Here is a 288,358-nt window from a genome sequence, read left to right on the forward strand (position 1 = left end):
TTATTTTTTGTCTCTTATCAACCTGTACGGCTGTCCGTCCTTCATGACCTTCATCGCCATCGACCAATACATTGCAGTTGCCCATCCAGTCATATTTCATGCGCGGAGAAGGCCCCGGAATTATGTCGCTCTCTCCGTTGTAATTTGGCTCTCAGTGTTGATGCTAATCATTCCCGCCTTTTTCGTTTTAGTAAACACATTTTCCGATAGTTCCATGTGCCAGAGAATGCAATCTGTATCGAGGGCATGGAAATTGTACTTATTATTCTCTAAGTTTATATTGTGTGTCATTCCAGTGCTGATCCTGCTAGTGTGCTATGCTCTTACAGCAAAGAAACTCGTGGACATTGGAACTGGGAAGGAGTCCATGGAGCTGATGAGGAAGCAGGTGCTGAAAACAATTGGGGCAATTTTGGTCTTTCTCCTCATCTGTTTTGTCCCGTATCACGTCAGCGAAATCTACGCCGGGGTCATGGATTTGCTGGACCCTGAGTATTCGGGCTTAAGGTTTTATAGGTGCTATGTTCAACCCTTTGTGTGGTTCCTTACCTCTTTCACGGCTTTCCTCAATCCCTTGCTGTACATCTTCAGGTCCAGGAACTTCCAATGGAGAAATCCCTGCTGTAGAGCATGCGGTTCGAAATAATGTTACACGAAAATACATTTGCAGTTGTTGAGTGGACAGTAGAATAAGTGCACATAGACACCGATAAAACGCATGCTTCCTGGGAATATGTTGCTTCAGTATATTAACAGTGTATGCTGGCTGGCCTTGCGCTTCCAAATCACTCGTAAAATGTAGAAGCTTCCGATTGATTGCCTGAAACGTAAGGGCATTTAGAAATAATTCTACCTGCCTGAGAATAGACCTGGGTTCTGCTTCTCAGTCAATATACACCTGTGTACGCATGCTTCTGTCAATAAAGCATAGAAAAAATAAGCAGTTTCATGACGTGTTCGTGTTTGGAATAGTGACCGTGACGGGTCGGCGTGGGGATGCTTGTTATCCCGTGCATTGTCACTTCTCTATTTAATTCCTGTTTACTCAGATCTAAAAATACGAGTCCGGGGCCTCGCGTCTCTGGCAACGTTTTAGAAGATGTCAAAGTGTCCGACTTCAAAATATTAGTCGATCCCGACGCAGGGCTTCCACCCGAAAAGTCGACAATTCTACTTTCCCTTCGTGCAACCCCACCCCCAGTCCAGCCACCAACAGGCACCTCTCGGCCCGCTGAGTTCCGCTAGCGGGTTATTTTATCTCGCTTCAGCATATTAGGTTTAGGGTACTAGGGGATAACTTGTCACGTGTCAGGTACAAGTTGACTCGAAATTGCAGTAGAGGTAAATGCTGGAAGCAAAAACGTAAATTTCAATCGTGCTGTCTCGTTACCTTGTGCAAATACAATCGTCTCCTTGAAAATATGTAAATGATTTGCTGCTGAGGGGAATAAAGATGTCATATTCTTATCCACACGAATGCCTCTGTATTTTAATAATAATTCTCTTTGATGCTTGTACTAGTGATCGAATGATAGAGAGATTTTATCACTAGCTAATTCCCTTTGCCCCATGGTGAATTCCCATCCCTGTAGTGATAGAGATAATTGGGGCTAACTGTTCGGAGAAGCACGGACAAAAAAAGCGGAAATATTTGAGATACGAGACTGAATACAAACTTGAGAGGAAAAGCAAACACGGACAGTTATCCATGCCGTACAGTATAGATGGGCCGAAACATTGTTGACAATTTGGAGAAGGAAGTCTGACCATCAAAACGGGAGTGCTGCAGGAGCCATTCTGAGTTTTTCTTCCTGTCGGGGTTCAGACAGGCGGTACTGCGCAGGCGTGTGACGTCGGGCGGCGAAGCGCGGAAGTTTTGAAAGGAACACAGCCTTATACAGCGGGCAGCGGAGTGAGCTGGGAGCACAGTGAAGGCTTAAGGGATTTAGACGGAAACAGGCGAGGCAAGGTAGGTTTAGTTTTCAATTTTTCCTGTTATTTGAGGAAAGGGGGAATTATGAGTGTGAGGGCAGCCTGCTGTTCTCAGTGTCGGATGTGGGAGGTCCTGGAGTCTCCTAGCCTCTCGGACGTCCACATCTGCGCCAGGTACGCCCAGTTGCCGCTCCTAAGGGACCGTGGTAGGGAACTGGAGCTGCAGCTCGATGGCCTTCGTCTGGTCAGTGAGGAGTTGATAGAGAGGAGTTACAGGCAGGTGGTCACACCAGGACCCCGGGAGGCAGACAAGTGGGTCACGGTTAGGACAGGGAAGGGGAAGAGTAAGGTATTAGAGAGTACTCCAGCGACTGTACCCCTTGACAATAAGTACTACTGTTTAGAGAACTGTTGGGGGGGGGGCAGCCTACCTGGGGGAAGCAACAGTGGCAATGCCTCCGGCACAGAGTCAGGCCCTGTAGCTCTTAAGGGTAGGGAAAGGAAGAGGAAGGCAGTAGAAATAGGATACTCGATAGTTCGGGGGTCAGATAGGCGATTCTGTGGACGCAGTCAGGAGAACCGGATGGTAGTTTGCCTCCCTGGTGCCAGGGTCCGGGATGTTTCTGATCATGTCCAAGATATCCTGAAGTGGGAGGATGAGGAGCCAGAGGTCGTGGTACATATAGGTACTAATGACATAGGTAGGAAAATGGAAGAGGTCCTGAAAGGAGAATATAAGGAGTTAGGAAGGGAGTTGAGAAGAAGGACCGCAAAGGTAGTAATCTCGGGATTACTGCCTGTGCCACGCGACAGTGAGAGTAGGAATGGAATGAGGTGGAGGATAAATGCGTGGCTGAGGGATTGGAGCAAGGGGCAGGGATTCAAGTTTCTGGATCATTGGGCCTGTTTTGGCCTGTACAAAACGGATGGGTTGCACTTGAATCCTAGGGGTCCAATATCCTGGCGGGAAGTTTTGCTAAGGATACTGGGGAGACTTTAAACTACAATTGTTGGGGGGTGGGGTGGGAATCAAACTGTAGAAGAGAGGAGGTTAGTTCAGAAATAGAGAAGCTTGTCGACAGTGTGTGAGGGAGGATAGGTAGGTGATAGAGAAAGGGAGCGCTCAGACCAAAGAGGTAGGGGCGAAGGAAGAAAAATAAGATAGTAAAGTTGTTTGCACCGTTAGGGATAAACAGAGAGTAAGAGGTGAAGAATTTGTTAAATGCATTTATTTTAATGCTAGGAACATTGTAAAAAAGGTGGATGAGCTTAGAGCATGGATTGATACCTGGAAATATGATGTTGTAGCGATTAGTGAAACATGGTTGTAGGAGGGGTGTGACTGGCAACTAATTATTCGTTGCTTCAGGTGTGAGAGAATCGGAGGGGCAAGGGAGGGGGTGTTACATTGCTTGTCAGAGAAAATATTATAGCGGTGCTTTGGCAGGATAGATTAGAGGGCTCGTCTAGGGAGACTATTTGGGCAGAATTGAGGAATGGGAAAGGTGTAGTAAAACTTATAGGGGTGTATTATAGACCACCCAATGGGGAGCGAGAATTGGAGGAGCAAATTTATAAGGAGATAGCATATATTTGTAGTAAGCAGAAAGTTGTGATTGTGGGCGATTTTCATTTTCCATACATAGACTGGGAAGCCCTTTCTGTAAAAGGGATGGATGGTTTAGAGTTTGTAAAATGTGTGAAGGATAGTTTTTTGCAGCAGTACATAGAGGTACCAACTAGAGAAGGGGCAGTGTTGGATCTCCTGTTAGGGAATGAGATAGGTCAGGTGACGGAGGTATGTGTAGTGAAGCACCTCGAGTCCAGTGATCACAATGCTATTAGTTTCAATATGATTATGGAGAAGGATAGGTCGGGACCCAGGGTTGAGATTTTTGATTGGAGGAAGGCTAACTTCGAGGACACGCGAAAGGATTTAGAAGGAGTGGATTCGGACAATGTGTTTTACGAGAAGGTTGTAATAGAGAAATAGAGGTCATTTAAAGGTGAAATTTTGAGGGTGCAGAATCTTTATGTTCCTGCTAAGTTGGAAGGAAAGGTAAAAGTTTCAGAAAGCTATGGTTTTCAAGGGATATTGGAAACTTGGTTCGAAAAAAGAAAGAGATCTACAATAAATATAGGCAACATGGAGTAAATGAGGTGCTCGAGGAATATAAAGAATGTAAAAAGAATCTTAAGAAAGAAATTAGAAAAACTAAAAGAAGATAGGAGGTTGCTTTGGCAAATAAAGTGAAAATAGATCCAAAGGGTTTCTACAGTTATTTTAATAGCAAAAGGATAGTGAGAGATAAAATTGGTCCCTTAGAGAATCAGAGTGGACAACTATGTGTGGAGCCAAAAGAGATGGGGGAGATTCTGAACAATATCTTTTCTTCGGTATTTACTAAAGAGAAGGATATTGAATTGTGTAAGGTAAAGGAAACCAGTAGGGTAGTTATGGAAACTATGATGATTAAAGAAGAGGAAGTACTGGCGCCTTTAACGAATATAAAAGTGGATACGTTTCCAGATCCTGACAGGATATTCCCTAGGACCTTAAGGGAAGTTAGTGTAGAAATAGCAGGGGCTCTGACAGAAATATTTCAAATGTCATTAGGAACGAGGACGGTGCCGTAGGATTGGCCTATTGCTCGTGTGGTTCCGTTGCTTAAAAAGGGTTCTAATAGTGAACCTAGCAATTATCGGCCTGTAAGTTTGACGTCAGTGGTGGGTAAATTAATGTAAAGTATTCTTAGAGATGGTACATATAATTATCTGGATAGATAAGGTCTGATTAGGAACAGTCAACATGGATTTGTGAGTGGAAGGTCATGTTTAACAAATCTTATTGAATTTTTTGAAGAGGTTACGAGGAAAGTTGACAAGGGTAAAGCAGTGGATGTTGTCTATATGGACTTCAGTAAGGCCTTTTGACAAGGTTCAGCATGGAAGGTTAGTTAGGAAGGTTCAATCGTTAGGTATTAATATTGAAGTAGTAAAATGGATTCAACAGTGGCTGGATGGGAGACGACAGAGAGTAGTGGTGGATAACTGTTTGTCAGCTTGGAGGCCGGTGACTAATGGTGTGCCTCAGGGATCTGTACTGGGTCCAATGTTGTTTGTCATATACATTAATGATCTGGATGATGGGGTGGTAAATTGGATTAGTAAGTATGCAGATGATACTAAGATAGGTAGTGTTGTGGATAATGAAATAGGTTTTTAAAGTTTGCAGAGAGAATTAGGCCAGTTAGAAGAGTGGGCTGAAAGATGGCAGATAGAGTGATAAGTGTGAGGTGCTACATTTTGGTAGGACTAATCAAAATAGGACATACATGGAAAATGGTAGGGCATTCAAGAATTCAGTAGGAGTAATGGTGCATAGTTCCCTGAAGGTGGAATCTCATGTGGATAGGGTGGAGAAGAAAGCTTTTGGTATGCTGGCCTTTATCAATCAGAGCATTGAGTATAGGAGTTGGGATGTAATGTTAAAATTGTACAAGGCATTGGTAAGGCCAAATTTGGAGTATTGTGTATAGTTCTGGTCACCGAATTATAGGAAACATGTCAACAAAATAGAGAGAGTACAGAGGAGATTTACTTTAATGATACCTGGGTTTCAGCACCTAAGTTACAGAGAAAGGTTGAACAAGTTAGGTCTTTATTCTTTGAAGCATAGAAGGCTGAGGGAGGACTTGATAAAGGTATTTAAAATTTTGAGGTGGATAGATAGAGTTGACGTGGATAGGCTATTTTTCCATTGAGTGTAGGGGAGATTCAAACAAAAGGACATGAGTTGAGAGTTAGGGGGCAAAAGTTTAGGGGTAACACAAGGGGGAAATTCTTTACTCAGGAAGTGGTAGCTGTGTGGAAGGAGCTCCTAGTAGAAGTGGTAGAGACAGGTTCGAAGTTGCCATTAAAAACAAAATTGGATAGGTGTATGGACAGGAAAGGAATGGAGGGTTATGGGCTGAGTGCAGGTCGGTGAGACTAGATGAGTGTAAGCGTTCGGCAAGGACTAGAAGGGCCGAGATGGCCTGTTTCCGTGCTGTAATTGTTATATGGTTATATGGACATTAATAATTATGCATACATTATACGCACAGGTATGCTAGCCATATATACAAGAAGAGGTAATTTTACAATTCTGTAAAACCTTGTTTGGACCACTATTGGATTATTGCGTTCCGTTATGGTCGTCTCATTACAGAAGAGACGTGAAAGCTTTGGAGAGTTTGCAGGGGAGATTTACCAAGATGCTACCTGGATTAGACAGCATGTCTTATAAGGACAGGCTGAGATAGCTATGGCTTTTTACTCTAAAGCAAAGGAGGATGAGAGGTGACGGGACAGTGGTATAGAGGTTGTTAAGAGAAATACAGTACATCGAATGGAAAGCCAGAGATTTTTGCCAGAGTGGAAATGGGTAATACAGGGGTATAATTTTAACGGGATTTGAGGAAAATATAGGGGATTCCAGAAGTAAGGTTTTTACACAGCAAGTGATGATTGTGTGGAATGCCCAGCCAGGACAGCAGCAGAGAAAGAAATGTTAGGGGCATTTAAGGAACTCTTAGATGGGCACGTGGACGATAGAAAAAAAATGAAGAGCTTTGTAGGAAGGAAGGGTTAGATTAATCTTAGAGCAGTTTAAAGGATGAGCACAACATTGTGGGCAGAAGGGTCTGTACTGTGCTGCATTGCTCAGTGTTGTAGAACTGTGAAGCTAACGTGGTAAGTGAGGTCAAGCAGAGCCATTTAGGCATCCACAAGCAAGCGAGAATAACACTGTCCTGGGCAAATGAATTAATTTGAATACAGGTGCATGGGCTAGCTTGGTATATCCGCGTTTGTTTGCAGGTTTTAGGATTTGTTTGCAGTTTAGGATATAGGATTGATGTCACTTTGAAACTATGAAAATCTCAGTGTACACAAAGTCCTGACCTGCTGCAGAATATAAGGTCAGTTGTCATTAACTAGTGATTTGAACCAATAACCCGAGTTGAAACTCTAACCCGAATGTCATCATTTAAAACCCCTATTCTCTACCGGGAATAAAGTGTCCATGGTTACTATTTCTCCGAAAAGTACATAAACCTACACAGTTTTCTGGTCAATAATTATGCTTCAGCTAACACTCCAGAAACATTGATTTTGTCATTTACGACTATTATGATTAAACATTTCATTTACAATGAAGAGCCAAGCAGACGTGAGGCGAGCAGATGCAGACGCGAGGCAGGTGGAGGCAGAGGCGGGTCCAAGCAAAGTGAAGACGTGCCCAAGAACGAGGAAAGACTTGGTGTTTCTTCAATTTAAATGCCAGCAACAATTGAAAAGGTCGGGTACAGGTCGAATTGTAGCTGCGGAATCTAGGTCCCAGCGTGGTTCAAGAGCAAAGTGCGACACAATGTTTGGATGATATAAATGCCAGGCCAGATTGAAAAGGTCAGGGTATCAGGGCCAGAGGTGATTGAGTGGTTGACTCTGCCCGGTGAAGCTCTCTCCTCCACGACGTTTACTCAGTTCTGCGCTGAACTGAGGCTGTGGCCTGCTGGGGCTGCAGCGATGCCTGGCTTTGTGTCTTTTGTAAAATTTCAGTTCTAAAAGCTATTTGCTTACTTTTATTGTTTGCAAGATTTTTCCCTTCTCTATCTGCATGTTGGGTGTTTGACGGTCTTTTTTTTAATGGGTTCCTTTTGGATTTTCAGGCTGTCTGCAAAGAGACACATCTCAAAGAGTTCCACTGTGTACAGACTTTGACAATAAATGGATGAACTTTGAAAATGTACCTGGTTATGTGCGAGACATCTAACATGCAGAAAGAATGGTAAACTTATACAAAACAACAGATTCCGGGCTTGCAGAGTTGCTGGAGAGGAACCCGAGCCTGGAGATAGTGTTATCAGTGATTAATTGGACCTGAGAACTTTCACTCACTTCGCAATCATATGTTATATACTCTGTACAGCCTCTGTCGCTGACTGCTCTAAAACTGCAGCTCGGAATTGTTAGTTTATGCAATTATTGACCAGCTGAAATCAAGTGCACTTTCTCGATGTTAGGACTCCGATCTATTCCGGGGTTGGCATCCGGGAGCAGACATACTGCCTTAAGAGTTCTTTCAGAACTGATTAAATTTTCGTTATTGATCATTGACTGTATATGTTCTGAATTAACGTCTGTATATTTAAATCCTACTTCCTGTACCGTACTTTGCTCAGGCTTAATGTATGATCTCATAAGTAGCAAGCGCCTCTGGTACTTTCGTTTTTTGAGTCTTTTCTGTATTTTAATGTCATTTCTGGATCTTACTTGTGCATCAAGATCTTGGAATACTGAATATGTGTTTGTATTTCTGCATGTTTGAGTTGGACTGGTTGCCTGTTTTTGCCCATGTCTGTTTTTTGACCGTCTTGGCTTACAACAAAGTTAAAAACCTGATTTTCAATCCGCACGTCAGCTTCTGTCTGCATCGTGGTTTCTGCAAAGTGGATTCACTCATTATCCTCAGTGGTACAGTGATACAGTGCTGGACTTCCATCGCACAATTGAGCTTGATTTCTGATCGAACCATTTCCCTTACAGTAAGACGGAGCCACTTTATGGATCCGGTGGAGACGCACCCACCTCACCCTGGCCCTCCTGACTTTGACCATCTCCTTGCTGCTGTGAACGGTCAAGAAACTACGATGGGGAGGGGTGATCGAGCTTTGTCCAGACAGAAGCTGTGGTTACTGGGCATGAACAGCTGCTCGCTGAACAGGATGCCCTCCAGGACCTGATGGTGTCTGGTGCAGCGGGCAGTTTCATGGGCATTGCCCTTGCACACAATCTTTTCACTCCCTCACCGGTCCAGAAAACCCGTTTGTTGCAACTGGCCGAGATGGAAGTGTTCATCGCCTCACTTGCACCTTTCCATTATAAATTATCAAAAAAAACGTGTTTCATCTCATCCACTCGCCTGAGTTACCCGTTACCCTGGATTCCCATGGTTAACTTGCCACAACCCGCACATTGACTGGTCTATCTGACTGTAATTGAGCGGAGGCCTACTCTTCATGTTACCTACCATTCTCCACAGCTGGTTCTACATCTCCCCGAGTCTTCTGATCCTCACGAGGCTTTGCCAAGTTGGCCTTCACTAGTGAGGGGACTGTGTACAGAAGTTGGAAAGTTGTGCTGCAGATATACAAGGCATTGGCGAGGCTGCATTTGGAATATTGAGTTCAGTTTTAGGTAAGATGGTGATAAGCTGGAGAATAATATGGGAAACATTTACAGGGATGTTTCCAGGACTCAGACTGAGTTATAGACAGAGGGTGAGCAGGCAAGGACTTCATTCCTTGGAACTAGGAATCTGAGAGATGATCTTATCGAAGTATATAAAATCAAGAGGGGTATAGATAGAATGAAATCTTTTCCCCAGGGTTGGGGAATCAAGAACTAGACAACACAAGCTTAAGGTGAGAGGGGAGAGATTTCATAGGAAACAGAGGGGCAGCTTTTTCACCCAGAGTGGTCAGTGTATGGAATGAGCTGCCAGAGGAAGTCGTTGTGGCAAATACATTAACAGTATTTAAAACGTACTCATACAGATACTTTTGTAAGAAAGGGGAGAAGGAGAGGGAGAGGGAGGGGGAGAGGGAGGGAGGGAGAGAGAGAGAGAGAGAGAGAGAGAGAGAGAGAGAGAGAGAGAGAGAGAGAGGGAGGGAGAGAGAGAGAGAGAGAGAGGGAGAGAGAGAGAGACAAAGAGAGAGAGACAAAGAGACGGGCCACAAGCAGACGAATGGAGCTAGCTTAGATGACAGGGCAGGTTTTCATACTTGATGTTTAAACATATATCCTCCAATACCACACCCTGATTCATATGACAGCAACCTCCAGCATTAAGGATTGGAGCACTAGATTCATATAGGTATAAAAAGCCAAATGCATTTTTCACTCCAACTGCCAATTAAGATCTCCATCCTAACTAGTGCCATTTGCACATACTTGGTCTAGATCCCTCTTGAATCTTTCTTCACCTGTATACCTTTTTAAATGTTGTTAATGTACCAGCCTCAACAACTTGCTCTAGCTGCTCATTCAATATCCTAGCCACTCTCTGATTGACTATTGCCCCTCAAGTTCCTATTAAATCTCTCCCTTTTCACCCTACCCTCTAATTCCTGATTCCCAAACCCTGGGGAACAGACTGTGTACATTCACCCTATGGTATTATACATCTCTATAAGATCATCCCTAATTCTTCTTCTGCACTGAATACACTCCAACAGCAAATCATCACGTCTTGGAAAAACTACCACTGGTTTCTCATCATTGGGTCTACATGCTGGACCCAGCAGCACTGTGAAATGACATGCATCAGAATGGCTGCAGTCGCCTGAATAGGTGGTTCACCACTACTCTGTCAAGGGAAATCATGTTGGAAAATGCATGTACAGTTGTCTAGTCCCAAAAATAATTAATAAGTTGTCAAAAGCATAAATAAATGGTGGTATTGAGGATTATCCTCGGGGAAGATAGAGATTAGGCATGAAAAGGCATAATGAGTGAGCCTTAATAGCTGCAAAATTGGGTGGGATTCCATAAAATCATTCAGAATTCTGACAAGTATCTGAAGGACAGAGAATGTGAAGATAATTCTATGCACTCATCTGAAAATCAGAATGGCACTTTTTCAAAATGGAATAAAAACAGAAAACGGTGAAAATAGTCAACAGATCAGGCAACATCTGTGAAAGGAAAACTGTTACTGGTTTAAGTCTATTTTACATCTCTCTTCTTAGTGTTTCTTCTTGATGTTACAGATGTGCCTGTGATAATGCCAGAAGCAAGATTTTTTTATTGCACTTGTGCATTCAGTACATGTAGCAAAAATTAACTTGACTGACCCAGTGAGGACAGAAGGCATTAAAGAACTTGGTGGATTTTTACACTGTCATTATTACCATAGTGTTCCTTTAAATTCAAATTTATTTAATTGTTTGAATTTAAATTCCCCAGCTACTTGCTGGCACTTGAAATCATATTTCTGAATAAATGGTCCGAGCCTCCTGATGAAATTTGATAAACAGCAACATGCCAATCTACACAAAACCCCATGGCCCTATTCACACTCATTGTCAACCTCCAGGCTAAGCGGTTTGTCAATTTTAAATGTCTCTTTTTTCAAAGTTCTCCCAGGTGTTAGCAGAGTTTCAGAGGCATTCAGACAATGGCAGGAACAAGCAGGGAATGGAGGAATATAGAATCTGTGCACACAGATGTGCAGTTTAAATTGGCATCGATGAAGAGCACATTCCTGTTCTGTACTGCTCTACGTTAAGTCCCAGAAGTCTCCAACTTACGATCCTTTGGAGCTCTTGGCAATTCCACCATTTGGAAGGCACTCTGAACTATGGAGGTGGTGCCTGGGTGTTGGAGATCGGCAGCTAACTTGCAATTAGGAATGAAAAACAGAGCCTCTAGAATTGGGAAAGGATTAAGGACAGCAACAAATGGTCAACAAGCGTGTTACTCAGCAATGGAGCTCCTTGCTATAGAACGTGGAACGATGAAGAACAGAAATAGGCCCTTCAGGTGCCTGCACCAAACCAGAGGCCAAATTAAACTGAATCCCTTTTGCCGACACATCATCCATATCCCTCCATTCACTGCATAATGTGCAAGGAATGGAAGGATATAAATTATATTCAGGACTATCCTACCTGCCTCCACCACTACTCCCAACAGCCCATTCCGGTCACCTATCACTCTTCCTGTATAAAAATTGACCTATACATCTCCTTAAACTTTCCTCTTACACCTTCCATGCACGTCCTTAAGTATTTGCCACTTCTACACTATGAAAAGGATTGTGACCATCTGCCCAATGACTGAGCTTCAATAATCCTCTGGACCTCAGGGGCGAAAGAAAACATTCAACTCTACTCTAGAGTAGAAGGTTTGGAGATGATACAGCGGAGATTTGCCAGGATGCTGCATGGATCAGAGAGCACATCTTATCAGGATAAATTGAATGCAATAGGATTTTTCTATTTGGAGTGAAGGAGGACAAGAGACGGCTTGATAGAGGTGTACATGACAAAAAAGGCATAGATCAAGTGGATAGCCAGAGACTGATTAACACCGGGGGTCATAACTGGAAAATATAGGGGGATGTCAGATGTTTTCACACAGTGAGTGGAGAGCTCATGGAATGCCCTGTAAGGGGCAGTGGTAGGGGCAGAAAAATTTGGGATATTTATGAAACACTTGGATCGGTAGTTGGACGATAGAGAAATGGGAGCTACATAAGAGGGAATGGTTCGATAGATCTTACAGTAAGAAGCAGGATGGGGGGCCGAAGGGCCTGTACTGTGCTGGTAATAATCCATGACTGTCTAAAAAGGTTGAGAATATTCCCTGAAAGGTGATTATTTCTTTAAATCTCTTCCATGCTGAGACCCCAGATTTTATGCTTACGAGATGTGTGCAGCATGTTTTGTGTGCTTGTGATTTATCACTGATAATGGGAGAGGTGTACTGCCATGGTCACGAAAACATGGTGCAAACTCAGTCAGGGCAGGTGACTTCAAAAAGCCAAAAGAAATGCAGATACAGGTCCTCCCCAGTTTCTGAACACCAGATTCAGTTACAGCCAGTGTATGCATATGAGCTTTTGGGAGACAAGTGAAACAGGTGGGGATGGATTTACCGGCAGCTGTGGGACTGCAGTTACTTCTGCTGGGTGGGAATGAGACGACTCCACTTGCCTTCTGCAGCGCTGGCTTGAGCTGAGCAGAGCTGGAATCCCACTCTTCCCAAGCCTGCCCACCCTCCCATCATGGCTGGTTCATTCATCGTTTCCCATGCATTGTTTTTTTCTTCATTTCTCACTTACGGACAGTTTGGTTCACAAAGATATCTCACGAATGTAATCCAATTGTAACCTGGCTCTGCCTTTACCAGAAAGCTGAAATAGAAACTGGAAGTGACTAGAATACTCAGTAAGTCAGCACCCAGAGAGGGAAGCAGTCAGTGTCTCAAGTAATTGACCTCAGCAGCAGTGTTTTAGTGACAGTGCTTTTCCAACTTCTGACATTTCCCTTTAGCTCCTGGCCTCAATTTCAATCCCTATCCTGGGGCAATGTGTTGCAAATATTTTATATTATATATTATGGAAAATATCACTGAGCTGACATTATACTGACAGATAGTCTCTGACTGTTAGAGGGGTTAAGACACAGAGAAGCAAGAAGCAGCAGCATTGGAACAGGGGAAACTTCCTTACACAGAATGTTGAAACCCAGAGGAATCCGCCTCCAGGGTTAACAAACGAGGGGTAAGTTTCCACGGTCAGTACAGGTCTTTGTGAAAGTCGTTAATACCTTGTAACATTTAACTTAATATTTTGCAGTTCCAGGCAAATTTCCAGCAATTATTGCTGTAAATATACTTTTTGAATTCGATGTTCATACCAAGGGGTTAGAGACTACCCAGATGGTATATGAAGTGTTGCTCCTCCAACCTGAGTTTGGCCTCATCATGGTAGTAGAGGAGGCCATGTATGGACATATCTAAAATAATGTTTCCCATGTTGTGGGATCTACCACTGAAGGGCTCATTTTTGTGAAACGGAACAAGGTGTGAACCTAGGAAAGTTCGGAATCAGAATTAGGTTTATTATAACTGATGTATGTATGTCGTGAAATTTGTTGTTTGCAGCAGCAGTACAGTTCATAGACTATAATATACTAATATTCCCTGCATACCAGATGCAACCATGGTACCTCTGAGGAAATTTGGTTGTCAAATCTCCTCAATATCCTAATGAAGTACAGCCATTGGCATGCTTTCTTCGTAACTGCATCAATATGTTGGACCCAGGATAAGACTTCAGAGGCGCTGACACCCAGTAACTTGAAACTTCTCACCTTTTTCACTGCTGGTGTAGCTGAATCATTTAATATTTCCAAGATGGTTATAATTTTGTACAGTCGAGAACTGTATGGAAATGGGTAGGAAAGTTGGCCAGAGGTCAGACCAACATTCACTCTATTTTGTTTTACAGCTGTGAAGACCAGCCATTGCTCTGACCAGGAAAGTTTCATATGGCCCGAAAACTGTAGGGCACTTCAAATGTTTCTTTTTGTAATATGCACACTATGAATATTTAGAGTGAAAAAACAATCACACACTTCAGATTTTATTTAATTGAGGGGCAATGAAATACTGTATAACAAAGAACACCTTTCAGGTTTTGTCAACTTTTTTGAACTGTGTCCAATTGCAGCTGTGCAGACACAAAGGCTACGTGCGCAGGAGCATTTTAGTTACTGCGCACCTGAGCTGCTTAGAAGGAACAGTGAACACCAGAGTGGACTGAAGGGGAAATATGAACCTGTAACTCAGCAGTCCTATCGTACTCTGGTGGAAAGACTTACGGCCCCAAGTACAATGCTCTCCATCTAGCATTGTCACCTCCCAGAGTTTGTCCATGATGGAGAGACTGCATCTCAGCAGACCGGTCTGCTCCCTCATCTCTACCAACCTGGAACCAAAGTTGCAGCAGGAAAGATACACTAGCCCAAGACCACCAATGCTGGAACACTCAAACATCACTAGCACAGTTCTACTCTGTCAGTATCTTCCCCGACAGCTTCCAATATGTAAGGGCCTCAGCAGACCCTGGCCTGTCTTGATGTTCACCTATGAAAGGACCTCTGGCATTCTTTGAAAAATCACACGGAGTCTGGTGCAGTGACTGTCAGAGGGCAGCTCCAGAGGAGCTGCTCACAGCTCTACCGGCCTTTAGGGGCTGTCTCTGTGCATTTACTGGCCACTGACACGCAAGAACTAGTTCATTCTTCCCCATCTGTACTTCAAAAAAATGTACAATCATTCATCTACAGTGTGTGAGCTCCTGGTCATTGACCTTGTTGCCGTGTAGGAAGATTATTTTTCAGATGGTGCTGGGCTGTGGTCTGTATGGAGGTTGCGGCTCAGACACAGCTAGTTTTTAAGTTTGTAAAGGTGGTTTTGGAGGAAGAGAGGAGAGTTGGAGGTCAGGTGAGGGATTAGAGATAGTAACGTGGGAAGTTACAGGTCAGATTAGTGTTGTCAAATTAGAGTTTAGAGGCAGGGATGTTGAGGTGTTAGAGGCCACTGCTCAGCATTCTGTTTTTGAAGTCCAGGGACATAGATGGGCGATGAGAGACATAGATGGGCGATGAGAGACATAGATGGGCGATGAGAGACATAGATGGGCGATGAGATACATAGATGGGCGATGAGGGACATAGATGGGCGATGAGAGACATAGATGGGCGATGAGAGACATAGATGGGCGATGAGAAACACAGATGGGCAATGAGAAACACAGATGGGTGATGAGGGACATAGATGGGCGATGAGGGACACAGATGGGCGATGAGGGACATAGATGGGCGATGAGGGACATCTGCATTCCAGGCCTCCACTCTGCACTCAGGGGCCAGTGACATGGTCCGGTGGTGTAGCAGATCTAAAGGCTTCCACTCCATGTTCGAAGGCCGGAGACCAGAACTCCATTTGACGAGGAGGCAGGAGGACCCCTCATTCAAGCCTGGAGCTCGGGGTCCTGAGGTCAACACCAAATTCTGAGTCTAAAGGTGGGCTGGTAGTCCAGAGGTCAAGCCTGGTGGCTGAAGTCTGGAGATGGAGATGAGTGTGTGGGTGGGTGAGAGGGAGAGTTGGAGGGAAGAAAGGGGCTTGTTTTGCTGTTGTTTGTTTGCATATTGTGTTCTGTATTGTTCTGCCGAGCATTGCGGGCATGCTATGTTGGCGCCGGAATGTGTGGTGACACGTTGGTTGTTAATGTAAATAACACATTCACTACACATTTCAATGTTCACACGATCAATAAATCTGAATCTGAAAGTTGGGTGTCAGGGGATCCTTATACTCATACACTATGGCTTATTGAGAAAATAAGGAGGCATGGGATCCAAGGGGACATTGCTTTGCGGATCCAGAAAGAGTGGTTGCAGATGGGTCATATTCTGCGTGAAGGCTGGTGACCAGTGCTGTGCCTTACTCCTTACTCTTCGTGATTTTTATAAATGACCTGGATGAGGAAGTGGAGGGATGGGTTAGTAAATTTGCTGATGACACAAAGGTTGGGGGTGCTGTGGATAGTGTGGAGGGCTGTCAGAGGTTACAATGGGACATTGATAGGAGGCAAAATTGGGCTGAGAAGTGACAGATGGAGTTCGATCCAGGTAAGTGTGAGGTGGTTCATTTTGGTAGGTCAAATATGATGGCAGAATATACTTTTAATGGTAAGACTCTTGGCAGTGTGGAGGATCAGTGGGCTCTTGGGGTCCAAGTCCATTGAACACTCAAAGCTGCTATGCAGATTGACTCTGTGGTTAAGAAGGCATATGGTGCATTGGCCTTCATCAATCGTGGGATTGGATTTAAGAGCCTAGAAGTAACGTTGCAGCTATAAAGGACCCTGGTCAGACCCCATTTGGAGTACTGTGCTCAATTCTGGTTGCCTCACTACAGGAGGATTTCTAGCATTCGCAGATCTTTCTCTTTGAGATCTGTAGAGAATAGTTTACAACAAGTTGCCACACTCCAGTATTATTGTTCTCTGATTAATGTTAATTAAAGTTATAGGTACATCAAGTTAGTGCAGAGAGAAACAAATTTCTGGTCAAGAGTAGAGAGGTCATGTTGCAACTCCACAAATCTCTGGTGGGACCACACTTAGAGTATTGTGTTCAATTCTGGTCACCTCATTATAAGAAGGATGTGGAAGTTATGGAGAGGGTGCAGAGGAGATTTACCAGGATGTTGCCTGGATTGGAAAACAAGTCTTAAGAGGCAAGATTAGCAGAGCTGGGACTTTTCACTTTGGACTATAGAGGGATGAGAGGGGACTTGATAGAGGTCTACAAGATTATGAGCGGTATAGATAGGGTGGATAGGCAGTATCTGTTTCCCAGGGCACGAATAGCAAACACCAGAAGGCATATGTACAAAGTTAAGGGAGGGAAGTTTAGGGGAGACATCAGGGGTAAGTTTTTTTACACAAAGGGTTGTGGGTGCCTGGAATGACTTGTCAGGGATGGTGGTGGAGGCTAAAACATTAGGGGTATTTAAGGGCCTTTTGGACAGGCACATGGATGAAAGGAAAATAGAGGGTTAAGGGATAGTGTGGGTTTAGTACTTTTTTTTAAAGTAATATATGGGTCGGCACAACATCTAGGGCCGAAGGGCCTGTACTGTGCTGTAGTGTTCTAGTGTCTAGTGTCTAGGAAGGACGTGGAAACCATAGAAAGGATGCAGAGCAGATTTACAAGGATGTTGCCTGGATTGGGGAGCATGCCTTATGAAAACAGGTTGAGTGAACTTGGCCTTTTCTCCTTGGAGCGACAGAGGATGAGAGGTGACCTGATAGATGGGTATAGGATAATGAGAGGCATTGATCGTGTGGGTAGTCAGAGGCTTTTTCCCCAGGGCTGAAATGGTTGCCACAAGAGAATACAGGTTTAAGGTGCTGGGGAGTAGGTACAGAGGAGAAGTCAGGGGTAAGTTTTTTTACACAGAGAGTGGTGAGTGCGTAGAATGGACTGGCAGCAGTAATGGAGGCAGAAACGGTAGGGTTTTTAAAGAGACTCCCGGATGGCTACATGGAGCTTAGAAAGATAGAGGGCTATGGGTAAAGTGCCTGTAATGTGGGCCAAAGGGCCTGTATTGTGCTGTATGTTTTCTATGTTAAACACGGATATACAGTAGTCAACCACCTCCACTGCAGAAAACCAACAAAACGAGGGGGAACTTTAAAAGTTCATTGTTACATTTTCACACATATACAGCCATAGACTTTCCAGAATTACTTTGCAAACATAATTCTTTTTGAAAATTCATTACAAGAATAGATTGTATGCAATGCAGAACACTAATGCCAACATCATGGTCCTCCTGTTCCGTTGTATTAGCACATCATCAGTTGGCATTCATTTGCAAACCTAAAGGAGATGACCCATCTAGAGTGCGGCAGTGGCAGAAAGAGCCCAAACCCTCCTTTCCCCATGCAGTTCTTGGCGGTGGCAGCATCCAGCTTCAGTGTGCCCCTTCACACATGGTACACGTAGACCTTTGGTTCCACTCACCAATTCCCTCTTAGCTGTGAGAACTGAGAACTCAGCCAGCTCCATTATGGGCACAAGGCTCTCCATCATTGAGTACGTGTTCAAAAGGTGATGCCTCAAAATGGCAGCATCAATCATTAAGGACCTGCCACCCTGGAACTGCCCTCCTCATGATGAAGGAGGCCGAAGACACACATTCACCATCTTATTTATTTGTTTTGAGATACAGCACAGAACAGGCCCTTCAAGCCACACCACCAATAACCCTCCAATGTAATCTTAGCGTAATCACGGTAGTATTCATAATGAACAATTAATCTACTAACCGGTACACTTTGGACTGTGGGAGGAAACCAGAGCACTTGGAGGGGCACTTTAATATGCAAGGATGTAATGCCGGCACTTTATAAGGCATTGATCAGACCACTCTTTGACTAATATGAGCAGTTCTGAGAAAGGATATGCCGGCATTACATAAGATCCAGAGGAGGTTCACGAGAATGATCCGGGTATAAAAGGAATAATGTGTGAGAAGTGTTTGATAACTCTCGGCCTGTACTCACTGGATTTTAGAAAAAAATAAGGTGGGTGGGGGGGGTGGTGTCTCATTGGAAACTACCGGGATCGTTTTCAACCGGGATAAACTCTATGATTAAAACCGTTACAGCACGTTAGCCAATCAGGGGCGGCTCCGGGTAGCCCCGCCTTCTACATTGCGATTGGCCGGAAGACCTCGTTTTAACCGCGCTTTTGATTGGCCCTTGCGTACGAACTGCTGAGCATGCGCTGGGCGAGGCGACGAAGAAGGTAGAAGGTAGAAGGTAGAAGGTAGGAGGTGGGAGGTGGGAGGTAGGAGTGGAGGGTAATAAAGTCCTGCCAGGGTGTTAGTCGCACAGGTACTGAGTTTGGCGCCAGTGCTGAATATGAAATTGCAAACATTCCCCTCAAACTCCAGGATGAGTATGATCCCGACTGCTCGCTTCGCTCCGAACCAATCTCCACTCCAGAAGCGGCCTCTGGGACCCACCACGCATGCACACTGCAGGTTGCAACTTCGGGGAATGACCCTAAATTAAATTAAGACACCTCGGGATCATCTCTAAATATGATTCCAAACAAGGTAAAGCCCTACCTGTGTAAGAGGGGCAAATGCATTTATGAGTCACTTCAAGTTTCCTTGTATTTCTTCATTGCATTATTTCTTAAAATTACAAATGAGACCGGGGTGCTTTGTGGAAGATCACTGGTATGTGGATGTGAAATTTGGCAGTTACAGTTATGATTAGGGTAGTGTTAGAGAAATTAAAATTCAAAGTAAACTTATTGTAAAAGTACATAATATGTCAGCATATGCGATCTTGAGATTCGTTTTCTTGTGGGCATCCACAGCAGATCAAAGACATACAGTGAAGAATTACACACAAAGACAAACAAACAGCTAATGAGCAAAGACAAATCGTGCAAATGGGAGAAAAATAATACTGAGAAGATGGGTTATGGTCATTGCTGAGGTGAGTGGAGTTGTCCATGCTGGTTCAGGAGCTGGATTGTTGAAGGGTAATAACTGTTACTAAACCGGGTAGTTAGTCAAGGGATACACTAATAATGCAGTTCATTTAGCTTTGGTCCTCACTGGACACTTGGCTCTCACCTGTAGCTCCCAAATAGGTGTTTGCCTGTGACAGTGGCCACACTCCGGTACACTGCTTTGACAGGTGGGTTAAAGCAGGTGAGGGCAGCCAGCTGCCTCACGGCCCGGTGAGGTAGGAACGTGCCTGTCCTAGCATGTAAAGTCAGCTCCGGCGGACTGAGTGGATGAGATCCAATGGCCAGGAAGGCGACTATAATATAATCTGCCGGTCCACTTATCTCCTGATCTCACCAGCTTGGTTCGAATGTGGACCAAAGAGCTGAGTGCTAGGAGGAGTAAACGTGGCATCGAGGTGCCTTGAAAAGACTGAAATCAGTCGGCAACAAAAGGAAAACAACCAGGTGGTTGGAGTTGTATTCTGTACAAAGGAAGATGATTGTGATTGAAGTCAAATCAAATTCATTATCAAAGCACCTATATGTTACCGTATAGATGAGATTCATTTATCAGCTGTCCCAGCCCTGTAGGATGGGGTGGTATGCTTGGCTGATTCATTCTGCGGGTATTTTCTTAATGACCTTACATCATAAGATGATAAGTTTGAGGATGATTGTACAATGCTAAATTTAATTTCTGTCTCTCAAGCAACAAGTCTTAGACAAAGTTTTGGCACGTGCTGATAAGTGGCAAGTAACATTCACACCACAGAAAATAGCAATGTGCCTGTGACATTGTTCCTCACCGTCAGTGACCGTTGAGATCACCACCAACCAGACACCGTATAAATACCGTGGCTTCAGACAGGGTCACCCGCTTTGTACCTTCCCGACAACCCTGAGGTCCGTCTGCATTTACAGGGAACAAGTCATTTGCCAGGACAAGTTTAGCTCAAATGATTATCCAGCTGATCTATACCATCCAGAACAGCAACCAGCTTGAATGATATCCTAAATGCTGGTGGAACACAGCAAGCCAGGCAGCATCCCTTCGTCCTGATGAAGGGTCTCGGCCCGAAACGTCGACAGCGCTTCTCCCTATAGATGCTGCCTGGCCTGCTGTGTTCCACCAGCATTCTGTGTGTGTTGTTTGAATTTCCAGCATCTGCAGATTTCCTCGTGTTTGAGTGATATCCTGTTCACTACATTTCATTCTGTCTACCACAAGTGGTTAGTGGGTGCAGTGTGTACAGTCGACAAAATACCCTGAAGTGAGTTACTGAAACAGAGCCATCCGAATACGTGACTTCTCCCAACAAGGAGGGTAGGTGGTACATGGGAACATCAAGTGGTAAACTACGCTGACTGAGAAATATCTTGCAATCCCTTCGTCCCCAGGTGCGAATCCTAGACCTTCCTATCTAAAGCACTGAGGGACTGCTACAGTGGTTCATGAAGGTAGTTGTCACCAGTAAGACCATAAGACATTGGAGCAGGATTAGGTCACTCAGCCTATTGAGTGTGCTCCGCTATTCCATCACAGCTGATTTATTATCCCTCTAAATTCCATTCCCCTGCCTTCTTTGACGTCCTGACTAATTAAGAACCTATCAACCCAAAGATCTGGCCTGCACAGCCGTTGTGGAAATGAACTCCACAGATTCACTCCCTTCTGGTTAAAGAAATCATTCCCCATCTCTACTCTAAACACGTCTCTCAATTCTGAGGCTATGCCCTCTGGTCCTAGACTCCGCCACTATCAGAAACATCCACTCCATCCAGACCTTTCACTATTTCACTATTCGATAGGTTTCAATGAGATCCACCTTCATTATTCTGATAAAGTTAATCAAGGGTAATTGAGAATGGGCAATGAGTAATGAAAATGAAATTAAATAACAGAACAGTGGATAGAAAAACAGGAAGCATAGGTTTAAGGTTAGTTGACATGCACACCTTCAGCTTCTACATCCTAAATTTAGGTCATTCTGTGAAAGTCTGAAAAATCTCCCTAGCCAAGGGAGTATGAATAAAGGACTGGGATTGTAATCAGGGACAAACTCTTGGTTTTGTACATTTTCTATTTTAAAATCATATTACTGCTGAAACACCCACGTGGAATTGTGATTGTGTTGGTTCCACTGGTGACTCTGTTTCAGCTTCCTATATCTTGCACTGTGAAGTGCTTTGCCTGAACTATCTCTAAACTCGCTTGCTCTACTCTTTTATATTTAAAGTTTACCTGTTTCAACCATTGGCCACTTGTATACATACATGTTTCCTTTTGGTATTGTTTTAAAGTATGGTTGCAAGATTAAAGGCAGTGTTGTGAATGACAGTTACCTTAAAATTCTCATCTCTGTCTTACAGTCATTCATGGCTTTGTCACCCTTCAACTGTAAACTGATCAATTTTTTAATAATCATTTTTAACCTGGGTCACATAAAATTTCCTTCACCCTTTCAGACCCTGTCCCTCCTGAAACCTCTCTCCTCGTTTACTTTTTCTACTGTAGGATTCTGCTGTTATCCAATGATCGTCTGCCTCTGTCAACTTTTGATTATAATCTGTGAATCCTTTCAGGATGTTTCTTTACACTAAATCTAGATTACAAAGTACAAACACGAGAAAATTTGCAGATGCTGGAAATCCTGATGGAGCATTGTTGGCCTGAAATGTCGACTGTTTACTCTTTTCCACAGATGCTGCCTGACCTGCTGAATTCCTCCAGCATTTTGTGTGTTGCTATCATTCTAAGTAGTTGTATTACAGTTTTAGAAGCTATTTCTCTGTTTAGGAAAGGCTTAAATTGTTTGCATTTTATTTTTATGATGGTAGTTTTTTTTGTATTAAATATGCTTGTTGTTGGGGAAGCCAATTAAGAGGAAAGTCTTCTCACTGCTCCTCAACAGTGACCTAAATCCTCAAAACATCTTAGACCTGTCAGTGTGTTGGATGGGATCAGTGGGTGCTGAACTCTCTCCAGCCAGAGCTGGTACTTTAATGAGCAAAAGAGACCGAGAACAAAGCAGTGAGTTTGGAGATATAGTAAGAAAAGTCATTTTAAGCTCAGGGTGGAGGGAGAATATACGGGACAGAGATTTTGTAGATTTAAGGCACAAGACTGAAGGAATGTTTAAAAGATATTATTTTTCTAAAGTACTATCTTGTAAACTCTTTTACAGGGGGTTATAAAGGAGCAAACTCAAAGCAAACTGCACGCCAAGCTCTGACCAAGGGTCTCGGCCCGAAACGTTGACTGCTCATTTCAATGGATGCTACCCACTGCTGAGTTCATCAGCTTGTTTCTACGTGTTGATTTGACCACAGCATCTGCAGTGTACTTTGTGTTTACACCAAGCTTTGATGGTCATTCAATATATCAGAACCTGAACATCAATGAATTTAAAAGGAAAACACAGGATTTGCCTATCTCATGGAAATTTCAAACTTGCCTGGCTGGTAAAGAACCGAGAGAATTACATGTCCAGTGAGAGGTCTTTAACCAATAATCCTGTCTGAAAAAGGATTCTGTCTGTTCTGTGTGAGGACAGTTTTCTTAGATAGTCATAGAGCCAGAAGGACCCTCAGACCATGGAGAATCCATGTAAGTGTGTGGACTGTGGGAAAGGATTCAGCTACCCTTCCCAACTGGAAACCCATCAGCGCACACACACCAAGGAGAGGCCGTTTATCTGTTTCACGTGTGAGAAGGGATTCACACGTTCGTCCCACCTGCTGGCACACCAGCGTACTCACACTGGGGAGAGGCCGTACACCTGCACAGTGTGTGGGAAGGGATTCACCGAGTCATCCAAGCTGAAGGCACATCACCAAGTTCACACTGATAAAAGAACTTTTAATTGCTCGAACTGTGCCAAGAGCTTTAAAAGCTCCCAGTATCTGCGGAGACATCAGCAAATCCACACAACCGAGAGGCCTTTCGCCTGCACTGTGTGTGGGAAAGGATTCACTCATTCGTCCAAGCTGCTGGTGCACGAGCGGGTTCACACTGGAGAGTGGCCGTTTACCTGTTCCGTGTGCGGGAAGGGATTCAACCAGTCATCTGACCTGCTGACACACCAGCGAGTTCACACCGGGGAGAGACCTTTCACTTGCACTGTGTGCGGGAAGGGATTCACTCGCTCATTTAACTTGCTGGTCCACGAGCGGGTTCACACTGGAAAAAGACCCTTCTCTTGTTCTGTCTGTGGGAAGGGATTCACTCAGTCGTCACACCTGATGATACACCAGCGAGTCCATACAGGGGAGCGGCCATTTTGCTGCTCGGTGTGCGGGAAGGGATTTGCTTGTTCATCCAGCCTGCTGGTGCACCACCGGGTTCACACTGGAGAGAGGCCGTACTCCTGCTCTGTGTGCAGGAAGGGATTCACTTCTTCATCCAGCCTGCTGGTGCACCGCAGGGTTCACAGTGGGGAGAGGCCATTCTCCTGCTCCATCTGTGGAAAGGGGTTCACTCAGTTATCCAATTTACAGTCACACCAACGGGTTCACAAGTGATTTCCGGCTGTGGCTGTCAGTCGACCCAAGACATTCTTGACAATTGAGACTTGAATCTGTCAACGTTACAAAACTCCAGACTGGATGGATGCTTTACTGCGCAGGTGTTAAATAAATTTGCTTTCTTTTAATGATGCGTGTTTGGTTCTTTATCTCAAGATGAAGCTGGATTGGGTTGTCAATGCGGGGCAAATAATGGCTACTTTATAGAAAAACAACTTTCACTGCAAAGATCCGACTGCAGTCTGAAGGTCTTGTGCTGTTGCCCTGAACCAACACCAGGAAATCAATCAATAGACTTCCTCGTCTGGCTCACATAGCTGAGAACAGTGCTCTGCCATTCAGGTGTCCAAGGGCAAGGAAGATATAATTAGACAATCCATCTTTATATTGAGCCTCTCAATCCCCCTTTCCTTTTACCGCATGAATTTTGAGGTTCGGTGCCTAGCGACTCAGGTTTGTACTGTGCTTTGAGGTTGTGTTTTCTAACTTCCTATTGGCCTGATATCCTCACAAACAGAAGTTTCAAACAACCTTAAAGTCCTAACAACCTGAGCTAAATTGCTCTCCAACTTCCAGAGAATACAAATTAGCTTGTGCGTTTTCTCCCCTTCACAATGTAACTTGGAGGTTTGGAGGATCCAGCATTATCGAATTATGCTGTCCCCTCCCTTAACTGCAGTACACCAAGAGTTGTATGTGGTAGCTAGATGTGGGGTAACTTGGGCATTGTTCAGTTAGAAAAAAATAGGCACAGCACAGAAGGATGCTGACACATTATGGCTTAAGAAATAGCAGAAGTGAACCATTCAGCCCTTTAAGCCTGCTCTATCATTCATCAAAATCATAGCTGGTTTTCTGTCTCAGCAGCATTTTCCAACAGTAGCACCATCACCAGCCTCCTTGCTTACATTATTGCCCAGAAATGTATCAGTCCATTTTTTGAATTAACATAATCGAGGCTCTTTAGCTCTCTGGGGAGGGGATTTCAGTGATTTACTACCATCCTAACTGAATGTCTTCCCCATGTTTATCTGTGATGTCTTTTAAGAATGTTCTACTTTTCATTGAACTCTCTAATTCTGCAACACTAGAGAATACAGTTCCAATCTATTAACATAGCAAGTCTGATCTCTCTGGAACCGGTCTTCTCAATTCTCGTGACATCCCCTCTAAGAAATTCTCAGGTAAGGAGATCAAAACTACATGGTTCTCCGTGCGATGCAGTTTCACCAAGTCCCTGGACCAGAGATGCTAAGGATAAAGGATGAGTCCTGATAATGATTTATCTGTATTCATGTTTATGCATTTAATAAATCTATAACACCTATAAGAGCAGAAATAAGTCATTTGAGCCTTCAAATCTGCTCTGCCATTTGATCATGGTTGATTTCAGAGTTAGAATTTGGTTTAATATTTCCCACTCGACCTCATTCTCCCTGTAATCTCTAACACCCTTACTATTCAAGAATCTAGCAACCTCTGCTACAAATAGATGTAATCCCTTGGCCTCCACAGTTGTCTGTGGCAATGAATTCTACAGGTTCACCACTCCAGCTTAAGAAACTTCTCCTCATCTCTTCTAAAAGGAATAACCTGTTCTGAAGCTGTGCTCTTTGGCCCTTGACTCTCCCACTAATGCAACATCCACTGTATCTAAGCCTTTTATATCTGTATATCTATGCCTCTCATAATCTTACAAACTTCAATCAAATCTCCCAAATCCTACCTCTCCGGAGAATACAACTCAAGTTTGTCCATCCTCTCCCTATAGTGCATGCCCTCTTAATCCAGGCAGCAACCTGGTAAACCTCTCCAAAGCCTTGACGTGTTTCCTGCAATGGGAAATGAATGCAATATTCCAGACATGGTCTAACCAGAGTTTTATAAAGTTCCAGCATAACTTCACAAGGAACTCAGTGCCTCAACTAATCAAGGCAAGCATACCATACATGTTCTTTACCATCCTGTTAACCTGTGCAGTCACTTTCAGGCTGCTATGGAATTGGACATCAGGATCCCTCTGTATGTCAACACTGTTAAAGATCTTGGCATTAACAGTGTTCTGTGCCTTTAGATTTCCCAATTTGTAACCCCTCACATTTGGACAGATTAAACTGCATTCGCCATTTCTCTGTACGTAATCTGCAACTGATCTGTATACTGTTATATCCTGGCAATCTTCTACATCATTCTCCACCAATCTTTGATTCAGTGAACTTACTAACCCACTTATCTACATTTTTATCCAGGCTATTATATATATCACACACAGTAGAAGTCCCGGTATGGATAGCTGCAGAGCATCACTAATCATGGACCTCCAGACAGAGCAAGTTTTCTATGGGCAAACCAATTCTGAAGCAAATGGCCAATTCACTGCATCATCATCTTCTGAATGAGTTTACTATGACCCGATGCAGATTGAGAGACTGTTTCGCTGAAACCTGTGCTCTGTCCGCCAGAAAAAGAAGGATCTCCCAGTGGCCACGCATTTTAATTCCATGTCCCATTCCCATTCTGATATGTCTATCCATGGTCTCTACTGTCAAGATGAAGCCACACTCAGGATGGAGGAACTGTTTGGGTAGCCTCCAACCTGATGGCATGAACATTGACTTCTCTAACTTATGTTAATGCCCCTCCTCCCCTTCTTACCCCATCCCTGATTTATTTATTCCCTTCCTGATGAAATGTCTCGGCCCGAAACTTGGACAGTGCTTCTCCCTATAGATGCTGCCTGGCCTGCTGTATTTTACCAGCATTTTGTGTGTGTTGCTTATTTATTCCCTCCCTTTTTTTTCTCTCTCTCTGCCCATCACTCTGCCTGTTCTCCATCTCCCTCTGGAGCTCCCTTTCTCCGTTCTTTCTCTCTAGGCCTCCCATCTCATGATCCTTTCCCTTTTCCAGCTCTGTATCCCTTTTGCCAATCACCTTTCCAGGTCTTGGCTTCACCCCACCCCCTCCGATCTTCAACTATCATTTCAGATTTCTCCCTCCCCCTCCTACTTCCAAATCTCTTATTATATTTTATTTCAATTAGTCCTGACAAAAGGTGTCGGCCCGAAACGTGGACGGTGCTTCTCCCTATAGATGCTGCCTGGCCTGCTGCGTTCCACCAGCATTTTGTGTGTGTTGCTTACTATGAGGGACCTTGTCTAATGCATTACTAAACTCCATGTGGACATCATCCACAGCTCTATCTTCATCAATCACCTCCTTGAAAAACTCAATGAAGATTTGACTTGCCCCGCATGAAACCATACTGGCTGTCCCTAATCTGGCTGGGCTTTTCTAAAAGCTATTAAATCCTACACCTAAGATTCCTCTCCCATAGTTTCCTTAAGATTGATGTGAGACTCACCAGCCTATAGTTTGCAGGATTATTCCCATTTCCTTTCTTGAATAATGTAGAAGTATTAGAAAATCACCTGTCCTCCAGAACCTCACCTGTGGTTAAGAAGGACATGAAGATTTTGGTTAGGGCCCCAGAAACATCATTTCACCTGTCATATCAATCTCAATGTTATTTAAGTGAAACAGCACTGCCTTCTTTATCTCAAAATGCCCACGCATATTAGCACACACCACACTGATTTCTCTAACCTCTACTGCCTTTCTACTGGTGAATACTGATGCAGAATACTCCTTAGAACCTCTCCCACATCTGCAGCCTTCAAGCACATGTTCTCTCATATTGTTGAGTGATCTATTGTACCTTGCTGGTTTACCTCATGTGCTTGATGTATATAGAATGCTTTAGGAATCTCTACCTACCAAGGATTTTTCGCAGCCCCTCCTAGCTCTCTCCATTCCTTTCATGGGTTCTTGTTCTATCATTTTCACAATCCTAAAGTCTTCCTGAACCTTATACTTGGTTCCTTTTTCTTCTTGACAGACATCAACCTCTCTCCTTATCTTGCCATCTTTGTCTTTCCTTCTTACTGGAACATAACTGTCCTATACTCAGTGCAGTTGGCCCACCCTCCATGTAAGATGTAAACAGCTCTTCCCAATTAACTCTCCCTCGTCCTTGCTGAATATGCTTGTAATTATCTTGTTTCAATTTAATACTCTTCTGCAAGGTCCATGCTTCCCTTATCTATAGCTATCTTAATACTTAATGACATTCTCCCATAACTGTTCTCCCACTGAATGGCCAGGCTCATTTCTGAATTCCAGGTGAACTTCCTGTGTGGCTCCCTGCACTTGTTGGACTGTCTACATATTGGTTTAAAAAAACCTTACTGTATGCACAATCTAAACCTCGTGCACTCAGATTAGTAAAGTTGAGACCACCCACAACAACCCTGTTGTTTTTACAGCTTTCCCCAATCTGCCTGTGTATCTGTTCTTCAATGTCCCAGTGGCCGTTACAATCCCATCAGAGTATCTGCATTCAGAGGATTAGCCCTCCATTATGTCCCCTCTTGAATTTCGTATAATACTGCCTTTCTCTGATTAATATTGCAAGTTCCTCTCTCCCCCCCCCCCCCCATTGTTTTTCTAAAATAATCAAAACCCGGGAACTTAACGTTCTAAGTTAATGTATAATGCATCCAGATTTCTTTCTAATCATCCAGGTCTCTCTAAAGGCCACAACATTATAGTTCTGTGTACTGATCTATGCTCTAGATCTACCCTCAATAAATGAACACACCTCAATGTGTCCACCCCATCGTGTTCAATACTTTGCTCTTAACTATTCTCACTTACAGGCTTAACATCTACGAAAGCTTCTTTGCCATAACCATTCACCACTTTTATTGTGACCGCAGTCTTGTTCCCCGAACAGTGGAGTCTGAAACTGGAAAACCTAGATTTTGTGAAAGATCTAAAAGGTGACATGTGGAAACTTTTTCACACAGAGGATGGTGGACAAGTGGCAGGAGCTTCCAGAGGAAACTGTTGAGATGGGCACAATTACATTTAGAGGGGTACAGGGTGGAGGTTTATGGTCCAAAGGCAGGCACCTGAGATAGACATAGATTACATAGATAGAAAAGCGAGCTTTGGAGCTGTATCACTCTATTCCTTGTCTTTAGGTAGCTTCCGATGCGCATTACTCGATTCTTAAAATCATGGTGACTTGTTGTTTTCTTCCATGATCATCCTGCGGGACATCTGGTCAAAATGTAGATAATGCAAATCTGAATTGGAATTAGAAATTGTCAGCAAGTCTGACAAAGGTTGTTCAACTCGAAACATTAATTCTGTCTTTCTTTCCACAGATATTGCCTGGCCTGTTTACTACATTTCCACCTACTGAGGTTATGATTGTAACACAAGGCAATATACTGCAGCACTGTGATGAATGGCATCAAAAGCACAGATGACTATCAAGAAAAAAAAAGTAATAAGTAAATTTGAGAGGAGGCTGGGTAGTGTTCTTTTTTTTTTGGTACTTAGGGGCCTGTTGTGGATGGTGGCATTTTCCCCTCCCCCTCCTACTTTCAAATCTCTTACTATCTTTCCTTTCAGTTAGTCCTGACAAAGGGTCTCGGCCCGAAACGTCGACAGTGATGCTGCCCGGCCTGCTGTGTTCCACCAGCATTTTGTGTGTGTTGCGTGGATGGTGGTGACTAGTTAGGACGGACGTTTGTGTGAATGGTGGATCTTTGAATTCAGTAATATTCTGTTATTAAGAACCTGGTACGGCATGTAACTGCACAACTCTGGCTGCGATTCCTTCAGAACTGTTCTAAATCATCCCTGCCGGCTGCGGTGAACAATACATTTTACGAATACGTTTCACAATACTTAATCCTCTGCCACATTACAAAAGTGGATGTTTTCCGCGAGTTTCAGCGAGACGGGGGTTCCACAAACGCCAGCCCTCCGGTTGGTGGGAGGACCAGGCAGCGGCTCCAGCCTTCATCCAGCGCAGACTGGACTCCAGTCGCCCGAGCCGAGCAGCGGCTCCAGCCTTCATCCAGCGCAGACTGGACTCCAGTCGCCCGAGCCGAGCAGCGGCTCCAGCCTTCATCCAGCGCAGACTGGACTCCAGTCGCCCGAGCCGAGCAGCGGCTCCAGCCTTCCTCCAGCGCAGACTGGACTCCAGTCGCCCGAGCCGAGCAGCGGCTCCAGCCTTCCTCCAGCGCAGACTGGACTCCAGTCGCCCGAGCCGAGCAGCGGCTCCAGCCTTCATCCAGCGCAGACTGGACTCCAGTCGCCCGAGCCGAGCAGCGGCTCCAGCCTTCCTCCAGCGCAGACTGGACTCCAGTCGCCCGAGCCGAGCAGCGGCTCCAGCCTTCATCCAGCGCAGACTGGACTCCAGTCGCCCGAGCCGAGCAGCGGCTCCAGCCTTCCTCCAGCGCAGACTGGACTCCAGTCGCCCGAGCCGAGCAGCGGCTCCAGCCTTCATCCAGCGCAGACTGGACTCCAGTCGCCCGAGCCGAGCAGCGGCTCCTGGGCTTGCGACGACTGAGCACGCAGCAGGTAAGAGCGCCAGAGGAAAGGCGATGAATAAACTGAGGGGGAAGGACGCCGATTGTGGGTTCCACGGCAGAACTTTAGAATGCTGATCTGAATCCCAACTCCTGAAAGGAAACGATGAATCTTGTCCCCTCTGCACGCCGCCGCTTTATCTTGACTCGTCCAGAATCTGCTGGTGGGGTCCACCGCGCGCGTGCGCAGCCTGCGCTGCCTTTGAGGGGGCATCGTTAAATGAAGAGGAAAGGCCAGGGAACGTGTCTAAATCACATAGGAAACGGAGCGGCAGAGTGTGAATGTGAAATTGTAACTGGTCACGGAGCATCCGCAAAGGTGATGGGGTAGAACTTGCAGGGTATGACAAATGCAGGGACGCCAGCACCATTCCCCACTTTGGCTCCCCTCTTCTTCTCACTAGCCTATAACATTCACCCATTGCCCATCCTCCTTCCCTTTCTCCCTCAGTCCACTCTGCTCTTCTATCAGATGACCTTCCTGCTTTTTACTTCATTTCCCTTTCCCAACCGCACTGCTTCAACTATCACCTCTATCTGGCACTCCCTCACCTCATTTGGCTTCTCACTCAAAATGCTGGAACCTAGCAGGTCAGGCAGCATCTATGGAAATGAATAAATTGCTGACATTTCAGGCCTGGAGGTCTCAGCACGAAACGTCCATTTCCAGGGATGCTGTCTGACCTAAGTTTTGTGGGTGTTGCTCTAGATTTCCAGTACCCGCAGAACCTGTTGCCTTTACAACTTTTCAATTGCAGCCTAATCGGTGTTAGGAACCGTGGTGTACAAAGGCTGTTGAAAATCTAGTCAAGAAGAAAAGAAAAGCTTACAAAAGGTTCAAAAAACTAGGTAATGATAGAGATCTAGAAATTATAAGGCTAGCAGGAAGGAGCTTAAGAATGGAATTAGGAGAGCCAGAAGAGGCCATGAGAAGGTCTTAGCGAGCAGGATTAAGGAAAACCCCAAGCATTTTATAAGTATGTAAAGAGCAAGCGGATAAGACATGAGAGAATAGGACCAATCAAGTGTGACAGTGAAAAAAATGTGTGTATGGAACTGCAGAAGCTAGCAGAGATGCTCAAAGAATACTTTGCTTCACTATGGAAAAGGACCTTAGCAAATGTAGGGATGACTTACAGCGGACTGAAAAGCTTGAGCATATGGACATTAAGAAAGAGGATGTGTTGGAGCTTTTGGAAGGCATCAAGTTGGATAAGTCACCGGGACCAGACGAGATATACTCCAAGTTACTGTGGGAGGTGAGGGAGGAGATTGCCGAGCCTCTGACAATGATCTTTGCATCATCAATGGGGATGGGAAAGGTTCTGGAGGATTGGAGGGTTGCAGATGTTCCCTTATTCAAGAAAGGGAGTAGAAATACCCCAGGAAATTATAGACCAGCGAGTATTACTTTATTGGTTCATAAATTGATGGAGAAGAACCTGAGAGGCAGGAATTATGAACATTTGGAGAGGCATAATATGGTTAGGAATAGTCAACATGGCTTTGTCAAAGGCAGGTCGTGCTTTATGAGCCTGATTGAATTTTCTGAGGATATGATTAAACACATTGATGAAGGTAGAGCAGTAGATGTAGTGCATATGGATTTCAGTAAGGCGTTTGATAAGGTACCCCATACAAGGCTTATTGAGAAAGTAAGGAGGCATAGGATCCGAGGGGATCTTGCTTTTGTGGATCCAGAACTGGCTTGCCCACAGAAGGCAAAGAGTAGTTGTAGATGGGTCATATTCTGCATTGAGGTCAGTGACCAGTGTGAGCCTCAGGGATCTATTCGTGATTTTTATAAATGACCTGGATGAGGAAGTGGAGGGATGGAATATATAAATTTGCTGATGACACAAAGGTTGGAGGTGTTGTGGATAGTGTGAAGGGCTGTCAGAAGTTACAGCGGGATACTGATAGGACACAAAACTGGGCTGAGAAGTGGCAGATGGAGTTCAACCCAGATAAGTGTGAGGTGGTTCATTCTGGTAGGTCAAATATGATGGTAGAATATACTATTAATGGTAAGACTCTTGGCAGTGTGGAGGATCAGAGGGATCTTGGGGTCCGAATCCATAGGACACTCAAAGCTGCTGCACAGTTTGACTGTGTGGTTAAGATGGCATACAGTGAATTGGCCTTCATCAACCGTAAGATTAAGTTTAAGAGCGGAGAGGTAATGTTGCAGCTATACAGGACCCTGTTCAGACCCCACTTGGTGTACTGTGCTCAGTTCTGATCATCTCACTACAGAAAGGATGTGGAAACCATAGAAAGGGTGCAGAGGAGATTTACAAGGATGTTGCCTGGATTGGGGAGCATACCTTATGAGAATAGGTTGAGTGAACTTGGCCTTTTCTTCTTGGAGCGACGGAGGATGAGAGGTGACCTAATAGAGATATATGAGATGGTGAGTGGATAGAGGCTTTTTCCCAGGGCTGAGATGGCTAGCACGAGAGAGCACAGTTTTAAGGTGCTTGGAAGATTGTACAAAGGAGATGTCAGGAGTCAATTTTTTTACGTCGAGAGTGGTGACTACATGGAATGGGCTCCCAGCGATGGTGGTGGAAGCAGAAACAATGGGGTCTTTGGAGAGACTCCTGGATAGGTACATGGAGCTTAGGAAAATAGAGGGTTGTGGGTAACCCTGGATAATTTCTAAAGTAAGTACATGTTTGGCACAGCATTGTGGGCCGAAGGGTATGCTGTAGGTTTTCTGTGTTAATATGTTTCTGTGCTGGTGGAGAATTTGTTAATAGTGTCCAGGAATGTTTTCTCAAGCAACATACTATATAGATATCATTATGAAAGAGGAGTCAATACTTGTTCTCTTCTTGGGAAATGAGGCTGGGGAGGTACAGACGAGCGACAGTCATTCTCTTACTTTTTAATATATTGATCGGAAGAAATAGGAGTGGATTGTTGACTGTTCATCAATGGAAGTAGGTGAGGAAACTCACTATGCAACTTTTAATTCCTTGAAGTTTGTACTTTATTGTCTCTGCACAAACAACAATGTAACTATGTTGATCCTGGACCAACAGCTTAGAACATGAATTATATGGTTCCCTCTGTACAAATACTCACTCAGACCACTTTTCCAATTTATAACACCGAAGAAGGAGATCTCTGTTGGCCAGACGATCGATCCTTTCTACTCCCAATCGTTGATGTGGAGGTTCTTCCTTACGATAGTGATTCTCCAGGAGTATTGCTGATAGTGCAAGCGAAGTGTCCACTTTCATATTCATTCCTGACCAATTCAAATATTGCATTCCAGTGTCTTTGGCTGTCGGTCATGTGTCCGACCTTCAACACCTTTTTGTTGGCTCTGCTCCAGGCCAGCATCCACTTATTGCCCTCTTCTCAGCAACTGACAATCAGTAACTTATGGCTCTCAACCAGCTTGAATCATGCTGTACAGACCCCAACATCCATAAACCAGCATGTTATATCCAACCAAAGTACACCTCACGAATAACTTCTTATTGGGAAATGATTCCAAGTTCAGCAGATCACCTGAGACATCAGTGTGTCTACTTTAAAACACTGACCAAGTCAAACGGCTGACTCACGAAATGGAGAACATAGTCTCTTCATAAAATGGAAGCTTCCATCTCCTCCTTCATGGCAAGAACAAAGGCAATTGGTCTGTTTGCGTCCACCAACTGCGATCCATTCGATATTTCAAATCCGTCCTGGCCGATTGGTTCACAAATAAAATTAGGGCAAGGCTAATTTTGCTGGCATTAGACAGAAACTTGCAAAGGCTGATTGGGAGAAGCAGGGAAAGGGATGTTTGTCAAGTGGGAGGGATATAGAAGTGAGGGAGGAAGTATTTAGTCAAAGTTAGTTTCAAAGTACGTATCTGTCACTAGGTACTACACCAAGATTCATTTTCTGGCAGGCATTTACAGCAGAATAAAGAAATGCAATAGAATTATGAAAATCTATACATAGATAATGAATGACAAACAATTAACGTGCAAAGGAAGACAAATTATGTGTGTATGTATATGTATATATAACTAAATGCGCATTGTAGAGTCCTTCAAGACAAGTCAAGTCACTTTTATTGTCATTTCGACCATAACTGCTGGTACAGTGAAAATGAGACAATGTTTTTTCAGGACCATGGTGTTACATGACACGGTACAAAAACTAGACTGAAGTACATAAAAAACAACATAGAAAAAAACTACACTAGACTACAGACCTACCCAGGACTGCATAAAGTGCACAAAGACAGTGCACGCATTACAATAAATAATAAACAGGACAGTAGGGCAAGGTGTCAGTCCAGGCTCTGAGTATTGAGGAGTCTGATCGCTTTGGGAAGAAACTGTTACATAGTCTGGTCGTGAGAGCCCGAATGCTTCGGAGCCTTTTCCCAGATGGCAGGAGGGAGAAAAGATTGTATGAGGGGTGCATGGGGTCCTTCATAATGCTGTTTGCTTTGTGGATGCAGCGTGTAGTGTAAATGTCCGTGATGGTGGGAAGCGAGACCCCGATAATCTTCTCAGCTGACCTCACTATCCGCTGCAGGGTCTTGCGATCCGAGATGATGCAATTTCTGAACCAGGCAGTGATGCAGCTGCTCAGGATGCTCTCAGTACAACCCCTGTAGAATGTGATGAGGATGGGGGGTGGGAGATGGACTTTCCTCAGCTTTCACAGAAAGTAGAGATGCTGCTGGACTTCCTTTGCTATGGAGCTGGTGTTGAGGGACCAGGTGAGATTCTCTGCCAGGCGAACGCCAAGAAATTTGGTGCTCTCAACGATCTCTACGGGGGAGCCGTTGATGTTCAACGGGGAGCGGTCGCTCTGTGCCCTCCTGAAGTCAACAACCATCTCTTTCGTTCACATTCAGAGACAGGTTGTTGGCTCTGCACCAGTCCGTTAGCCGCTGCACCTCCTCTCTGTAAGCTGGCTCGTTGTTCTTGCTGATGAGACCCACCACGGTCATGTCATCAGCGAACTTGATGATGTGTTGCAGCACAGTCATGGGTCAGCAGAGTGCACAGCAGTGGACTGAGCGCACAGCCCTGGGGGGCTCCCTGTGCTCAGTGTGATGGTGTTGGAGTTACTGCTCCCGATCCGGACTGACTGAGGTCTCCTTAAAGGTGATCCTGTAGGTTGTGATGAGTGAAGTTATCTGCAGCAGCTCGGGAGCCTGGCAGTTGGGGCCAGAGTGTTCCTGTTAAGAATGAAGTGAAAAGCTTGGCAGGTGAGGAGAATCCTGAGAGATTCTGTAAGTATATTAAAAGCTAAAGGACAAGTAGGGCGAAAAGAATGGCTCTTTAAAGATTGGTGTGTTTGCCTGTGTGTGGGGCCATGGGAGAGGAGTGGTCTTAAATCTATATTTAATATAGAGAATGTCATAGAAGTGGGGAGCTCAGGAGTGAGACCAGCATTAATGTTGTGATGAAAGAGAAAGTGTGAGTGGTCTCGAGCAGCAGAAAGGGGATGTATCCCAAGACCTGGCCAGGTGTATCCTCGGAGGGAAGCAAGGCAGGAAATTCTTTGGGGTGAAGGAGGACACAAGGTGATTTGATAGAGTGGTAAAAGATGATAAGGGGCAGAGATCAAGTGGATAGCCAGAGGCTTTTTCCCCATTGTAGAAATGGCTAATGGGGTGGGGGAGGCATGATTTAAGGTGATTGGCAACACAGGTAGACATGGTGGTGAAGAAAGCATTTGGTACCCTTGTCTTCATTGGCCTGGGTACTGAATACAAGGGCTGGGAAATCTTGTTACAACTGTACAAGGCATTGCAGAGAACACAGCAGGAATGCAAGGTGGAGTTCTGCTCCCTGTACCATAGGAAGTATACGATTAGACGAAAGATGGTGCATAAAAACAATTAAGGACGATGTTGCCAGGGCTGGAGAGCTTGAGGGACTAAATAAACCTGGACTGTTTTCCCTGGAGTGAAAGAGGCTGAAGTGCGACCTTGTAGAGGTTCACAAGGTTACAAGAGGCATGCATAAGGTGAGTAGACTGTCTTTTCCCCAGGGTAGGGGAATTTAAAAAAATATATAGATTTAAAGTGAGAGGAGAAAGATTTACAAGGAACCAGAGGGACGCGTTTTTGCACCAAGAGGTTGGTGGGTATATGAAAGGAGCTGTCGGGGCAAGTGCAATTATGACATTGAAAAGGCATTTAGAGAAGTAAATGGATAGGAAAGGTTTAGATGGATATGGGCCAAAGAGAGGGAAATGGGTCTAGATCAGGAAGGCACTTTGGTCTGCATGGGCTGAAGGGGTTTCCATGCTCTATAACTTTCCTACCCATTGAGGATACAGCAGGAAACAGGCCCTTCGGCCCTACTTGTACATGCCAGCCAAGATGCCCATACAAGCTGGTCCCATTTTCCTGTGTTTGGCCCAATCCCAAACCATTCCAATCCATGTACCTAACCCAGCTGTAGTTTGTGTTGTTGTACTTGTCTCAGCACATTGCATATACATACCATACTCTGTGTTTGTTTAAAAAAAACAAAACTTTGATTTCAAGTCCTATGAAATATTTCCCCTTTCACCTTGACCCAATGCTCACTCATTCTTAATTCCCCAACCCTGGGAAAAAGACTGAGTGTGTTCACCCTGTCTATGAACCCCATGATTTCATACACCTCTATTGGGTCACCTTTCCTGTACTCCAAGCTGAAATGTCTTAGCCTCTCCAACTTCTCCCTAAAGCCCAGACCCTCCAGTTCTGATAACATGCTTGTAAACCTTTTCTTCACTCTTTCCATTTAACAACATCTTCCCTATCGCGGGGCTGAGCAGAACACTCCAAGTGCGACCCCACCAGCGTCTTGTACAACTACACCTTCTGTACTCAATTAACTGATTTGTTTGGTAATATTTATTTGATTGTACAACTTAACCCTGGTTAATCAGAACCAATGATCCCACAATGTTTACAAGTAGGCTAAATCTGTGTTTGCAATGTAGACGAGAAAATTCATTCCTCACTGTCGAAAATAAGACTTTGTAGTAACTTGCTTGAAAGTGCTTTAGCTTGTGTATTTTGTGGTGCTGATTTGTTTGGTAATGTATGTCTGATTGTAGATTTTAACTGTGAGAAATTAGAGCCAATGGTATCAGAAAACTTTTAGCAGGTTAAATTGGAGTTTGCAGTATACACAGGATAAATCGATTCCATTGCTACTTTCTAAAGTAACTTGTTCTAATGTAGTTCATCTTATTGTTGTTTGTCCTTCGGAGTCGAAGACGACCACGACTTCTGTCAGGTGGAGGGTTTGTGACTGTGGGTCCGGAGGTGACTGGTGAGGCCAATCCGGGCCCTGAAAGCTCGCCCACGTGTGGGACACGTGAGGGTAGGTGCTGCAGTGGAAGTGGAGGTAGCTCGAGCCTTGCGCGTGGCATGTTTCCTCTGAGCCTCTGCGGTGCGTCTGATTTCTGCTGCATACGCTCCTTTAGTGGTCCTGCTCCACCAGGTTGGGCGGTCCAGAGCAAGCAATTCCCAGCTACTGGGATTGATGTTGAGGTCTTTGAGGGACACTTTGAGGCAGTCTTTGAAATGTTTCTTCTGCCCTCCAACTGAGCGCTTGCCCTGCCTCAGCTCTCCATACAGCAGCTGTTTTGGTAGTCGACTGTCAGACATCCTGACGACATGGCCAGCCCATCTGGTGTAGGAGGGTGTAGACACTGTGGGTGCTAGCCCGCTCCAGGACCTCCGTGTCTGGGACTTTGTCCTGCCATCGTACGTGGAGAAGTCTGCGGAGGCAGCTCAAGTGGAAGTGGTTGAGCTGTTTAGCGTGTCTGCTGTAGACAGTCCAGGTCTCGCTGGCGGAGAGGAGGGTGGTGAGAACCACTGCTCGGTGGACCTTCAGCTTGGTGGTAAGGCTGAGTCCTCTCCGCTCCCATACATTCTCACGGAGTCTCCCAAAGGCGGCACTGGCTTTGTCATCTTATATACACTGTGGGGATTAGTGGGGAAGTTATATGATTGTACAAGATAACTACAAAGAAGGCCAGTAAGTTAAAGTCTTCTTCAGCAACCTGTCTTATCTGTGATTCCACTTTCAGTGAACCATGTACCTGAACTCCAAGATTCCTCTGATCTGCAGTATTCCCTATGACCCTATTGTTCACTATGAGAGTCCTACCTTCAACACCTCACACTTATCTGAATTGAACTCCATTTTGCCATTCCTGAACCTACTTACCCAGCTGATTAAGATCCTCTGCAATTTTGATAACTTTCTTCACTGTTACCAATGTCACCTCACGTACAAAGCCTTACTGACTATGCCTAATCAGCCCCTCTCTTTCCAGATGCATGTATAAGTTATCCCTCAAAATCTTCTTTAGTAATTTGCTCACCACTGTTGTTAAGCTGACTGGACTATAAATTCCAGGGTTTTTTTTTGCAGTCTCACTTAAATAAAGGCAAATACCCCTGTTACTCTACAAATACCCTCACCCCTCTCCTGCAGCAGTAACAAACCTTCCCACAAGGATATTAATGTCCCTCCAGTTCAAACCATCTCTTCTGTACAGGTCCCACTTCCCCTGGAAGAAAGCCAATGATTCACAAATATCTCATACATTCTCTCCTGCACCAACACCTTAGCCATACGTTACACTATATGATCTTCCTATTTCTGGCCTCATTAGCACCTGGAACAAGAAGCAATCCCAGGATCACAACCCTGGAGGTCCTGTCTTTTAATTTAACTCCTTGAATAAACTTTGCAGGACCTCGTCGCACTTCCTATCCAAGTCATTTGTGCCAACATGGACCACAACCTCTGGCTACTCACCCTTCCTGTGAATTTGATCTGAAATGCCCCTGACCCTGGCACCCAGGAGGCAACAAACCATTAGGAAATCTTGTTTTCATCCACAGAACCTCCTTTCTGTTCCCCTATCACTACAGCCACTGCCCCCTTTCCCCCCAGTCAGTACCAGAGACCATAAGATATAGGAGCAAAATTAGGCCAATTGACCCTCCAGGCCTACTCCACTATTTCATCATGGCTGATCTGTTTCCCTCTCTTCCTCAATCTCTTGCCTTCTCCCCATATTCCTTCATACCCTGACTAATCAAGACTCTATCTAACTCTGTCTTATACCCAATGACAACTCTCTGTGGCAACAAATTCCACAGATTCACCCCTCTCTGGCTAAAGAAATTCCTCCTCAACTCTGTTCTAAATGGATGTCTCTGTATTCTGAGGCTGTATCCTCTGGTCTTGCACTACCCCACCACAGGGAACATCCCCTCCGTATCTCAATGAGGGGAGATCAATGGGATCTCCCCTCATTCTTCTGAATTCCAGTGAGTTCAGGCGCAGAGCCATCAAATGCTCCTCAAAGCCTTTTAATCCTAGAATCATTTTCGTGAACCTCATTTGAACCCTCTCCAATGTCAGTGCATCCTTTCTTAGATAAGGGGCCCAAAACAGCTCACAATACTCCAAGTGAGGCCTCACTAGTGCTTTATACATCAACTCCACGATTTTTCATTCCTGAAATTAATGCTAACATTGTATTTGCCTTCCTCACCACCAACTCAACCTGTATATTAACCTTTAGGGAACTCTGTCTCTAAGATATTTAAATTTTCTCTACATTTGAAAAATAGTCTACATTTTTATTACTTCCACCAAAGTGCATAACCATATCTGCTACTTCTTTGCCCATTCTCATAATCTGTCTGTGTCCTTCTACAGCCTCCTTGCTTCCTCAACACTACCTGCTCCTCCAGCTGTCTTCGTATTGACTGCAAACTTGGGCCATAAAGCCATCAACCAAATCATTGAGATAAAGTGTAAAGAGAATCGGTCTCAAGACAGACAATTGCAGAACACCACTAGTCATCGGCAGCCAATCAGAAAAAGCTCCCATTATTCCCACTCTTTCCACTGCCAATCAGCCAGTGCTTCATCGATGTTAATACATTTCCCTGTAATACCATGGTTACTTACATTGTTAAGCAGTCTCATGTGGCACCTTGTCAAAGGCCTTCTGAAAATCCAAATGCACAACATCTACTAATTCCCTGTTGTCTATCCTATTTGTTATTTTCTCAAACAATTCCCACAGATTTGTCAGGCAAGTTTGTGTCTTAAGGAAACCATGCTGACTTCGGCCTAGTTTATCATGTGCCTCCAAGAACTCCCAAACCACATCCTTAACAATTGATTGCAACATCTCCCAACCACTGCAGTTGACTAACTGGGCTATAATTTCACTTCTTCTGCGTCTCTCCCTTTTTAATGAGTGGAGTGACATTTTTCAAATTTCCAGTTCTGTGGAACCATGCCAGAATTTCTTGAATAATAATTACTAGTGCCTCCACAATCTCTTCAGCCACCTCTTTCAGAACCCTGGGCTGGACACTATCTGGTGTCCAGATGCTGACTTATCTACCTTCAGACCTTTCAGTTTCCCAAGCACCTTCTCCCTAGTAAAGGCAACTTCACCCACGTACTGTTGGTGTCTTCCACAGTTCCAGACAAGATAGTGGAATGCTCCTGTTGCAGGATGTGGGAAGGCAGGCAACATCCCTGACAACTTCACCTGCAAGAAGTGCATCCAGCTGCAGCTTCTAAAAGACGATGTTAAGAAGTTGGAGCTGGAATTGGATGAACTCCGGATCATTTGGGAGGCTGATAGACAGGACATACAGGGAGAAAGTTACCATATAACCGTAAGACCATAGATACAGAAGCAGTATTAGGCCATTTGGCCCATCGGGTCTGATCTGTCATTTCATCATGGCTGATCCAATTCTGCAATGAGAAATAAGAAAGAATAAATATCTAAATAAAAATCTACCTACAGCCTAGCCTTTCTTCACTAAAGCCTCATTGAACCAAAGCTCTGCTTAATCCTAACTTCTTTTTACAGGGCCTTGCCAAGACCCTGCTTACGCACAATCCAATGTTTCCTTGGGCCTGTGACATGCAAAATGAGCTAACTACCCCCACTCGCTTCTTTTAAACTCTCTGTCCCTCCAAGCAATCGGTGTACCCTCGGGACTGTCACACACAAAATATGCCAACTCTCTCCACTGCTTTTAAACTCTTTCTCCCTCCAAGTAATCTGATGTCTCAGGACTTCAGCACACCATACCTTCTTTTTCTTGGCCAGAAATAATTCCTGACATCTAGGAGCCCAGTCTATATTACCAAATTTTAAACCCTCTGCAATGACACACCTCTAATATTCTTGTGACTCTCCACACCTTGCTGCATATTTATCCCTCTAATTGCTATTGATTATTTGGGATGTCTGTAGTACTACTCAAACAAGGTGATCTGCCTCTTCTTATTTCTCAGCTCCCTCCACAAGGCCTGGCCAGATGGTCCTTCAGTAGTTTCAGTCTGACTACTGTTCTGATGTTCTCCTTATTCATGATAATAGTGTAAGGTACACAAACCAATGACACATGTTTAAGAATCTGAACAAATTTTACGAGTAAGGCTATAAGTAAAACTTTGTACTTGGAGAAATTCGCTGTTTGTGGGTTTGGTAGAGGCACGAGTCAATCAATGCCTTTTGAATGCAGGTGAAGAGACACTTGACTGAGGATGATTTGCAAGACAATGAGAAAGAGGCACGCATTTGATCCAATAGAAACTGCCAATAACTTGTAGGATAATAGATTGGTATGAACTAGATGGGCCAAAGGGCCTTTTTCTATACAGTTTTGCTATATGACTATCTAGACTTGAAGAATTACAGTTCATCATGGACTAGATGGGCCAAAGGGCCTGTTTCTGTGCTTTAGTGTTCTATGACTCTATCTACACTTGAAGGGCTGAATGACCTCATTCTGTGTTGTAAAACATTTACAATCTCCTTCTTTAATTAGGCTGTACATTTTAATTGGTGTTGGGGGTAAAATTGCTGCAAAAATTTAGGGCTAAGAAAGGGGGTAAGTGGGAATCAATGCCAAGAAGACTGAGATAATACATCTAGCGTGGAAGAAATTAGTCAAGGTAATAGACATTAACTGGTGAGACACTGAGGAATATAAATGGACACTAGAAGGTTGAAATGCATGAGCACGAGTCTCTAGAGGTAGCAAGGCAGATAGAGCTTGTTAAGAAAGCATTAGGACTCTTGTTCCTACTGGCTGCAGCATGGATTCAAAGAGCAGGAACATTTACTTAGGCCAGAGTTGGCATACTGTTCAGAATCAGAATCAGAATCAGACTTTAATCGCCAAGTACCTGTACACATACAAGGAATTTACTTCCGGCAGATGTTGTCTCTCTGCTCATGACAATAATAATCATAATATAAATGAAAATACAGATTATACATACAAGTAGTGCAATCCAAGTAATAGTTAGCCGACAGTTAACCGGCAGTTAACTGTTCAGCAAAGTGACCACAGTAGGGAAAAAACTTCTCCAGTGCCTATTACTCTTAGTCTGGAGGGATCTGAAGCGCCTACCAGACGGAAGCAGTTCAAACAGTCCGTGCGCAGGATGGAAGGAGTCCTTTATGATGTTCCCCGCCCTCTTCTTCAACCTGGAAGAGTACAGGTCCACAATAGAGGGCAGGGAGGCTCCAACGATGCGCTCGGCAGTCCTCACTGTGCGCTGTAGTCTGGTTCTATCCTGCTTGGTGGCGGCTCCAAACCACACAGTGATGGAGGTGCACAGGACAGATTCAATGACTGCAGTGTAGAACTGCAGCAGCAATTCCTGAGGCAGACCGTATTTCCTCAAGAGCCGCAGGAAGTACATCCGCTGCTGGGCCTTCTTCAGGATGGAGCTGATGTTCTGCTCCCACTTCAGATCCTGAGAGATGGTGTGTCCCAGGTGGACACAGGGCTGCCGAGGACTGTGAGGGGGGACATAACGGGGGGATGTCTCCTGAAATCCACTATCATCTCCTTTGTCTTGAGCGTGTTCAGCTCCAGATTGTTCATACTCATAATTAAAATATACAGATTATCCTATATTGTGGCCTTGAGCCTTCAAAGGCTGTGATACTTGTGATATTTATAAGAATTGTGCAAGGATGAGGGAATCATGAAGATGGGTTGTCCGGGCTGGAAATGGTTTCTTGGAAGTCAAAGGAAGCCAAGAGAAATTTAATCAAGGTGCAAATGATAGTGAGTAGCCTTTAGAGGAATGAGCTGGTTCTCTTGACTCAACAGTCAGTAACCTGGGAACATGATTCTACTGTAATGAGTGGAAGGATTCTGGTGATATTCTCAGTAATTTTTTTTTACTGTAGATCTATAATTCTGTGCCTGAAAGTGCAGTGGAAGCAAAACTAGTCATAGTGTGTGGGACTGATGTGAACATGGTGTGCACAGACAGTATAAAGTGCCAGACAGTGGTGGGACATCGCAACATTAAAATACTTAATCCTCTTTTTAGAATAATTTTCTATCATTGTATCATTGCCCACTGTGATCTTGGCACCACCCAAATCCTGGCATGAGTGCAATCTTGTTTTTTGTTGCAGCAGTACCAGCAATTGTAACTTAAACCGTAACAACCTTACCTCCTGCAATTTTATTTCCCTGATACTCTTCAAATCTCTCTGCTTCTTTAATAGACCCACCACGCAGTCACCTTCGTCCATACTTCTGTCTATGAGTCCTAATGACTTTGGCTGGCTGGACGTCAGAATTTTATTTTGATGACAGTCAAGCAAAATAATACTGAGGCTCTTTGCATATATGCAAGTTTTCTGAAAAACTTCACCCGCCCTCTCTTGAATTTAATTCATGGATTGATCATCCCCTTCAAATCCCCCCAAACTTCGAGAATCTCTGTAGTGTCCTAATTCCAGGCTCGTACTCACTTGATGCATTATGCACCACAACCAGTGCCTTGGCCATCAGCTATCTTCTACAGTTCTCTCCTGAAACAAATATACCTCACTGTGCTGGTTTAACATGCTACCCAAAATGCCTAGGTCAAGGGTTTGGCTTCTCTTAATATCTTAGTATGCGTCTCTGTCAAAGTTTACCTCATGAGCTCCTGGGAAACGGTTTGTGACATATTCCTGAATTAAGGACTGAAGATATCTAGATGTACCTGCTTTATAGCTCTGTGACAGAGGCCGAAGTAATAAACTACAAACTTGCGACCCTTCCCACCCCACCCTGCTCTCTAGACAATGTGCGGTTTGTAGAGCTGCTCCCTCACAGGAACCCAAGACCCTGGGTTTCATCATGACCTCAAGTCCCATCTCTACATAGTTTCATAGAACATAGAACAATACAGCATAGTACAGGCCCTTCGGCCCACAAAGTTGTGCCGACCCTTAAACCCTGCCTCCCATATAACCCTCCACCTTAAATTCCTCCATATACCTGTGTAGTAGTCTCTTAAATTTTGCTAGTGTATCTGCCTCCACCACTGACTCAGGCAGTGCATTCCACTCACCAACCACTCTCTGAGTAAAAAACCTTCCTCTAATATCCCCCTTGAACTTCCCTCCCTTTACCTTAAAGCCATGTCCTCTTGTATTGCAGTGGAATACAATACAAGGGTTCACCTCTTGCAGTGGTGCCCATGGGAAGAGGTGCTGGATGTCCACTCTATCCATTCCTCTTAATATCTTGTACACCTCTATCATGTCTACTGTCATCCTCCTTCTCTCCAGAGAGTAAAGTCCTAATTCCCTTAATCTCTGATCATTGTCCATACTCTCTAAACCAGGCAGCATCCTGGTAAATCTCCTCTGTACCTTTTCCAATGCTTCCACATCCTTCCTATAGTGAGGCGACCAGAACTGGACACAGTACTCCAAGTGTGGCCTAACTAGAGTTGTATAGAGCTGCATCATTACATCACGACTCTTAAACTCTATCCCTCGACTGATGAAAGCTAACACCCCATAAACTTTCTTTACTATCCTCCACATTCATCTTGTGATTGCCTGGGTTTCGTCCCACATCCCAGCGACGTAAATTGTAGTCCCTGTAAACTGCCCTTTGTGAGTGGTAAAATTTGGGGGGGAGCTGAGAAACGGAAGTAGTGAGGGTTGGTGTGAGTGGGTGGTCAGTGCAGGCTCCAGTTTCTGTGCTGTCTGACTATAACCAAAGAAATCTTTCACGTTAGCAAACTTTGATGATTACAAGTCACAGCTGTTGATCTGAGTTGCCCTTGGAGAAGCATCCCCACTTGCCGCCCGGCAGACCATGATCTTGTTTCCTCTACGTCATACACTCCTTCCTCAGACTGTGGCTGTGAGGGGACAACGATGAGTGTGCAACAGCGCTCAGCTGAAGCTGCTGCCTTTAGAGGAGGGAGAGAACAGAGTGCCAAGGGTTGGGTGTTGTTCGACGGCTCACTGCGGCATGAAGGAAGGAAGAGGGGATGGGATGGAGATTTACAGGTGTGGGAGGAAAAGAAGAAATGAACACTGCCTGATCTGAATTTCTGTTCTGTATGTGCAATGATGTCTTTACAGGTGTTTTCAATAGAAGGTTTGCAGATCGGAGCAATCAAACAAGATTTTAGATCCCCATGGTAAAGTCACGGAGACATACACATGCTGGGAGAGACACACATACACTGGGAGAAAGCCTCAGTGCCCTCTGTGGAGACAGATTTAACCATTTACACAGGAGAGACCCTGTACCTGTTCTGTGTGTAGACTTGATTGGCCAGCCTGGAGAGTCAGAAGGAAACTTGGAGCATGGAGCACCCATGTGAATATGAGGACATTGGGAAAGGGTTCAACTTCTCACCCGTGCTGGAAACCAATGAATGTAGTCACATTAAAGGAAGACCATTTACCTGTTTTGTGTGTGGGAAGAGATTCACTCGCTCATTCCACCTGCTGGTCCATGAGCGGGTTCACACTGGAAAAAGACCCTTCTCTTGTTCTGTCTGTGGGAAGGGATTCACTCAGTCGTCACACCTGATGATACACCAGCGAGTCCATACCGGGGAGCGGCCATTTTCTTGATCACTGTGTGGGAAGGGATTCACCCGTCATCCAGCTAGCTGACGCATCAGCGGGTTCACACCGGGGAGAAACTGTTCACCTGCCCTGCATGTAGGAAGGGACTCACTTCTTCATTCAGTCTCTTGGTGCACCACCAGGTTCACACTGGAGAGCGGCCTTTCTCGTGCTCCGTCTGTGGGAGGGAGTTCACTTCTTCATCCATCCTACTAAGACATCAGCGAGTACACACCGGAGAGGGGCTGTACTCCTGCACTGTGTGTGGCAAAGGGTTCACCTGCTTGTCCAGTCTGTTAGTGCATCGACAGATTCACACCAGGGAGAGGCCGTTCCCCTGCTCCGCCTGCAGGAAGGGATTCGCTCGAATCTCCAACTTGCATTCACAAGTGACTGTTGGGGATTTATATTCCACCCTGGCTGGAACCTTTGATCTGACTCTCACGTCACTCCAATGAATAGCATGTCAGGACTGCTGTGGGCCTCCGCCAGGGAGTCCTTCTGACTTCCTCCTGCCCAGGCATAGTTCATATCTATTGGGTCCGAACACAGGCTCCACATTCCCGTTGGAGTGGGTAAGACATGTGGCGACAGCAGGGCCCACGCCAGACCTTCATCTTCATTACGCCATAGGGTTTTGAACTGCAAATTGGACATTATACTGCTGTTCCACAAGTATTAAATAAATTGTTTAAATAAAATTTAGTTTGGTTCTTCATATACTCAAGCCAAGCAGAAGTGAGTGAAAAGGATGTATGGGGAATGGTGGATCAGATGATGGACCAGGTGGATATTATCCTGTTTGCTGGCCTGGGACCTTGCAGGACTTTTTGAGATGGATAGTGTTGGGCAGCTCTGTCACATCTCTCTCTCTCTCTCCCCCCCTCCATCTCTCTCTCTTCCTCCCTCATCCTCCCCTTCACATCTCAATTGCACTCCATCATCCTCATTCATCCCATCCCTCCCCCTCCCCCTCTCCCCCTCTGCCCCTCTCTCCCCCTCTTTGTCCCCCTCTGTCTCCATTTCCCCCACATTGTGCTGTCCCTCTCCATCCCCTATGCATTTTTCTTTCCCTCTCTGCCTCCCTGACATCTCACTCCCCCTCTCCACCTTCCTCATGTCTTTCTCTCCTCTCTATTTCCCTCACGCCTTTCTATCTCTCTGTCTCCCTCTCTGCCCCCTCCTCTCTCTCCCTTGCCCTCTGCCTCATGTCCCTCTCTCCATCTCCTTCATGTCTCTGTCCCTCTCTGTGTTCCTCACATCTCAGCTCCCTCATGTCTCTCTCTCCCCCCTTTCGTCTCCCTCATGTCTCTCTCTTCCCCTATCTCCCTCATGTCCTTTCTCTCCCTCACATTTCCCTCCCTCTCCCTCACATCTTTCCATCTTTATCTCCCTCACATCTCACTTTTCCTCTCCCTCTCCCTGTCTCCAAATCCAGCTCTTAGCACTAGACTCATACTGAAAGATTCTCCTGCGCACATACAAATGTCCCTCTTTATACCCTTTGTGACCCTTTATTCTGATAGTTTCCCAGACAGGCATGTTTTCACCATTACCTACTGTGTCAGGTAATCACACTGATAAAATATTGCTGTGGGCTGGATCTCAAAACATTCCCTCATCCCAGACTATGACCATTTTGTCCTACAAACCTCCATTCAGTGTTACATATTTTAGGTTTACAAAGGAAGAATCGCGTTTAATTTCATACATTCCACCATTCCTCATTATGCAAGAACATAATACTGCATTAAAAACTTCATTCAATACAAATTGGCATCTATACACATTGAATACAAGTACGAACTTCATTCAATATTAAATAGCAGACTTTCATGATCCATAAAGGGTAATAAATCATACAATATGGAAGGGACCTGTCACAACAGTCATCTAACCTCTCCCTTAAGGTAGTCAGCACAAATAAACTGCACTTCAAGCACAACTAATATTACAATTATGACAAGTTGCAAAAGGATCCTAAACCAGGATATTGGTTCCCCAATTCCAAAACTCATCCTCAAAATCTTGATTACAGGATACTTTGTCTTATCAGCATGTTTTAATTACTGTACTTTAATGTGTTTAGCCCATAGAAGTTAATTCCATTACAGCAAAGAAAATTATTCTCTTCATGTTGGGATATGGCCTTTGCGTGTCCTTCCCATGTTCTCTACCCGGAAAAGGATCCAAGTTACTGACCCTTCAGCATCCTCATTTCACCTAAAACAAAGCATTTGTTTGACAAATATTTCAAGGTTACTCTCGTTCTGTCAACTTTTCCCTGTTTTAACACACCAGGCAGCCTTCCCCTTGTTCTGTTACCCAGTAATTTGGCAATATGCACCCATACCTTCCTGCCCACCGTGAGAGCCCTTTCCTCAATGCCTGCTTCTTCCTCAGGTTCTGTGGCACCCCTTGTCATTCTAGTCATAGGTGATTCTTGGGGAAGGGTCTGTTCTTCAGATTGTAGAAGGCTTTACGTAGCACAGCCAGTCACCCCTGTAAGATAGGAATTAGTGTTAATAAACAAAGCTGTTGTTTCAAGAGTCCATTCATCCTTCCGAACAGCCTGGGATAAAAGAGTAAGTGATATACCCCTGAATGCCTTTACTGTGTTCCGCTCTTTCACAGCATCCTGAAAAATGAGACTCATTATCTAATTGTTTGTTGGGGGCTCCCATTATAACTAGTCAACTTCTGCAATCTCAGAGTGTGATCCCGATCCCGATCAGCTTTTGTACAAGAAATTACCGTTAGAAGACCTGAACAGAAGTTAAGCATAGTGAGCAAGTAGTTCAATCATTGCTGCTGTGTCAGGTGCCCAGTCGATCTGCTATATCTGGGCTGGGCCGGTCCCCTTTCGGACACGGGCAGCTGGCCTCTCCGGGATGTCCTCGTCTCGAACCGTGGCTGTAGTCGTTTCTGTGAGGAAATGCAGGAGTTCTCTACCCCATGTGCGCCAGCTTTCCAGCGGAGTGGGGACTCTGGGACAGGGGGTTGGATGGTCTCTTGTGCATCTCTCCATGGGCTTGTGGGCGACACGTTCGTGCAACTTGCTGACGGCCTCACTTGCTCGTTCTGCAATGAACCATTTCCATTTTACTAGAGGGGCTTGCTATGCCCTCCCCACCCAGTTAGCGGGTTTCTCCAAGAGCACCCACGTCATATTGGATAGGATGACAGCAGCTAATGGAGGGCCGTGTTCACTTGGCTGCCGAAAACCAACTTGACATTGTCCAGCTGCCTTCTGATCTTTTCGCTGTCCAAGCGGGACCGCTAGATTTTGAGGATGAATCACATAACCCGTTGTCGAGTCGGTTGTCGAGCATTCTGCCGGTATTCGACACTGCTTCACGTAGACCATAGCACTAGGCGGCGCTAACCCCACTAAGACTTGGAGATACATAATGTGATTTCCCCCTGTTTAGTCTGCGCTCTGTCCCCGCAGCATATTAATTCCAATTCTGATTTCAGGTAACACTGCTATCAGTATTTGGGCTTCCATCGGCGATTTATCCTCAATCACCAATCGACCTAACAGATTTTTACTTGTCCCCATCCTTTCACCGTAAAGTGTTAACTGTACAAGGTCTCAGAAACCTCTGGGCGAGAGACCTCATCATTCCCAGAATCAGAATCAGGTTTGTTACCACCGGCATCTGACGTGAGATTTGTTAACTTAGAAGCAGCAGTTCAATGCAATACATAATCTAGGGAAAAAAATAAAATAATAATAATAAATAAGTAAATCTATTATAGTATATGTACAGTATATTGAAAAGATTAAAATCGTGCAAAAAAACAGAAGTACTATATATTTTAAAAGTGAGGTAGTGTCCAAGGGTTCAATGTCCGTTTAGGAATCGGATGACAGAGGGGAAGGAGTGAATTGCTGAGTGTGTGCCTTCAGGCTTCTGTCCCTCCCACCTGATGGTAACAGTGAGAAAAGTGCATGCCCTGGGTGCTGGAGCTCCTTAGTAATGGACGCTGCCTTTCTGAGACACAGCTCCCTGAAGATGTCCCGGGTACTTTGTAGGCTAGTGCCCAAGATGGAGCTGACTAAATTTACGACCCTCTGCAACTACTTCTGGTCCTGTGCAGTAGCCCCCCCCCCCCACCCCACCATACCAGACAGTGACGCAGCCTGTCAGAATGCTCTCCACGGTGTATTTAAAGAAGCTTTTGAGTGTATTTATTGACTTTCCAAATCTCTTCAAACTCCTAATGAAGTATAGCTGCTGTCTTACCTTCTTTAAAACTGCCAAGTTAGACCCTCAGAGATCTTGACACCCAGGAACTTGAAGCTGCTCACTCTCTCCACTTCTGATTGGTATGTGTTCCTTCATCTTACCCTTCCTGAAGTACACAATCAGTTCTTTCATCTTACTGACGTTGAGTGCCAGGTTGTTACTGTGACACCACTCCACTAGTTGGCATATCTCACTCCTGTACGTCCTCTCATCACCACCTGAGATTCTACCTACAATGGTTGTATGGTCAACAAATTTATAGATGGTATTTAGCTATGCCTAGCCACACAGTCATGTGTATATAGACAGTAGAACAGCGGGCTAAGCACACACCCCTTAGGTGCACCGGTGTCAATCGTCAACGAGGAGGAGCTATTATCACCAATCCGCACATATTGTGGTCTTCGGGTTAGGAAGTCAAGGATCCAATTGCAGAGGGAGGTACAGAGGCCCAGGTTCTGCAATTTCTCAATCAGGATTGTGGAAATGATGGTGTTAAATGCTGAGCTATGGTCGATGAACAGCATCCTGACGTAGGTGTTTGTGTTGTCTCGGTGGTCTAAAGCCATGTGAAGAGCCATTAAGATTGCATAGAAACATAGAAAATAGGTGCAGGACTAGGCCATTCGGCCCTTCGAGCCTGCACCACTATTCAGTATGATCATGGCTGATCATCCAACTCAGAACCCTGTACCTGCCTTTGCTCCATACCCCCTGATCCCTTTAGCCACAAGGGCCATATCTAACTCCCTCTTAAATATAGCCAATGAACTGGCCTCAACTGTTTCCTGTGGCAGAGAATTCCACAGATTCACCACTCTCTGTGTGAAGAAGTTTCTCCTCATCTCGGCCCTAAAAGGCTTCCCCTTTATCCTTAAACTGTGACCCCTCGTTCTGGACTTCCCCAACATTGGGAACAATCTTCCTGCATCTAGCCTGTCCAATCCCTTTAGAATTTTATATGATTCAATAAGAAGGCACAGTACAGATACATCCCAAAGAAGTAAAATATTCTAAAGACAGAATGACGCAACAGTGGCTGACAGGAGAAGTTAGAGCCATCATAAAAGCTAAAAAAAGGGCTTAGAATAAAGCAAAACAGTGGGAAATTAGAGGATTAGAAAGCTTTTTAAATGAATGGAAGGAAACTAAAAAAAGTTGGAAAGAAGTAAAAAATGGAATATGAAAGTAAGCTAGCCAATAATATCAAAGAGGATACCAGAAGTTTCTTCAGATATATAAAGTGTAAAAGAGAGATGAGAGTCGGTATTAACTGCTAAAAAATGATGCTGAAGAGGCAGAAATGGTGGGAAAGGAAGTGGGAGGTGATTAAGTATTTTTCATGCCTTCACTACGGAAGACACAACCAGTACTAGGGAAGAAGGTGATTTGGAAACTGAAAGGGCTAAAGGTAGATGAGTCACATGGACCAGATGGACAACACCCAGGATTCTAAAGGATGTGGCTGAAAAGATTGTGGAGGCTTTTGTAATGATCTTTATAGAACCAAAGGATTATGGCATGGTTCCAAAAGACTGGAAAATTACTCTCCACTCTTCAAGAAGGAAGAGAAGCAGAAGAAGGGAAATTATAGGCAGCTAGTCTTGCTTCAGTGTTTGGGAAGATATTGAGGATATGGTTCTGGGGTACTGGAGGCACATGATAAAATGTGAAAGTCAGTATGGTTTCCTTAAGGGAAAATCTTGCCTGACAAATCAGTTGGAATTCTTTGAAGAAAAAACAAGCAGGATAGACATAGGAGAATCGGTGGATGTAGTGTACCTGGATTTTTAGAAGGCCTTTAACAAGGTTTCACGCATGAGGCTGATTGACAAGCTGTAAGCCCATAGTATTATAGGAAAGATACTAACATGGATAGAGCATTGACAGATTGGCAGGTGGCAAAGAGCAGGAATAAAGGGAGCCTTTTCTAGTTGTCTGCCGGTGACTAGTGGTTCCACAGAGGTCTATGTTGGGACTACTTCTTGTTAATGTTATATGTTAGAGTTGGATAACACAATTGATGGCTTTGTAGCCAAGTTTTCAGATTATACGAAGATAGGTGGATGGGTAGATAGTATTGAGGATACAGATAGGTTTCAAAAGGACTTGGGCAAATTAGGAGAAATGACAAAGAAGTGGCAAGTGGAATATAGTGTCAGGAAATGTATGGTCATCCACTTTGATAGAAGAAATGAAAGTGTAGACTATTTTCTAAATGGAGAGAGATTTCAAAAATGTGAGGTGCAAAGGGACTTGGGTGTCCTCGTGCAGGATTCCCTGCGGGTTAATTTGCAGGATGAGTCTGTGGTGAGAAAAACAAATGCAATGTTAGTATTCATTTCAAGAGGACTAGAATATCAAAGCCAGAATGTAATGTTGAGGCTTATAAGGCACTGGTGATACCTCACTTGGAGCATTGCAAGCAGTTTTAGGCCCGTTATCTAAGAAAAAAATGTGCTGACATTGGAGAACATTCAAAGGAAGTTCACAAAAATGATTCCAAGATTGAAAGGCTTTTCATATGAAGAGCATTTGATAGTTCTGGGCCTCAGAAGAATGAGGAGGAATCTTATTGAAACCTATGAAGTGTTGAATGGCTTCAATAGAGTGAATGTGGAGAGGCTGTTTCCTATCCTGGGAGAGTCTAAGACCAGAGGACACAGCCTTAGAATAGAGGGGTGTCCTTTTAGAATGGAGATGAGGAGGAATTTCTTTAGTGGTGGTGAATCTGTGAAATTCATTGTCAAAGGCAGCGGTGGAGGCAATAATTGGGTATATTTAAGGCACAGGTTGATAGATTTCTGAATAGTCAGGGCACAAAGGGAAAAGGCAGGAGATTGGGGCTGCGAGGGAAAATGGACCAGCCATGATGAAATGGCAGGGCAGACTCGATGGGCCAAATGGCCTAATTTTACTCCTATATCTTATGATCTTATTATGATCACTGCCTCCCAATATTTCCTTTACCCTAATCTCCCTAATCAAATCTGGTTCATTACACAATACCTGATCGAGAATTGCTTTTCCCTGAGCTGCTCTAAAAAGCCATCTCATAGGCATTCTATAAATTCCCTCTTGCGATCCAGAAGTAACCTGGCTTTCCAAATCTGTCTGTATATTGAAATCCCCCATGACTATTGTTACCACAGGTAGGTGACCAAAACTGCACACAGTACTCCAAATTAGGCCTCACTAATGTCTTATACAATTTCAACATAACGTTCCATCTACTGTGCCCAACATTTTGATTTATGAAGGGCAGAGTGCCAAAAGCATTCTTTATTACCTTATCGACCCATGCCAGCACTTTCAATGAATTATGGACCTGTATTCCCAGACTTCTTTGTTCTGCTGTGCTCCTCAGTGCCCTTCTGTTCACAATGCAAGACCTATCCCGGCTGATCCTGCCAAAGTGCAACACCTCACATGTATCTGCATTAAATTCCACCTGCTTTTGGTTCAAAGAGAAAGCCTGAAAAAAAGTGTCACAGATCAGGTCACATAGAGAGAATGTGCAAGGCAGACAAAAACACAACCGAGTGAAAAGTCTCAAATACAAAACTAAGCAAATGCATAAAGTTATCGAATGTAAAACAGAATCAGACAACATAGAGTCTGACAAAGGTGAACTGTTTTGCCTGGAACTATTTAGTATAACTGAAGCAGATCACAAAACCATCTGGAGTATAATAGATGCATCCGATGTAAAATTAAAAATGGAGCTGGATACAGGGTCAGCTTTGTCCTTAATTCCAGAGCTGACTACAACAGGCTGTTTTCTAAGACACCGTCAGAGAAGACCTCAGCGATGCCAAAGACTTACACAGGTGAGTAAGTGTTTCCCAAAGACAAACTGGAAGTAAATGTGACATACGGAGGCCAAACTCAACAGTTAGAGCTTTTTTTGTGCTGAAAAATGGAGGGCGTGAATGGTTCTGAAAAATTCAACTAGACTGGCATTCATTCAGAGCTCTCAGTGTTTCATCAACAGGCAATGGCAGCCCAAATGGTAGCACAAACCAGAGACTGGCACAGCTGCTTAATGCTAATAAGAAGGTATTTGAGAAGGGGATTGGTAAACTCAAAGGCATGAAGGCCAGAATTGAATTGAATTGAATGAAGCAGCAACACCAAGATTCCATAAAGCACGTCCAGTGCCTTATGCACTATGTCTGAAAGTGGATGCTGAACTTCATAATTTGGAGGTGTCTGGGGTTCTGTCCAAGGTTGAGTGGAGTGATTCGGCCATGCTTATTGTCGTGGTGATCAAGAAAGGAAAGGTGAGAGCTGTTTGCATTTGTGAGGATTTCAAAATGAGATCAACCTGCTGCTGCGTACTGTGCAGTATCCCCGGCCTTGAATAGAAGACATTTTTGCACCTTTGGCAGACAGGGAGAGGTTTCCAAAGTTTGACTTGTCACAAGCCTATCTGTAAATGGACATTGAGGAGTCAAGCAGGAAATTCTTCACAATCAGCATTCACAAGGGACTGTTCAAGTATATTAGTCTCCTCTTTGGCATCTCATCAGGCCCAGTAATTTGGCTAAGTGCAATGGAGCAAGTGCTCCAAGATATCCCAGGGACACAATGTAACCTTGATGACATCGTCATGACCATTTCCAGAACCTTGGTAAAGTGCTTAACAAGCATGTGTGGCTTGCATGCAAAGAGAGAGAAATGTGAGTTTTTCAAGAATGAAATCTCATATTGTGACATGTCATTGACAAGCATGGCTTATGTACGTCACAAGAGAAGACTGAAGCAGTGCTGCAGGCAGCCAATCTGGAAAATGTGTCACAACTCAGGTCATTCTTGGGCATAATGTGTCCCCTTCTGAGATTGGAGCAGTTTTGTTGCAGAATGCAACTATGCACAGATTGATTGAGAAGCCCTTAGTCTAGTCTGGGGAATAAAGAAGATCCACCAGTACCCCTACAGTCAAAAGTTTACACTGGTGACAGATCACTAGCCCCTTGTGTCCATTTTTAATCCTAGGAAGGGAATTCCAGTGGTGACTGCTACACTGTTACAATGTTGGGCGGTATTCCTAGGAGCTAACTCTTATGACATAGAGTTCAAGGGCACCAAGCATCACAGCAACACTGTTGACTTGTCATGCCTTCCATTATTGGCAACTGAAGAAGAAATGTCTTCATACTGTGACCCAGCAGAAATGTTCCACACCACATTGGTGAACCAGTTGCCAGTAACAAATTCCAAAATACAATGGGAAGCAAGGAATGACCCAACTTTATCAGAAGTCTATGAAATCACCATGCAAGGATGGCCAGCTCAAAATGTTTCCAGGGTTCTCAACGAGACAAGACCAATTGTTGGTATGCCAAAGAACATTGATGTGAGGATCTCATGTCATGGTCCCCTCTAAACTGTGCACCAGAGTGTTAGAAAATCTGCATCAAGGACACCTGGGTACAGTCAAAATGAAAAGTCTCATCCAGAGCTACATGAGGTGGCCTGGAACAGATAAATAGATTGAAAACTTGGTCAAAAGCTTTTTGGGATGCCATAAAGTTCAAATGCACCCCAACAGGCACTGTTACACCCATGAGAGTGGTCGTCTTCACAATGGCAAAGAGTACATATTGACTTTGTTGAGCTGTTCATGGACTCCATGTTCTTGATTGTTGATGATGTTCATTCAAAGTGGCTGGAGGTTATACCATTGAAGTCAACCGCCTCAGCAAAGACTGTCTCCACTCAGAGGACTATCTTCACCAGAAATGGCTTAACCGAACAAATTGTGAGAGACAACAGACCACAATACATATCAGAAGATTCTGACTATTCATTAAGAAAAATTAGATCAAACATTTCAAGTCATTTCCTCATCACCCAGCAATGAATGGGTTAGCTGAAAGGTTTATCCAAACCTTCAAGAAGTGCAAGGAGGACAAGGAGGACATTTCTCTACAGTACAAGGTGGACAATTTCATTTTTTTATATCGGAACTCTGTTCATGTGACAACAAATCAAACACCTGCATTACCGTTCACGAGCAGGGATCTGAGATCTCGCACAGACCTCCTGAAACCAGACCTCCGGAGGGAAGTACAGAATAAACAGTTTAGCTAGTTGTCAAGTGAAACAGCAAGGAGCATCAAGATTGGACAGTTACTGAGAAGACAAATGGACACCCGGTAGGATAGCTACAAGAAGTAGACCTCTGATATACACAGTGGATGTTGGAGATCAGATATGTAGATATATGTATATGTAGGCATTTGACAAGGTTCCACACGGTAGGCTTATTCAGAAAGTCAGAAGGCATGGGATCCAGGGAGGTTTGGCCAGGTGGATTCAGAATTGGCTTGCCTGCAGAAGGCAGAGGTTTGTGGTGGAGGGAGTACATTCGGATTGGAGGGTTGTGACTAGTGGTGTCCCACAAGGATCTGTTCTGGGACCTCTACTTTTCGTGATTTTTATTAACGACCTGGATGTTGGGGTAGAAGGGTGGGTTGGCAAGTTTGCAGACGACACAAAGGTTGGTGGTGTTGTAGATAGTGTAGAGGATTGTCGAAGATTAGAGAGACATTGATAGGATGCAGAGGTGGGCTGAACAGTGGCAGATGGAGTTCAACCCAGGGAAGTGTGAGGTGGTACACTTTGGAAGGACGAACTCCAAAGCAGAGTACAAAGTAAATGGCAGGATACTTGGTAGCGTGGAGGAGCAGAGGGATCTGGGGGTACATGTCCACAGATCCCTTAAAGTTGCCTGAAAGTGGATAGGGTAGTTAAGAAAGCTTATGGGGTGTTAGCTTTCATAAGTCGAGGGATAGAGTTTAAGAGACACGATGTAATGATGTAATGAACTCTAGTTCGGCCACACTTGGAGTACTGTGTCCAGTTCTGGTTGCCTCACTATAGGAAGGATGTGGAAGCATTGGAAAGGGTACAGAAGAGATTTACCAGGATGCTGCCTGGTTTAGAGAGTACGGATTACGATCAGAGATTAAGGGAGCTAGGGCTTTACTCTTTGGAGAGAAGGAGGATGAGAGGAGACATGATAGAGGTGTACAAGATTTTAAGAGGAATAGACAGAGCGGACAGCCAGCACCTCTTCCCAAGAGCACCACTGCTCAGTACAAGAGGACATGGCTTTAAGGTAAGGGGAGGGAAGTTCAAGGGGGATATTAGAGGAAGGTTTTTCACTCAGAGAGTGGTTGGTGCGTGGAATGAACTGCCTGAGTCAGTGGTGGAGGCAGACACACTAGTGAAGTTTAAGAGACTACGAGACAAGTATATGGAGGAATTTAAGGTGGGGGGTTATATGGGAGGCAGGGTTTGAGGGTCAGCACAACATTGTGGGCCGAAGGGCCTGTAATGTGCTGTACTATTCTATGTTCTATGTCATGTGGACCAGATACAGGGTGGTCAGCTGTGGAACACACCTGACTCGACTGCATCCAACAAGACAGGCATGTTACAGTCACTGGATGATCATGTTACTGACAGCAAAGTGACACCCGAAACCGAGAACATTGTCTTAGACAACACACCTACCAAACCTGATGCCACTCCTCGGGTCCAGAGGCGCTATCCTGAAAGGGGTAGGAAGCCACCCAAAACACTGAACAATTATGAAGTTATTGAGAAAGCATCTTTATTTGGAATATGCGTTCATGGAGGGCCATTGAATGTTTTGCACTGCTTTCCGGGCATTGATTTTTAAAGGGGTAGGAAGTGTAATGCACGGATCTAATTATTTTGGAGTCATGACCCTCCTCCGCGCTATATATTATTCTACACATGCGCATTGTTTTCTCTCTCGCTGCCAGGTGAATCCACCAGTTAAAGCCTTCACCCACGTCCGTGCGTTATTTAATCGATACGAACTGGCACACAGACACAGCACCTACTATTTAACAATTCTCTTGAGAAACCATGCTGACCATATTACTTAATCAAAGGCTTCTGCTACCTGATGTGATCAACACTATTGGGAAAATACCGCAAGCAGATGAGGTTGTTCCTCGATGATTACCAAAGGAAAATGTGTTATTAATGTCAGAAAGCAATAAGGGCGTCCAGGAGCTCTGGAGATGAAGTCAGAGTCTACTATTCAGCCTCAACCCGAGAAAGATCTCTTCCTGGGATGGACGACTTTTTTTGCCTGCAACCGATTGGTGTATTCTTCTAGTTTGTTAGAACATACTCGTGTTTGGAAATTCTCTTGTAGAACTATAATTGTTAGAATTTACTCCTCAAAAATGTGCGCCATTTAAAGCAAATACCTGTGTTTAATCTTTTTTTTTTAGCTTGAAGTATCTCCTCCACTCGAAATAGTGATCATTTACAGCTGAATAAAGACTGAAATCGTTAAGTAAATTAGTCTTCGAACTATAGATTGATGTAGTATAATCTCCTTAACGTGATGGACGCCTATATCTAACAAGACTTGATGTATCGGCTTAGGTTTAGGAGTTTAGAACGGGTACGCTCGATATTACCACAATCCAAACTGTTTATAAATGGGAAATGCACAGAAACAGGACGTGGGAGAGGATCACAGAAACAACTGTGACGTAGGAGGCGGCTATCCGCTGTCAGCACTCCGAATTTTGCGGCGTGGGGAGATGGAGCGGTGTGGGGGAAGAGTGGTGTATAATGCGTTTTTCCCACCTGGCAGCCGCCGACAAATCCAGCCCATCCATCCTGCTGACCTGCCAGACACCCGTCGTCTGTAAACACAAAATACTCTGCAGATGCTGGGGTCAAAGCAACACGCACTCGTCGTATGTAAACCGGCACTCATTATCCGGGGAAGAGCCTATACTGGACATAGTTATCTGATTTTAAGGAATTGGTTACACTTAGTCTGCCTACCATAATAGAATGGAGATGAATTTCTGGGTGTTTTGAGAACGATTTTCCACAATCCCTCTTGACGGATAAAATCAAAGACATTAGACGAACTGATGGCTGGTGCTGTAGCCTAGATCTCTCTCGGAGGTGGCTGTGATGCATCCACTGGAGCAACACACACACACAAAATGGAGGAACTCAGCAGGTCAGACAGCATCTACGGAAACGAATAAAGAGCTGACATTTCGGGCCGAAAAATCTCCTCCTTAAGATCACCCTCCGGCACCTCCACTTTAAATTCCATGCGGAATATTTTGGAGGACCAAGAACCAAGACACACTGGAAAGACGCCAGAATAAAAGGGTGTAGGAGGGGAAGAAGGGCTGATAAAGCCAGATGGAAAGAAAAGGAAAAGTGCTGGAGAAGAGTGAATCTGATAGAGAGGAAAATGGGTGAAAGGGAAGAAGGAAGAACACCAGGCGAAGGTGATAGGTAGTTGAGGGAAAATATTGGAGAGGACACTATTGATAGCTCTCTTTGTATTTCTTTTAGGGTTCTAAAGGCAGTTTGAATGAGGACTTTCCGTGCAACTCTGCTTCATTCAACAAGTTTCTTTCTGCAGAAAGTCGCCAGCAGAACTGCAGGAGTTCAGCCCCTCGTGATTTATCCAGACTAAATCCCGCCCCTCCGCCGCACTGATTGGACAGAGGGGTGCTTTGGCGTCCAGACACTATCGTCGCTTTCCATTCGTCCAACCCGCACGTCTCTCACACTGGGTAACAGCTGTTGAGCATGCGCGAACCACGGCGACAAAGAGTGACGCAGGAGGTAAGAGAGGCAGGGCGGTTAACAAACTCCAGCAGGTCTGCAGTTTCATAAAGAAGCCGTGCAACCCTAGGGACGAATATTAAATCGGGACCTTTAACTTCGGACCTCAATGTAAAATGATGAACATTCCCCCCCACTGGCCGCTGCTGTTCCCTTTCTCCAGTTTCGCTCCTGACCAACCTCCAGAAACAGAGGGTTGGCAGGATAGCGCGTGCGCAATAGGACCTTTAACTTGAGGGAGCGTCCTTAAATGGAAGCGATCAAGAGCAGGGAGCGTCCCTAAATCTAAAAGAAATCGCGATGGCCCAGGAAAAGGCTGGACATTAAGGTGAAACGAACCATAAAACTTCAAATATACTTTATTCGTCGTTTTCACAAATGAACATGACTTTCCCTTCAACGCACACAAAATGAGGAAAACTGCAAATCCTGGAAATCAATCAGTATTACACACACAAAATGTTGGAGGACCTCAGCAGGCCAGTTAGCATCTATGGAAAAGAGTTTCGGGCCGAGGCCCTTCATTAGGGCCTGGGGGAAAAGAAGATGAGTCAGAAAATAAGGTGCGGGGAAGGGAGGAAGAAGAATAAGGTGGTAGGTGATGGACAGGAGGGGTGAACTAAAGAGCTGGGAAGCAAAGAGGTGGAAGACATAAAGGGCTGGAGAAGGGAATCTGATAGGAGGGGGGGAGAAGACCATGGAAGAAAGGGAAGGGGGAGGAGCACCTGAGGGAGGTGATGGGTAGATAAGGAGATAAGGTGAGAGGGGAAAAAAGGGAATGGTGAAGGGGGGGGGTCATTACCAGAAAATAGAGAAGTCCATGTTTGGAGGCTACCCAGACAGAATATAAGGTGTTGCTCCTCCAACCTGAGTGTGGCCTCATTGCAGCAGTAGAGGGGGCCATAGACTGACATGTCGAAATGGGAAGTAGAATTGAAATGAGATCCCGCTTTTACTGGTGGAAGGAGCGTAGGTGCACAGCGAAGTGGTCTCCTGGACTACATTGGGTTTCACTGATCTGCAGGAAGTCATACCAGGAGCACTGGATATAGTAGATGACCCGGACAGACACAGGAAAGTCTCACATCAGCTGGAAGGACAGCTTGAGGCCCTGAGGGAGGAGGTGTAGGGGCAGGTGCAGCACTTGTTCTGCTTGCAAGGATAAGTACCGGGAGGGAGATCAGTTGGGAGGGTCGAATGAACAAGGGAGTCGGGTAGAGAGCGATCCCTGCTGAAAGTATGGGGGGGAGGGAAAGATGTACTTGGTGGTGGGATCCTGTTGGAGATGGCAGAAGTTATGGAACAGAGACTAGTGGGATGGTAGGTGAGGACAAGAGCAACCGTATCCCTTGTGGGGTGGTGATAGGATGGGGTGAGGGCAGATGTGCGAAATGGAGGAGATGTGGGTGAGGGCAACGTTGATGGTGGATGAAGGAAAGCCCCTTTCTTTGAAGAAGGAGGATATCTTATTAGTTCAGGAATGAAAAGCCTCATCCTGAGAGCAGATGTGAATGAGATGGAGGAGCTGAGAGAAGGGGATGGCATTTGTACAAGTGATAGGGTTGGAAGAGGTGACTTTCCCTCAATTGGATAATCCAGAAGCTAAAATTCCCTGCCCAAATTTCTTCACTTTGATTCTTTCTGCTTTTTTAAATCACAAGCCCCACTTTAAAACATAGCTTTTTAATCTTTTCGCAAGTGGCCCTTGTTCTTCTTTATCCTTGCTGTTAATCAGTGGGTTCCTCTCAATTTTTTTAAGATGAGGCTGAAGAGACCATTAACATTCATTGAGTAAACTTGCAAGAAATGAATTTCAGGGTTGTATATGGTGACATGTATGTCCTTTGATAATAGTTTTACTTTGAACTAATGTAACTATAAGGACAAGACAATGTGTCTAAAATAAATACTCCAAAATACATTAGAACTGGGAGCTTCAGGGGAAAGGCAGCTGGTAAGAAGCAGAGGAATGAAGAAAAGGTGAAATAGGTTGGAAATGAATGGAGGAAAAAAGTCATGAGTTATGAAGTTTGTGGGAAGAAAGAGTGGGGAGCTAAATGTATAAAAATGAAAGATAAACGAAGCATGATGGGAGAAAGTGTTGGAGATGTGTAAGACATAATTGATACGTTCACTGGGATATGTTTGAAAATGTTTTATTTTGCATTGATAGACTCTAAGGCTGGGTTTTTGTGTCCCTCCACCAATCCGTCCCCAACCAGAATTTCGTCTTGAGAGTATGGTGACAAGAGTATGGAGCCTTTCTTAACCTCTTGTTTGTTCGGCCGAAGATCACTTTTGACTGGTGATTTGCAGCAGTAATGAAGCAATAGCAACTTATATCAGTCAAGATTGTGTGTGGCTTGGAGAGGGAGCTGCACTGGTGCCTTCCCCTGCGTCTGCCGTTCTGACTGCTCAGTTGCTGCTGTTGCTTTAGTATTGTCTCGTTTATGGTGGATTTTGCCAAGTGTACAGACTGCAACCAGGATACACTGTTGCTGGAAGGAATAGGTGTTTGGAGTGGTGGTGGTCTGTCTGGGCCCGGATTCAGTTACTCTGCCTGCAGGATGATTAAGACGGACAGTATTCCTGTCGACTTGTGGTTTGATGCTGGGAGGGCAGGGGTAAGGCACTCGAAACAGGATATTCAGTCACAGGGTCTCCGCAGTTCAGTCTCACTCTCTGATTCGGGGGTTTGATAATGGTGATATCCGGAGTAGGTGGTTAGATACTCTCTCTTTGAGAGACCCATAGCATGGCATGAATGTGCTTTGTCAATTAACAGTCATGCCTGAATGTCGCAGAGTCATACAGCATGAAAACTGTGGTTATTTCTGTCCACTGAAACCTCACGGACTGTAAAGCACACTGTTGTACTAATTCTACAAAAATTCCATTTTTATTCTCCCCAACTCTTCCCCCACCCCACATTCTGTCACTCACCTTAAACTTGCAGTGGCCAATTAACTTATCATCCTGCATATTACAAGGGTAGGGGAAGCTAGAGTGCCTGGGCCAAACCCAAGTAGAATCTAGAAATTCCAGACAGTCAGAATTATACACAGGTTACCAGAGGCAGCAGCTACACCAACTGCTTGCTGAGTTCTTGCTGCATGCTGGCAGTAAGAACCTCATTTTATAAGGAGTCATCCCTGAATCACAACCATTACCTCAGGTCAACTCTGAGAAGAAATGTGGGCTGAAGCACCAACCATCGATTGGCCTTTAATGCCTTTGATTTTACCAGTCAAGAATGACTGGAGAATCGTTTGCTTTTGACTGCGCTGGGAAATTCATCTCCGCCCTTTTATGGTAGGCAGACTAATTCTAACCACATTCTTGGAATCCATTGATCCAGTATGGGGTCCCCCCGGGTAACGATCACTGGTTTACACACGAATGTGTAAATGGGAGATCAGCATGATGGATAGGGATGAATTTGCCCGCAGCTGCAGGGCTAAGGGCATCTTTTGCCAGGTGGGAAGGAGGTATTACTATTTGCCACCTTTCCTCATGCTGCAAGATCAGGGAGCTGGGGTTAAACCAAGTAGAGCTGGGAGCACCAGGCGATCATCAGCAAGATCTCTGCTTTTGACCTTACAATGGAAGGGGGGTGTCAATGATGAAGTAGGGAAGATGGTGGTGGGTAGCACATGGCTGTGATGAACTCCTGTGTGATATTGTAGAGCCAAGACCTCCAACAAGCATAGCTATCTGCTTTGTACAAGTTAACAATTAGTTACACCCTTGGTGATACTCACAGTCAAATGTTGCTTTGATGGGACAAGCAAAAGCCCTAAGACACCCCGGCCAGAGCTGGTATGTGAGACTTTACAAGCCAGACAGGTTGTATCTCTCAGAGATGGGAACAAAGTTCTTTCAGTTTACTAGCACTGTAGGTGGGATGAGGCTTTGCTGATCCTGTAGGCAAGTGGGCAGTTAGATGTAATTTAAAAAGGACAAAGAAATTGCACAAAGGCTTAAGAGCATCAGGACAAAAAGTACTCTGGCTTTAGATTTGAGCGGATTAGAAGTACAGTGCTGTGCAAAAGTCTTAGACACAGTAGGGTGCCAATGACTTTTGCACAGTACTGTGGTAATTATATGTATTGCATTGTACTGCTGCCACAAAAATACTCAAATTTCATAATAAACGATTCTGATATAGGTCTCTTGTGGACTGAGAGTGGGAAGGGTGCAGGGAGAGGGGAATTGTGGTTGGGAAGAGGAACAGAGAGGGTTGTAATTGAGAGACGTACTGTAATGATCAATAAATCATTTGTTTGGAATTAAATGATCTTGCTTGCTGCCTCAGGCAACACACACAAAATGCTGGAAGAACTCAGAAGGCCAGGCAGCATCGATGGAAAAAAATTAACAGTTGATGTTTCAGTCTGATGCCCTTCATCGGGTGTTTCAGGGCTGGGTGTGTGTGCATCTGCGTCACCCTCCATCCCTGGCACTGCCACCTGTTCCACACCCCTCCCGCAGCACTCCCCCCTCACCGTTCCAACATCCTTTACTCCTGCCAAAGTTACAAACTTGCTTTCTGCTTCAAGTTGGCAAATACAGTACAGTGCAAAGGTCTCAGACACCATAGCTATATATATGTGCCGAAGACTTTTGAACAGTGTTGCAGCTGTTAGATACAGTAGTTTACAGTGCACGGCATGTAAATTACATTTGCAAAGAATATTAAACATGATTGGGGAACTGCGAGAGCATTTAGTTCAACACACACAAAATGGTGGTGGTCGGGCAGCAACCATGGGAGAAATAAACAGTCGATGTTTCAGTCCAAGACCTTTCATCAGGACTGGAAAGGAAGGGGTGAGTAGTCAGTATAAGAAGTGGGGGGTGGGAAAGGAGGACATGCTGGCAGGTGTTGGGAGTGGCCAGGTGAGGGGTGAAGCTGGGTGGTAGCTTTGGGATGTATTCAGATGCTGGTAACGGAGAGCTGATTTAAAAAATAAAAGGGCTAATGCTAAATGCAAAGCAAGGTAAGGGGGCAAGGATGAGAGCTGATCATTGATTCAAGCGAATCCTGCAGTGCTGCTGAAAGACGTGTTTTAAGAAACAATAGGTGATGTTCCCTCAGGTGGAGGATGACTTGTAAGTTCTGGGGATGAGGTCATTGTGGGATCTGTGCGAGGGGCAAGAGCTATTTGAGAGTGCTGGAAATTGGCGTACTTCTGAAGGGCCTGTCTGTTCCTAACAATGTTCTGATTGTTGCTCTTCCATTTTAAAGCAGTCAGGGGCAAGTAATTTCCCAGAGTTGATGTGGATGTTAATTTTGTTTTCTAGGAGTTGCTGAGAACACCTTTCATATTTCCACTGTTCACCCGGCATTCTTTTGGCATGAGCAAAGTTAGGGTAGAGAGTTTATTTTTGGGAATCTGATGTCAGGCTTGTGAACAACATGGCCTGTGTTTTGGTGATGGTTAAATATACACAGAACCTCAATACTCATAGAGGTATGGACTTTGGTTCACTTCCCCTGGAGAGCATTTGGAGGTTTTGTAGAAAAAGCATTTGCATCATTTTCCAGTGCTTTCAGATGCCTGGTTTGGGAAGCATCAAACACCTTGCAACATGGTGTGTTGCCTTGTGTGTGGTCTCTTCAAACCTTCTTTTCCTGGTGCAATAAAACCTGTAGTGAATGTCATCATTGATATCGGCCTTTGAAGAGAGATGGGAGTGGCAGATTGTCCGTCCATATGTTTTCCAGAGCCTTTATTGTAGGAGGCAGTTTGGTGGAAGGATTTGCTTAGTGATGAGACCCACAGTCCCGTTTGCTCCAGTGAAAGAGTTGACACTGACAAAGCCATAAGGCTTCTGAACCTGAACGTACACAGATGTCACATGAATACTGCAGCTCAGTGACTGAGGTTAACATGAGCTGGTTCTGGAGCGCACGTTTTACATTGGTAGTATAGCTTTGCCAGATCCAGTGGGAAGGTTGTTGAAATGAGATGATGCAAACTGAAAACATCATTCATGTTCTTCTCCCCTCAGAATTTCCCTCTCTTGGTCCACTCTTCCGGACCCACCAACCACTCCTCACCTTATTGTGCTTTCTCATGCATCCACAAGAGATCCAACTCCTTCCAGCCTACAGGGCTGCATTTGGTGCTGTGTATACATTGAAGAAATTGAATTGCTGTGTGGAATTCCTACGTTCAGTCTGCCGGAGTGACCCTGAGCTTCCAGTTGCCTACAGTTGTGATTCTCCAATGCACTTTTCATTTTGACCTTTCAGTCTGTGACCACCGGAAGAGTCACTGAAGGCTTGATAAACAACACTTCTTTCATCCAGGCAAGTTGCCGTCTTCTGGACTCAGTATCGAATTCTCCAGCTTTAGGTAGCTCGCTCTTTCTTTGACAACTGGCCATTTCTGCCTGTCAACATTTGACTCAGTCTTTATTTTTGTCTTGCCCACTGGGAATGTCTCAGCTGGGGAAGTGGCAGATGGAATTTAACCTGATTTTGTGGTGTTGAAGTTTGATAATGTAAAGCAGGGCAGGATATAACAGGGCGCAGGGGAGTGTTACAGAATAGAGATGCCTGGGGTGCAAGTACATACAGAAGTGAAGCAGACAGACAGGCTGGTGAAGAAAGCATATAACACACGTGGCAGATCTCATTGAAACCTATCAAGAGTATAGACTGGACACGAAGACGATGTTTCCTATAGCGGTGAATTCAGCAAAGGTGCCACCTTTCTCATGGTTTTGTTAAGTAATGAATCTGGTGAGAATTAAGCGGTAGTGTTGTTTTATACTAATGAGAGTATCCTATGTAATGCCTGTTAGTGCAAGGATGTAGAAGTGCAAGTTTGCAGGGAAACAGGTGTTAAAAACGCTGAGCAACAGTGATAACTTCCTCATGTTGTTTGGAATCGTAATACAAACTTCAGGAATTCAGCACTTGAAACTTCAATGCTGCTGGATTTTCCAGGCCATTGTATGTTAATCCTAGAGATACCCCAACAAGTTTTAATTCAGAACAATCTGCTGGAGGAACCGGTGGGGAGGCAGCACTTGTGGAGGCAGAAGGATGAACGATATTTTGACACTTGACCTGACGTGACAAAATCAGCCAACCCTCTGCCTACCCCCACTGAGGTCCTCCAGTAGCTTTTTTTCCCACTCCAGATTACAGCATCTGCCGTCTCTTGTGCTATTTTTTTTTAGATGTTACATTATTTTGTATTAAATTTAAAGATGACCTGGATACCTTTGAAAGGAGTGCAGGAACCAGGCACCAGTGCAATGGAAGGGTGTGTGGGAACAGTGAGACAGAGGGGAGCATGGGATCTGGTCAGAAGGAAGAACATACTCTGATATACTCCAGTAAGCCTGATTCTGAACCATCAGGATTTCCAAATAGTTAATGGCAAAACAGAATCAGGTTTAATATCACCGGCATATGTTGTGAAATTTGTTAACTTTATGGCAGCAGTACAATGAAATACATGCTAAATAAATATAGAGGAAAAAAATGGAATTACAGTAAGTATGTATATGTCTATTAAATAGTTAAGTTAAAACAAGTAGTGGAAAAAAAACCCCCAGAAATACAGAAGTAGTGAGGTGATGTTCATGGGTTCAATGTCCATTTAGAAATCGGATGGCCAAGGGGAGGAGGCTGTTCCTGAACCGCTGAGTATGTGCCTTCGGGCTTCTGTACCTCCTTCCCGACAGTAACAGTGTGAAGAGGGCATGTCCTGGGTGGTGGGGATCCTTAATGATGGATGTCATCTTCCTAAGGCACTGCTCCTTGAAGATGTCTTGGATGCTTTAGAGGTGAGTACCCATGATGGAGCTGCCTAATTTTTTCAAAGTTTATTCTATCAAGCAAAAGTCATGGGGAGGAAGTTTTGAATATGTTCAGGAATTTAAATTTTGACCAGTAAATTTTAAATCTAGTATGGGAGAAGGTGTTTCAGGTGTCCTTTGGAAAGAAGTGGACTAAGAAGGGGAAGATGTAGGAAAAATAGCTGTGGATAAGGATTTGGACTCCTTTGAGATGGAAAAAGACGCCTATTGGAGAAGGGCTCATTTCAATGGATGAGGTCAGATCAGGACCGCATAAATTGGAATCAAAGATGTACTGTAAAACTCCAAGAGAATATCAGAAAAATAACTGGTAGCAAGCAAAAATGGAAATCCAAAGAGCTTCCATAGACATGTAAACCCATCATGAAATGAAATGGACTTACAGACTGAGGAATGACACATGGCTGAGTAAGAACGTACTGCAGAGCAGGAGAAACCACGGGTGTGGGGAGGGTTGTTGCTAAAATAAATATGGAATAAATGGAGAGTGGCAACAATCATAGAAAATTGCCCCAAGTGACAGGAAATAGGGTAGTTGTGAAGCATTGTCTTTGGAGTAGAGGGAAGTGTACAGTGGTATAGAGTCACACCGCATGAAAGTAAGCCCTCTGGACCAACTCGTCCATGGTGTCCACGCAGCTATTCCAATTAGCTACCTCTAAACCTGTCCTGTCTATGCACTTATCCAAATAACCGATGTCTTTATCCAATTGAAGCACTGATCCCAAGGGGTTAGTACATTTTAGAGATACAACACAGTAACCGGTCCTTCTGGCCCAGTGAGTCCACAACGCCTAATTACACCCATGTGACCAATTAACCTACTAACCCATATGTGTTTGCAATATTGGAGGAAACTGGGGCATCTGTAGGAAAGCCGTGTGATCACAAGGAGAATGTACAGATTCCTTACACCCGGCAGTGGAATTGGACCTGGGTCACTGGCTCTGTAATACACTAGCCACTGTGCTACCATGTGCCCCAAACTACAACTTTTATCGACTTGGACTTGGGTGTAGCAGGGCACAATTATGAAATTTTCATCAAATGATAAAGTTAAAGGCAAGAGAACTGAGAAGCGGATAATAATAGAATAATCATTGTGGGCACACTGTGTTGGCACTGGAATGTCTGGTGGTCCCAGCACATCATTAGGTTGTGTTGATTTTTAACGCAATTGACGCATTGTTTTGATGTACCTGTGATTCAGGAATCTGAATCTCAGACTTAAGGAATTAGGTTAAAAAGAAAGAAAAATGCAGGTGGTTACAATCCGAAGGAAGAATAAGGAGAGGCTATATAAACCAGATCAGAAAGAGGTATAAGTAGATAAAGTGTTAAATGTGGCAGAGAAGATTATGAAAACGGATCTTGATTTCTAAACAATGGCCTCAAGTACAAAAACAAAGAAGAAATGTATAAAAACTAGTTCATTTAAAACTGTCATATTGTGGAATTTATGAGAGATGCAGGTCAGTAAGAGAGTTCAGAAAATCTGTTGCTATTATGATTGTAGGGAAGATTTCAGTTACTTGGATAGACTGGAGAAACTGGTGTTCTTGGAACAGAAAAGATTAAGATGGGATCTGATAAAGATATTTAAAATCATGAGGGGTCTAGATGAGGCAGAAAGAAGCTGTCGCCATGGGTGTAAAGGTCAAGAAACAGTTTAAAATGAAGGTGAAGAACAAAAGAAGCAGAATTGACATGAGGGGAAACAATCCTTGTGCAGCGAATGATTGGGATTAAAGTCTGGACTGCATTGCTGGCAGTTTTATTAGATATTCACAACAAAAGTACTTTAAGAAAATATATTTGTGTCAGATTCAGATGTAGTATCACTAACCCATGATGTGGAATTTGTTTTGCAGCAGAGGTACACTACAAAGATGTAAAATCTCAATACGTTACAAAATGAATAAATACTGCAAAACAAGAAAAACAGGGTAGCGCTCATGGATACGGATAGCGGAAGGGAAGAAGCTGTTTTGGAATCTTTGAGTATGGGGCTTTGCGCTCCTGTACCTCCTTCACACTGGTTGTAATGAGAAGAAGGCGTGTCCCTGATGATGAGGATCCTTCATGATGGAGGCTGCCATCTTGAGGCATGCCCTTTGAAGATGTCCTCAATGATGGGGAAGGTTGTGCCTGTGATGGAGCTAGATGAGTCTACAATCCTCTGCAACCTCTTGCAGTCCTGTGCAGTGGAGCCTCTGCACCAGGCTTGGATGCAACCAGTTAGAGTCTGTCCACTGTACATGTATATACATTTGTAAGAGTTTTTTGATAACACACTGAACTTCTCAGCCTCCTAATCAGGTTTAGAGTGCTACAGTACAGAGGCCATTCAGCCCATCTAGCCCATGCTGGTATTATTCTGCCTGGTCCTATTGACTCAAACCTGCACCATAGCCCTCCATCCATGCACTTATCCAAGCTTAAATGTTGCAGTCAAACTTACATCCACCACTTCTGCTGCCATCTCGTTCCACACTCGCACCAACCTCTGAGTGAAGAAGGTCTCCCTCGGGTTCACTGTGAATATTTCGACTTCATAGAATGGCCACTTACTTCTGTTTTAAAATGATATTTCTTGATGAATCCCCCACTGATGTTTTTCTACCTCCAGGCTGATGTGATGTAACAGTTTTGGAATGCTGCTTTCATGTTTAATAATGGCTAGTTTATAAGGTATCAGTATAGTTACCATGAACCCAGTCGTGCTTGCACTCTACATCGGATTGGTACAAGACCAGTTTCTAATCATTAATGGTGGTCTGATTCACTTTGCGCCAAGAGAGATGATGTGGATTTTGATCTCATTCCTGAATACCTTTGCTGATTTTTGAACTGCGATGAGTTTGGAATAGAACCGGCCATGCTTTCTGCAGTGGGAAGTGAGCTGAGAGAGGAGAAAATAATGTAAGAAATTTGAATAGTTTAGGGAGAAACAATTGTATGAGATGTGGATTAATTATTACAGGAATAATGCAAGGGAACAATGTTCCATACAATGTAGGCTTGTCTGTTCTTATTTCTAATTCTGGACAGTGATGACTTTCATTAACTCCTTTTTACAGGGTATAATAAGCAAAGAATTTGCAGATGGAAAACTTGACCCAAACTTCACATCAAAATATGACTGACTTTCAATCTTATCACTCTTTGAATATAAAGGGAGAAACTTTAATTTGTCCTGTTTCTGGTGAAAGATTTCAGACATCAATGTTACTGGAGAAACATTGAGAAGCATTTAATGCACTCAGTGGAAAGGACATCAGCCTGTTACAGAGCCTGATAATCATCTAACCATTCACAGCAGTGAGAAACTGTATTGTCTCTGTAGACGAGGCTTCATTTGATTGTTTGTCCTGAAGAAGGACAAGGACATTGGATAATGGAGGCACCTTGGAAATGTGGGGACTGTGGGTTGGGATTCAATGCCACATCTGATCTCGAAACCCATCAGCGAACTCACAGCAAGGAGAAGAGGTTCACCTGTTCCATGTGTGGGAAACAGTTCGGCCAGTTATCTGACCTCCTGAGACACCGGCGGGTTCACACTGGGGAGAGGCCGTTCACCTGTTCAGTGTGTGGGAAGGGGTTCACTCAGTCGTCCAATTTGGTGGCACACCAGCGACTTCACACTGGAGAGAGGCCGTTCACCTGCACCCTCTGTGGAAAGGGGTTTGCTTATTCTTCCAACCTGCTGAGACACCAGCGAGATCACATTGGCGACAGACCGTTCACCTGCTCGGTGTGTGGGAAGGCTTTCATTCAATCGTCCGACCTCCTGATTCACCAGCGGGTTCACACTGGGGAAAGGCCGTTCATCTGCTCAGTGTGTGGAAAGCAGTACACCCGCTCGTCCAACCTCCTGACACACCAGCGAGCACACACCGGGGAGAGGCCGTTCTCCTGCTTTGTTTGTGGGAAGGGATTTGCACAGCTTTCCCACTTGAAGTCCCACCAGCGGGTTCACAGTGACCGGAAGACTTTTGATTGTTCTAATTGTGAGAAGAGCTGTAAGAGCTCAGAGGATCTGCTGAGACACCAACGAGCTCACACTGCAGAGAGGCTGTTCTCCTGCTCGGACTGTGGGAAGGGGTTCAGTCAGTCTTCACATCTGCTCAAACACCAGCGAGTTCACACCGGGGAGAGACCATTCACATGCTCCATGTGTGGGAAGGGATTCAAATGTTCATCCAACTTGCTGATGCATCAGCGAATCCACACGGGGGAGAGGCCCTTTACCTGCTCCATCTGTGGGAAGGGATTTGCCCAGTCGTCCAGCCTGCTTACTCACCAGCGGATTCACACAGGGGAGAAGCCCTTTTCTTGCTCTGTGTGTGGGAAGGGATTTACTTGTTCATCCAACTTGCTGGTGCACCAGCGAGTTCACACAGGGGAGAGGCCATTCTCCTGCTCTGTGTGTGGAAAGGGTTTCACTCAGTCATCTCACTTGCTGATGCACCGGCGTGTTCACACTGGAGAGAGGCCATTCTCCTGCTCAGTGTGTGGGAAGGGATTTGCTCGTTTATGCAATCTGCAGACGCACCAACGAGTTCATAAGTGATTGGCCGAAATTGTGTTCAGTTCTGGTCGTTGCTCCCTTATCGCTCTGACAGTCTGGGTTTGATTCTGTTAAACTGTTAACATTATTGATGCACTGTACTTGGTGAATAAATTACTTTTCCTTTCATTAACATGTTGGACCTTTATGTCCTAAAGATGAAGTGAGTGGTTTCTATCTCAGAATGTCACAACTTGTTAAAATTTGGATCTTTAAGATATCTGAATTGAATGGGATAAAACTTCCTCTCATCTGGGAGAGCTATCCACAACAGGATACATAGTAATTTCTCTTCTGGCATATCTAAAGTTATATGTTTTTGAAAAAGGATCTAGTGGTTTCCCAGCATTTATGATGAATAAACTCTTCTCAGGCTTCAAAACTGGCACAGGCATCATTCCTGAAGAAGATGGCAGAGTTTGCCATCAATACGTCGGTTATAATTGATATCTGTACCCGGCTTGAAGCCCGAGAAGAGTTTATTTGTTATATGTTTTTATTCTCTCATAACTTTTCATTTAAGCTTCATATAATGTCAAAAATGTTTTTTTTTCTACACTTCTATATCACTGTTGGTGTGGATATCTGTATCAGACTCTGTCATTCAAATGCAAGTGCATCACCACGTCAGATTGGGTATTTCAAGCCTTGATATTAATGTAGCAAAGGTTCACTGGACCCAGTGTAACATTTGAAGATCAATACCAGAACTGAACATACTTCTCCAGAAGATTTTTGAAGATTCTGTATAACCTGAGCATTATTCGACCTACCTAAGAGAAGCCAGTTTACTATTTGGTTTTGTATGCTACAGCATTGCAGTACTTTTTTCAAAATGCCTTTGCTCCACCATTTCCTAAACTCTCATTAATTATACTTGCCTCTCAGATGAATGGCCTCCCACTTATGTGAATTGAGTTCCCTCTGTTAGTATCTCCTACTGTTAATCAGTCAGCACAATCCGAGGCTCTTTTTTAAAATACAAAATTGCAAACCTTTAAAATGACAGAATATTTTGCAAAGTTGACAAGTGAGCTTCCTCAAGCATGAACAGAATTGGAAACCATTGAATCAAGACATTCAGCAAGAAATTAAAGGAAGAATTTGTTCAATGGGGTGAGAATATGGGATTTGCCACAACATGGAGAGGTAAGGTGAAGAGTCAGAGGGATAAGGGCATGATCTAGTTTACAGGTGTGCCATTGCAAGAGACCTCAGAGTGTAAAGTCATGGTGGAAGTGCAACTCATTTTATCATTAAACGCTGAAATTTTGAGTGCTTTTGCTATTATCACTAGTTATTTTGCTGAACTTTTCTGGAAGTCCATTGACAATCCTGAATCAACTAGTTCATGACCTCAGAAACAGAGCAACAGCTGCTTTTGAGGGCAAGGGCTTTTCTCTTTGGAGTGAAGGAGGATGAGAAGTATCTTGATAGAGGTGTACAGGATGATGGAAGCTATAGATCTAGTTTATAGCCAGGGACTTTTTTTTCCGGGACGGAATTGGTTAATACAAGGGGGCAAAGTTTTAAGGTGACAGGCAGGATGTCAGAGGTAAATTTCTTACAGAGAGTAGTGGAGTAGGGTCAGGAATGGTGATAGGGCTAGATACATTATGAGCATTTAAGGAACCCTTAGATGGAAGATAGAGCAGTGGCGTGCTATGTAGGCGGGAAGGGTAAAATTCATCTTAGAGTAGGTTAAATGGCCAGAACAACATTGTGGGCTGAAGAGCTTGTACTGTAATGTTCTTTGTCAATTAGGCAAATGTTAATCATAGAATTATAGAAATATATAGCACAGAACTGGATCCTTACAGCCCACCTCATCCTTGCCAACCATGATGCCTAACCCCAGTTTTCATAATTAAGCTTGTATCCTACTTCTTATCTAATCAAGTATCTGTCCAAATAACTTTTTAATGTTGTGATTCTATCTGTCTCCTCTGGGAGCTCATTCCAAACATTCACCACTCTCAGTATGAAAAATTACTCCTCAAATCTCTTTTACATTTTTTAACTCTCTCCTTAAATCCATACTCTCCATTGTAGAACCCCTAGTAAAACATTGCTAACTGTCCTCTCTCTGTCTTTGTACAGTCACCCCTCAGCTTACTACATTCTAGTAAGAATAAATCCAGTTTGTCCAATCTCTCCTTACAGCTGTGGCCTTCCATTCTAGCAGCAGTCCTGGTGAATCTCTTCTGCACTCTCTCTTGCTCCTTCCTGCCATGGTGACCAAGAAATTAAATGAAGAATATAATTTCTGCACACAATACCCTCGGTGTGATCTAACCAATATTTTGTACAATTGCAACATGATGCAACTTTTATACTCAATGCCTATGAGGGAAAACATACCAAATGCCTTCTTATACTAACTTTGTAAACCCACATTGACTAACTGTGATGAATTCGGAAGAGTTTAACTGTTCTTTCATCTAATGATGAATTGCAGCATATTTCTGCAGATGATTTCCTTCGGTACCCTGGGGCTGGCTCAGTCAGAACATAAGAGCAGGAGAAAATGACCTGGTCCAGTATTCACTGATATCACAGCTGATCTGTGTCTTACCTCCATCTGATTTGGAGCCATACATATTTTAACTTATGCTGAACAAAAATCAATTGATCTTTATTTTAAAAATACTACCTTGTTGTCAATTGATTTTCATAGTAGATGGTTCCATACTTTCATTATTTTTAACTTGAGCAAGGGATGATTTTTTTTTGCCCTGTAAGCAAAATTATAATCTTTTACACACAAAACGCTGGAGGAACTCAGCATGTCAGGCTATGAAGGAGAATAGACAGTCGGATATTTTGGGCCGAGACCCTTCATCAGCTCTAAAGAGGAGAAGAAGACAGAATAGGAAGGTGGAGGGATTGCAAGGAATACAAGCTGGCAGGTGATAGGTGAGACTAGATGAGGGGGATGGTGTTGGGTATGGGGGTGGGTGAAGTGAAGTGAGAAACTGGGAGGGAATCTGATAGGAGAGGAAATTGGACCATGAAAGAAAAGGAAGGAGGAAGGGGACTAGCAGCAGATGATAGGCAGGTAAGGAGAAGAGAAGGGTTGGGAGGGAAGCCGGAATGGAGAATGGAAAAAGAGAGAAAGAGGAGGGGGAGAAATTACTGGAAGTTAGAGAAATTAATGTTCATGCCATCAGGTTTGAAGTTACCCAGACAGAATATGAGGTGTTCTCCAATCTGAGAGTGACCTCATTGTGACAGTAGAGGAGAGGCCATGGACCAACATTTCGGAGTGGGAGTAGAGAATAGTATTTAAAAAAGTGGCCACTGGGATTTTCCACCTTTTTGTTGTGACCAGAGTAAAGGTACTCAATAAAGCAGTCCCCCAATCTATATCTTGTCTTATCGATATAGAGGAGGCCACACTGCGAGCACCTGATACGGCAGATGAACCCCGATGAATTCACAGAAGTGTCACCTCACCTGGGAGGACTGTGTTGGTGAGGCAGAAGGTGTAGGATCAGGTCCAGCAATTGTCCCACTTGCATGGATAAGTACCAGGAGTAGAGGGATCAATTAAACATATGATTTAGGTAGACTGTGATCCCTGTGGAAAGCAGAGAGTAGGCTGGGGTGGGGGTGGGGGGTTTTGGAGAGAAAGATCTTTTTAGTGATAGGAGCCCTGTGAAGATGGTGCGCATTATGGAGAATGATGAGCTGGATGTGAAGCTCGTGGAGTGGTAGGTAAGGACACGAGGAATTCTAACCCTGTTAGGATGGCAGGAAAATGGGATGAGGATGGAGGAAATGTGGGTGAGGACAGAATCAAAGGAGGTGTAAGGGAAACACTGTTCTTCGAAGAAGGAGGACATCTCAGATGTTCTGGAATGGAAGGCCTCATCCTGAGGACAGGTTCTGTGGAGGCGGAGGAACTGAGAAAAGGAAATAGTATTTCACAAGTGACAGGGTGGGAAAAGGTCAAGATAATTATGAGAGCTAGTAGGTTTATAAAGGACATCAGTGAATAGTCTGTCTCCAGAGTAGGTGACAAATTGAGAAAGGGGAGAGAGAGATGTCAGAAATGGACCAAGTAAATTTGTGGGCTTGGTGGATGTTGCAGGTAAAGTTGATGAAATTGTTGGGCTCACCATGGCTGCAGGAAGCAGCACCAGTGCAATTGCTAATTTAGTGTAGAAAAAGTTAGGGATCCCAGCAATGTAGGCTTGGAGCATGGACTCTTCTGTGGATGAAATAGCAGGCACAGCTTGGGCTTGTGGTGCTGGTGCCCAAGAATTTGGAGAAGGTGGGAAGTTGTTGAGCGTGCAACCAGTTCTGCCTGATGGAGGAGGATGGTGCTGGAGGGTAAGTGGTTATACGTTTTGTCCAGAATGAACCAGACAGTTTTAAGGCTTTCCTGATAGGAGATAAGAGTGTATATGGACTGGATATGCATAGTGAAAATGAGGTGATCAAGGCCAGGGAACTTAAAGTAACTAAAGAGGTTAAGAGTGTGTGAAGTGTCAGAGATGTAGGTGCAGAGGCACGAAACCAAGGGAGACAAAATAGAGTTGAGGTATGCAGACACAAGTTCAATGGGGCAGGAGCAGGCAGAAACAGTGAGCCCACCCAGAGAGTCAGGCTTGTGGGTCGTGGGTAGGAGGTAGAAAGGAGCACTGCAGCATAAGGGAACTATGAGGTTGGTGGTAGTGGAAGGGAGATCTTCAGAGTCAATGAAGTAATTCCTTCCTTCCTCCTTTTCTCTCATTTTCCATTCCCCATTCTGGCTCCCCTCATACTGCTTCTCCTCACCTGCTCATCACCTCACTTCATCCCTCCCCCCAGCCATCTTACCCCACTCACCTTGTTTTACCTGTCAGCTTGTTCTCCTTCCCCTCCCTCAACTTCGGTATTTTGATTTCTTTCTCCTTCTTTTCCAGTCCTGGTGAAGGGTCTTGAACTGAAACCTTGACTGTTTATTCCCCCTCCAAAGATGCTGCTTGACCTGCTGAGTTAGTCATAGAGCATTACAACACAGAAACAGTCCCTTTGGCCCATCTAGTTTGTGCCAAACTATTCTGCGTAGTCCCACCAGTATGAACCTGGTCCATAGACCCTCCCCACACGTATGTATTCATCCAAACTTCACTTAAATGTTGCAATGGAACCCACAACCACTACTTCCGTTGGCCTCTTATTCCACACTTGCTTCTCCTCATGTTCCCCTTAAATATTTCACCTTTCACTCTTAACTCATGGCTTCTAGTTCTAGTCTCACGCAATCTCGGTGGAAAAAGTCTGGTTGCATTTACTTATTTAGCACCAGAGTAGGCTGTTCTGGCCCTTTGAACCAGACCACTCCAACAATACCCAACAAGCCTGATTAACCCTAACCCTAACCTAATGACTAGTTTAACCTACCCAGTAGGTCTTTGGACAGTGGGAGCAAACTGGAGCTCCCAGCTGTAATGGTGTTCCTTTAACCATTATGTTAATGTGGCACCATATCTTTCCTGATTCTGTTAGGTGACCAGAATCGCACACAATGCTCTCAATATGGCCTCACCAGCGTCTTATACCACTGAGCAAAACATCTCATCTGCTGTACCCAATACTCTGATTTATGAAGGCCAATGTGCTAAAAGCACTCTTTATGACCCTATCTACCTCTGATGCCATTTTCAAGGAAGTATAGATCTATTCCCAGATCCCTCTGTTCTGTTGCACTCCTCATTCACTGTAAGTTCCTCCAGCATTTTGTGTGTTGCTTTGGATTTCCAGAATCTGCAGAATATCTTTGGTTTATTGTAATGGTTTATTGTAATGGTTTCCTTTCTTCGACTGGTGCTTAAAGTGGTGGGAGCCAAAGTTCAGGCTGAAGCTGGAGTTAAAGGCCATGTAATTCATGGCTGAAGGCATCTGTGGTAATTGGAACCAGTGGAGTCCGTGATCTGGAGATGGGTGATTTTCTGATCCTACCAAGATGCGAAGAAGGCCTGGATCATGTGGGGATGAAATTTCGGAGACGTCCATGACAGGCAGAGGAGAGAGAGGCCTGGAGGTGTCTGCATAGCGGAGAGGGTGGTGAGTAGAATTTGGAGTAGTCAGTTGAATGCAAGTACCTGGGATCATCAATGGGTTTGAACTGGAATAGCTGAAAAGGGAGCTGGAAGCAGTGTGGAACAAGCTGGCAGTGAACACACGGTCAAAGAATTGGTGGCAGCAGAGATCACAGAGGGGGAGCAGTGAGAGGATTTTAGTGAATCCCTGACAAAGAGAAGCTTCTTCAGGGTAGGCATACTTTGAAGACACTTCACAGTGGAGCTGCAAATCATAAACAGAAGAGATTCTGCAGATGCTGGAAATCCAGAGCAATATACACAAAATGCTGGAGGAACTCAGCAGGTCAGGCAACATCTATGGAAATGAATAAATTGTCAACGTTTCAGGTCAAGATCCTTCATCTGGACTGGAAAGGAAAGAGAAAGAAGACAGAATAAAAAGGTGTGAGGAGGGGAAGGAGGACAAGCTAGAAGATGATGGGTGGGAAAGGTAAAGGGCTGGAGAAGAAGGAACCTGAAAGAAATGAGAGTGGACCACGGGAATAAGGGAAGAAGGAGGAACAGTAGGGGGAGATGATAGGCAGAGAAGAAGTAAGAGGCCAAATTGGGGAATAGAAGAAGAGGAAAGGGGGTGAGGAAATGAAATAAAGAAAGGAAAAAAAATACCAGAGGAGAAATTAAAGTTTGTGCCATCAAGTTGGAGGCTACCTAGATGGAATAAGAAGTGTGGCTTCTCCACCCTGGCAGTGGCCTCATTGTGGCAGAAGAGGAAGCCATGGGCTGACATAACAGAATGACAATTTTATGGTGATTGAAGGAAAGTATCAGGGGTATATCAGAGGTATGTTATTTTACACCGAAAGTCGTAGGTGTTTGGAGCACCTTCAACCACCACAAGGAAAATGAAGGAGGGAAGGGTTAGATTTTGCTTAAAGTAGGTTAAAATTTGAGCTAAAGGGACAGTACTATACTGTACAGTTCCTTAAGGTTGTTATAGCGGGGGCGGTAGTGGGGATAAGCACCCACTACCTATTAAATGCTCCCAATGGCGTGCATCTCAAATAGCCTCTGACAACTAAGTCTACTCTTGGCCTTTATGTCTGGCTTAGCTACTAAGTTTGGTGGAACAATTTCTTCTGACAGAAAAAAGGGGCAACAGTGGGTTACTGGTGCTTTAAATCAAGTTGCTTTTGGCTGAAGGGGCTCGTCAGCTGTAGTTGGCAGTTCGTCTAAGAGAAGGAAAGCTCTGATTTCAAACCTCCTCATCCTTGTGACTATGCTTGCTCACGGAGAAGGATTCAGGAGTAAACTCTGAGAAAAAAAACGGAGCTGGACTCTTTAAGGCAATCCGATGTTGAGTTTGACGCTGACTGGCAACCCTTATGATGCTACTGGTGCCAAACTGTATAGGTCTCTGCCATTCCTTTGGATTCATCAGATGTGCGGAGGGGGCAAGTTTGCTATATGGGCAACAGCTTGATCTGTTTATCATACTGCCAAGGCTTGTGTATCACGTAGGCAGCTGGGTTGCAACATCCATGGTCGACCCCGACTAATAGAGGGCCTCACTGTGCTGTAATGCTCAATGTTCTATTTTCCCCCAGAGCCTACCACTCACCTACACACTCGGGGTAATTTAGAGTGGTCAGTTAATCTACCAGCCTGCATGTCTTTGTGTGGAGGAAGCCCAGGCAGACACAGTGAGAACACTGCAAATCCCACACTGCCAGCACTTGAGGCCACTGGCATTGGAGTGGTTGTATAAATGGCACCACTGTGTTCCATCCCCATGATTCCTTTGAATCCACCTTTCAAGTGGAAATCCAAGTGCCCAAAATCCCATTGTTCCACCTTATACCTACTTGATCAAAAAGCTTTTATGTCTGAAATTCAGCTTTCCCTTTCATGAACCTGCATTGACTCTGCCAATTGTATTATTTTCCAGGAGTCATTCACAATAACAGATCCCAGCATCTACATGACAATTAGTATCTCACAATTTTTATGACTCACTCTATGAATATTATTATTTTTTAAATTTATAACAGTCTTTAGCCTTCTTGGCTATCCACTTTTACCTCATGGCTTTTATATCTCAATGAAAAATGGATTGAATCAAGATGTTATGCCAACAGACACTGGAAATCTGAAGCAATATACAAAAGTCTGGAGGAAATGTTTATGTCCAGTCTCAATATGCTTCTATCCTCCATCAAGAAGGCCTTAAACTCTCCACTTCTTTTTCACCTAACAAACCCAAGCAGTTCCCCTTCACCACTACCCTCCTGTGAGGTGAATCTGTTCTCCATCCTCATCAATTTCTCATTCAGCTCCTTCCTCTTTCTCCAAACTCAAGATGTAGCCATTGACCCCCAGATGTGTCACAGACGTGCCTTCCTTTTCATTGGCTATGTGGAGCAGTCCGTGTTCCAAGCCTTCCCTGGTAATGCTCCCCAACTCTTACTGTGCTACATTGACGAATGAGTCTGGCACTGTGGCTCAGAAGGGAAGGGGACAGAGGCGGAATGCAGTGGTGATAGGAGATTCCATAGTTAGAGGAGTAGTGGACACAACAGGCATCCCAGATGGTATGTTGCCTCCCAAGTGCCAGGGCCAGGGACATCTCATATCATGTCCACATCATTTTAAGTGGGGAGAGTGAGCACCTTGGTACATATTGACACCAATGACTTAGGAAGGAAAAGAGAGGATGATTTGGCAGATGAACACGTGACTGAGGAACTGGTGCAGGGGGCAGAATTTCAAATCTATGGGTCATTGGGATCTCCTCTGGGGAAGGTATAACAAAAGGGACAGGCTACACCTGAACCAGAGGGGAACCATAACCTTGCTAGAGCAATTGGAGAGGGTTTAAACTAATTTGGCAGGGGGATGGAAACCGAGTGATAAGGCTGAGGACAGGGGTGTTGGTTTACAAGCAGAGGTCGTTTATAGTGAGACTGTCAGGAAGGACAGACAGATGATAGGGCAGAATTGCAACGACTGAGATGAGTTGTGGTGTAAAAGTGGTCAAAATTGAAAAGGGTGACAAATACAGAAGGCATTACATCTGAATGTGCACAGTACATTATATGAAATGAGGTAGATTACCTTGTTGTGCAGTTAGAGATTGACAGGTAAAACGTGGGTATCACAGTCATGACTGAAAGGTCTATTGAAAGGACAGGCAGGTAGGCAGAGGAGGAAGAATGGTTCTGCCGGTAAAAACTGAAATCAAATCTTTAGAAAGGGGTCAGAAAATGTAGAATCCTTGTGGATAGAGTTAAGAAACTGCAAGGGTAAGAAGACCCTAATGGAAGTTAGATACCACCCTCCGAACAGTAGCCAGCATGTGGTCTACAAATGACAGTGGGAGATAAAAAACATGTCAAAAAGACGTTAGTCATGGGGATTTCAAGTGCAGTTAGATTGGGAAAATACAGTTGATGCTGGATCCCAAGAGAGAGGATTTGTAGAATGCCTCTGAAATGACATTTTGGAGCAGCTTGCAGTTGAGCCCACTAGGGAATCAGCAATTCTGGATTGGGTGTTGTGTAATGAACAGGATATAATTAGGGAGCATAAGGTAATGGAACCCTCAGGAAACAGTGATCATAATATGATGAAATTCACCCTGCAGTTTCAGAGGGAGAAGCTAAAGTCATTATATCAACATTATATTGCAGTAAAGGGAATTACAGAGGCATGAGACAGGAGCTGGCTTAAGTGATTGGAAGGAGTCACTAGCAGGGACGATGGCAGAGCAGCAATGGCTGGAGTTTCATTGAGCAATTCAGAAGGCACAGGAAGAGGAAATATTCTAAAGTAGGATGATGCAATTGTCACTGGCAAGGGAAGTTGAACCCAACATAAAAGCAAAAGAGAGGGAATATAGCAGAGTAAGAATTGGAGGATTTGGGAAATTTAAAAAATAACAGCAGAAGGCAACTAACATACCACGGGGGTTGGGGGGGGGATTAAATATAAAGTTAAGCTATATATAGCTTCAGATATACAAATAATAAAACAGAGGTGAGAGTAGATATTGGACTGCTGAAAAATGACACTGGAGAGATAATGGAGAGGCAAAGAAATGGTGGGTGAACTAAAGATTAGTTTTCTTTAGCCAGAAGTTCAAGAGTGTCAAGGGACAGAAGTCAGTACAGTTGCTATTACAAGGGAAATGGTGCTGGGGAAGTTGAAAGGTCTGAAAGTACAAAGTCACCTGGACTTGATAGACTACACCCCAGTGTTCTATAAAAGGTTGCTGAAGAGATTGTAGAGGCATTAGTAATGATCTTTCAAGAATCTATTGATTCTGGCATGGTTCTGGAGACTGGAAAATTGCAAATATCACTCCACTCTTCAGATAGGTGGAGGGGCAGGTAGTGTTGAGGAAGCAGAAAGTCTGCAGAAGGACTTAGACAGAATGGGCAAAGTGGCAGATGGAATAATGTTCAAAGAGTACAGTCATATAATTTCGTAAAAGGAATAAAAGAGTAGACTATTTTCTAAATGGGGAGAAAATTCAAAAATCCAAGGTGCAAAGGGATCTGGGAATCCTCATGCAGGATTCCCTAAAGGTTAACTTGAGGGTCAATTTAGTGGTGGGAAGGCAAATGCTATTTTAACATTCATTTCCAGAGGACTAGAATATAAAAGCAAGGATATATTGCTGAGGCTGTGTAAGGTAGTGGTGAGGTCTCACTTGGAGTATTGTGAGCATTTTAACACAGGATGTGCTGACGTTGGAGAGGATTCAGAGGAGGTTCATGAGAATGATTCTGGGAATGAAGTGGTTATTTTATGAGCAGCGATTGAAGGCTCTAGGCCTGTACTCTTTGGAAAAATGAGGAGGGGATCTCATTGAAACCTAATGAAGGCTGATAGTCCTAGATAGAGTGGATGTCAAGGGAATGTTTCCTTTGGTGAGGGGAGTCTAGGACCAGAGGGAACAGCCTCAAAATGGAGGAACACCCATTTAGAACAGAGATGAGGTGGAAATTCTTTAGCCAGGGCAGGAGGTGGTGGTGATGAATCTGTGGAGGCCAGGTCACTGGATGCATTTAGGGCAGAGGTTGAAAGATTCTTCCCATTTAACCTTGTGTTTTCATGTACACCGCTAGCCTTCGTATTTTAAAAACCTTTGTGCTTCAGCAATCGACCGAAACCATTCGAAAGTTCCATTTTTAAGTGTGATTCTGAGATGGGCTGGATAATGGGGGGAGGGTTTAAAACCCTTATTAAAAAATTTGGACATAAGTTCTTTAAACTTAGCACATTCCTTCATAACCTCTGGCAGATAGTCTTCCATGATTCTAATCTGGCCGCCACAAAAGGGAATCTTGCCTCTTCAACGAGATTTGTGTATTAACAGACACTTTATTTTAAATTCATGAAAGCAAATGATTACAGATCTTGGTCTATCTCTGTTGGGAGAATGAAATACAGGGAACCTGTGACCTCGGTCAATCATAAGCAAAGACGCCAAAGTTTCCAGAAATAATTCTTGCAGGAAGTTTTCAAAGAATTCCATAGGATGATTACCTTTGATTAATTCTTCAAGACCCAGAAACCGTAGGTTGTTCCTTCTACTTCTATTTTCTATGTTGATAATCTTCTGTCTTAACTTTTCGTTGGACTTCGATTGCTTTTCACAAAGTTTTTGCAGTTCATCCACTTCCGTTTCCAGAGACGACAACATTGCTTCTTTTTTTTTATCCATTTATCGTGTTCATTAAAAGTTTGCTGAATAGAGTCCAATTTACCCTCTATTTGTTTAAATTCAGAGCTGAATTGTTGAAACTTCTCAGAGGCTTCTCATGTATGACCTTGCAGCAAATCCATAACAGAATCCAAAGAAGCAGGGGATCATCCTTTTTAGTACCTCTGCCACCCCTTGATGTAGCCATAATGAAAAAAAAATCACACTTAAAAAGGTTTCAGGGCAGGTTGGAAATAGTAAGAGAATTAGAGTTAGAGCAACAGAAGATTGCTGCTACTTCATCAGCCACCACCAGGAAATCTCCGAAAGATTCTTGATTTGTCAAGATGTGAAAGGAATTTATGAGAAGGCAAGAAAATGGAGTTGAGAGAGAAGTGGACCAGCCGTGGTGGAGGAGACTCAATGGGACGAATGGCCTAATTCTGCTCCTGTGTTGTATGGTCATATGGACTGCATTGGTGAGATTGGACCCATGCTGAGATTGGCAATTTCATCAACTTTGCCTCCAACCTCCACCCTGTCCTTAATATCACTTGGTCCATTTCTGACACCTCTCCCTTTCCTCAGTCTCTCTCTCCCTCTCTCTCCATCTCTTGAGGCAAGTTGTCTACCATTTTTTTATAAACCTACTGATTCCCATGTCTGTCTTGACTCATACCTCCCCTACCTGTCTACTGTAAAAATACCATTCACTTTTCTTAGTTCCTTCACTCTGTTACATCAGTTCCCAAGATGCTTTCCGAAGACCAGGGTTTCCCTTCCTTCACCTTTGATTCTGCCCCTCCATCTGCGCTCACCCCATCTTTCTTCTTTTCCATGAGCCTCTGCATCATTTCAATGGAACACTACCACCAGCTCATCTTTACCTTCTCCCCCGCCCAACCCCCCCCCCCACCCAAATCTCTGCTTTCTGCAGGGATCATTCCCTCTGTGATTTCCTTGTCCATTTTGCCAGTGGCGGGTCCTCCCTCACCTCCACTCAGGGGTTGAACTGTCCTGCGAATCTGTTGGGGCCGTTTATTATATCCAGTGCTCCTGATGTGGCCTCCTCTACATTGGTCAGACCCACCATAGCTTGGTGGACTACCTTGTGATGCACCTCCACTCCATCCACTAAAAGAGGGATTTCCCAGTGCCCAACCATTTTAATTCCTATCCCTATTCCAGTTCTGACATGTCCATGCAAGTCTAGGTAGCCTTCAATGCAATTGCGTGAATATCAATTTCTCCAACTTATGATAATTTTCCCCCTTCCCTCTATGCCCTTCTCAATTCCCCATTTTGGCCTCTTACCTCTTCTCCTCACCTGTCTATCACCTATTGCCTCCCTCCCCCGGTGCCCTTTCATCCATGGTCCATTCACCTATCACTTTAAAGCTTCTTACTTCATTCCTCCTCCCCTACCCACCTGGCTTCACCTATCACCTTCTAGCCTGTTCTCCCTCCCCCCACTTTCTTATTCTGGCACCTTCCCCCTTACTTTGTCCTAATGAAGGGTCTTAGCCCAAAATGTTGACTGCTGAGTTCCTCCAGTATTTTGTGTGTGTTGCTCTGGAGGAATTCAACTGGTCAGACAGCACCTCTTGAGGAAATGGGCAGTTAATATCTAGGGTTGAAATCCTTTATCAGGACTGGAAAGAAAGAGGTGAAGTAGCCAGTATAAAAAGGAGTGGGGAAAGTGTGAAGCAAGAGCTGGTGGATGATGGATAACCTGGGGGGGGGGGGTGTAGGGGGTATTAGGTAGATGAATGAAGAGAATAGTGGGAATAATGTAAGTATCTGGGAAGTGATAAATTAAAGTGACAAGAGGCTGAAGAAGATTGAATTCAATAGGAGAGGATAGTGGAGAGTGGAATAAGGGGACGGAGTTGAAGAAGGGAACCGGTGAGAGGAATAATGGGCAGACTGAGAGGCAGGGTAGGAGAAAGTGATGGTGGCCAGTGGGATAAAGGAAGTAGGGGGCGGAGGGAAATGCTTACTTGAAGTTAGAGAAATCGATGTTCAAGCCATCAGGTTGGAAAAACTATTAAAGCAAAATATAGAGTGGTTTTCCTATAATTTGTGCCCAACCATAGCTTCTTGCATCATTCCCACTCACCTACCCTCCTCAGCCGTCTATTGACCCCCTCACCTGGATCCACCTACCAGCTGCTAGCTCTTCCTTCACTTTTCCCCTCCGCCTACTACCTCCACTTTCTTTCCCATCCTGATGAAGGGTCTCAACCTGAAATATCAACTGTCCATTTTCCTCCAGATGCTGCATGGTTTGCTGAGCTGCCCCAGCTCTTTGTTCTACTTCTTGCGCCCTTAACTCCTGGTGGAGTTGTCGGGGCGCCATCATGACAAGCCTTGCACCGGTCTGTTCCGTCTATCACGGTTGTGTGCCGGGGCCTGTGTCACCACAAATGTTTTCCCTGTCCGTTCTTTAGCGTTGTCCATCCATCTTTTCCTCTCCAGCTCTTTATATTGTTTATCTAATGGTAAACCTTGTAATTAAAATTCCTTACCTTCCTGAGCTACCACACACCTCATTTGTTTGTAATTTTCTTTTGAGTTTGAGATAGTCAACCTGATTAAAAGTGGAAGAATCGCCCTGTTTACTGACAGAGCTAGGACACTAATTAGAAGGTCCACCTCAAGTGTGAAGTGCAACTGGTGGGCTGGAGGACTCCCAGTCTGAAACTGCTTGCGGTTTCCACTGCCGTGCTGCTGATGTAAAGAAGGGTGTGAGTGCTGCATGTTATCCTGAAGTCTATAACCTTCTCCTGTGTCTGGTTGACATTGAGAGGCAGGTTGTTTGCCTGGCACCAGGCCTTGAGCCCTTCCACCCCCTTTCTGCAGGCCATCTCTCCATTACTGGCAATGAGCTCCACCACTGTCATGTCATCGGTGAACTTGACAATGTGATTACTCAGGTGTTTGGCCATGCAGTTATGTGTGAGCAGACTGTTCAGCAAAGGGCTCAGCCCACAGCCCTGGGGGCATCTGTTTGATGAAACACATTGATTAAGGTAGAGCCATAGACGTAGTGTATATGGATTTCATAAGGCATTTGATAAGGTACCCCATGCAAGGCTTATTGAGAAAGTAAGGAGGCATGGGATCCAAGGGGACCTTGCTTTGTGGATCCAGAATTGGCTTGCCCACAGAAGGCAAAGAGTCGTCGTAGACAGGTGACCAGTAGTGTGCCTCAGAGGGACCCCTTTGTGATTTTTACAAATGACCTGGATGAGGAAGTGGAGGGATGGATTAGTAAATTTGCTGATGACACAAAGGTTGGAGGTGCTGTGGATAGTGTGGAGGGCTGTCAGAGGTTACAATGGGACATTGATAGGAGGCAAAATTGGGCTGAGAAGTGGCAGATGGAGTTCAACACAGATAAGTGTGAGCTGGTTCATTTTGGTAGGTCAAATATCATGGCAGGATATAGTATTAATGGTAAGACTCTTGGCAGTGTGGAGGATCAGAGGGATCTTGGGGTCTGAGTCCATAGGACACTCAAAGCTGCTGCGCAGGTTGACTCTGTGGTTAAGAAGGCATACGGTACATGGGCCTTCATCAATTGTGGGATTGAGTTTAAGAGCCGAGAGGTAATGTTGCAGCTATACCAGACCCTGGTCAGACCCCACTTGGCGTACTGTGCTCAGTTCTGGTTGCCTCACTACAGGAAGGATATGGGAAACATAGAAAGGATGCAGAGGAGATTTGCAAGGATGTTGCCTGGATTGGGGAGCATGCCTTATGAGAATAGGTTGAGTGAACTCAGCCTTTTCTCCTTGGAACGATGGAGGATGAGAGGTGACCTGATAGAGGCGTACAAGGTAATGAGAGGCATTGATCGTGTGGATAGTCAGAGGCTTTTTCCCAGAGCTGAAATGGCTAGCACAAGAGGGCATTGTTTTAAGGTGCTTGGAAGCAGGTACAAAGGACATGTCAAGGGTAAGTTTTTTACTCAGAGAGTGGTGAGTGTGTGGAATGGGCTGCCGGCAGCGGTGATGGAGGCAGAAACGATAGGGTCTTTTAAGAAACTCCTGGATGGCTACATGGAGATTAGAAAAATAGAGGGCTATGGGTAAAGCCTAGATAGATCTAAGGTGGAGACTTGTTTAGCACAGCATTGTGGGCTGAAGGGCCTGTATTGTGCTGTAGGTTTTCTATGTTTCTATGCAGAGGAAGGAGCAGTTGTGCATCTGGACTATCTGAGGTCTGTTGGTCGGGTAGTCTAACACCCAGTTGCACAGTAGTGTGTTTAGACCGAGGAATAGGAGTTCACTGAGTTCTGGGAGACAATAGTGGTGTAGGCCAAAATGAAATCCAGAAAAAACTTTCTGATATGTGTCCTTGTTTTCTAGGTGTGTCAGGGCCAGATGCCTTCCAGTTTCCTTTTGCTTTATTTCTCCAAGTTCTACTGGCTTTAACCTATCTGCCTGGGGCCTCCAGCCCCAGCAAATATAACAAGGCCCAGTGTAAGCCATGAACAACAACTGGTGTTGCAGCCTCACAGTTCCTGTGATCTGGGCTCCATTTCAACCACCGGTGGCGTCTTCTGTAGAGGCTGGACATTTTGCCTGTGAGTTGTTGGGCCTCATCCAGGATCCTCACATATATTAAGGATATGTGGGTAACTGGCCAGTAAGAATCAGAATTTTGTTTATTATCACTGACATCAGAATTAGATTTACTGGCATCGGCATATGTTGTGTTTTGTTAACAAAGTCACAGAAGAGACACAGCTGCTGATATAAAAGTACTGTCGTCTTATATTCAACACACACAAATAAGGAGATGGCCTTTTGGAGTCACTCAAGAGAGAGAGGCTACCCGATCCAACATTGCGGCACATTTTTATATGTTAAAGAATAAAGGTTCTTACAATGCCCTCAAAAGGCTTCTTTTAAGTTGCATGTAATTTTCAAAATGCCCAGATCTTCCCATCAACATACCCAAAATAAGCGTTAATTGTTATCACGTTCATGCAGTTGGGATGTTGATGGTGTTCATGCATGGGCAGCCATTTCAGTCAAATGTCTCTGATATCTCTACATGCTGTTATCTAAGGCATATTCATGCAATGGGGTGTCGATTGCATTCATGCATATGCAGACTGTATCAGTTAAGTGCCTGTTCAAAGGTCTGAATTTTACTGTTCTAGGCTGCATTTTAAATATAATCTACAATCCTTATTCAGATTTGAAGTTTGGTTGCTGAAGTCAATTTTCACTACATGCCCTAAACCCAAAATATGCCCTAACAATCCCACCTGGGCAAAAATATGTTTATTCCAGGAAAGGCTAAACCTCAAGGAGGATGTTATCAAATAAGAAAGCAAAAATTCCCTGCTTCAGAACTCATACCCCAGTTTCTCGATGTGCATCTGCATCTGTGCACTCACCCTTAATGGCTACCTACAGGTAGAGATTGTTCCAGAAATTGAGCAACGATCTTTAAAATGCTGCTTCATCATTCATATGCTTGTTGCCCCCTTCCCTGCTGGCCGATTGCAGTTTAGTCTCCCTTCCATCTCTGATAGCTGAAACTCTGCATTGGCTATCTATGGTTACTCTCTTTTCAGGGTCACAAGCAAAGTAAATATATCAGGCTCACCACCCCTCTCATCAATAATGAGAAAACAGGTGTATGGGATTGAGTGGGATCCAGGATCAGCCATGATGGAATGGTAGGGAAGACTCGATGCGCTGAATGGCCTAATTCTGCTCATATGTCTTATGGTCTTAGATGCGAAGGAGGTCCACCAGGTTGATTCCAGAGATGAGGTTAGAGTATGAGGAGGGATTGAGTCACCTGGGACTGTACTCGCGGAATTCGGAAGGATAAGAGGAAATCTTATAGAAATGTACAAAGTTAAGAAAGGGATAGATAAGATAGAGGCAGGAAAGTTATTTCCTTTGGTAGGTGAGTGAAATCTCCTCAAGATTCAGGGGAGTAAATTTAGGACGGAGATGAGGAGGAACTTCTTTTCCCAAAAGGTGGTGAATTCTCTGCCTGATGAAGCAGTAAATATATTTAAGACAAGGTTAGATAGCTTTCTGCATAGTAGGTGTATTAAGGGTTATGGGGAAAAGGCAGGTAGGTGGAGATGAATTCATGGTCGGATCAGCCATGACCTTATTGAATCCACCACAGGCTCGACGAGCCAGATGGCCTACTCCTGATCCTATTTCTTATGTTCTTCTGTACAGGAAAGATTGGGATTGGACTCTTCTGAATCTTTTCTGGTGGCATCCCCTTCTGGAATATCCAATCCATCGTTGGCCCAACCACTGAAAGGGCCCAGCTCATTTGTATTCACTTCCCATTCTGGCTAGGGGTGACCACCTTCAGATGCTGTGTGAAATTTCTTCTCTCTCTCTCAGTCTGCCACGCCATTGAAGAGACCTGCTGTCTCTGCTGTAATTCGGATCCCTTCCCATTTATTTCATATATAAGATCTTAATGAAATTCACAAAATCGTTCAAGTGCTGGGTAGGCTGGACGCAGGGATGGCGTTTCCTCTGGCTAAAAGTAGAGGACCAAGGGGTACTTTTGAGAATAAACTAGAGGCCCATTTAGGTCTGAGATTACGAAAATCTCTCCAGTCGGAGAAAAGCGAACCTTTTACATTCACTATAGAGTTCATTCAAAACAAAAATCGATAGATCACTGTATAAGTCAAACAGTCACGTTCATGAATGGTAGACGAGACAAACGGGCTTTCAATACATGGTCAACCATTAGTTCAAACAGCCCTCGTGCACTGGATTTTAATATTAATCAACTTTTTCGGTGAGCATCTAAAAACGATTCTGCTACAGTAGATGATTGGATAAATGGAAATCATGCTGGCTTCTATGGCTGGGCAATTTACGTTTCGGTAACGTGTACCAATTAGTTTTGATTTGTTCCTTGTGCACGGTTATGGGCTGAGTGCAGGTCGGTGGGACTAGGTGAGAGCAAGCGTTCGGCACGGACTAGAAGGGCTGAGATGGCTTGTTTCCGTGCTGTAGTTGTTATATGGTCGAGATCGACATTCTAGCAAGCTCTGGAATCCTGAGTGGGGTGGGGAGTTCAATGGCGGTGTATCTTCCCAGAATTCGCAACACCATAAGAAGGCCTGCTCTGAGCGTCAGTGTCAAAGGCGCATGTGTGAGTCTTGTTGTGAGCATGCCTGTTAGGACCCGCAGGGATGGACTGAGGCTGAGGGGGTTGGTTGCTGGCGGAGGGACATGCCCGCCGCAGGGGACGAATCGAAATGGTGTGCGGACAGTGAAACTTTATAAATGTTCAGTGCAGGTAATAAGGATTGAACTGAGGACGCATATCCTTCTCGGTTACAAAGCAGCGAAGACTCAGTCGTCATCAGGGAAGTGCGTAGCTGAACGCCATCTTTGTGTAGTAATTGATAGGGCGCATGCGCGTTTGCTATTGTTCACGGACTCTGTTGCCAGGACATGTATTTTCCGTGAAATCTGATTTGCTGGATTGCCTCATTGACCTGGGGTGGGTGGAGTACGTAGTCTGTGTATTATGGTTGAAGTCAGCGAGCAAAGAAGCGAACCGGAGTCCTGGTAGGCTTTAAATTCAGCTGCAGGAGAAGATAAGTAGAACTGCAAGGTCAGAGAAAGAAGGTAAATTTATTTATTAAACATACAGGGAGGTGGAACGATAACAGAGGCCTTCAAATTAAAAGTAATGATTTAAATAATGCGGACACAGTGGCAAAGAGGAGGACGACACGGCGTCGTTAGTTATTAGTCGATATATCTGTTGGGAAGGTATGAAGAAAATTACTCAGAAAACAGTCATACAGTGTAAGTCAGGATCACTAAAGTTAGTCTTAGGAACGTAGTTAATGTTGAAGAAAAGAGGACGGGGTAGTCTTAAAGATTGGAGCAACGTTCAAACTGAGTTTATTACGTCTCGGAGAATGATGAAACATAAAACTGCAGTTGGTGGATTGGGTTTAGATCTGAGGAATTAAACTGTTCCACGGTGCTGATTTGAATTGCTTACAGTGATTTCTCTGAACTCTTGCAGACAGAGGATTTGCAGTCAGGAATTCCAAACTAAACGTCACACCTGTTTGATTTGATTCTTCATAATCTGAATATCATTGCTGTGGGAAACATTTCAGAGATCATGCTGGCTGGAAAAACACAGAGAGAGGGAAATGCACACTTCTGAGAGTTCCAAAGTGCAGATCTGTGGCAAAAGACTTGATCTGATTGTGAATCAGACAACTTAAGGCTTCTCACATTGGGGAGAACCCATTGATGTGAACACACTGTGATCGAGGCTTCAAAAGATTATGCACTGTGGGGAGATGCAAGGGCACCATGGAGAAACCGTGTAAATGCAGGGACTGTGGGAAGGGCTTCAGTTACCCATCCCAGCTGGAAACGCATCGTCGCAGTCACACTGGGGAGAGGCCGTTCACCTGTTCCGAATGTGGGAAGGGCTTTGCTCTGTCATCCAGTCTCCAGCTGCACCAGCGGGTTCACAGTGATAAGAGACCATTTAAATGCAACGACTGTGGGAACTCTTTCAAAATCTCCGCAGACCTCATTAAACACCAGCTCGTTCACACTGATGAGCGACCCTTCAGCTGCTCCCATTGTGAGAAGAGATTCAGGCAGTCGTCGCACCTCATCCAACACCGGCGGGTTCATACCGGGGAGAGGCCATTCACCTGCTCCGTGTGCGGGAAGGGGTTCACTCATGCATCCAATCTCCGGACACACCAGCGGGTTCACACGGGGGAGAGGATATTCACCTGCACCGTGTGTGGGAAAGGGTTCACACAGTCCTCCAATCTCAGGACGCACCAGCGGGTTCACACGGGCGAGCGGCCGTTCACCTGCACCCTGTGCGAGAAGGGCTTTACAAACTCGTCCCACCTACTAACACACCAACTTGTTCACTTTGATAAGAGGGCCTTCAAATGCCCTGACTGCGAGAAGAGCTTTAAAAGTGCAAAGGACTTGCTGATACACAGGCGTGTTCACACCGGGGAGAGGCCATACACCTGCTCCATCTGCGGGAAAGGATTCACTCTGTCTTCTAACCTCCAAACACACCAGCGGGCTCACAGCGGAGAGAGGCCTTTCAGCTGCTCGCTGTGTGGTAAGGGGTTTAATCGGTCGTCCAATTTACTGAGACACCAGCGAGTTCACACTAGGGAGAGGCCATTCACTTGCTCTGTGTGTGAGAAGGGATTTACTAGATCTTCCCACCTGACAAGACACCAGCGCGTTCACAAGTGTCTGTAAGGGTTGGCTGAGCAGGAGCTCACTCTTGGCGTCCCCAGAGTCTGCATTTGTTCCTGCTGCTTGTTATACTCCTTGTAACCGAGTTGGATCTTCTGGAGTCTGGAAGGATGTAAGACGATGCGTTTTCTTCTGTCGTTCAATGACAGGCGGTTAGGTGATGATCTTGTCAGCGTGATTTTTGTCCTTGTGCCCTCAGGACCATGTTGCCTGTGGTTCCGCTGGTGGACAGGTCCCTGTTACTCAGCCTCTGCAGGTGTGGTATCAGGGAAAAGGGCCGACAACATGTTCCACATCCATAAACACAAAACTGGCTGTGTGTTGCTGTTGAGTGTCTCTATTGCAGGCAACACGGGAAAAATCACTCCTGCAAACATCACAGGGCTGCAAGTGTCGTCCATTCAGTAATTGTATTTAACACAAAATGAACAAGAAAATAAATCTCAAATACTAGATTCTGCCGATGCTGGAAAATCCAGAGGAACTCAGCAAATCGGGCAACACCTATGGAGGGGAATAAACAGTTGACATTTCTGTCCCAGGCCCTTCATCAGGACTGGAAAGAAAGGGGAAGAAGCTAAAGTAAGAAGGTGGGATGGGGAAGGATGCAAGGTGGCAGGAAGATAAATAATCCAGCTCCTGAAACTTGGGATGTGCCTGTAATCTAATGCCTTGCTGGATGAGATAAATGTTTTTTTTTACTTGATTGGAATTTAAATCAAGTTGGCAAATTATTTGACTTGAGGCTGTAGGTCCTTGGACGCTGTTCTGCACCAATCTATACTGCGATGGAGAACGTACATTTGTTCCAGATGTAGTTTGTGTACTTTAAAGAGTGTTTCATCTCTCCTGCAGCTGCACTGAAAGTGAAAGTGGTTTATATATGGAGATGTGAAGCAGGAAAATGTCAGGATGCTGCCCCAGCCTTCTGGTCAGAGTTGGGTCAGTGCTCAAGCAAACAGATCTTTACAGTAAGAATCGCCCGAGTATGACCACAGTTTGGGCAGAGCGGTGACAAAGTTGAGAGCAGGAGTGTGTCACAGAGCCCGCTGCACCCTTCAGCCAGGGGCAAGGTGACCCAGTGCCTCGAGTCCAATGTCTGTCAGTGCCCTGTTTTTCCATTAACAGCTATCCATATTCCATAATTCTTTTCTAGAACAATTGGTAAAGGCAATTTTTTTAAAAAAAAGCTTTTAACAATGATTTAAAGACATTTGCATGGGGGGATGGGATTTGGCCAAATGCAGCATTTATCACAGGTACACAGTAAAATGCATCTGTGGTGTTGGACCAGGTCAGCAAGGTTTGCCACGGGGGCAGCCTCCGAGTGTTGCCCTGCTTCCGACGCCAACGTGGCATGCGTGCCCAGAACTTGCCAACACTAACCCATACGTCTGACGTGTGAGAGGAAACCCACACTGTCCTGGGAAGAACGTACAAACTCCTTACAGATAGCAGCAAGAATTGAATCCCAATCAATGACCGCTTGCGCTGTTCTGCCCCAAATGTGACTGACTTATGTAGGCATCTGGGTCAGCACGGTGAAGTTGGGCCGAATGGCCTGTTTCCTTTATTGTACCGTCATCAGCACGTCCTGTACTTAACACTCTGCCCCTTCTGCACTGGCAGCCAGACTCCCCTGGGATACACCCCAAATCGGGAATCCAAACTTGGGCACATACTGTCTGATCCCAGACCTCTACATCAGCTTTTGCTTATCTGTTACTGTTTCCTAACAGGGTGAAAACATTTGAACCTGAGATGAAAACAGTGCCCTTCATTGCATCGACAAAGGAATTAAATTGAGGGAGGTGTGTGACCAAACTTAATTTTAAGATGCAATTTAGTCTACTGAAAAATAATAAAAATGACCCCGGGGCGGGTGGTGAGAGAAGTTTGAAACTTATTTCAAGAGATTATAAAAGATCTTGGACATCTACAGGAATGATATTGTACAAAGCTTTCAGTCATTATAATTAGTTTTGCAACAACAGCTTGCATTCTTAAAGAAACCCAGGAAATCCTTCCATTTGTGACGCTTGGGATATCAGGTGGAAGATGTGATTTTCATATTGTGTCATCTTGTCCGAGATTCCTCAACCTATGCATAGTCTTTCCTCTATCCACCGTTTAATTTCAAGGTCATATCCTGAAAGCAAATGGATTATTTATAAGAATGCCTCATGTAATGACCGCAAGTCTAATGTTAGTTCTGCTGTGTTAGTTATCTGTTATTTGGCCCATTCACTCCCTTGCTTCTTCATTCTTGGATATAAAATAGCTCTCCCTATCACTAATCGTAACCGAGTGTCTGCACCATCGAACTAGATAGAAGCTGAGGAGAATTATCCTAAACCCTTAAATGTACGTAAAGTGAACGATAGCTGGGCTGATGATTGTCCTGACTGGATTTGACCTTATTTTATGGACAAGGTGTACACCTGGACATCTTTCTCCCGCACTTGCCTGGAGACTGGACTGGCTCTGGCACAAACTGCGATATGATCCAGGACCACAGGCCACATTTTGTCCATTTGCGTCCCAATATCCCGTGAACTGAGCAGAATCGGCTTTGACCTGTGATGTTATCAGTGGAGATCTCACAAGAAGCTGAGGTGGGATATTGTGTGCAGTTCAGGACACCAACCTACAGGAAAGATGTCAGTAAGATTGAAAGAATTCAGAGAAAATTTACAAGGATTCTACTGGGAATTGGGGACCTAAGTTATAGGGAAAGGCTGAATAGCTTAGGAACTTTATTCTAAAGCATGGGTAAGAGAATGAGGGGAGATTTGATAGAGGTATACAAAATTATGACGGGTATAGGTAGGGTAAATTCAACCAGGCTTTTTCCCTCCGCTGAGATTAGGTGAGACTAGAGCTACAGGTCATGGGTTAAGGTTAGAGGTGAAATATTTAACGGGAACTGGGGAGGGATTTTTTCACTCAGAGGGTGGTGCAAGTGTGAAATGAGCTGCCAGCAGAAGTGGAGGATGCAGGTTCATTTTGCTCATTTAAGGGAAGTTCGGATAGGTACATGGATGGAAGGGATATGGAGGGCTATGGTCCAGATGCTGGTTGCCTAGACGAGACAGAATAATAGTTTGGCACGGACTAGAGGACAGAAGGGCCTGTTTCTCTTCTTTCGTGCTCTATGACTCTTTCTGCCAGACACAGTCACCAGTTGCAAAGACTTCAGCCTTGTCTTTCTTTTGTACTCACTTTCCCAATTCTCAGCATTGCCACATTAACAGAGCAGAGTCACTGAAATTGTAACCGGTATGTATAGCAGTGACCAGCAGTCGGCATTAACAGAGCAGCATCACTGAACACTGTTGGACATTTGAATGGTTGTAACCGGTATGTATAGCAGTTTTAATAGAGCAGCGTGCTGAACACTGTTGGACATTTGAATGGGTTTAACTGACAGCTATAGCAGTAGGCAGTGAGGCCCTTTTTGGGTGAGGATAGCCTCACCACCTGGTCTGCCTGTAATAAACATTTATCCAGTATGACCTCTGGGAGTGTGAAATATGTGTGCATTTTAAAAGCACTCTTTGCTCTTCCCTGCTTTTAGAGTCAAATTGACAAACAACTGAATCAGCAGCCTTGTACTTTCAAGTATCTAATTCTACCTGGCGAAAAAACATCCTGTTCTAAGACCACCAGGTCTATTTTTAATCACTACGATGAAAGCAGATGTGTAAACAGATGACATTCACCTATGATGTGAACAGAGGAAGATGATTGTGTGTGATAATGACACAGCCTTATGATCACAGTCACAGCCATGCGTGGTTAAGAGTTGTGGCTGTAGTTGCTCTGTTGATAAAGCAGCATGTATGTTCGACAAGCAAAGTATTGCCAATGCACACAGCTTGTTACCATGGAGCTGGGGAGAAGTATCAGAAGCCTCCAGCTCCAGAGCAATATCTGAGTTGGACACGATCCTCTTTATTTTTTATTGGAAAAATGAATAAAATCAGTAAGACAGCATCAATATGAATTTGATTATGTGGTGTTTCATTTCTCATGATGTTCAGAGTAGACTCTGAACTGTGAGTGGAGGGTGACCAGTACTAGGGCTCACTTGTTCAGCTTTCCCGGTGGTATGGCAAAGTCAGAGATGAAAGTAGGGGTGTGGGGTAGGAGTGAAAGAGAACTTGGTGTGAGGGAAAATTGGCGTGTGGGGTTGGTGAGTTAAGAAGAGGCCAGGAAATTCAATGCCCATTAGCTGCCTTTTTAAAAATTATTTTTAAAATTAATTATTAATTTTAATTTTAAAATGTCTTTAATCTGTTCAACTGAAGTCAGTCAGAAGACCAGTCTCGGGACCACTGGGCTGTTCCCAGTAACAATAAAAACAGACTTTGCTTCCAGAGATCGTGGTGTGCTAATTAACATTCTGACTGTGTTTGAAGCAGCATTCTGGACCACACAGGAAATAGATCGAATGACTATCATGATTAAAGTAGATTGCTATTAATGGATTTTTTCTGACAGGAAAACTTGCGTGGATGTTGCCAGATGTTCAGTACCTGAGTTACAGGGAAAGGTTGGAATAGGTTAGGACTTCATTCCTTGGGGCATAAGAGAATGAGTGGAGATATGATAGAGGTGTACAAGGTTCTGAGAGGTATAGATAGAGGAAGGGCAAACAGGCTTTTCCCACTCAGGCTGGATGAGACGAGAACGTAGGTTTAGGATGAAAGGTGAAATATTGAAGGGGAACCTGAGGGGAGCTTCTTCATTGAGAGGGTGGTGCGAGTGTGGTACAAGCTGCTGGTGGAAGTGGTGGGTGCAGGTTCGATTTCAGTGCAAGAGAGGTCTGGATAAGTACGTGGATGGGAGTGGTATATGGAGGGCAGTGGTCAACGGGGCTAGGCGTATTAGCAGTTCAGCATGGACTGGGTGCGATGATCGGCCTGTTTCTGTGCTGTAACGCTCCGTGACGGTTTGGAAGCTGGCCCACAGGATTCCATGCTGACCAGTCAGCTCCATCCACGTCCCATGTTGCCCCCCCCCCCCATATCTTATTTAGAAATCAACTCCCACCCTCACCCCCATCTACTCTCCAGGGGCAACCACAGTGGGCAATTAACCGACTTGCTGTCTTTGGGATGTGGAAGGAAACGGGAGCACCCTGAGGAAACACAGATGCTGAAAGAGTGGGCAAGCCCCACACAAAGCGGGAGAGTTCAGTTTGAATTTGCTTCTATGTTAAATTGTTTAGATACATTTTAAGCATACAGGATGAGGGAACATGGACAACTTGGTTAACAGCGACAAGTTGGGCCATGGCACCAGTTGCTGTATTGTACTCCTTCATGACTGCAATTTTATTTTTTTGCATTTTATAATTGACCTAATTTTTTATACTCTGAAGTGTCTGGGAAATTACTGGACATAGATAAGAGCCAGTTTCTGGCTTGCCACTTGGTAGCGTTATGTAAGACGAGTTGCTGCCTCACTGTTTAGATTTTCAATAGCACTCGGCCAGCACAGTGCTTACAAAATGCAAGACTTCTTTTTCCAGATGCCATTAGTGAGCATGGACGTCTTGCTGTTGACAGGAAATTCTGGTCATAAACTATTCCTGGGATGGCAGGACTTTCATATGAAGAAAGACTGGATCGACTGGGCTTATACTCACTGGAATTTAGAAGATTGAGGGGGGATCTTATTGAAACGTATAAAATTCTAAAGGGATTGGACAGGCTAGATGCAGGAAGATTGTTCCTGACGTTGGGGGAAGTCCAGAACGAGGGGTCAAAGTTTAAGGATAAAGGGGAAGCCTTTTAGGACCGAGATGAATAAAAACTTCTTCACACAGAGAGTGGTGAATCTGTGGAATTCTCTGCCACAGGAAACAGTTGAGGCCGGTTCATTGGCTATATTTAAGAGGGAGTTAGATATGGCCCTTGTGGCTAAAGGGATCGGGGGTATGGAGAGAAGGCAGGTACAGGGTTCTGAGTTGGATGATCAACCATGATCGTACTAAATGGTGGTGCAGGCTCGAAGGGCCGAATGGCCTACTCCTGCACCTATTTTCTATGTTTCTATGAATCTGCTACAGAAGACCAGGTTGAGTTAGTAAACTGAATTGAACATCGGCTTTTCTGGAGATGCTGGAGAGTGGTAGGCTCTGACTGATGCCTGTGACTAATGGAGTGACACAGGTCTGTTGTCGTTTGCCATCTTTATTAATGATGCCTTGGTAAACCAGATCAGCATATTTGCAGATGATGCCAAGATCGCTGGTGAAGTGAACAGTGAAGAAGAACATTAAAGCTTGCAGTGGGATCTGCCTGACCTGCCGAGTTCCTCCAGTATTTTGTGTGTGTTGCTTGGATTTCCAGCATCTGCAGATTTCCTCTTGGTTGTCAGTAGGATTTGAAGCTGCTGGAAAAATGGGCTGAAAATGGCATATGGAATTTAATGCAGACAGGTGTGAAGTGTTGCACATTATGGTGACAAACAAGGGTAGTGAACAGTAGGTACCAAGGAGACTGGTAGAATAGAGAGATCTGTGAGTACAGATCTATAATTCCTTGAAAGTGGTGTCAGAAGTAGATAATGAGAGCTTTTGGCATTGAGTACGGGAGTTTTATAAAACTCAAGTTTTATAAATCATTGGCGAGGCCAAATTTGGAGTACTGAGTACAGTTCTGTTCATCAACCTACGGGGAAGATATCAATAAGATTTAAAGAGCTCAGAGAAAATTTACAAGGAGGTTGCCATGACCTGAGTTATAGGAAAAGGTTGAACAGGTTAGGACTTATTTCCTGGAGCAGAGGAGAATGAGGGGAGATTTGATACAGGTATAGGAAATTCTGAGGGGTATAGATAGGGCAAATGCAAACAGGATTTATCCACCTAGATTGGGTGAGACTTGAGCTAGAGGCCAAGGTGAAATATTTAAGAGGAACCCGAGGGAAAGATTCTTCACTCAGAGGGTGGTGAAAGTGTGGAACAAACTGCCAGAGGATGTGCTGGATGAGGGTTTGATTTCAACATTTAAGAGAAGTTTGGGTTAAGAACATGGATGGGAGGTGGATATTGATGGTGCAGGTGTGGGTTGATGGGACTAGGCAGGATAACAGTTTGGCATGCTATGATAGATTAAAGGGCCTGTTTCGACCCTGTAGTGCTCTATGAGGATATAAAATCAAAGCTGGTTATCTCTGATAATAGTTCCCAAAGTGGACGATATCGCCCCCTGGAGGTGGTAGAAGTTTCTAAGGAACGATAAAGGTAAACCCCACCTGGTTGGGGTTGCTCGGTAGCAAGAGGGCAGATGAGGGCTTAATTTAAGAAATAAATTACTTATTATAAGTATTTGGTACTCAGTGCCCTATGATTGATTACAATGATCACATAATCACCTAATCTTATGCTAATCCACTGTTCTCTTAGACTTGGCTCAAAGTGTGTTAGAGTTAGAATCATAGAAACATAGAAAACCTACAGCACAATACAGGTCCTTCAGCCCACAAAGTTGTGCCGAACATGTCCCTACCTTAGAGATTATTAGGCTTGCCCATAGCCCTCTATTTTTCTAAGCTCTGTGTACCTGTCCAAAAGTCTCTTAAATGACCCTAACGTATATTTGTTGAAAAGAAATGTGTCACTTCTGTATTTGGCATATCATCAGAAGGAACTGTGTTATTTCCGGGCATGGCCCAGACATTGCTGCTGTCCACTACTGCAGTACCGTGTTAGCTAGTACGATTCCCATACTCTAATCAGGCAGTGATGCCATTCCTGTGAATCGGTATTCAATTGGGTAAAATTCAGAATCTGCTCTTTTGAATGGTCTTGACCACATTTTTCTAGCCCAAAGCCCAACCAAGATATCGCTGCCCCACTTTGTGTACCCTCAGGCAGAGAGTCAGGTTTTGCCCGAGTTACAATGATGTTACATTTTCCCCTTCATTGATCGCAGCACAGGAGGCTGGACCAGGCGATTGACCATGGTGGGTAATCCATTGCAAAAACAGACCAAATGACAGTTTAATGTGGATTATCTGACACAGATTTATATGGGCGACCAATGAGTCTGTTGTGTGAAAAAGATTTTTCAGACGAGGCAATGAAATCAATTAAACAATTAAAGAGAAAGCAAATGAGATATTGGCTTATTTTCAGTCATGAAAACTTCCAAAGACAGACAACACTTCAAAACATGTTTGCCAGCACTTCACATAAAACAGCAAGCTCATTCAACACAAACACGAGGAAATGTGCAGATGCTGGAAATTCAAACAACACACACAAATTGCTGGTGGAACACAGCAGGCCAGGCAGCATCTATAGAGAGAAGCACAGTCAACATTAACAACAACACACACAAAATGCTGGTGGAACACAGCAGGCCAGGCAGCATCTATAGGGAGAAGCGCTGTCGACATTAACAACAACACACACAAAATGCTGGTGGAACACAGCAGGCCAGGCAGCATCTATAGGGAGAAGCACTGTCGACATTAACAACAACACACACAAAATGCTGGTGGAACACAGCAGGCCAGGCAGCATCTATAGGGAGAAGCACTGTCGACATTAACAACAACACACACAAAATGCTGGTGGAACACAGCAGGCCAGGCAGCATCTATAGGGAGAAGCACTGTTGACATTAACAACAACACTCAAAATGCTGGTGGAACACAGCAGGCCAGGCGGCATCTATAGAAGCACTGTTGATGTTTCGGGCCGAGACCCTTCGTCAGGACTCATTCAACATTCCATTGCTCGTTGCTAAATCTGGAAAGCCCCGTACAACTGGAGAAGAACTGGCTCTGCCAGCAGCAACAAAGAAGAGAAATCCTGATGAAAGGCTTCGGCTCGAAAAGTCAACTGTACCCTTTCCCATAGATGCTGCCTGGTCTGCTGGGTTCCTCAAGCACTTAGTGCGTGCTGCCAGTGGTAAGGGAGGTTGAGTATGGTTTTGCAGAAGATCAAATAATTAAAACCATTCCACTGAGTGACAACTCCATTAAAAGACAACTGAAATGTCTGAGAATATGGAAGGCACATTGTGTAACATACTGAGGACAGCAGAATTTGCTTTGCAGTTGGATGAGTCAACTTTGACAGCCAATGGATCTTTGCTACACAATCAAAATGCTGGAGGAACTCAGCAGGTCAGGCAGTGTCTATGGAATGAATAAACAATCGACATTTTGGGCCGATTTTCGGGACTGAAATAGAAGGGGGAAGATGCCAGAATAAAAAGGTGGGGGAAGGAGAAGGAGGCTTTCTGGAAGGTGATAGGTAAAGGTAAGGGACTGGACAAGAGGAATCTTGGGACCAAAGGAGAAGGGGACCTAGGGGGAAGTGATAGGTAGGTGGGAAGAGATAAATAGCCAGAGTGGGGAATAAAAGAAGAAATCTCTGCTCCTTGGTTATGTTCAGAATGAAAGCATGGTTCTAAAGTTGTTATTTGCAAGGGGACCAGAAACAGACACGAAGGGGGAGTCAATATTTTGGGTTGTTGAGAAATTTTTCAACAGAAAGGATATTCCACTCACTAACATTCTTGCTTGTGCATCAATGACAGGACACCACCGTGAGGTTATTACTTTACTGAAAAAGCTGAACCTAACATTTACCATTCACTGTTTCATTCTCAGACAACATCTTGTCACAATAAACTGGCTGAACAAATCATTAAATGCTGTTCCAGGTATCACTGTGAGAACATCAATTCTCCACAATTTCAAGAGCTTTGTACTGAGAATGGTGAACAGTTTGAATGCTTGCTGTTCCACACAGAGTCCAATGGCTCTCAAACGGAAACTGCCTGAGATGCTTTCATGCACTTTTTGAAACTGTTAAAATTCTTTGAAGATTCTAATGTTTCATTCAGTAATTGGCTCAAGAATATTAAACATAGCATTGCTTATTTCTCAGAATTATTCACAAAGTTTGATGAAATCTGTTTTTAATTGCAAAGAAACTGTGAATCTTATTAAAGAAATCAGTTTTCTCCACATTTCTGTCCAAATCAATCCTACACTGGGTACTATGACCATTTCCAATTTCTGAGCCTCGGAGTTGAAAGAAAAAGAAAGAAATCAGACAATGATCTTGAAGTATACTATGCTTATCTGGGTGAGCTGCATAAAGACACGTCAGAGAGATCTCAGGATCTTCCCTCTCTCCAAATTCTTTATTAGTAAGGCTGTCAAAGGTTATAAGGAAAAGGCAGGAGAAGGGCAGGGATATTAACAGCAGATGCAATCTCAATGGCTCTTCACACAGCTTTAGACCACCTGGACAACACAGACACCTACGTCAGAATGTTGTTCATCAACTATAGCTCAGCATTTAATACCATCATTCCCGCAATCCTGATTGAGAAGTTGCAGAATCAGGGGTGCGTGCTTAGCCCACTGCTCTACTCTCTATATACTCATGACTGTGTGGCTAGGCATAGGCCAAATACCATCTATAATTTTGCTGATGATAGTTGGTAGAATCTCAGATGGTGACGAGAGGGTGCACAGGAGTGAGATATGCCAACTAGTGGAGTGGTATTACAGCAACAACCTGGCACTCAATGTCAGTAAGACGAAAGTGCTGATTGTGGCCTTCAGGAAGGGTAAGACGAAGGAACACAGACCAATCCTCATAGAGGGATCAGAAGTGGAGAGAGTGAGCAGCTTCATGTTCTTGGGTGTCAAGATCTCTGAGGACCTAACCTGGTCCCATCATATCGATGCAGTTATAAAGAAGGCGTGACAGCGACGATACTTCATCAGGATTTTGAAGAGATTTGGTATGTCAGCAAATACACTCAAAAACTTCAGTATATGTACTGTGGAGAGCATTCTGACAGGCTGTTCACTATCTGGTATGGGGGGGGGGGGGTGGTGGTTACTGCATAGGACCAAAAGAAGCTGCAGAGAGTTGTAAATCTAGTCAGCGCTATCTTGGGCACTAGCCTACAAAGTACCCAGGACATCTTCAGAGAGCGGAGTCTCAGGAAGGCAGCGTCCATTAATAAGGACCTCCACCACCCAGGGCATTCCCTTTTCTCACTGTTACCATCAGGTAGGAGGTACAGGAGCCAGAAGACACACACTCAGCGATTCAGGAACAGCCTCTTCCCTAAATGGGCATTGAACCTGTGAACACTACCTCTCATTTTTAATATATTTATGTTTTGCACGTTTTTAAAAAATCTATTCAATATACGTATACCGTAATTGATTTACTTATTTATTATTATTATTTTCCTCTTCTATATTATGTATTGCATCGAACTGCTGCTGCTAACTTAACAAATTTCACGACACATGCCGGTGATAATAAACCTGATTCCGAAGTCAGTCGAGATGGAATGGTGAAGCAGGCTCGATGGGTCGGAAGGCCTAATTTTGCTCCCATGTCTTATATCATTTATAAGCAAGATAAAGAAAAAAAAGAATCGGTTTATCAATACAGTACCATCTGAGGAATTCCTTGCCCAGTACCATTTCATCTGCACTTACAGATGTCCCCAAGGGAAATCGATTTGGAGTCGGTCCCTGAGGTTGAAGCTCATTCTGCGCATGCGTCATTGGTGCTGATCAGCGCTGGCTGGCGATTCGTCAGGAGTGAGGCGACGGGGTTCATTCATTGTTCCAATTCGGGTTTCGTGACCTCAATGATTAATTGAGGGTTTATTCACCCCATTTCCCCTATGTTATGTCATCACTTATTATTAGTGTGGTATGCGCATGCTCCGTCTTGCAATCGCGATTTGCTGGACGTTATTTTCGGGCCAATCCAAGCCTCGTAAAGGGAATGTGCTCCAACTAATCGAAGCGGGCGAGAAGCGGGACCTGGGCTGAACCTGTACCTCATAAATCCACCGAATGTTACAGAAACAGGCCCTTTGGCCCAACTAGTCTATGTCAAATAGTTCTCGCGATTCTCTGCTGGATATTCTCCAATGCCAACACATTTATTTCTTAGATAAGGGTCCCCAAAATGCTGACAATACTCCCATGTTAGGTCTGACCAATGCCTTATGTATTTTAGTGTCCTACCACATGTAAAGTACATAGGTGCAGGAAGTCAGGACACGAAGTTTTTTGACAAACTGAATCCAGTATTGTCATGGTGACTTGTGGCAGAGGGTGGTGCTGCAAGATTCCTTACCCAGCTGGCAGGTTGTAACCAGTGGTGCACGCAGGGATCAATGCTGGGACCCTTTTGTTTGTCATGAAACAATGACTTAAAAATTCAGTGATCTGAGAAGTAAGGCAGCTGATGGCATGAAGATTGGTGGAGTTGTAGGTAGTCAGGACGCAGATCAGTCAGAAAGTTGTTTGGAGCAGAGTTAGATGGAATTTAATCCAGACAATAGAGATAAAACATTTCATGATTTATCCAGGAGATGCCGACCGAAGGGGCGTTGTACGCAGACGCCATCTTGACCGGTCTCGTGTTCAGTTTTGATCATCTCCTTTTAGGAAGGTTGTGGATGCTTTAGTGAGAGTGCAGAAGAAATTTGCCAGGATGCTTCCTGGCTTGTACCAGCATGTCTTACCAGGCTAAGCTGAGTGAGCTAAGGCTTTTCTCTTTGGAGCGAAGGAGGTTGAGGGCAACTTAATAGAGGCAAGGGGCAAAGATCGAGTGGATAGCCAGCGACATTTTCTCAAGGTGAAATGGCTAGTGTGAGAGGGCATAATTTGAAGGTGATTGTTGGAAAATGTAGAGGGCATGTCAGAGGTAAATTGATTTTGCACATAGAGTGGGTGGGTGTGTGGAACGCTCTGCCAGGGAGGAACATTAAGGACATTTAAAAACACTTTAGATAGGCACATGGATGGATATGTGGGGTTAGACTAACGTTAGTCAGTTGTGAGGTCGGCACAGTATCGTGACCGACAGGCGTGTGCTGTACTCTGTAGTGTTCTATGTTTAACCATATCTCTGGAAATAAAACTAAATCAAAATCTGCAGATGATGCAGAATGTGCGCTATGATTCGGGTAACATACACAGAAAAGTATGCTCCTTCCCGTGTGCATGTGGCTTTCCTTCAGGTGCTCTGGTCGCCCCCAACAGTCAAAGGACATACCAGTTAGAAGGTTTATTAGTCATTGAAACTGACCCGTGATTAGGCAAGTGGGTTGCTGGGTAGCACAGCTTGAAGGGCCTTTTCCACTTGGTAAATAACTAAACAAACAAATCGGAAGAAAATAGGAGCTGCAGTCACCTGCTAAGCCTTGCAAAGGTTTCGGATAACCTAAAGAAACTCATTATGACAGCCTCGAGAAACTGGGGCTGATTACACTGAAACACAAAGGACAGCTGAGGCAGTTCAAAATTTATGCAGGTAGATCAGTAAAACTTATTTAAATTGTTCAATCAAGAACTTCCAGCAACATACAATAGAATGTAGCAGACTTTGCTCTGTGCGATCTAAAGGTCCCGGGGGCAGAATTTACAAGGTACAGAACAGGTTCAGTACAATGTGAAATTCCTTCTGCCATGTCCCACCAAAGACTGGAAGACAGGTACAAGAGAGAATAAGGATTGAGTATCGTCCCATTAAACATTCAGCCCAGCGTGTCTGGAGCTCAGGGAGTCTGATTGCTCAGCAATGCAGTGACGTCACAATGACGTCTCCCTCCTGCCACAGTGTCCCACTGGGAGATCAGGCCTCAAACACGCGCTGCCTGCTTATACTGCGAGTGCTGGGGAAGGACCCACACTGAGACTATGGAGCACAGCTCGATGGGGAAAAGAAGAGGAGAGGAGGGCAGGTAGGCGATATACTGACTAAGATCAAGCTTCAGTTACAGAGCTTTCAGACTCCAGCAGTGGTGATTGAATTCAGTAACTTTCAAGTGTAGGGTGGGGGGGGGGGGCTGGAAGAGGGAAGCAAGAAACAGACTGGGAGAGTGATGTGCAAGGAAAGATTGTGCAAAATCATGTATTGTGAATGTAAGAAGGGAAAGAAACATCAGAAGATCGAAATACTGCACTGCTGTGCCTTACGTGAAACTCCAGGCTCTGGAGCAGCACCTTGCACTGTGTATTAGAGACGAGATTGTTTTGAATGAATAAAGGAAGTTTTGGTTGACAAGGAGTTAGGCTGTACCCTAAAATGTATGGAAAATCGTGAGAGATACTGATCTGATAAAGGGAATGGGGGAACTGTAGGAGGTGAAGTGTACCATGGGGATTTGAATTGGAGATAAGGAAAAATACATGAGTACTGTCTATATGGTCAGCAATTGAGAGACACTGATGGGCAGAGAGATGTAGGGCTCTACGTAAACTGGTAATAACTACAGGAGTGATTACTGTGTTGGCTTTTATTTGAAGGAGGCTGAAATACAAAGGGGAGGAAGATCAGGACTCTGCTCCTGTGAAATGATTCATCAGCCTTGGACTACAAAACTTTGGAGATATGCTGAATTGTCACGGCAGCTGGCAGGTTGAAATGATGAAGGTACGTACATCTGTATTACTGCATTGCAGTGGAGGGGTATAAATTGTGAAGTATTTCCACTGAGTTCAGGGCAAAGGGGCACAATCAAACCTAAGGGGTTTACGGCAGACACTGCTGCACCCGAAAGGTAAGGGACTCATCCCCAAAGGGCGACTAAAGTTACATCTTCAATATCGAATAGCAAATTGTTAGATCTGTTTTTGATCTAAGCTAAAATGCAGTTGTTAGGTTTACAAGTCTTCAAGATGATCTGATATTTGAAAAGGGTATAATATATTAAAATCAGAGCCAAGCCAAATAAGAGAAAAATTAGGAAATACAATATTGTAAGGGTGGAAAAGATGTGGAATAGTCTCCCATTAGAATTGGTAGAATGATTTAAAACCTGAGATGAATGATCTTTTCTTGCACAGCACCTTTAAAGAAGATGGAATGAAGCGTTAGATCAGCCAGTATATCGATGAATGTTGGAACAGCTCAATGGGATCTTTCCCTGTTCATATATCTAGCTGCAGAATAGAAAGAAACACAATAAATTTCATGGATAGTTGTTCAGAAGTTATTGGAACCTATCTCGGAACAAAATGATTAAGAACTTATACAAGTTTGAGCTGACCATAGGAAACCAATGTACGTCCTTCGGGGTTTGGGGTTTACGTAGTTCAGTGTAGTTTTTGTATTGTTCATGTAGCACCACGATCCTGAAAAATGTTGTCTCATTTTTACTGTCTACTGTACCAGCAGTTATGGGTGAAATGACAATAAAAAAGTGACTTGACTTGGTCAGGTTGGACTAAATGTACCGTCTCAGTCAGATTGCTATAGTATCAATGTATGTTGTCTGAGTGGACTGCCGGGAGAAACAATTGATAAGGGTTAGGGCAAGATATAACCAAAGGTCACATTGATTCACAAAAGATTGTATTTAACTAGCCGCTAAAAGCAGAACACGCTTGTAATCTTGAGGCAACTAATCTGTACCCAACAAATTGCCACCAAAGCACTGTGATAATGAGAGGATAATCTGTAATGCTGGGGAGTAACAACCTTTGCCTACACACTGTGCAGGTATTTGGCCTTGCTCCTTTAAAAATTAAGGATGTTTCACTTTCTAGAGCTCCATTTTCTGACAAAGTTCTTCTCAATCTCTAGTTGCATTGAACAGGGATTATTTTTATTTGATTATCTCCAGATTTTGCACATCTTTAGCAAAGAAGACATTCTGTTAAAATCTTCAGTTTTAAAAGATCTGAAGGACAGCCGAATAGAGATTTTTAAAAATCTTTGCAGACAGAATGAAATTCAAGAATTTTTTCTGCTCTTCATAATGAAGTGAATAATGTTGGGAGAGCGAGTTCAGCATGGGATACCCTCAGAGGTGGAGTTGTGTTCCATTTTGGGCTCCAATCCACATAAAGGATACCATAAACTCAAGATATTTTCCAAATGTTAGAAAACTTGAGTAACACGCACAAAAGTGCTGGAGGAACTAAGCAGGTCATGCAGCATGTATGGAGAGCAATAAACAATTGATGTTTCAGACAGAAATCCTTCATCAGGACTGGAAAGGAAGGGGACGGAAGCCAAAGTAAAGAAGTGGAAGGGAATCACCATTCTTTGAAAAAAAAAGAGGGCATCACAGATATTCTAGAATACAATGCCACATCTGGAGTGGAGAAGGAGGAATTGAGACTTTTCACCTCCCTCTGGTTCTCCGCCTCCTTTGCTTTCTTCCATAGTCCACTCTGTTCTATTAGATTCCATCCTCTTCCCACCTATCCCTTCCCAGTTTTCTACTTCATCCCTCCTTACCCCCACCCCCCAGCATCTGGTCCCACCTGTTAACTGCCAGCTTGTATTCCTACCCCTCCTCCATCTTCTCACTCTGCTTCCATTCTTCCCGGTCTCCAACAGGGGGTCTTGGCCTGAAACATTGACTGTTTAATCCCCTCCACAGATTGCGACCTGACCTACAGAGCTCCTCCAGCACTTTCTGCATTTCACAAAAAGGATATTTTGCCGTGGGAATGTGCAATTCAGGCTTTGGAGGGGAACTGGAATTTGAAACATGGAATGAGTGTCGACAGGCTTCATAAGCTTATTTTGAGTTTGGACGGCTGCAGGTTGGCCTGATTCAGGAATACGACATGTTGAAAATACTTGGCAAAGTGGCAATATAAAATTATTTTCATGCAACGGACAACCTGCCTGAGGAGGTCAGCACGGTGGGCAGCATATATTGGGGAGGAACTGCTAATGTTTTGGGCCAAAACGCTACATCAGGGCATGATGGTCGTTAACCCCATGAGTTCCATTAGCAGGTAGTTTGATGCTCCAGATTCCAGAATCTGCAGTCTTTTGTATCTCCACTAAAATATTTTCAGACTGTTGGTGGAGTTCAGAACAGAATGTCATATCACCGAATTAGAATTAATATACTGGGTATGACACCGAAAAGGACTTCCCCCCCACTTTTTTGGTAAATATCTGCCCTGAATGATTGTGGGAGATTACAGAAATTTCTACGATGCCAGGCTTGCCGATCTTGTAGAAGTAACCTTAAACAAGCTGAAGGAACCCAGTTCTCAGATGGATTCAAATTCATTAATCCTACCCTACATGAAACACAAAAATGTAGAAATAAACATATTAGTTAAAAGAAGCCAATTTATTTAACACCTTTATAGTTAATGAATCATACAAATATTCAGTAGCTTAATAGCAAAAGAATCAAACCCTAGAATGATCAACATCGTAGCAGCATCTCAACTTTGCAGTCAACTCTGGATTAATTCTCTGGTGTGTCTGTAAATTTGACAGCTGAATGAATCCCTTCCCACACACGGAGCAGAACTGTCCCTGGTGTGAACACACAACAGGTTAGACAAACAAATGAATATCTTTATACTCACGGTGCAGCAGAATGGTCGCTCCCCAGTGGTTTGTGCATCAAAAGGCCGGCTAAATGATTGAATCCCTTCCCACACGCTTAACATGAGGAGTGGCCTTCGCCCCATGTGGACCCCCTTGTGAACCAGGAGACTGGAAGAGCAAATTAATCTTTTCCTTCACATGTAGTATGTGAACGGCTTCTCTCCAGTGTGAACTTGCTGGTGTCTCAACAAGGGATTGACTGAATGCCTTGGTGCAGGTGTACGCCCATTTCCCGGTGTGAACCTGCTGCTGTGGTAGGAGGCTCTGTGAATGGGGGGATCTCATGGGCTGCTCCACGGTGCAAACTTGCTGAAGTGTCCGCAGATACTGAGAGCTTTTCACAATTAGGACCATGCTATCATTTCTCGTCACTGTGACCTCAGTGACGTGCCTTCAGCTGAGATGACTCGGGGAATCCTTTCCCACACACTGTACAGCGTCAACTCCTGTTGGTGTGTCAGCAGCTGGGATGAATTTCCTATACACGGAATAGATAAACGGCTTCTCCTTGCTGTGCACCCACTGGTGAATTTCTAGTTGGGGTGGGTAAATGAATCCCATCCCACAGTCCCCACACATACACGGTTTCTCCGTGATCAAAGCGACATTGTGACTTTACAGGTCGGGTAATCGCTTGAAACCTCGTTCACATGCACACACACAGAACAGTACAGCACAGAAACAGGTCCTTCGGCCCATCTAGTCTGTGCTGAACCACTTAAGATGCTTAATCCCATTGACCATAGCCCTCCATTCTCCTCCCATCCAAACTTCTCTTAAATGTTGTAATCGAGCTCACGTGTACCACTTGCGCTGGCAGCTCGTTCCACACTCTCACAACCTTCTGAGTGAAGAGGTTTCCCTTAAACATTTCACCTTTAACTCATGACCCACCCAGTCTCAGTGGAAAAAGCCTGCTTGCATTCACCCTATCTATACGCCTCATAATTTGCTATACCTTTATCAAATTCCCCCTCAATCCAAGGAATAAAGTCCTAACCTATTCAATCTTTCCTTACTACTCAGGTTTCCCACTCCCAGCAACATCATAAATTTTCTTTGTACTCTTTCAACCTTATTGACATCTTTCCTGTGGGTAGGTGATGAAAGCTAGACACAACACTCCAAATTAGGCCTCATCAACGTCCTTTACAACTTCAACATATCATCCCAACTCCTGCACTTTAAAAAATGAGTGGCCGTGCAAGTAGGGGACTGGTGAGGGAGGTCACTATGACAACTCTGGAGCAGTTACAAGCTTCAGTGGCTGAGATGGGAGAGACTGCACATACATCAGTGGCCTGGGTGCTTCACCAGTCACAGCTTTATGGGAGAGTGGCAAAGAGAAAGCCACTGTTGGAAAAAACTCACATGAAATCTTAGCATGTGGGAGACTCTGAAGTCAGCTGGAAGAAAGTTATATGCTCCAATGAAACCAAAATCAAGCTTTCTGGCCATTAGACTAAACACCGTTTGACTTAAGCCAAACACGGCACATCATCAAAAACACACCATCCCGACCATGAAGCGTGGTGGTGGCTACATGATGCTATGGGGATGCTTCACTACAACAGGCTCTGGACGGCTTGTGAAGGTAGAGGGTAAAATGAATGTAGCAAAGCACAGAGAAATCCTGAAGGAAAACCTGATGTAGTCTGCAAGAGAACTGCAACTTGGAAGATTTCTTTTCAAACAAAACAATGACCCCAAACATAAATCCAAAGCTACACAGGAATGGCTTTAAAAACTACAAAGTTAATATCCTGGAGCAACCAAGTCAGAGTGCAGATCTCAATCCAATTAAGAATTTATGGCTGGACTTGAAAAGGGCTGTTCCCTCACAATCCCCATGCAATCTGACAGAGCTTGAGCTGTTTTGTAAAGAAGAATAGAGAAATATTGCAGTGTCCAGATGTGCAAAGCTGATAGAGACCTATCCACACAGACCCAAGGCTGTAATTGCTGCCAAATGTACAGCTACTAAATACTGACTTAAATGGGGTGAATACTTATGCAATCAATTATTTTGTACTTTATATTTGTAATTAAATTAGATTACTTTGTAGAGATCTGTTTTCACTTTGACATGAGTCACAGAAAAAGACTTTTCATGTCAAAGTGAACACACATACACACGTGTAAAACACACACACACACACAACACCTATAAGTATAACAATCCGATGTATCAAACAATGCCAAATTACGTCCACTGTGATTCATTGTTGCAAAACAATAACACATAAAAACTTCCAAAGGTTATAGGTATTGTATATATCTGAAAAAAGCTTTTGGTATCTTCTTTTATCCTATTAGATAGCTTAGCTTCATATTTCATCTTTCCTCTCCTGTTGATTTTTTACTTGCCTATTGGTTTTTGAAGGCTTCCCACTAATCTTTCCTATTCTGTATGCCTTCACTTTTGTTTTTATGCGCTGCTCACGTCCGTTTCCGATCAACTTTGGCCAGCTCCTCTCCTGTGCTTCTGTCGTTCCTTTTACTCCACTGCAATTCCAATACAACCGATTTTAGCTTCTCCTTCTCTAATTGCAGCGTGACTTCTATTAGATTATAGTCACTCACTCTTTAAAGATTACCTTACGCTCCCGAATCCCATCTGGTTCATTACACTGCACCTAATCCAGAATTGCCTTTGCTCCAGTGGGCTCAACCACAAACTGTTCTAAAGTGCCACCTCGTAGGCACTCTACAAATTCCTTCTGTTGGGATCTAGCAACAGCTTTATTTTCCCCGATCTAATTGCATATTAAAACCCTCCATAAATATCAGAATATCGCAATTTAACATACCATTCCTATCTCACATTGTTAATTTATACGCCACATCCTGGCTAGTGTTCAGAGGCCTGTATATCACTCCCATCAGGGTCTTTTGTAGAACAACCTCCGCACTTCCAGTAAGCACTTCCCTGAGAACATCTGCTTCCTATTTATGCTGCCATTATCACATAATCACCTCCTCCCTATGGTGTGGTGATCAGAACTGCACACAAATTCCAGCTGCTGCCTCACTTGTCTCATACAGCTGTAACATGCTGACCTAACTCTTGTACTCAGTGCCTAATCCAATGAAGAGAAGTGTGACACTTCCCTCCCTATTTCCATCTATTGCAAACCTACCGACTCTCACAGTCTGTGTAGCACTATACCTCATCACAGCCTGTTACTTGTAAAGGAAAATTCCACTCCCATCTCTCATTTCCTCTGTCTCCACTGCATCTGTTCTCAAGATGAGGCCTCTATTCCAGTACATCTGAAATGTCCTTTTTCTCCCCCCCACAAAGAATGTGGTTTCCCTTCCACCACCATCAATGCTGCCCTCACCCTCACCTTGCCCTACACATCTGCCCTCACTTCATCCCTTCTTGCCACCGTAACCAGAATAGGGCTCTCCATATCCTTACCCATCACCCCATGAGCCTCCATATCCAGCACATCAGTCTCCGTAACTTCTGTCATGTCCAACAGGATGCTACCACTAGGCACTTCTTTACCTCCCCACCCCCAGCCCAGGGAGATCTTTCTCTACCTGACTCCCTTCTCCACTGATCTCCATCCTAGCACTTCTCCCTGCAAGTGGGACAGCAGCTTTACCTGTAACTAAGCCAACTAAATTCCACCTCCCAATAAAACTCCTATCATCAAGAATCTAATGCTTTTCAATTTAGCAGTTTTTAAATGTGTCCCCACCTTTTAAATCTACTCATCTTTTTTTCTCCAGTCCTGCTGGAGGGCCTCAGCCCGAAACGTTGACTGCACTCTTTTCCACAGAAGCTGCCTGACCTGCTGAGCTCCCCCAGCATCTTGTGTGTGTTGCTGGGATTTCCAGCATCTGCAGGTTTACTTTTGTTTGTGAGCACATGAAGGGATTTTTAAACTTTACCACCGTTTAAAGGATTTATAATGTAACCTGAGATCAGTTGTTGTTTCCTTTTAGCAAGACAAATAACTCAACTCTGCTATAGAAAATTTAAACCCCCTCCAATGTCCCCGTTCCTCTACTTCATTAGCAGTTGCCTGCATTTTGTTAACTATATAACTTATATTTCTGCCTCTCTTCCACACTGCACCATTATCAGCATATAACGATTTGGTAATGTCTGAGTCAACATTTAAGAAAAAATCAGTATTAAAAAGGATTGGGATTTACACACGCTCCCCTCTGGAGTCCCATTCTCTGACTCATGCTCCTTGGAAAATGTTGTTCCTACTCTAACTTCTATCTTCCTGTCATGTAAAAATCTTGCATCCAGTTGAACATTCTCCCACCTAGTCACGTCTTTTCCAGTTTAAACAGCAACCCTTATATCCATAACATATCAAAAGCTTTCTTTGTGTTAAAAGAAAACTGCAATCACTGATTCTTTATTAACTTGTACCTTACGCATGTCCGGTTCCAAACTTAACAGAGTCCAAGGTCAGTCTCCCTTTATGAAATCCAGATTGGCATGCAACTTATTTTCCACTACTTTATACAAATAAAAAAAAATGTTAAAACCATTTATTCCATGTGAAGTTTGCGAATTATGCCTATAACTTGAAGGATCTGATTGATCCTTACCACTTTTATATATAGGGTTAACAACCGCTAATTTCCAGGAAGGAGGAAGTCATCTTTCAACCTATATTGTATTAAAAATTTCCAAGACCAACGTGAGTTTCGAATCTGATAACCAAGAAGAAGAAAGAAGAAAGCCCTTAACTCCGAGTGGAGTCATTGGGACGTCATTGTGATGGCGTTTTTTTTTTAGCAGGCTTTCTTATTTTTACGAGGCCGAGTTGCTAGCTCGACGCTCAACCCAGCACAGATGGAAAGCATGCAAGGGGGTCAGCTGGATTCGAACTCGGGAGCCTTCACTCCGAAGTCCGGCGCTGATGCCACTACGCCACCAGCTAGCTGATAACCAAATAAAACTAAAATATCATTTTTCCCAGGTGATGTATGACCAGCACTATTAGTATCCCTTTTAAGTTCAGTCATTGTAAATTCAATATCCAAACAGGAACTGTAACATTCTTTTTTTTCCTCCGCATCAGTAGAGTGAAGAAGCTGTAAAGGTAAAAAGACCCTAGGGAGAGTCAAATACAGGCCCCCAAATAGTAGTCAGGATGTGGGATATAAATTTCAATGAGTAATAGAAAAGGCTTGTAGTAAAGCTACAATAGTCATGGTGGATGTCAGTGTGCAGGTAGATTGGGAAAATCAGGCTGGTGCTGGTTCCTATGAGAGGGAATTTGTACAATGCCTATGAGACGGCTTTTTAGAGCAGCTTGTGGTTGAGCCCACTCAGGAGAAGGCAATCCTGGATTGGGAGTTGTGTGATGAACCACATATAATTAGGGAGCTTAAGGTAAAGGAACTGCTGGGGGACAATGATCACAATATGATAGAAATTGCTCTGCACTTTGCGAAGGGGAAGATAAAGTTAGGTGTAACGGTATTACAGTGGAGTCAAGACAGCCCCAGAGGCATGACAGAGAAGCTAGCCAAAGTTGACTTGGAAGAGGTCACTCCAGGGATGACAGAAAAACAGCAAAGGCTGGAGTCTCTGGGGGCAATTCAGAAGGCACAGAATAGATATGCCCAAAGATTAAGTAGTATTCTAAAGGGAGGATGAGGCAACTGTGCCTGACAAGGGAAGTCAAAGACAGCAGAAAAGCAAAAGAGAGGGCATATACTAGCAAAAATTAGTGTGAAGTTATGGGATTGGAAAGCTTTTAAAAACCAACAGAAGACAATGGGGAAAAAACCATAAGAAAAGATGGAATATGAAAGCCAATAATATCAGATGATACCAAGTTTATTTTTCACAGATAAAAAGTAAAAGAGTTAATATTGCACTGCTGGAAAAGTAGTAATGGGGAGGACAAAGAAATGGTGGATGAACTTAAGTATTTTGCATCTATTTCACCGTGGAAGACACCAGCAGAATGCCAGAAATTCGAGAACATCGCAGGGAGAAGTGAGAGTTGTTGCTGTTACTATGGCAAATGTGCTGGGAAGCTGAAAGGCCTGAAAGTAGATAAATCACCTGGACCAGATGAACTACATCCTCGGACCCTGAAAGAGGTAGTTGAAGATAATGTGTAGTAATCTTCCAAGGATCATTAGATTCTGGAACGGTTCCATAGAATTAGGAAAATGGAAATGTACTCCACTCTTTAAGAAAGGAGTGAGGCAGAAGAAAGGAAATTATAGGCCTGTAAGCCTGACTTCAGTGACTTAGTGTCCACAACTAAAGATGAAGTTTCAGGTTACTTGGAGGCCCATGATAAAGTAGGCTGACTCAACATGGTTTCCTTAAGAGGAAATCTTGTCTGATAAGCCAGGGACCTATCCTGGTTGGCTGCTGGTGACAAACAAGGGACTGTTTCACGTTATACTGAATGATAACAGAATTTGTGGTTTTGTGGCCAAGTTTGCAGTTGATACAAAGATAGGTGGAGGGGCAGATAACATTGAGGAAGCAGGAAATCTGAAGAAGGTCTTGGGCAGATTGGGGGAATGGATAAAGAGGTGGCAGATTGATTACAGTGTAGTGGTGTATGGTCATGCATTTTGGTAGAAGGAATAGGGAGAAAATTCAAAAATCAGAGGTGTAAAGGGACTTGGGAGTCTGTGCATTATTCCCAAAAGGTTAACTTGTAGGTTGAATCAGTGATAAGGAAGGCAACGGAAGGAAATGCAACGTTAGCATTCATTTCAAGAGGACAAGAAAACAAAAACAAGGATGTGATGTAAAGGCTTTATAAGGCATTGGCCAGACCACATTTGGAGTTTCTGGGCCCCTCATCTATCTAAGGATGTGCTGCCATTGGAGATGGTCCAGAGGAGGTTCACAGGAATGACTCCAAGAATGAAAGGATTAATGTACAAGGCGTGTTTGGCTCTGGGTTTGTACTCACTGGATTTTAGAAGAACTTATTGAAACCTCTCGAATATTGAAAGGGCAAGACAGGACAGATGCTTCCCACACGTGTGAGTCTCGGACCAGAGTGCACAGCCTCAGAATAGAGGGATGTCTATTTACGAAACGGAATTTTTTTAGCCAAAGGATGGTCTATGGAATTCATTGCCACAGATGGCAAGTCATTGAGTATGTTTAAAGCAGTGATTGATAGATTCTTGATTAGTTAGAGGTTACTAGGAGGATGTGGCTAAAAGCGATAATAAATCAGCCATGATGAAATGTGGAGCAGGTTCAATTGGCCAAATGGCCTAATTCTGTTCCGATGTTTTATGCTCTTATTGCCTTATACACTTTCCAGTTACATATACTTGTTATATCATGAAATACTAGTGTAAAGTCTATAGCAGAAACGGCATTATTAGATTTAATCTTGTACTCCGACCATCATTCAAATACTCCAAACACTTTTCTTCCAGAAACTCTTGCACTACTGTCCATTCACATTTTTGTCACTACAACTCCACATAGTACTATGAACTTTAAAATCCCTATACCATATAACCTTACCTTTCCCCATTTCCAATATGATCGGGTGTCAACCTTCCACAAGGGCTATAAAAAATTATCTGCGTTTTACTATTCTTTCCCCAAATTTCAACCACAATTGACTCATAAATAACTCCAATTTCCAAAGCTCTATGTTCCATCACACTTTTAACAAAGGTAGCCTCTCCTCCATAATCCTTTTTCCAACCTTGTATTTAAAACTTAGATAAAATTTCAACAGTTTTCTTGCACATGTCATATGAGGTTTAGTTGGTAAATCTTCAATTAATTTCTTAAATTCTTGACCATTAGCTGTCAAACTTCTGGCATTCCATTGCACAATTAGAATGTCCTATTTTGAAGTCTAAACATTATTTAACTCCTTGTAAAGCATTATTAATAACTTCTAGTTAAGTATTTTATCTCTAGATGTCTTTCTGTAGATTTTAATATAATTTTTTCTCTCCTACTTTTACATTATGCTTTACAATTTACTACATCTGCCATGAGATTGATAAACCATTGTTGATTGTGAAATCCCTCACCGGGCTTGTGTGGAAACTTGGGTCATTGCTGGCCCCATTAACAGCCACAGGACTCAGCGGTGAGAAGCTTAACTTTCATAAACAATGAGTGTCTAGGGTCAGTATGATTTGGGGCTCAGCCAAACAGGAGCATCATGATGTTCTGATTAAAGGAACCTCGATTTGAGTGAACACTGTGTAAATACTGCCTGTACACAATTGTTGGTCGGCAAGAAATAACAAATCGAACACCGCATAAAATTATAAAGAAAGTATATTTATATATTTCAGCTTTATCAAACAATAGGAAGAAGAAAAGGGGAAGAAATAAAAAGGCCTATTACAATTAATCGGCCTAAATGTACACAGCAGTGGAGTTCATACTGAAATTGTCCTCTACTGGCTTTGGACTCTCAGTCTGCGTGAAAGCACACACATCATCCCCAAAGTCCATCTTGAACACATGGGCTCTCCCGTGGGAGTACTGGCCCTTCCTCTTTGGAGTCATTCATCTGCACAAAGCACCTTGTGCAGCTGGATGCTACTTCCTGCGACATCCTCGACTATCTTCCCTCTCTGCAGCTCCCCCCAAAGAGACCATGAACCCCACCAGGGTCCGTCACAAAGCAGAAGGCGGCCAAAAGTTGAATTTATTATAATACGCACAGGTACATGTAAACACAGGTGCAATGAAAAACTAACCTGCAGCAGTATCGTAGGCACATAGTATCAGATACAACATTCACAAGAAAAACATAAATTACTGGGACGCAGCCGCTGTCAGACAAGTTCAACGTCTGTTGTGTGGGCACACCAGATTCTACAGGTGCTGAGAATCGTGAGCAACACACACACACACACACACACACACACACACAGAGGGAAAGAAGACAGAATGAGGTGGTGTGGGGAGAGGGAGTACAGGTTGGCAGGTGGTAGTTGAGACCAGGTGTGGGGAAAGGTGGGGGAGGGGGATAAACTGAGGAGTTGGAGGGGATAGATGGAAGAGGTAGAGGGCTAAAGAAGGGACCTCAATGGGAGAGGAAAGCGGACTATGGACAAAAGGGGAGGGGAACCAGAGGGAGGAGATGGGCAGATGAGGAGAAGAGAAGGGATCCAGAGTGGGGAATGGAAAACAGAAAATGAGGGAGGGGGAAGAAATTACCACATGGTAGCGAGATCTACCTCCATGCCATGAGGTTGGAGGCTACCCAGAGGGAATGTGAGGTGTTGCTCCTCCAGCCTCATTGTGCCTTAGGAAGAAGGCATGTCAGAATGGGAAGTAGAATCGAAATGGGTAGCCACCAGGAGATCCTTTCTTTCACACTGCAAAGAGTGACCTGCTCAATGGAGCAGACCCCCCCCCCCCAATCTGACGTCAAGGAGGCTGCACCAGGAGCATGAGATACAACAGATGACCCCAACAGACACACAGGTGAAGTGTCACCTCACCTGTACAGACTGTTTTGGGCTCTGAATGGCACCGAGGGAGGTGCAGCCGCAGGTGTAGCTGTTGTCCGGCTTGCAGGGAGAAGTGCTGGGATGGAGATCAGTGGGGTTGGGAGTCAGGTAGAGAAAGATCTCTTTGGGGCGGGGAGGACAGAAGTGCACAGTGTAGCATCCTGACAGAAGTTACAGAGACTGATGTGCTGGATATGAAGGCTCATGGGGTGATGGGTAAGGACGTGGAGAACTTTACAACAAGCCCCTGATCTCCCCCCACTGAAGGGCAGGTTGTGCATGAGCCCTGGGGCAATATGAGATTCGCTTGGAGTGAACTGGGACAAAGTGCAAGTGGCAGCAAGTGTGGGGAGAACCCCATTGGGATGTGGGTGGGGAAGCCAAGGTTTCCTTATCCAGCCAGACTCGGTGTTTTGGGAAAGTGACACCTCTCCAAAGGCGAGAAACTCTTTTACCTCCTGCATCAGCTTGTCGCAGTCTGTACACTCAGCCGGCAACCTTCTCTCCTGCGACCTCCTCCGTCAGTCTGATCCAACGGGTAGCAGGCAGATTGAGTTGATGACCCAGTAGACTGCCTGGAGCTCCGAGCTTTTGTGTTTAGTAGAGGGCAGGGATGTTATTCTGCACGGGAACAAAATGCACTTTTGGCAGATTAGTTACCAAGGAGGATTAGTCGCCCGCTCCATGTCAGAACAACCCTGCTCGTCCATTGCACTGCCCCCTCCCCAGTAACCCTGCAAATTATTTCCTTCATATATTGATCCAATTCCCATTTAAACGACTAAATCGGATCGGCATCAACATCCCAACTACCCGCAGCATAACTAGCTTTTCCACATCTTTCATTGGGTTCTCCTGTCCTTTAATTGTTGCCCCTTTGACCAACAGGAACAGCTTCTATCTGTTCTCAGTCCAACACCAGTTTCTTTTTTGCTTTGAATTCCAGCATCTGCAGCCTTTTATGTCTTCGTGATTTAAGATATTTCCATCAGATCCCTTTTCTCAGGAGAACCCGTTTCTTGACTTTATCCAGATGAACTAAAGTTTCTCAATCCTTTAGAAATATCTGTCTGCACCTTAGACATCTTTCTTAAAGTGTTGTGCTAGAAATGAGCACGATATTTCAGCTGCAGGCAAACTCTTCTTTATATAGATTTTACATAGCTTGCGTGTTTTGTGACCTATTTGTAAAACTGGAAATCATGCATGTTTGAAACACACACAGCCAGCCGCACGTACAACCTCACACACCCTCCCCCCCAACTAGAGTTCTCGGTTCTGAGCCACGTCGAGACCAAACGCAAGTTGGAGGAGCAGCAACTATATTCCATCTGGGTAGCCTGCAACCTGATAGCACAACATCGATTTGTCTAACCTCCGGTAACCGCTCCCATGTCCCTCCCCCCGTTTGTTCTTCCCCACCATTCTGGTGGCAGTGTTGCACTTTTCTCTTTCCCTATCCTCGTGACCTCCCTATGCCTCCTTCCGGTTCCCCTCCCTCCTTTCCTTCCCTTTATTTCTGTCGTCTCCCATGGTTCCTTCTTATTGAGAGCCCTTTATCTCTTCCACTTATCACATTGCAGCTTCTCATACCATCACCTCTCCACCCACCTACTTTCACCCTCAACTGATCTCACCTCTCACTGCCCACCAACTTCCTATTCTGACTTCTGCCCCTTCCCCCATCCCTTCCAGTCCCGATGAAAGGTCTTGGCCTGATACATCAACTGCTTATTTCTCCCCAACCTGCTGACTTCCTCCAGTATTTTGCACTCGCTGCTTTCTGTTCTGGTACCCACTTTAGAATTTTTGCCATGTTTACTACATAGCCCCTCATAATTTCTGCCCTTTCTCAGCATTAAATTTCAACTGTAACCAATTTTCAATTTGATCAGCATTTCATAGAAATCCATTACTATCATCATAGTCCATGACAACTTCACATTTTGTGCCATCTTCAGATGCAGAAATTCTGGTCTGTATACTCCAGTAAAGCCATTAATCTGCAGTAACATGACGTAGCTCAGGAAATATCACTCACCACTCCCCTGCAGTATGAAAAGAAACCCTTTCCTGCCACTCAGTGACACCTGCCCAGAGAAACATCTCACATTTCAAACCCTTTATCCTGCCCGACCTACTGAGTTCCCAGCATCTTTTTATTCAAAAATTTTCAGCGTCTGCAACTGAAGTAAATTTTTCATTGTACCTGTATACTTGTGCATGTAACAATAATCTTGACTTTGACACATGGATTTACTTTTAGTACTGCTTTCTGTGACCCACATCTTTCTGTTGCTGTGACAACTGTCCATTCTACCCCCTGGCTGGTAACCTTGGCAACAAGCACGTTGTGCTGCACCTTATCAAACACCTTTTGGAGATGCGTATCTACCATATCAACCTCATTTCTCTCTGCAACTTCAACAAAGTGGAGCAAAACATTTGAATATCTGTTGGTAAAGTGACTTAGATGAAGCAATGGCGAGATACTTAATGAAGTCTGTGGACATCACCAAGTTAGGTGGCCCAGTGTATAATGTGGCTGGGAGCAGAAAGTTGTAATGAGATACTGATCAGTATGGATAATGGACAAAACTGCTGTTGGAAGAGATCATTGAGATACCCTGGAGAGAGAGAGAAACAGATATATTAGAGTACTTTCTAAACGGCTGGAAACATGGGAAATATGAAAGACTAGAGTGTTATTGAAGCAAACAAATGGGTGGACGTGTATTGGACAATAAGTGAAGAGAACGATGCCTTGGCCTGTCATCCAAAGGGATGGAAATTCAGACTATTGCTTCTGGGGGCAGAATGGATCTGGAAACTCACAAAATGATACTAGATCAATAAGGATTAAACATTAAACATCAACTACGTTGACCGACAATCAGACAAAGCATCATGACCTCCCATCACTTCTCTCTGGTTCCCCGCCTCTTTCCCGTTATCCCATGGTCCTTTCTCCTCTCCAACCAGATCCTTTCTTCTTCAGTCCTTTACCTTTTTCACCAATCACCTCCCAGCTCTTGCATTACCCACCCTCTCCCACTCACTTGGACTAACCTACTAACCTATCACCCACCCCCCCCCCCCCAAATCCACCCCTTATTCTGGCTTTTACCCTCTACCTTCCAGTCCTGATGAAGGGATCGGCCTGGATCATTGACTGTTCATTTCCCTCCGTGGATGCTGCCTGACATGCTGATGTCCTCCAGTATTTTGTGTGTTGATAGACGTGTATGTGCAAGGTCAGCACTGACCCATTTGAGGTGTTTACTGTCATCAAAGATGATGACAGACAGAATTATTTCTTATGAGGCAACAACAAACCTTTAACTTTAGCATTAAGAGTTCATACCATTCTCTTCCATGGTGGCCGATTCATTGTCTCACTAGTCCCTGAATACAGAAGTTTTTTCTGTACTTGCTTCTGCCTAGCTTACATTCATCTGTGTTTAATATTTTACTTCCTCAGCCACGGTAGTATAGCGGTTAGCGTGATGCTCGGAGCATTCCGGAGTCCGCAGTTCAATTCCGTTGTGGTGCTGTAAGGAGTCTCTGTACGTCGTCCTCGTGGAATGGGTGGGATTTTCCCCTGATGCTCCGGTTTCCTCCCACAGGCCAAAGACATACCGGTGAGATTATCCCGTGATTAGGTTGGGGTTACTGGGGCGGCGTGGTTCGAAGGGCTAGAAGGGGGCTGACTCCACACTCCGCCGTTAAACTAATTTAAAATAGATAAAACTTCTGCATCACATCTATCAAAATATAATTCCCTAAACCTCAATCAGTTGTCCCTCAGCTTTTGCTTTTCAAAGCTCTCCTTCTTGCTTGTCTCACAGATAGAGTGTGTGGGAAATACTGGCAGCTCGCTGTAAATGAGAGGAATCAGCTCGGAAAACCCCTGTTTGGTATTGAAACGCAGGAAGGTCTCACAGCAGGTTCAGTGATGATTCACCAGAACAATACCGGGAATTGAAAGATTCAATGTGAAGTTGTTTTTTTTAATAAATTCAAAGTTCAAGGTACATTCATTATAAAAGTATATGCAATTTTGATTCATCTACTTACAGACAGCCACAAAACAAAGAAACCCGGAAGAACCCATTAACAAAAAGACTGTCAGACACCCAATGTGCAGAAAAATAAATCACGCAAACAAAAAAAGGAAGCAAATAACATTCAGAACTGAAGTTCATAGCCAAGAAGCCACTCTTCACCGTAGCTGATCCACACACCTATCAGTTAGTCTGAGTTCAGCACGGAGACGAGTAAACCCTGCAGAGCAGCAAGCTGAACTCCAGCCTGTCCCTCACCTCGGGCCCCAAGACACTGACCTTTTCAATCTGGTCTGGTGCTTATATTGGCCAAACAGCAGGTCGCTCCTCACCATCACACCCAGGTCCTGCTGCCCTGACTCCGTCTTGCCTCCGTCTCAGTTCTGCCTCATCGAATCACCTTCAAGTCCACCCCAAACATTGGCTCAATGCCGCAATCGGGCCCAGGCCTCGCCCCCTCGATTCAGTCCATAACAAGTATCCTGCACCTTCGAAAGCTCAACTCCAGAAAGGGATCTTACAGACTAATGATTGCTGTGATCATCTCTGAGATTAATACAGTAATTCACAGTTTTCCTTGCTGCCAGCAAGACATCACTGTGCTTCACCAAAGACACCTTGAATAATAAACAATAGACAATAGGTGGTGCAGGAGTAGGCCATTCGGCCCTTTGAGCCAGCACCGCCATTCAATGTGATCGTGGCTGATCATCCACAATCAGAACCCCATTCCTCTCTTCTCCCCATATCCCTTGACTCCGCTATCTTTAAGAGCTCTATCTAACTCTGTTCTGAAAGCTTCCAGAGAATTGGCCTCCACTGCCTTCTGAGGCAGAGCATTCCATAGATCCACAACTCTCTGGGTGGAAAAGTTTTTCCTGAACTCTGTTCTAAATGGCCTGCCCCTTATTCTTAAACTGTGACCTCTGGTTCCGGACTTCCCCATCAGCAGGAACATGCTTCCTGCCTCTAGCGTGTCTAATCCCTTAATAATCTTATATGTTTCAATCAGATCCCCTCTCATCCTTCTAAATTCCAGTGTATACAAGCCCAATCGCGCCAATCTTTCAACATATGACAGTCCCGCCATCCCGGTAATCAATAAATTCAACCTGTATCTGCAATGCGTGACGTCACAGAGAAAATAGTGTGGTCACATGACTAGAAGATGTGCGTGCTTTGTTGCATTATTGAAGTGGGATTTCAATCAAAAGTACACAGAATCATCATTCAGACCTCTTCAGCAATGACGATCTTCCTAATCCTTTCTCCACTCTGTTCTTTCATTTATGACTGATTCTTTTCCACTTCCTACGTTTTGCAAACTGATTTACACTGCAGCATATAACATTCACCAAAATCACATCACTGTGTTGTGCTTCCTTCTGTATTTCCAAAACGTGTGCTAACAAGGATTCTTTAGCCCCGTTTAATGCTTCTCGTCAAGATATCCGTAAGTTCACATACACTGCGCTCATATCTGACCTTATTGCCTCACTGATAATAAATAAATAAAGCATGGATGCTCAAATTAAAATTGAGATACAGCATGGAATGGACCATTCTGGCCCTTCGAGCTGCACCGCTAACTGGTATGCCTTTGGACTGTGGGAGGAAACCACGGCACCCAGAGGAAACACATGGTCACGGGGAGAACATTACAGAGATGAGAAATGAACCGTCATTGAACAACACTACTGTGTCCCCAGATCTCATCTGGCTTCTCCCAGGGCAGGTTAATCTCTTGATGCAACCTTCCTCTCACCCTTACATTTCACAACTCCAGGTTAAAGTTTTGGAGCATTTCTTTGGGCTGAAATCACTGCATATCTTTTTAGATAAGGGGCCCAGAATACTCCAAGTGCAATCTGGCCAAAGCCTCAGCATTACATCTTTTCACTTATATTCTTTCACTGCGGCTCTTGAGGAAATACGGTCTGCCTCAGGAATTGCTGCTGCAGTTCTACACTGCAGTCATTGAGTCTGTCCTGTGCACCTCCATCACTGTGTGGTTTGGAGCCGCCACCAAGCAGGATAGAACCAGACTACAGCGCACAGTGAGGACTGCCGAGCGCATCATTGGAGCCTCCCTGCCCTCTATTGTGGACCTGTACTCTTCCAGGTTGAGGAAGAGGGCGGGGAACATCATAAAGGACTCCTCCCATCCTGCGCACGGACTGTTTGAACTGCTTCCATCTGGTAGGCGCTTCAGATCCCTCCAGACTAAGACTAATAGGCACTGGAGAAGTTTTTTCCCTACTGCGGTCACTTTGCTGAACAGTTAACTGCCGGTTAACTGTCGGCTAACTATTACTTGGATTGCACTACTTGTATGTATAATCTATATTTTCATTTATATTTATCATTATTACTGTTATGAGCAGAGAGACAACATCTGCTGGAAGTAAATTCCTTGTATGTGCACAGGTACTTGGCGATTAAAGTCTGATTCTTATTCTGATTCTAGTCAATCTTAGAATTTAATTCACGTGCTGCCATTATGAATTTAGCGTCTGGATCAATTGTTCAAAACTTTGATGAACAGAGCAGTGGCAACCATTAGCTCATTACACTCCTTCCACAAAATATAGGAGTTAGACTAATCCATCTGTTCTTACCCCATTTGATAAGATTATGTTTCATTTAACTAGTTGTCCCTGTGCTCCAAAAATTGAGAGCCCTTAACAACGTTCTCCCTCCCTACTCAGTAGGATAAAGAATTCCAAGTACTTACAAGTTTCAGTGAAGAAACTCCCACCCACCATGGAAGAGCAGCAGGGAACAACTAACCATGGGAGTGGTGAATAATGATTGTGGCATAATGCAAAGTATAAACAGCAGAAATTGGAAATGCACATTACAGGAAATAGGTAGGTTTGCACATCATCTAGCAAAATCAAATCAATATTGACAGGATTTATTCTTGTAATGCAGAACTTTGGAGCAACACGCACAAAACGTTGGAGGAACTCAGCTGGTCAGGCAGCATCTGTGGAAATGAATAAACAGTTGATGTTTCCAGCAGAGACACTTCATCAGGACTGGAGAGGAAGGTGGAAGAAGCCAGAATTTTGGCCCAAACAAGTTACCTACCTGATTTGACATGAACCAGTCTAAATGTCCTTTAAGTGTTGTAATTTAACTCACCTCTACCACCTCCTCTGGCAGATTGTTTCACAAATCCACTCCCATCTGTGTGAAAAAACTGTCCGTCACCTTCCCTTAAAATCTTTTCCCTCTCACCGTAAGTCTACATACTCTCGGCTTGGACTCCCCTACCCTGAGTAAAAAAGATGGTGTTTATTCATCTTATTGACACCCCTCATGATTTTCTCTTCATGACCTCCCACACTCCCAGGAAAAAAGCCCCAGCCTATTCAGCCTCTCCTTGTTTACAGGATGATTTCATGATTATCACTTTGAGGAACTGATAAATGAACAGGCTATTTTAAATCTGGTTCTATACAATAATAAAGCATTAATTAATAAACTTGCTGGAAAGGGACCTTCTGTGAATCAATGCCATGATAGTGTTCAAAAATGATGTTGCTCAGTGAAAAAGAGGTTTTCAATCTAAATTAAGTATGAAGAAGATTGAGAGGCAGGTTGACTGTGACTGATTGGGAAACCATTTTTCAGGATAGGACAGTGGACAGACAGTATATAGCTTTCAAAGAAATAATAATTAATTTGCCACAAAATACATTTAAGACAAAAAAAACTTATCTTAACCATGCATTAAGGTAGTAGTTAATATGTGGAAGTATAAAGTTACCAGAAAAAAATAGCAAACCAGAGGACTGGGGATGATTTACTTAGAAAAGAAGGACACAGATGTCAATAAAATAGGGGAAAATAGAATGAGGTTAAACTATGACTTATAGCGGACTGAAAAGCTTGAGCATGTAGATATTAAGGAAGAGGAGCTGGAGCTTTTGGAAAGCATCAAGTTGATAAGTCACCGGGACTGGATGAGATGTACCCCAGGCTACTGTGGGAAGCGAGGGAGGAGATTTATTTACACTACACGCTGCATCCGCAAAGGAAACAGCATTATGAAGGACCCCATGCACCCCTCATACAATCTCTTCTCCCTCCTGCTGTGTGGGAAAAGGCTCCGAAGCATTCAGGCTCTCAACTATGTAACAGTTTCTTCCCCCAAGCTATCAGACTCCTCAATACCCAAAGCCTGAACTGACACCTTGCCCTACTGTCCTGTTTATTATTTATTGTAATGTCTGCACTGTTTTTGTGCACTTTATGCTGTCCAGTAGTCTAGTGTAGCTTTCTCTGTTTTCTTTTACATACTTCAGTCTAGTTTTTTGTACTGTGTCATGTAACACCATGGTCCTGAAAAACGTCTCATTTATACTATGCACTGTACCAGCAGTTATGGTCGAAATGACAATAAAAGTTGACTTGACTTGAGATTGCTGAGCCTCTGGCAATGATCTTTGCATCATCAATGGGGACTGGAGATGTTCCAGAGGATTGAAGGGTTGCGGGCATTGTCCCATTATTCAAGAAAGGGAGTAGAGACAGCCCAGGAAATTATAGACCAGTGAGTCTTACTTCAGTGGTTGGCAAATTGATGGAGAAGCATCCTGAGAGGCAGGATTTATGAATATTTGGAGAGGCATAATATGATTAGGAATAGTCAGCATGGCTTTGTCAAGGGCAGGTCGTGCCTTACGAGCCTGACTGAATTTTTTGAGGATGTGACTAAACACATTGATGAAGGAAGAGCAGTAGATGTAGTGTATATGGATTTCAGCAAGGCATTTGATAAGGTACCCCACTCAAGGCTTATTCAGAAAGTAAGGAGGCATGGGATCCAAGGGGATATTGTTTTGTGGATCTAGAACTGGCTTGTCCACAGAAGGCAAAGAGTGGTTGTAGACGGGTCATATTCTGCATGGAGGTTCATGACCAGTGGAGTGTCTCAGGGATCTGTTCTGGGACCCCTACTCTTCATGATTTTTTATAAATTACCTGAATAAGGGAGTGGGGGGATGGGTTAGCATCCGAGGGTACTAAAGGAGGTGGCCCTGGAAATTGAGGATGCATTGGTAATCATTTTCCAATGTTCCTTAGATTCAGGATCAGTTCCTGAGGATTGGAGAATGGCTAATGTTATCCCACTTTTTAAGAAAGGAGGGAGGGAGAAAACAGAGAGCTATCGACCTGTCAGCCTGACATTGGTGGTGGGGAAGATGCCAGAGTCCATTATTAAAGATGAAATAGTGGCATATCTAGATAGCAGTGATAGGATTGGGCCGAGCCAGCATGGATTTACTAAGAGTAAGTCATGCTTGACTAATCTGTTGGAGTTTTTCGAGGATGTAACCAGGAAGTTAGACGGGGGAGATCCAGTGGATGTAGTGTACCTCGATTTTCAGGCATTTGATAAGGTCCCACATAGGAGATTGGTGGGTAAAATCAAAGCTCATGGCATTGGGGGGAAGACATTGACATGGATAGAAAACTGGTTGGTGGACAGAAAGCAAAGGGTAGCAGTGAATGGGTGTTTCTCGGAATGGCAGTTGGTGACTAGTGGGGTGCCACAGGGCTCGGTATTGGGACCACAGCTGTTTACTATTTACGTCAATGATTTGGATGATGGCATTGAAAATAACATCAGCAAATTTGCTGATGATACTAAGCTGGGTGGCAGTGTGACATGTGATGAGGATGTTAGGAGAATTCAGGGTGACTTGGATAGGCTGGGTGAGTGGGCAGATACTTGGCAGATGGCGTTTAATGTGAATAAGTGTGAGGTTATCCACTTTGGGAGTAAGAACAGGAAGGCAGATTATTATCTGAACGGTGTAGAGTTAGGTAAGGGAGAAATACAAAGAGATCTAGGAGTCCTTGTTCATCAGTCACTGAAGGTGAATGAGCAAGTGCAACAGGCAGTGAAGAAGGCTAATGGAATGTTGGCCTTTATTACAAAGGGAATTGAGTACAAGAGCAAGGAAATCCTCTTGCATTTGTACAGGGCCCTGGAGTATTGTGTACAGTTTTGGTCTCCAGGGTTAAGGAAGGACATCCTGGCTGTAGAGGAAGTGCAATGTAGATTCACGAGGTTAATTCCTGGGATGTCTGGTCTGTCTTACGCAGAGAGGTTAGAGAGACTGGGCTTGTACACGCTGGAATTAAGGAGATTGAGAGGGGATCTGATTGAAACATATAAGATTATTAAGGGATTGGACAAGACAGAGGCAGGAAATATGTTCCAGATGCTGGGAGAGTCCAGTACCAGAGGGCATGGTTTGAGAATAAGGGGTAGGTCATTTAGGACAGAGTTAAGGAAAAACTTCTTCTCCCAGAGAGTTGTGGGGGTCTGGAATGCACTGCCTTGGAAGGTAGTGGAGGCCAATTCTCCGGATGCTTTCAAGAAGGAGCTAGATAGGTATCTTATGGATAGGGGGATCAAGGGATATGGGGACAAGGCAGGAACCGGGTATTGATAGTAGTTGATCAGCCATGATCTCAAAATGGCGGTGCAGGCTCGAAGGGCCGAATGGTCTACTTCTGCACCTATTGTCTATTGACACAAAGGTTGGAGGTGTTGTGGATAGTGTGGAGAGCTGTCAGAGGTTACAGCAGGACATTGATAGGATGCAAAACTGGGCTGAGAAGTGGCAGATGGAGTTCAACCCAGATAAGTGTGAGGTGGTTTGTTTTGGTAGGTCAAATGTGATGACAGAATATAGTTTAATGGCAAGACTCTTGGCAGTGTGGAGGATCAGAGGGATCTTGGGGTCCGAGTCCATAGGACACTCAAAGCTGCTGTGCAGGTTGACTCTGTGGTTAAGAAGGCATACGGTGTATTGGCCTTCATCAATCGTGGGATTGAGTTTAGAAGCCAAGAGATAATGTTGCAGCTATATAGGACCCTGATCAGACCCCACTTGGATTTCTCTCCCATTTCCCGCACATCTGCCCTCACCCCATCCGCCCACCACCCCACTTGGGATAGGGTTCCCCTTGTCCTCACCTACCACCCACCAACCTCCAGGTCCAACGTATAATTTTCCGTAACTTCCGCCACCTCCAACGGGATCCCACTACCAAGCACATCTTTCCCTTCCCCCTCTCTTTCTGCTTTCCACAGGGATCGCTCCCTAAGCGACTCCCTTGTCCACTCGTCCACCCCATCCCTTCCCACCGATCTCCCTCCTGGCACTTATCCTTGTAAACAGAACAAGTGCTGCACCTGCCCTAACACTTCCACCCTCACCACCATTCAGAGCCCCAGGCAGTCTTTCCAGGTGAGGTGACACTTCACCTGTGAGTCGGCTGGTGTGGTATACTGCATCCGGTGCTCCCGGTGTGGCCTTTTATATATTGGTGAGACCTGACGCAGACTGGGAGACCGTTTCACTTAACACCCTATGATCAGTCCACCAGAGAAAGTAGGATCTCCTGGTGGCCACACATTTTAATTCCACTTCCCATTCCCATTCTGATATGTCTATCAATGGCCTCCTCTACTGTCCAGATGAAGCCAAACTCGGGTTGGAGGAACAACCCCTTATATACCAGCTGGGTAGCCTCCAACCTGATGGCATGAACATTGACTTCTCTAACTTCCGTTAATTCCCCTTCTCCCCTTCTTATCCCATCCCTGACATATTTAGTTGTTTGTTTTTTTCTCTCTCTCTGCCCATCACTGCCTGTTCTCCATCTCCCTCTGGTGCTTCCCCCACCCCTTTCTTTCTCCCGAGGCCTCCTGTCCCATGATCCTTTCCCTTCTCCAGCTCTGTATCCCTTTTGCCAATCACCTTTCCGGCTCTCAGCTTCACCCCACCCCCTCCGGTCTTCTCCTATCATTTTGCATTTCCCCCTCCCCCCCCACTACTTTCAAATCTCTTAGTATCTTTCCTTTCAGTCAGTCCTGATGAAGGGTCTCGGCCCAAAACGTGGACAGTGCTTCTCCTTATAGATGCTGCCTGGCCTGCTGTGCTCTAACAGCATTTTGTGTGTGTTGTTTGAATTTCCAGCATCCGCAGATTTCCTCGTGTTGGAGTACTGTGCTCAGTTCTGGTTGCCTCACTACAGGAAGGACGTGGAAGCCATAGAAAGGTTGCAGAGGAGATTTACAAGGATGTTGCCTGGATTGGGGAGCATGCCTTATGAGAACAGGTTGCGTGAACTTGGCCTTTTCTCCTTGGAGCGATGATGGATGAGAGGGGACCTGATAGAGGTGTATAAGATGATAGGAGGCATTGATTGTGTGGATAGTCAGAGACTTTTTTCCAGGGATGAAATGGCTAACACGGGAGGGCACAGTCTTAAGGTGCTTGGAAATAGGTACAGAGGAGATGTCAGGGGTAAGTTTTTTACTCAGAGAGTGGTGAGTGTGTGGAATGGGCTGCCGACAACGGTGGTGGCAGATACAACAGGGTCTTTTAAGAGACTCCTGGATAGGAGCTTAGAAATAAAACCTATCCGAATCCACGCTTGCTAGATGCTTTCTGGTGCTATCAAAATTGGCCTTTCTACAATTTAGAATCTCTATCTAAGGAGCTTAGAAAAATAGACGGCTATAGGTAACGCTAGGTAATTTCTAAGGTAGGGACATGTTCGACACAGCTTTGAGGGCCAAAGGGCCTGTATTGTACTGTAGGTTTTCTATGTTAAACAACAGACCTCCGGAGCTTCTGAGTCCAGTGAGAGAAAATGTGCATTCAGGGTAAATGTATGGTGGAGAATAAGGATAGAATAGAGAGAACAAACAAATATCCTCTGCCTGTCTTCACAAAATAACAAAAATCCCAGAAATGTTGGAGAAACAATCTGATACAAATGTAGAATTAAAAATTAATATCAGCTTTAAAAAATTGAACACGTTAAAGATACTTAATATTTTAATACTTCGTAGAAGCATAGAAAATGTGGCTGTTGGCTGACCCACTTTAAATCAAGTATTCATTTCAAACTTACTGACTTGCTCTTTCCTGGCAAATAAGCTTAAGAAATTCTGCAGAACTTTTGCAATTCTCTTGATTTCTGAAAAGTTTTGGGAAAAAAAAAGAAAACGAGTCAGTTACCCAGAGAGGACCCTTAACTCTGGCAAGCACATTTATTTGTGAGCAAGTATTTCTCTGCTGATTATCAACATATCAAAAAGTCTTGAGGCACATCTGCATCTAGGACGTGGTAAATAAAGACCAGTATTTCAGAAACAATATAACATGTCACATTAATCCCAACAATCAGAATACGAACCGTTTCAAAGCAGTGACTATTTGAAAATCAATGATGAAATACTGAATGGATAAAATTAGAGATTGTTGCTGAGCTTTTTAGATGGTTAAGGGCTGAAAAGATGATTTCAAGCTACGAATGCAAAGTTGTCGGTCACAATTCTATACTTTAAAAAAAAAGCCTACAGAGTAGATGTGGAAAGGATGTTTCTCATGGTGGGAGAGTCTAAACAAGAGGGCACATTCCTCAGGATAGAGCGGCGCCCTTTCAAAACAGATTTGTGGAGAAATTTCTTTAGCCAAAGGGTGAATTTGTGGAATTTGTTGCCACGTGCAGCTGTGGTGGCCAGGTCGTTGGGAGTATTTAAGGCAGCGATTGTTAGGTTCTTGACCGGACGTGGCATCAAAGGGTACAGGGAGAAGGCCGAGAACTGGGGTTGAGGAGGAGATAATAGAAAAGGATCAACCATGATCGAATAGCGGAGCAGACTCGATGGGACAGATGTCCTAAAACCGCTCCTATGTCTTATGGTCTTTTAAGGAGGAAACCTTTATTGTTGCTAGAAATTTTAGTAGAAAATTTTGTATTTATGCCTTCATGATTAAGAATAGCAGTATCCATTCACATACGGAAATCTTTCATGAGCAAGATTTGATCTGGCTCATTAATCTGACCCTGGCAGTGACAAAACAAGAGGAGTGATGTCATTCCAACTCTTAACAAGCTATAGAAATTCAGTTCAAAGATGTATTTAGTTCAATTTCTGAACTTCAAGGAGTAAACCAATGTTATTTAAAAGAAAGCTGATTTCACACTTTTAAACTGCAGATGATCAATATTACAATCAGGATCGAAATGTCACAATGGTCAGCTCTGGCTGTGATTAACAGCTGACTTATGAGCAGAATCAAAACTCTGCAATCGTTTGTGAAATTGTTGGTGTGACAGTAGACGGGACGACTGAGTGAATCCCTTCCCACACACCGAACAAGACAGAGGGAGTGTCCCAGGATGAATCCGCTGGTGCCGCAGCAGGTTGGATGAATGACTGAATCCCTTATCACCGACGCAGCAACTGAACAGTTTCTCCCTCGAGTGAACAAGCTGGTGACTTAGCAGATCTCCTGAGTTTTTGAAACTGTTCCCACATTTGGAGCAATGAAACGTTCTCTCATCAGTATGAACTCGCTGGTGATGGCACTGCAGGTGGGATAGCTGAGAGAATCCATTCCCACATACAGAGCAGGTGAAAGGCCTCTCCCCAGTGTGAGCTCTCCGGTGCGTCAGCAGGTTTGATGAACAAGTGAATCCCTTCCCGCAAGTGGAGCAACAGAACGGTCTCTCCCCTGTGTGAACTCGCTCATGTATCTGCAGATGGGTTGACTGAGTGAATCCCTTCCCGCAGGCATTACAGGTGAACGGCCTCTCCCACGTATGGATACGCAGGTGCCTCACCAGAACCTCCGAGCTTTTAAAGCTTTTTTCACAGTGAGAACAATTAAACGCTCTCTTTTCAGAGTGAACGAGCTGGTGTTTCTGGAGGCTGGACATCTGAGTGAATCTCTTCCCGCACAAGGAGCAGGAGAACGGCCTCTCCCCGGTGTGAACCCGCTGGTGTCTCAGCAGGTTGGACGTCCGAGTGAACTGCTTTCCACACACCGAGCAAACGAATGGCCTTTCCCCCGTGTGCGCCAGGACGTGGGTCTCCAGGTGGGTTGACTGAGTGAAGCCCTTGCCGCACGCGGAGCAGGTGAGTGGCCTCTCCTTTGTGTGCGTCCGTTGATGAGTTTCCAGCTGGGATGGGTAGCTGAATCGTTTCCCACACTCCCGACATTTGCACAGTTTCTCCATGGTCTGAGTGCCCTTGTGTCTTTCGAGACTGAGGAACGAACACAACTCTCCTCCATATATGGAACCCATGCACAGTTCCTCCTCACTGTGAAAGGCAGAGTTTTCATTTCAGATTATTCATCTTTATGAAGTTGTTTCCACAGTCAGTGAACTGGGACACTGCCGGTACAGTACATGTGCCTCAGAGCCACTCCATTCACCCGGACGTTAGAAATACTGTCCACAACAGATAAATACCCTCCTGTTCTGTTCGGTGATATCCAGGTCCTGGTAAACAGAGTGATAGTTAGATTGAGTAGTGAGGTTTCCATCTGCAAACCCTTTAACTCACACCATGTAAAACAAGCGTTCAAAATAACATTCAACAAATACAAAATAAAACTTCCAAACAACACTACTTCCATTTATTATTACTTCCCTTCATTCTTCTGCAGCTGCAGATCTGAGTCCCACAAACTCTCCCTCTTTCTTGCATAGTTTTCACACCTTATAGTTTTCCCTCAGTTTTGTTCCCTCCCTGAACTGGCTGGGCATGAAACTATTCCCTTCTTACAGTGCAATAGTTTACAAATTCTTTCTATGGGCTTCAGGAATGAGTTTCTGCTTCAAGGAGAGTGAGAAGTAAATGGATTGATAATTGTCGCATGTACTGAGGTACAATAATATCCATATCAATCATTTCATCACATCAGTACATTGAGTGTTGCATTAGAGTGTAGAATTGTAGTTTAGCTTTCCTGTGCTTGCTTGTAACGTATACACCTGTATACACGTAATTCTTCAGTGAATTTTCCAACAAGTACAGCACTGTTGCATTTGTACTTTTCTAAAAACTTCTTTGTTGTCAGTAGCAGATGTCACACTACTTGAATCTGGCTATTTTATAGGTTAATTGCTATCACTGGAACTTTTTGTTTCCCTCTGTTCTGAATATCACAATTGCCCTTTTCCTTCTTATTTTCATCGTTCTCTCAACTCTCTCGGGTTCATTTTCATTCTTGCAACACTTAATAAACGGTCATAAGCAACAAGTTTTATTCCCCCATTCCAAAGGTACTTTGGAACGCAGAAGTATCGGGATCCAACACTGAAGCGGTACGAGGGATTTGTATTTACATTGCTTCCTGCTCAGTTTGCTACAAAGGGAAGTGTCATTCTACATCAGAAATGCTATTATTTTCCACCTTCTCTGTAGCAAGCATTCTGAGGAGCTCACTGAGATGTTATCAAATAAACTTTGACAAAGATACATCACCCTGTTTGGGAATGAGAGAGAGCAAATGACAGGAGTGTGTTTTGGGAAACACTTTGGATCTAGTGATCATAATTCCATTCATTTCCATATAATTATGCAGAATGATAGGACTGCTCCTTAGATAGAGATTCTAAATTGTAGAAAGGCCAATTTTGATAGCACCAGAAAGCACCTAGCAAGCGTGGATTGGGATAGGTTTTATTTCAACCCAAGTGATGCTTGGCAATTTGGAAGCCTTCAAAAGTGAGATATTGAAAGTAAAGTTTGCATGTTTCTGTTAGAATAAAAGACAAGGCTAACAAGTTTATTTTGCTTTTCGAGGGACAGTGAGGCTCTGGTTAGAAGAAGACGGTGCTTAGCAGTATGGGTAGCAAGGAAAAAATGAGGTTTTTGAGGAGTATAAGAAATGCAAAAAAAAACACTCGAGGGGAACCAAGAGATTGAAAAGCAGGAATATGGTGGCACTGGCAGAGAAGGTGGGGGAGAGTGCGGTCATCTTTGGACGGAACTGAAAGAGATGAGGTCGTTTGCATCTGTATTTACACCATGGCATAATAACAGTGAGGCCATGGAGCGTATAGGTTGGATTATTTCCCAGGGCCTGCCCAGCCGTCCTCTCGGATCTGGTGGAAAGCTAGTGCAAGAATTTCAGGGGCCTTAGCAGAGATATTTAAAATGTCCTTAAACACAGGTGAGGTGGCAGAGGACTGGAGATTAGTTAATGCTGTTCAAGAAAGGCTCTAAAAATAAGATGGGGAGCTATAGTCAGTGAGCCTGCCATCAGTAGTGGGTAAATTTTCGGAAGATTTTCGAAGGGACAGGATATACGTATTTGCACAATCAAAGCCTTAGTAGGGACAGTCAACACGGTGTGTGGTAGATCACAATCAACCTCAGAGAGGTTTTCAAGGAAGTTACCAGGAAAGCTGATGAAGGAAAGACAGTGATCATTGTCTACGTGGAGTTTAGCAAGGACTTTGACAGAGTCCCACACGGAAAGCTGGTTCAGAATGTTAGTCGCTTGGCTTTCGGGATGAAGTAGTCAGCTGGGTTCCACATTGGTTTGGTGGGAGATGCCAGGGAGTGGTAGAACATAGTTGCCCCTCTGACTGGAGGCTTGCTGCAGGGACCCGTGCTGGAGTTGTTGATGTTGATCATCTTTACTCATGATTTAGATTGCAGTGTGGTAAACTCCATCAGCAAAACTTGTGGGTGACACCAAGATGATGACTATCAAAGCTTGCAGTGGGATCTGAACCAGCTAGAAAAATGGGCTAAGATGGCAGGTAGAATCTGATGCAGACAAGTGTGAGGTGTCTGTCCACCAGGGAAGGACTTGGTTGTCATGTTGAGTATGATGGGGTTGTCTATTGGTGGGCTGTAGAGGCTGATCCAGGGCTCACATACTATATGAGCAAGTGGTGGCTATGGCTAGCAGTTGGGTCTTTTGCTTGTGCAAGCAGCTTCCTTAGTGGAGGATGTCTGTGCACGGATTTGTTTCACCCAGGGAGGCTGATGCACGGGCAGTCACCACACGGTCCTTGCCAGGTCGGGGTCTAGTGGCAGGGAGAGCAAGACGACCGGAGGGGAGGACTTACACAGGGTAGGGCACCGAGGAGTGCGACAAAACAGAGGGATCTGGGAATACAGAACTACAATTCCTTGACGGTGGCCTCAAAGGTAAAGAAAGCTTTTGGCAAAGTAGCCTTTGTATATCAAAACATTGAGCACAGGAGTTGGGATGTTATGTTAAAGTTGTACTGTATAAGAAATTGGTGGGGGCTAATTCCTACCAACAGGAAAGATATCAATAAGACTGAGTACAGAAAAAAGTTACAAGAATATTGTCTGACTTGAGGATCAGAGTTAGACCGTAAGATCGGAAGACAGAGGATCAGAATTAGGCCCCTTGGCCCACCGAGTCTGCTCCAGCATTCAATCAGGGCTCCCCTCCTCAGCCACATTCCCCAGCCTTCTCCACATAATCTTTGATGCCGCATCCTATCAAGAATCTGTCAAGCTCTGCCTTAAATACATCCAATGACCTGGCCTCCACAGCCTGTGGTAATAAATTCCACAAATTCACCACCCTTTGGCTGGGGAATAGGGAAAGGTTGGATAGGTTTGGACTTTATTCCCTAGAGCGTAGGAAAATGAGCAGAAATTCGATCAAGTTATACAAAATTATAAGGAGTAGATAGAGTAAATGCAAGCAGGTTTTTTCAACTAAGATTAGATGAGGCTAGAACCAGAGGTCAAGGGTTAAGAGTGGAAGGTGAAATATTTAAGCGGGGCCTTTTCACTCAAAGGTTGGTGCAAGTGTGGAATGAACTGCCAGAAGTAGTGGTGGAAGCTGGTTTGATAGCAACAATTAACAGAAGTTTAGATAAGTAGATAACCTTTGGATAAGTGTGGGGTGCATGGAGTGCCTAGGGAGGGGCTTGTCGTGTCCATTCCAGGGCAGCTCACTCATCGTAGGTCCCCACTCGACACTCGGTTCTCACCTGTTGGCTCCAAGTAGGTGTTCGCATGTGACAGTGGCCACCCCCTGGTGCACCAATTTAACAGGTGGGCTAAAGCAGCTTTACCCTCAGGTGATAGGGCCACGCCTGGCCGAGCATGCGATCAGCTGCAGCGGACTGGGCAGACGGGACCTCAAGTGACAGGTGGTACTGCAACGTTCTGTGGAAGGCGAAGAGCCGGCACGGCACATAAGATGTTATCTTGCTCATACAGCTGGTTCTGCTTCCAGCTCACTAACATTATTCACAACTCTGTCCGTTACGTATCCATGGCTTGCAGTCTGCCTAACTCTGTGCTACTTCCTGTCTAAGGAAGGAAGACCCCAGTTTGCGACGCTGGACCTGGACTCCTGAGTCGAGAGAGTGGAACTGCCCCAATGCTTTTCCACTTTAAAAACTCCCCCGCGCAGGTTTCCCGTTATCGTCAGACAATCGCCAGATGGCTACATTGATGGGAGGAGCAAGAGGTGCTACGGACCAGATGCAGGTCGATGGGACTAAGCAAAACAACACAGCATGGATGAGATGGGCCGAAGGGCTGGTTTCGGTGCACTATGTCTCACTGAGACATGATACAAAAGTTGGTCATAGGAACGCTAATTTGCTTCATCCTTGGTTACTACCTCTCTGAGGTCTCCACTTGTTTCCTTCACAGCCCCTTTTTATCCTCCTACAACCTAGTAACAACTTTCATTGATGTTACCACAGGTTATTATGTCCATGGTGCTTTAAATCAAATTGGCAGAGAAGCAGTAATTGGTCATGTTATTATTGGTGGATAGTGAAAAATTTTATTTTGCATGTTTTCCATACAGATAATTTTGAAAACTCAAGTCATTGCGTTAGTATAAAAGGAAGAGCCATAGCAGATAGTAATTTAGATTTTAAAGAATACAATGATTATGACAGAAACTTGCCGTCACCACATGAGACATCGATACAGCAGTAGAAAGGAGAGTATACAGAGCACATTTATAGCACTTGTACAGGAAGCAGCAGAGCACTGGGCAGGCTGCAAGAAAGCCATGGACAGGTATGGAATACGTATACGGTGACACACCGTTCTGAATAATGTTAGTGAGCTGTAAGCACAGGTAGCTTAAGGAGAAAGAAAATGTACCAAAAAGTGAAGCTGGGCAAAAGAAAATAAGTGGGGCGGGGGGGAAGAATCTGCTGGGAAATTGCAATGTGGTGGTATTTGGCAACTTCAACTATCCAATTCTGATTTGGATAATGTTAAATGCAAAAGAACAATCAACGTTCTGAAACGTAAATATAGAACACACTGTGCGGAGGATGTGAAGAACATAAGAGATAGGAGCAGGAGTAGACCAATCGGCCCCTCAAGCCTGCTCCGCCATTCAACAAGATCATGGCTGATCCAATCTTAACTCTAGTTATCACCGAATCCCACAAGGCAACAGTGCCAACCAACAGGGCACCGTGCCGCCCATTTTATTTTATTATTCATCCCGCCCAAACCCATGTGATCACCCGGGGAGGAAAAAACGATTTGCCAATTGAGGAGAAAAAATCTGGAAAATTCCTCTCCGACCCATCCAGGCTATCGAAAACTGGTCCAGGAGATAACATGGCTGATCTAAACCTAGCCTCATGTCCACTTACCTGCTCGCTCACCGTATCCCCTAATGCCATTTTTATCCAGGAAAATGACTATCTCCGTTTTGAATTTATTGAGTGTAGTAGCTTCCACAGCTCTCTGGGGCATTAAATTCCACAGCCCCACTACCCTCTGAGTGAAGAAATTTCTCCTCATCTCAGTCCTGGAACGGTATGCCCCCCAGTCCTAGCTTCACCCATCATTGGGAACATTCTCCCCGCATCCACCCGATCAAGCCCCTTCACGATCTTATATGTTTCAATAAGATCGCCTCTCATTCTTCGGAACTCCAATGAGTAGAGTCCCAATCTACTCAACCTCTCATCATACATCAACCCACCCATCCCCGGAATTAACCCAGTGAACCTTCTCTGCACTGCCTCGAGAGCCAGTATGTCCTTTCTTAAATATGGACACCAGAACTGCACGCAGTACTCCAGGTCTCACCAATACCCGGTACAACTGCAGTAAGACCTCCCTGTTCTTATACTCTATCCCCCTAGCAATAAAAGCCAGCATTCCATTGGCCTTCTTGACCACCTGCTGCACTTGCATACTAACTTTTTGAGTTTCCTGCACCAGGACCCCCAGATCCCTTTGCACAGAAGCACTTTCCAGTTTCTCTCCATTTAGATAATAACTTGCTCTATTATTTTTCCTGCCAAAGCGCAAGACCTCACACTTGTCAGTATTATATTTCATCTGCCAAATGTCTGCCCAATCACTCAGCCTATCTATGTCCCCCTGCAGGGTTTCAATGTCCTCTGCACTCATTACACTCCCTCCCATCTTTGTGTCATCAGCAAACTTCAATACGTTGCATTTAGTCCCTTTCTCCAAATCATTAATATAGATTGTAAAGAGTTGGGGTCCCAACACCGACCCCTGCGGAACACCACTAGTCACCAACTGCCAGTCTGAGAATAAACCATTTATCCCAACTCTCTGTTTTCTGTTAGAAAGCCAATCCTCCACCCATGCCAGAATATTATCCCCAATCCCATGATTTTTTACTTTAAGTAATAATCTTTGGTGTGGCACCTTGTCAAATGCCTTTTGGAAGTCCAAATACACCACATCCACTGGTTCCCCTTTATCTACCCTATATGTTATGTCCTCAAAGAACTCCAACAAATTTGTCAAACATGACTTCCCTTTTGTAAAGCCATGCTGACTTTGCCCTATTAAGCTATGTTTATCCAAATGCCCTGTTACTGTTTCCTTAATTATCGATTCCAACATTTTGCCAACCACAGATGTTAGGCTAACTGGCCTATAATTCCCAGCCTTCTGTCTATTGCCCTTTTTAAATAAAGGAGTTACATTAGCATTTTTCCAATCTGCCGGGACCATTGCCGAGTCCAGCGAGTTTTGAAAAATTATCACTAATGCATCCACAATCCCGACTGCCACTTCCCTTAAGACCCTAGGATGCAAGCCATCCGGTCCAGGGGATTGATCCACCTTCAGTCCCATTAATTTATCAAGTACCATTTCCTTGGTGATTTGAATCGTAGTTAGCTTCTCTCCCCCTAGAGCCCCCTGTTTATCCAGTGTTGGGATATTTTGAGAGTCCTCTACTGTAAAAACTGATACAAAATATTTGTTCAGCATTTCCGCCATCTCCACGTCCCCTACCATTAACTTCCCGGTCTCATCTTCTAGGGGACCAACATTTACTTTAGCCACCCTTTTTCTTTTTATGTAACTATAAAAACTCTTACTATCTGCTTTTATTTTTTTCGCCAATTTACTTTCATAATCTATCTTCCCCTTCTTAATCAATCTTTTTGTTATTTGCTGCTGATCTTTAAAAGCTTCTCAATCTTCAATCTTCCCACTAGATTTAGCTACCTTATATAACTTTCTTTTTAGTCGTATACTTTGCTTTATTTCTTTACTTAGCCACGGATAACTATTTTTTCTTTTACACCCTTTTTTCTTCAGTGGAATATATTTTTCTTGATAGTTGTAAAATAACTCCTTAAATATACACCACTGATCAAGTACCAATCTACCCTTTAATCTATTTTCCCAATCCATCTTAAGCAATTCCGCTCTCATACCATCATAGTCTCCTTTATTTAAGCTCAGTACGCTTGTTTGAGATCCAACCCTCTCATCCTCTAATTGAATATGGAATTCGACCATGTTATGGTCACTCATTCCAAGGGGATCCTTTACTAGGACATTTTTTATTGGTCCTGTCTCATTACACAGGACCAGATCTAAGACTGCTTGCCCCCTTGTCGGCTCAGTAACGTATTGTTCAAGGAACCCATCCCGAATACACTCAATAAACTCTTCTTCAAGGCTGCCGTGTCCGACTTGATTAGTCCAGTCAATATGAAAGTTAAAATCCCCCATAATTAAAGCTGTTCCCTTATTACAAGCCCCAACTATTTCCTGATATATGCTCCAACCAACTGAGTTACAGCTGTTTGGAGGCCTATAGACTACTCCCACCACTGCTTTTTTCTCTTTACTATTTCTTATTTTACCCAAATTGTTTCGTTATCCTGATCCTTTGAGCCAATATCATTTCGCTTTATTGCAGTGATTTCTTGCTTTATTAATATAGCCACCCCACCTCCTTTTCCTTCTTGCCTGTCTCTCCTAATTGTCGAATACCCTTGTATGTTTGATTCCCAGTCCTGGTCACCCTGCAGCCATGTTTCCGTAATTGCCACAATATCATAACCATTCGTAATTATTTGTACTGTCAACTCATCAATTTTATTCCTAATACTACGTGCATTCAAATAAAGGACTTTCAAATATGTTTGACACTTATTTCCTACCTTTTCCTTTTGTGCAACTTTACACTTATCTCCGTACATTCTTTCCCCTCCTGACACACTCTGTCTTTTTATTCCTCCACTTTTACCTACATCCATTACCTTCTCCATTGTCTTTTTAATTTTTAAGAGGTTAGACATTAGGCAAAAATCTTGCCAATTCGGGTGGGAAAGTGCAAGGGAATGCACTTCAATAAGAAGAGTGTGAAGGCAAATTTTTATCTAAATTGACAGACATTGCAAATCTGTGGAGCACAGACAGATCCAAGTACGAGGGTTTACACAGAGACACAGCAAGTAGTTAGGAAGGCAATTATTCTATTTGAAAGGGGACTGTAATGTTCAAATAAATAAGAGTTGTTTCAATTCTAGGGAACAGTTTTGATCCCCTTAAGATCTGCAGGCAGTCCCTGAGTTAAACGAGGGTTCTGCTCTTGAGAAATATTTGTCAGGTGATCCATCTGTCAGTCAGAAATACTTCTTTACTGAAGCTAGTCATCCTGTATTGCTTCAGCCTAAATTTCCTATAACCCTTACTTCGATAAAAGCCATGGAAACTTCTCGAGGCAGAGGGTGGTAAATTTTGGATTTCTCTTCCTCTGAAGGTGGTAGAGTGCAGATAATTGGAGGTCAGGTTGAAAATGCCTTATCCAAAGTTCTAAAATCTGAGAAGTTCTGAGCTCTGATAAATGTCACAGATGGAAAATCCCAGCAGATGCACAGCACAGACAATTCTGAGAAGTGAGCTCACATATGTAATGAACAGAAGTTAATCAAAACTAGATAAAACATTGCAGAAAGTGAAAAATGAGAGTCCCAATCGTGTATTGAAAAGAGTCGATTCATCAGCAGAGTGAACATATGCGGCTTAACAGTATGCTAATTGTGAAACAAGCAAAGATCTATCACAACAAACTGAAATTTGAAGGTAATTGTGAATACTCAGCAGCATGATTACAGAAATTTAAGAAAAGGCATGGTATTGAATTTTTAAAGTGTCTTCTGATCATGAAGCAGCAGAGAAATTCATTGATGAGTTTGCAAAGATTGTTGCTGATGAAAGTCTACCAGAGCAAGTCTAGAATGCTGTTTTTATACCTTACAAAAAACTCAAGATAAAATAAACTAAAATACTAATTCAGTGTACTGTAACATTTTAATCAAAACGCAGGATCAGAAAGGGAGACTGAAAGTTTGTTGTTACTCAACAGCTGATTCAGGTGTTCCCCCCGATGTTGCAAAGCTGCTTTCGCTACTCTGCACACATTATACTGTTAAGTACATCTGTCTGATGAACAAGTGTAAAACACAGACTGCTTTCCAGTAGCGGATAAATTCAGTTGGAAATGATGGTGATCCCAAGCTATCTTATTGTACATATTCAAAATACGAAAACATCCATAGTCCAAAAGACTTTTTCAGATAAGGGGTACTCAACCTGCAGATAAATTCTTCAATGGTCAAGGGATTGAGAGGTTTGTGGAGCTGGCACAGGAGTGGAGTTGAGGCCTGGGGAGATCAGCCTATTGAAATGCAAGGTAGGCATGAGGGACCAGGTGGATTCAGGAGAAATTTCTCAGTTACTTTAGCTCAGGTCCAATAAGAAGACATAGCTGCAAAGTAATGGATCTGCCAATGTGGAGTGCGCAGAAACAACTTCTCTCAGAAGATAGAGATTCTCTAGAATTCTCTGCCCTGTGGTGATGGGTACCAGATTGTTAGATATAATTAAGAAAGATAGATAAATATTTGAAAGATCAAAGGAACTATGGGGAACAGAAGAGGAGATGGAGGCAGTAGAGATCATATTAAATTGTAGGGCAATATTGAGGAGCTGAGTGGTTGGATCCTGCTCCAATTTTGTGTTATTGTGAAGTTGTAGCTGGATCTGGTTCTGGAGAATCAGGAAGACCTCAGAAGGTTGCCACTGGATTACAGGCTTCAGGTTAGCTATGAAGGACAAGAGGAAAGCCAAATGTGAACTTCCTATTTAAAAAGGATGTCCATCACAGGGACAACAGAAATTCTGGTCAGAATAGAGTGGAACCCAATATTTACAGAAAAAACTGTGTTGAATGACTGTGAATGACTGTGTTAAGTGGACGCTTCAAGTACAAGTTAGTTACTTTACAATCAGGGTAACGGTAGATAAATACAATCTCAAGAGCTTCTAGAAAACAATGAAATAAGAAGAAAGATACAAACAACGTAAATAATTCAGATGAGAACTAGTTTGACATTGCAAGTTAACAGGTAGATGAAGTGGAGTATAACAGAATGGCAGTTAATATAAAAGAGTCTGAAAATTGTCAACCAGCACATGAATAGCAAGGAAGAGCAGGCGTGTATCTGGTAAAGGGAAAAGGCAGTAATCTCTGCATTAAGACTGAAGCAACAAATGCAAAACCAAATTAATTCTTTCTATCGGTCCTTACCAGAGAAGATGCTTTTATGATTCATAGATTAACACAGGCCCTTCAGCCCAACACATTTGTCTTCATGTGGCCCATCTCCTTCTACATCGTCTCCATTCACGTACAGTACAAGTGTCTTTTAAACATAACTGTACCTACTTCCTCTGGCAGCATGTTCCAACAGTTCGTGTGAGCAAGCAGCCCCTTTAAACTATCCCTCTCATCTGAAACCTATTCCCTTTCCCTTGGAAAAAGACCACTGAGATCTCAGTAGAATGTGAGGCAATAGAGATAATGGATGGGATGAAAAGTGATGTACTAGGTAGTCATCTGACCAAGAAGGGATGCATCCCGAGCTGCTGACGGAATTTATAATGGTTGCAGAGAAACATGTTGCAACCTTCCATTTCTCCCCAGCACCAGGGTAAATGGCAAGGGACTGGTAAAAGACAATTATACTACCATTGCTCAAGACATGCTACAGGATAGATAGATATCTGATGGATAGGGGAATCAAGGGATATGGGGACAAGGCAGGGACTGGGTATTGATAGTGAATGATCAGCCATAATCTCAGAATGGCAGTGCAGACTCGAGGGGCCGAATGGTCTATTTCTGCACCTATTGTCTATTGACCATACCCATTAACTATAGAGTAACCACATGAAATGATGGAAGTCATCACACACGCCCGTTTAGGACTACTACGCCACCTTGACGACGTTTCTGAACAACTACCACCAACATATCACCTGTGGACCCAGAGCAGCCAACTCACTTGACTACTATTATACCACCATCAAGAATGCTTAAAGTGCCAACCCACTCCCACACTTCAAAAGAACAAGTTCTTGACCGTTCTTCTGCTCTCTGCATATCAGCAGGGACCAAAGATTGCAGCACCCGTAGAGGGGACCGAGGAGGTGTGGTCAGGGGAAACGGAGGAGCATCTACAGAACGGCTTTGAATCAATGGACAGGGCAGTATTCAGAATTCATCTAAGAACCTGAATGAATATGCTACAGTTGTCACCCACTTCATCAAAACCTGTGTGGATGAATGTGTGGCTTCAAGAGCAAACTGACATACCCAAATCAAAAATCAAGCTTAACCCACTGCTCTACTCTCTCTACATCCACAACTGTGTGGCTAAGTACAGCTCAAAGTCCATCTATAAATTTGCTAACAACACAACTACTGTTGGCAGAATATCAGATGATGACAAGGAGACGTAGAGGAGCGAGACGGATCAGCTGGTTAAGTGGTATCGCAACGACCTTGCACTTGCCGTCAGTATGACCAAGGAATTGATTGCAGACTTCAGAAAGGGCAAGTCTAGGGAACGCACACCAATCCTCATCAAGGAAAGGGTGAGCAGTTTCAATTTCCTGAGAGTCAACACTCCTTGCTGACGATCAACACTGCACACCTCAGGGGTGTGTGCTTAGCCCACTGCTCTACTCCCTGTATAACACATGACTGTGTGGCTAGGCTTAGCTCAAATACCATCTATATTTTTATATTCTATTTAGATTATATTATATTAGATTATATTTTTATCTATATTTGCTGACAATACAACCATTGTTGGTAGAATCTTGGGAAGTGACGAGAGGGTGTACAGGAGTGAGATATGCCAACTAGTGGAGTGGCGCTGCAGCAACAACCTGGCACTCGACGTCGGTAAGACGAAACAGCTAACAGTGGACTTCAGGAAGGGTAAGATGAAGGAACACATATCAATCCTCAAAGAGGAATCAGAAGTGGAGAGAGTGAGCAGCTTCAAAGTTCCTCGGTGTCAAGATTCCCGAGGATCTAACCTGGTCCCAGCATATCAATGCAGTTATAAAGAAGGCAAGACAGAGGCTGTACTTCATTAGGAATGTGAAGAGATTTGGCATGTCAACAAATACACTCAAAAACTTCTATAGTTGTACCATGGAAAGCATTCTGACAGGCTGCATCATTGGTACGGTTGAGCTAATGCACAGAATCACAAGAAGCTGCAGAAGGTTGTAAATCTAGTCAGCTCCATCAAAGTACTCAGGACATCTTTAGGGAGTGGTGTCTCAGAAAGGCAGTGGCCATTATTAAGGACCCAGCTCCCAGGGCATGCCCTTTTCTCACTGTTACCATCAGGTAGGAGGTACAGAAGCCTGAAAGCACACACTCAGTGATTCAGGAACAGCTTCTTCCCCTCTACCATCCAATTCCTAAATGCACATTAAATCTTCAGACACTACCTCACTTTTTAAAAAAATATACATTATTTGTTTTTGCACAATTTTTAATCTATTCAATAAACGTAATTGATTTACTTGTTTATTTATTATTATATTTTTCTCTGCTAGATTATGTATTGCTTTGAACTGCTGCTGCTAAGTTAACAAATTTCACATCACATGCCAGTGATAATTAACCTGTTTCTATCCTGGACCCAACATTTTGATGCAATTACAAAAGAGAGAAGCTATGTTTCATTCAAAGTTCAAGGGGAACTGGTATGCCACCAAAGCCACCCTCAGAGAGCATTGTAATTGGTCGCATCACTGTCTGGAACAGAGGGGCCACTGCAAAACATCAGAAAAAGCTGCAGAAAGTTGGCAATTATTTCTCAGCATCCAGAGCACCTTCAAATGGGAATGCCTCAAAAAAAGCAGCATCCATCATTAACAACCCCCTATCATCCAGTACACAAGACCAGAAGAAACAGGAGCCCACTGTGTGTGCTCTGCCGTTTCATCATGGCTGATCCAATTTTCCTCTTAGCCACAATCTCCTGCTTTCTTCCGTATCCCTTCATGCCCTGACCAATAAACAATCTATCAACCTCTGCCTTAAATATACATAAAGCCTTGGCCTCCACAGCTGCCTGTGGCAAAGAATTCCACAGAGTCACCACTCTCTGGCTAAAGGAATTCCTCATCTCCATTCTAAAAGGACACCTCTCTATTCCGAGGCTATGTCCTCTGGTCTTTTCCATTGACGCTGCCTGGAGCATTTTGCGTGTGTTCCTCTGTACAGGTCCTTTCTTCCCTGGAAGAGAGCCCAATGATCCAAAAATCTAATGCCCTCCCTCCTACACCATGTATTAAACCTGTATAATCTTAACCAGGTATTAAACCTGTATAATCTTAGCCAGGTATTAAACCTATATAATCCTAGCCAGGTATTAACCTGTATAATCTTAGCTAGGTATTAAACCTCTATAATCTTAGCCAGGTATTAAACCTCTATAATCTTAGCCAGGTATTAAACCTCTATAATCTTAGCCAGGTATTAAACCTCTATAATCTTAGCCAGGTATTAAACCTCTATAATCTTAGCCAGGTATTAAACCTCTATAATCTTAGCCAGGTATTAAACCTCTATAATCTTAGCCAGGTATTAAACCTCTATAATCTTAGCCAGGTATTAAACCTCTATAATCTTAGCCAGGTATTAAACCTCTATAATCTTAGCCAGGTATTAAACCTCTATAATCTTAGCCAGGTATTAAACCTGTATAATCTTTCTCGTTCTGGCCTCACTAACACATGGCACGCGTAGCAATCCTGAGATCACAACCCTGATTCCCTGCCCTTTAATTTAGAACCTATCTCCCTGAACTCCCTATGCAGAACCTTATCACTCTTCCTATCCACGTCATTGGTACCTACGTGGACCACGACTTCTGGCTGTTCACCCTCCCACCTAAGAATGCTCAGGACTCGATCGAGTTATCCCAAACGCTGGCAACATACCATTCAGGAATCTCGTTCTCGCCCACAGAACCTCCAGTCCGTTCCCCTAACCAGCAATTCCCCTATCACCACAGCGTGCCTACTTTTCCCTATTCCCTTCTGAGTCACAGAGGCAGACTCAGTGCTAGAGACCCAACCATTGTGACTTTCCTCTTAGGTCACACACCCCCCACCCATCCCCAGTGATATACGTATTGTTGGCCACAGGGGTAATCTGCACAGGCTCCTTAACCCCTTTCCCCTTCAGATTGTCAGCCAGTTTCCTGTGTCCTGCACCTTGGGTGTAACTACCTCTCTATCTGCTTCCTCTATCAGCCCCCCATCCTCCCGAATGACCCAGAGTTCATCCAGTTCCAGCTCCTTAACACAGATTGTTAGAAGCTGCAGCCGGATGCACTTCTCGCAGTTGTGCTGGTCAGGGACACCGGGGGTCTCCCTGCCTTCCCACATCCTGCAAGAGGAGCATTCCACTATCCTGCCTGGGACCTCTGCTGTCCCAGCTGAGCAGATATTAAGGATAAAATAAACTTCAGCTTTTCTTTCCTTTGCTCCCTCTGAGTGAGGCGTCTCTTCGCAGAAACCTTGAGGAGCTGAAGCTTTAAGATCACCACTCTATGTCCGCTCAGACGACGGCGTCTGCATGTGCCCCTGCCTTCCTTCAACTTACTCTTACTAGTCAACCCCAAACACCGACTGGCCGCTGGTCAAAGCTCTTTCACACTGCCGCGAGCCACTCCGGCCTTTCATCCTCGGCCAGTGGACCCGTTTGAAGTTCCCACGTCTCCAAACTTCGGATATCTGATTGGCCACTGGTCAAAGCTCTCCATGGCCTTCTCTGATTGCGACAATCAAAGAGGAGGCACAGGAGCCTGAAGATACACATTCGATGTTTCAAGAACAGCTATTTCCCCTCTGTCATCAGAATTCTGGATGAACAATGAACACTTCCTCAGTATTTCTCCTTCACTTACTTAAAATTATTGTTTTTATTACTACGTACTGCTGTTGCAAAACAACAAATTTAAAGACATGCTGGTGACATTAAACCTGATTCACCTTTGACTTTGATCTATGATATCAATTCCAAGACTCACCAATGATGAGACCTCAAACTCCAAGTCTCTAAAGCAGGACTTGCGGACTCGAGTTTGGGGGGGGGGGGGTGGTTACGAGTGTAATGCGCTGTAAGGTTTCACTGCTAATGTAACGAATGGCCTCTCTGTAAGGTCTCACTGCTAAGGTAATGGTTTCTGTGTAGCAGCGATGTTTGGTTTATGACTAGAGATAACGGGGGCTTTGGAATGTGCGCCGTCCAATGAGAGGCGTGTTGTTCTTTCTTGTGGGTCTGGGAGCAGGGATTTTGCGGTCTTTCGTCGACGACAGATGGAAGGGGGAAGTCACAAGCGGAGATAGTTGGTAGACCGCTGGACGGAGTGGACTCGGAATGAGGTCCGAAGGTCGGTGACACTCGGAGGTCGATGGGGGACGAATGGACAAATCTGCACATTTGACTGTTTCATTAAGATGGACCCTTTTTCTTTTTTATTTACTTTACTAACCCTGAAGTTCAGTCGTTTAATTGCACACGGTGTACTGTCTGATATTTTGCGGTTCGGATTTGTAACCGGGCAGCATTCACACAGACGAGATTTCTCAGTTTGGCTGGGCCAGAGGTGGTCTTCCCCGAGACAAACATGTGTTGGCCGAGCCTCAGGTGACACTAGCTTTGGTGCTTCCTGCAGACGTGGACGTCTAATCCTGGAACCTGTTGCCCTGGAGGGACTCACCGATGTGGGCAGCCTCCAGCCTCACTGGTCCTCTTCCACCGCCTTGCCCCCTGGCATCGTCCATAAATGCCCTGTGTCCCACATCCACACTGCTGACCTTCAAATGCAGAGCAGAGCCTAAGACTTCAGCCTGATCTTGAACTCTCCACAACCCTGCCCCTAAATCCTAACCAGACCTTTAACAGCCTTCTCTGTCCCCAAAACCATCTGCATCAACCAAGAAAACAAATGGGCCAAGACCTCGACAGAAACTGCAGCCTGTTGCTATCTATGCTATCCATTGGACTTAAGAGGAAGAAATCACACCTGACTAACTCGAGCAATTTTTTTTTAAAAGGAGATAATGGTGAAGGAAGTGCTGGAGATAACACTCATGCCAATAATTCAGAAAGCTTTGTTAAAGTCCCATGTTAAAGATTGGTAGGACAAATTGAAGAATTAAAGTAAAAGTCATTAGGGCCAGAAATTTGGCACCAGTTGGAAAAGTTGCTTTTCAGACCGGGAGACGGCAAACAGCCTTGTTTCACAGTCAGAACTGTAATTATGTGTGTGTGTGCAGGGTAAAAGCTTAAAATCTGCAAAGATACAATTTTTTGAGACCAATATGCAGAGGAAATATTAACAGAATATAAAAGATCGCTGGCAGAATATCGCTCAGTTCACAGATGTGAAATTGCTGGTGTCATGAAAAAGAGGCTAGTCCTGGACTACAGGACTACGCTAATCATTCAGCATGTAATCCTGGCAATGGAGATGCTGCTAAGGGAACTTAGTATCCCCACCTCCCCAACAGAAGAGCCATACAAAACTAATAGACATAGGCTTGGAGTAAAAAGTTTAACGGGGATCTGACGAAGCACTGGTCGAGAAGTTATGGGTACAGTTCCTCTTACAAAACTGATGTCAAGACAGGTACTTGATTGGCAAGGCTCAGAAGGTTCTGGAGCAAGTGTAATTTGCGTTGGGTATGTTATCTGTATGTTGTCCGACCCATGGTTAAATTTAAACACAAAATGCTGGAAACATTCAGTGAGTTAGAGACGCTCCCGACTACTTTCCTCAACTAAAAAGTTCGCGTTATGCGTGCGCCGTTTCTGGAAGTTTGTCCGTTGCAAAAGAGAAGGGTGGCGGCGATGACTAATGGGGAAAGTAGTTTCATACCTGTAGTTTCATACCTGAAATGTGCGAATCCGATGACACTTCCGTAGTTTGCCAAACTACCGCCCTCCCGTCTCCTACCTGTTGCGTCACCGGAAGGGTACTCTGCTAGTCAGCATTGCTATCTGAACCAATGGGATTAAAGAAAGACTCGGCAGGAGGCCGGTCGTCCAGCCAATCGGAGCGTGTGGGGCGGGATTTGTTTTTGACACAGGAAAACTTGTAATAATATTTAGAGTGATTTATCTGACGAACCGCGAGCAAGTTGCACTTTTCTGTCTCATGGTCAGAGTGAAAAGTTGTTTCTAGGTACAAAGTGAAGATTTGTAATAATCTGTAGTTAGAAACACGTTTTCGCTCGGAACGTAATGTGCGAATTTAGATGAAATAGAATTTTATTAAAATTTGTGGAAGCGTAGAGGGGCCCCAGTAACTAGTACAAATGGGAATTGAATTACAAAGGAATTGGATTGATGGGTTCCATGGGTGGGCAGAAGAGCAGCTGGACAAGTCCAAAGTCTGATCGCTGAAAAGCAACTTTAGGAATTTTAACCATCTAATGCACCCGCGCGTACGTTTGCTGTACGGTTTCCGGAACCACGAATCAGCCTCAAAATTAAACACTGAGATGAGAAATGATTCTTTCATCTTGAGAATCAAGACAAAATGGTTCTGAACTGGAGTCACAGATCATCATAGTACAGAAATAGGCCCTTCAGCCCAGCCCGTTCATCTGCCAAGTTCCATCTATTCACACTCATACCATAGTCCTTCATATCCCTGTCATTCATGTACCTTTCCAATATCCTCTAATAATTGCAATTGAACACACATCAACCACTTCCGCTGGCAGCTTTTTGCACACTCTCACCTCCCCAGAGGGAAGATGTTCCCCCTCATGTTCCCTTAAACATTTCACCTTTCACCCTTAACATCTAACCTCTTGTCCCAGTCTAACCTAACCTCAGGGAAAAAAAGTCTGATGTATTTACCCTATCTATACCACTCATAATCTTGTTTACTACTGTAAATTTCCACTCATGCTCCTACCCTGCAGGGAATAAACTCCAAACCTATTCAATCTTTCCCTAGGTCAGGTCCTTAAGTCTCAGTATCACAGATAATTTTTCTCTGTACTCGTTCAAACAAAATAGCGAGGTAGGTTTCAAAGGTACATTTAATGTCAGAGAAATGTATATAATGTTATAATTATATAATGTATTAAATGTTAGAATCTCAAAGCTCTCCCCTGCTTCCCCTCACTCTGGCGCATAAGTGGCAGAAAACAACAATTCCCCCTCCCCTGACTGGCAACAAAAAAGCATCGGCACCCACCACCGAGCATGAGCAAAGCAACACCAACGACATGGACTTAGTTATCTCAAAGACTTCATGTTTCACCCGGTATTCGACTTCCCACAGGCTCTCCCCCCCCAATAACAGAGAAAGCGATGTCTCCGTTTCACAGTGAGAGGGGAGACATAACAAGCAACTCGTTGGTTTATGATATTGGAAGTCCGTTACGTCGAGCTTTTCTCGAGCTCTGTGCCCAAAGATCTCGGGTCTCTGGGCACACAGCTGTAGATATTCCTACTCCCCCGACGACACACAGATCTCCTGCTGTGACACCAACTTTCGATCCACCCACCCCCAGAGCCCCGGGGTCCTAGGCCTCCAAAGTTGAGCCGAACTCTTAAGCCAAGCCCTTGGTGTGCCGAACAATGGCCAGTTGTGAAATCCTGAGAGCGGGTCCCATTCCCACAAAGAACCATAGTCAGCATGTAACTCCAGGTCAGGGTCTTCAAAAGGACCCTAAAAGGGAAAAATAGAGATATTAAAGATGGAAATAGAGCTGTTTCCAAAGATGCAAGCAAAGGAGTCACCGTTTAGCACCATCATCACTTCACTCCACTAACTGGTAGTAATCGTGGGCTCACTGTCCATTAAGAAATCTTGTGGCAGGGAAGAAGATGTTCCTGAAATGTTGAGTGTGTGTCTTCAGGCTCCCGTCCCTCCTCCTTGTGGCAGCAATGAGTAGACGGCATGTTGGTGATGGCTGTAATGATGGATTCTGCCTTCCTGAGGCATTGCCTTTTGTAGGTGTCATCGATGCCAGGGAGGCTAGTGTTGATGATGGTGTTGGCCGAGCTTACATCTTTCTGCAGTTTTTTCTGATCCAGAACAATGACCCTCCATACCAGATGGTGATGCAACTAGTCAGAATGCTTGCCACAGTACAACTGTGAGAGTCTTTGGTAACATACCAAACCTCCTCAAAGTCCTGATGAAATATAACTGCTGGCAAACCTTCTTCACAATTGCATCAATATATTGGACCTTTGGAGATGTTGACACCCAAAAGACTGAAACTGTTCACCCTTTCTAATGCTGATACTTCAGTGAGGACTTTTGTGTGTTCCCTCAACTTCCTCTTCCTGAAGTCCACAATCAATTCCTCGGTCTTATTGATTCTATGTGCAAGATTGTTGTTACAACGCCACTCAACCAGCTGATCTCTCGCTCCTATATACCACGTTGTCACCATCTGAAATTCTGCCAACAATAGTTGTGTCATCGACAAATTTATGGATGGCATTTGAGCTGTGCCTGACCACACAGTTATGGGTGTAGAGAGAGTACTGCAGTGGGCTAAACACGCTCCCTTGGGGTGCACCACTGTTGATTGTCAGCGAAGAAGTCAACAAACCAAGGATCAGCTTTCCCACGTAGACATTGAAACTTCAATATATATAGTGAAATGCATTTCACTAAAATAAAATCAGCCAGGATTACGCTGAAGGCAGCCCACATGTCTCATCAACTTCCTGACACCAACATAGCATGCCCACAACTTACAATCCCTAACCCAAACATCTTTGGAACGTGAAGGAAACCCCAAACAAAGCTACATGGTCATGGGGAGAACGTACACATTCCTGACAGTCTGAAGCAGGACGTGAACCCTGATCACTAGATCTGTAAAGAGACTGCACTACCATGCTGCCAGTGTATGTGCAGTTAGTGGAATGTGATGCTTATGTAAGAGGACTCGCCATTGTTATGCATTTAATATTTAATTAATATTGTAAATATATTGTTTGAGTAAGTATTCTTTGTTTAAATAATTCATTACGAGTTATTTGTAAAAGTATGTAAACAGAATACGTCATCACAGCACAACATCATACTGTATGTGCACCTCACTAAAAGTAAAAATGAAACTAAGACGCACATTCTGGACTCTCTGTGTTTTCCTTTTTAATTAGTTTTTGTGTTTAGGAGTTACAAAACATACCACTGGCAACGAGGAAGTTTTGAACGAAACCTAGATGACTACCTACATGTGGAGTGCAGTGAGATATTCCAGTTTAAAAAAAAGTGCGGCAAGATGTTGAGTTAAAAATAAAGCAATACAGAACATGTCTCTTTGGAAGGGAGAGACAGCAGATAGTCAAGTGGAAAAAGTCAGAAAATATAAAATTCATGGATTCATAAACAATAAATACTAGGTGATAATAATCATAAGTTTTAAAGAAGCAGAAATGGCTGGCTACATCGGATATGTTCGATTACACAACAGATAACTGGATATAGTATACTGAGCAAATTGAGCTATATTTTGAAACAATTGAAATAACTAATGAGAAGCAAATGCCAGTTTTGCTGAGTGCAGTGGGTGAAAGAGCATACAGTTTGCTTAGAAGTTTAATTGCTCCAACCAAACCAGCTAAAATGAGCTTTGGATGATATTGTGGAAGTAATGCAGGAATATTTTCAGAAGTGGAATCAAAAGGAGGCAGAGTCCATTTCTCCATATGTGGCTGAATTGAAGAAATTGTCTGAGCAGTTTTGGATATCTAAAAGAATGTGGTGACATTGGAGAGGGTTCAGAGGAGGTTCACAAGAATGATTCCAGGAATGAAAGGAGCGTTTGATGGCTCTGGGTCTGTACTCACTGGAATTTAGAAGAATGGGGGAGGGGCGGCGGGTTCTCACTGAAACTTTTTGGCTCTTGAAAGGTCCAGATAGACTGGATATGCAGATGATGTTTTCCATACTGTGGAGGTCCAAGAACAGGGGGCACAATCTTAAAATGGAGGAACATTCATTCAGAATAATGAGGAGGATCAGTGAAGTTTGTTGCCATAGGCGGCCCTGGAGGCCAGGTCATTGGGTATATTTTAGGCGGAGACTGTAGGTTCTTGATTAGTCAGGGAATGAAAGGTTATGAGAGAAAGCAGGGGAATGGGTTGAGAGGGAAGTGAGTCAGCCATGAACAGACTTGATGGGCTGAATAGCCTAATCCTGCTTCTATGGCTTATGGTCTGAGCATTGCCAGTTCAGTAATGGGTTTACAGATGCACTGAAGGATTATTTAGCTTGTGGAATCTTACAAGAAAGCATTCAAAAACGACTCCTAACCGAAGCCCAATCTACATTTAAAAGGGAAAATCATCAAAGGAGACAGCACACAGAGGTGTAATTGAGTCATAGTCAGAAATTAAAGTGAGCATGAACAACATTGCAATGCGTAAGCAGAAACCAGCCCGCCCAAACAAAATGTGTCACCGTTGTGGTGGGGCTCACACATACCAAGATCAAGGCAGGTTTAAAGGTGAAACTGCAGGAAATGCAACAAAGTAGAACACATGCAATGAGCATTCAGGCAGAGGAAAATTGACTGCACAGGGAAGAGAAAAAAGTCAAGTTGCTGTTTCAAAAAGATCACTAATCTGCATGCTGTTGATGAAAAATCAGAAAATGATGAGAGCGACAGGGGACTGGGTAGCCTGGAGATTTAAAACATGAAAACTGATGGGAGACAAACAACATGGCTTATACCAGACGTGACTGGCCAATTAATTAAAATGGTATTGGACACTGACTTGGCTGTTTCAGTTATTCCCCAAAATGAGTATGAATGGCATTTCAAAGATACTGAACTGAAACCTGCAAATATCCAGCTAAAACCTTATACTGGAGAAAAGAAAACTCAGGATAACTCCAGGCTGGAGGGCTGGAAAACTGCAGATATCACTCCAGTCTTTAAGAAAGGAGGAAGGCAAAAGAAAGGAAGTTATGGGCCAGTTAGTCTAACCTCAGTGGCAGGGGTAGTGTTGGAATCTATTATTATTAAGGATGAGGTTTCAGGGTAGTTAGAGACTCATGATAAAATAAGTCAAAGTCAGCGTGGTTTCTGCAAAGGGAAATTTTGCCTAATAAATCTGTTAGAGCTCTTCAAGGAATTTACCAGTAGGGTGGACAAAGGAGAGGCAGTGGATGTCATTTACTTGGATTTTCAGAAGGCATTTGATAAGATGCTACACATGAGTCTGCTTAACAAGATAAAATCTTTGTTGTGGTCCGGTCCGGAACCTGCATTCCGGGTCTTGATCCGGTCCGTAGACACCAGACTCTGGGTCTTGTAGCCATCCCTCCTTTCATCCTTAAACCCAAATAGGATTATCTTGGCTTAAGGAGGTGCACCTGTTACCTCTCGGCTGGCAGGTGTATATAAGGGGCTCTGGGACTGAGTCTAGTTGGGGTTGTCTTGTCTATCCTGTTCTGACCCTGGCTTGGAGTACCCACTGTTAATTGTCTAGTTCTGTAAGTCTGTTCTTGTAGTCACCCTGGACTGAGCTCCCTTCTGATCCCTTGCTTCTGTTGGGTAAGCAGGCTGGACTGCTGTTGCCTGGTGGGGGGACTCTGACCCTTTCCTACCCCTTGCTTCTGATGGGTTGTGCCCTGTGTTCCTGCCCAGGAGTTATGTGGCCTGCCCAGGGGACTATCCTCCCTGTATTCCTTGTCTCATAGACCCATCCTTTAACCTAACCAGGGTCCTGCCTTTGCCATGAATTCTCTGTACCTTTGCATGCCATGGTCTCCCCATCTTGTTCTATCCTTTAGTTGTTCCTGTCCTGTCCCTAGTACTTCAGTGCTTGAGTCCTGCATTTGGGTCCAGTCTCCATGTCCCCTTGTGACAATCTTATGGCATTACAGGAAAGATATTGGCATGGATAGAGGAATGGCTGATAGGCAGGAAGTAGCCAGTGAGAATAAAGGAGGCCTTTTTTGGTTGGCTGCTGGTGACTAGTGGTGTTCCTCAGGGGGTTGTATTGGAAATGCTACTTTTCTCATTGTTGTCAAATATAGGATAATGGAATTTATGGCTTTGTGGCAAAGATTGTGGATGATATGAAGATAGGCTGAGGAAGTAATGTGATTGCAACAGCACTTAAGACAAATTGGAAGAATGGGCAAGAAAGTGACTAATTGAATACATTGATGGGAACTGTATGATGATGCATTCTGGTAAAAGGAACAATAGTGCAGACTGTTATCTAAATGGAGAGAAGATTCAAACAGCAGAGGGATTTAGGAGTCCTTGTGTAAGATTCCCAGATGGTTAATTTACAGGTTGAGTCTGTGGTAAATAAGGCAAATGCAAAGTTGGCTTCTATTTCAAGGAGAATAATATAAAAGCAAGGAGATATTGCTTAGGCTTTATAGGACACCAGTCAGGCCATACTTGGAGTATTGTCAACAGTTTTAGGCCCCATATTTCAGAAAGGATGTGTTGTCATTGCAGAGAATCCAAAGCAGATTTACAAAGATGGCCTAATTCTGCTTCTCTCTCAAGGTCTTATGGACATTTGTAACAATTAAATTGTATTGGGCTAGTGAGTGGCAAAAACAGGAGGGCCAGCATTGTGAGGTCATAAGTTGTAGTTGTCCCAATCACTTGATTGGAGATCCATCCACTATTTGCATGCCACATCACAAAGTCAACTGAAAGTGAATTAAGAAAAGATATTGAATGATGCCACAGCAGTGTATAATGATGGCATTGGAAAACTCAAACATTTCAAGGGTAAAATACCATTAAATGAAAATGTCACACCCAACTTTTGCATGGCCTGTCCAGTTCCTTTCACCGTCTATGAAGGCTGTGAGCTAAATTGCACGGAGGCTGAAGGAATTCTTTCACAGAAGCACATGGGCATTGCCAATCATCCCAGTAGTCAAGAAGAATGGGTCTATCAGTATCTGGAGCTTTTCAGGTCACCATCAACCCAGTACTGTAAGTGGATCAATACCTTCTGCCCAGGATTTGGATATCCTTGCAAATCTTTCTGGAGGGAGACACTTCAGACAAGGGGGATGACTGACGACTACCTACAGATGGAGATGGAAGAATAGTGAATAGTGTTTCTCACCATAAACACTCTCAAAGGGCTTTATCACTATAACATGCTTACTATTGCAGTAACCTCTGCACCTGCACTCTGGCAAAAAGTTGCAGACCCTGTGCTGCAAGACCATCCAGGCGCTCACTGTGTTACCTGAATGACATCATTGTTACCAGTAAGGATGACAAGGACCATCTCCAAAATCTCAAGACTGTGTTTCAAAGATTGGAAGATTATGGGGTCAGAGCATGACACAACAAGTGTGAATTCTATAAACTTACTGTGGTTACACCATTGATGGACAAAGATTACACAGGTCTGCTGAGAAAATTCAAGCTGTGGTAGATGTCACAAAGGACATGTCACAGTGTGGTCCTTTTTAGGATTTGTCAATCATTATAACAGGTTGTTGCCAAACCTGGCCACTGTACTTCACCCCTTAAACTCATTACTGCAGATCAGGATGAAATGGTAATGGACAAAGCAGTGTGAGGTGGCTTTCAAAAAGGCAAAGGAAATGGTGACAACAGACACTGTACTCTCACATTATGATCCATTTCATCCAGTGAAGCTTGTCAGTGATGCTTCACCTTACAGTATAGGTACAGTCATGGTACATGTTATGAGTGATGAAAGTGAACACCCTATCGCCTTTGCATCATATCCTTACTATTACTGATAGTCAACCGCTAGTGTCCATTTTCAATCTCAGAAAGATGTTCCACCTGTAGCAATAGCATGAATGCAGAGAAGGAATCTGTTCCTTGGAGGACACAATTACCAGATCAAATTGAAGAGGACAACTAATCATGGAAATGCTGCTAGATTGTCCAATTTATCCTTGGAAAAAGGAAATACCTGGATATTTTACAAAAGAGGACACTCTCCTCGATAAATTCGCACTAATGTAAATTGAAAATCTCCTTATTACAGTAGAGATGTTCCAAAGGGAAACCAGAAAACACTCCACACCGTCTCAGGTCTACATAGGTATCAAAGATATATGTAATGTGCAGCAGAAACCCCAGTTACCCCAATTTTACCAGCATGAATCTAACCTTGGCGGAAGTTCCGTGATGTGGGGATTGAGAGTCGTTGTACCATCCAAGCTGAGTACTAAAGTGTTGGAAGAGCTACATGCCAGTATTCTACACAAGATCAAATTGACCTTGGCTCAAAGCTTTATCTACTTGCCTGAACTGGATTAGCAGATTGGGCAGCTTGCCATGGACATCTTGGGATGCCAACACATCCAGAAGATTCCAAGGGTACCTTGGTGAAGAAGAAAAGAGAAGAGAGTGTCCAGAGCTGTCAGAACCACTTCCTGCATTCCCAGAGTCAGCTCCTAAAATCACCTTGGAGGAGGCTTGAGAACCTGATTGTATCACAGCCACAACCTACCTGATGCTGCATAAAAACTAAAGGAAGAGCTGGAGGCCATAGAACATCTCCTTCGTGATACTTAGGTCACCCATTGTTTGATGTTGTTCATTCTTTCAACTTGTCCAGATGACTCTGGATGGTACGGGTAACGAAAAGACCATTCAATATTCATCAGTTGGCATAATTCTTGACAAACATTTCCAGTGGCAAGTGTTCCTTGGTCAGAGTCAATGTGGCAAGCAATCTAAAACTAGGAACATTGTCCTTATCAGAGTTTTGGCTGTATGAGTGTGGCTTTTCTTGCTGGGATGACTTCCACCCATCTTGAAAATTTGTCCACTATTATTAACACATCTGAATATCCTTGGCACTTTGGTAAAGTAATGTAGCCTACTTGTAGATGTACAAATGGACTTGGTGGGGTAGGAGTAGCTTCTCCGTTGTTCCTGGATTTGTTTTCTGGCATGTCATATACCCCTCCACTGTTTGTCCAGCTTGCATCCTGAACTTTGGATTCCAGCACCAGTGGGAGAATCTGTCGACCATCTTTTGTGCACCAATGTTTTACACTCTAAGGTGTTTATCTGCTGTGCTAGGTAAGAAAGCAGCTCAGCTGGGGCTACCAGTCTGAGTAGTGCAATATCTCCAAACTCCATCATGATTTAGTAACCCACCATTTTCCCTCCAGTACCACTTTTCTTCATTTGAGCACTGATCTTGCATTTCCTGAATATCTTGGATGTCTGTCTGTGATCCAGTGTTTAACTTGGTTTTAGTTATTGGGCCTTCTTCAATTGCTTTGATTTTCTTTATTCCTTCTTTGGCTGCCCTTTTTGCAGTTTTGTCTTCAAATGCATTCCCACAGCTTTCCATTGTGGCCATTTTAGAGTAATATTTACATCAACTTCTGATGGTAGTTGCATGACTTTCATGAGATCTTGTACTAGTTTGCCATTATAGATTAGAGTTCCTTCGGCTGTAAGAAATCCTCTTTAGCCAAAGTCATGAATGACTCCAAAAGCACATCAAGAATCTGTGTAGACATTAGCTGATCTCCTTTCTGTTAGAGTACAGGCTTCAATTAAACCTTTTATTCCTGCCTGTTGTGCAGAGGTAACAGGAGCCATGTTTCCTGAAGCTATCACTTCATTTTCTGTATCAACAGCCCAACCAGCCATTCAAGTTCCTCCATCAATGATTGAGGTACCATCAGTGTACAGAATCAGATCTTCTTTATGATAATTTGCATAATTCTGGCACGTTATTGTTCATGCACTGTCACGAAAATCATGGTCTTCCACGTCCACTGATAAGTGTCTATAAGCTGTCCAATTTTTGCTCTCCCACCACGGATGAATACTGCAGGGCTGGGCCTAGTTGGAAATTTGACGTCTCCATTGCACCTGCAACTGCAGCCTTAAATTGTGCCATTCATTCAGTGTTTTCCTTCCCTTCTGAGGTAAGGGGTTGAGGTGAAGTTGATTTCTTATGCCAACAAGGTCTTCTTCTACCACATAATTTGCATATCTAATTTCACTTGTTCCATTGGTTAGCAGGTGGAGACTATTGATCCATCTGTACTGATCTTATTTGGACATCAATAACCCACTCTACACACACAAAATGCTGGTGGAACACAGCAGGCCAGGCAGCATCTATAGGGAGAAGCTCTTACTATCTTTCCTTTAGGTTAGTCCTGACAAAGGGTCTCAGCCCGAAACGTCGGCAGCGCTTCACCCTATAGATGCTGCCTGGCCTGCTGTGTTCCACCAGCATTTTGTGTGTTGTTGTTGTTTGAATTTCCAGCATCTGCAGATTTCCTCGTGTTTGCTCTTAAAATAACCCACTCTACTTACTTGGCAGCTTGTGCCATTTCATTGTAGGTAACAGCAGTTTCACTCCAATTTGCCTTTGTTATTTTCGCCATTTGATAACATCTGGTTTCAAACCATGCATGGAAATTGTCTTGAGAGGGCCATATAGAGCATCTTTGATATTATCTTCATTTATTCCTGGGACTTCTGAGTAACTGAGCCAAACTGTCTAATACTGGTCTTCATATTCACAAACATCTCTGAAGGCTTTTGTTTACAATCAACTACCTTCTTCCAATCAATTTGATTTGGTCTTGACCCTCCAACCATGCATTAATCACTTCCCAACCAGCTGGTAAATTCCATTTATCCTCTCATACTATCTTTAGTTTCCTGCTTCAACTGGTTTATTTGCTGAGTTGTTAGCATTGTAGCTAAAATTTGAATACCATCATATGGATGCAATTTGTATACATTCTTAATTCATTGAAGTTCAGCTTTAAGCTGCCTTTTTTAGGATGTGAAATTTCCCTGGACTATTTGTCAATTTTTCCAGATCTGGTGGTTGATGACAAACCTCCTCTTTCCTTTCTTAATCTGCATGATCAGTCTAGCATGCTTTCACTCTCATAGTTTGTACTGGGGCAAGTCTTGTCAAGGCCGCCAGACCAAAGACCTCATTTCTATCAACATCCCTAAGCCACTAGGCTTCTCTAAGCAACACACACAAAATGCTGGAGGAACTCAGCAGGTCAGACAGCATCTATGGAAAGGGATAGAGTTGACTTTTCAGGCTGAGACCCTTCAGCAGGACCCTGTTGAGTCGCTATCACTTTGCAGTTTCCTTGCGTTCCAAAGGTGTTGCTGTGTCTGGGGGCTGCTTTTCAACATGATTGACATCACCATTAACTCCGCCTACTGGGTTGACTGAACCACCCACTGAAGGACTTCTGGTGCAACTCTGGACGGAGTTATTTAAAACTATTTTGTGACAAGAGTAACAGATAATTTAAAAAAAATATATGACATAAAGTGTCCTGGAACCAGCAGGGCCTAGGATGTTACCACTTGTTGGATCTGGTTACAGGTGAATATGATACTCAACAGCAGGAACAGGATGGAATCTCTGAAGCCATAACATTGAACAGAAAATCCAACAAAAAGTACTGGGTATGGCCCAGTCCATCATGGTTAAAGCCCTCTCCACCACTGAGCACATCTACAGGAAGCACTGCCACAGGAAAGCAGCATCCACAGGAAATCAGGAAGGAGCTTAAGAATGAAATTAGGAGAGCCAGAAGGGGCCATGAGAAGGCCTTGGTGGGCAGAATTAAGGAAAACCCCAAGGCATTCTACGTGAAGAGCAAGGGGATAAAATGTGAGAGAATAGGACCAATCAAACTTGATAGTGGAAAAGTGTGTATGGAACTGGAGGAGATAGCAGAGGTAATTAATGAATACTTTGCTTCACTACAGAAAAAGATCTTGGTGATGGTAGGGATGACTTGCAGCGGACTGAAAAGCTTGAGCATAGAGATATTAAGGAGGAGGATGTGCTGGAACTTTTGGAAAGTATCACATTGAATAAGTCACTGGGACCGGACTAAACACATTGATGAAGAAAGAGCAGTAGATGTAGTGTATATGTATTTCAGCAAGGCATGCAAAGCTTATTCAGAAAGTAAGGAGGCATGGGATCTGAGGGGACATTGCTTTGTGGATCCAGGACTGGCTTGCCCACAGAAGACAAAGAGTGGTTGTAGATAAGTCATATTCTGCATGGAGGATGATGACCAGTGTTGTGCCTTAGGGATCTGTTCTGGGACCCCTACTCTTTGTGATTTTTATAAATGACCTCGATGACCTGGATTCAACAGTGGCTAGATGGGAGATGCCAGAGAGTAGTGGCGGATAACTGTTTGTCAGTTTGGAGGCCGGTGACTAGTGGTGTGCCTTAGGGATCTATATTGGGTCCAATGTTGTTTGTCATATATGTTAATGATCTGGATGATGGGGTGGTAAATTTGATTAGTAAGTATGCAGATGATGCTAAGGTAGGTGGCGTTGTGGATAATGAAGTAGTTTTTCAAAGCTTGCAGAGAGATTTAGGCTAGTCAGAAGAGTGGGCTGAGCAGTGGCAGATAGAGTTTAATGCTGATAAGTGTGAGGTGCTACATTTTGGTAGGAATAATCCAAATAGGACATACATGGTAAATGGTAGGGCATTGAAGAATGTAGAACAGAGTGATCTAGGAATAATGGTGCATATTTCCCTGAAGGTGGAATCTCATGTGGATAGGGTGGTGAAGAAAGCTTTTGGTATGCTGGCTTTTATAGATCAGAGCTTTGAGTATAGGAGTTGGGATATAATATTAAAATTGTACAAGGCATTGGTAAGGTCGAATTTGGAGTATTGTGTACAGTTCTGGTCACTGAATTATAGGAAAGATATCAACAAAATAGAGGGAGTACAGAGAAGATTTACTAGAATGTTACCTGGGGTTTCAGCACCTAAGTTACAGGGAAAGGCTGAACAAGTTAGGTCTTTATTCTTTGGAGCATAGAAGGTTGAGGGGGGACTTGATAGAGGTATTTAAAATAGTAAGGGAGATAGATCCAGTTGACATGGATAGGTTTTTCCATTGAGAGTAGGGGAGATTCAAACAGAGGACATGATTTGAGAGTTAGGGGGCAAAAGTTTAAGGGTAACATGAGGGGGAATTTCTTTACTCAGAGAGTGGTAGCTGTGTGGAATGAGCTTCCAGTAGAAGTGGAAGAGGCAGGTTTGGTATTGTCATTTAAATTAAAATTGGATAGGTATACGGACAGGAAAGGAATGGAGGGTTATGGGCTGAGTGTGGGCAAGTGGGACTAGGTGAGTGTAAGTGTCGGCACAGACCAGAAGGGCAGAGATGGCCTGTTTCTGTGCTGTAATTGTTATCTGGTTATATGAGGAAGTGGAGGGATGGGTCAGTAAATTTGCTGATGACACAAAGGTTTGGGGTGTTGTGGATAGTGTGGAAGGCTATCAGAGTTTACAGCAGGGCATCGATAGGACGCAAAACTGGGCTGAGAAGTGGCAGATGGAGTTCAACCCAGATAAGTGACAGAATATAGAATTAATGGTAAGACTCTTGGCAGTGTGGAGGATCAGAGGGATCTTGGGATCTGAATCTATAAGACACTCAAAACTGCAACGCAGGTTGACTCTGTGGTTAAGAAGCTGTACTGTGCATTGGCCTTCATCAACTGTGGGACTGAGTTTAAGACCTGAGAGGTAATGTTGCAGCTATATAGGACCCTACTCAGACCCTACTTGGAGTACTGTGCTCATTTCTGGTCACCTCACTACAGGAAGGATGTAGAAACCATAGAAAGGGTGCAGAGGGGATTTACAAGGATGTTGCCTGGATTGGGGAGCATGCCTTCTGAGAATAGGCTGAGTGAACTCGGCCTTTTCTCCTTGGAGCGACGGAAGATGAGAAGTGACCTGATAGAAGTGTACAAGATAATGACAACCATTGATCATGTGGATATTCAGAGGCCTTTTCCCAGGGCTGAAATGGCTAGCACGAGAGGGCATAGTTTTAAGGTGCTTGGAAGTAGGTGCAGAGGAGATGTCAGGGGTAAGTTTTTACGCAGATGGGCTGCCGGCGACGGTGGAGGCAGAAACGATAGTTTTTTAAGAGACCTCTGGATATGTACATGGAGCTTAGAAAAATAGAGGGCTATGCGTAAGCCTAGGTAGTTCTAAGGTAAGGACATGTTTGGCACAGCTTTGTGGGCTGAAGGGCCTGTATTGTGCTGTAGGTTTTCTGTTTCTACTTCCCTAATGTATCTACCTCCACCACCAGCCCTGGCAAGGCACTCCACACATCCACCACTCTGTATAAAAATAAATAAATAAATAGATAGATAGATAGATAAATATTAAAAAAACTTATTTTTGTAATCCCCTTAGAATTTCTTCCAAACAGCTTATAATTGTACCCCATATTTGTCATTAATGCCCTAAGACAGTCTCTCGTTATCCATTCACTATGCCTTTTACCCATCTTGTACCTTTATCAAGTAGCCTTACATACTCCTTCACTCCAAAGAGAAAAGCCCGAGTGTGCTCAGCCTAGTCTCATAAGACCTGCTCGCTATCCCAGACATTATCCTTGTAAATCTACTCAACACCTTCTCTAAAACTTCTGCATCCTTCTTATAATGAGGTGACCAAACCCTGAACACAACATTCCAAGTGTGGTTTAACCAGGGTTTTATAGAGCTGTAACATTATCCCATGGATCAGGAACTCAATCACCATTCTAATGAAGGTCAACAAACCATATGTCTTCTTCAACCTGATCAACTTGTTCAGCAACTTTGTTCTAAGAAATATTAAATATGCCTACTCAAAAGACCATTTTGTCCTTCCCCAGGGTTGGAAATCTATATGGGTTGTCCAAGGTGGGTCTCACCATTTGAAACGAGAAATAAATTCCAGCCATTCATATTCCAGGACCATGATATAGAGACCAATATTCTATTCTCCAGCAGGAAATATGAGCTGTTTGGTCTAATGTTAATTTGTAAATTTCTCTTACTTCCTGGACATTCTGTTTATATAGAAAAACAAGTACAATTTTGGGAAAACTTTCAAAAGGTAGTATCCATTTGTTAGCTTATTCTAATATTTTCCAACAAATCAGAAAATGCGTCTACTCATTGGGTCAGTACTGGCTCTGAGAGTATTGCCATCAGTCCTATTCCTCTTCACATGACCATCAATTAATACAAACCCTCCCCTCCATCCCCACCATTTCTTCTGAAGACATAGGAGCAGAATTAGGCCATTCAGACCATCGAGTCTGCTTTACCATTCCATTAGGGCTAATTTATTTTCCCTCTCAAGTCCATTCTCCTGCCTTCTCTCTGTAGCCTTTGACTGCATTTCTAATCAAGAATTTCTGAACCTCCATTTTAAATATACTCAATGACATGGTCTGCACAGCCACTTGTGGTAATGAATTCCACAGATTCACTCCCCTCTGGCTAAAGAAATTGCTCCTTGTCTCGGTTCTAAAAGGATATCTTTCTATTCTGAAGCTGTGCCTTCTGGCATCACACTCTCCCACTATTGGAAACATTCTCTCCACATCCATTCTATCTAAACCTTTGAGTATTCAGTAGGTTTCAATGAGATCCCCTCATTTGTGAGGGGACATTTTAGCAGTGACAAAGAGCTGAAGCATTTGGAATCTGATCGAAGAGGGAGGTGGGGAAGGCAAAGGGAGTAGTGCACGTGGGGACCCAGTAGGAGGAATGTGTGGGTGATGGGTGGATGGAAAGGGTGGAGCAGAAGAAGGGGTAATAATGACTGAGGCCAGGAGGAGAGAGAAATTACCCACTCTGGGATACACAAAGAAACTAAGCCAAGCAGTTTTTGGAAACTCTCAGACAGCAAGCTGGATCAGAACCAAACCCGAAATGCTGGAGCAGTGTCACTGCACTCTGATTGTAAAATAAAGCCATCTTTTCTGAATCCAAATGGATTCTCCATGATCAATTCCTTGGCTCCCTTTAATCTCTTCGGTGACATTCTGGAGAAGGGCAATTTTAATCTGTTCCACAACTCAGTGAGATTATGGCCATTCTTTTTATTAATTCCATCTATCTTTCTCTGATACATGATAGCGCAACACTGGTACCTCACAAAATTGGTAGCCAGAGACTTCTTCCTCCTTAAAAAACTATTCTGATTCTTAAAGCTGACCTGTCATAAAACATGAGAAATGTAGGTGGAAGAAAACTATTGAAATTGAGATCATCACTCTTGCTTGGTTATCCATTAATATCATGGCCATTATGTTTTGTAAACCCAAAACATTAAAAATAATTGAAAAGAAAACATTGAGAGTCTGGAATGTGTGTCTTAGATTCATTTTCTATTCTAGTGAGCTGCATGTATGGTGTAATGGTGTATGCCATTTATGTACTTTTACATGTAACTCGTAATGTTTTATTTAAACAAACAATGCATAATCAAACAATATAGTGTTGGAAACCTCAGTTTTTTAAAATAATACTTTTCATAAGATCTCCAAGTTTTAACATTCTCATGTAATTTTCACATTATATGGTGGTTCATCCCCACTCATTGGCAAAAAGTGATATTGCAGCTAAACTAGTAGTTTATCACCTTTTTCATTTTTCATTGGGTAAGTATTAGCACATTACTCATGTAATGTAAATATTTTAAATATGTAGCCTATTAGCTAGTTTATTCCTACTTAAGGGATTTTCCTATCTCATTATAAAAGTGATGAATTTTCCTAGGCTTCTTTATTCCTTTATTCTTCGCATTCATTCTTGCTATTAGCATAGTTTCTCAGCTCTTTACTTAGTTTTCCTACAATGTTTACTTACTTACTGCCCATTACACCACTGACATTTAGGGCAGCAGTGAAGGTCCTCCAACTCTGTCTGTGTAGGAGGATTCTTCGTTGCTGTTTCTATAACAATTTTTTTTTGACCAGTCAGGGTTGTTAGTCCTGAGTTGAACCTCTGAACCTGCAGGACCAGTGGACCACTTTTAGTCTAGTCCTTAGCCTTTGACCTGCTTGGCATGGGTCACCCTATCAAGAGCCAAATCACAAGGCCATGACTCTAGCCAACATCGCTCTCTGGGTCATTGAGGACACAAGCCTCCAAACCCTATGACAAGGTTGTGGTCCTCTTGGAGGATTATGTGTGTCTGTTTCTTTATTGTTGAGGCAGGTGAAGAGACATTGATAAATACCTCTCCATGTGTTCTAACATCAATTAGAGAGTTCAACACAGTGAAAGGTGCAGCATGCACAGCCCATCCTGCTCGTCAATATATGGAGTTTTCCTTCTGCCAAATGAGAGCAAACTGACTGAAGAACTCAGCAGCTTGAATAGCTTGGTAGGGGTAGAGATTCTACATTTGGACACCCAGTAAAAAGACAGTCAGTGGGAGAGAATGGAAAGAAAGAGGTTGGGTTTCTGCTGGATTTAGGAGGGCTGAAGGATGGTGTGCAGAAGCAGCCAGAGGGGGGGAGAAGAGGAGGAATGGAGATGAGAATCAGATAAGCGCCAGATGGAAGCAGGCAAGGGAAAAGGAAGTGCTGTTTCATGTTGTCGAACAGTGGCAGGTCACCTGCCAATCCTGTGCATAGTGGTCATCGCCCAGTTACAACAGGGTTCCTCACACCGAATGATCCCTACCTTAACCATTCAGAAGTTGGAAATGTGGCCATGAAATGAGTTCCCAGTTGGCATAATTGGAATTAGTTTATTATTGTCACATTTACTGAGATACAGTGAAAAGTATTTTTCTTGCATACTGTTCATACATACCAATTCCTTACACACTGCATTGAGGTAGAATCAGATGAAACAGTAACAATGCAGAATATTGTGTACCAGTTAGAGGAAACAATAAGGTTCAAGACCATAATGAGGTAGATTGTGAGGTCAGAAGTCTATAGTTTTGTATGAGAGGGCCATTCAATAGTCTTAAAACAGCAGTGCTGAAGCTGGTGGTTTCAGGCTTTCAGACTTCTGTATCACCGACTCAGTGGATATGAAGAGGAGAGAATGTCCAAAGATGGGAGGGGTTTTTAAATATGCAGAACATGCCTACAGCCCCTCAAAGTTCAATGTATAACTTTTTATCAAAATACATACAGGTCACCATATACTCCCTTGAGAATCATTTCCTCATAGGCATTTACAGGAAACTAATGAAATACAATAGAATTTACAAAAGTTCTACATAAACAAAGACTGTTGTAGAACCAATTCAGAGTTGTGGTCGTAGTTACCATGCCAGTTCAGCAGCATAATGGATGTTCCTCAACCTGGTAGTATGGGACCTAAGGCTTCTGCACCTTCTGCCTGATGGCAAGAGAAGAGAGCATGGCCTGCTGGTGTGGGTTCCTTGTTGATGGATGCTGCTTTCCTGTGGCAGGGTTCTATGGAAATGATAAGGAGAGCTTTGCCTGTGATGACTCAGTTGTATCCACCAGTCTCTTCCTTTCCTGGGCATTGGTGTTTGCATATCAGGCTGTGATACAATCAGGTAGGATATACTCCACTGTGTATCTACAGAAGTTTGTGAACCGACACAAATTTTTAAGAAAGTCGAGATGCTGCCGTCCTTTCTTTCTGCTGGCATTTACTTTCTGGACCCAGGAGAAGTCCTCTGATATAACACCAAGAAATTTAAAGTTACTGACCTTCTTCAATCTAACCTTCTAATGAGAACCAGCTCATTCCTGCTGTAGTCAAATATCAGCTCTTTTGGTTTGCTGATGTTGACCGAGATGTTGTGGCATTAATCAACTAGATTTTTAATTTCCCTCCTATATGTTGATTCGTCACCACCTTTGCTTCGGCCAACAACAGTGGTGAGAAAGTGTGAGAAAGCCCAAGTACGGCATTGGAGCTGTACTTAGCTGCAAAAATCATAGTTATAAAGTGCAAAAAGCTGGAGCTGAACACACTGCCTTGTGGTGCACCTGTGCTGATGGCGAGTGTTGAGGAATGCCGCTGTTAATCTGTGCTGTCTGCCAATGAGGAAGTAGAGGATCTAGTTGCAAAAGGAGGTATAGAGGCCATCATACACACTAATGGTCTCCCAGCAGCTGCAGAGTTTCTTGTGTCTGTTGTCTAAGCTGGTTCCACTTGCCCATGTTTAGGCCATATCCTGTTGGGCTGTAGCAGGCCAGGACACAGTTCAAACAGACAAATCTAACAAAACAAACAGAAATGGCTCTTAGCTTGTTGTCCATGCAATCATCTTTCATAACTACCACCTTCTATGTTGATGCATCCTGTACAGGCTTGCCTGGCACATCCCTGACACTCAGGGATGTGAAAATGTCAGGGTCACCCTCTTTGTACCCCAGTTGGTCTAAAAAAATTAGAGCGCAACATTTGTTTGTGGGTTGGTTATAAAAATCACTGGAAAGATAGCAAATCTGCCTTTAGACATCAGATTATATTACAGGGCAAAACAAGGGTGGAAATCCTATCTCCCAAAATACGCAGACAGTGGAGTGACTCTTCCATAAATAAGAGTCAATTAAAAAATCATGGGATCCTCAAGTCCCTGAACTGTATATATGGGACTGATCCACCCAGGTTTTCCTGAAGCTTAGCATTGGACTGCTGCATTTCCTGTCACGACATGGAGGCAAAAGGGAGGACTTCCTAAAGTAGAGGCTGCACATTGATATTACAAGACTTAACCATCTGGCAGTCTGACCAGCAAGAGGAGTACGGACATGTGGTGAACTACATATACCTGTCTGGACACGCCCCCTGCTGACTGCCCCTGTGGCTCCTCCCACACTGTCTCCCTGTGGTGATCTACATATACCTGTCTGGACACGTTCCCCCCCCCCCCCCCCCCCGCTGACTGCCCCTGTGGCTCCTCCCACAGACCCACAGACCCCGGTATAAAGGCGATTGGAGGCACAGACCCTTCCTCAGTCTCCAGGATGTAGTGTGTTGGTCGCTTGCTGCTTGTGCTTTCTTCCAGCCAATAAAAGCCTACCTTAACTCACGCCTCCGAGAGTTATTGATGGTGCATCAGGACACAAACATTTTTCCACCCACATGCTGGACCATGACTTTTGACTGTAATGCACTGAAATGTGGGATGTGGAGTGCATGCCTACAAGGCCCTGAAGGAAGCAAGTTAATAATGACCCAGGCAGAAAATGAGATCAGCCAATATTAAATGCCAAAGAGGGCTGGAATTCCGAATCTGTATGAAACACTTGTTTGGCATGAAGGTACTGGTGAGACCACACCTAGAGTATTGTGTGCAGTTTTGGTCCCCTAATCTGAGGAAAGACATTCTTGCCATAGAGGGAGTACAAAGAAGGTTCACCAGATTGATTCCTGGGATGGCAGGACTTTCATATGAAGAAAAACTGGATCGACTAGACTTCTACTCACTGGAATTTAGAAGATTGAGGGGGGATCTTATTGAAACATATAAAATTCTAAAGGGATTGACAGGCTAGATGCAGGAAGATTGTTTCCGATGTTGGGGAAGTCCAGAACAAGGGGTCACAGTTTAAGGATAAAGGGGAAGCCTTTTAGGACCAAGATGAGGAAAAACTTCTTCACACAGAGAGTGGTGAATCTGTGGAATTCTCTGCCACAGGAAACAGTTGAGGCCAGTTCATTGGCTATATTTAAGAGCAAGTTAGATATGGCCCTTGTGGCTAAAGGGATCAGGGGGTATGGAGAGAAAGCAGGTACACGGTTCTGAGTTGGATGATCAGCCATGATCATACTGAATGGCGGTGCAGGCTCGAAGGGCCAAATGGCCTACTCCTGCACCTATTTTCTATGTTTCTATGTTTCTACTGGTGTGCAGTTTTCAACACCAGAGCAGGAGGAAGATATGATGCCACCAGAAAAGGTGCAAAGATTTGTAAGAATGCGATCAGAGCTGGAGAATTATGAGGAGGTAGCTACTGAGCTGGGATTGTTCTATTCAGAATAAAAACTGAGAAGTGACTGAAGTGAGGCTTCGGCATGGGAAAATAGGAAGGACCCATTCTCTTCACAGACAGATCAGCAATTAGCTGACACAAATAAAAGAAAGTTACTGGTTTTATTAGAGAGGAGTTGATAAATATTATTTCATTCATTGTGTGTTGGGCATGGAGCTCACTGAAAGGATGGTGAAGCAGCAACCCTCATGAGGTTAAATAAAAATAGCGGGATTGGCACCTCAAGAGTGTTAACAATCAATCAAAGTACTTTTATTATCCAAGAATGTATGAATTATGCACCTTGAGAAGAACCCTGAAGAACTCAATTTAAAAAAAAGGACTGTAACCAGTAGAAAGCGGCCAGTGAGTGAGTGGGCCAGAGAAGGAGTGGAGCTTTGAGGCTTTGACGAGAAGAGGCAGAAGATGAGCTTGCTCCCAGTTGGGCTTTACAATGCCTCCTGAGATGGTGATGTGCCTCTCATGTGAGATGTGGCAGTTTTGGGGGAACTCCCCTCTCCCACATAGTTACATCTGCCAGAAGTGCATGTGGCTGGGCAATCTGGAAGACCATGGAAGGAATCTGGAACAGCAGCTGGATGACCTACAACTCATAAGGGAGAATGAGGCAGCCATAGATGAGAGCTACAGGGAGGTAGTCACACATAGGTTGCCGGAAGTAGGTCGTTGAGTGATAGTCAGAGGGGGGAAAGCAAAGATGAGTAGACAGGTAGTGCAGAGCACCCCTGTAGCCATTCCCCTGAATAATAAGTTTACTGTCCTGGATGCTGTTGGTGGGGACATCCGACCAGGGGTGAGCCACGGTGGCAGGGCCCTCCGGCACTATGACCCTGTGATGCAGAAGGGTGAGATGGAGAAGAGGAGAGCTGTCGTCATTGGAAGCTCTATAGTCAGGGGAGCAGACAGGAGATTTTGTGGATGTGAGAAGGACACCCGCATGGTTTGTTGCCTCCCGGGTGCCAGGGTCCGGGATGTCTCTGACCGGGTGCATGATATCCTGGTACGAGAGAGAAAGCAATCAGAAGTCGTGATACATGTTGGGACCAACGACATAGGCAGGAAGAGGGATGAGGTCCTGAAGTGTGAGTTTCGGGAACTAGGCAGAAGGCTGAAGAACAGGACCTCAAGGGTGGCGTTCTCAGGATTGCTGCCAGTACTACGTGATAGTGATGGTAAGAATTGGAGGAGACGGCAGTTGAATGCGTGGCTGAGGAGTTGGTGCAGGGGGCAGGGTTTTAGATTTTTGGATCATTGGGATCTCTTCTGGGGAAGGTGGGATCTGTACAGATTGGATGGGTTGCACCTGAACTCAAGGGGGAGCAATATCCTTGCTAGCATGGTTCGGGAGGGTTTAAACTAATTTGCAAGGCGGATGGGGCCCGGAACAATAGAGCAGTGGAAGAAGTGCATGGAATAAAGCCGGATCTAACATATAGAGAGGCTTTGAGGAAAGAGAAGCAGAATAAAGGGTATAAAGGTAGGAAGGTAGAAGGGCCAAAGTGCATGTACTTCAATGCAAGAAGCATCAGGAACAAAGGTGATGAAGTGAGAGCTTGGATACATACATGGAATTATGATGTAGTGGCCATTGCAGAGATTTGGCTGGCACCAGGGCAGGAATGGATTCTCAATATTCCTGGATTTCAGTGCTTTAAAACAGATGGGGGGGGGGGAGGAGGGGTGGCATTACTGGTCAGGGATACTATTACAGCTATACAGAGGTGGGGTAATGTAGCAGGATCCTATTTTGAGTCAGTATGGGTGGAAGTCAGGAGCAGGAAGGGAGCAGTTACTCTATTGGGAGTATTCAATAGGTACCCTGTAGCAGCAGAGATACTGAGGAGCAGATTGGGAGGCAGAAAGGTGCAAAAATAACAGGGTTGTTATCATGGGTGACTTTAACTTCCCTGATATTGATTGCAACCTGATTAGTTCCAATGGTTTAGACGGGGCAGAGTTTGTCAAGTGTGTCCAGGACAGATTCCTGTCACAATATGTTGACAGGCCGGCTAGGGGAATGCCATACTAGATCGAGTATTAGGTAACGAACCAGGTCAGGTCACAGATCTGAAAGTGGGTGAGCATCTGGGGGACAATGATCACTGCTCCCTGGCCTTTAGCATTATCATGGAAAAGGATAGAATCAGAGAGGGCAGGAACGTTTTAATTGGAGAAGGGCAAATTATGAAGCTATAAGGCTAGAACTTGCGGGTGTGAATTGGGATGATGTTTTTGCAGGGAAATGTACTATGGACATGTGGTCAATGTTTAGGGATCTCTTTCAGGATATTAGGGATAAATTTGTCCCGGTGAGGAAGATAAAGAATGGTAGGGTGAAGGAACCATGGGTGACAAGTGAGTTGGAAAATCTAGTCAGGTGGAAGAAGGCAGCATACATGAGGTTTAGGAAGCAAGGATCAGATGGGTCTATTAAGGAATATAGGATAGCAAGAAAGTAGCTTAAGAAGGGGCATGAGAAGAGCAAGAAGGGGGCATGAGAAGGCCCTGGCAAGTAGGGTAAAGGAAAACCCCAAGGCATTCTTCAATTATGTGAAGAACAAAAGGTTGACAGGATTGAAGGTAGGACCGATTAGAGATAAAGGTGGGAAGATGTGCCTGGAGGCTGTGGAAGTGAGCGAGGTCCTCAATGAATACTTCTCTTCAGTATTCACCACTGAGAGGGAACTTGATGACAGTGAGGACAATATGAGTGAGGTTGATGTTCCGGAGCATGTTGATATTAAGGGAGAGGAGGTGTTGGAGTTGTTAAAATACATTAGGACGGATAAGTCCCCAGGGCCTGATGGAATATTCCCCAGGCTGCTCCACGAAGTGAGGAAAGAGATTGCTGAGCCTCTGGCTAGGATCTTTATGTCCTCCTTGTCCACGGGAATAGTACCGGTGGATTGGAGGGAAGCGAATGTTGTCCCCTTATTCAAAAAAGATAGTAGGGGTAATCCGGGTAATTATAGACCAGCGAGCCTTACATCTGTGGTGGGAAAGCTGTTGGAAAAGATTCTTAGAGATAGGATCTATGGGCATTTAGAGAATCATGGTCTGATCAGGGACAGTCAGCATGGCTTTGTGAAGGGCAGATCGTGCCTACAAGCCTGATAGAGTTCTTTGAGGAGGTGACCAGGCATATAGATGAGGGTAGTGCAGTGGATGTGATCTACATGGATTTTAGTAAGGCATTTGACAAGGTTCCACATGGTAGGCTTATTCAGAAAGTCAGAAGGCATGGAATCCAGGGAAGTTTGGCCAGGTGGATTCAGAATTAGCTTGCCTGCAGAAGGCAGAGGGTCGTGGTGGAGGGAGTACATTCAGATTGGAGGGATGTGACTAGTGGTGTCCCACAAGGATCTGTTCTGGGTCCTCTACTTTTTGTAATTTTTATTAACGACCTGGATGTGGGGGTAGAAGGGTGGGTTGGCAAGTTTGCAGATGACACAAAAGTTGGTGGTGTTGTGGATAGTGTAGAGGATTGTCGAAAATTGCAGAGAGACATTGATAGGATGCAGAATTGGGCTGAGAAGTGGCAGATGGAGTTCAATCCGGAGAAGTGTGAGGTGGTACACTTTGGAAGGACAAACTCCAAGGCAGAGTACAAAGTAAATGGCAGGGCACTTGGTAGTGTGGAGGAGCAGAGGGATCTGGAAGCACATGTCCATAGATTCCTGAAAGTTGACTCACAGTTAGATAGGGTAGTTAAGAAAGCTTATGGGATGTTAGCTTTCATAAGTCAAGGGATTGAGTTTAAGAGTCGTGAGGTAATGATGCAGTTCTATAAAACTCTGATTAGGCCACACTTGGAGTACTGTGTCCAGTTCTGGTCGCCTCTCTATACGAAGGATGTGGAAGTATTGGAAAGGAGATTTACCAGGATGCTGCCTGGTTTAGAGAGTATGCATTATGATCAGAGATTAAGGGAGCTAGGGCTTTACTGTCTGGAGAGAAGGAGGATGAGAGTAGACATGATAGAGGTATACAAGATATTAAGAGGAATAGATAGAATGGACAGCCAGCACCTCTTCCCCAGGGCACCACTGCTCAGTACAAGAGGACATGGCTTTAAGGTAAGGAGAGGGAAGTTCAAGGGGGATATTAGAGGAAGGTTTTTTATTCAGAGAGTGGTTGGTGTGTGGAATACACTGCCTGAGTCAGTGGTGGAGGCAGATACATTAGTGAAATTTAAGAGACTACTAGACAGGTATATGGAGGAATTTAAGGTGGGGGGGGGTTATATGGGAGGCAGAGTTTAAGGGTCGGCACAACATTGTGGGCCGAAGGGCCTGTAATGTACTGTATGTTCTATGTTCTATAACCACTGTGCAGAGAAAGAGGGAAAAGCACACACACACACATCAGAGGTGCAAACAACAGCATTCCGAACTTGATTGAGTCCTAAACTCCGCTCCCCGGAGCAGACAGAGTAGTAAGCCCAAGTCTCAATGTCAAGTTCATCATTAGTGGGGCCAAAACGCCGCAAAATTCACAGAGGTGACAGCTACCAGAGAGAGAGGAACGAACATTGCAGAAGAACGAATGAAATTTGCCCGACCTTCACCTCCACACTAGTGCTTTTCAGTCTAAAAAGTGGACTGGCTTTTAAATTAAATCATCCAAGCACCAAGTAGTGCCTCGGTCTAGGAACCAGACCCCAGTGCAACGACACAGCCCAAAGCCATTCTCGATCTCAGCAAATTGGCTTGGCGCTTGGAATGATCTAACAACAGACAAAGGACCTAGAGCTAACAAGAGGGATTAACCCAAACTTAATGAAAAAGGATGGGAGGTGACTTGACAGAGGTGTACAAGATGTTAAGAGGTATAGATCGAGTGGTTAGCTGGAGACTTTTTCCCAGGGCAGAAATAGCTAATACAAGGGGGCATAATGTTAAGGTGATTAGAGGAAAGTATAGGGGAGTGGGCTGTCAGAGGCTTTTATTTATTTACACAAAGCGTGGTGGGTGCATGAAATGCCCTGCCGTAGGTGGTATAGAGGCCGATACATTAGGGGCATTTAAGAAATCCTTAAATAGGCACACAAATGACAGAAAGGAGAGAGAGGGGTGGGGAGAGATGGAATGGAATTTGGATTGCTGCTGAAGCTCAAATGTAATTTTTAACCATATGGGCTGATGGACTATTTATCTTCAAAGACTTGGTTGGAAAGACACTCCTCTTGGATAGACACCCTGCAAAGAAATATTGTTCTAAGCTGATCCTTGGGCCTTTGCAGGGGAAACACTTTCAGCAGTAATGCCCTTGATCTCAAGGTTATGGTTGGCTAGGTAATCTGAGTGATCAAAGTTTCTGACAGAGTGGACATAGTAAATTATTCTCAGATTGCAGAACAAAGTATATACCTTCAAAGGGATTAAATCAGAAGCCTTTCTCCCCTACATTCTTCATACGCTTAACAAAATATTAATGGCGACCTGCCCCTTGTATTGAAATGTACACGATAGAGCATAGAAGGAAGAGGATTAGGCCATTTGACCCACGATGATTCCAACAGAATTTGATGCCCTGAAAGGCATTTAATGCTCAGAGATGTTTCCTACCTACTTAATATATATAATCTGATAGTCACTTTGGAGATAAACACCTGATATTTATTGGACATATAAAGAATATTAAAGCAGATCAGATGCACAAATTATTTTGCAGGTTCTGTCCTGGGCTCAGCAAACAAGTGCAATTACAAAGAAAGCACTGCAGCACCTTTAGTTATTCAGGAATTTGTGAAGATTTGGCATGACATCTAAAACTTTGACAAACTTCTATAGATGTGTGGTGGAGTATATATTGACTGGGTGCATCACAACCTGGTATGGAAACACCAATGCCCTTGAACAGAAAATACTAAAAAAGTAGTGGATACGGCCCATTCCATCAAGGGTAACCCCCCCCCCCCCCCGCCCCCACCACCACCATTGAGCACATTTTCATGAAGCGTTGTTGCAGGAAAGAAGCATCCAACATCAGGGACCCCCACCACCCAGGACATGAACGGACATTAGCCCTCAACCATCAGGCTTTCGAACCAGTGGGGATAACTTCATTTGACTTCACTTACCCCATCATTGCAATGTTTCCACGACCTATGGATTCACTTTCAAGCACTCTTCATCTCAGGTTCTCAATATTTAATGCTTATTTATTTATTATATTATTATTATTTCTTTCTTTTTGTATTTCCACAGTTTGTCGTCTTCGCACACTGGTTGAACATCCAAGTTGGTGTGGTCCTTCATTGATTCTGTTATGGATTAATTGAGTATGCCCACAAGAAATGAATCTCAGGGTTGTATATGATGACATATATGTACTTTGGTAATAAATTTACTTCAAACTTTGAACTTTGGAAACTTATAGCTCAACTTTCCAAATGATTGTGGGTCTGTTCTGATGCAATGAACAGTTACTATAGCAGCAGCATCCAAACCTCATCATCACTTGTGAATTCCTTTGTGAGACTCTAGATGAGAGAATTGAGTGAAACGCTTTCCACATATGGAGCAGATGAATGGCTTCTCTCTGGTGTGAACTCGTTGGTGTATCAACAGGGTGGACGAACAAGTGAATCCCTTTCCACACACAGAACAGGTAAACGGCCTCTCCCCGGTGTGAATTTGCTGGTGTTTAAGCAGGTTAGATGAACAATGAATCCCTTTCCACATATACAGCATGTAAATGGCCTCGCTCCTGTTTGAACCAGCCCATGTATCTGCAAATGGGTTGACTGAGTGAATCTCTTTCCACACACTGTACAAGTGAAAGGCCTTTCCCCAGTATGAATACATTGATGCTTAAGCATATCCTCTGAACTTTTAAAGCTCTTCTCACAGTCTGAACAATTAAATGTTCTCTCATCAGTGTGGACACACTGGTGCATCTTTAAATGGGGTGACTGTGTGAATCCTCTCCCACACACATTATACGTGAATGGCTTCTCTCCTGTGTGAATACGCTGGTGCCTCAGCACAACCTCTGAGCTTTTAAAACTCTTCTCCCAGTGAGAACAGTTGAATGTCCTCTCTTCAGTGTGGACTTGCTGATGCGACCGTAGGTGAGATGACTGAATGAATCCTTCCCGCACACTGCACAGGAAAACAGCCTCTCTCCGGTATGAATTCACTGGTGTTGCAGGAGGTCAGATAGCTGACTGAATCCCTTCTTGCATGAGGAACAGGTGTATGGTCTCTCCCCAGTATGGAGTCACTGATGTCTTAGATGGTCAAACAACTGAGCAAATCTCTTCCCGCACACCGTGCAGGTGAATGGTCTCTCCTTGGCGTGAGCACTCTGATGGACAATTGAATCCCTTATCGTGGTCCGCACATTTACTCAGATTCTCCATGGTTAGAACGTTTCTGTGTCTCTTCAGGTTGGATGATTAGTTAAATCCTCACCCACACACACACTATTTCTCCCCACTCTGAATGGCTGAATAATTTGCCGCACCTCTTCCCACAGTCAATGCAGATTTTACTTGTGTGCCTCCAAGCTTGTCCAATCACAATGTGCAAAACCTTTTCCAAAAACATGACAAATAAATATTTCTTCTGTTCTTTTCAAAGGCCAGTCATATTTAGTTCCTGATAAATTGTGCCATAGTTCAATACTGAAGTCTGGTTTGTATTTCCCATCTATCTATCTTCTTATAGTATCCTGTAGAAAGAATTTTCCAAATTTATCACCAAGTACAGAGAAGTAATTCAGAACAGTTAATTCTACTTGAATGAAATTTACATTCTACTCATTTGGCACACATTTAAATTCCATCTCACGCATTCTCCTTCCTTCCTGTACTTAAATTCAAATTTATTACTTCCCTAAACTTTATTTCCATCGTTTCTCTTTACTGGATGTACTGACCTGGTATATTCACCTATTAACCACCAGCTTGGACTCCTTTCCCTCCCCAACCTTCTTATTCTGGCTTCTTTCCAGTCCTAATGAAGGGTTTCAGACCAAGACATTGACTATTTATTCCCCTCCATAGATACTGCCTGGCCTGTAGAGTTCCTCCAGCATTTTGCGTGTGTTCCTCAGAAAAATCTCTCCTGTTCAGTTCATAATTGCCTGATTTCAGTCTCACAGTGAAGGACTGAGAAGTGAATAAGATCATGGGCCAGAAATGGCAGGAAGAGTTGCTTCTCTGAATCAGACATTAGAAAACTGACCAAGCTGATGGTAGGTGGTAAAATACTGTGAATCAGAGAAATACAGTTCTGTAATTGTAGTACCACAGACTAATGACAGTTTATTTTTATATTAACTTTTTGGGAACTGAGATTTGTTAGTTGTACTTTTCAATTAAGGTGCATTCACCATGCTCATGGGAAAGGAGTTCCAGGATTTAAACACAGTGATGAAAGAATCTCAATGTATTTCCAAGTCATGATGGAATGCAACCTGCCAGTGAAAGTCGCATCACTGTCTAGTATAGAGAAACCACTGCACAGGATTGGAAAAAGCTGCAAAGCTCAGCCAGTTCTAGCATGAGCATTGACCATTGCCATTGACCATTGACTTCACCATTGAGGACATCTTCAGAAGGCAATGCCTCAAAAAGGTGGCATCCATCATGCCCTCTTCTCATTACTGCCATTAGAGAGAAGGTACAGGAGCCTGAAGACACACTTTCAGCCTTTTCGGAACAGCTTCCTTCCCTCCTCCATCAGATTTCAGAATGAACAATGGACCCAGGAACACTACCTCACTAGTTTAACTCCCCATTTGGACTACTTATTCAATTTTTTAATATAATAGTGTAAGTCATAATATATTTTATGTTTTGCAAAAGCAGAACAGAGCAATACAACAACTTTCACGGCATATATCAGTGATAATAGGCCTGATTCTCATTCTGATTTGGCTGGTGAGGGTGTTCCCATTGAAATACAACTTTCAGCAAGCAACAGTTTTTAATGTGATATCATTGTTGGTGAAATAAATACCAATTGGAGAACTTGGGACATAAGGTTGGACAAATCTCAAATTCATGGCAAGGGTAATGAGATTTTGAAAAGATAAAACCAAAGGCATACTTGCAACAGAATATTTCACAGGTATAGTAAGATTTAAATAACAAGTGTTCAGCAAGAATACTTGGAGTGTTCAGCAAGAATACTTGGAGTGTTCTTGTACTTTTGACTTCAAGATCTAATAACAGAAAAATGCAACCCATCCCAGATTAGCTGAGGGTCTATAATATAAAATAAAAAATGGGATTTGGTAAGTCTAAGTGCCAAAAGGGACATATTCTGATTAGAGTTCCAGTCACATCTAATTGTATGATATTAGGTACCACATAGAGTCTCTTTTAATCCTCAATGATCCAAGAATTTCATTGATTTTAAGGTGCTAAAATGATTGTAATGCAGTAAATATAGTAATGCAAAAGTCTTGGGTACACGTAAAACAGTTCCGTTTCGCGGAAATATAGCTTAAAATATAGCTTAGAATAGCTTAAGAATAATGAAACGAAAAGCTTCTAAATATCAAAAACAAAATTGCAGCAAAGTGTAAAAAACTGAACAAAAATCAATATGTGGTTTAACTGTCCTTTGCTTTTAAAACCGCTTCGATTCTTATAGGTAGCCTGTCGTGCACTTTTATAAGAAAATTGGCTGGTAGGTTGTTTCAAGCATCTTGGAGAACTTACCACAGTCTTTCTGCAGACTGTGGCCATCCCACTTGCTTCTGTCTGTCCAGGTAATTCTAGACAGTCTCAATGATGTTGAGAGTAGGGATCTGTGGAAGTCATACAATCTGTTAGAGAACTCGTTCTTCTTTTGACTTAGGATAGTTCTTTATGACCTTGGCCATGTGCTTGGGGACATTGTTCTGCTGCAGAATGAAGTTGGGACCAATCAGATGCCTCCCTGATGGTACCGTGTGATGGATGCGAACCTGCTTGTACTTCTCAGCATTGTGGATTCCATTAATTCTGACCAGATCACCAACGCCATTTGCAGAAATGCAAACCCATCCTGCAGGGAACTTGTGCCATGCTTCACTGTTGGCTGCAAATACGATTTCATGCAGCACTCTCCAGCTCTTCTATGAACAAACTGCTTCCTGATTGAGCCAAAAATTTCAAATTTTGACTCGTCAGCCCAGAGCACTTGCTGCCATTGTCCAGCACCCCCGTCCTTGTGTTTTTGTGTGGATATGAGTCTCTTGGCCTTGCTTCCACTTTGAAGGAACAGTTTCTGGCAGGAACTCTTCTATGAAGACCACTTCTGACATCTTTCCAGACTGGAAAGGGGTGTCTTTGGTTTCCCATGTTTTCTGAGCGTTCAGAGCAAATAGCAGGGCTGAACTTCTTCCGATTCAGTTTGATGTATCTCTTGTCTGCTGCACTCAGTTTCATGCCCAACCACCATGCTTGTGATCCTCAACCTTGCCGCCTCTTTGAGCTTCCTCTGAAGAGCCTGGACAGCACATCATGAAGTTCCTGCCTGCTTGGTGATGCAGGAAGACCACTTCATGGTTTGTTGCTCTGCCGATTCTTGTTATGGTGTGAGAGCTGATGATTTAAATGTTAAGCTGTCACATTTGCCACAGCATTATCTTTTAGTTTGGTTGTCCTTCGCCCATGTTGATTCTTTCTACACCCGTTTCTGTTTCATTCAGCTCATTATTCAAAGATTGAAAGCACATTTATCATCAAAGAATGTATAAATTATACACCTTGAAATTTGTCCTAAAGCTAGAAACTCAAATAACCAAGTGTCCTGACACTCCGGCTTCCAGCCTATCTGTGCCGACTTTTAAACTGTCCAAGTAATAAGTAGTGCCACGTTCTGGGACCAAATCCATTACATTATTCGTTATTAGCACTTGTTTATTATCTTTGTTTAATCATACACTGGGCTATGTATCTACAATGTGCTTAGGAGGACGATGGCGCCTAACGGCGACTCCTTTGCTTGCATCTTCGGAAACAGCTCTATTTCTATCTCCGTTATCTTTTTTTTTCCTTTTCGGGGTTCTTTCGAAGACCCTGACCTGGGGTTACACGCTGACTTTGGTTCTTTGCGGGAATGGGGCCTGCTCTCGGGGCTTCAAGACCCGTCACTTTTCAATATGCCAAGGACGTGATCTGGAAGACTAGCGCAGCTTCAGGTGCCGGATTTTCATGGCTCTGAAGGCAGGTGCCGCCGCCTGATGTGTTGTGGGAGTACGCGGAAGATTGAAGGCAGCAAGCTGTCTGCAGGGTGTGTGCCCGGAGACCTAAGCTCTTTGGGCACAGAGCTCGGAAGCAGACTTTTAGGACTATAAATCAGTGAGTTGTTTTGTTATGTTTCCCCTCTCACTGTGAAATGGGGACACCTCTTTTTCCTTTATTAGGGAGAGGGAGAATGAGCAATCTTTGGGGTACTGCAAGTCTATGTCTTTATAGATGCTTTGTTGCACACTTGAGTGCTCGGTGAGGGGTGCCGATGCTTTTTTGCTTGTGGGGGGCCTCATTACTTTGCTGCTGCTTATATGTGGGAGGGGGAGCAGGGGGGGCTTTGGGGTATAACATTTAACTGTCATTCATTCTTTGGGGCATTCCTCTGTTTTTGTGGATGTTTGGGAAGAAGAAGAATTTCAGGATGTATATTGTATACATTTCAGTGACATTAAATGTACCTGTTGAAAGCTATTAAAAGCAATCAGATATTTATTTGAAAAGTGGGGCATTACTTAATATGTTCAAAGTTCAAAGTACATTTATGTATGTACACATTATACAACCTTGAGATTCGTCTCCTAACAGGCAGTTGTGAAACAAAGAAACCCAAAAGAACAAAAGACTGCCAAACACCCCAATGTGAAAAGAAAAACAATCACGCAAACAATAACCACAAGCAAGTAAAGTTCACAAAGGGAGTCTGAGACCCATCGTTCAGTACACAGCTGAGGTAAATATTGCAGAGCCCCGATACCCTGACCTTTTCAACCTGGCACAGCATCTAAATCGTTGTGGGTTCAATCACTTTTGTACTTTCTGGGGCATGGACCCTAGTGCCTTGATTTGATCTGTACCCAACCCTTCCTATTCAGCATGGTGGTTAAATTATCATCTAGACATTGGGTTCAGTCATTTTCATTAACTCTGGAACCTGGACCCTGCCACCTCAATTTAACCTGTACCCAACTCTTCCAATTTGGCCTGGTGCTTAACCTGATCGAACCTCAAGTCTCCCTTGCTGTCGGCAACAGGCCAGCTGCCTTGCCTCACCTCAGTTCTGTCACATCAAATTGCCTCCAAATCCAAAGTGAAGTTGCAGACTGTGATGATCATTCACCAGAAAAACAGTAATTAAAAATTATTTAATTTGTTTTCTTTTTCTTCAGCGACCAGCCAGAAATCGCTGAAAGCCACCAGCACTATCTTAAGCTGGATTATCTTACTTTCATTAATGAAATATTACAAAGCTCTGTTAACATTTACTTTTTGAATAATAAATGTGCACAAACCTAACATTTGTTCTTTTCTGCTGACACGCAAATGCAGAAGATAAAAAAAAACATTTAAACAAAATTTATATAAAAGATCTAGGGTGCCAAAGACCTGCAGAGTAATATAAACCTTAATTATACCCACCCTTGCCTCCCCCCCACTTTCCCAAGGGAGCAAATCACGCCTTCCATTCTCTCTTTATAACTGAAATGCTCCATCCCAGGTAACAACCTTTGCTTTTACTTCCAATTTTATGACATCTTCCCTATGGTGCGGTGAAATACATATTAATGAGGACGATAAAATAGGAGACATGGGGAGACAGGGAATGGGATTTGGAATTTAGAGAAGATCCTGTCAATTGTGCGATTGTCATGATTTTACCTGTGCCGGGTGATGGTGTGTGTAGGAGTTAAGGAGGGCAGAAGAGATCACATACATCGATCAATCCCAACAAGGGATTTGAAAACATGTGGAGCAATCATCATTTCTGCTTACATCTCCAGGTTCATCAGCATTCCCAACATGGAGTTGCTTCCTGACCTTGTACATACATGTTTCTTTGATTTCACGATGCTGAGGATGTTCTACGAGTCTGTGGTGGCCAGTGCTATCATGTTTGCTGTTGTGTGCTGGGGCAGCAGGCTGAGGGTAGCAGACGCCAACAGAATCAACAAACTCATTCGTGAGGCCAGTTATGTTGTTGGGATGGAACTGGACTCTCTGACGGTGGTGTCTGAAAAGAGGATGCTGTCCAAGTTGCATGCCATCTTGGGCAATGTCTCCCATCCGCTCCATAATGTACTGGTTAAGCACAGGAGTACATTCAGCCAGAGACTCATTCCACTGAAATGTAACACTGAGCGTCATAGGAAGTCATTCCTGCCTGTGGCCATCAAACTTTACAACTCCTCCCTCGGAGAGTCAGACACCCTGAGCCAATAGGCTGGTCCTGGACTTATTTCCACTTGGCATAATTTACCAATTATTATTATTATTTAATTATTTATGGTTTTATATTGCTATATTTCTACACTATTCTTGGTTGGTGCGACTGTAACGAATGCCAGTTTCCCTCGGGATCAATAAAGTATGTCCGTCTGTCTATCTAAATATCCTCCCCCCCCCCCCACCCCCGGAGTGAGCCTGATACTGCGCATGCCTTCCAGACGACAGTCGTCTCTCGAGCGAAAGGAAGGAGAACAGTGGAAATCATTTGGGGAGCGTTCAAATGCGCAGATTCACATTCACCTTAAGGGCCACAGACTGTACTTCTGAGGCAGACTCTATCACCAAAGCCAGTAAACACATCCTCATGCTTACCTCCGAGCCGCGGACGAACCTATACATGCTCGGACTACGGTCTCCCTGTGAGTGACGTTATTGCGGACAAATAGCGAACGCAGATTGGCAAACAAGGCGGACATGTTATAACCAATCGAAATATGCGGAGGGTGGGTTTTAACCGTTTCTGCCTTCTGGGCGGGGCTTGTGACCCGGTGAGCGGGACTAATCCTGGAAAATTGATTACTTCTGAAGGTAATTTCCCCCTTTCTCTTCCCTCTTCTATTCCCCATTTTGCCTTAGTTTCCTCTGGATGCAAAACGGAAATGACAAAATAGAACAAAGCTTTCAACATCACTGCTTGAATTTTCACTTGATTTTATTTTTGTTAAATCAAGTTATCGTAGTTTGGGAGAGGAAACTCGGTGCATTCGTGCAATTGTCAGTTATCTGTTCAGTCAGAGAGAGTTCGTGGACCACACCGGCTGCATAAGATGATGAAACTCCGCTCCTTCTCCCGCATAGCAGGGAGAGATTGAATAAACAGAATTCTGCTTGACCTGAGGTTGGCCCCGAAAGAGCGATGTTTTGAATGCACAGCAGGGAGCTGAATACATAAGTTTTGCATTCTTGGATCCTTGTTTGAAGCTTAACATAGAATATAAGACAGTATAGCAAAGGAGCAGGCCCTTCTCCCCAGGATGTCTGTGTTGTTTTAATGCCAATTTAAACCGTTCATCTGCTTGGCAATGGTCCACACCACTCTATTCCCTGCACGTTTATATGAAGCGCTAGGACCATAAAGCGTAGGAATAGAATTATGCCAATCGTCTCCATCATTCAATCATGGCTGATTTATTTCCCACCCTCAACCCCAAATTCATATCTTCTCCCCGCATAACTTTGACACCTATATTAACCTTCGCTTTAAGTATACCCAGAGACTTGGCCCAGGCTGCCGTCCGTGGCCACCATCTGATTATGATGGGAAGATGGTATACAAGTCGATGAACTGTGCAGCGAGACAGTGAAGAAGGATAGGCAAATGATAAGACAAAATTGCAGTTAGTGGGATGAGCTAAAATGTAACGTGAGGGGAGGCAAGGTAGAAAAGGGTAATGAATATAGGACTACAAGTGCTATATTTGAATGCATGCAGTATACGATATAAGGTAAATGATCTTGTAGCACAGTTAGAGATTGGCAGATATGACATTGTGGGCATCACAGAGTCGAGGCTGAAAGGTCACCGTTGAGAGTAATATTCGTTAATATTCAAGGACATACGTTGCATCGAAAGGACAGGAACGTAGGCAAAGGGTAGGGGTGGCTGTTTTGGTAAAAATGGAATTAAATAATCGTGGGTAGAGTCAAGAAACTACAAAGGTTAAAAGATCGTGATGGAGTTGTATACGGGCATCCGAACAGTAACCACGATGTGGGCAACAAATTACAGCAGGAGATAGAAAAGCGCGTCCAAAGGGCAAAGTTACGATAGTCGCGGGATATTTCAATATGTAGGTAGACTGGGAAAATTAGGTGGGTACTCAATCCCAAGATAGAGAATTTGTAGGATGCCTATGAAATGGCTTTTAGAGCAGCTTTGGTTGAGCCCACTAGGGGAAAGGTACTTATGGATTGCGTTTTGTGTAATGAGCCAGATTTGGTTAGGGAGTTTGAAGTAAAGGAACCATTAGGAGGAAGTAACCAAAATCAGATAGAATTCGACCTGCAAGTTGAGAGGGAGAAGATAACGTCTGATGTATTGGCATTAATTAGGAGTAAAGGGAATCACAGAGGCATGAGAGGAGCACGCCAACATTTATTGGAAGGATGCACTATCGGAGATGACGACAAAACAACAATAGGTGGAATTTCTGGGGGCAATTTGGAAGGTACAGGATAGATACATTCAAAGGGGGAAAGTATCCTAAAGAGACAATGAGGCAACGGTGGCTGGCCAGGAAAATGAAAGGCAGTATAAAAGCAAGAGAGGATATATAATAAAGGAAAAAATAATGAAAGTGAAAGGATTGGGAAGCTTTTAAAAACCAACCGAAGGCAACTAAAAATATACAAGGAGAGAAAAGATTAATATATGAAGGTAACCTAGCGAAAAATATAAAAGAGGATTGACTATTTTCTAAATGGGGATAAAATTCAAAAATCAGGGGTATGTGGGTATTTGAGAGACCTCTTGCACGATTCCCTAAATATTAACTTACACCTTGAGTCAGTGCTAATGAAGGGAAATGCGACTTTGGTTATTTTACAATATCAGAGAAGTATGTGATGCAGAGGCTTTATAAGGCATTGGTCTCACCACACTCGGCATAGTGTGAGTAGTTTTGGGGCACTTATCTTAGAAAAGATGTGCTGGCAATGGAGAGGGCCAAGAGGAAGTTCACGAGAATGACTCCTGGACCGAGAGGGTGAAGATACAAGGAACATTTGTGAGCTCCGGTTCTGCACTCGCCGGAGTTTAGAGTGGTGGAGTTTAAGGTGGTGGTGGTGGTGGAGGTGTGTGTGGGAGGGGATCTCATTGAAATCTATCGAATACTCAAAGTCCTAGATGGAGTGGATGTGGAGACAACGGTTCATGTAGTGTGTCAGTCTAGGACGAGGGGGCGTAGCCTCAGAGTAGAGAGGTGTCATTTAGAACAGAAATGAAGACGAATTTCTTGAGCCAGAGGGTGGTGAATCCGTGGTATTCATCGCCACAGACGGCTGTGGAGGCCAAGCCATTGAGTATGTTTTAAATGGAGATTGATAGGTTTTTTGATTAGTCAGGGTGTTAAGGTTACAGGGTGATGACAGGATAACGGGGTGGAGAGGGCGAATAAATCAGCCATAATAATATGGCGGAGCAGACTCGATGGGCTGGATGACTTAATTCCGCTCCCAAGTCTTAAGTTTTTATGTTGTTACTTTCAAGGTAAATCAATGCGCATGATTTGCATGCAGACAGTATGAGTCTGCTTGGAGCTTGGCGTCCAAGATTGATTTATAACGACAAGGTGTCAAAAGTATCTGAGAAAAGAGAAAGATAGAACACAGCCATTTATACACCAGGCTGCCTGACCTGTTATTAAGGAAGAAGCAACAAGCCACACTAATTAATATTAGGAACAAGGAATGTAAGCATGGATTTAAACAGAGAAATCGTGTTGAGGTTGCAAACAACAGATTAAATAAAGATGCAGATGTAGGTGGGGTGTATTTAGCTTTTCACAAAAACTACAAAAAGTAGTTGATCCAGCCCAGTCCATCACAGGTAAAGCCTTCCCCACTATTGAGCACATTTACAAGGAGCACTGTCGCAGGAAAGTAGCATCCATCACCCAGGACTCCTTCATTCAGGCAATATTCTCTTCTTGATTCTGCCATCAGGAAGAAGGTGCAGGGGCTTTAGGTCCTACGCCACCAAATTCAGAAACATTTAATACCTCTCAAATAGCAGGCTCTTGAACCAGAGGGATAATTTCACTCACCCCAACATTGAACTGATTTCTTCAGCAAAGACTCACTTCTAAGGATTCTAGAACTCGTGATCTTGATATTTATTGCCTACGTATTATTATTGCTGCTGTTATTAATTTTTTCGCAGCTCATGCTGGTAAACCTTGAGGTGCAGCCACAGTCAAGCATACAAATTTCTCAATTGATAGGAAATTCGGATGATTCTAGTGGTGTTTGGTATTGTGGCTCTCTGAAGATTTACATAGGTATTGTTGTGGAGCCCGAATTGTTTAATGCTATTGTGCAGTGCCGTTGGGATGATGCCAATTGTCGATATTACTATCGGGACAATGTATGCACCGTTCATGTTCTAAAGTCTTTCAATTTCCTCTTTTAATACATCACTTTGATTTTTGTTATGTGTGTTTGGAATGGCTATATCTAATAAATAAGTTGTTCTTGCGTGTTTATTCTGTATTGTTATATTTGGACAGTTATTATAGATTGGCTTATTTAAATAATAACGAATCGATCGTAACTAATTTGTGGAATTCTGACCTGAAACTGGATCAAGCTTGTATTTATAGCAGAGTATGATTTATTTTATGAGTTTTTCTTTTGAAGCAAGAATTTGGTGAATAAGAACCACGGTGACGTGCTGGGGACAGCTTACAAATACACACTTCTAAATATACACTTCCTCTTTTGTATTCCTCTCAGGACGGATCATAACGCTGATTCGGAGAAAGCCAAACGTGGGAGCTCTGTGTTTCATAAACGCTTTCTAGTGCTCGGATGTTGCAGTTTCTTCATAATCCTATTCCTCCGACCTGAAACATCCAACGATCAAGGGCTTACCGGGCGAGTTGTCCTCCGTGAGCTTGACCGCAGTTGAAATTCACCAAAAGGCAACACAAATCAGGCACTCGAGATATTGAACGCTGCCATCACCAAACAAGAAACAGCCCACCCCGACACATTTCAAGTTATAGTCGGGGACTTCAATCAGGCCTGTTTGACGAAATCTCTGCCAAATTGTTGTCATCATATGACTTGAACCACCAGGGGTCCCAACACACTGGACCACTGCTATACTACGATAATGAGGGCCTGGCATTCCGTGCCTAGTCCGCAATTCGGGGAATCTGATCACTTTACTGTCCTGTTCCTACCTGCATACAGAGGCTAAAGTGCAACTTTTCAGAGGTAAGGACAACAAAGATGTGGTCGCCGAAGGCAGAGGGGCGGCTACGGGATTGACTCCTGTAGGTGAACAGCCGGGTTTAAGGCGATCTGAATAAATACGTCACGTAGTCAAGGAATTTATAGAAATAACAGCGTAGACCTGTGCCCCCCCACCCCCCCCCGCAAAATCATTTCGAGTTTTCCCAGAACGAGAAGCCGTGGATGAACCATGAGATCTGCAAACTGCCGAGGACCAGATCAGTTGTATTCGGGTTTAGCCACCATGTTAGATATAAGAGACCCAGGTATGATCTCCGAAAAGCCACCTCAAGGGCGAAGTGGCCATTCCAGACCAAACTTGAATCCCTGAAGGATGCTCGCCAGCTGCATGGTTTGAGGGCTATTACCATATGCAGACTGGCACCAAACGACATAGGTGACGGCAAGGCGATGCTCCCAACAGATGGAGGGAGCTTCACGATCACCCGCAGACCCCATAAGCCCTGTGATGTCAGCCTCTAGGGCATTTGGCCCAGATAGAGTACATGCCCGAGTACTGAAGACCTGTGCTGATCACGTGGCTGGAGTGTTCACTGATATCTTTAACCTTTCGCTTCGACAGTCTGAGGTCTCTAGCTGCTTCAAGCATGCTTCAGATATACCGGTGGCTAGGAAGAACGTTGCAACCTGCCTTAATGGTTATCGTTCAGTAGAATTCAGATCCACTGTGATGAAGTGCTTTGAAAGGTTGATGATGACACATATCAACTCATGTCTGAGATCCGCTCCATTTTGCCTACTGACACAACAGATCCATAGCAAAAGCTATTTCATTGGCTCTTCTCTCAACCCTGGAAAATCCGGACAGCACAGATGCACATATAAGGATTCTCCTTATCGACAACAACTTGTTATTCAATATCATCATCCCATCAAAACTAATGAAGAAACTTCAAGACGTTCGCCTCAATACTTCTTGTATCCTGGATTTCCTCACCTGTAGATCCGCAGGTCAAAATGGCAACAGCATCTCCTCCACGATCTCATTCAGTACAGATGCACCACAACGCGGTGTTCTTAGCGCCCTGCTTTGCTGGCTTTATACTTGTGGCTGTGAGGCTAGGCACAGCATGTTTAATCTTGCTGACGACATCACTATCGTCGGCCGATTAAAGGGGGTGGTATATCAGTACGTGGAGGGTAAGTGAACCGGAGGCCGAAGACCCAGTCCTCATCGGGGGATCAGGGGTGTGGAGAGGATCGACAAATTACAATTCTTCCGTGTTATAACTCCAGAGGATCTGTCCTGAGCCCAGAACGAAGAAAACACGGCCGCGCCTCTGCTTCCTCAGAAGTCTGTGACGGTCCGGCCTAACATTAAAACCTTGACAAACAGCTGTGTAGTAGAGATTATATTGATTGGCTGCATCATGAACTGAAAATCCTACAAAATGTAGTCACTGAGCAGATCTACACGGAGCGCTGCCGCAGGAAATTGGCATCCATCAAGAAAGACAACCACCGAGAATATGCTCTCTTCTCGCCGCTGCCATCAAGAAGAAGACACGGGAACCTCATGACCCAAACCGGCAGATTCAGGGCCATTTATTACCCCTCAACCATCATGCTATTGACCAGTGAGAATAGCCTAAACCAACTTCACTTGCCCCATCCCTGAACTGTTCTGACAACCTGTGGACTCACTTTCAAAGTCTCTTCATCTCACATTCTCGATATTTATTGTTTATTGGTTTATTACCATTCAGTTTTTTTATATTTGCCCGTTTTGTTTTCATTTGCACGGTGGTTGCTTGTCCGCCTTGGTCACGGTCTTTCACTGATTCTGCTTGTTTCTTGGATTTACTGAGCATGCGCGTCAGAAAACAATCTCAGGGTTGTAAATGGTGACATGTACGTACTTTGATAATAAATTTACATTGTTCTTTGGGTTGAGTAAATGTAACGTTGCATCGTTTTACGCTGGATCCAGTCTAGTTGCTGGGACTATCATCATGAAGTTAATAAGCGCTTTAAATGTCGCCTTTGTCGCCTTCTTTTCGCCGTTTATGATATACGTTACAAATCCTAAAAGTGTACATTGGTTAATGAATCGGGTCATTAAATATACTTGAACACATACATCGGTCATAAGGGTAAAATTCCCATTAACCTAAAAGCAATCTTTCATAACGCTTCACACTGCGTTTCAGTCAATTTCAAACCATATTGCCGCTTTACATTCAATTTTACTTTACTGTGTGCCCGGTACTAATCCACAATCTTTATCATCTATTTCCATCTTGCCTTTATGTCATTATCTACAAGGATTCTATTTTTAGCTGAATTATGTATCAATTGGTCTTAAATTTTAATGTTTTCAGCTGGATTAATTAGCATACGCCTGAACATGACTGCTTTAATTTGCTCAGAAAATTGTAATAAACAATTGTGATGATTCAAACTAATGGTCTCTCTGGTAGTTGACATCAGATATAAATAGACGCGTTAAATACATTGCTTTCAGTGACTACGGTTTACCACCACATCGTCACGGGAAATGCATGCGCCTGGAAATGGACCAGTCTTCGCGATTTATTATTCTGTTCTTGCCGCCTTTGGTGTTCTAGGTAAAGTTTATATGAATAAGAGATAATTTAATATTTGACCATGTCATAACTAAATATCCCGTTGATTATAACTATTCTTTCAGTCTCCACCTGGTTGCTCTGGTTATCCACCGATTGTTCGTTGTCTTTTCTTAATGAACTACGAACGTAATCAAGTCTCTTGACAGAGGGAATCTCTTCATATAATTATTTTCATTGGGTTATTACAAAAATAATTCATTTTACAGCATGGTCTTATTCTTTCACGGGTCATTCAATGCATGATCATGAATGAGCAGTATTGCTCTGAAATCAGTTCTAACATTCTATTGACCCGTTCCCCGTTCGGCTTAACTTCCTCTCGGTTCACGCTTTACCGGCTCCGATTGTAGATCTACACGGCAGTGCAAAACTGTTCCTATTTCAAATTGGATAATTGCAATAATACTGTCACGACATCGACTTACATAACTGATCGTTAAAAACATCACCTGTCATTATTTTCTTGCTTTTTATCTTTCTGACCTGCGCAATCCGCCCCGCAATCTCTTGGACCTCCTCCCGTCAGGCAGAAGGTACTGCAGTAAAACAAAACTGGGTAACAGCTTCTCCCACCCGGCCGTGAGAATTCTAAACATCTTGTTACCACCCAGTATACATTACTTCTGACAGCCAGTAGCCGTAAATCTGTTTTATATTTAACAATATGTAGTAACTGCGCTTTATGTCAACTCGTACATCTATATGATACTCTTTATCTGTTAATATTATTTAATATGGTGTATGTGATATATATATAATGTACACATGTATAGTTAATATACATGTATTATATTATACATAATATTAAAGCATTATAGTACTATATATATTTAAATATACAGTTGTTGCACATATTTTGATTTGGTCCCCGAGGAAATTTCTCTTGCTTAGGTTTTCAAATATGTGCGTTTGAATGACAACAAACCTGAACTTTAACTTGCTCTTTCAGTATCGGCTGTTTATTATCAACCAATGAACAGATTTTGTTTTCGTTTAAATTATTATTTAAAATAGTAATTGACTCCAAAGTTGTGACTGGCGTTATTAAACTAATAGCATTCGTGTAGATGGCTGCATTTCCCTGTAAAGATGCTCACTGGCTTGTTATTTGACCGTATGTGTATTAAATATCATTCATTATATACAGCATCAAGTAAGACTCTGGGTGAATTTTTGTAACGAGTTATTGTCAAGACCAGTCCCTCATTCTACCCTCCATTTGTTGATAAAAGTCAATTCAGACCTGACAATCAATATATCGACATTCCCATGGGATATATAAAGGGCTGTAAAATGTAATATAATCTTGGGTCAAATCCAAGATCGTGTCCAAAACAATAGAAGAAATAAGAATTGGATAATCGGATATCATCTGCTCTTGCAGACTCTGGCCGATAGAGGTCAGAGTCGAAACAAATGTCGGATTTCGCTTTGACATCTTTCTTTTCTTGAAGAAGAGCCACTGTATGAACCTCAGTTACTGAAGTTTTCTTGCGTCTTCATGATCTCCAGCCGTCTATAATCTGATTCCAGTCCCTTCATTGTTCTGTTTGGTTTCTCACTTAAACTACCGCCTTGTAAAATTCACGACTTGTGTTGTGAAGTTCACTTTCTTAAAATTATTGGTCGGTTGGATCTTCGAACGACGGATTCAGTCTCTTGCAACACCAAAACTTTCCTATGCTTGGAAATAACTTATGCATCATATTTTATATCCGTTATTTTATGTACGTTTAGGACAATTATTTTCATTGAGAAATCAATAAAAGATAAACCGATTTATTTTAACAGCCGAATCAACTGTCAAACGATAAACCGATTTATGTTAACAGCCGAATGAACTGTCAAAGATATGAGTTTATAAATCTACCCTCCTTTTGGTGATAAACTGGCCTGGGAAAAGGAAGAAAAAAATATCTTTTGTTTTTTTCCTTCTCTCTTACAGCTAACTTTGTAACGATTGTGATCCTGTCGCAAGGAAAGTGCGGCCTCTCGAAATGTATCACCCGCTACCTGGTGTCCATGGCGGTGACAGATCTCCTGGTCATTATCACGGCTGTGATACTGAGTCGACTTCGGGCTATTTACTTCCCCGCCACTTTCCTGTCCACCACTCCGGCCTGCAGTCTCGTCATTGTCCTCAGCTGCGCTTCCCGAGACACTTCCGTCTGGTTAACGGTCGCTTTTACCTACGACCGCTTCATAGCCATTTGCTGCCAACAGATGAAGCTCAGATACTGCACTGAGAAAACCGCAGCCATTGTGATTGGAGTAGTTTGCGTGTTGGGCTGTTTGAAAAACGTCCCCTTTTACTTCATCTATGAGCCTGTTTATGTTATGAATAACGTCCCTTGGTACTGCAGTATAAAAGATGAGAATTACACGGCAGTTGGATGGAGAGTTTTTGACTGGCTGGACCGTATTTTAAACCCCTGCCTTCCGTTCATCCTGATTTTGCTGTTTAACGCTCTGACTGTCAGGTTCATTCTCGCGGCCAGCAGAGCCCGGAGGAGACTCCGTGTCCAGAACAACGGGGCAAAACAGAGCGACCCCGAGATGGAGAGCAGGAGAAAGTCCATTATTTTACTTTTCGCCATTTCGGCAAGTTTTATCCTCTTGTGGTTGACCTACGTTGTCAATTTCGTGTTTGTACAAATAACAAGCAAAACATATTCTGTCGTTTTCAATGGCAGCAACTCAAAGTTTATCCTTCAGGAGAGCGGGTACATGTTGCAGCTTCTTAGCTCCTGCACCAACACGTGTATTTATGCAGGGACGCAGACCAAATTCAGAGAGCAGTTGAAGAGCGCGGTGAAATATCCATTCGAATTAGTTGTAAAATCGTTCAAATAATGATATTAACGGGAAAAGGATGCTCCTTTTAATTGTAGTATCTATTATATCAATTAAGAGGAATAATCAAGTTAATTTGGTTGTGAACTGCATCTGAGCTGGTGTCTTATGTTTTATGGTCAGCTAGACGTTAGTATGAAGGGAAGGCAATGTTATCCGTTGCGTACATGCTTAAGAGTGCAAATAGTTTCACACCTGTCGAAAATAGCAAAATAAAATTCTATTATATTAGGTTTGCATTTTCTGTTTTGGCATTTTGTGTGTTTTGTGTTCACGGTTATTTGAGATTCGGCTCAATGCGGCGGCGTCATCTGCAAGCATCAGAGTTGGGAATGAATTTGGAGTTAAGCAAGACCCTCTAGTGCACGTTGAATGTTTGTCGGTCTTTGCTATGTATGGTTCTTTTTTCGGAGATTCCGTGTCTTTGTTCTCCTGTGGATGCCGGCACCACAATGAATCTCAAGGCTGTATATGATACACATACCTTGATAATAGTTTCGAACTGTTGAACTTAAGAACTTTTGCGTGTGCAGCCGTTGCTCTCTCTGAGCTGCGCGGGTGCGCGGCCGTGCAGTGACTGAATGCCCCCCATGCACATCGCTTTTGTTGCAGCACAGTTGCAAATTTCATTTAAAATTTCAAAATTATGCTAATAAAATATTGAGAACCATATTACTATAAGTGTGAAATACTCTACTTAATTAAGTGTTAATGAATATAATCCATATTTTTTCTAAATTTTAAACTTTACCTTGAAACATTGCAGAGCTTCAACGCACTTACATTATCAATGTCTCAAGTTAGAACGCTGTTACAAATTGTAACAATAACCACAGAAGTCGGTAGCTCATCGTTAATAAACCGCTGGCACCCTGGATGTGAACATAAAAGGTTTACGAAGTATAAAGACTTTCTTTGTTGTACTGCTTTTCATCATTCATTGATTAATAAATACAATCAAACGTATGCCATTTTTCAATTTTCATTCGAAATATTGGCAGTATGCAGATGATTAAAAAACAATTAAAGTACCCCGCAGTTTTCAGTCTATGAAATCATTTCCTGCTCAGAGCAAAGGTTGGTCCATGCACCTGTAGAAAAAAAATAAAGGGGACGTTGTGTGGCACCAGGGTTGAGTATAATTCTGGTGGAGATGCTGATGCCTACCTTATGGATTATAGTCTTTTTGCATAGGAAGTCAGGGATCCACCTGGGTCACCAAATTTGGACACACTCACGAGGATATCACGAGGAAGATTGCGCGCTGGGGTTGGGGGTTTAGTGGGGGGAGGGCGGGCGGGGGGCGCGGGAGAAAAAGGCCGCATCAAATTAAGTTTCAAGGGCTGAATCAGCTGGGACAATGCATTTTATGCTGTTGTTTAACCGCATTTGAAACGCCAATTTTCATTATGAAATTTTAATTCTTTAGACGATCAATCTGACAATCCAAACCAGCAAATCGAGCGGATCAGGAAATTGGCATCAAAGGATGTAGCTGAAATGCATGAGTTAAATCAATTTAACTGTATATTAAAGGTGAATTTTAGATTCTGGGCTGGCTTTTGATTCAGAAGGGCTTCAAAGGTTGTGGGGAGATGACGGGAGAATGGGGATGAGTGAGACAATAAATCAGCTATGATCGAATGGCAGAGTCGAGTCGATGAGTCGAGTGACGAATTCTGCTCCTACGTATGTTTTATGGTCTTAAGACAGAGGACGATGGAGCAATTGCAATGTGCCACCTGTCCGTTTCAGATATAACTGGTTTTCTCTGGTGTCGACCAATGTCCGTATCTCGTAACGCCCCACCCCCGACAAACTCAAATCCTATAATCCCAATACTCAATAATATTATCATCCGTCCTCTGAAGGACAAAATATCAAAGACCAAAATAGCTCTGAGCAAAGAAACGATTCCTTCTCACAATTACCTGTTATTGTAACAGTTTATCCCGTGTTTCCAACTAAGATAAGCATCTTCTCTCTACATACGATCTTGCCATTTAGAATCAGAATCAGGTTTATTATCACCGGCATATTCTCGTGAAATTTATTAATTTAGCAGCATCAGCAGTACAATGCTATACACGATAATAGACAGTAGGTGCAGGGGTAGGCCATTCAGCTCTTCTAGCCAGCACCGCCATTCACTGTGATCATGGCTGAACATACACAATCAGTACCCCGTTCCTGCCCTCTCCCCATGTCCCTTGACCCTGTTATCTATAAGAGCTCCATCTAACTCCCTCTTGAATGCATCCAGAGACTTGGCCTCCACTGCCTAATATCAAAAAAAAAATAACAAGTAAATTAATGACTGGAAGTATATATATGCATATCAAGTAGATTTAAAAAGTGCAAAAAGAGAAATAATATATATTTAGTAAATTTAAAAAAGTGCGAGGTATTCTTCATGGGTTCAATGTTGTCTATATGGACTTCAGTATGGCCTTTGACAAGGCACGGAAGGTTAGTTAGGAAGGTTCAATCGTTAGGTATTAATATTGAAGTAGTAAAATGGATTCAACAGTGACTGGATGGGAGATTCCATAGAGTAGTGGTGGATACCTGTTTGTCAGGTTGGAGGCCGGTGACTAATGGTGTGCCTCAGGGATCTGTACTGGGTCCAGTGTTGTTTGTTATATACATTAATGATCTGGATGATGGTTATGGTTAATGTCCATTTAGAAATCAGTTGGCAGAAGAAGCTGTTTCTGATTCACTGAATGTCTGTCTTCAAGCTTCTATACCTTCGTAATAATGAGAAAAGTGAATGCCCTAGGTGATAGACAACAGACAATGGATGCAGAGGTAGACCATTCGGCCCCTCGAGTCTGCACCGCCATTCTGAGATCATGGCTGATCATTCACTATCAATACCCAGTCCCTGCCTTGTCCCCATATCCCTTGATTCCCCTATCCATCAGATATCTATCTAGCTCCTTCTTGAAAGCATCCAGAGAATTGGCCTCCACCGTCTTCCGAGGCAGTGCATTCCACACCTCCACAACTCTCTGGGAGAAGAAGTTCTTCCTCAACTCTGTTTTAAATAACTGACTTCTTATTCTCAATCCATGCCCTCTGGTACTGGACTCTCCCAACATCTGGAACATATTTCCTGCCTCAATCCTATCAAATCCTTTAATTATCTTAAACATTTCAATCAGACCCCCTCTCAATCTCTTCAATTCCAGTGTGTTCAAGCCCGTATTTAATAAAGGACGTCGCCTTTCTCAGGCACCTCTCCTTGAAGGTGTCATCTACGGAAGTCAGTTCCCAAGATGGAGCGGACTAATTTTACAACTTCCTGCAGCCTCTTTCGTTCCTGTGCAGGACGACCAGCCAATGGCACAGCGACAAATGGCGTATTCCTGACCTTCGTGCCTAGTGTACATAACATGGAAAACTGGGGCGCAGGAGAGGTTGAACGTCAGCGGACTTAGCCGTCAGCTCTTCTGCCAGGACTCGGTTCTGTTCTGTTGTCCCAATGAGCCAATTATCATGTTTTGCTAATCATTCAGTTTCGTTTCCTGTTCGCCTAGAATTACTGCCACATTAATCCATACTCAATCACTGTTCCGGACGGAAAAGGAAAGCGCAGGTAAGTTATTGAAAATTCTTTTCAATACTAAGAGGGAAGCATGTGAGTAATTCCTATCCTAAGGTTTCTTCGTTTTAATAATTTATTTTTATTTAAATGACTTGAATCGATTTTAAATGTCTTTGATCATCAGTGACGTTTGGAAAGAGTTGAACGAGTGTTTGAGAACAGCAACCCGTCAGGCTTCAGCCCCGCCACGAGAAGCAATGATACATCCCTTCCGTTCACGGGACGTCGAGGGCATCGAGGGCAGGCGCTTGATTATCACGCGCGGATAAAATGATAAATTGGTTTATTATCTCACACATACCAAGGTACGGTGAAAATTAGTTTTCCACGACTTGCATACAGATCATTTAAACATTGAAGTGGGGGGAGCTTGATAGAGATATTTAAAATTATGAGGGGATAGATAGAGTTGACGTGGATAGGCTTTTCCATTGAGAGTAGGAGTGATTCAAACAAGAGGACATGAGTGAGATTTAGGGGGCAAAAGAGTTGGGGTAACATGAGGAGGAACTTCTTTACTCAGAGGGTAGTAGCTGTGTGGAACGAGCTTCCAGTAGAAGTGGTAGAGGCAGGTTCGATATTGTCATTTAAAAAAAATTGCATTGAGAAATGGACAGGAAAGGAATGGAGGGTTATGGGCTGAGTGCCTGTCGGTTGGACTAGGTGAGAGTAAGCGTTCGGCACGGACTGGAAGGGTGAGATGGCCTGTTTCCGTGCTGTAATTGTTACATGGTTATTATATGGTTATATCAATGACTTCAACCGCGGAATGTTTGCTGGTGCCAGACGAGGAGTTTTCAGTATCTCAGAAACTGCTGATCCCCTGGGATTTTCACGCACAACAGCTTCTAGAATTTTAAGAAAATGCTGTGTTGAACAAAACATCCAATAAGAGGCGGTTCTTTGGCAAAAACATATTGTTAATGAGAGGAGTAAGAGGAGAATGGCCAGACTATTTCAAGCCGACAGAAAGGCGACAGTAACGGAAATAACTACGTGTTAGAACAGTGGTGTGCAGAAAAACATTCCTGAACGCACAACACGTCGAACCGTGAAGCGGATGGGCTACAGCAGCCGATGACCACGGACATACACTCCGTGGCTACGTTATTATGGACTAATAATGTGGCCCCTGAGAGGATATGAGCAATCTTACTCTTCCTGCTATTGCCCTGCATCTATAAAACTTCGGATATCATTGCACAATTTCATTTCCCAAACCATGTGAATGTATCTAATCGTGATATGCCTACATTGAAATTTTATTATGGATTTTAGTGAAATAGTGTGCAGTTATTTGTTCTCCTACTCGGTCGCCATCCTCTTTCTGAGTAACGCTGAAACATTCATAGATTTTCATTTTGTTGGCGCCCTCTCCAAGATCGAGAAATTGATTACTATCTGCCATTCTGCTCTCTGCCACCTCATATCTTTACCGTCTTCTTCTTTAGGAAATTTACGTCCAGAACAACGGACCTACGGGGTCAAGTCAACAAGTATCACCATATCAGAGATATTCCCCTCTACGAATCGATAAATCACTATACAACTGATCGTTCGTATTTCCAGTTCCAACGAAAGGCCTTCGACCGGAAACGTCAACCCCTTTTCTCTTTCCATAGGTGCTACCGGATTTCTAAAATCTTTACCGGATTGTTTCTAAAATTTTCTATTTTTATTTCAAAGCTTAAACACTTTGACATATATTTTCCAGAATTTTCAAGTGCACCGGATCTGTTGGCTATTACTCTCAACAGTTACTTTGACATATTTGTTTTACTGACCTTAGCCACAGTAAGCGCCTTGCTCGTATTCCACGCCTGGCACGCACGAAACACGTTTTCATCCTTTATATCAGAGCAAAACAAATATTTAATACATAAAGATTTTATCTTCATCCTTTTTTTTTCAATTTCCAAAGGACCTACCTTATTATCTGGCTCCAAAGATAACAGTAATAAGTATTTTGCAGTCTACTTTATTATTTCCTTTTGTGATTTTCTTCAGTTAATCAATCTTTCGGGGTTTCCTCAACCTTAACCCTCCAGTTTATTGTTTTTTTTTCCACAGCTTCTCTCAAGAATATATCCGGCTGGCGGGGTGGGGATGGGGTGCTTCAATATTCGATAGCTGACTAACACTACGAGTGTCCATACAGACAGAGTTATGCAGATCAATGTTCTCCGTCTGAGTCAATGCCAAGTAGTGGGTGACTAGCATGTGGAATCCAAATCCGATTCCACTGGTCTTCATCAATCCACCTGTCGCTAAATCGGATTTTATGATCACCATAGGTAAAGGTGGGCACTGTACTGCCCCTCTGGAAAATATTCCTGCTGTTCATCAGCTACAGCTTAGCATTTGATAGCACCATTCCCACACTACGGATTAAGAAGCTACAGAACCTCGGCGTTTGTACCTCCCTCTGCAGTTAGATCCTCAACTTCGATTTGTACTTCAGGGAGCGCGAAGCGCAGAATGAAATATCGCTGTGATGATTGTATGCTCTAGTATCAATTGTTTGGTGAGAATAAGGTAAAGTAAAGTAACCGGAAGACCACAATCTGGGTGGATTGGTGAAAACATATCCTCCTTGCTGACGATCAACACTGGCGCACCTCAGAGTAGCCCACTGCTCTACTCTTTATATACACATGACTGTGTCGCTAAGCATAGCTCAAATAGCACCTATAAATTTGCTGACGATACAACCATTGTTGGTGCAATCTCAGGTGGTGACGGGAAGGCGTATAGGAGTGAGATATGCCAATTAGTGGAGTGGTGTCACAGTAACAATCTGGTACTCAACGTTAGTAAGACGAAAGAGCTGATTGTGGACTTCAGGAAGGGTAAGACGAAGGAACACACACCAATCCTCATAGAGGGATCAGAAGTGGAGAGAATGAGCAGTTTCAAGTTTCTGGGTGTCAAGATCTCTGAGGGTCTAACCTGGTACCAGCCTGTTGTGATTTGGAGGCTTGCTTGTCTCAGTGACCCAGAGAGTTATGCTGGCTGGAGTCACGGCATTATGCGTTGTTTCTTGGTAGGATCACCCATGCCAAACAGGTGAAGGGTAGAGGACACTCTGAGAGTGGTCCATCGGTCCTCCTACTTTAGGGATTCAGCTCAAGGAAAACACCCTTGACTGGTCAAACCAAACTGTTTTGGAAACAGCAAAAAAGAATCCTTCTATGTATGTATGCGACTGATTCTCCACCTTGCACGGCTGACGCTAGTGAAAACTAAGAGGAAGGTAGTGGTACGATGAAGGAATCCCTGAACACTGCAAGACCGAAACTAAATTTGGTCTCTGGATTTTAAACTATGTACAACAACGGCAGCAATTTGATGTCGTACCGCAGAGGCAGAAGTGATTAACCCGAACCACACTTGGTGTAAGTTGACGAAGGTCAGACAGAAATGGAGGACTTTGATTGTTGCCCTGAACGCCAGCGGCGTAACGGGCAGTAAGTAAGTAAATGCACAAACGATGAGATAGTTCAATTCTCGGTATCGATGATAATTTAAAAGAAGAAGTTTAGCAGGTGTATTTCACCTTTACCTTCGTGGCCAGCTAATCATTGATCTATAATGACAATCACTTTTTAAAAGGGACAATCATTATTCAATGAGCTACCTAAGGGCTATTTGGGATCCGCGCCAGTCGTGTATAAGATCGATACAGGTTTTATCAATCTATACAATTAATACATTTCACAAGGTCCTATAAGCGAGACTAGTTTAAACTGATGGTACACTTAGCATGCAAGGCCAAATGGCAAAATGAATCCAAGACTGGCTTGACATTAGTGTACCGACTGTGATAGTAGAGGGTTCATTTTGTGATGGGTGTATGTGTCTAGTAGTATTGCACAGAGTTGACTGTTGGAACCAGGCTATTTGTAACCTCCTTTAATGCTTTGGTTGCGGATCTAGAAGGCAAAATCAGTATGTATGCAGATGAAACAACGATTGGTACAGTTGTTCATAGAGGATGCATTATGATATGGAAATGGGTTGAAAATGGCTTATGGACTTTAATCCCAATAGCAGTGACATGATCAACTTTGGTATCTGCAATGAGGCTATGACATATACCATTAATGATAGGGTCTCAAACAGTATTGAGGAACAGATATACAAATCCAGAGATCCTTGATACCCACCGTACAGTTAGATAAGGTGGTTAAGAACGCCTGTAGTAATAGGACAGAGAAATTATGCTTCAGTTCTGTAAAAAGTTGAACCTCAGCAGGAGTCCTGTGTTTAGTACTGGTTATGACAGCACTGAAGATTTCCGTAGGAGATTCACCACAATGTTGTCTACTATGAAGCGTTTAAGTTACGAGAAGACTAAAGAAAGACTCTGTCTTTCTTAGACCGGAGTCTAGATCGGGTAGGCGGCAGGAAACTTCTCTCCAAATCAACAGCCGATAAAAACTAGAGGACAAAGATGAAGGGCGGGCAAAGAGATTTGGAGGGGGTATGAGAGGGATATTTTTATGCAGCCGGGGTTGAATACCGGAGCACACTGCCCGAGAGAGAGGTGAAAGCTGAGTCGGAGACAACATTTCAGAAGTGTCTATTCGAGCACATAAATTTGGCAGGTATAGAAGGCTACGAGCCGGGTGTGGGAAGATAGAGTGATCGTACCCACTGTTCCATGTAAACATGATGGGCAAATGGCCTTTTTGCATGCCCATATCTCTATAGGAAAACGCAGCATGAAGATAGATGGTTTAAAATGTAGATTAAGTTTCGAGACATAAATGGGTGAGGCGATTACTTGGCTCAAGAGCATCTGAGGCACGTGAAAGTGAAAAGAAGCTGGCTAAGGACGGAGACAGTGAGGAAGCAGAAACATAACATTAGGAGGTTGAATGTTGGCAGTGATGGATAATATTGGAAAGTAGATTTAGTCCAGGTGGAGGCAGAATATAGTGGGCGAGACAACGTGCTCACATCAAGGCAAACGAGAGGCATGGAAAGAGCATCAGAAGCGTAAATCAACGAAGACGTGAGACATCAGTAACAACAGGTGAAGGAACTTGATGACAACACAATAATTGCGTTATAATGTAATAGATCAGGATAAATGTATCAGATAGGGTGTAGGCAACAGCAATAAATGGAGAAGCGCTATTTGAACAGTAATCTAAACGATATAGGTTGGCAGATGTAATGGCAAATGTCAGGAGAACACAGACAGCAACTAAAGGAAAAGTAATATCAGCGGCATGGGTAGATACCAGAATGGGGAATGGAGACAGGGTCTTGGGGTCACAAGACCCTACCTTACATTGGAAATATAAAATGCTGCACCAGTGAGACCAATGGTGGGGGAACTGCGTGGCCTCAGTTATTGCACGGGTTAGACCCTCATGCAGCGCCGACACCAGTAACAGCCACCCAGGGGAGGAGAAGCCGGAGGCGGCGTGGGAGAGAACAAGGGCGGACGTTGTGGAGCCCGTGCTCGGTTTGGTGCTGGTTCCTGCAGGCTGTTTCTCCAGTAAACACTCCCGGGAAGACAAGCTCGATTGCCGTCGTCTGCGGCTGACCCAGCGGCAGATGAGGAGCTCCTGCGTGTTTGATTTTGCAAAAACGTGAGTCTTCCACCATCGATCTTCAGGCTATGCCACTCAGGGACTTATTTTATATTACTTGAGTGCAATCTAATTTTATGGGCTGTGTGCTGCGTTTTTTCTGCATGGACGTATGTGCTGTGTTTTACAACCTGACCCCAGAGGAACGCTGTTGCGTTTATCTGTGTATGGTTGAACGGCAATTAAATTGAACTTGAGACAGCAGAGGCAAGAGGACGGTAGTGTAAAATATACTCAGAATAGCGGCCTATCTGTAAAGATAAAGGCATTTCGGAGGCAACAGGGCAAATAATGGAGCCTGTGCAAAGACAAGAAGGAATGCACCCGGTAGTGTGTTTAAAGGCAGGGGCAGAATTGAAACCAAAATAAATAGCAAGCACACTGTAGGAAACATGACTGATTGACGGAAGCAGCGTGGAGTCTGACTTGTGATTGCATTGAAGTGACTTCAGGGTGTTTGACAGAGGAAACGTGGAGATAGCAAAGGTAATGGAGAAGTCAGCATTGGTAAAAGGTGGGTGACATTGGAGGCAGCGGTGTAAAAGACAGAAACAAGATTAATTGGGCTAGGCATTGTGCAATGAAAAACAGAGGTACTGTTCCGATCAGACAGCGGCGGAAAGGACGTGACAACATAAAATATAGTCAGAGTATTGACAGTTATGCAAAGGTTAGATGCAGAGATACCTGGTAAATGATTTGGTCTTGGTTGCACATTATACAGTGCAGGCAGGATGGCAGATATGGCAGAAGAATGCACCTCCTGTAGGATGTGGGAATTCATGGAACCTGATGACTAGGCTGCGGGGAGTGCAGCCACTTCCAGCTCATGAAAGACCGCATTAAAGAGCTGGAGAGGGAGTTGGATGAACTTAGGATAATTCGGGAGGGAGAGCAATTGATAGATATGACTTTTGCGCAGGTGGTTACACGCAGAGTGCAGGATTCAGGGAGCAGATGGGTGAACACCCTGATAGGTAAAGGGTGAAATAAAGTAGCGCAGTGCCCCCTGTGGCCATTCCCTTCAGCAACAGGTATACCCCTTTGGTCACTGCTGAGAGGAATGACTTTTCTAGGCAAGGAACCAGCAGCCAGACCAACAACATTGTGCTCGGCTCTGACTCTCAGAAGGGTAGGGTGAATTCAGGCGGAGCAATAGTCATTGGGGACTCGATAGTCAGGGAGACAGAACGGAGATTGTGCGGCAGGGGACAAGATTTCAAGTTCTTGGATCATTGGAACTTTTTCCGGGGAAAGGGTGACCTTACAAGAGGCAACACACACAAAATGCTGGTGGAACGTCTCGGCCCGAAACGTCGACAGCGCTTCTCCTTATAGATGCTGCCTGGCCTGCTGTGTTCCACCAGCATTTTGTGTGTGTTGTTTGAATTTCCAGCATCTGCAGATTTCCTCGTGTTTGCACCTTACAAGAGGGACGGGTTGCACCTGAAGTGGAGAGGAACCAGTTTGCTAATGACATTGGGGAGGATTTAAACTGGGTATCACAGAACTGAAGCGAAGAGGCAGAGGATGGGGCGGTTGGTGTAGAAGTAGAGACAGCTTGTAGGGAGTTTGTTAGGAAGCACAAGCAGATGATAGAGCAAAGATGCACTCAACCAGATGGTTTGAGGGGTCTATTTTAATGCAAGAAGTATCATAAACAAGGCGCCTGAACTTAGAGCGTGGCTCAATACATGGAATTATGATGTGGTGGCCATTACAGAGACTTGGGTGTCTCAGGGGCAGGAATGGCTGCTGAGTGTGCCGGGTTTTAGATGTTTCAAAAAGGACAGGAAGGGATGCAAAAGAGGTGGGGGAAGGTAGCACTGCTAATCAGGGATAGTATCACAGATGCAGAAATGGGGGACGTCATGGAGGGATTGTCTACTGAGTCATTGTGGATGGACGTCAGAAGTAGGAAGGGGATGATAACTCTACTGAGTGTTTTTATAGTCCCTCCAATAGTAACAGAGACATCAAGGAGCAGATAGGAAGGCAGATTCTGGAATGGTGCAATAATAATGGGGTTGTTGTGATAGGTGATTTAAACGTTCCTGATATTGACTAGAATCTCCTTAGAGCAAAGGGTTTAGATGATAGTTTATGAGGTATGTTCAAGAAGGTTTCCAAATGTACTGTAGATAGGAGGAGCGGCTGTACTTGATCTGGTATTCGGAAATGAACCTGATCAGCTGTCATACCTCTCGGTGAGAAAGCATTTTGGATGTAGTAATCACAACCCTATCGACCTTTCCATACCGCTGGAGAGGTATAGGTGCAGACAGTTTGAGAAAACATTTAATTGCGGCAGTGGGAAATATGATGCTATTAGGCAGGAACCTGGGAACATAAATTTGGAACAGATATTCCCAGGAAAATGCATGGTAGAAATGTGGCAGAAATATTCAAGGAACATTTGCATGGCGTTCTGCATGGGTATGTTGGATTGAGGCAGGGAAAGGGTTGTAGAAATATAGTGTACAAAGGATGTGGAGAATCTACCTAAGAAGAATAGAAAAGCTTACAAAAGTTTCAAGAAACTAGGTATTGTTAGCGTACTATAAAATTCCATATGTTCCAGGAAGGAGGTCAGGAATAAAATTAGGAGAACTAGAAGGGGCCATGAGAAGGCGTTGGCGAGCAGGATTAAAGGAAAACACCAAGGCATTCAACAAGTGTGATGATCAAGAGGAAACGTACATGGAGCCGGAAGAGGTAACGGAGGTACTTAATGAATACTTTGCTTCAGTATTCATTGGGGGACCTTGGGGATTCTGGGGATGACTGCAGTCGATTGAAACGCTTGAATGTACAGACATTAAGAAAGAGGATGTGATGGAGCTTTTGAAAGGTATTAAGTTAGATAAGTTGCCGGGACTGGAAGAGTTGTACCCCAGGCTACTGTGGGAAGCGAGTGAGAAGATTTCTGACCCTCTGGTGATGATCTGTGCATCATCAATAAGGACAGGAGGAGTATCAGAGGATTGTAAGGTTGCAACTGTTGTTCCCTTCTTCAAGAAAGGGAGTAGAGATAACTCAGGGAATTATAGTGATAGATACGTTGTTGGAGATGATCCTAAGAGGCAGGATCTATGGCCACTTGGAGAGACATAATCTGATTAAGAGAAAGTCAACATGGCTTCGTCAGGGGCAGGTTGTGCCTTACGAGCGTGATTGAATTCTTTGGCGATGTAACAAAACATATTGATTAAGGTAGAGCAGTAGATGCAGTGTATATGAATTTCAGTAAGACATTTGATACGGTTCCCCATGCAAGGCTCATTCAATGAAGTATGGGAACCAAAGAGATAATGCATTGAGGATCCAGAATTTTATCTTCCACAGAAGGCCAGTTGGATATGGTTCGCATTCTGCATGGAGGATGGTGACCAGTGGTGTTCCACAGGGATCTATTCTGGGACCTCTCCTCTTTGTGAGTTTTATAAATGACCTGGATGAGGAAGTAGAAAGGTGGTTTAGTAAGTTTGCTGATGACTCAAAAGCTGGTGGTGTTGTGGATAGTCTGAACGGCTGTCAGAGGTCACAGCGGGACATGGATAGAATGCAGACCTGGGATGAGAAGCAGCAGATGGAGTTCAACCCAGAAAAGTGTGAAGTAGTTTATTTAGGTAGGTCAAATTTAAAGACAGATGGTAAGACTCGGCAATGTGAGATCTTGGAGTCCGTGTCTATAGGACACTCAAAGCTGCTGCACAGGTTGACAGTGTTGTTAAGGAGGCGTATGGTATTATGGCCTTCATGAACCGTGGGACTGAGTTCAAGAGCCACGAAGTAATACTAAAGCAGTTAGACCCCACTGGTCACCTGTTCTGGTCACCTCACTACAGAAAGGCTATGGATACTATAGAGAGACTGCAACGGTGTTGCCTGGATTGGGGAGCATGCCTTCTGAGAATAGGTTGAGTGAGGATGGTCTTTTCTCCTTGGTGCGACAGAGGATGAGAGGTGACCTAATAGAGGTGTATAAGATGAAGAGAGGCGTTGATCATGTGAATAGCCTGAGGCTCTTTCCCAGGACCGAAATGGCTGACAGAAAGGGTCATCGTTTTAAGATGCTTGTAAGTAGGTACCGAGGGGATGTCGGAGGTACGTTTTTCACGAAGAGAATGGTGGGTGCGTGGAATGCACTGCAAGCTACGGTGATAGAGACGGATACAATAGGGTCTTTTAAGAGCCTCTTCGATAGGTACATGGAGCTTAGAAAAATAGAGGTCTATGTGGTAGGACAATTCCAGACAGTTCCTAGAGTAGGTGACATGGTCGGCCGAACATTTTGGGCTGAAGGCCTGTAATGTGCTGCAGATTTCTATGTTCTATATTCTATGCTAACGTTTATCTGCAATTGGTTTAGTTGTCACATTCAGATTCAAATTCATCAACAAATTTCACGACGTATACCGTTGACTTTAAACCCTGTTCGGATTCTGATTGATTCATTTCTTTATCACATATCGATCGAAACATGCAATGATGGCGTAAACAAGTAACACAACCTAAGGATGTACTGGGGTCAGCCTGTAAGTGTCACCACACATTTCGGCGGCAACATAGCATGCGCACAATTTTCAGCAGAACAACAGCAACAAAACATTAACAGCAAAACAAGCCTCTTTCCTCCCTCCTATCCACCTACCCACTCACTCACATACAGAGAGATCCCTTCAACCACAGGGCAAACCTCGGGGCCTCCAGCATCTATTGGACGCGCAACTATCCGCCCCCGAAGTTCCCTGTTGACTCGCAGACTCGCAGACCCAGAGTTTCGGCCAACGGGGTTCACTTCCGAGAGACGCGAGGACTCGACTATAACGGGACCCCAGACTGCAGGCTCTGAAATACGGACTCGACGACTCGCATACCCAGGAGATCTCCGACCCTCGGGGCTCCTGCCCTACGGGCCTCCGATCCCGCTGTGGCAACGTAGGGTGGGAAGAGAAAAGATTCCAGCCCTCGCTGTCGTTGGTCTTCATCCACAGTGCTTGCCGGCCCAACAGCTGCCCACGGAAATACTTCGTTGCTGGTCTTCGAACTCGGAGGAAAAGTCTCTGGCCTTACCTCTAACTCGCCGCTTCTCTGTCCCTCAACCCTTATCTAGCTCGCTGTGGTCACCATTATCATATGAAGCTAAAAAGAGACTTCCTAGGTGTTACTACACTATCTTGCGCTGAAGTGAAAAAGTGATTATCCAAATCTCTGACCTTGTCCGATTCCCCTTTAAGCAGACGGTCTTCTTCTCCCTCTCACCCAACTCCATCCGCGAAAACCGCATAGCTGCGCGCGCAGACACACACACACACACACACACTCACACACCCTGACGCGCGCACACACACACACACACTCACACACACACACACACACACACACACTCACACACCCTGACGCGCGCACACACACACACACACACACACACACTCACACACACACACACACACACACACACACACACTCACACACCCTGACGCGCGCGCACACACACACACACACACACCCTGACGCGCACACACGCACACACACACACACCCTGACGCGCACACACACACACACACACACACACCCTGACGCGCACACACACACACACACACACACGCACACGCACACACACACACACACACACACACACACACACACACACACAAACACACACACAGTGTCTGGATTAGTTTTGAGCTCGATTCTGATGCAGCCAAATAAAACAATAAGAGACATTACACCCTGGAAGTATCTGGAATTTTCTGAAACAACTCCCAAGACATCCATTAATGTGCGAGCGATATATCAGAGACACAGCAGTGTATTTCACTAATACAATGGCAGTGAAATAACACGGGCCTATCAAAATCAACGACACTGAAACTTCTATCACGATTTAATTCGTTTACTATTCATTCTTCATCCACCTCTTGTCTATACTCCACCTATCAGAAGCAAGATTGCACTCAATGGAGATTCACTGCTGAAATACACATGATGCAGCGAATCACACAGTACTCGTGCAATTGGCAGTTTGATACAACAAACATTCACGTTTATTTTCAATCTGTAGAGATCCTGCGGGTGCAATAAAATATGGACGTTGCCATTTATCACCACTGCACATTGTGGATCCTAAGATTATGCATCAGCGCGTTTCTTTTCCTCGGATCTATACCACCGGGTATGTATTTAATGCAACTGTAATGCTTATTTCTTTCGGGGATTTTCTTTTTTTAAAAATGATTGATGCATTCTATAGAGGTAGGAATTGAAGTGAGTTTTTACGGCATTATCAGGAGGGGTAGTGACTCTGCCGAATGTTCCTTGCAGACACACACACACACACACATACACACACACACACACACACACACACACACACACACACACACACACACACGCGCGCACGCACACACACACACACACTCACACACACTCACACACACACACACACATAAACACACACACACACACACACTCACACACACTCACACACACACACACACACACACGCACGCACACACACACACACACTCACACACACTCACACACACACACATAAACACACACACACACACACACTCACACACACTCACACACACACACACACACACGCACGCACACACACACACTCACACACACTCACACACACACACACACGCACGCACACACACACATAAACACACACACACACACACACACACACACATAAACACACACACACACACACACACACACACACACACACACACACACACACACACACACACACACACACACACACACACACACACATAAAGACACACATTTATTCCAGCAGCTATTAACTGTAATTAACTGTAGCAGGCTATGAATAAAAGTTATCAAAATCAGGCTATGAACTCAGCGATTTTCTTGTTCCCAGACACGGCAAAGGGGTTCGCCTGAATTTGGCAGTACATGACAGTTTAAGTACCTGTGTGTAGTATTATTCTTCTTTCGGAATATTCGACTCTGCATTTTCGACGTTTATAGTTGTTACAGTATAGCTGCCTAAGATATAAAATCGCTGTCTTCTTTACATTTCTATTGACTAATATTTGATCATTTAATTTCAGAAGCTTGTTCTGAGGACATCTTGTCCCAAGTGCCTTCAGTTTTGGTGGTAACTGAAGGGGACACTGCGATTTTGCCGTGCACCTATCCGGCCACGTACACAGCCGCTTACCTTTATTGGTACGTCCAACACGCGGGAAGTGGACCGCAGTATATGATGGTCAGGCACACATCCGGCTATGAAGTGAACGCACCAGCTTTCGAAAAACGGTTTAATGCAGTACAGGACAGACTGAACAAAAGCATCCCTTTGAACATCTCACACACACAGCTCTCCGACTCCGCCGTGTATTACTGCGCCGCCAAGAGGCACCACGTTACAATATCCTGATCTCTAATACAAAAACTAGCAGGACAAGGCCTTGTCGGCTTTGTGAATTCTAACCACAAATCTAGTGCAATAGATATCCTTTTTAATTTGATTTTGGCGGATTTGGTGAAGGATATTAGAGATATGAAATAGGTTCTAATTTTCCACTATTTATTCTTCAATTAAATCTCTTTATGAGTTTAACTAGGTAGGGTATCGTTTATTGAAACGGATTTAATTAGTGAGCTTAACTAGGAGGCAGTAATCATAGTATGATAGAATTCACTTTGCAATTTGAGAGGGGGAAGCTAAAATCCGATGTATCTATATCACGGTAGAGTAAAGCGAATTACAGAGTCACGAGAGCGAAGCTGGCCAAGGTTGATTCGAAAGCTACACTAGCAGGGACGACGGCAGAACTCACCTGGCTAGGGCTTCTAGGATTAATTTGGAAGGCATAGAATTTATTTACCCCAAAGAAGAGGTATTACTATAAAACAAGATTGAGTGTACCATAGATGACAAGAGAATTCAAAGACAGTGTAAAAGCAAAAAGCGTGGGCATATAATTATGGCCAATAAAAACTTAGTTGGAAGTTAGAGAATTGGGAGGTAGAGCTTTTAAATATCGACTGGCAACTAGAAACATTAAGGAGAGAAAAGATGAAATATGAAGGTAAGGTGGTCAATAATATAAAAGAGGGTACCAAAAGTTTTTCAGATGTATAAAGAGTGAAAGAGAGGAGAGAGCGGTTATCACACTGCTGGAAAATAACGCTGGAGGGGTTATAATGGATACAAAGAAATGGCGGACGGAGGCAATATGTAGTTTGCATCAGTTTTCGCTGTGGAGGACGCCAGTAATTCGAGAGTGTCAACGGGCAGAAGTCAATGCAGTCGCCATTATTACAGAAAAGGTGCTTGGGAAGCAGCAAGGTAGATAGAGTAATTCACTTGGACTAGGTAGACTCTATCCCAGGGTTCTGAAAGAGATAACTGAAAAGATGGTGAAGTCATTAGTATTGATATTTCACAAATCAAGATATTCTGGACTGGTTCAGGAGGAATGGAAAATTGCAAAGGTCACTGCACCCTTTAAGAAAGGAAGGCACAAGACAGGAAATTAATGTCCAGCTAATCGGACTTCAGTTGTTGCAATGATTTTGATGTCCATTACTAAGGATGAGGGTTCAGGGCACATGAGAAAATAGGCCGGTCAGCATGGTTCCCATAAGGGGAAATCTTGCCTGAGAAATCTGTTGGTACTCTTTGAGGAAGTAACTGGCAGGGCAGACAAAGAAGAGACTGTGGTTAATGATCTGGATGACCGAGTTGATAGCGTCAAAGCTTACGGGGAGCAGGAAGGAAAATGGATTGCAGAGGGATAATAAATCAGCTTTCACCTGCCCCTACGTCTTATTCTCTTATGGGCTCACCCCTTAATCGCAGCAGTTCCACATTCTCTCGTTCGTCGACTCAACGTCAGTTCTTTAAACTTGGGATGGGAGGTTCAGGGAAAAACGATTTTATGCCTCTCTCCGCATGAAACAGTATGTCGTTCCAGGGTCCACCTTATCAACCCAAAAGCATAAAGGCACAATTCCCCATCCGGCTTGGTTTCGCGGGACAGAAATCGGTCTGAGTCAACATTCTGCTTTGCAGAAACCCGCGGAATTGGAAGCTGTATGTGCATCTAAACCCACCTTTCTTGACAGTGCGGTTGGTGACGATATACTTAGAAGCACAATAGGATGCATGCAGGTCAAGCGCACCTGTGAAGAGAAGGCCCATAATGCACCAACTGGTAGTCACCAGCCCGGTAGACAACGGCTCAGAAGCTGCAGAACGCACAGCAGCATGTCCAGGGTTTCCACCGCGCATATTGCAGCCACTTGACTCTCCATTCAATCCAATCCTGGCCAACTATCAGCACATCTTCCTTTAAAACGTATGCATATATGCTCTAGCACAATTCAGGCTTTGCTTTCTTTATACTCATGGACTTCTACCGAAACAAACGGGCCCTTTGGTCCACCGGGGTTCATCCGACCATTTACCCACCTTCAGTAACTCAATTTTCCCACATGAGGTTCGTAACATGCTCAATATATGATGACAATGATGCCACGTATTTTGACATCAATACATTTGAATATTTTAAATAATTGAAGATAAAGAAATCAGATGTTCAGTCTCCGTGTCTGTTAGTAGCATTGACGCTCTCACCAAAATAGTAATTTAAAGAACGGGTAGATTAAACGCCCATCCTTCTTCTGCGACGAAGTCATCCTGAACTGTTCTTGCGAATGGCATTAAAACTGTGTTTTTTTTTTGCGTTAGATTCGCAACTAGTAGGGATATATTATCCCTGTTTGGGAACGTCCACTTCAAAGTCATAATACGCCAATCAAAAATTACACTAAATTTCTGCATCCCAAATCATTTGCGCAGATCTGGGTTGCTATTCAATCCTTTAATCAGATCTAATACATTCTAAGAATAATATGTCAGCTAAAGATGTTTTCTGAACAGAGATGAGAAGAAATGTGGTCATCAAGAGGATAGGGAATTATTACAATGTATAGAAGGGAGCGCGGCATTGAATCATTTGTTGATCGATTAACTGTTTGGGAATATCTGTGACTAATATATTTTCTGAGGTCACTAGAAGTTCTCCATTTTGGTGTGAAAAGGTATAATCTGCAATAAAATTGAAACTAGGAACCTGTGATCACAAAAAATAGCAAAACGATTAATGAATCAGTTTATAAGGAGTGAAGATCTGTGGCCATTTATAGCCAGTGGGTCAGAAAATATTTCAAATACCCCCGATTACAGCTTCTCTGCCTTGTTTGCTGCAGAAATCTTCCTCGTCTACTAAACCACAGTTAAGCACATTACACCACTTAAATACTCCAATACTCTAACCTAAACGCTCTAACAAACTTCTACGGATGCACGTTTGAAAGTATCCCGGTTGGTTCCATCGTTGCCTGAAACGGTAATTCCAACGAATGGGAACACAAGATGCTGTGAAGTGTAATGAGCACATCCTGATCAAGCACAGCCATCGGCCGCCCCACCTTTGACAGCAGCTAGTGGGGCCACTGACTCAAGCAGGTGGCATTTGTCGTGAAGGATCCCCAACATCCGAGCCGTCCCATCTTCACAACGCTGCGGAAGGGCAGGAAGTACAGTAGCCTGAAATCCCACACCACGAGATACAGGACCAGCAAGTTTCCTACAATCATCGGTTTCCTGAACTGATCTGCACAACTGTACTCTTATCTCAGCAAAGAAACATGACTGACCACCTCTTGCACCACCATGACCTTATCTCTGATTATACTTTATTGCATTACTCTTGTTTTTGCTTTTATTCTTTTTCGTCCCATTTCCTCTGTAAGATTGTTCCCTGAATCTATCTGCTAGTCATGTCGCAAAGATCAAGAATTTCTTTGTACCAGTACTTCCCCATACTTGGACATGTAACAACAAATTAGACGTGACTTGATGTTATGGTTGATATCGGCACCAAAATCAATAGGACACATATTCTTCTAGCTACTTAATCAAAATTGTTCCACTGTAAAGTTAAAGTAAAAGATATTTATTGTCATGTACACAAGCACATGTATGCACAAGTGAAAATCTACTCACAAAGACTGACAATGTAAAAAAGAAGGCAAATTGTACAAATACAAAACATAATTATATCAATAATAATAATGTAAATAAATAATACTGAGAACATGAGTTGTGGAGTTCTTGAAAGTGAGTCTACAAGTTGAAGAATCAGTTCAATGTTCAGGTGAGTGAAGTTATCAACGTTGGTTTAGGAACCTGATGTTTGTAGGGTAATTACTGTTCCTGAACTTGCCTCTGTGGACTTAAGGCTTCAATAACTTCTTCCCGATGCCAACAGCCAGAAGGGGGTACAGCCTTTTCCACCGGCTCTTTGTAGATGTGCTAAATGGTGGGGAGAGCTTTTCTTGTGATGGGCTAGGCTGTACCCACCCATCGTTGTAGGCCTTGCTGCGCTTGGGCATTGGTGTTCCTATACCAGGCCGTGATGTAACCAGTCATGGCTGCATCATTGTGCATCTATAGAAGTTTGCCAAAGTTTTAGATGGCATGCCCAATCTGTGCAAACTTCTAAAGGCCCGTTCGTAATTTCTTTTTGATGGCATTTACATGCTGGACCCAGGACAGGTTCTTTGATATGATAGCGGAAAGGAATATAAAGTTACTGACCATTTTTATCCCCGATCCTTTAAGGAGGCTCATTCATGCAACTCCGGTTTCTTCCTCCAGCAGTAAAGAAGCAGTTCTTTGGTTTTGCTGTACATGTAGTCAATAATCTGCTGCTTAGTTGTAGAGATATTGAGTGAGAGGTTCTCATTGCAGCATCACTCGCATACACTGCAACCTCAACATCTGTGATTTGTCCAACAATGGTAGTCTCGTAGTCGAATTTATATATAACACTGATGTTAGCCAGCCATCATTTATGTATAGACACCAAAGGAAAGGAGCATATAGGTGTCCCTGTGTTGCCAATCCGTCAGCGAGGAAGATAAATTGTTACCTGTCTGCCCTTGAGGAAGTTGATGGTACAGTGGAAAAGACAGATACAGGTGTCCATGTCTTGACCGTTGATGTTGAGTTTGAATTGGATGAGTGAGCTGAACGCTGAGCTGTGGTCGATGAACAGCAGCTTGACGTGTGAGCGTATCTTGTCCAGATGGTCCACGGCAGAGTGACGAGCCAGAGAAATCGCTGCTGCTGTTGACCTGTTGTGGAGGTGGGCAGAATGATTCCAGTTTAATCTGAAATTTCGTATTTACCCTTGCAATCGTTTGGACTTCTTATACAAATCTAGATCGCCAGGCCTCAGCAAATAATGTATCTCCTGGTTCACCCAGGGCTTCTGGTTGTGGGGAAGACTCGGAATGTTTCTGTGAGTACACATTCGTCCACATCAGTCCTTATGAAGTCAGAAACGAGCCTGGCCTTTTCACTTAGGTCCGCTAACGAATATTTGAACATGGTTCAGCCACCGAATCGAAGCAATCCCGAATTCGCTCCTCCACCTCTCCAGTCTAGCTCTTCCTAGTCATCTACGCCGGCTCTGTCAGTCTCTGTCTGTTTGAAGGCACCGATGATTATCTGTAGTGTCAATTCCATGGTATCTATTGTTTTTCTCTCGCCATTTTTGTCAGCAACACATTTATTTCCATTTCCCTTTATTGCTATCTAATGTATGGAAAGATATCAAGAGTACCAAACAGGCCTGAAATGTTCTTTCGCGACGGCATCACCGCTGGACTTGAGATACATGCAGGAGACGACATATGATCTGGTTGAGGCATATGCAGCTATGGGATTACTGTAAGCGGAGGGAGGAGAAGGAGGAGGTCCGTGGGATTGAAAGTAAAATAAATCAAAATAAGGGAAAGAGCAGTGTCAGAGGATATGAGTAGGAGACGAGAACTGAAATAGTGAGAGGAAGCGCAGAACATGCAGGCAATAGCTTTAACCAGAAAATGAATCTGGAGGAAGTAAAACTTGTAAAAATCTTAGAAAAGTTGGAAAAAGAGGTGACGTGGAATCAAATAAATTATGGAAGTAAAAGTTTAAGAATATCTAGTGTTTTATTAGTTTCTATAACTGTATAAAATGAAGAGAGGAGCATACTAACCTGATATTGCAATGCATCTTAGCTCTTAGCATCTTAAAGGCTAAATTAATAAGTATAAGGAACGTTGGTTCTCGAGGGAAATTGGAACTGATAAAGAAGAAGAGAGAGATGTATAACATGTATAGGCAACGGAGAAAATAAGATGTTTGAGAAGTATAAAAAGAGTAAGAAAATACTTAAGAAAGAAATCAGGAGGGCTAAAAGAAGACATGAGGTTACTTTGGTAGTCAGGGTGAAGGATAATCCTAAGAGCTCCTACAGGTATGTTAAAAGCAAAAGGATAGTAAGGCATAAAATTGGTCCTCTTGAAGGTCAGAGTGGTCGGCTATGTATGGAACCAAATGAAATGGGAGAGATATTAAATGTTTATTTTCCATCTGTATTTATTAAGGAAACTGGAATGGAGTCTATGGAAACAAGGCAAACAGGTAGGGAGGTCATGGAACTTATACAGATTAAAGAGGAGGTGCTTGCTGTCTTGAGGCAAATCAGAGTAGTAAATCCCCAGGACCTGACAGTGTATTCCGTCGGACCCTGGAGGAGAATAGTGTTGAAATTGCAGGGGCCCTGGCAGAAATATTTAAAATGTCGATATCCACTGGTCAGTTGCCGGAGGATTGGAGGATAGCTCATGTAGTTCCATTGTTTAAAAAGGTTCAAAAAGTAAGCCGGGAAATTATAGGCCGGTAAGTTTGATATCGGTAGTAGGTAAATTATTGGAAAGAATACTAAGATCTACAAGTATTTGGATAGACAGGGACTTATTAGAAAAAGTTAGCATGGCTCTGTACGTGGTAGGTCATGTTTAACCAATCTGGTAGAGTTTTTTGAGGAAGTTAACAGGATAGTGGATGAAGAGAAGGCAGTGGATATTGTATATATGGATTTCAGTAAGGCCTTTGACAAGGTCCCGCATGGGAGGTTAGTTAGGAAGATTCAGTCGCTGGGTAAACAAGGAGAGGTAGTAAATTGGATTAGACATTGGCTCAATGTAAGAAGCCAGAGAGTGGTAGAGGAGGATTGCTACTCTGAGTGGATGCCTGTGACTAGTGGTGTGCCACAGGGATCAGTGCTGGGTCCATTGTTATTTGTCATCTATATCAATGATCTGCATGATAATGAAATTTGATCAGCAAATTTGCTGATGATACAAAGATTGGAGGTGTAGTGGACAGTGAGGAAGGTTTTCAAAGCCTGCAGAGGGATTTGGACCAGTTGGAGGAATGGGCTGAAAAATGGCAGATGGAGTTTAATGAGGACAAGTGTGAGGCATTGAACTTCGGAAGGACAAACCAAGGTAGAACATACAAGGTAAATGGTAGGACACTGAGGAGTGCAGTAGAACAGAGGGATCTGGGAGTACAGATACATAATTCCCTAAAAGTGGCTTCACAAGCAGATAGGTTCGTAAAGAGAGCTTTTTGTACTTTGGCCTTTATAAATCGAAGTGTTGAGTATAGGAGTTGGAATGTAATGGTGAGGATGTATAAGACATTGATGAGACCGAATTTGGAGTATTGTGTGCAGTTTTGGTCAGCTAATTACAGGAAGGATATTAATAAGGTTGAAAGAGTGCAGAGAAGGTTTACAAGGATGTTGCCAGGATTTGAGAAACTGAGTTATCAAGAAAGGTTGAATAAGTTAGGACTTTATTCCCTGCAGCGTAGGAGAATGAGGAGTGATTTGATGGAGGTGTATACAATTAAAATGGGTATAGATAGAGTGAATGCACGAAGGCTTTTTCAAGTGAGGCTCGGGGAGCAAAAAACAGAGGTCATGAGTTAAGAGTGAAGGGGGAATAGTTTAAAGGGAACATTAGTGGGGGGACTTTTTCAGGCAGAGCGTGATGGGAGTGTGGAATGAACTGCCAGATGGAGTGGTGAATGCGGGCTCAAATTTGACATTTAAGAAAACCTTGGACAGATATATGGATGAGAGGGGTTTGGAGGGATGTGGCCCAGGTGCAGGTCAGTGGGACGAGGCAGAAAAATGGTTCGGCACAGCCAAAAAGGGCCAAAAGGCCTGTTTCTGTGCTGTAATGCTCTATGGTTCTATGGTTCAATGGTTGTGAGGATGCGCAGATATTTACTGAGTGAATTGGAGAAGCCAGGTGTGTGCTGCACAGGGTCAATCATAATATTAAACAGTGGAATTTGTTTAAGGGATCAAATGGTTTCCAAATAGTTCTGTGTATCGTATTCTTACGGCATGATGTTGAAATTAATGTTTCAATATTTCTTATCTTGGAATGCTTCCATATTAATTGTCCCAGTAGCATCTTCTGCCCTATTTCATGTTTTTCTCAATAATTTTCATCTCATAAATGTATCCAACACCTGAAAAGTGATGTCACTAGTATTGAAACGATAATGCATTATCTGCAATGCATAAACGCTGTCATCAGTCTCAAGTTAGTTACGATCTATTAACTACTTTGCCCGATTTCCGTATCAGTTACTTGGAGGTTAGAAGCTGCCGTTTGAAATCGGAAGCGCACCTGCTGACCACAAACAACAGACAGCTCGATCTAAGAGTTCAGATATTCAATGATGTTAAAGGTGTGCACTTGCACGAAGTTCTTTAACCCGATTATTTCTTTAGGAGTTACATTATAGGTAATAGATACAGAAAGCAGGTGAAACTTGAAATGCTTTACTTACGCTCAGAAGCAAAGCTAAAACTGTTCCGCATTTATCATATAGAATCCTTGTTTAGTTCCTGCGAGATTGATCCACCATCCAACCTAATCCCATGTCTCGCATGGAGCCAACGCCAAATGTAAAATGTCCAAAATTGAAAGATTATTTCCACAAAATTATACTTACTATTATGTCCAATAATACACGTTTCATTCAGGTTAGTAATAATGTTTAACAAATAATATTGATGCAACAAGCTTCACAGCCATCCTTTGCAGCAGTACTACTTCAATGATATTGCATGTTTGAGAATTAAACCACGGCAGTGTAAATTTTAACATACTATTTCCTTATCTTTCTGAGTACGTTCATTGCCCTGACTACAATGTTTATGAATTTTAAGGTGGGCTTGTTAGCGGACGCTGTTGATTCGTAATATTGGATTCATAATATTGTCTTCCCATTTCATTAGTTTCCTGTAGTTTCAAGTTAAATACACAGATATAATGCGGTTAATCAGTAACTTTTCTGCGTTTTAGTAATTACCGCAGAGCAGGTCAAAATTTTGTGACAAAGGTGAAAGTCCAGAATTTTATATATGCTATTATTTTCTCTCCCTGCATTTCACTCAATATGGGTGCGGACCGGGAAATCTGTGGCACACAGAGGAACATCGTAGTGATCAGCCCACTACCCCGTATGAGAACGTAGTACTACCAAACTAAGGGCTTGATACAATGATTTCGAACCCCGCACATGCCCGCCCACACACACACACACACACACACACACACACACACACAGAAAATTACGACAGAGAACTGGAATTCATCAATGGTAAAAGCGCTAAGTGTGTCTGCTTACTCACTCCGGTATCGGTGGGTGTGAGTTTGATCTCAAAACCGAGCTGTGCAGTGCCACATTCTCAGCTGTACTATCCCTCTAATTCCTGCATCGCTGACACGTGGCACAGGGGTTAAATGGTGAAATTACAACCCTAGAGAGTCTGAATGGATGGACCGCTTTCTGCAAACGGCTTGAAGCTGCTCCAATTAAGTTAGAGTAGTAAGCGGCGAGTTTTCCACCAGGCTTTCGGCTTATGCCTTGTGGAAAATGCAAAGAGTCTGGAATATCAAGAGGTGAATGACGTGTGTCAGAATATACAACCTGAGGTACACTTCCAGCCTTAGCTTTTATCTACCTGCTCCAGCTAAAGCTACCTCTGGTGAAGACGCTGTACGCCGGAAGCAGTTGGTTAGACTCCTTCCTGTTGAAGATGGTAACGATTCGACAGTTATGTAGTCTCTTGGATCTCATCAGTGTCTGACTGAAGTTCGCCCGGGTCTTGTTGCAAATTGGCGTGATCTGCCGCATAGTCTGAGAAGCTACGAATATTCAGGTTCTAGTCAGAAAAAAAGGAGACTAGAACAGACTTGACAGATCTGCCATTTGTTGTTGAAATAGACACTTCAGACGCGGAGGTTGGGGTTGTTCTTTCGCAGCGACCACTGTCTGACCAGAAACTCCACCCCTCTGCTTTCTTCTCCCGGCAGAAATGAATTATGACACAGGGAATACAGAGCTATTGCCGGTCAGATTAGCACTGAAGGAGCGGTGACGTTGTGGAATGGGCTAAGCATCAATTTGTGGTCTGGACCGATATGAAGAAGCTGGCCTATATCAAAGAAGCGAAGCAGTCAAGTTAGTACCATGTTCGGTGGTCTCTCTTTTTTAACCGTTTTGATTTTATCTTTACCTACCATCCTGGTTCGACGAATCAGAACCACAAGACCTGATCGCCGTTCCAGAACCTACAGTGCCTATAAAATGTATTCACCCCCTTGGAAGTGTTCGTTTTATTGCTTCACGCTGGATTTTATCTTGCCTTTTCACAGTAATCAACAGGAAGAGTATTTTGTGTCAGAAATGAAAACAGATCTCTGCAAAGTGATCTAAATTAATTGCAAATATAAAACATAAAATAAATGATTGCGTAAGTATTCACCCCCTTCAAGTCAGTATTTAGTTGATGCATCTTAGGCATCTTAGCCTTGAGTCTGTGTGGATGGGTCCCTGTCAGCTTTGCACATCTGGACACCGCAATATTTCCCCATTCTTCTTTACAAAACTGCTCAAGTTTTATCAGATTTCATGGGGATCGTGAGTGAACAGACTTTTTCAAGTCCAGCCACAAATGCTCAATTACATCGAGGTATGGATTCTGACTTGGCCACTCCAGCACATTAACATTGTTTAAGCCATTTCTGTAGCGTTGTCTTTATGCTTGGGGTCATTGTCACGCTGAGAAACAAGTCTTCTCCCAAGCCTCAGTCCCCTTGCAGACTGCATTGGTTTTCCTCCAGGATATCCCTGTATTTTGCTGCATTCTTTTTACCCTCTACCTTCACAAGCCTTCCAGGGCCTGCTGCAGTGAAGCATTCCCACAGCGTGATGCAGCCGCCACCGTGCTTCACAGCAGGGTTGGAATATTTTTGGTGATGTACAGTGTTCGCCTTACGCCAAGCAGAGTTTGGACAGATGGCCAGAATACTCAATTTTTGGTTTCATCATAGAGCTTCCTTGCAGCTGACTTCAGACTCTCACACATGCCTTCTGGAAACCTTTGGCCGAGTTTTCATGTTCGTCTTGTTCAACAGTGGCTTTCTCTTTGCCACTCTCCCATAAAACTGCAGCTGAGAATGCAAGCGGGCAATAGTTGTTGTATGTGCAGTCTCTCCCTTCTCAGCTACTGAACCTTGTGACTCATCCAGAGTTGTAATTGGCCTCTTGATGGCCTCCCTCACTAGTCCCCTGCTTGCACGGCATTCAGTTTGTGAGGACGGCCTGCTTTAGGCAGATTTACAGCTGTGTTATATTTTTTCCATTTCTCAGTGATTGACTTAACTGTACTCCAATGGATTTTCAGTGACTTGGGAATATTCTTGTATCCATCTCCTGACTTGTGCTTTTCAATAACCTTCTCCTGGAGTTGCTTGGAATGTATGTTTTGATCTGTATGGTGTTTTGCCAGGATATTGACCCATCAGCAGTTGGATCTTCCAGATATAGGTGTATTTTTGCTACAATCATTGACACCATAAACACACACAGGTCTCCAACATCAGATCTCTATTGAATTAATTATATGACTTCTAAAACCAATTGGCTGCACCAATGATGATTTGGAGTGTCATATTAAAGGAGGCGAATAATTATGCAATGAACTATTTTGAGTTTTATATTTGCAATCAATAGATATCTTTGTAGAGATCTTTTTTCACTTTTACACGAAAGAGTCTTTTTCTGCTGATCAGTTTCAAAAAAGCCAAATTAAATCCACTGCGATATCATGCTACAACACAATAAAACATGAAAACTTCGTGTGAGTTGAATACATTTTATAGGCACTGTATCTTCCCGAGGTCTAGGCTGGTGGCACCACTCCGAGAGCAGGTTGCTACCATCATCAGGAAGGGCACGAGTGCAAGAGGCGGACCCATAGAACTATCCACCGCGTTGCGCTTTCCTCCCTAATTTTCTCAATTCAGGTTTATTACAGTGGGGGCATCGTAGGACATCCCGGGATACTGCTCGAACGGCGAAATTAATGAAGATGCGGTCTGGTGGTCGGGCATGGTGAGGAATGTTAAATCATGGATGGCAGCCTGTCATTTCTGCGCCCAGGAAGAGAAACCCAGATTACGGGCACAGGAGCAGCTGGACCTACTGCCCCATATCTCCATGGACTTCACTGCCGGCCAAACTACCATCGTGATTACGGTGGTGGTGGACCGGTTCTCCAAGGACAGTCGAATTTTGACTCTACCCAAGCGTCCTTCAACTTTGGAGACGGCCAGCCTTAAGCTGCAACGTGTTCCCCCCGGGAAGTAGCTCCTGACCGACGCCGTCAGTTGACTTCCCGGTTCCGGAACGCCTTGTATTGCCTCCTGGGAGAGACGGTCAGCTTCTCATCGGTATTTCACCCGCAGTCCAAGGGGCAGACTGAGATGGAGCAACCAGGACATGGAAAGGACCCCGAGCTGGCTTGATCGGTAAAACAAACGGCCTGGTGTGATCACCTGCTCTGGGCAGAGTTTGCTTTTCTACAGGTATGTCTCCGTTTCAGAATTGGTTTGGTTATCAACTCCGTCTGTTTACCGAGCAAGAGTCCGAGGTGGGAGAACTGCCTGCTGAACAGTTCGCCTGTCGTTGCTGGCAAAGGCGTAGAAATGCTCGGGCCGCCCTGCTGAAGGCCTCTCTGCAACCAAAGCGGCATGTCAACAGTCGAGGGAGGCGAGGGCCTTCTTTCCGTCCTGGTCAGAGGGTCTGGCTGTCTCGGAAATTGGGTCCAAACCATATAGCGCTGTTGAAGGTTCACAGATGCACGCAGTCACTTACTGTTTTCAGTTGCTACAGCCGCTCTCTCTCTCCCTCTCCCCTTCTCGCTCGATGCTGCGGGAGGATGGTAATGGAGTCTTGGGTAGTGGGCAAAGTTTAATCCACGCGTTTTCAAGGACAATAGGCCAAGCAATTATAGGCTTATCAGTCTGACGTCAGTGGTGGGTAAATTAGTGGAAAATGTTCTTAGAGATGGTATATATAATTATCTGGATAGACAGGGTCTGATAAGGAATAGTCAGCATGGATTTGTGCATGGAAGGTCCTGTTTGACAAATCTTATTGAATTTTTTGAGGAGGTTACGGGGAAAGTTGACGAGGGTAAAGCAGTGGATGTTGTCTATATGGACTTCAGTAAGGACTTTGACAAGGTTCCGCACGGAAGGTTAGTTAGGAAGGTTCAATCGTTAGGTATTAATATTGAAGTAGTAAAATGGATTCAACAGTGGCTGGATGGGAGATGCCAGAGAGTAGCGGTGGGTAACTGTTTGTCAAGTTGGAGGCCGGTGACTAATGGTGTGCCTCAGGGATCTGTACTGGGTCCAATGTTGTTTGTCATATACATTAATGATCTGGATGATGGGGTGGTAAATTGGATTAGTAAGTATGCAGTTGATACTAAGGTAGGTAACGTTGTGAATAATGAAATAGGTTTTCAAAACTTGCAGAGAGATTTAGGCCAGTTAGAAGAGTGGGCTGAACGATGGCAGATGGAGTTTAATGCTGATAAGTGTGAGGTGCTACATTTTGGTAGGAATAATCCAAATAGGACATACATCGTGAATGGTAGGGCATTGAAGAGTGCGGTAGGACAGAGTGATCAAGGAATAATGGTGCATAGTTCCCTGAAGGTGGAATCTCATGTGGATAGAGTAGTGAAGAAAGCTTTTGATCTGCTGGCCTTTATAAATCAGAGCTTTGAGTATAGGAGTTGGGATGTAATGTTAAAATTGTACAAGGCATTGGTAAGGCCGAATTTGGAGTATTGTGTCCAGTTCTGGTCACCGAATTATAGGGAAGATGTCAACAAAATAGAGAGAGTACAGAGAAGATTTGCTAGAATGTTACCTGTGTTTCAGCACCCAAGTTACAGGAAAAGGTTGAACAAGTTAGGTCTTTATTCTTTGGAGCGTAGACGGTTGAGGGGGGACTTGATAGAGATATTTAAAATTATGAGGGGGTAGATAGATTTGACGTGGATAGGCTTTTTCATCGAGAGTAGGAGAGATTCAAACAAGAGGACATGAGTTGAGAGCTAGGGGGCAAAATTTTAGGGGTAACACGAGGGGGAATTTCTTTACTCAGAGAGAGGTAGCTGTGTGGAATGAGCTTCCAGTAGAAGTGGTAGTGGCAGGTTCGGTATTGTCATTTAAAGTAAAATTGGATAGGTACATGGACAGGAAAGAATGGAGGGTTATAGAGTGCGTGTCAGTGGGTCTAGGTGAGAGTTAACGTTCGGCACGGACTAGAAGGGCCGAGATGGCCTGTTTCCGTGCTGTAACTGGTATATGGTTGTATGGATTGGACTCTGTTGGTCATGTCATGGTGCGTTCCTGATTTCTGGTTACTCCTTGTTTATTGTTACTTTGTGTGGTTTCGGTAGGGGCGGAGCGCTTCTGCAGTCTGTAGTCAAAGAACGACATAGTGCTAAGTTGAACTGAACTGAACTAAACTGAACGTCCCTAGACTGTTTCAATGACTTTGTGGCTTGATGTTTTATAGTCTTTGTTTTTATTTCGTTTTGCCGTTCGCGTGATTTGTTTTTTATGTGTGTTGGGGGTTTGATATTTTTCTTTGAACGGGTTCCACAGTTTTCTTTGTTTCGTCACTGTCTGTAGGAAGACGAATCTCAGGATTGTATACTGCATACGTACTTGACAATAAATGTACTTTAAATCTTCGCATCCTCGAACTTCTCTTTTTCACATACTTTTGTTCCATGATTTGCATACAGTACTTTGTTAATGAGTTGTATACTTTCATAACAAATTAATCTTTGAATCTTTCATTGGTCTTTATGTAGCTGTTGTTTGACCGACAAGGCAATCTAATCTTCTTCGTGGATGAGGTTATATGCCAAAAAGGCAAAGGAACTAGCTGAGATCGGTGAATTTGGCACCATGGGCAAGTTCGGAGGACGGGCTCACTTCCGTGCTGTTTGCCTCCTTAACTATGGCGCTACAAAATTCTCAGCATAACTGCAGTAAGATGGACATGGCCTCACAAATTCCTCAGAGGCCCACACCGTCAGTAATGTCCTAAACCACCCGCGGAAGCCATAGATTCATAAAGCTCAGAAACAGACTCTTCGGCTTGATTCTCAATGCGCCCAGTTATCGGTCGAAGCGTGTCCTATTTATCGTCATTTGGACAATATCCCTCTAAGCTATATTCCTGTCCAAACGCTTTATTAGTGCACTTATTGTACCACTTCCTCTGGCAACCCGTTCTACTTAACCACCGGCTGTTGTGTGAAGAAGCTGTCGATCAGAGTTTTTTTTTAATTTTAACTCTGTCCCTTTTCAGCATAAAACGACGGCCTCTAATATTTATCCCTTTTCTTAGGAATATTATTTTTACATTCACCATATATGTTACCTTCATAATGTTATACATTTTGAAAATGGCACACTGCAGTCTACCATGCTCAAAGAAATAAAGTCAAAGTCAAAGTAAACTTACATCGAAGTGTGTGTAAATGTTATCAAACACTTCCTCGAGATTTGTGTTTCTCAGTGATTTACAGGAAAATAAATACGATAATTTTTTTGAAAAGCTATAAATAAACAAACGTTGGCAACCAATGTCAATGCCAAAACACATTGTGTAAACAAAAACAATAGCAGCGAGAACACCAGTTGTAGAGTGATTGGAATTGATTCGGTAGGTTGTCGAATCAGTTCACAGTTGTGGTGAGCAAGTTGACCACGCCAGATCAGAAGTCTGATGGTTGTAGGGAAATAACAGATCCACCCACACTGCCCATAAGCATAATGCATCTTCATAACCTTTTTTCGCATTCTTTCACGTTTAACAAGATCGTCCCTAAAACAGAATAACGAAAACTGTACACAATAGTCCAGGTACTACATGACAAAGCCTTTGCAGTTCCGGTTGCCTCATTATAAGAAGGAATTAGAAGCTTTAGAGGGAATGCAGAGGAGATTTCCCAGGTTGCTGTCTGAATTAGAGAGCATGTCTTATGAGAACGAGCCAGCCTTATTCCGTTTGAATCAAAAGAGAGCGTAAGGTGAATTGATAGAGACGTACAAGATGATAAGAGGCATAGATTGAGAGGGCAAACAAAGACTAGTTCCCACAGCGGAGATGTTTCATATGAGGGGCATTAGTTATAGTTGAATGCAGGAGTGTGCAGGAGGAACGTCAGAGGTACCGTATTACACACAGAGTGGTAGTGGTGCAAGAGACCGAGATATTACTTAAGAGATCCTTAGAGAGGCACGTTGAAGAAAGAAAGGTGGAGGGCTTTTGGGGAAAAATCAGTTAGATTGATCTTCGAGTATGTGAAACGTTGGCACAACATCGTGGTCTGAATGGCATGTACTTCGTTATACTAGCCTCATTAATTTCATTATTGTCCTCGGAATTGAACCCAATCATTTTCGATCCCGAGCGTCAGGCAAAGAAAGAGAAGGAACAGTTCCGAATACTATTGATATAGCCTGAACAGATACCTCGTTATATTTTAGCTTCATACCTTCCGATACAAGGAGTAACGTTTCTGGCCAATTACAGAAGCCTATAAATAAAGTATAACAATCATTCACTTTCCAAACGATTAAGGCGCTTTGCGAAACGTGACTTCCTGCTGATTTTTACCTTCATTACTATCCCGCTCACTCCTCCGCAAAACGCACATTCCTAACTCTACTCAAATATGCATGCATACAAATGCCCCGCAGTGAAATAGCTATCACGGTCAAATCGATCTAATTCATATATTAATTTTCATAAATTCTCCCCGCACTTTTAATATTAACCTTTCAACCCCTGGTCCTCGGATTTGACTCCCATGAGGTTATCACGATCCAAATCTTCCACAGTGGTTAATGTCTTAACGATTTCTATTAGTTCTCCAAACAAAGTAGCTATCGTATACAGTATTTAACATTTTTAATCCTCTAAAACGAGTGGTTGATCAAGGGATCCCTGTTTCCGAAACTCTCTGTAAATTTCTCGTCAGAAATGTACTTCAAGCCAATTGCAACTTTTATTGACATAATTTATAGTAATGTCGCCACAGGAGCCTAGTCCTTCAACAAAATTTAAAATAAAACCAAAACAACGCTGTAAACACTCAACAAGTGCGACTTCGCTAGTCTTCAAATTTCAGTTTCATCTTCACTCCAGAATTTATCTATTCCCTTTCGAGCGGTAATCTGCTCTCGGATAATTTCAGATGTAAAACTACCGTTGAAACCGGAACTGCACCTGCATCATGAGGACATACCTTGAACGGTAAAATTTAGACCCAGGTATTGGCAAACGTCCCCCCATCCCACAGTGTGTTTTTTTCTTAAACCACAACTATTAAGAGCTAGACATCTATTTACTCAGATAAACGTCGATTTCGCAATGGTGAAGTGGGCATTGTGTTCTTTGCATGGAAAGTATCTGCAGTTTCAGCCGCAGAGCGGAAATCCCCCTCGCACACGGGTGACGCACTGCCAATTTAACTGAATTAATTTTGAATGAGTATTTTCAAGACACTGAAATTCCTGCTGCCTTACATGGGCCAATCATCAAAAAGGAAACTTTTTATATTTACAACCTACGTTGGTCAAGATATTATGATCTGTTGTATTAGATGAAGCTACATCTATTCAGGATAAGGTTTGCAAACTTTAATTCTTATTCCAGAGAAAGCATATACTTAAGGCAAAGAATCAAGCAGATTAACATAAAAGGAAGATATCCTGTGGATTACTGGATTTCTGGCAATAAGCTGCATTCCTTCTCCATCTAAATAAATTCGTGCTCCCGATTGGACGTTACGTGTCTGCCTCTGAGCGGCTGGGCATTATTTCAGAGTTTCAACATTTCATTTCATTTCGTTACATAAGCGATAACATTAAACCGAGAAAAGCGACCCATAATGCTTGTTATTTCAGCGACAATTCACTTTAATCTGCAAATATTATAACGGCTTGAGACTGATAAGAAAAGACGGGTGCTGGAAATGAAAAAAAAAACAACACACAAAAAAACGTTGTAAGCACTCAACAAGTCAGGCCCAATCAATGAAAAGAAAAACTGGTAACTTTTTCAGGTCACAGATACTTTGATAAGATTGCTAATGATTGTAACTGAGTAATGTGTTAATTCTCCCTTAAGGTCAGCTCGAGTCTACTTCATTTATTTGTCCTGCGCTTCAAAAGTGCACTCTGGAGTTGACAGGGGTTCCTTTAACCATTACTGTGATTAGATAAATAATTCAGTCATGTGAATGTATAGAATGTTGCCCGTTGATCTGCAGCTATATTTGATAATCCTGGTCAGGACTGAAACAAGGTCGCTAATTTCTCAATGACGGAAATGCTGATGGAAGTAGCATGTGACAATGCAAAAACGAGTTTAAGATGTTGATCGTAGATTTCATCGGTCAGGTAATTCAGCAGAGCAGGTTTCTGGTAGTGAATCCCCGAATACACTGGTCGGACCTGAGCAAAGGAAGTATGCTGTACATTTTCAGATGGACATTAGTATTCGCTGTTAGAACCAGCTTAATGAGATGTAAGTACTGAAATATGAAAGTTTACACAAGATGGTCATGTTAAGATATGAATAGTGACTGTTAATTTTAATAATGACTCGGATTAATGACCTTGAAGTAGAAGCGCTAGCGAACTTTAGAGAAAAAAGGATTAAGTGAGCAAAATTCAACTGTGGCAAAATGAGAATGGAGCTTATGACTCTGTAATTAAGAAAGATAAGTCTGAGAATTTATTGCCGGAGACGAAAGCCTTTTCAAAGACAAAGTATATAATTTACCAGAAGTAAAAACATTGCTATAAAATATATTTACATGGTTTTATGATTATATTTTACGTTGAGCAGAGGAGCCGGAATACAGAAGACTGACATTTCTGTTTTGAAATTCGGCAAACTGCGATCTGATGTAGGATCTAGACCCAAAACTTAGACCGTTCCTACCCCCTTCCTTAGATGCTGCTCCACCTGCTGAATTCCATCAGAAGATCGTTTGTTGCTCTATATACTTTATGCTCTATAATCCGTAGTATCCTATGACTCAGAACAGCAAATCTGATGAGGTATATTTCCCCTGAAATTTTAAATGTGTTTCTCCTTCACCAGACGCTGCCTGACTGTCTAAGTATTCCCAGCATTTCCAGTTTCTATTTTGAACCTTTATTTTGTGCCCCGTCTGGCTCACAACATACAGACCTGGTTACTGCACGTCAAAATGACTATACTGCCTAGGAGCCGTAACGAAAATTCTGTAGAACCATACCATGGCATAGAATAATAGCTTGATGTGGGATGAGGCAATTGATGCTTTTGGAACATTAAACGCATTTCGATAAAGACATTTCATGAGTAGGAATAGTTTCCCATGTACACGGAATAAAACGCAATAAAATATAAATTTTAAAATACAATTTCAATGAGTGACAGTGTTTGATACAAAAGCTTTAGAATATATCACGAATGTTCCCCCCTCGGAACTCGGACGCCATTAGTTCATAAAGCTGCGCACAGAAGCAGGTCAAACGGCTTAGAATCCCTCTCGCCCATCTCCATCCGAACGGCTGCTGGAAAAGGAGGTTTATTTTTACCTTCGCCATATTTATGCCCCATTTTACATACATAGTTCTAATTTCGGTTTCATGGAGACACACAGGCGAACAACACACAAAGGTGCCTCCTTGCTGCCCCACACTAATCCCATTAACTTATAATAAACCCGTGGACGTCTGAGACCTAAGGATTTAAGTACCTGTTAAGATGACTCGCGACTACCTGCCTCCGCCACATTTTCAGGCCTCGCATTGCAGACTGCAATCCTGTTTCGTGTGAAATAAACCCCGATTTCGCTAAACCTTCTACCTTTCACCATCAAAATACGGCCTCTTGGCTTAAGCTCGCTGATCACAGGTACTATCTGTTTCACATATCCTTTTCATAATTTTATATGCCTCAGTCAGCTCATCCTTCACCCTCCCTTGCTCCTGGAATAACACATCTAACCTAGCCTTACAATTCATTCTCTTCTTATAGCTAAAGTATTGCAATCCAGGTAAATATCTTCTCCGGCCTTTTCAGCGCTACCCCATCCTTCCTACAACGAGAATAGCACGCAGTGCGCTCGGTGGGGTCTCATCGATGTTTTATGAAGTTGTAACATAACAACCAGACTCTTTCAGTCTATGCCACGGCCAGTGAAATAAAATATGCCAAAGGGTTTGATCTGCAAGATCCCTCTGTTCATCAATACGGCCTTGGGCCCTACCCTCCCGAAATGCATAATCTCGCAATTGTCAGGATTAATTTCAATATATCACTCTTCCACCCAACTTTTTAACTGCTCTTGCACAAGCTGCAATCTTAAGCAACATTCATTACCATTTACAACACTTCCAATGTTCATACTGTATTCAACCTTGCTTATTATGCCTCCTACAATGACCTCCAACTGGTTAGTGCATATTATAACCACCAAAAAAGCTTGCAACAATCGTTATCGTAAACGATTGGCCAGGGGGTTGCAATCGGGAAAAAAAACAGCATTTCCACCCTGCTTTCAATTCCGAAATACATTTTCGATAATGTGCTAGCCTTCCCTAGTTACATAGGTTCTAGCCCTCTAGATGAGACCCCTATCATTAAATGCCTTTCTAATTCCTAATGTTGAAAAGACCCCACCCACTGACATGAAGACTGAATTGTTCAGCTGCAGGAATCATTGACACTGGGATTTGTCCACTTTCCTGTGTCACAAGGCGTCTATCAGCACTCTCCCCTACTCCTCGAAACTAACGAGCTCTAAAGAAAAACAGTTTCTTACCTTGAATTGTCGCTCAGCCGTGCACTATCCAGAGTGGATACGCGTTCTGTATGTCGGTGCTTTAAGAGGTCTCTATCAAGGGGCACATCAACTTTGACCTTTCAAAAGGATGGAAAGAACTCAGCTTGCTTAAATTTCCAAGATAGGCAACCCTGGTTAAATCTTTGAAATGGAAATTTACCCCACCTGTTAGAATATTGAAATATAGCGTGGTGATGTTACCCCTTCTTCAAAAGGCAACGGTTTATATTCAGGGACTCAGTTGCCAATTCGTACACATTTTGACCCTTTATTATCACCAGGACTCCAAAGGTTATGGGGCCATTGGTGCTTAGCATTGTATGTTCCCATATTCGTTAAATATATTTTGGAGAAATATAGTCGTATTTAACCCATTAATGACACTGGTTGTTCTAGGTGAGCAAAATGTGGTGCAATCGTCTCCATCGCAGACTCCCAGCGAGGGAAAGACCATTCAAATTCATTGTAACGCGACCATCCTGCTCTCCGAGATGTATTGGTTTGTGCAGCATCCAGACACACCACCAAAATTCCTGATAATGGCGTCGGAGAAGGAAGAATACAGTGGTCGATTTTCAGCTACTCGTCAGAGTTCAGGGAAAAATAGTTCTTTTACCATCTCGTCCTTACGCCCGACAGACACCGGAACTTACTTCTGTGCAGTACACACAGAGTACCGAGGAACTTCAGAGTCCATACAAAAACTAGGCATCCTTCGAGAACGTTTAAAGTAGAGGAGACAATCGCCTGTGAGGGAGAAGATTAACAGCCAAGTCCGCAAGTCTTAAACTGCACTGCTTTAATATCCATCGACAATGAGTTCAATGGAAACAGGCTGTCCGAAAGATATTTTCCGCTTTCTCTGTGTTGCTTGATCAATTCCTAAACCAACGGTTGCTCCTTTAGCCATGTTAAGGTTTCAAGCGAATGTAACGACGAGTTAAGGTCGCTGAATATCAGTTTGAAGCATTACGGTTCCCGGGAGTGAGATGCCACTAACGGACAAGCTTCCAAAAGAAGTTTGGGATCGTACTTACCAGCATAAACTTATTCAATGACGGGTTACTACCAGGTGTTATTTTTAATGAATGGAAGCGAGCCTGTATTGGCTATTTGAATTGATCTCGAGTTCAGATATTATGGAAAATCATTTAAAGTGATAACAATCTAAACCAATGCATTTGTATACATCAGGCATATATTTATGGTGTATTCGAGTATATTTGAAATGCCACTGTGGGAATTGAACTGCAATTAAATATGCTTTATTTGTTGCTGTGCGGACTCTATATTTAGCTCTAGAATGCTGCAATATACTAGAAGGAGCGGTCTCCCCTCTGCCTTATGATTCTATGATTCGTTGACAAACGGCAGTGTTCAGTGCATGCAGTGAATCTTACAGTATATTGGTAGATTATTAGCAGGTATTGACAAATAATAACAGGTCTAACTAGTACTGTGAAACTGAATTATATTTGAAAATGCGAAGAAGCCTAAGCCACGAAGTGAAAGACACACTTGAAGTTTTAAGACTGTAACGCAGTAAAATACTTCTGATAGATTAACCTAGAATTTAAAATAAAATGCAAAGAAATCAAAGAATGATCTCCCTCCCTATTAAAAACAGTGAATTGTAAGAGGTAAGATATGGTTTTAACGTGGCTCGAGTGATTTAGTGTTAAGCCTTTGATGTCAGATACAACATTATGCATATTAATTAGCGATATAATAGTTAAAACACGGACTTAGACTAAAATGGCACGAATTTCCCATGAGCGGCAGATGAAGCAAACGAGTCAACAGGGTACAACATAGCTTAGTCAAAATGATCAGGTTTGAAATTCGGTTAAAACTTAGCATATAAACCGATAGGTATCGATGGGAGAAAGACTACATAGAGTTAATAGAAATATAACACCGGTTTTTAAATTATTAGATTTATTTTGAGAAAATGCGAACCATACACGCGAACCAACCTGAATATAAGATACATCATGATTTATTTCCAGTAATTGGCCCCGGACTGAAGATCTTTGAATTATTGGGAATGGCAAAGCTAATGCACAGGAGCCCATAATGGCAGGTACAAACATTCTGTTGTCACCCGGCATGCGGTGCCACCCCTCGATTCTTTAAACCATAGGCTGCTCCAAAAGGATAATAGCCCTGTCGTGGTTTGGAGGCTCAATGACCCGAAGAGCTTTGTTGATAGGACTTTATGTTTTGACTCTTGATAGGGTTCACCCATGCTAAGCCAGGCCAAAGGGTAGCAGCCAGATTAAGAGTGATCCAGCTAAGGTCTAACAACTCTGCCTGGTCAAGCAGAACTGCTACGAAAAAAAACAATAAATAATCCATCAGTCAGTCGGAGATGGACGAAGTTCACTGCCGCTCGAAACACGAGAGGAAGAACAATAGGGAACTAAGATCACAGAAAAAAGTGCACAATGAGCAATCCACTGACAAATGAAGCAGCGATTTTTTTTTTTTAATTTTACAACCCGAAAGCACTGAGATGTTTTCGCAGGAAACACCTCATCCCGGCTTGACACGAGCTTGGTGGCTGGGAGAATGCGTGGCGCTGGGTGATGTGCTTTGATAACCTCGTAGAGCTGGTGAACACCTCAGTAATCGAATAGTAAGTACATCGTTGGGGCACTTGGATTTGACTTTGCTCTGCTTATATCTTTTCATCTGTAATTTGTAAGTGACACTTGATATTCAGTAATTAAAAACGGCAATTAGTTTATATAATTCTCCATGAATTCTCCAGGACTCCGTGAATATTCACTCGAGTCAGTCTTTACGACGATGAACTTGGTCGAATATAATTGTAGGAGAAAACTGACTGATGAAGCGGGTGGCACACAAAACTCTCAAAACAACCAAATACAAGTCAGATATAAAAGTTTTGTGATCGTTAGTGCAGCAATAAGTCTTATTGTGTTAACGAGTGTTTGCTTTCCTTCTCTTTTTCTGCACCAAATCTTATAACTTAATATTCATATTTATTATTTTAAACACGTGGTACAATCGCAACATTATTTAGAATTTATGTTATTTTAAGAGATTAATGTCTTTGTACAGGTGTTCTAAAATGACCCCTTAATTCCATTCAGTCTCTGCTTTATTGTAATTAACAGTAAAACAGTGAATATATATGTTACATATTCAGGCGATGCGATGAAGGTCAAAGAGGGTAGGGCAGACTTTCAAAGTAGAAAGTAAAATTTATTGGCACATTACATATGTATCACTATATGCAACCCTGAGATTCACTTTTTTGTGGACAATCAACTTAAGGTACAAGAAACACAATGAACGACCGCGCTTAACAGAATGGACAACAAACTATGTAAAAAAAAACACAACAAATTGTGCAAATACAAAAGGAAAGAGATAAAAAATAATAATAAAATAAATAAATAAATATTACAAAAATCTTGCTTTTAAATCACAAAATATAAACCATTTCTTACTATTATTACAAGAATCCCACAGACTAAATAATAACACAGGATAAACAAGCAAGAACAATTTAATAGGCTTTCCAAACACACATAATTTAGAGAAATCAAGAAGTGAAAAGCATCAGAGACATGCTGAATTAAAAGAGGAAATTGAAAAACTTTGGAACATGAAAAGGGAACATTGTCCCGACAGCAATATCCAAAACTGCTATCATCCCAAAGTCATGACACAATAAAATTAAACCATTTTAGGCAGTTGTTCAGAAAGCCACAGTAATAAACAACTTTAGAACAGTTCGAAAGTTCCTGGCAATCGAGAAATTAATGTGCCCGTTCCTCAGGTTTTGCCAGCGTGAGCTGAGGGGGAAAAATGTAAATAAATAAATAAACAAATAAACAATAAATATCGAGACCGGGACAGTATGTGACTGCGTGATGCCCGGCTATCATTTCAGAGGGAATAGTTTTGAATTATCAGCTTTGCTGCTTCAATGAAACAACCTCAAGCAGACTCTCCGATTCCAGAGTAACTTCAACAAACAGATTTTAAGAAATTCCAGATATGATAAACAGCCGTACGTTGTTCGAGTCGTGGCCTTGTATGGGCAAGTAACATAAAACAGGACCTACTCTAGGACAAGTCCGACATACATCTTGTTGTAATGCAGTTTACACTATATCCGTCAGTCTCAAATCAATAAACTGAAATGGCCGATAATGTCCCAAAGTACAAAATTTCAGTGCTAGCAAGGAACAGCGGTCATTTCAGATATTTTGTAGATACATAGATACCACGTCACAACTGGGATGTTCGTTTTCGTCAGTGGTACAACAGCGTGGCTTGCCACGTAACAATCGTTGTGGGTGGTATGGGAAAGCCACCTGTCCGCCAATTGGGATTAACTCTGCCATTGTCCAGGAAGGATTTTGGACCATAGAAACATAGAAAACATGCAGTACAATATAATCCCTTCGGCCCACAATGCTGCGAATACTTACTTAGAAATTACATAATGTTACCCATAGCCCTCTATTTTTCTAAACTCCATGCACCTATCCTAGAGTTTCTTAAAAGACCCTATAGTATCCGCCTCCAGCACCGTCGCCCATTCCACGCACTCACCACTCTCTGAGTGAAAAGTTTACCCTCTACATCTCCTCTGTACCTATTCCCAAGCACCTTAAACGAGTGTCCTTTTGTGGCAACCATTTCAGCCCTGAGAAAAAACCTCTGACTATCCACACGATCAATGCCTCTCGTTATCTTACACACCTCTATCAGGTCACTTTTCATTCTCGGTCACTGTCAAGGAGAAAAGGCCAAGTTTCCTCAACCTATTCTCATAAGGTTCCAATGCAGGCAACATCCTTGTAAATCTCCTCTGCACCCTTTCTATGGTTTCCACATCCTTCCTTAGTTAGCATTACTGTAAGAGTCCATGTCAATAAACAGGAACCTCTGTTGCTGTTGTAAGAAGATACAGGAAGGAGGTCTGTTCGGAAAGCGAGAAGTATCTTTCTGAAACAGAAATTCACCTCTCAGCAAACTGTGACATTGGCGTTTTAGGGTTTCTCTACCATATGATGGATACCACATCTAGAAGTTACTGCATAATCCCAGTTTAGATGGTAATTAGTCTACGAATTCCACAAAGCTTTCATATTTCAACTCTTCAGTTTTAAAGACCATTTTTTCGCAACTGTTATTATTAAAGGAGCTGCGATTTAAATGAAATGGAATTCATGTTGCGTTTATCTCCTTCGTGGAATACAGTATTTATAAAGGAGATTTTGTTAATACTTGGCCTCCTTGTTTCACCCATTTAAAAATGATCGCATCTCTGCATAAATGGCGGCTTGTTCAGGAGTTCAGAAGCTGATGCCTGGATCCGATTTTATGCAGAATGAACCGGGGATCTTTCGAGCCTTGAAGGTTGTAATCTTTGACAATACACACCCTCGGAAACAGTGTCATCAATAACAGGATGAAACTTCCCGAGGAGGAAAGCAGTAAAATGATGAACTTTTTCCGGGTTTCCATCTCCGGGTCACTCGGAGCTCTTCAACTGCTCTGAACCTGGAGCCGCGGGCGAGCTTAGTTCGCGGCCAGAATCTGCCTGAACGCCAGCAAAATCAAAAGAAACGGGAGACAGGGGAACGTGATACTGTCCAGTCACTCAGATGCCATTCTCACGGGTGAGGTGTAGCGGATTTCCTTCATTCTGCAGCGCCATGGGACGTTGCCATCTCCATAAATCGGCTCATGTATGACGTTAAAAAGGAATGCCGGTTAAACTGCTCAGCGAATGGATCGTCCCTACAACGGCTGCCGTCATTCGACCGGTGCAATATTTTGTTTTAAGTTTCTTTTCAATTTTTTTTATTGATTTTCATATATACATATAAAAAAACCATAACATAATAATGAGTAAATTATGAATACAATAGACTTGAAGTCACGTTAATAATAAGGTATCAATATCCTATTAAACATCAACAGAAAAAAATACCTTAATCAATCAAGTCCATATGATTATATATGAAAAAAAACAAAAATAACCATTAAAAGAAGAAAAAATTTGAAAATATGTGAAAAAAGTATATATTAAGAAAAATAAAACACTAAACTAAACTAACATGGGCAATAATAATAGCTTACAAGTATATGATAGTGTCAAAAAACTCCAGAACTCCATACCTGAACATGAATAAGCAGAAAGAAGGTCTGGAAAAGGCCTGTTTTAAGTTTCTGGCAGCAAATAACCACCAGTCAGTCAAAAGCTGTCCGTTAACTAGACTGAACTGACACTGGTTGCAAATGTTAGCAAGTTGGCGACACAGCACACAGCAGTGATTGACAGGAAACTACCCGGAAAATGCATTCCCCTGAGCCGGTTGATGATGACCTAGACGCGACCATCTGATCCGTTACTGCCATGGATACCAAGTAACTTGCGATACGTTGGGAAAGGCCGTATTTCCCTCGAGATAGGATCTCAATCGTCACGAAATTTTTGGGAGAGAGTGAGAGAGGGGGGAGAGGTGGGGGAGAACGGGAGAGAGAGAGAGGGAGAGGGAGAGAGAGAGAGAGAGAGAGAGAGAGAGAGAGAGAGAGAGAGAGAGAGAGAGAGAGAGAGAGAGAGAGAGAGAGAGAGAGAGAGAGAGGGAAAGAGAGAGACAGACAGAGAGAGAGAGAGAGAGAGAGAGGGAGGGAAAGAGAGAGACAGAGAGAGAGCATGAAAACTGAAATCTCCCATACGCCTCTGTTTCCCTTCTCCTTCTGACTTACCAAACTCTCTTGCAAGCACCCTTCACTCCACCACTGTCGCCCTGTTAACCAGTTTATCTCGCCGGCCCGTCCGTTTCTATCGGCCTGTTGCCCACATGGCCCCTTTTCTCCTTCCGCCTGTCAGCATCCTCCCTTCCCTGGTTCCACATATCACCTTCCTTCCTGATCGTATTCCACAGTCTGCAGTCGTTGAATGTATCCATTAATCACCACTCCTGCCGCCTCTGTGTGTTGTTGCAGTTTCAACTCGAAACGGCGACTATCACTTCGCATTTGCGTAAGTATCGTCCAATCTCTTATAGCGTGGAAAACGTAAGACCTATGAGCCCTGGATATTAATCACATTGTCATTCTTGTTTAATGCGTTATCTCCTCCCCCTCTCCCTGAATGCATGGAAAATAGCGCCATCTAGTTATTCTGCCCTCGTAATTCTCCAGCTGGTCAGAAGTAGGTGCATCCTCTTGTTCTGCGGTGACAAAAATATGTACGCTGCGATCCAGGAGTGTTTTACTCATTTTGCAGCTTGAACTCACTGTATTACATTTATGTTCTGATCCTTGTTCATTAAAGTAAACGGGTCATGTCCCTTCTTAACCGCCTCCTTTACATAAACACAAGATGTTCTGCATATGTGGAAATCCAGAGTTAAACACAAAACATGTTGCTGGAACTCAGCAAGTCAGGCAGTGTGTATTCAGAGGAATAAGTTACTTTCAAGGTAAGTGTTTCGGGCCCAGACCCTTCGTCAGGACTGGAAAGGAAGGGGAAGAAAACAGAATATGAAAGTGGATGAGGTAGAGGAAGGAATACAAGCTGGCAGATGAGAGGTGAAACCAAATGAGAGGGCAAGTGGATGGTCGGGGGAGGGGTTATGAAATGGGAAACTGGGAGGCGATAGATGGAAAAGAGAAAGGTCTGAAGAAAAAGGAATCAGATAGGAGAGGAGACCGAGCTTTGGAGAAATGGTGTGTGGTGCGGCATGGAGGGACGTGGTAGATATGTGAGAAGAAAAGAAGGGATACGAGGGCGGACAGAATGGGGAAACGGATAAAAAGAGAAGGGGGAGAGAGAAAAATAATCGGAAATTGGAGAAATCGCTATTCATGCGGTCAAGTTGAAAATTATCCAACGGAGTATGAAGCGTTGCTGCTCCAATCTGAGAGTGGCCTCATCGTGATAGTAGAGGAATGCCATGAACCGACATATCACAAAGGGGAGTAGAATTAAAGTGGTTGGCCGGCATCTCATGCCCGCTACGAACAGAAAGGAAGTGCTCAAAAAAGTGATCCCTGAATCTATGTCGGGTCTCACACCAAGAGCAACGGATGCAATAAGTGACCCCGGCAGACTTGCAGGTGAAGTGTTGCTTCAACTGAAAGGACTGTTTGGTGCTCTAAATGGTGGTGAATGCGCAGGTATAGCACTTCTTCACGTGTGCCGTTACCTTCAGGATAAATGTGAACGTCCACAGCAAGAGTCCTCTGTTCTCTGTACTTCCGGGTCTCACTGTATTTATTTTATTTTCATAGATTTCCTTTTCTTGTTGCGTTCGCTAGCTGTGTTAATTCATACATCGCTGGATTGAATTCCACTTACCATTTCTGTATCAATACAGTAATCCACTGATAGCTCCCTTCAATGCGGAAGTTTCTTCCTCATTACCGAATATAATGCCAAGTTTATTAGCTTTTGTAACTTTGTTGTTCACGGCCTCGACACTTACATCTCATGAATAAAGGGGATCTAGTCCTACAATTTGCAACCACATTGCAAACAGACCTCCCGCTCTAAAACTAATCAGTTGCTCTTACTTTCTATTATGAAGCCATTGTCAGTCCAAATTATCTTCTTTCTCTTAGGTCCCACCGACATTTACTTCTACCATTCTAAAATGCGAGACGTTGTGAAAAGTTTCCTTGTGCTCAGCTCCCACTGTCACTCCTTGTTAGCTCGTCAATAATCCATTTTGGTTAGATGCCAACTTCCTTCTACATCTCAATGCTGGGCGTTCAATGCTGGTGTTCCACTGAGCGTTAGTGATGAAGCGACGTGGACTTTAAAACAAACAAAAGGTTTCACAGAGCGCACATGGAGAAACTCTGTCCATCTGGGAATAGTTTATGCCCAGTCGGGTGTTGCGGAGTAGGTTGGCGAGCTCCCCTCCCGTTTACAGTTTACATCAACGAATTTACGTGCGTGCGCCTAAAGTAGTGTGTCGAAGCTTGCCGAGGATACGAGAGATGAGCGGCCCGGTGAGTGGCGAAGAAGAGGAGGAGAAGCGGTAAGCAGAGTTAGGCAGGCTCAGGTCATGGTAGTTGGAATATAATGTGGAAGACTGAGACATCGCTCTCTTTAATAGACAAGTAACAGAGAAACAGAACATTTTACAACGCCTGAAACTCCAGAAGTCCTGAGGACTTGTGAAAAGACGAGATCACGATATCCATCCCTACAATACCTCATTGGACATTAACACTTAATCCCAAATAACCAGTTTATTTCCATTTGTTTCCAAGTGACTGGGTCTTACTGCCAGCGGCAATAATTTTCTATATCTAATCCATCAAACTCTTCTTTGGTTTTAAAGGGAACAGTTGAATTTTCGTGCGATCACCAAGGCTCAATTGAAAAACCCTGGTTAAAGAAGAGCGTCGCTTAGTCGAACACCTGGGTAACAAGAGCGTTTCTCAGTCATAAACCTGGTTGCACAAGAACGTCGCTCAGTCAAACCTGGTTGCACAAGAACGTCGCTCAGTCATAAACCTGGTTGCACAAGAACGTTGCTCAGTCATAAACCTGGTTGCACAAGAACGTCGCTCAGTCAAACCTGGTTGCACAAGAACGTTGCTCAGTCATAAACCTGGTTGCACAAGAGCGTCGCTCAGTCATAAACCTGGTTGTACAAGAGCGTTTCTCAGTCATAAACCTGGTTGCACAAGAACGTCGCTCAGTCAAACCTGGTTGCACAAGAACGTTGCTCAGTCATAAACCTGGTTGCACAAGAGCGTCGCTCAGTCATAAACCTGGTTGTACAAGAGCGTTTCTCAGTCATAAACCTGGTTGCACAAGAACGTCGCTCAGTCAAACCTGGTTGCACAAGAACGTTGCTCAGTCATAAACCTGGTTGCACAAGAGCGTTGCTCAGTCATAAACCTGGTTGCACAAGAACGTTGCTCAGTCAAACCTGGTTGCACAAGAACGTTGCTCAGTCATAAACCTGGTTGCACAAGAGCGTCGCTCAGTCATAAACCTGGTTGCACAAGAGCGTCGCTCAGTCAAACCTGGTTGCACAAGAACGTTGCTCAGTCATAAACCTGGTTGCACAAGAACGTTGCTCAGTCATAAACCTGGTTGCACAAGAGCGTCGCTCAGTCATAAACCTGGTTGCACAAGAACGTTGCTCAGTCATAAACCTGGTTGCACAAGAGCGTCGCTCAATCATAAACCTGGTTGCACAAGAACGTCGCTCAGTCAAACCTGGTTGCACAAGAACGTCGCTCAGTCATAAACCTGGTTGCACAAGAGCGTCGCTCAGTCATAAACCTGGTTGCACAAGAGCGTTGCTCAGTCGAATACCTCGTTAGAGAAGAGAGTCTCTCAGTCATAAACCAGCTTAAGCAAGAGCATCGCTGAATGGAATACCTGTTTAAACAAGAGCGGTCAGTATGGTGATGAAAATGGACGGTCTCGCCTGGATAAACCGGTTTACATAATCTTTTGCACGAATCACTACCAGTTAACGTAGAAGCAGCATACAATCAGTAAGGAGACGTGTTGGCCTTTTATACAAGAAGATTTGAGGACAAAGGCAAAAATGACTCAGTTCATTGTCTGGTATGATGACACTTGGGAGACTGTGCACAGATCTTAACTCTCTAGCTGGGGACGGATAAAGAAAGAGGCCATAAAATTCCGTTACCCAGATTGATTGCTGCATTGTCGTATACATTATTTTTGGAGAAAGATTACACACACCGTGTTTATACATTTCAGAATTCAGCTGAACGAAAAATCATCTTTTGAATTATGTGGAATTCTTACAGACAGTCGTTGAATGTAAATGAGACGAAGATATCTGTGGATTTATGCATAGGAGATGTGGCTACTACGGAGAAAATCAAATTAATTGAACAGCAGAGCAGGGAAGAGGGGCAGAATTGCCTTCCTCTACTATTCAATATGTTTGTAAGCTCTGCAGAATCTACATTGTATTCGTTCCTACGGGAACTGCTCGCGTGCATTGCTCATGAGCGAACAGAAATCGTCAGTTCTATATAATTAGCTAAATTAAACAAAGTTACAACCACCCATCGCAACAACCCTATTATTATTACCGCTTGCCTTCCTTATCCGTGCAGTAGGCAGCGTTATCAAACTCCCCACTGCCATTTTGGTACTTCTGTCTCAACCTTCTCCTCCCAGCCAGAGCAAGGAGACGGTACCCTATCTTTGCTTCCTACCCTAGCAGCACCAATAGCCATTTCTGGTCACCTCCGTCGTAATCCCGCTAACAGGCAATCTTCCTCTAAACTTCATTTCCAGCATTCGAAAGGAGCTCTCACCAACACCACCACCCCCCCCCCCCACTACTCCCTGGTTTGTTCTTCCATTTCCCCCAATACCTACTCAATTCCCCACAACACCTCCATCGTGTCATTGAATAGGCATCACCTGCCCTCTTCCCTTTACACCACCCATGAACTGGATAACCCATTTAACCCAGGTTGAAAAGCGATTCCTTTGTACCTCTTCCAACTTAGTGTACTGCATTGTTTATGACGATTGGGGGAACGCTTTAGAGAACATTTCCGTTCCGTTCACGGGGATCAGCCCAAACATTCACTTGTCTGTCACTTTAATTCGCCGCTCATTCTGACTTCCTGGTGTTTTCTCACTTAGACCGTTCCAACAATGCCCAACGTAACCATGAGTAACAGCAATTTATTTGAAGAATACGTACGCAACGCTGGAAGAACTCAGCAGGTCAGGCAGCATCCGTGAGAAAAGAATAGACAACTTTTCGGGTCAAGACCCTTCATCAGGAAATGGGGTGGGGGGGAAGAGAGGACCTAAGCCCAGTAATAGAGATAGGAGAGGGGGTAGGGCCTAGAGGCGCCAGGTGGAAAACAAATCAGAGGAAAGATAAAGGGGGGAGGGGGTGGGGATAAGCATGAAAGAACTGTAGAGATAAAGAAGCAGAAAGTTGAAAGGGGAGAGAGGCAGAGAGCGACCTGGGATAGGCGATGGGGGAGGGGGAGGGAATTACCTGAAATTGTAGAATTCAGTGTTCATACCACCAGGCTGGAGGCTACCCAGACGGTAGATGAGGTGTTGCTCATCCAAACTGAGTTGCAGATTGGGGGACCACTTCGTTGAGCACCGTCACAATAGACAGGACAATTTCTGGTTGGAGTTTGAGGTGTATTTTGGGGTTCTCACGTTTAACTGTCGTTCATTCTTTGGGGCACTTCTCTGTTTTCGTGGATGTTTACGAAGAAACATGTATATTCTATACATTTCTTCGACATTAAATTTGACCTTTGAACGTTTGAACCTTTGAAATGCCATTTCATTGACTCATCACTCAACGCTGGAAAATATGGACAGTAAAGATGCATGCACCAGGATGCCCTTTGTCGTCAACAACTCGTCATTCAATACCATCATCCTCTCAAGACCTTGGCCTGTATACGTCTTCTGCAATTGGATCCTGGACTTCCTCACTTGCAGACCCCAGTCACGTCGAATTGACTACAAGATCTCCTCCACAATCTCCATCAGTACAGGTGCACCGCAAGTCTGTGCTCTCATCGTCCTACTTTACTCGCTTTATAGTTCTCACTGTGAGGCTAAGCACAATTCGGATGCCATATATAAGCTTGTAGACGACACCACTATTGTTGGCCGATCCAAGCTGGTGATGAATCAGCACAAGGGAAGGAAAGTGGAAATCTGGATGAGTAGTGCTACAACATCAATGTCTCACTCAATGGCAGCAAGACGAAGGAACTTTAGGAGGAGGAAACCAGAGGCCCATGACTCAGTCCTCATCGGGGGCTAAACAACTTTAAATGCTTTAGTGTTATAATTCCAGAGGATCTGCCCTGAGACCAGCACGCGAGAGCAATTATGAAGAAAAGACGGCACCGCCTCTAATTCCTCAACAGTTTGCGAAGGTCCGTCACAACATCAAACCTTCGACAAACGTCTATAGTATGTAGTAGAGATTATATTGACTGGCTGCATCTGGACCTGGTATGGAAATACCAACGACCTTGAAACGAAATCCTACAAAATGTATTGGATACGGCTCAGTCCATCTCCGGTAAAGCCGTCCCGGTCGTTGAGCAGGAAAGCATCATAAACCCGTCACCGCACAAACCATGCTGTCTTCTCGCTGCTTCCGTCAAGAACAAGATAGTGGACCCTCAGAACTCACTTATGAGCCTTCAGCCTTCAGATTATTGAACTAGTGGGGATGACCTCACACAAATTCATTCGCCCCATCACTGAAACAATGACATATATGTACTTTGATAATCAACTTCCGATGTACTTTGAGTTGGGTAAACGTAACATTGCATCGAATCATGTTAGATCCATTCTGGTTGCTGGGACAGCCATCATGAAGCTAATTAACATTTTAAATATCTGATTGTCAGATTCTATTCGCAGTTTATGATACATGTTATAAATCCTAAAAGTTTACATTGGTTAATGATTCAGCTCATTAGATATATTTGAACAGATTCATCGGTCACAAGGCTGAAATTCCCACCGATCTAAAAGCAATCTTTCATATCGCTTCACACTATCGTTTCAGTCAATTTCGTACCATATCACCGCTTTCCGTTCAATTTTACTTTACTGCATGCCCGGTGTTATTCCACAATCTTTCTCATCTATTTCCATTTTACCTTTATCTCATTAGCTACGAGGATTCTATTTTTAGCTGAATTGTATATCAATTGGTTTTACATTTTAATGTTTACAGCTGGATTAATTGACATACGCCTGAACATGACTGCTTTAATTTGCTTAGAAAATTGTAATAAACAATTCTGTTTATTCAAACTGATGGTCTCTATGGTAGTTGACATCAGATATAAATATACGCGCCCAGTACATTGCTTTCAGTGACTACGGTTTACCACCACATCGTCACGGGAAATGCATGCGCCTGGAAATGGACCCGTCTTTGCCATTTATTATTCTTCTCTCGCCGTATTCGGTGTTCTAGGTAAAGTTTATATGAATAAGAGATTAATTAATATTTGACCATGTCATAGCTAAATATCCCGTTGATTATAATTATTCTTTTCAGTCTCTGCCTGGGTGCTCTGATTATCCACTGATTGTTCGTTGTCTTTTCTTAATGAAATACGAATGTAAATCACGTCTCCTGACAAAGGGAATCTCTTTAAATTATTAATATCATTCGATTATTACAGAGTAATTGATTTTACAACATGGTCCTATTCTTTCACGGGTCATTCAATGCATGATCATGAATGCGCAGTATTGCTCTGAAATCAGTTCTAATATTCTATTGACTCGTTTCCCGTTCGGCTTAACTTCCTCTCGGTTTATGCTCTACCTGTTCCCATTGTAGATCTACACGGCAATGCAAAACTGTTCTATTTCAAATTGGATTTTAGCAATAATTCTGTCACGACATCGACTTATGTAACTGATCGTTAAGAACATCACCTGTCATTATTTTCTGTGTCACCTCTTGTTTTTTATCTTTCTGACCTGCGCAATCCGCCCCGCAATCTCTTGGACCTCATCCCGTCAGGCAGAAGGTACCGCAGTATAACAAAGCTGGGTAACAGTTTCTCCCACCCAGCCGTGAGAATTCTAAGCATTTTGTTACCACCCAGTATACATTACTTCTGACAGCGCCAGTAGCAATAAATTTGTTTTATATTTAACGATATGTAGTAACTGCGCTTTATGTCAACTCGTACATCTGATATATAACTCCCTGGTTAATTTGTTTTTACTGTTGTGCTGTAGGTAGTTCATTTTACTGTTCTGTACGAGACAGTCTGTCCTGCTTTCAGCTTGTTTGCTTTTCAGCTGAGATAAGGGGCTTTGCTGTGCACCTCAGGAATGTGAAGTCAGCCAATTTGAATGGCAGAATTTTCCAAAGAACGCCGGGGGGAGAGGTCGTTGCTAGCGGGAGCTGGGAGAAGACAGGGGTGAAGATAGTGGAGGATGCCGTCCCTGTTGCGCAAGTTGCTTTGTGCAGATGAATGGCTTCGAGGAGGAAGGACCGATACTCTCGCGGGAGAGCCTGTTCGTTCAAGATGCATTTTGAGCGACATGCTGTGCTCTCACGCAGACTGCCGGTCCAGCGCGCGAGTTACAGACAAGCTTAAGATTTGAGCTCCACCGTGCACATATGACTGTTTAAGTACAATGGGTCCTTTTCGTTTTTTTTCCTTCTTTCCTTTTAATAACTGTTATCTTAGGTTAACATTCTGAAATATGCTCCTTATTAATTGTATGCAGTGTAGGATCTGTTATTTCTTGCCGACGGGCGATTGCCGGGGGCAGTAAATCACACGGCATTCACGCAAACCGGAGTTTGGATGGGGGGGGTCCTAAAATCTTAGACACCCTAGAATCGTATGAAGCCTGAGAAAGGTGGGTTAATCGCCGCGGAATCCAGTGGCTGTTAACGAGGGGCTAACCAGCCACATTTCCGGAGATGCCCAGTAAAAGGGGGGTGGGTTCATATATAATACATTTTATCTGTTAATGTTATTGTGTAAATAGTATTTAATATGGTGCTTGTGATATATGTATGTATGTACAGTTGATTTGCACATTTTACTTCATTTGGTCCCCCAGGAACGTGGTTTGGTTTAGCATTACACATGTCTGCGTTTGGATGACAACAAACCTGAACTTCAACTTGCTCTTTCAGTATCGGCTGCTTATTATCAGCGAACTAACTGATACTGGTTTCGTTTGAATAATTATTTAAAGTAATAATTCACTACAAAGCCGAGATCGGCGCTATTAAACCAACAACACTCGTGCGGATGGAGTACTGTATTTATTATGTGTTTCCCTGTAAAGGTGTCCTGCAATCCGAATGTCTACCTATGTTTGCAACCAACGTTTGTATCATATTTTACATTCGATATTTTATGTGTGCTTGGGATAATTATTTTAATGCAGAAGTAGATAATCAATCTATTTTAATCGCCGAATTAACTGCCAAAGATGTGAAGTTTCATATTCGCCCTTTGACTGATAAACTTGTCAGAAGACTGACTACCAATTATCTTCTGGTTTCTCCTTCTCTCTTACAGCTAACTTTGTAACGACTGTGATCCTGTCGCAAGGAAAGTGCGGCCTTTCGAAATGTATCACCCGCTACCTGGTGTCCATGGCGGTGACAGATCTCCTGGTCATTATCACGGCTGTGATACTGAGTCGACTTCGGGCTATTTACTTCCCCGCCACTTTCCTGTCCACCACTCCGGCCTGCAGTCTCGTCATTGTCCTCAGCTGCGCTTCCCGAGACACTTCCGTCTGGTTAACGGTCGCTTTTACCTACGACCGCTTCATAGCCATTTGCTGCCAACAGATGAAGCTCAGATACTGCACTGAGAAAACCGCAGCCATTGTGATTGGAGTAGTTTGCGTGTTGGGCTGTTTGAAAAACGTCCCCTTTTACTTCATCTATGAGCCTGTTTATGTTATGAATAACGTCCCTTGGTACTGCAGCATAAAAGATGCCTATTACAAATCAGCTGGGTGGAGCTGTTTTGACTATCTGGACCGTATTTTAAACCCCTGCCTTCCGTTCGTCCTGATTTTGCTGTTTAACGCTCTGACTGTCAGGTTCATTCTCGCGGCCAGCAGAGCCCGGAGGAGACTCCGTGTCCAGAACAACGGGGCAAAACAGAGCGACCCCGAGATGGAGAGCAGGAGAAAGTCCATTATTTTACTTTTCGCCATTTCGGCAAGTTTTATCCTCTTGTGGTTGACCTACGTTGTCAATTTCGTGTTTGTACAAATAACAAGCAAAACATATTCTGTCGTTTTCAATGGCAGCAACTCAAAGTTTATCCTTCAGGAGAGCGGGTACATGTTGCAGCTTCTTAGCTCCTGCACCAACACGTGTATTTATGCAGGGACGCAGACCAAATTCAGAGAGCAGTTGAAGACCGCGGTGAAATATCCATTCGAATTAATTGTAAAATTGTTAAAATAATGATATTAACGGGAAAATGATGCTACTTTCAATTGTAGTATCAATAATATCAATTAAAATGAAGAATAGTGCTAATCTGGATTGGAACTGCATCTGAGCTGGTGTCTTATGTTTTATGGTCAGCTAGATGTTAGTACAAGATGCTTATGAAGGACAAGCAATGTAACCCGGTGGTTGTAAGCATAAGGGTACAAATAGTTTTACACTTCCTGTCAAAAATAGCAAAATTAAATTCCATTATATTAAATTTGTATTTTCTATTTTTGCGTTTTGTTTGTTAAAATGACTATTTATAATTTCCTGGAAAGGAAAAACTTAGATTATTCATCGTCAGTTCAGAGATAACCGTCTGTTATATATCTGGAGTCACGTGCAGGAAGAAAGAGAACCCAGCGACACACATCATGAGTTAAATGACATTGTTGTCGGGGTTTTTACCGAGGTGCAGGCGGTGGCTAGGTCGATTCCGACCGGCCAATAGCACTGCGAAATTTAGTGCATTCTTGACTTCCGTGCCTCGTCACTGAAACATAGACGCGTGAGAGGTTCAACACCAGCGCACCTGGTGGTCAGTTCTTCTGTGAGACTCGACACTATGGTCTGGGCTAGGTTCCGTCGTGTTCTATTCAGCCACTTATCACATTTTACTGACTCTTCATTTTGGCTTCCTGCTCGTTCAGAAGTGGTGCCGCATTGATTAATTCTCAGCCACACTTCTGGATCGAAAATTTGTCCTGTTTCAAAAACTTACTGGAGTTATTTGAGGATATAACGAGCTCAGTGGACAGAGGGGAACAGATCGACGTTACTTACTTGGAATTCTAGAAAGCGTTCGATAAGGTACTGCATTGAAGACTTATCCATACGATAAGGAGGCATAGAGTTGGGCTGATGTATTACCATGGATAGAGGACTGGATAAATGATGGAAAGCAGAGAGCTGGGACGCATGAGTGTTACTCTGTTTGGCAATCAGTGATGAGCGCGGTGCTGCAAGGGTCGGTGCTGGGCCCGCAACGGTTCACGATTTTCATTAACGATCTGCAAGAGGGAACCGAGTGCAGTGTATCTAGGTTTGCTGATGATACTAAATTGAGTGGAAAAGCACATTTTGCAGAAGATACGGAGAATCTGCAGAGAGATATCGATAGGTTAAGAGAGTGAGAAAGGGTCTGGCAGATGGAGAACCATGTTGGTAAATGTGAGGTCATCCACCGTGGAAGGAAGAATGAAAGTGCGGATTATATATTCTACTGGTAAAATATTGCAGCATGCTGCTGTGCAGAAGGACTTGGGAGTGTTTGTACATGAATCACAGAAGGTATGTTTGCAGGTGCAGCAGGCTGTTAAGAAGGCGAATGGATTGTTGGCCTTCATTGCTAGAGGGATTAACATAAGAGCAGGAAGGTTATGCTGCAACTGTACAGGGTACTGGTGAGGCCGCAACTGGAGTACTGCGGACAATTCTGGAGAATTATTTGCAATTGTGGTCTCCATATTGAGGAAGGATATACTGGCCTCGGAGGCGGTGCGGAGGAGGTTCATCAGATTGATTCTAGTTTGACTATGAGGACAGATTAAATGCCTGGGACTGTACTCACTGGAATTCAGAAGAATTAGAGATCTTATACAAACATATAAAATTATGAAAGCGATAGATAAAGTAGAGGCAGGAAAGTTGTTTCCAGTGGTAGGTGAGATTAGACCTAGGGGACACTGCCTCAAGAGTCAGGGGAGTAGATTTAAGACGGAGATAAGGAGGAACTGTTTTTTTACCAGAGAGTGGTGAATCTGTCTAATTCTCTGCCCCATGAAGCAGTGGCAGCTACCTAAGTAAATATATTTAAGACGCGGTTGGATTGATTTTTGTATAGTAGGGAAGTATAAGGGTTATGGGGGCAAGGAGGAAGGTGAAGATGAGTCCATGGCCAGATCAGCCGTGAACCTATTGAATGGCGGGGTAGGCTCGACGTGCCAGCTGGCCTACTCCCACTCCTATTTCTATGTTCTTATATACAAGGAAAGCCAGAAAAGTTATTAAAGTTTAATATTAAGAGTGCAGTGTCTGAGCAATTCCTCTCAATTGAAGCCAATTGCATTTGATTGTTTCACTCATTTCAATTTTTAAATTTATTAGAGTAGACTTTAAACATCTTCTGTCATCAGTAACGCTTGGAAAGAGTTAAACGAGCGCTTGGCAACAGCAACTATCAACAATTCGGCAGGTTCAAGGAAGGCTTCAGCCCCGCCGCGAGAAGCAATGACACACCCCTTTCCGTTCCCGGAACATCGAGAGCAGCTGAGGCTAAGCGCCTCATTTCACCCGTGAATATATTAATAAATTGGATTATCATCCAACTTGAACCGAAGTACGGTGAAAAACCTAGTTTCCGCCACATGCATACAGATGATTGCAGCTGTGCATCGAGGCAGTATAAGGGAAATGACAGAAAAAAATGAAGTAATACGGTCTGGCTCGAATGACCAATTCCGCTCCGACGTAAGTCTTCTGGTCTCAAGACAAAGGAGTGGGGAACAGTTGCAAGGTCCCACGTGTCTGTTTCAGTTGTGACTCTTTTTCAGTCCAATTCCCAGTGTGGACCAATTCCCGTATCTGGTGAAGCCCCACCCCCGATAAAGTCAAATTCAAATATCCCAATACTCAACAGATTTATCCTCCGTCCTCGGGAGGTCGGAATATTAAAGATCCAATGGTTCTGAGTAAAGAGACGTTTCCTTATATTAATTATCACTTATTGTGACATTTAGCATCGTGCTTCCAACTAAGTTAAGCATTCTCTCTCTACGAACGTTCTTGACATTTAGAATCAGAATCAGGTTTATTATCACCAGCATGTGTTGTCCAATTTGTTAACTTAGCAGTCTCAGTACGATACAATACATAATAATATAACAAGAAAATAATTAAGTAAGCAAATCAATTACCGTAATAACAATAAGTACATTATTGACCCGAGTGGGAAATTCTTTCGTCACTGTAGCAACATTTAAAATTACACTTAGTAGTGTGCAGACTTAACTGACAATAAAGTAAAGAATAAAAATATACACAATAATAATGTACCAATGAGCAATTATGTGCAATGATAATGTACGAAATAATAAAGCAAACACTACGCTTATTGCATTTGGTAGGGAAGATTTTATAAAACGATCCTTGTGACAGCGGATTTGAATTAGTCTTTAAAGGCGCTCCGCTGTTATTCCAGTAGGACATGGAGAGGATGTGCCAGATTGTTCATAATGGATCACAGTTTAATTAGTGACCGCCTCTCCACCACCTCTCAAAAGAGTCTAGGATGTAGCCAAGGATGGATACAGCCTTTTTGATGAGGTTATTTAGTCTTTCTGCATCGCCATCACTGATGCTGCTACCCCAAAATAAAGCCACAAAGAAGACTGCACTCGCTACATCAGACTGGCAAAAGATCTCCAACGTCCCCTTGCACACATTGAACGATCTCACATTCCTTAGAAAATAGAGTCTGCTCGTCTCCTTCTTGTCAACAGCCTCGGTGTTGGTTTTCAAGTCAAGTCTGTTGTCGAAGTATTTGTGCTCCTCCAGCACCGCAACAACTTCTCCCAGAATGTGTACAAGTCTCGTCACAGTCCTCTTCCTCCCAAAATCACTCACCATCTCCCTGGCTTTGGCCACATTCAGGAGCAGGCGGTTCCTCCCGCACCACTCCGCAAACGTGTCCATCAGTCTTCTGTACTCCGACTGCTGCCCATCTCTGATGCGCCCAACCACCACAGAGTCATCAGAGAACTTCTGCAAAGTGACAAGACTCAGATTTGAACTGAAAGTCTGCGATATAAAGAGTGAGCAAGACGGAGACAGGACAGCCCCTTCTGGCGCTCTAGTCCCACTCACCACCATCTCAGATAGAGAGCTACCCAGACGTACAAACTTGGGTCTATCTATCAGGTAGTCAGTAATCCAGGAAATGGTGGATTTGTCTGCACCTGTCATTGGCAGCACCTCACTCAGAAGAAGTGGCTGGATGGCTTTGAGAGGCTAAAGGGAAATCACAATATGTGCTTCTCACAATGCCACCAGCATCGTCCAGGAGGGAGTGAGCTCTCTGCAGCGGGTAGATGATGATTTCATCTGCTTTCACACGAGGTTGGTCGGCAGACTGTAGAGGGTCCAATGAAGATCTCAACCGCAGTCCAAGGTAAGTCAAAAACAGCCTCTTCAGCACGTTCATCACATTAGATGTGAGGGCAATTGGTCCGTAGCCATTACGTTCAGATGGAGTCGCCTTCTCGGGTACAGAAACTAAGCAGAAAGTCTTCCATATCTTTTCCTGAATCAGACTCAGGTTCCAAATGTGCTGCAAAATACTAGACAACAGGCTGGCGCAGGCTCTCAGTACTCTGGGCTGATACCGTCCGACCCGGCAGCTTTCCTTTGATGTAGTCTCTCCAGTTGTCTCTTAAACTGGCCTGAAGTCACAGTCAGGCAGGAGAGGTTGATCATTCCCATGGAGACAGGATACTCCGAAGTTTGGGGGCTTTGGAACACAAGCACTCCAGAGGGGAGGGAAGAGTGGAGTGAGAAGGCTTCGGGAGGGTGTGTGGTTTACGCAAGTGGGGGAGGGGACAGCAGGGGATCCCGTACTGAACCTATTGAAAGACAAGTTCGTTGGCCCTTTACAGCCAGCCTTTCCTTAAACTTGAAGCCAGTGATCTGCTTCATGCCCAACCACAAATACCTTATGCTATTCGGCTGGAGCGTGTATTCTGCCTTCCACTTGTAGGATTCTTTGCACTCCCTCAGCTTTACTCTCAGTTCATTTATATTAAGTAGATTAAAATAGTCCAAAAACATAAGTAATATATATATTAAAGCAAGTAAGTAGAGTGAAGTAGTCTTCATGTGTTCAATGCCCATTTAGAAATCGGATGGCTGAGGGGAAGAAGCTGTTTCTGAATCGCCGAGTGTGTGCCTTCAGGCCTCTGTACCTCCTTCGTAATAATGAAAAAAGGGAATGCTCTTGGTGATTGGGGTCCTTAATAAAGGACGTCGCCTTTCTGATGCATCTCTTCTTGAAGGTGTCTTGGATACCAGGGAGGCCAGTAGACAAGGTGGAGCTGACTAATTTTACAACTTTCTGACGCTTCCTTCGGTCCTGTGCAGGACGACCAGCCAATAGCACAGCGGAACTGAGAGTATGCTTGACTTCCGTGTCCAGTGAATGTAACATGGAAAGCTGGGATGCATGAGAGGTTGAATGACAGGGGACCTAGTCGTCAGCTCTGCCACCAGACTAGATTCTGCCGTGTCGTCCTAATGAGCCAGTTATCGCTTTTTGCTGACACTTCATTTTGATTTCCTGCTCGCCCAGAATTGTTGCCACATTCATTCGGAGTTCTGATTTGAAACGGAAATCGCAGGTAAGTTACTGAAATTCCATTCAATATTAAGAGGGAAGTTTCAAGAATCGATTACAAATGTCTTCGATCATTAGTGACGTTTGGAAAGAGTTGAAAGAGTGCTTGAGAGCAGCAACTGTCAACAATTCGTCAGGCCAGGCTTCAGCCCCGCCGTGAGAAGCAATGATACACCCTTTCCGTTCCCGGAACGTCAAGGGCGGCTTGGGCTATGTGGTTGATTTCAGCCGCCACATGCATACGGATCATTACAGCTGTGCACCAAGGCAGTATAAGCGAACAACAGAATAGACAATAAAGAGATACGGTTATCGGGGAAGGATCGTGCTAAACAATACTGGGGTATAAGAACAGGAATCTATTTTAACGAACTGTTTAATACCCTTCTAACAGCAGTATAGAATCTGTTCTTTGTGGTGGTACATGCATTCAGGTTTTTGCAACTTCTGCCCATTGGAAGCGGGAAGAAGAGAGAATGTCTGTGTTGGTGGGGTCTTTGATTATGTTGGCTGCTTTACTAAGACATTGACAAGCGTAGACGGAGACCATGGAGGGGTGGTTTGCTTCAGTGAGGCGCTGTGCTATGTTCACACCGCAGTTATTTTGCACTCCAACCGTTCGACCTCAGCGCCATTGCTGTAAGGTGCGTGCGTCATCTTCAAAGTGTGAGAGTTGGAAATGAATATGGAGTAACGTAAGGTGCTCTTTTGCATGTTCAATGTTTGTGGATCATTGTAATGTATTTTTCTCGTAGATTATAACGTACAGAATTTCTTTCTTTCCCTGTGAATGCCTGCAAGACAATGAATCACAAGTTTGTGTATGATATGCCTACGTTGATGATAAATGCACCCTGAACTTTTGAACTTCAGAACTTTGTTGTGAGGCACTACTGTTCCCTCTTGTTTCATGCCATGGACATACTGTAGCAAATATAATATGCTTCAGAGCGAAGGAGACTGGAGCTGCATATAGTGCCAATGACAAGATTAAAGATTAGCTTTATTTGACATATGTACATCACAATGTCGAAGCATACAGTAAAATGAGTTGTTTTCCGTCAACAAGAAATACAGTCGGAGGATCTGTTGGGGAGTTGGAGGATGGTGGGGGTGGGGTGGGTAGGAAGCAACCCATAACTGTTGTCAGGCTTCCGGCTGCCAATACAGAATGCCCACAACCTACTAACCCTAACCGTATGCCAACGGAGCGTGTGCTGTAACCGGAACACCCGGAGGAAACCCGCGTGTTCACGGGTAGAATGTAAAAGCCGCTTACAGACAGAGATGCGAATCGAACACCGATCCGTATTCGTTGGCGTTGGAAAGCAGTTGCACTAACCGCTGCACTCCTGGGCCGAAATCCTGCGCTGCCCCTGCAATGCTTCCAAGCTATTGCTCTTCAGCCCACTGTCACTCTCTTTGTAGCTGTTTGCAATTCACGGATGTCGTCGCCAGATTCTTTTGCGACAATAGAATATAATATCTCCTGCGTTGCTCCTCACTTTCCTTCGACCCATTTGCAATCCCCCGTTTATTTTCAATTCTCCGTTACCTGTCTTCCTGTTCACTCCCACAAGGTTTCCGTCCACATAATGCAACTGCCAGATCCCTTCTCTCTCTCTCTCTCTCTCTCTCTCTCTCTCTCTCTCTCTCTCTCTCTCTCATAGCAATGTGAATACGCCAGTTAAAACCATTTCCCGCGTGCTTGCTTTTATTTAATCGATATGTAGTTATGCACAGACACAACAGGTTGGCGACGCGTACAAACCTGAATGTCAGAAAATGTCACGAACGAAAACCGACACTTGCGTGACGAAACAGTGTTAGTAAATTAGCTGGAGAAAGGCGAAGGAACACGTGAGTAACAGTGAAAGACGCGCTAAGCTTGAACTTAAAATAACGTGGTGATGGCTCCAGTCGGAAAAGAATTTGATAGCGCTAATGAAGCCTGGGAATTGTATATTGAGAGGGTTGAACTATATTGCAACACGAACAACGTGAAGGAGCAAAGCAAAACCGCTGAAAAGCCAGCAAGCAAGACGCTCGATGACATTGTTACAATTTTACAAAATCACTTGAGCCCTGAACCTGTAGCAATAGCTGAGAGATTTAGATTTTACTAAAGGAACCAGTCAAAAGATGGAAGATTTTCTGAATACATTGCTGAACTACACAAACTTTCCCAGTGTGTGACTTTACAGATGGACGAAGGGACACGGGTGTATGTGGTATGCATAGCCAAAGCACTCAAATGAGGCCCCTGGCAGAAAGAGGCAGCCTGTGATGGTGTCAATGTTAGCAACGTGACGCTGGAAACCGAGAACGTTGTCTCAGACAAGGCGCCTGGCAAACCTGATGCCATTCCACACGTCCAGAGGCGCCATGCTGAAAGAAACAGAGCACCACCCAAAAGGCCGAATCTTTAGAACTGTGATATCATTTATGGACTGTTGTGAAAGTATGTCTATTTGGACTGTGGATTATGAAGGGAAGTTGAATGTTTTGTAAATGTACAGTTTTATTTTGCATTAATCTGAAGGCAGATGAAGTGTAATGTATGGATCTATTTCTTTTAGAGCAATGCCCCCCCCCCTTAGCACAACGTATATAATTGTCGTTTGAGTATGCGTTGTCTCTCATTGCAATGTGAATACCCCAGTTAAAGCTATCTCCGGCATGCGTGCTTTTATTTAATCGGTATGTAGTTGTGAAGAGACACAGCAACACTCTTGCAGGACAACCGTTGTTGTTTATTCACTTTAGTAACATGGCCACAATATTTGTCATGCTCAACAGTCGCGGTGGGTTGGGGGCATCACCAATCTAGTTCTTGGCAACCTGGCGAAATTGAGCTAATCTGCATTTTCTCTAAGATGGTAGACGAGATGACGTGATCCAACTCGTCATCTGATTGTGCATCTTCAGGAATGTCTTTCGGACGTTATATCTAATTCCCTAAAAATAGCGTACTTTTTTTCTTCCCTCGACTATATAAAAAATAAAACTTTTACAATTCGTTTAAAAGTACTGTTGGTCTGCTAATCATGCCCCAGAGGCATTTTACCCAACCTCCGTGAATTATGCCACCTCCCAACAATAATTGACAGATAGCATGACGTACGGTGGTTGTGTCACATGTTTTATTCATGAACTCTTACTTCGTTTCGTGCGCATTTCCTTGTTGCCCACACTACATCGTTGTTTTCCTGTTGATCAGAGCCGATGAAAGGTAGCTGATGTGAAATTTTATCGTTTTCCCTTTCCATAGTTACTGCCTGATGTATTTACGTTTCCAGCAGTTTCCATTTTTACGATCCTTATCTGACATTCACAAGCAAAGATTGTCGAGGACATAGAAGTGATGCAGGAAGATTCACCAAGACGGTTCCATGGGAGGAGTGATTGCCGAATGGAAAATAGACCAAGACTCCGCATTTCATTGCTTCGAAATATCAGAAGTCACATTGTTATACAATATTTCATACATCGCATTAGAGTGTAGAACAGAAGGTACATTGTCCTGAACCTGTGTAATATGTTTCTTAGGCTCACCTGGGGTATAGAATAACTTACTGCCCGCGACAAGACAGAAACTATATGGGTAGGATTTGAAAATGCATTATTACAATAGCTCCAGAGAGGAAGAATTTTCGCTACGACTAACTGAAAAAGCTGTAGTTAACTGGCCTGTAATATGACCGACTGATTCGGTTGTTACAAGAATAATTGATTGGGTTTCATGCTACAAGAATCGGGTGTAAGTTTTATAACTATGGGCAAAACCGAAATGTATGGTTAAAACAAAATTCGCCCTTGGAGAGTAACTGTAATGAGGAACCCTATACTTCTGGCATTCATGGAAAGTGGAATTAAGTGGACACTGGAGTCAAGTAATTAAAAACCAATTGAGAAATTAAAAAACAGTAGAAAAGACCTGATTGCAGGCTAGGGTGAGCTTCTTGAGCCAAATGTGCAATGGACATATTTCTAACGTCAGTGAAAAGAGAATCATGCGAGTTGAAGAGCGCCAATACTTATCGTCCATTTATCGCCAGAGACCAATTTATTAGAGAATAGCGGGTCGAACGATGACAGGTTTAAAACCAGCGAGTAACTGTACCTGCAGCTTACCGCACCTTCACCTTACTGGCGTAGCAATTCAACCCTTCTCTGAATGTATTTTGCGTCACGACATAAATGCAGGTGTTGGTGCAGCAGCTCAGCAGCTGAAGCATGTTTTCACTTTCCTGGCAAATGAACCCGGGGTCATTGAAATTGGAAGCACTGAAATACGGTTCACCTGAGATTTCGACATAGAGGAAATTTACGACATACGTCATCCACAGAAGGATGAAACTGCCGGAGATCAGGAAGAGTAAAATAATGGACTTCCTCCGGCTCTCAGTCTCTGGATCGCTCTTATTGTCTCCATTGCTCTGGGACCTGATGTTCCTGCAGGCTCTGCTACCCACGGGAATGTGCCTCACTGTTAACGCATTAAAGAGTAAAATTAGGACAAATGGGAGCCCCGGAGTTAAAATCCGTGCAAACCAATCATACACTGTCCACGCGAGTGATGTGCTGTAGATTAATTTTCTGGTACAAAGCCAGGGCTTATTGTCAATTATATACAGCGGCTCGTAGATGAAGCACCATGGGACGCTTTTCAAACAGCTCAACACACAGATTGTCCCGATAACCACGGCCGCTCTTCTCTCGGTGCAATATTTTGTTTTCAACTTCTGGCAACAAATGGCCACGAATCGATCAAAAATGAAAGCGACCGTTAACCAGACCGAACTCTCGGTCACTGCATAAATTTTCATCGTGCTCAGAGTACAAGATGGAGTCAAGGACATAAAGCTAAATGGAAAATAAATGCCAACAATCCCATTGAATATGACAGCGGAGATAACAACCAGCAGATCCGTCACCGCCATCGACACCAAGTACCGCGTGATGCATCTGGAGAGGCCGCACTTTTCTCGGCACAGAATCACAATCGCCACTATATTAACTGAGGGAGGGGTGACATTTGAAGTTAATATGTTTGTTATGAAATTCAGGAAAATACATATTCAGTGTGACCTCATTCCGTGAAGCATTTTGTATTCTTTGAGGATAATCATTTACGTACGGAGTTTCCCAATGTCCTTTCCTGACAAGAGTTCATGGCCTATTTAGGTGTTAACTCTAAAAATGTAGGAACGTGTGTGGAAAGGAGGTTAGCCAAGTGAATATCAGCTTTAAATGTTAACATAGCTTGCTCCGCGGACGGTACCGCACGCCTTATCTTTATTTACTCGTAATCCGCATCGCCATACTCAGAAAGCAGGAGGTGCGTAAGACGGATTGTAGAATTAATGTGATGAATTCATCATTGTCGTTCCCTATGAATCCACAGACTGTGCCATTGGAAGGCAGAGTAAATCAGCAGGCGCAACGTAGTGTACATTCTGGTACAGTATTGCATACAGTTCAGGTGAACTGTACATTCTGCGATCGATTAAAAGGGCAGGAATGCTTGGCTTGCCACAAGTAACAACGGGAACGAACGACCTCGATGAACACAAAAGACCATGGTAAAAAATGCTGATGGGAAAAATGCGGCTGATGTATCAGACATCTCTCAGGAGAATTGCTTTTTAGTCATTTGCAAAATCTTACATCACGGCTAAATGTAATGGAAGTGCGTAAAGTCGGCAAATACGGAACACAATAACTCCATTGATTCAGCCACTTATGATGCATGCTTGTTACGTTAAAACGACGGTAGAATTTCGTTCTTTCTCAATCTTTTTATTATTATTAATAATGACCAAATGCAAATGATATATTAATAAAGAATTACAAACATACAAATTCCATTACAGATGAAAAAAGACATAAACAATAATTGTTGTATAAATGAGTTTACCAAGACATAAACCATACGTATATGTATAAACATGGTAAGTCTAGATAATTCATAATATATGGTATTAAAAAAAACACAGGAAAAAAGAGAAAAAAATGTATATATATAAGGCAGAAATAACTAATCTACTAAACTAATGACTAATAAAAAAGGAAAGAAAAAGCAAAAAAAGAGAAAAAAACAACAAAAAAGGGCTGTTTATAATATCTCACAAGAATAAATAATCATCAATGCCGTCACCTCCGGTCCTCTCAACCTACATAAGCTAAAGGCTGGAGAGTCAAATGATCCTGGAACAGGGTCATCTTACATCATATGAAAGTATTGAATAAATGGTCTCCATATCTTTTCAAATTTAATAGAAGTGTCAAAAACACCACTTATAATGTTTTCTAAATTTAAACATAACATAGTTTGAGAGAACCAATTAAATACAGTGGGAGGGTTAACTTCCTTCCAATTCAACAAATTAGATCTTCTAGCCAACAGAGTTAGAAATGCAATCATTTGACGGGTGGAAGAAGATAGATGCAGTGAGTCATCATTGATAAAACAAAATGTCAGTAATAGGATGAGGTTGTAAATCAATATTCAAACCACAGAAATAATATCAAAAATATCTTTCCAATATTTTTTCAGAAGCGGACATGACCAAAACATATGAGTTAAAGACGCGGTTGCAGATTGACATCTATCACAAATAGGATTTATATAAGAATAGAAATGGGCTAATTTCTCCTTGGACATATGGGCCCTATGTACAACCTTAAATTGTATTAATGAATGTTTAGCACATATCGATGATGTATTAACTAACTGAAGAATTCTATCCCAATTCTCACTAGGAATAGTAAGATTAAGCTCTCTTTCCCAATCCTCTTTGGTCTTATAAAGGGGCTCTGAACATATCTTCATAATTATATTATAAAGTTTTGAAACAAACCCTTTTTGTAAAGGGTATAATTCAAAAAAACTCTCCAAATTATCTTAAGGCACAAAATTTGGAAACGTAGGGAGTACAGTACTTAAAAAATGTCTAATCTGTAAATATCTTAAAAAGTGAGATCTAGGCAGGTTATATTTGTTAGATAATTGCTCAAAATACATAAAACAATTGTCCAAAAATAAATCAGAAAATCTTAACAATCCCTTAGTTTTCCAAGCCAGATAGGCTTTATCTATAATAGAAGGGTGGAAAAGGCAATTAAATACTATAGGACTATTCAAAACGAATTGAGTCAACTTGAAAAATTTCCGAAATTGAAACCATATACGTAAAGTATATTTAACTATCGGGTTGTCAATTCGTTTCGGCAATTTAGAGAGAGCAAAAGGGAGAGAAATCCCTAAAATAGAACCCAAGGCATAACCTGATACAGATTTATTTTCTAAACTCACCCAATGAGGGCCAAAAGATCCACCCCAATCTTTCAACCAACAAACGGTGGAATTTCGTTCTTTATTAAAGAACATTTAGCTTGTTTGTAAAGACCGTTGTCAATCAAATCTGCAGGTTTCTCAATAGTGGAATAATAGCACGTTCTTCGCATTTTTTGCCCGGAATATTGAGCCACAACACAAGTACAATTTTAGCGTGCTATTAAAAAGAGGGTGATTGGGAACTCTTTCAACAGCCGGAAACAAAGTCACTACAACCTGCGCCCAGAAGATGCAGATTACGGATGACGCTTACGTGCATGCATACTTCAAAACTAAATAGTGTCTCCGTTGACTTCGATGTTTCTAAATAATTTAAAGGTCTTACCGCAAATGTTAATAAAATAGACAACTTATACCAAATTGGCACTGCAGCACACCATGAAATTTGGTTATACTAAAGTCCATAATAGATAAGATAACCAATAGACTGATATCGTATAAACCTTCCAAATCTTCCAGACGGTTATAAATCTTCAATATTCATCATATGAACGGATCCGAGTCAGATTGGCTCTCCCACGACAAAGGCGCTACGGTGGCGTAGTGGTTAACGCGACTCGAGTACTGCTCGGGGCGTCGGAGTTTGGAGTTCAATCCCCGCGTCCACTGTAAGGAGTCGCTGTGCGTCCACCCCGTGGAATGCGTGGGTTTTCTCTCAACTTACAGTGGAGAGGCGTACCGGTAGGTTACCTGGTCATTGTAAATTGACCCATGATTAGGTTAAGATTAAATCAGAGTTGTCGGGGATTGTCGAAGAGCGTGAAGGGCATATTCCAACGCTCTAGCGCCAAGTAAATAAATAAATAAATACATACATACAGATAGCGAGGGGTAGTTGCTCATTCCAATCTTTTGGTTATCTCACATTGTTTGTACCCATATATCAGACAGCCCTAAACACGCACGCCTAATGGTTAGCAAAATAGAGAAACAACGCTTCAAGAATGCTTTTAAAACATCACGAAAACCGTCAGTTCGCCAAGTAATAGGAATTTCTTGCCCAGGTCCAACTAAGTTGATGTGTTGTCCACAATATCTAAGGATATTTTGTATATCTTCCATCGGGGCGCAGAGAGAACGCTCATAATACACCGAAAGATCATGTCCCCTAGAACCCGCTCACCCAAGCAATTGTCTTGCACGTATTACCTATTGAATCGTTTTCTAGTCGGCCTATTAACACACTTTAGCTGCTTCAAGCGGGAAAAATATGACGAGGTGCATTATGCAGTCTTAGAGGACTCTGTCTTTGTTATCGCTCATTTTGCACCAACACGTTCAGTAACAATCTATGTAACTGTATCTTGGTTTCAGACAACCGCAAGGAAAATTCTAGTCAAACCTATAGACGTTTAGAAAGTTACTAAAAGTTTTATCTTGAACGTTATTGGCAAATTCTGAAAATAAACGGTTGTCAACTTAGAGAGGCAACAAACACAAAGAGATGGATATGCCGCACTGTTAATTGTCAATAAAAGATGTAATACAGTAAACAGCAATTTGCGCGCCCGCTGATGCAGTAGAACGGTTTACCCGGCACGCCGAAAGCCACAAGTATTGTGTAGTAATTCTGTCGTGGATTTTTCAAAGGAAGCTCTAGTTTCCCCTGAAAATTGTTTGCCACAGAGTTTCTCCGCCAGAGACAAATCAACCTTTCATTTATATGTTGTGGTAATCCACAGACAGGCAATTAGTTTCAATGGTGAATCGATTTCTTGAACAAAGAGATTTGGCATTTATTCCCGGTGATCGTATTGTATTCCTGTAAGAGGCATGTGACCATAAAGGCGAACCAACCACAGTTCAGTGATGTGCAATTCAGCAGACGATTGGATTAACAAGGTCAGATGGTTCGGTTGAGATTCTCCTGCATCGAGATCGTGACATAAAATTTCTTTATCTGATCTACTATTTCTATCTACTGAGTACACTGGACCACAACAATCCCTACACTGGTCACATTAGGCAAACACGAGGAAATCTGCAGATGCTGGAAATTCAAACAACACACACACAAAATGCTGGTGGAACGCAGCAGACCAGGCAGCATCTATAGGGTGAAGCGCTGTCGACGTTTCGCGCCGAAGCCCTTCGTCAGGACTCATGTCAGAACTCACGAAGGGTCTCGTCCCGAAACGTCGACAGCGCTTCTCCCTGTAGATGCTGCTTGGCCTGCTCCGTTCCACCAGCATTTTGTGTGTGTTACTGGTCACATTATCCATGTCTCTGTCAAGACTGTTAACTTAATTCTATTCCTTTCTGCTTTTCCATATATTCACCTCTTCTAACAAGTCATTAGTGCTTTCCAGCACAACAGTTATAATTTTGAGTGATTTGAGCTATCCCAGTGTTGTGAATTTATGGACAGAGATTCACTGCCACTATTCCTGTATGCATCATTCCCCGGAATCTGGCTATTTACAAGGCACAGTGGAGGCTGTTCTTGAAGGCTTCGTTCCAGCAGAAGACGCCCTTATAAATTGATTTGGATTATAAGACAATCATTATGGAGTACTGTGAGCATGTTTCGGGCTCCTTATCTAAGAATGTGTGTGTTGGCACCGGAGACGGTTCAGAGGATGTTCACCATAATGACCCCGCAATCGAAATGTTTAACGTATGAGAAGTGCTCGGTGGCCCTGGGCCTGTATTCGCTGGAGTTTAGAAACACGAGGTGGGATCTCATTGAAATCTATCGAATATTGAAAGGCCTAGATATAGTAGATGTAGAGAGGGTGTTTCCTCTCGTGGGGGAGTCTAGAACCAGAGGACACAACCTCAGAGTTAAATTCATCGCTTTAGAACACAGATAAGAATGATGTTCTTCAGCCAGAGGGTAGTGAATCTGTGAAATCTGTGAAACACAGCCAAAGACTGCTGTGGAGGCCAATTTATTGGGAATATTCAAGACGGAGCTTGACAGGTTATTGTTTGGTAAGAGCATCGAAGGTTATGTGGAAAAAGAAGGAGAATGGGCCAGCGAAGGACAACAAATCAGCCATGATGGAATGGCGGATCAGACTCGATGGTTTAATTCTGCTCCTGTGTCTTACGGTCTAATAGTCTATGATCTTTCCAGAGGTAAATAGACCTCTGAAGGAAGGTCCTGCATTTAGAGAATGAACATAGCTGGTGAGTTTGCAAGGATTCTGTAATTTACAGGAGAAAAAAGATTGACATATAAAATATTTTGTCGAGAAACTCCTAGACAGAAAGTCTTCAACAAGACATATTAATCTGAAAAAATAAACAAAACGTGTGTTAGATGTCATGGGTAAGATATAATATATGCTCTACAATCAGCACCCCAGAACTGCGAATGAACCCCGAAGGTGGGTTGTTTTTGGCAATATTCTTCTCTGTAAGAATTTCTGTGATTCTCTCGAAAATCACATGTGTCCACTAACGTCTCTTACGTACAAACACTGTACGTGCTACCTCTTGCTGGAGCAATTCCCAGATTCATGGGAGATATGCACACAGGATCAAGAAAACACCCACGACATACGTGTCTGTCTATGATGGCGGTGCTCACCACGTCGATTCTCTGGAAGCAAAGTCATCTCCTTACACTGTGAATGCTATCAATCGTCAGAGCGGCAGAACCACCCGAAATTATAGTTATCAAAAATGTAAATAAAAGAATAATGTTTGTGTAATCATCTGACTGCTGCAAGGAGTCTTTTTCTGTCGGTAAAGTCAGAGCAATGGAATAAAGATTGCTTTTTGGAAAGCACGAATCGTTTGCAAGAGAAGAGATGAATCAAACGAAAAGGAGGAATATATCTAACTTAACAATCTTGACGGAGAAATGGAGAATTCAGTAGTCGTGTACTGAAACGTTGTGAACAAATGAACAACTAATACGGCGTCGACTTCGTGTGATCTTCTGTCGGTCCAGTCGAATCAGAAATGAGAGAGGAGACTGCTCACGGGCCCATGAGTCAGATTTAAAACAAGAACATTTGCACGTTTTCCAGCGGCTGAATCAAATAAAGATTCATTGGCAAGTGTAAATAAAATTAAGACATGTGCAAGCAGAGCGGCCATTGTTGGAGTGGGGAGGCTTTGGCTCATCAGGCTTGGGCGAGGTAAGTATCTGCTGAGTTTTCTTCTTCATCATCCCTCCTCTGTTAGTATATAGTTAGAGAGATGATGATGGCTCCAGGAGCTCGATGTATTCTTTGTGTGAGATGTTGGAATTCTTGGAGACCTCCAGCCTCTAGAATCTGCGCCAGATTCACCAAGCTGAAGCTCTTCAGAGAACCTGTTAAGGAACTGGAGCTGCAGCTTGATGAACTTCGGCTCATACGGGAAACTGCTGGATAGAAGCTATCTTGATCGGATCAAGTCCCCAGCATTCTAATGGGGGAGGAATTGTAGCCAGAAGTCTTGGTGCATACTGTCACCAATAACGTAGGTAGGGAAAGGGACAGAATTTAGGAAGCTACCTAGAAAACTGATAAACAAGACCTCCAGGCAGCCATCTCTGGAGAGATGCCTGTGCCACGCGCCAGCGAGGAGAAAAATACAATGATTCAGCAGATGAGTGCGTTCCCGAGGAACCGGTGTAGGGGACAACGTTTCAGAGTTCTGGACCATTTGGGTCCTCTTCTGGGGAAGACATGTCTTGTACAAAAGGGACGAGCCACACGGAACTCACGTGGAACCAATATCCTTGCGGGCTAGTTTGTCAGAACTGTTGAGGAGGGTCTAAACTAATTTGTCAAGGGGGAGGGAAACTGCGTGATAGGGCTGTGAATGGGGCAGTTGGTATAGTAACAAAGACAGTCTGTAGTGAGTCTGTTAGGAAGGACAGGCAGATGATTGTGCAAAATTGCTATCAGTGGAATGAGTTGCAGGATAACGAGGATTAATTCAAGAATAAAGGCGTTATATTTGAATGCACGCAGTGCAGGAAGTAATTTAGATGATCTTGTAGAGCAGTTAGATATTTAAAGATATGCGGTGATAGGTGTCAGTGAATGGTGGCTGAAAGAAGATTATAGTTTGGAGCTTAACATCCAACGATAAACATGGTTTTGGAAAAGACAAGCAGGTAGGCAGACTGATAACGTGGCTCTGATGGTATAAACTGAAATTCAACCCTTCGAAAGAGGTAACATAGGATTAGAAGATACAGAATTGTTGTAAGTAGAGTTACAGAACTACAGGAATAAAAAGACACTGACTGGAGTTATAAACAGGCCTCTGCGCGGTAGCCAGGATGAGGTCTATAAATTACAACGGGAGATATAAAATGCACGTCAAAAGGGCAAAGAGAAGATAATTATTGGTTATTTCAATATCCAGGTAGATCCAGGTAGATTAGGTTGGTGCTGAATTTGTATCCCGGGAGAGAAATTTTGTAGGATGCCAACGAGATGCAATCTTAGCGTAACTTGCGGTTGAGCCCACTAGGGGATCAGCTATGCTGGATTCGGTGTTGCGTAATGGACCGGATTTGATTAGAGAGGAGGTAAACGAACCCTCGGGATGCAGTGCTCATAATATGATAGAATTCACCCTGCAGTTTTAGAGGGAGAAGATAAAGTCAGATATGTCCGTATTATCGTGGAGTAAAAAATATTAAAGAGGCATGACAGAAGTAGCCAAAGTTGATTGAACGGGGATACTAGCAGAGACGACGGCAGGGCAACAATGTCTGGAGCTTCTGGGAGCAATTCGGAAACGCAGAGTATATACATTCCGAAGAAGAAGTATTTCTTAGGCAGGATGACCAACCGGTGCTGACAAGGCAATTCAAAGGCAACTTAAAAGCAAAAAGATGGTATGTAAGACAGCAAAAATATTAGAAAGTGAGAGAATTGTGAAGCTTTTAAAACCAATCAGAAGGCAACTAAAAACCCATAGGGATCGAAAAGGTGAAATATGAAGGCGAGCTAGTCAGTAATATCAACAAAGATGCAAAACGTTTTTGCAGATATATAAAGAGTAAAAGAGAGGCGAGAGTAGATATTGGACCGCTGGAGAGGTAGTAATGGGGGACGAACTGGGTAAGCATTTGGCATCCGTCTCCATTAGCGTGATTGTCAGGTGTTCCAGTGTGTCAGGGGAAGAAGTGAGTACAATTGTTATTACTTATTGACCCGTGAGTACAATTCTTGTTACTAGGGAGAAGGTGGTTGGGAAACTGCAAGGTCTGAAGTCATCTGGACTAGATAGACTACACCCAAGAGTACTTAAAGAGGTACCAGAAGAGACTGTGGAGGCATTCAATCAAAAATCACTAGATTCTGACATGGTTCCGGAACATCGGAGCATTGAAAATGTCAATCCACACTTCAAGAAGTGAGGCAGGCAGAAGAAAGGTAATTATAGGTCAGTTAGCCTGATCTCAGTTGTTGAGAAGATGTTGGAGTCGATTGCTAAGCAAGACGTTTAGGGGTACTTTGAGGCACATGATCAAAAGGGAAAATATTGCCTGACAACTCTGTTCGAATTCATTACTGAAATAGCAAGCAGTGTAGGCAAAGGAGAATCGGTGGATCTGGAGTACTTGGATTTTTAAAAGTCCATCGATAAGGTGGCACACTTGCGTCTGCTTAGCAGATTAGGAGGTCAAGGTATTAGAGAAATGATACTAAAATGTTTTCTCAAGGTTGTTTAAGCTGGGGTGGTAATAGGGATAGGCACCCACTACCTCTTAAACGTTTCCAATGGAGTGCGACCGCATAGTCTCTGACAACTAAATCCACCACCTAGTTTTCATGTGTGGCTTAACTACTCGGGAGAATGGGCAAAGAGGTGGCAGATAGAACAGCGTGTCGGGAAGTGTGTGGTCTTGCACTTTGTTAGATAATAAGAGTGTTTCTAATCTGAGTGAAAATTCTAAAATCTGTGGACCAACGGGATTGGAAGCCCTCGTGCACGCTACCGTAAAGGTTAAGTATCAGGTAGAGTCGGTGTTGAGGAAGTCAAATGCAATGTTAACATTCATTTTAAGAGAATTAGAACATAAAATGAACGATGTATTGCTGAGGCTTTTGCCAGGCCTCACTCAGATCATTGTGAGACATTTTGGACCCCTTATTTAAAAAAAAACGGATGTACTAATATTGGAGAGGTTTCAAGGAAGGTTCACGAAAGTCATTCCTAGATTGAAAGGCTTATCTTATAAGCAACGTTCTGAATGGCTGCAGGTCTGTATTCGCTGGGATTTAGAAGAATGAGCGGGGTAGGGAGCTGATCTCGATGAAACCTATAGAATGTTGAAAGGCCTAATTTGAGTGGATGTGCTGAGGATGTTTCCTATGGTGGAGGAGTCAAAGATCAACGGACACAACCTCAGAATAGATGAAAGCCCATTTAGAATGGATATGAAGAGGATTTTCTTTCGCCGGAGAGCGGTGGGTCTTTGGAATTCGTTGCCACAGGCGGCTGTGGAGGCCAGGACATTGAGTGGATTTAGAGAGGAGATCGGCAGATTCTTGACAAGTCATGACGTGAAAGGCTACGTGGAGAATGCAGGAGAATGGGACAGAGAAGGAAATGGATCAGCCATGATTAAATGGTGAAGCAGAATCGATGCTCCGAATGGGCTAATTCTCCTCCAATGCCTTATGGTCTTATCATCTTATATCAGCTTGGGATAATGGAAGGCAGGGTCCTTTCAAATGACCAAATGTAAGAGACAAAATAGATATTTTATCGAGAGGCCTGCAGGAAGAGATTAACACAGCGGATCCAGATTGGCTCATTCTACTCTGTTAATCTAATCGCTGCCTGAATTCCTTATCACTAAACGGTGGTTGTCTTGCATTCTACTTTCCATTCCTATTTCGACTTGTCATTCAATGGCCTCTTCTACTGTTGCGATTCAACAGCCCACATTCAGTTTGAAGCAGCAACACCTTATATCCTGTCCAGGTAGCCTCAAACCTGGTGCATGAATATCGACTTCTCAAACTTCCTGTAATTATCCCCCAGCTTCACCATTTTCCATTCCCGTTTGCCTCTCTCACCTTACCTGCCCATCACCTCCTTCATGTGCTCCTCCCCTTCCCATTATTCCACGTTCGTCTACCCTCTCCTAACATATTCCCACTTCTCCAGTCCTTTATCTCGTTCACCGATCAACTCCACTTCACCAACCTCCGCCCCCTCCCCCCCGACTCCCGTCTCGGTTTCACCTATCGCCTACTACGTTGTACTTCTTCTTCCCCTCCTCCCACTTCCTTACTCTGACTTCTAATCATTTTTCCCAGTCCTGTTGAAGGGTCTCCGCCCGAAACATCAACAGTTTATTACTTTACATAGATGCTGCCTGGAACACCAATGTCTGCGAGTGTAAATTCCTATATAATATAGTAGTTTCGGCCCAGTACATCAAGGGAGAAACCTTCCAAACTATCTACACCTACACGAAACATTACCGAAGAAACGCAGCATCGATCATCAAAGATCCCACCACCCAGCCTATTCTCTTTTCTCGCTGGTGCCATAAAATAGCAGGTACAGCTTTACGACCAGTTACTCCCCCTCAACTATCAGGCTCTTCAATGAAAGGGGATAGCTACACTCATTTAAGAACTCTGATCTATAGTTATTTCATGCTTGTTAGTTATTGCTATTTATTTATATCTGTATTTGCACGATTTGTTTACAGTTGACAGTTCCTGATGTTTACAAATTACAGTCACTTTTTTGTAGATTTACTATTTATGCCCGCAGAAAAAAAGAATCTCAGGGTTCCATGGAGTGATCTGCTTGTATTCTGATAATGCATTTTTACTTCGTATTTTGTACCTTGTACTTTGGCGTGCTGAATTCCTTCAGAATTTCGTCTGCGTTGCTTGGATTTCCAGCATCTGCGGGTACTCTCCTGATCGCCAATTTTTTTTATTCAAGAAATCGAATAAGCCTTGAAACGAATTGCCACATTATATAAAAGAAAAGCTAATGGGACTTTGGCCGAGAGACTTCGTGGCTGACTATCTTTAAAAGAAACTATTGGTTCGCGTGAAAAGTATACGCTAGAATAAGTGATCAGTTTTATGCCATTTGCTACCTCATTCTCGTAGCCATTGGAGAGGCGGTTTACCGGTTATACTAGACCACCGAGGGCATATATCGTTGTGTGCTGTATTACTGTCTCTGTTACCCATCCAGGTAAGTTACAATTCGATCATTTTCTGAATTTTCCAGTAAGACTCAAAATAAAATTTTATTAACTTCCTAAAACGACTACACTGAATCCAGATGGTGAACGGTTTGAAACCGAGATAAAGTTTCATAGTATTAACCTTGTATGTTGGTGCAAAATCAGAAAATGGAGATATCTCTTTAGAATACTTGTTGTATTCAGTTTAATTGGGTTGCAATTTAGAAGTATGTAAATTAAGTTGTACATTCATTATCATAGATTTTCCACGGCCAGCGCATTGCTCTTAGTCATAACTTGCCGATTCCAATCAGATAAGGTGTTTAAATGTTCCTAACTACAGGAGGTTCATAGTCTACTGACCTTTTATGAGGTATTTTGCTGTGCATCGATGGTAGTGATGAAAGGATCCAACTGTTCCTACAGATTTTACATAATTTTGATTCTATTATTAAGTGTGCTATAAGTTCTCGTGATGGTATTATTGGTTTCAGTTAGAACCAATAGAACAGTTGGATTTCGGTCTATTCGATGCATGATATGCAAGCAATCTATCCTGTCCAATGAATTGTCATTTTAATGGCGAGATGTATTTATAAATTTCACTTTTTTTAATCAAATCCACAATTTGCATGAATGTGAAATATTAGAAAAAGAACTGGATGACCAAAGTCCCAAACAAATGTATGTTCACGCGTTGTTTGTTTCTCTACCTGCCTATTGAACTATTCGACTAATTTCAATAAATTTACGTTAATTTCTTCAAGTGGGTACATAATACAACATATACCCAAATCACACGATTCGGGCAGCAGCGCTACAGTGGGCGTATCGCACAACGCTTTGCAATACCAGTGACCAGGTTGCAATTACCACCGCTGGCTGGAAGGAGTTTGTACGTTGTCTCTGAGACTGCGTGGGTTTCCGCTGAATTCTCCTGCTTCCTCCCACCGTCCAAATCGGGAGATGCTGGGCAGCGCTGCTCGAAGTTCCCGAAGGGCCCATTCCGCGCTGTACCTGTAAAAAATAAAATGACCTGGTGTTAGTTTCCTGAATATCGGTGGAAGGTGCGCATGTGTCGAATATCCACAACGAGGAGACAAGCATCAGATCTACGAATCAAACCTAACGGATGCTCGGCACCTAGTCAGTTAGTGAAATTAATTCACCTTGGTTATGTTCCTACCTTTTATAGCTGTTAGTTAAATACAGCATTGAGTCTTGTCAGGAAAGGACACTGGGAAACTACCATTTATCAGTTTGATTCCCTTCTATGAACGATCATCCCCGAAAATTGCAAAATGTATTATATAATGAAGTCAGATTGGATAATTTGTTGAAATTTCATGACACTTTTTTTAATTTCAAATGACACCCCCCCCCCACCCCCGTTAAGTAACTAAAACGCTTTTCTGATCCTGTCTCCAGGAAGGTGCGCTCTCTCCAGATGTTTCATGCGGAACCTTGTGTCCATCGCGGTGACGGATCTGCTGCTCGTCATCTCCGCTGTGCTACTCAAACGGATTGCTGCCATTTAGTTTCCATTCAGTTTTATATCTTTGACTCTAGATTGTAATCTCAGTACAGAGATTTCGGTCTGGTTAACGGTCGCTTTTACCTTCGATCGATTCGTGGTAGTTCGTTGCCAGAAGCTAAGATGTAAATATTGCACCGAGTAATCGGCATCAGAAGTCATTGGGTCAAGCTGGCGGCTCAGCTGTTTGAAAAGTGTTCTCTGCTACTTGATTGACGAACCGTAGTACGTAGTTGACAATCAGATGGTTTTGGACCGAGAGAGTACAGTACCTCACTCGCCTGGAACTTGTGTGAATCGTTGTGATGGATTTCAAACCCAGGGCTCCAGTTAGTCCAAATTTTGCTCTTTACTGCGCTGAAGGTCAGGCGCATTCAGGTGGCTAGTGGAGCCCGGGAAACTCAGATCCCGGGAACGGGAAGCAGCCAGGGCGATCTGGAGATGGGTTTACACTTCCACATCTCGGGCAGTTTCATCCTTCGGTGGGTGACGTATGTTGTAAATTTCCCGTATAGAGAAATTTCACGAGAACCAGATTTCAGTTGTTCCAAGTTCAGTCAGCCAAGTTTCATTCGTCATGAAAGTGAAAACATACTTCAGTTGCTGTGCTCCTAAACTAGCATATATATTTATTAGGTGACCAATAGATTAATTCAAAAAAGCGGCAGTATACCTTTGGACCCGAATTGCTAAGTTAGTAAGATGAAGGCGTTTCAAATTTCATCATCCTTTTATCGATCGTTTAGACTTGGGATCCTTCGATCTGGAGATCTATAATAAATTTGTCCTGGGCGTAAATTGTGTCATAAATAACAAACTGGCGTTTTTCAACTCGTGTGATTCAGATGACGTATGAAGCTCGTCATAGTTTCCAATCGCGCAATTTCTACATTCTTGTGACTTCCCCATTGCTCTGAAAGTTTTCTCCAGCGCCCACCCAATTCCACCTTCTATTAATACCACGAGCAGTGAACTCCTAATAATGAGTATTTCCTGTCAGCGAATTTCGTTGTTTTCCTCCATTCATTACTATTTTACCTGTAGTTATAGAACCCTTCCAAATGAATATTCTAGAATCTACCCAGTCAAACATTCTTGTATCAAAGTTAAGGTCGGCCATATTCGAGGTCAGATAATTACAGTTTCTTCAGTTCGTCATAGTTCAAATTCATTCTCTATGATAATATATTTTCAAATCTTGCCCGAAAGTTTTTGAAGTTTTTCCGGCCAAAGGCGCATTCTATCCCCTCAGCGTGCCTAAGAGAGATACTGCGCAAATTCAGCACAACGTACCTGCTTTTCTAAACTACAATTCTGTTTAGGAATCTTAGGAATTGAAGTGCACTTCGTTTTTCTTCTCAGCAATGAGGAATAGAACTGTAGGCTGCTAAAACTTTCCTCATCTGTCAACTCCACCAACCATGGAATCCTGTTGTTGAATCTCGCCTCCATCGCTTCAGTGGATTACATTCCAGGTCAGGTTTGCCTTGTACATGTCAGATAATCCAGGTAAACTAAATAAAGGGAAAAGTAGCCTCCATGGAAAGAGAGATTTCAGATTTAACTGAGGCGCCCTTCATTAGCCCAGATCAACAGAACAAGAATGACTTTGCCTGGTCAGCACAGATTGTGTACTAAACGGTGTGAATTCCTATAATAACGTGCGGACCTGCGGACAGATGGGCAGGTGGCATAATGTATGGCGGTTTTGTGGTAACTCGCTGATAAGTTCAGCAAAACAACTATACACATAGAAGATTATTTTGATAGACAAATGGTAGAGGAATTTGTTCTTATGGAATCGAGAAAAGAATGAACGTATTCTAAACCTAGAGAATTAGATATCACCCGAATCCCAGTAAGCACAAAGGCGGCGGGCTGTGCTATTTAGTCAGTTCTCAAAGACGCACGGACTTTAGGATTATGCCAACGTCTTGTTCCCCTGATCTAGTACAACTGACAATTAAATCTGGACCATTATGTTTGCCTTGGGAGTTCTCGTCCGTGATCCAGACGCAGTTTATATAACACCAGCGGCAAGTACTCGTGAAACTGCACAATGCTGACTCTAAACAAGTAAAGGCCCATTCCGATTCATTTCAAATTATATTTGGTAACTTTCACCAGTACTTTTTGAGGAAATCCCTGTACAATAGCCAGAAGGCCGTAACCTGTTGCACCAGAGTCCCAACACACCAGACGACTGCAACAGTACGATAAGGAATTCCTATCGTTCATTCCCGAGACTGCAATTTGGCGAGTCGAATCTTTGGGCTGCATTCCTGCTACCTGCATTCAGACAGAGACTAAACAGCAAGGCTCCAAAGATCAAGACAACCAAAGTGTGGTCGCGGGAGACTGAGGAACGGTGCAAAATTGCCTTGCGTCACAGCACCGGGCCACGTTCAAGAACTCATCTGAAATCGTTCAGGAATTTCCCCAATCAGAAGCCCTGGGTGAAAAATGAAACCCAGAACCTACTGAAAGCCAGATTAGAGGCATTGAAGACTGGAGAACAAGAATGCTATAAGTGGTGCAGGTATAATCTCCAGAAAGCCACCACTCGGGGAATTGGAGATTCCGGACTAGACTGGAATCAAGGACGGATGCTCGAAAGTTGTGGGAAGGTTTGAATGCATTAACTTCCTACATAGTTAAATGTTGCGACAAAGGGAACAGCAGAGCTTCGCTTCCAAATTAGCACAATGCCCTCTATGTTCGCTTTGATCACCAGAATAGGGAGGACCTATCGCACAACCAACTCCAACCCCACCCCCCACCGTGTTTCCCGATGATATTTTGGTCTCTGTATATGAAGATGACGTGCGGATTGTCTTCAAGACAGTGAATCCAAGGAAGTTCTCCGGTCCAGACTGAGCAACTGGCCGAGTATTGCAGACCTGTGCCGACCAACTGGCTGATGTATTCACGGATATCTGCAAACTCTTGTTCCGGCAGTGTGACGTATCCGCCTGTTTCAAGCAGGTTTCAATCGTACCGGTAGCCGGAAAAAGCGCGGTAACCACTAAGTATCGCCTAGTGGTCCTTCCATCCATAATGATGAAGTGTTTTGAGAGGAAGATGTCGAAGCATATCAACTCCTGTCTGAGTGGCGACTTGGATCTGTTCCAACTTGCCTAATGAAGCTGCAGGCCAACAGCAAATGGAATCTCGTTGGCCCTGCGCACAAACATGGAACATCTGGACAGCAAAGAGGCATACACCGGGATGCTCTTTATCGACTACAACTCGGCATCTAACATCAACATCCCTAAATAGTAATCAATAGCCTCCAAGATGTGTGGTGGATATTGTACTGACTGCTGCCTTACAGCCTGGTATGGAAACACCAATGCCTTTGAGCAGAAAGTCCTACAAAAAGTAATGGACTCGACCCAGTACATCACGGATAAAACTCTCCCAACCATTGAGCATATCAAGGGGAAAGCCCTCCAGGGTATCTACATCTTCATGAAATATTGCCGTAGAAAAATAGCATCCGTTATCAAATGTCCTCACCATCCACGCCATGCTCTTTTCTCCTTGCTGCCATCAGGTAGAAGGTAGAGATTCCTCAGGGCTCACACCAGCAGGTTCAAGAACAGTTACTACCCCTCAACCATCAGGCTCTTCAACAAAAGGGGATAGGTACGTTCATTTAAGGACTCTTTTAAATTGTTTTTTTCATGCTCGTTACTTCTTACTATTTATTTATTCATATCTGCGTTTGCAAAGTTTGTTTACAGTTTACAAATCATGATGTTTACAATTTACAGTTGCTGTTCTATAGATTTGCCAAGTAAGCCCACCGAAAAATATTCACAGGGTTGTATACGGTGACGTCTATGTAATATGACAATACATTTTACTTTGAACATTGAACTTTAACATCCAATCATAAGATGAGGAGTTTCCCATCTGTCAAAGGTATTCACTCCATCAGCGAAATTTCAGATAAGCTCAAGGTTGTCAAGTTACGAAGAACTATGTGAATGATGCCCACACCCATATCACCGTGTTGTGTGTGGCCCAAATTTTGACCACGTTACTTCAGTGAGAAGAATTGTCTTCCAAAAAGCATCTATAGGTTTTATTTCAGTCTGGAGTCAGACAGCGATCATAGCAACATTGCCTCTAGTTCAGGTCCGTACATTGGTACATTTCCAAAGAAGTGACCAACATCACCACTGGCTCCTACTGCGTCCTGGAGAGAAATAATTCAATGAAGTCACTTCCCTGAAGACTCCGTGGTATTTAATCCGAAGATGACGACCACGGACCGGAACTGGAGGAGTTTTCGCCATGATGTTTGCCTGACTGTAAACCTCGATGCATGCGTTCAGGAAGACCGCTGTTCTCACCTCAGTAACATGGTCACAGCTTTTGTTATGCGCAGTATTTCGGTAGTGGTGGGCACATCACCAGTTTAGCGCTTCCTAGCCTAGTAAACTTGAGCTAATCTGAAATTTCTTTGATACCTATGGCAGATGGCATAACGTGCAAGCTCGAAGACAATACTTTTCATCTGATTGACAACTTCAAGTCTTCTGGACATTAACTCTGATTCCCCAACATTAGAAAACTTTCTTTCCCTTCTTGTCTATATGACAACCAATTATTCTACAACTCGTTTAAAAATACGCATCTCCATGTATAATTGGCCTGCTGATCACGTCCCAGCACACCTGAACGTCATCAGCGACATATTACAGAACCTCAGTATATTATGCCATCTGCCAACACTTATTGCCAGGTACCATAATGTACAGCGGTGTCTAACAACTTTCAATCATTAAATCTCTACCGTTTTATCATATTTCCCTGTTGTCAAGGCTACGTCATTCTTTACTGTATTGAACTGAGCTGACGAAGGGTGCCTCATGTGTAACTTTACCTCTTTTCCTTTCCATAGCTATTGGCTGATGTACTTACAATCCCCATCAGTTTCCATCTTTATGCCCCTGATCCGATATGCTCCAGTCCAGATGGTACAATATGTTGCCTAGTCAAAATAGCTTTTAATTGGTTAGCTCATAATTTACCAGTTCGATCACTATGAGTATAGAATTGAGCCCTGGTCTTAATTAATTGATTCTCAATTGAAGAAGATAATAATAAGCTATGTTCCATTTGAAGCTCAACTCTCCTCTTATAAATTTCTTTGTTAGGAGTCACGGAGTAAATCTTATGATGCTACTATTTCCCTAATTCTTAAAAAAGATAAGGACCCTACCCTATGTGCATCCTATCGCCCTATATCGCTATTAAATGTAGATTCTAAGATTCTTACAAAAACTTTAGCTATTAGGTTAGAAAAGATACTGTCGCAGATTATTTCAGAAGATCAAACTGGGTTTATAAAGAACCGGTACTCCTTTTTCAATGTTAGAAAATTGATTAATATAATTTATTCCCATCACCCAGAACCCCAGAATGTGTCATTTCAGTAGATGCTGAAAAAGCTTTTGATAGAGTTGAATGGACATACTTATTTAATACGTTAAAATATTTTAATTTCAGTTCCAATTTTATATCATGGATTAAACTAATATATTATAAACCTGTTGCTTCTGTTCTTACTAATAATCATAGATCCTCTTTTTTTCAATTATCTCGCGGTACGAGACAAGGTTGTCCTTTAAGTCCTCTATTATTTAATATTGCACTGGAACCTTTAGCCATTGCTATTCGTGAATCGCCTAATATTTTTGGTATTACCCGTAATGAGAAGTTATATAAGTTATCACTATATGCTGATGACTTGTTATTATATATTTCGGATCCTGATAGGTCTATTCCCGCTATTCTATCCTTGTTGGCTCAGTTTGGTAGCTTTTCTGGTTATAAATTAAATTTGAATAAGAGTGAATTATTCCCTTTAAATGCGCAAACTTTACTGAATAACAGGGTACCACTTAAAGTTGTTACTGATAACTTCACTTATTTAGGTATAAAAATTACCAAGAAACATAAAGATTTATTCAGATTGAATTTTTTACCTTTGCTTTATCAAATTCAACAACTTACTACTAGATGGTCTCCCTTATCCTTATCATTGGTTGGTCGGATTAATGCTATTAAAATGATGGTTTTACCGAAATTTTTATATTTATTTCAAGCTCTACGAATTTTTATTCCTAAATCTTTTTTTGATAACATAGATTCAAAAATTTCCTCATTTGTGTGGCAAAATAAAAACCCCAGGTTAAGTAAAAAACAGTTACAGAAACCTAAAAAAGATGGTGGTTTAGCTTTACCTAACTTTAGATTTTACTATTGGGCGAATAACATTCGAAACTTAATATACTGGAAACATGATTTGGATTCACCATTATGCCCACAGTGGGTAATTTGGAATGTAATGATGCACGAGGATACTCTTTATTCTCCGTTCTTGGATCTTCTCTCCCGCTGATTTAGCCAAGTTCAATAAACAAATATCTAACCCTATTGTCAAACACACATTACGAATTTGGTTTCAATTTCGTAAGTTTTTCACTCTGAGAAATTTTGTTCTTTATGGCCCTATCTTATTTAACTTTTTTTTAAACCCTCCTTAATAGATCAAGCCTTTAGCATATGGAAAAGGAAAGGTATAAGATGGTTTCGTGATCTTTTTTTTGAAGGTAGTCTGATGTCTTTTGACCAACTTTCTAACAAATTTAAGTTACCTAAAGCTATTTTTTTTAGATATTTACAAATCAGAAAATTTTTATATAAAGTTTTACCATCCGTTCCCAATTCAACTCCGATGGATTTTTTAGATTTCATTTTTACCTTGAACCCTTGTCAGAAGGGTTTAGTGGCTCTTATTTATAATATGATCATGAAGATACAACCAGAAATGTCAGGAAGAATTAAACAAGAGTGGGAAAAAGAGCTTCAATATACTATATCAACAGAAAAATGGGAAAAAAATTACAAATGGTTAACTCTTCTTCTATATGGGCTAAACAGGCTTTAATACAATTTAAGGTGGTACATAGAGCCCACATGTCTAAAGATAAGCTTGCTCGATTCTACTCCCATATTAACCCTCAATGTAACAGATGTCACTCAGAAGTTGCTTCATTGACCCACATGTTTTGGTCATGTCCCACCTTACATAACTATTGGAAGGATATCTTTGCTATCGTATCCTCAGTTTGGAATATTGATTTACAACCCCATTTTATCACTGCAATTTTTGGTATACCAATTGAGGATGGTAGTCAATTCTCCCCTTCGATTAGACGAATGATCGCATTTGCAACGCTAATGGCTAGAAGGTCTATATTACAAAATTGGAAAGAAGTAAACCCTCCTACCACGTTTCAGTGGTTCTCTCAAACTATTTCTTGTTTGAGCTTAGAAAAAATTAGCAGTACTATTTTCGATCCATCAATTAAATTTGAAGAAACTTGGGGACCGTTTATTAGACATTTTCATATGAGTTAATTTGACCTCTTCCAGACCTTTTCTCTTTTTATCCTTGTTTTGGTATGGAGTTCCGGAGTTCTTGACACTAGCATGTATATATAAACTATTATTATTGCCCATGTTAGTTAAGGTTTATTGCTTTATTTTAATATATATTTTTCTTGTATTTTTTTCCGTTCTTTTTGTGATGATCCTTTTCTCATATACAATTAATACAGGCTTGATTGATTATCTTATGATGTTCTCTGTTGATATCTCAATAAGATATTGATATCTTATTACTAATTTAACGTCAAGCCTAGTGTATTTATAACCTATTCAATGTTATGTTATGTTATATTATTTCTTTCTTTTGTATATGAAACTCAATAAAAAGATTGAAAAAGAAAGAAAAACAATATGTTGCCGTAGAAGAGATGTAGCAAAGATTTGCTAAGACGGTTCCATGCCAATACTGACTGCTGAATGGAGAATAGACTAAGACTGTGGATATTATTGCTTCGAAAAATGAGAAGCGACATTGCCATTCCCATAATTCATAAACATAATTACAGTGTACATTGTGCTGAACCTGTGTACTATCCTTCTTTGGCTCACCTGAGGTATAATTTAGCTTTCTGGCTACGACACTTCGGAAAAAATGCGTCAATTTCAAAACGTACTTTCAGAATGGCTCCAGACGGGAAGAATTTAAACTTGACCAACCGAAGAAGCTATAATTATATGGCATGCAATATCACCGATTGATATATTTGATATAATAAACTTTTTCAGGGTGTGATGCTGCAAGGTTGAGGAGATAAAGTTTTATGATTACAGATAAAACTAAAATGTGAGGGGAAAAAAGATAAATTCGTCCTCAGCGGATAACCATGATCAGAAGCTCACTACTTCTGGCATTCATGGGAAGTGGAATTGGGTGGGCACCGGAGAACATTGTTTCAAAGGCAATGGGGAAATCACAGATGAGTAGAAATTAAATGATTGCAAACTTGATTAAACTTCGTGTGTTAGATATGGAAGGGAATGAAATAAATGCGAAATGGTGCAAAATTTAAGGTTAGAACAAAGCCCCCTCAAAAACACCGGTTTTGTTTTTGTGAATCCTCTGATGATTAGACTTGTAAAGCTTTCCATGTTAAATGCGATTGAGGAAAAGCAGAGGCTGAAGACTGTACCGCTGAGGTACCTCTGCCAAGAGAACGTGAGACACCTGCAAACATAATCATGGAGCTTTCTATAGTAAGTGAATTGGAAAAAAAAACAACAGGACCGATGAAATGCTGAGGAGGAAACATTTGAGGAAAAGCATCAAATAACGAGGGGATAAAAATAACCTCAGTGGACTGAGCGGGAAGATATCAAAAGGCCAATCTATTATAGAATACCAGATGGAAAGTTAACAAGCTTCGAACGAACGATTAACTGGAGCTGAAATTTGGTACGTCTTCATTTCATTGACGAAACAATTCGATTCCAAAGATATAGTGCCGCATTCTTCAACTCGTCTCTGAATTTACTCTGCGTCGCCACATAAATGCAGGTGTTGGTGCAGCAGCTCAGCAGCTGAAGCATGTTTTCACTTTCCTGGCGAATGAACCTGGGGTCATTGAAATTGGATCCACTGAAATACGGTTCATTTGTAATTTCAATATAGAGGAAATTTACGACATACGTCATCCATAGAAGGATGAAACTACCGGAGATCAGGAAGAGTAAAATGATAGACTTCCTCCGACTCTCCATCTCTGGATCGCTCTTATTGTCTCCATTGCTCTGGGACCTGAAGTTTCTGCGGGCTCTGCTAGCCACAAGAATGTGCCTCACTGTTAGCACATTGCAGAGTATAATTAAGACAAACGGCAGCCCTGGGTTTAAAATCCGTGCAAACCAATCATACACTGTCCACGTGAGTGACGTGCTGTAGATTAATTTTCTGGTACAAAACCAGGGCCTATTGTCAATTATGTACAGCGGCTCGTAGATGAAGTACCATGGGACGCTTTTCAAACAGCTCAACACACAGATTGCGCCAATGACAATTGCCGCCGTTCTCTCGGTGCAATATTTTGATTTCAACTTCTGACAACAAATGGCCACGAAACGATCAACGGTGAAAGCGACCGTTAACCAGACCGAACTTTCGGTCACTGCATAAATTATCACCGTGCTCAGAGTACAAGCCGGAGTCAAGGACATAAAACTAAATGGAAAATAAATGCCAACAATCCGATTGAATATGACAGCGGAGATAACGACCAGCAGATCCGCCACCGCCATGGACACCAAGTACCGCGTGATGCATCTGGAGAGGCCGCACTTTCCTCGGCACAGGATCACAATCGCCACTATATTAACTGACAGAGGGGGTATATTTAAAGTTAATAAAGCTGCTAGGAAAATTCAAAAGAATTTAAAAAACAAGTGTAAATTTAATCTACGATACATTTTGCAAACGTAGAGGATAATGCATAAAAGATGGTGTCAAAAGATAAACGGTGGTTTTCCGCTGTCGTTTCCCGGCACGAGTTCATGCCATATTTAAGTGTTAACTCTAAAACGTAAGAGCATTGTATCTCGAAGAGTCGGAGCTCAGAGTTCAACCCCGGAGCCCTAAGTAATGAGTCTCTGTACGTCCTCGTCGTCGAATGCATGTGTTTCTCCGGGTGCTCCGGTTTTCTCGTCCAGTCCAAAGACGGACTGGGTAGGTTAATTGGACATTGTACATTGTCTCGTGATCAGTGTAAGATTAAATCGGGGTTGTCGGGGTTTGCTGGACGGCCCTGTTCGAATGGTCGGAAGGGCCGATTTCACGCAGTATCTTTGATGAATTAATCAATAGATAATTTTATAAACTGACAAACAAACAAACAAGCGTAAGCGGGCGGATTCCAGTCTGTTGAACATATCACATTTTTTGCATCCTTCATATCAGACAGGCAAAAGCCCAGCTACTGGTTATCAGAATAGAGAAGCAACGCTTCAAGAATGTTATTGAAGCATCACGAAAACCGACAGCCGCCGAGAATTAGAAATCCCTCCCCCAGCTCCAATTAAATTGATGTAGCATCTGCAAAATCTATTGGTATCCTGTATCTCTTCCGTCACAGCACAGAGAACACCTTCATGACATATCAAAAGATCATCTCCCCAATAACCTTCATGCACGTACAGTATTGTCTATTGAATTGCTCCCAAGGTCAGATTATTAACAAACTTTATCTGGTTCAAGTGGGAAAACCGCACATTCTGTACTCTTAGAGGATTCCATAGTCTCCAGTTTACATTTTGCACCAACGCATTAGGTCAAAATCTGTGCAACTGTATCTTGGTTCCAGACCGAATTCAGCAGGATTCTAGTCAAACCGATGGACTGATTAGAAAGTTACTAAAGGGCTTATCTTAAGTATTTCTGGAAAAGTCTGCAAATGAACGACCGGCAATTTGGTTAAAGAGGTAACAAACACAACGAGACGGATTGTCAATGGAGGCAGTCGTATAATAAACAATGATTTATGCACTAATTGGTCTATTAGAAATGCTTACCCGGAACCACGAAGGCTGCAAGAATTGGGTAGTAAATGGCGTAAACTGGGCCACTTATTCTGTCATGCATTTCTCATGTTAAAAGTTAGTTTCTCCCGGAGATAGTCTGCCACGAATGTTGTCCTCCACAGATCAATCGGTCTTTCATTTGTATATTGCGGTAATCCACAGAGAGGCAATTACGGTCAATGGTCATTCGATTTTTAAACAAAGAGATTTCGCATTTGTTCCCTTAGCTCATTGTGTGTTCCTACAATAGGGAGGTGACTCGGCAGGTTAAACAAATACACTTCAGTGATTTGGAACGCAGGAGGCATTAATTAACAGAGTCGGATGGTTTAATATGGAACGTTCTGCATTATCACATTGTAAATCCCATCTGAGCAGTGCGAACTGTTCATACGTAATACAGAATATTTCTTCAATGCACAGGGAGTTTACAAAAAATAGTTACATCTTTGCAAGTCGTAAGAATATCCCCGCCTATGCAACAAGAGACAGTCTAAATAATCCTGGCTCATCTTATCACCATGCATCGTGCTGAAGGTGAAATCTTCCTGAAGGTCTAATTGCAGTCAAACGGGGGTTTCGATTTGCCTTTCTAGCAATCCTACGAGCAGTTCTCTCGGAAAATTTTCTTGGTCTTCCAGACCTCAACTTGGCCTCCACCGTTCCTGTTTACTGCTATTTCTTAATTACATTACGAACTGAGGAATCGGCTAGCTGAAAACGCTTTGCTATCTCTTGCGGACATCTCCTGCTTTGTGGGCATCATTTATTTTAACTTTCAGAGTGCTAGGCAGCTGCTTAGAGGAGCCCTTGGCTGCTGATTGTTGGGACAAAGTTTGAGGAGTCAGGGTATTTATAAAGCTTTGAAATTTGCATCAGCTGGCCTTTCCGAACGATGACTGTGATCCCGACATAGCCCTAACAAGCTAATTAAGGTTCAGACCTTGGTAAAAGTTATCTGAGAGGGCAAATCTCTTGGGGTGCCCAAACTTTTGCATGGCTCTCCTTTTATTTTTTCACTCTTAAACTGTACAAAACAAAAATAATACACTAATGTTGCTTAAAATGTTGATAAGAATGTTTCTTCTTTAACTTTATGACTTTTGGAGATCAGTTCATCTTCTACTCACTTAACTATTCACAGTAACAGATATTTTGAACAGGGGTCCCCAAACATTTGCATGCCACTTTAATATGGACCATGATTACTTTGACGGTGTCTTGTTGCTTTTACAGTTCTGTGATTATGCTTTAACAGTGTGAGCATATTTTAAAAACCTATACACTGCCTGCACGGCGAGGATAATCTTTCGCATTGTAAAGATGCAACTAAAGTTTTGTAAAATCTACTGTGCAATGAATGAATGATCTGCTTTATGCGCACCGTACAAATGCAATAACACAGCAGATCCGGAATGGCCTATTCTACTCTGTTAATCTAATCGCCGCCTGAATTCCATACCACTGTACCGTGGTTCTCTTGCATTCTACTTTCCATTCCTATTCCGACTTGTCTTTCAGTGGCCTCCTCTACTGGAGCGATAAGCCCAGACTCAGTTTGTAGGAGCTTCACCTTATATTCTGTCCAGGTAGACTTCAACCTGGTGGCATGAATA

The 288,358-nt window shown here is 43.3% G+C and overlaps 5 protein-coding genes across 38 annotated transcripts; 4 read left to right on the plus strand and 1 right to left on the minus strand.

Annotated features, from left to right (window-relative positions):
- The first annotated feature begins 18,840 nt into the window (after positions 1-18,840).
- LOC132381634 (zinc finger protein 239-like) lies at positions 18,841-24,238 on the plus strand. 2 transcript variants are annotated; one of them, XM_059951203.1, is made up of 3 exons: positions 18,841-19,179; positions 19,449-19,570; positions 22,772-24,238. In XM_059951203.1, exon 3 carries the CDS (start codon positions 23,181-23,183, stop codon positions 24,105-24,107), a length of 927 nt encoding a protein of 308 aa, XP_059807186.1. In that variant the 5' UTR covers positions 18,841-19,179; positions 19,449-19,570; positions 22,772-23,180; the 3' UTR covers positions 24,108-24,238. The 2 variants fall into 2 exon arrangements, with proteins under 2 accessions (XP_059807186.1, XP_059807185.1); XM_059951202.1 differs by lacking the exon at positions 19,449-19,570.
- A 36,031-nt stretch (positions 24,239-60,269) lies between these two features.
- Positions 60,270-72,929, plus strand: LOC132381614 (zinc finger protein 229-like). Of its 5 annotated transcripts, none has more exons than XM_059951140.1 (2): positions 60,270-60,384; positions 71,304-72,929. In XM_059951140.1, exon 2 carries the CDS (start codon positions 71,621-71,623, stop codon positions 72,797-72,799), a length of 1,179 nt encoding a protein of 392 aa, XP_059807123.1. In that variant the 5' UTR covers positions 60,270-60,384; positions 71,304-71,620; the 3' UTR covers positions 72,800-72,929. The 5 variants fall into 5 exon arrangements, with proteins under 5 accessions (XP_059807123.1, XP_059807119.1, XP_059807121.1 ...); XM_059951136.1 differs by having other exon boundaries at positions 60,351-60,384; positions 70,095-72,929; XM_059951138.1 differs by lacking the exon at positions 60,270-60,384 and adding an exon at positions 60,394-60,712 and having other exon boundaries at positions 70,095-72,929.
- Positions 72,930-78,394: 5,465 nt separating this feature from the next.
- Positions 78,395-185,519, plus strand: LOC132381632 (zinc finger protein 239-like). Of its 14 annotated transcripts, none has more exons than XR_009508093.1 (5): positions 91,947-92,178; positions 108,145-108,271; positions 115,977-116,160; positions 124,149-124,308; positions 124,516-129,557. XR_009508093.1 is itself a non-coding variant. In XM_059951197.1 (2 exons), the coding sequence occupies exon 2, from the start codon at positions 92,887-92,889 to the stop codon at positions 93,817-93,819; it is 933 nt and encodes a 310-aa protein (XP_059807180.1). In that variant the 5' UTR covers positions 78,519-78,850; positions 92,588-92,886; the 3' UTR covers positions 93,820-97,812. The 14 variants fall into 14 exon arrangements, 6 of the variants coding, with proteins under 6 accessions (XP_059807180.1, XP_059807178.1, XP_059807176.1 ...); XR_009508092.1 differs by having other exon boundaries at positions 115,980-116,160; XR_009508095.1 differs by having other exon boundaries at positions 115,980-116,160; positions 127,666-129,557.
- Positions 133,638-156,313, minus strand: LOC132381621 (zinc finger protein 239-like). 4 transcript variants are annotated; one of them, XM_059951149.1, is made up of 3 exons: positions 153,111-156,313; positions 139,555-139,732; positions 133,638-136,062 (listed from the first exon to the last, which is right to left on the minus strand). In XM_059951149.1, exon 3 carries the CDS (start codon positions 135,862-135,864, stop codon positions 134,812-134,814), a length of 1,053 nt encoding a protein of 350 aa, XP_059807132.1. In that variant the 5' UTR covers positions 135,865-136,062; positions 139,555-139,732; positions 153,111-156,313; the 3' UTR covers positions 133,638-134,811. The 4 variants fall into 4 exon arrangements, with proteins under 4 accessions (XP_059807132.1, XP_059807134.1, XP_059807133.1 ...); XM_059951151.1 differs by having other exon boundaries at positions 153,097-156,313; XM_059951150.1 differs by lacking the exon at positions 139,555-139,732.
- A 60,106-nt stretch (positions 185,520-245,625) lies between the features above and the next one.
- Positions 245,626-252,574, plus strand: LOC132381627 (probable G-protein coupled receptor 139). Of its 13 annotated transcripts, XR_009508081.1 has the most exons (6): positions 245,632-245,934; positions 246,094-246,285; positions 247,000-247,083; positions 249,095-249,340; positions 250,960-251,096; positions 251,427-252,574. XR_009508081.1 is itself a non-coding variant. In XM_059951165.1 (5 exons), the coding sequence occupies exons 4-5, from the start codon at positions 249,271-249,273 to the stop codon at positions 252,332-252,334; spliced, it is 978 nt and encodes a 325-aa protein (XP_059807148.1). In that variant the 5' UTR covers positions 245,632-245,934; positions 246,094-246,285; positions 247,000-247,083; positions 249,095-249,270; the 3' UTR covers positions 252,335-252,574. The 13 variants fall into 13 exon arrangements, 12 of the variants coding, with proteins under 12 accessions (XP_059807160.1, XP_059807148.1, XP_059807149.1 ...); XM_059951165.1 differs by lacking the exon at positions 250,960-251,096; XM_059951166.1 differs by lacking the exon at positions 250,960-251,096 and having other exon boundaries at positions 245,632-245,861.
- Positions 252,575-288,358: the final 35,784 nt, after the last annotated feature.

The sequence above is a fragment of the Hypanus sabinus genome, chromosome 26 (assembly GCF_030144855.1).
Source record: "Hypanus sabinus isolate sHypSab1 chromosome 26, sHypSab1.hap1, whole genome shotgun sequence".
NCBI lineage: Eukaryota > Metazoa > Chordata > Chondrichthyes > Myliobatiformes > Dasyatidae > Hypanus > Hypanus sabinus.

Coding starts and splice junctions, on each gene's coding strand:
- LOC132381634 (XM_059951203.1), top strand. CDS start 23,181: ATGGAGAATCCATGTAAGTGTGTGGACTGTGGGAAAGGATTCAGCTAC.
- LOC132381614 (XM_059951140.1), top strand. CDS start 71,621: ATGGAGGCACCTTGGAAATGTGGGGACTGTGGGTTGGGATTCAATGCC.
- LOC132381632 (XM_059951197.1), top strand. CDS start 92,887: ATGGAGAAACCGTGTAAATGCAGGGACTGTGGGAAGGGCTTCAGTTAC.
- LOC132381621 (XM_059951150.1), bottom strand. CDS start 135,864: ATGGGTTCCATATATGGAGGAGAGTTGTGTTCGTTCCTCAGTCTCGAA.
- LOC132381627 (XM_059951165.1), top strand. CDS start 249,271: ATGCATGCGCCTGGAAATGGACCCGTCTTTGCCATTTATTATTCTTCT. Junction 249,341..251,426: donor CGCCGTATTCGGTGTTCTAG/GTAAAGTTTATA, acceptor TCTCTCTTACAG/CTAACTTTGTAACGACTGTG.